The sequence below is a fragment of the Bactrocera oleae genome, chromosome 4 (assembly GCF_042242935.1).
Source record: "Bactrocera oleae isolate idBacOlea1 chromosome 4, idBacOlea1, whole genome shotgun sequence".
Lineage (NCBI taxonomy): Eukaryota > Metazoa > Arthropoda > Insecta > Diptera > Tephritidae > Bactrocera > Bactrocera oleae.
This window is the reverse complement of record NC_091538.1, coordinates 56,468,852-56,757,209: the sequence shown is the minus strand read 5'-3', so window position 1 is coordinate 56,757,209 and position 288,358 is coordinate 56,468,852. Positions and strand designations below refer to the sequence as shown.

At 33.5% G+C, this 288,358-nt stretch overlaps 1 protein-coding gene and 1 long non-coding RNA gene across 3 annotated transcripts; both read left to right on the top strand.

Annotated features, from left to right (window-relative positions):
- The first annotated feature begins 43,935 nt into the window (after positions 1-43,935).
- Positions 43,936-45,206, top strand: LOC118681020 (uncharacterized). The gene is made up of 3 exons (XR_011396222.1): positions 43,936-44,003; positions 44,141-44,416; positions 44,477-45,206. It is a non-coding gene; the product is annotated as an uncharacterized lncRNA (long non-coding RNA).
- An 11,495-nt stretch (positions 45,207-56,701) lies between these two features.
- On the top strand, positions 56,702-277,465 carry LOC106620967 (semaphorin-2A). 2 transcript variants are annotated; one of them, XM_036363458.2, is made up of 16 exons: positions 56,702-57,455; positions 115,932-117,151; positions 222,984-223,071; positions 231,096-231,147; positions 242,148-242,216; positions 242,882-242,986; positions 245,983-246,120; positions 247,059-247,191; positions 248,689-249,045; positions 260,142-260,370; positions 263,108-263,444; positions 263,794-263,957; positions 269,973-270,125; positions 271,355-271,463; positions 273,330-273,408; positions 275,840-277,465. In XM_036363458.2, exons 2-15 carry the CDS (start codon positions 116,965-116,967, stop codon positions 273,399-273,401), a joined length of 2,193 nt encoding a protein of 730 aa, XP_036219351.2. In that variant the 5' UTR covers positions 56,702-57,455; positions 115,932-116,964; the 3' UTR covers positions 273,402-273,408; positions 275,840-277,465. The 2 variants fall into 2 exon arrangements, with proteins under 2 accessions (XP_036219351.2, XP_036219350.2); XM_036363457.2 differs by having other exon boundaries at positions 56,703-57,455; positions 242,879-242,986.
- The last annotated feature ends 10,893 nt before the right edge of the window (positions 277,466-288,358 follow it).

Here is a 288,358-nt window from a genome sequence, read left to right as displayed (position 1 = left end):
TAGGTTAGTGGTAGAAAAATTTACCGAAAATTCCAACATTTCGACTAGAAGAATAAAAACAATGGAAAGATGTATACAATTGTTATGATTTGCTATAAACTCTCTAGATTTTATATAGTGTCTTTAATTAGTAGATTATTTGGAACTATTGTACATTAATCTACGGTGGTGATTTTGAGAGAAAATCTATTTTCATCATTATAACTTTCTAATCTTTAAATACATACTAAGGTTTTTACGATTAATGTATTCGAAATAATAAAAGGCAGAGGTTCTCTTGGTATACCCAGTAATTTTAAGGATTTTAGTTAAGCAAACCGCATTGGAACCATGAAGAGTACTCTTATATTCGGTTAAGAACGGTTCAACAATATATAATATTCTCAAATTTCGATTCCCTAAGTAAGTATCATAACTTTTATGATGATTTTTGAATACTTTATTATTAGCTGCAAGTAAAAAATGCTCTGATAGAAAACTGAATGCACTAAAAATAAATAAATTCGTTTTTTTTACAAAAATTATAAAAAAAAAGCACGAACAATACAATATAAACTGTTCTTATTTAAACTCAAATTTCTTGAGACCACTTGAGTAAAATTTATTTTTGTTCACAATTAAAACTAAATTACACACTGTGCCTCGCCGCATTTGAATGCTAACTCTCCAGGGATGCACTTTGCTATTGATTGCTTCGATGGCAATCGAATGCTGCAACTTCCCTCAACGCATACATATTTAAAGTCATCCACCTTTCGCCAAATATTGCATTATTTGTTGAGAGACGGTTCCAAATTGAAATACCATTCAATAAGAATTTATTTAATTTCACTTGCGGCGCGTGCCAAAAATCAAAGAACCAATTACTATGCACTAATACTCCAGCAAAAGAGAAAGCCTCCGGGGAGAAAGAGGTGTGGCATTTACAGTTATGCACGCCTCATGCGCGCAGACAATTAGTAAATTGGGCACATTGTGGCCTGCCGTATGAATAATTTATGCAAGTGCAAAGCAGACTTTTAAAAATACAAAGAAATCGAGACAATTTTATTGTATTAAATCTCAACTGTGTTACGCGTTGACGCCTAAAAGCCTGCTTGCTGCACATTTTATATGCACAGACTGCTTGCCACAGGGTAAGTGGTTCTCTCCTCCGCCTACATACATATACGAATATACTTTCTCTGAACTTTTTATCATTCGCATTTGTCATTCCAAACTTACGTTTATCCTCACCTTAGCAATTGAATTTGGCGAGGTTTCTGAATTTAGTTGCCACTCATCATGCATTATTATATATTACAATACTTTGGCACGTTTCTCTGGCCTAAAATATTGTTTGTGCGAGAATTCAACAGCATTTTGGTCATCACTTAGTTTTTGCGCCATTTGTTTGGTTGATATTTTTTTGTTTTGTGGAAAAGTTTGCAAAAACTGTCAATGTCTTGGACAAATAGTGGAGAAATGCATAAGCTCGGACTGACTTACTTGGACGAAGGTAAGTAGGACACGAAGTGATAACTTTTACAATTTCCCTCTGGAATTCGTATTGAAAAGTTTTCTTTATTCTCGAGTGAAATAATATTAATTTTAAGATTTAGTGATATTCTACTTGATTGGTGACAAGAAAAAACAATGAAAATGAAAAAGCAGTCGTGCGCAAACATTTTGAAACACTTAACAAAACTTTTTTTTAATATATGTACAGGGTGAGCAATTTTTTTGATTGACATAAGAGAATAACTTTTTTTGAAACCAGCAGTTCAGTACAATTCAATACTGCCAGATGTTTTTTATGTGAAATTTATTTGAGTGAGGAATAGTGGAAAATCGTCAGTATGCAGCGCCTGAAATAAACTGATTGAAGCATTCGGATACCCCGATTCTATAAGAGTTAATTTTAAGAACATACCGACCGATATCGCAGAAAATATGGTCAAATATGTCCTAAATATCTAATGCGAAAAAGAGAAGACATTAATTGAACTTATAATTCTCCAGATATGACTCATCTTGGTTTATCTTTCGAATTACAAAACAAGCATTTAAGCCAAATTTGTTGCAAATCACTCGATATTCCCATAAGAATTATGGAAAATGAAAAATGAGGTGCTCATTTTGGTTTAGGTTTTATAAAAAAAAAACTTCATATAAATTGCAAAGTAATAAAATATAAAAGGCTGCCAACTTTTTCTAAATAATTAAATGTTAACGTATCAGTATATAAGATGGCGCACCTTGTATATACATATTTAAGTACCACAAAAGTTAATTGGGGTAGTGTTGATAGTCGACAGGCTTTTACTTTTGAGAAATAGTCAACTAAGCAACATTTTAGCGGTCATTACAGAACATCTAAGATCTTAAAAAAGTGGAACTTCTGTGAATGTATAGCTCCCAATATTTAAATTTTAAAGATATTTGACAGTTATGGTGGAAAAACTGAGTTGTTTTTATCAAATCTACTGAGTTGCTAATTTGGGCTTATATGATAACCACTTGGCTGCACATTAGGTCAAATGATGACTTGCGGTCAGACACTTCGGTGCCTCCCTTTTCTACCACCCCAACATTTCCTTCACTAGATGTTCTACAACGCCTTAGAAAAATTTACATGAGATCAGCATCAAATACTTAATTTACTAGTTTGCAACCTATGCATTCGATATTTTTACTAAAATGCTCAGATTTGCAGAAAAAGCTTTAAGGGGTTATACATATTTATCCACTTGTCAATTTAAAAAAAATTATTTTAATTTTGCATATATATTATATTTAATGTACATATATTTGAGAATATCCTCCGATTCTGTCTGCAGCTGAACCGGCAAGTAGTTTCAGAGATATCATCGTATTTGTGAGAATTTTTTAAATTATTGTAATGGAAAGATTTTTAAGCCATTCTGAAATTTTCACAAACAAAAAAATGTTTTATTTTTATTTTATATAAGTCGCCATTTTGTCAAAACTTAAAATTTTGACTAGTGCTACTATCATAATTTTTTTGGATTGCAGATAATTTAGATAAATAATTTTACTCACCGCCAGACACAATTCTTCGAAGGTTCTCCTAAAGATCGACTACGGGAACAAAGGAATTCAAAATTTTTAAAAATAAGTCGCCGCTTATTTATGCGCATTTTTTATATACTCATAGATTAAAATATTTCTTCAAAAGAAATTCAACAAAATTTGCGTTTTTTTCTGATTTTCAAGTGGATATAACCTCTTATCACATAACCCGATATGAATTTCTAAACATATCCAACTATAAATATGAAAGCGGTGATAGCTATAAACCCCGTATTTGCTATCAAATATGTAAGTTTCACTTTTATTGTGGTCTATTTGAACTTTAAAAATATATATGCAGTAAAAATGTTATCTACATACATAACATAATAATAATAATATGATAATAAAAAATAAAAATAACCAACTCAACTAAAAAATTGTCCGAAACTCGCACCAATTTCATTTTAGTATTCACAATTCTCTCCCACGTCATTGCCTCAGTACTAGCACCTAGCAAATAGAGTTTACAAATATGTGTTTTATATCGTTCAGCAAACGAATTTGCACCTTACAAATGAGAAAAGTTTTCAACACATATATCTGGCAACACTGGCGTTAACACCAATAAGATTACATGGCATATATGTACTTTTTTCAATTTCGGTTTGAAAATTTATTTTATGGTAATGACAGTTATGCATTTCCTGGTAAGAACTCTGTTATGTTTTGCTTATACTTCCGCTCACTTCACTGCCCACAACACGCAAAAACAACAATGTTTTTTCTTGTAAACTTTCTCAATAATTTTAGTGTGTCAACCGACTTTTATTGCAATGCAGTTTCCCTTTTATTGTGTTTCATTTCAACTACCAAGATCGATATAATTTTTAATTTGTGCTTTTTGTGTTTCAATTGGCAAGTTTGGTTTGTAAATCGGTAACGCTACATATAAAGGCCGGTTATCCTTTGAGGTTTAAAGTGTTTATTTACTTGTGTGATATTTATATACAAGTATTATACTAGAAATACGTTTATTTGTATAATTTTTTAATCAAACTTGCAATTGCACGCCAATCATAACGTTGTTTTTTTTCTACAAAATCGCACAAATTTGCGTACAGAAAATATTATGAGTTTTAGACTCATTTGAGATTCAATGAGGGATAAACAAGAAAAAACGTACGATCCTTCACAGATACAGAAGGTTCCTTAAAAGAACTTGATTCCGATCGTTAATTTTTTATGACAGCTATGTATATGCTATCGTGCCTCGATCTGAACAATTTCTACGGAGATTGCATCGTTGCCCCAGATAATGATCCAAGCCACATTTCGTGAACATTTAGCGAAAGTATACACATTGAAAAAAATAAACTTTGAAACTTTCATATCACGTAAAACATATATGCATTAGATCCATAAATTTGTACATACTATAACACTAAAATACCGGCTTACATAATTTATCGATGGTAGCCGGTCATATATTTGAATTTTCAAAGCAAAAAAGCGTCAAAATAAATGCGAAATCCACAAACTCACTCGCATATATGTGGGTAAATTCAAATGTGTGTGTGTGTATGTGTGGGTGACGGTACCTTGATATTATTTTACAATCGTAACCTGGTAACATATTTTTAGTTGCCACTTTTCGGTAACCGCGTACATTCTTTATCGGTGTTTGCTAGCCACTGGATGGTTTTACATTGTAATGGTGTGTTCAAAACTGCTACGTATATGGATATATATACTCGTACCCATATACCTATACATATGTATATCTATTTATTTATGATTTCATGCGCTCGCACATATAAGTTATGTTTTTGGTCAAATTATTTGCATAGCTGCCATTAATAATTCTACTGCAAAAGCACATTGAGAAAGTTTGCAAAATTTGTGGTTTGGGTTATGGGCGATTGAATATTGCGTAGTTGAATTTTTAAGGGTCAAATGTTAAAATTTATTTAGGGAATAAATACCATTTTTTAACATTTGTGTGAACAAGATACGAAACCAAAGATAAGCAATGCCAATGCTAACTAAAGTTAATACTGAAAAGAAATGTCTACCATAGATAAACAATAACGTCAATCTATATTATTTCATTACTCATAGAAGAAGATAATGAAAATTTTGTATTTCTAGTAATATCCAAAATTTTAAATTAACCGTTTTGAAATTAAATGAAACTTGATACCGTTTAAAGTACCACCACTATAGCGAACGTAACTGCTAATGCTGCTTCATCCACTTGCCCTTTTTTATAAAAACTTTGCCACGATTTCAATGTGGTCAAATTTCTAGGTATTTCTGACTTCAAATTTAAATTACATGATGACAGCATATCACAACATCAGTGCTGAGGTCTATATACCATATCCCATATTAGTCGTTAGACCCACATTAGTGATAGTATCTTTTTATATCTTTAACTTATAAATTAAGTTCGTCACGAAGTTTGTGAGACCCAGAAGAAAACGTCGGAGACCCTACAAAATATATTTGCATACAAATGTTCGGCGTGATGAGTGGAGTCGATCGGTTGGTCTGTCCGTTTGTCTGTATATACGCGAACTAGGCCCTCAGTGTTTGAGATATCGATCTGCTCTTGGGTTTTGGGTACAGAAAATATAGCAGAGATGCAATCAAGAGTGATATTTTTCTCGCATGAGTAAAAATTCAGACAAAATAGTGAAAATATCATGAAATATCCGCCGGTGAAAATATTTAACTGCAACGAATCTAAGCGAAACAGCATTTCTGCTCATTTTTCGGTTTTACCGTTGTTAGTAGAGGTTCAGAAACGATTCGCACGATCTATCTTATCTCAAGTTCTTCACCATCATCTAGTGTAAAAAATATTAGTATTATGCTTATCTGGAGAGAAATATAAAACCTCCGAGGGTATTTCTAGCAACAAGATAACTGCTAAGCCGTTGCAGACCATTGGAGGGGAAAAAAAGCTATTCTACAAAATACTTGTATATATCTAGTTTTTCGCATCGTTCCATATGGGTAAAAAATAAGCTATCAGAAAAGAAAAAAATTCTTTTGACAATTAAAATTCTAATTAATTCAAAATTCCAATTTTCAATTTTTTTTTTTTTGAAATAATAAATTTTTTAAATCTACAACAATTACAATGCAATTATTTTCCAATTGTTTCAAGCGGCAGGCAAAAGGCATACAAAATACATAAATTCCAAGAAAATCGTAAATAGCAGAAAATCTAAAAATTACATCAGAGACCAAGGGATTTCAAGACTGTGTCAGATTGTCTTCAACGACAGGCACACACTCATACTTATATGCAACACCGTTACTTCACACTGCAACTAACAACACTTTCTGTTCGTTTTTAATATGATTTCCCATCGTCCCACTTCTATTGTCAGCTTAGCTCATCTCAGCTAGGCAGCTCTAATGCCCAGCGCAATAACTTAAAAACCGAATGCAGTAGCCGACAATGCAAAGTATAAGGAAAATGGGATGGGAAAACAAACAATGAGCGTAAGGCAACAAGCTGACGGCATGACAAAGCTACACAGATTCTTGGATTTGGATCCCCTTAAACTTCACACTTCTTACGTGCATATATACAGGTAGGTTTGATTATTTTTGTTGGAAATAATTTTTTTTTTTTTACTTTTATTATTGGCACACTGAGTAATTCGGAGGGCGAGTACTGTTAAGATATTTTTTCCACGTAAGCGCTTGGAAGCTAGGACTTTTTCTGAATTTCAATATATATATTATATATATTTACAAGGCACGATGTCATATAAAATCAATATAAAAAATTTTGAACTCAAGAGCTGCAAGAAACTTTAATTAGCTTCTAGGCGATTTTTTTTATACAATACGCCACGTTGGCTAGGGAAATGCGCAGATTAATTCGACTTTTATTAGTATTTACTGTGAAAACTAAATGTTAATTAATGAAAGCGTAGTGGTTGAAAAGCGAGCAATAATTTCAGAAATGGAACATAAAAAAAATAAATAAAATTCTTTAAGTGCTGCCCAATATCTGGATTGTGAATTTTTCCAAATTAATTTGGGAACTCGGATTTGATGTTTTTTCTAACATAATACTTCTTGAATACAACTCTGGTCCTTATATACTTGTATATTGCAAAAAATTTGCCAATCAAGTCAAGCAGTTTTGTAATTGATTGATTTATTATTGTTCGAGCCTGCGTGAAAGATAAACAGCATCAAAGAAAAAAATACATTATATTTTGCAATTTTTCGGCGATAACCTGCAACATTTTGCAACAAACTAGATTCGGAAGCGAAGAGTTTCTGATGATGAAAAGTAGGTGACAACAACCTTTAGTGAAAATTGTTTTGGTAGAATAGCGGTGAAAGCCGGCACTGCACCCCTACAGTTAAACTCTTAACTCGGACCTGTACTGTCACTAATTGGACCGTCTGAATGAAGCATTCGCCTAAAACTTAGCTAGCTTGCGGTTAGCTTTAGGCAATATGAGAGGTGTTGCGTTCCATGTAGCCAACGCTAGGCCACAACATTAATAGTGACACCCCAGAAGATCCGTGAGATTGACTTAGTTGGCACCAAGTGAGTACCTATTCCTGTCTATGGCGACTGATTTTGCCTGCTCAAGAGAAGCTTGTGAAAATATACTGTCTGAGTTTCTTCCCAATAGAAACGAGGGTTTTTATGTGTGGAACAGTACCTTCAAAATTGCAAGAAGTCATCGAACAAACGATGTATATACTATCCTAAATCAAAGCTTCATATCAATGCAAAAATAATCGATTTATTTGTACTAGACTTAATAAAAAGAAATTTTTATATTTGATTAGTACAATTAGCTTCTATATCGGATCGAATATAGCTTATCACAAAACATTTTTATGTATGCCATTGATCATTGATAACAAGCACTGCAATAAAAAGTTCCGCCTTATTTTCTCAGGATTATCGAGTTCGCTATATTTCTTCTCCTAGAACGTTCTATTACCGTTTTGTAGCAAGTTATATTGACCATCTCTAGGCAAACCTTTATACCGAAGATTGCGCTATACCACCCGCTATGGTCAAAAAAGTAATAAAAGATACAGTCAAAGAAGCAAATATCAGTGCGGCCAATAAAAGAAGTCACTAGATGAATGATGCATTACAAAAGTATTGATTAATAAAATGCATCTGAAAATATATTCGTATGTATCTCCTCCATCTATGTAAAAAAGTATCTAAATAGACCCCAAATCTCATCAACAATTTATGAAACACTTTATTACTTTTAATTAACGGTTTCTGATTTAGATTATTGGCCGTAATTTCATATGTAATCCACAAAAAAAGTAGAGAACAAAATTTGTCTATTTCAACTTAATAATTCAGAATAAAACATGAGATCACATGAACGATACGTTGAATGAACAACAACCAACGTCGAAACAACAATCTTTCTACTCCGATTGGCATAATCGCCAGACAGCAACAACTCAGCAATCAGGATTTCCGACAAACTACCACAAAACTTATTTAACCACTAAATATTTTTTAAGCTAAAAAAAAAATGTCCGCACTGGCTTAAACGCTAAGCTAAAAGCTGGAAAAGGCAGTCTGAGTTGCAATATTAGCAACAGTAGCAGCATTTTAGGTGCAGAGGCAGTGAAGGAGGGCTATGCAACGAGCAATTGCTGCCAGTGAAGCCACAAACAGTTGCGTTGCAAACGCACAGATGCAACATGCATACACATATAGTATGTGTGTGTGTATGTAAAACGGCGGTGTGCAGAGTTAGTGGCAGCAACGCAGCAGATATCGAAGAAGAAAATTGTCTTCCTGTATGAATTTCATAATTTCCTTGGCGTTGATGGCTGATACAGCAGACAGCAAGCAAATGCGGAGGCGTCGGAAAAGACCAACATGCATAAGCAGAAGGCGTCTGTAGTGGTAACCAATTTCCTTTTCGGCTAAAATCTGAGCCAAGTACTTGTTTGTTGGCAATAGTTGATGGCATGTGTACGTGCGTGTGTGTACATGCGTGTGTGTGTGTGTGTGCGAGCAAAGCTGAATTATAACTTTTGCAAGTGATTAAATGTTTGCGTACACTTTCTTATGCAAACTACACAGACACACTTAGACACATACGTGCGTAGCTTGGTGCAAATGCATTTAGCGCTGTTGTTGCTGTAGCGGATTTGCCAATACTTTGGCTCATTTCAACAACTTACAAATTATGAATTTCCATTTTAAGCTGGTAGGTTTTCATTAAAATTTTGCCACACGCTGTCAGCAGTCAGCAGCATGCAGCTGATGTGTTTGCATCGTTCTTGCAAGCATTGTAAGTTTGTTTATATGTAAGGTAGGGAATATAAAGTTGTTAAGTTTTGAGCAGAGACTTTGGCTTGAAATTGGCAATGGCTCAAAAGCGTTTAAGTAAGAGTTCTAGATTAAGATGTGGTACGTTAGAGGAGCCTTAGTTATAGTAAATTAAAAAAAAATCTCATACTATAATGTTAGCTTCGGCTGCAACAAACGAGCAGCTTTTGGAAGAAAAAAATACGTGTTCAAAATTTCAGGTCCATATCTCAAAAACTGAAGGACTGGTTCGCGTATATACATACAAACAGACGGACATGGTCTAAATCGACTCCGCTCGTCTCACTGACTATTTATGTACGTACATATATATATATTTTTTAAAATGTCTCTTGGGCTTACTTAATTTACCCTGTTTAGGGTTCGGTTGCGGCCGAGTATTATGTATTTTTGGTTTCATATAAATTCAATAACGAATGAAGAAATCGTTTATCGATATAGAAGTGTCCTAGTTTTTATACTGGGTTGGAGGAACAAATAAACCGATGACATCAATACATATTCACATATTTACAAAATACCAATAAAATCTCTCATACACTTATACCTTGTACATAAAAGCTATTAGGGTGCGGGATATACCACATCTTCAAAAACTTTTAAGCCACAAATGAGCCTCAGTAGATTAAGTTTTAAATCTCAATTTTTAAACTAATTATAGCTCTTATACTTTAAACATTAACGACACTTTATGGACGTGATAATGATCCGGTTAGCTATTTGGCATAAGAACATCGTCGGCGTTATCGTTTGTTTAGATGGAGTTACGGTTAGATAAAACGCCATGTCTGGAAAGTGGGTGTGGCTATAGCCCGATTTCGTTAAGCTTCAAGCTATAAAGAGGATGTACCAAAAATGTTATGAACAAATAGGTTAAGTAATTTTTATGAGAAGTTATATGTGTTCCTAAAACCGGTGATGCCACACAGAAGTTGATTTTTGAACAAATACAAATGGTATCATATTTTGCTTGTTTACTTCGCTCCAGAGTTATCGACTTTAGATATACCGTTAGATGCTCGAACCGCTCCATTTAAACTGTGCGCATAAAACGAATCCCAACTGAATTAATTGAATTGTTTCCTGGATTAGTACAAGCCTTTTTATGTTTGTATGAAATTTGACCAACATATGTCAATCATTGTGTGTCTGGTAGTTGTTGACGACGCAATTTTTACAATGGAACAAAAATATGAAAAACGACGACGATTGAAATTTTGCATTTTCAATAGAATCACGTTAACGGAAACATTGAAAATGTTAAAGTGTTTTACTTTATCACGAACGCAAGTATTTGTCCATCCGCCTCTGTTAATGACGATAACATCGAAAAATTAAAAAACAGTGAAGGATCTCAAGAACTCTTATGGATTAACTCAGAACATTTTAGTTAATGTTTTGGGTATGTATTAGGTGTGTTTTGGGTATGTATTGGGTGTGTTTTGGGTATGTTTTGGGTATGTTTTGGGTATGCTTTAGGTGTACAACTAAGCAAACGTATCATTACTAATGAAAAGACGAGGCTTTAAGAATATAACGTCGAAACTATCCAACATTTTTGCGAATGGATCTCCAAAAATAAAAACGCTTTTTTGAATGCGATAATAACTTTTGCATTAAAATACGTGAAAATGCGTTTAAAGGTTGACTTGCAAGTAATCACAACATAAACAACAATGAGAATTAATTTTGAATGAGCACTTGCTATTGGCATTTTTCTAACACCATCCATGACATATGACCATAAATATACCGAGAGCATTACGCCACTAATACATTTTGGATGCTTGAGCTTGCTTTTGCAAATAACCATTATTAAAAACAACTTCATAAAACTTTGCAAACTAAAATCATGGGGTTTCTAACAGCCGACTTACTAGAGTTCAGCCTCATACATATACAACTGCATTCATTAATTGAGAGGAAACAAATTCACTCACAAATTTTGTCAAAATTTAATTTTCTTTTCGTAATTTTTTTTTTTGTATTTTGATATGCTGCTACTACAGCTACAACAAATTCCCCTTAATATCTTTGAGAGCTTACAAAACATTTGATAATAAAATTCTTTGCTAAAATTTACTTAAAAAAACAACACAAAATGAAAATTTGAGAAATGGAAAATGAAAACTCCTCGCATACTTAAGCAACCTTTTGAAAGCAAATCTATTTTTTGCAAATGCAAATAAAAGTAACCAGTAGCGGGGAGTTCCACACAAAAAAGTAAAAACTCTTATGTATACATGTACATACATATGTATGTGTGTAAATGTGACTTGTTTTGGCTTGCATGTATGATTTTAGTTTATTTGTTTCTTTGTTTGTCGTAGCCTTTCGGATATTTGCTGATGTCATCACCAAATCCAATTTTTCTCTGCAAAAGATGACCTAATCCTTGCACGAGTAGGACATATCCGGTAACTATTTGTATGTGCGTGTGTTTGCTAATATGTATATATGTTGATGTATGTGTGCTGTGCCCACTCTAGTTTGCAACCCTTTAACTGGAATGTAAATATATTTCAAGTGGGTGCCCCTTGAAGGCTGCTACAATTTCGCATTAACAGTTGCACTCGATACTTATCACAGCAAAACTCTTACTTTCGTCCAGAAGTACATACATACATAAATACACATACACATATACATATAAACATATACACATTAAATATACATACATACATGTACTACAAAGAAGCACATGTGAAAGTGCTCGAATCTATTTATGTGCTTTGCAAACAGAAATGTTTGTATGTGTGTGTGTTTGTGAATGGGTGAGTCTGTGCACATAAAACATTTAAATTTCCTAATGCAAACACAGAACAACTCGTTTTGTATTTGCTCTTACTATTTATGCACACCTACAAACAAACATATGACTGTGCAAATTGTTGTTGTTGTTGTTGTTGTTAAATTTTATGCTGAATTTCTCTTATACCAGGCCAGCAAGCAATAAAAATTGTTTATACAATACTCTGCTGCCGGTAAAACAAACTGCGTTTGTGGCTGTGTGTGTTAGTTTTTATTTTTATGACATTTCATTTTTGTCTTTTGCTTTTGCTGGGTCCTTTGTTGCCACTGGAAATCCTTAACGGAAGCACCTTTTGTAATTTTTGATGTGACAAGCTGGATATAAACACACATACACATGCATATACAAGTGTTTATGGTCTAAAGCAAGTATGTGTGCGTGTGTGTATGTATGTGTGAATAACCTGTCCAGTGCAGACAGATCGACAGCAAATCAGGCGGCAGACCTTCATTCATGCACTTCACATCACACACTTTGCTCTACACATACACACATACCGACATATGCAAAGAAAAGCACATACACACATACATGCGAACACGCATACATATACATATACTATTAAAACAGTTGTGTCCCAGTTCTGCATTTGCAATATTTATTTAGGCTTCAAGCTAAGGCACGCACACACACGTGTGTGCAACAGAGATTTGATTGCATTTAAACATTTATTGCATATTTTTATTCAGAATATTTTTTTATCGCATTTTTGTTGGATTTATTTTTGGTTTTTGTGGTTGGCCTGTTTCTTAATCTGTGCTTCCTATTGTTTGCAAATTTTATCAACAAGATATGCACACATATAGAATATAAATTGTTTTTATTGTTGTAGACGAAATATTTTTCTATTGTGTTGTTAATTTCTTAAAAAATTCTTTTCTATTTTTGTAATAATCAATATTGTTTGTCTTGAATGTAGTTTATTTGTAAACTAATATTTATGTATAAAAAATAAATTTTAGTGAAACATTTGAAGTATTGATTATCAGAAAGTATTTCTTTAAAGAAATTTCAACTTAATTGAGTCTTATAAAATTGTTTACCAATAGGGCTTGAGTCGATTTGGACACGTTCTTTTCTCATAAATAAGCTACTCATTTATCGGAACCACTGATATCGGACCATGATACCGTATATCTGTCATACAAACTGCACGATCAAAATCATGACCGTATATGGAAAACTTTTTATTTGACGAGATATCTTCACGACATTTGGAATGGATTATTATCCAAGGTAATGATACAATCTGCGAAGAAATTGTTCAGATCAGACCTCTTAACACATACTGCTGCCATACAAACTGGTCAATCAAAATCAAGCTTTTGTATGGAATCTGTTGTCTTTATGAAGGGCATTGTAGCTTCGATGCAGCTGAAGTTAAAATTTTTTTTGTTTTAAACTGATACTGGAAATAGCATACAGTCAATAGACAGGCCTCTCTTGACTTTTTAATATCAGTCATGTAAGATTTTGTGGTTCCAACAGCATGATTTAAAGTGCTGCAAAGCGCTTGAAATTTTCTAGAGAAGAACTTTTGGCCACCTATTCCATATGATATGCGTTTAAACTAATTATGTATATAAAACTAATAAAATGCAGATGCGAATTCAGCGCTGGTACAAAATCAGATCAACAGGTTGGAGTTTTTAGAATGCAGTTCCGATGGTCAAATGCATCTAAACTCCAACTCTGTTCCAATAATTTCTGTGACTTTAAATACACCTGTTACTCAGTTTGGTTAGTCACTTCATAATGAACAGACTTACTAAGGAACAATGTTTACGAATCGTGCAAATTTGTTAACAAAATAAGCGTTCGGTTTGTTCAGCGATGAAGATCACTTTTGGTGGAATGAAACGTTAACTAACAAAATTGTCGCATTTGGATTGATGATAATCCATAAGCTATTGTTGAGACCTCTAAAAGACATTGTTTAGTATGCTCTGTGGGCAGAGGAAATTGTTGGTTCACATTTCTTCAAAAATGCAGCCGGCCATTATGTTGCAGTCAATGGGGAACTCTATAGTACCATGAAAAAATCAAAATTCACCTTTTCCTTTGAACACACCTCGTGCGTTTAAATTCTTCTTGAAAATAGCAGGTTTAAAAAAACACCCATTATTTATTGTCCTTGGTGTTCATAGCACCACGAAACGAGATTTTTTAATCCGCTTAGTAAATTTTGGATGCAATTTTTTGGAAATATAAAAGAAATATACAATTTTGGAGCTAATTGTAAAGTGTTTTAATCAATGAGTAAAATCAAATTGTAATGATTGGGTGTTCCATCAAACTAGTTTAAATCATTGTCTTCTTCTTAAATCACCTTGTTCTTATGCTATTTATCTAGAATATCGATTATATATTGCAAAAGAACTATAAATTACATTCAATCTTCTTTAATGTCGAAATGGATTTTCTTGAGTGATTAAAGAATGAAAAAAAAATTTCAAATACAACTGCGTTAATGTATAAAAAAGGACTCAAAGGCATCTGCCTAGCGAAAATACAATCCACACTGGACTTCCAAGATATCATACTTTGCTAGGAAAGTCAATGTGACTCACATTTCTCTTGTATGTTATGGGTCCACCAATGAACTACTGACTTTTTGAATATAATATAAATAGTCATTTAATTACTTTCATAGAAATGCGATATTAATGTATGTTAAAATTTCCACAAGTAAAAAAAAATTAACTACTTTATGTTAGAATGCATTAAGAGAATCCATCAATCCTATTATATTAAACACGCATTAGCATACATATTCTCAATAAATAATACATTTGTTATGAGAAATCTTAATTTAATTTCATAATACTGCTGCTAAATTCAAACATCGCTATTTAATACCCTCCTCAACATGGAAAATATTAAAAATTAATTTTAAAATTTCAACCGTTGATAGAACATCCATACACACACTTATTATAATACTAACAGTGTGAAAAAAGTAAACTAAAAATCGCTGTTGCCAAAATATGTTGCACATAAATGTAGCATATTTGGTGAGTTTTTGAAAAGGAACTTCAATCTCAGGCGTTTATACTTACACACACGCTTACCGAAAAACAACAACTTGTGTGCCTTCTAATATTTGTATATATGAATATATATTATAAAAATTCATATAAGAAAAACACACATGTTCAACATATCACAGCGTCTGTGGCACCCTTTTTCAAATGGAGTATGCGTCTGCCACATGCATGTGCGGCATTGCGTTATTTACAAAATTCAAAAGTTCAAAAAAAAACAGAGCACCCAGCAAGCAGCATACTCTAACGACATAATAATAAATTTAAATATGAATTGCGTTGAAAACTCAACTTGCCACTTTAGTGGATGAGAGACCGCGTGGCGCTTAGAAAAAATGAAAATTTCGCTACTAACTCAACGGCAAACATCAAAAGCACAAACGACAACAACAACTACTCGCATGTGTAGTCATGACAAAAATTCACTTCATACACACATACTTGCATATGTGTGCGTGTTTCGGTGGCAAAAAGTGGAATGTGCATAAGCGGCGGCTAGCATACTTCTAGTCGCGCCCGGCGTATCCCTTAATATGCGCTCAGCGCCTCATCTGTTTATGTCAAAACAATAATTTCTACAATCCCATTTGAATTTGAAGCTTTCTAAAAATGGCAGAAAATGGCCGCTTCACTTGCCGCTTAATGTAGTATGTTGCTGCTGCTGTGTGTATATGTGTGCGTATGTGTGTCAACAGCCCTTTCTGAGTATAACGGCCACCAAGATGTGTTAACATTTGCCCAGATTGTTAATGTTTGTCATATATCTTGCTTAGCAGGCAAAAACAACTACTACAACAAAATTTAAGCGCATCCTTGGCGCCTCCTTAGTCGCCATACAGTTTCAGCCATTGAATTTTTTTAAATTTTTTCTACATTTTTTCTATTGTTAGTAGCTCATTCTCTGGCCACTTCACGCCTTGGTGACCTTTTACAAGTCCACCGCTTTTTATACTTTTTATGTGCTCACCGCCACACGCTCCTGTAATTCAATCTCCCATTTAAGCAGCTCAAGTGTTGTGCTTATATGCGTGTTTTTGTTGTTGTCTCTTTCAATTTTGCATAAATATAAATGAAATATGTTAGTTGGTTGTTGTTCTGAACTTTTATGCCAACTTTCGACATAAACATATCCTTTTAGTGGCAATCCTTTTCACTTACTTAGTACACACACTCATATATGTGTATTCATATGTTTGCATACCCTATCCGTCTTTATATTGTTTGTTGTATGTTTTACTCTTTATTTTTTGAAGTTTTATAGCCTTACACAGTGGACATTTCCGGTTTCGCCTTTGTGTTGTTGCAAGCGTAGAGAACTCTAGCCTATAGCTATCTACATTGGTAGTACTTGTTTATAAGCATGTATAAATATATTCGGAAAGAGTTTGTGTGGTTGTTCGGTTTGTTCTTTGTTTACTTATGTTATTTCAAAATATTAAGGAATAGTGTATTTGAAGGTTCTTTATTGATATTTTTAGACCTTGTCAGATTTGGCCAAACATGATGTTAGAATTTGCTTTAAGCTTAAACTGATCAGCATAATATCAGTGCAAAGGACAAAATATATTCTACTGATCTCATTCTACTTTTTCATAATTTTTTTTATAAGATTATAAAAAATACTGTTTTTTTTACGAAATAAATTTTTTTATTCAATAAAAGCTCACTTAACTTCAATAAACTTATTCCAATGATTGTCCAATAATTTTATGCCATCCCTATAATTAATTTCTGTAAGCTCTGCAAAATATCCGTCTACGGCTGTAATAGCTTCTTCACTCGACGAAAAACGCTTTCCACGAAAGAAATGTTGCAGTTTTCTTAAGAGGTAGTAGTCGCTAGGAGCCAAATGTGGTGAATACGGTGGATGCTCAAGCAATTCGTACTTTAATTCGTTGAATTTTGTTCATGTTAAAACATCTTTGTGAGCAGGTGCATTGTCTTGATGAAAAAGGATTTTTTTGTGATGCAAACCAGGTCAGGTTGCTCACAAATTTTTTCATCCAGCTGATTTGAAAGGCTGCAATAATATTCAAAGTTGATTGTTTTACTTTTCTGCAGATAATCCATAGACAAGATTCCTGTTGCATCCCAAAAAACTGATGCCATAACCTTCTTTGCTGATCGTTATGACTTCCCCAGCTTTGGAGCTGAACAACAACAACGTTCTTGTTTCAATTTAGGATCATTTAGTAGTTATAAAACGATGCAAAAAATCGGTTTTATTCTGCTTAAAATGCTCCAAATTATGCTGAGAAATTAGTTTTCGATCCAATTTTTGTTGAATTGTTAACGTGTGCGGCACAAACTTTCCAAACAGCTTTTTAATATATAATTCTCCATGTAAAATATGACGTACTCGTTCATCTAAGATGCCTATGGCATTAGCAATTTCACGCTTAGTCAAACTTAGATATTCACTAACAATATTATGAACTTACTTAATGATTTCTGGTGCGATTGCGGTTTTTGGTCGTCTTTCGCGTGCATCGTCTTCAAGCCTAGTACGACCACATTTAAATTCACCAGCCCCAAATTCAACGTTGCATTTTGAAGGCGAGGAGTCCTTATACACTTTGAATAATTATTCATAAATTTCCTTTGCTTTTAAGCCTTTCAAGACAAAGAATCTAATCACTGCACGATATTAATATTTTTCCATATTAAAAAATTACTCTGACTCGTCAACTTCAAATGGCTTGTAAACAAAGAATTAATTGACAGAATGACTTACAACTTTGCATGATGTAAAATTTTAAACATGCGGGGGCTTTATAGGAGCCGGTGTCAAATTTGGACGATGACAGATAGACAAAAACCACACTTACTCTTCATATAACACAATTTTAAATGGCTGATTCTTTCATTTTCTAGTATACAAATCAAGAACCAATCAATGGATCCAGTTAGAACTTTGCACGAATAGTGTCTTTGAGATTATTGTTTAAGATTGATTTGAACCTTTATAACCAAAAATTGCCTACAGAAAGGCTTTTGTTGGTTTCGTTGTGCCTAAGGTATTTCCTCAGCTTTGTTCCTGGTAAATTGCAAGATTATGTAATGTTCGGTTACACCTGAACTTATACCTACCTTACTTGTATTTTTTAAGTTTGTCCTTATTCCAGATAATTGCAGTAAGGCGACATTTTTAGAACAAAAAACCACAGAATAAAATAAAATTAAAGCTCTTAATAATGATATGATATAACTTTGAGCTAGGGTTGTCAAGGCCGACCTGATAATATTAATTACAAGTATAAAGAGCACATTAGAAAAATCCGGCATCACTTTTAGTAGAAACGTTAATTTGGCTGCGCCGAAGCTATAATACTCTTCATAGGTGCATTTCATATAGGAGAGCTATATGTATAACAAAATCTAAAAGCATAATGGAAAATGTTTTGGTAGTTCTTTTAATCCTCGTAGTTTGGTATAAAAAACATTCATGTCGAATTTAGGCTACCTTATAATGCTAAAATATATTTTATGAAGTTCTTTATCTTGATTTTGATCGATCAATTTTTATGGCAGCTATATCCTATAGTGGTCTGATAACGCTTGACCAAAATCTGAGGGAAAGACAGGCAAACCGGCTTGACTAAATCGACTCAACTCGTCGGCTGATACATACTCTATAAGTTCACCGAGGCTTCCTTCTGGATGTTAGAAACAACGTGAAAAACTTCGGACTTAAATTACATTTTTTTGGGCTTATTCATCAAATGTCGTTCCGGAGTAAGTGTGCTTATTAGCAAATGGCAAACCATACTCAGTTTATCAAGTAACAGCTGTCAAAAAGACCGATTTCGAAAGACGTATTCGCTCATTAAAAACCTGTTGTCTAAAAAAACGGGTGTTTACAGCCAGTGGATGCCAAAAATATTTTTTCACGGACGAAAACTTAAAAAATATCCAAAAATTACTTTAGGTGGCTATAAAATTAAGTGGATCGATGAAACAAATCCGTGGACAGACGGAGTCCCCTAGATACTCTCGCATTCCACATATTCTTCGAATCTGAACCAAGACAACTTATTTCTTAATAAAAGGCGACCTTCATTAGGATATTCTAATCAGCTTCTTCACGCTTTTTACAAGTTCTTCACATAAGTATTTGAAGACTGGCTTCGCTAACCGAAAACAGCCGCTATTAGAAAAATTATTGCCTTAACACTAGAAAACGCATACTTCGCCGATTGGTCACTTTTCCGTTCAATGCTTTACAGATGTTGCCAAACCCGCCAATACCTCTTAATATAATCTCTTTTTGAATCAATTAGTTATAGGCAAGCACACCAATTGCTTTGGACTCAATTTAAGAGGGGTTTGTAAAACTCAACAGTTTTTCATGGCCATCAATTTGAGGTGAAGGTGTTAAGTTCAATTGAGAGGCAGACCACAACAATTGCTGTGACACGCATTTTAACGCATTACAAGTACTTGGGCAAATGAACGCCTGAAGCAATTACCCAGCGAACCAAAAGATAAATTTTTCAGACAACCATTTTATATTTTCTATACAGAAGCGTTAACAGGACATTGACCATTTAAAATAGATTTTGAGATACGCGGATTGTCAGAGTAGCTTAAAGAAGGGGTAGATGTAAAGATTTCGAAATTTTCTTCTTAACAGTTAGGCTTTCGCTACATAGAGTGTGAAATTTTCAAAAAATTTATTTCTTATTTTTAGCATATTTCGATAGTATATACCGTGTAAAATACTAGTCTAAAATTTTAAATCGATATCTCAAAAAGCTTTTGAGTTACGTGGCTCGAAAGTGTAGCCGCTCAGTTCAATCAGCTCTATCAGTTTATCTTTAAACGTGTTTTTCTCGAAACTGCATTTTTAAAATTTGCTTTCAAATTTGCTTGAGTGATTACTCGGAGAAAAATTATTCGCTCACTATCAACTTTTTTCTGTTAGTCTCAAACCGCTCTGTCTACACATGAGAACTTTTTGATTCATATTTAGAAATTTTTATCACCACAAGGGAACTGTGTTAAAGCTGTCAAAGTGGGATCCCCGTTGTCTTCAACGCGGGGCTTAGATCAAAATCCCGAAAAGAAGACGTTTATTTGTATCTTGGGATAATACAAAAAAGTGTACCTGATCTAATTAGTATTGAAAAAGCTTCCTCTGTAGAAATCTAAAAAAAAAAAAATTACTTGTCGGTGAAGGTAACTTTCTAGGTTCTTTACCATAGAACATCTCTTAAGCATATTCTACGAAAAAAATTTTAAACTCGCCATTTCTGTTCGCTGAGTTGCACCACACTTATACCTCAAGTGCTTGCCTACAAACATATGAGCTTACGCAATGCAAAAAGGTGGTGAAAAACATGTAAAAAAGAACTTCAAGCAACTTCATGCAACCACTAAACGTAAGCGTTGCACTTGCAACAGGGATATAAAATGCATTTTAATGCCAAATAAAAACGGAATGACACTGAAAAGCGTTACGAATGCGTGAGGAAATAAACCGTTGCCGCCAACGCCGGGTTGTCTTTGAGGGTAAGTGCACGTTGCGCGCACGGAGAATGAGTTGCCGTTGAGCGGTATTATGGGGTATTTGGTTGCGGTGCTTAAGGTAACAAAAGACGCGTAGCGTGGAACTAAACTTAAAGCAGGCGTCAAAATGTCTACAAACGAAGTGGAACACAATAAATGCAAAACAACAAATGTAAACAAATAAAAAAAAAGAAACGAAACGGTAAATAAGTACAGCAGTTGCAACACGACCACACAATAATGCAACAGACAGTCAACAGTCACACGGGCTGCGGCGGCGGCGGCGGCAACCGCACATTTGAATGGCAAGAAATGGCAAGTGAGCGCTATAACTGTGAGCTGTGCGGTATGCAAGTTTCACATTACCCGCAAAGGACATGCCAAGTGGAATGCCACTGTCTGTTAGATAACTGCAACGAATTGCACGCCGCGAAAATTGTTGTTGTTGTTATACTACACACTTGCTGTACCGTTAATGCCATTACTGCTTTGCGCAAATGCGCTTGTTGTTGTTTTTTTGTTGTTGTTGTAGTTGGTAATCCAGCCGGCAGACAGGTTAAATACGCCACAAGGACACGCCGCATGTGTCGCCGTTGGGATGATAACTGCCACAATAAGAACTTTATGCTCGTTCGCCAGTGTGCCGGCAATGCCAAAGCCGCCACAAACAGACTGGAAAAGCTGCCTCGCCATGCTGCTAGCACCAGAGAGGCAGAGGTGAGCGCTTAGAAGAAAAAAGTGCAAAATCCAAAAAAAGTGAAAACACAAACAAAAATGCAAACTACAAGATGCGTGTGGCAATACTTTGCGACAACATCTAATAGTAAAGTTTTAGAGACCGCAGCGTTGAAGAAAACACGAAGTCGGCGCTACACGATACAGCGATACAGCGATAATGGCAATAAACAAATTGCCAATTCAGTGTTTTCGCTCGCAGCTACTTGTCTGCGGTCACATGTTTATCTGCGCTGGTGTGCGTGTGTGCATTGTTTGAGCTTTTGTGGCATCTCTCCGGTGTAGTTGCATCTTGAAATGAAAGTTTGTGGTTTATCAACATGTTATGCGTCGTTTGACTTCGTGCAGAGTTTGCCGTTAACTAGCCTCATTTAATATAAACGAAAACAACAACACCTACAATGCAATTAAACGGTGGCAAAGGTGTCGACAACAGAAAGCAAGGGTGTTAAAAGATTATTGTAGTAGAGAAGTAAATAAGAAGCACGGAAGGAGAAGAGGTAGCATACAAGTAAATTGAAGATTCCATACTTTTTCCTTTTTTTTTAATGATTTTTTTATATCCTCTTCCTTTGCTTGATTTTGCTTTATTTTAAATTTTATATTATAAAGTCGAAAAAAATGTATATCACAAACTATTATTTTTTCTGAATTATTATTTTTCAAGTTATTCGTTGGTCTATAAAATAAATTATTTGACAATTTTTCAGGGAAATCTTTATCTAAGTCAAGGTCACCGATGTAGAACTTGCTCGAAATAGCTCAACTTCCCAGAAATATCAAATTTTACTTCGAAAACTCATAGACGCCAACCGACAAAATACACGACGCAAATGTGTTTTGAGTACTTGAGTCTAGTTAGATCCCGATATATTAGTAACATGCTCTACACATACATGTGTGCAAAAAGGGTAATAAAGCATCTCATCTCATCATCTATATCTTCTCTAACGTTTTCTTCGTGTAACGGGGTTCTAGTCCGTCGAAATTGCTACTTTCAATATCAAAAGATAAATCACTGGAAACACGAATTTCCTTTAATACCAAAATGTGTTTCCATTCCTTAAAGTCTTATATAATTTAAACCAGTTTAAAACTACATTTTCACAAAATTTATTAAAAATCTTCAGTTTCGCCATCAAAATTGTGGCAATGTAAATATGTCACAGCTTTGGCTTAATCCGATTTTCCACACACTTGTTAAAGCCTTGGCTGGAATGCCTTCAGTACTTTTAGCGATTTTCATAAATCCACGTCTCGTTACCAGTCATGATGCGTTTGCTGAGTGTAGGGTCTTGAGCTACGTTTCACGGATTTGTTTTGGATCTCTAGGTAAGGTTAGGGTTAGGTCGTAAAGTTTATTCGAATCGATGGATCTTACCTGGACAGCTGTTCTTCCTTTGTGTTACCCATAAAAAGGTGGATCACCAGATCCTTATAGATCAATAAAGCGCTTTGAGCCTACAAGTATCACAAATTTGTTAAGGCGACGAAAATCAATCTCACCCAATTCGCTAGATTTGCCGAAGGTCTTTTCACCGAGATATTTTAATCACAGTCTGCTAAAAACTGACAAGATGATTCCAGCTCGCCTTCGTCGATACAGCTTTGACAAAGAACGTCCGCACCGCGTGTGAACCTAATGGACAGTGTCCAGTCAGAACAGAGATTGAGTTGGCTAAGAGCAAGTAGTTCGAAGGACCTCTTAGGATTCACTCTGGGTCATAAGAATCTCGCAGTCGCACAGGTTCTGGTTATTGACCAGTATATACCAAGTCGTTTTTGCAAAAGATTCAATAATCAAATAGACTCTTCAAAACACATCTGCATCATTCTCAATGATTCTGGAATGAATCAAGGAACGCATTTTTTATCGATGATAGATTTATGTGCAGCCGTCGCTCGATTTGGTCTAAAAAGTTATCCTAACTTTTCTTAAATAGCTACCGACACTGAGGTATATTCAAGTTTTTAAGTATTTTAGTTCCTATGGATAATTTTTCTAAGGAATGGCGACTAGAAAACCTGAATTTACAAAACTCTTTTTTTTCAAAAATTCAATTTTTCGACCAAATTCCAACATAACAGCTAATTTGGCACCGAATAAGACTAAATTTCGAATCACTTTTTCTTTTCAAACTCATACCTCTCTTTTTTACTCTCTAAATCCCCACCCCTCGTCTTTTTCGTACTTTCCTAAGTTGAATGTGTCATGCAATTTGGTCGCATTGACACCTTTCGATTCCAGGAAGTAAATAAAAACTGAAAATACAATACACAAAGGGATCATTAACACGTGACTGCGCCACAAGCGAACACGGAAAAAAACTTGCGAGTAAAAAAAATGAAAACCGTGTAACAACAGTCCAACAATTGGCAGGTTCATCACAACCCCACCGCCGACCTACCCTCCCCGAACAGCGCATTAATTTCACATAAAGCAGCGCCGTGGCGTTAACGGTAAACAGAAATAAATGAAAATAAAGTAAAAACAGGCAACAAAAATTAAATTAAAATAACAACAACCAAAATATATTGCAGAAACAACCAAAATGGTTGCAAGTCAAAATATGGCATGCCACCAAGGAATGCCACACTCACCGTCAAAAATCGACAAGTACAGTTGTTAGTGTGTATTTGTATTGTCTGAAACACACAAACAATGAAAGCACTAAAGGTGAACCGTGTGGAGTGCGAAGTGTGAATGAAGTAGCCGAAAAATTAAAACTCAACTTCACACCTTTGTAAGGTTTCACGGCAACACTTTTCGCTTTCCTTCCTTACCTTTGGGTGGGCAAAATATTATGACAAGCTGCGAGCTAAACAAAGCAACGCCTTTTGTGTAGATATGTTTATATGTAGAAGGATATGGTTTGACAACTCTCACTCCATTTGGAGTTGATTTTTATTTGCGTTTATGTTTTTATGGTGTTCGTTTTGTTTCCGTATTTGTATGATTGTGTGTTTGTGCTAACAAAAGTGCAAATTTTGTTACCTCATATATGGTTTGAGGTGGTAAAATTTTAATTACGTTGTAATATTTGGCAATTTTTGTTGTCATACATTATGAAATATAATCCTTCTATAAAGTTTAGAGATGAGCGACGAAAAAGTTTTTTGCTAAAAATAACACTTTTTAACGAAAAAAAAAAAAAAATTTTGAAATGTGGTTCAAATACTTATTTTGGTCAAGCACAATAGTATGTACATAAAGAATTTACATTATATTATATAATATATATGGTAAGCTTCTTAAATCATTTTTTTCTGGGTTTTTAATCACACAAATTATTTACTACGAACTTAGTCTCTAAGATGTTGTGATGTCAAAGTCGAATCTACGAAAAAAATACAAATTCTACATAAAAAATATATGTTTGCTCGAATTTTAAGCCTTGTAACATCATATAAGCATCAGAAATAAGATCTGTAGAGGCATCCCTCAAAACTAATTGAAGAAATAAGAGAGTTATACTTTAAGGCGGGTTGTCGTATTTAGTATAAAAAAAAACCAAGTAAAGATGGGCTGCGTACTGTGACAGCCTTTTTTAACATCATATTGGATATAGTAATGAAAAAGGCTACACGCGAAATGAGAGGAATAAACTGGGGTCTAAATAGACGGCTCTAAAACCTATACTATGCAGACGATATATGATTAATGACACACACCTTTGCTGACATGGCAAAAAAAAACTTGGGAAAGTAGCGAAAGTAGATTTCAAAAATTATCTTCGGCAAAACAAAAGCACCACTTGTACGCGGAACTTCCAAGTTGATGGTATAAAACTCGAAAATAGTAAACCTTTTGTTACTTGGTCAATATTATAACTGCACACGTAGGATAAAAGAAAGACATCACTAACAGTATAAAGAAGGCCAAGCAAGCTTTTCGCACCCTCAACACGGTGTGGAGCTACTCGATCATTATGCACCGTACCAAAATAAAAATATTCAAATCCAATGTTAAAGGGTGGAACAATAATTACACTAGGTACCCTTACAATGAATAAAACAAAGAAAAATGAATAGCTCGTCATTTATTTTGCCTTTAGTAGTTCTTACATGCTATGGAATTTAGTGTTTAAATTAATTTCGAAAAAAGTCACCATAATTGTATCTTATGAAGGTTGATCAAGTTAAATATTCGACCCAAAAAGTGGTGATTTTTTCGTACTGTATAGTATTTTGCATCATCCAGCTGGAACCATTTACTTGTAACTATCAGTTTAACAAGTAAGGAAGGGCTTGCAACTTGGAAAAATCAAAGCTGGGGAAATACCTTCAGGTGTTAGGAAAACTTTATATTAAAAAGATATTGCAAAACAATTAAACATTCATAACTCGATGAAATCGTTAATGGGTTACAATCAAATTGGGTATCATATTAACTGTTTTTAAGGCTCATAGACTCACTTCGTATTATTACTGTATTTTACTTCCCGTCAGCGAAAATTATACTATTGGGTTGGCAACTAAGTAATTGCGGATTTTTTTCCTGGAACTAAATAACTTTATTCTGCAATATATTGCCCATTTTGATCAATGACATTTTTCCATCTTTCAGGCAGCATCATAATCCCACGTTCATAAAACTTCTGGTTTTTATAAGCAATAAACTGAATCAGGTACGATTTGACATCATCATCATTATGGAAATTTTTACCATTCAAGGAGTTTTGTAAAGATCGAAACAAAAAGTAATCCGATGGTGCAAGGTCAGGACTAAACATCCCAACCAAGCTCCAATAATTTTTGCCGAGTGACCAAAGATGTGTATGGCCTTGCATTGGCATGATGGAATACAACACCTTTTCGATTTATCAATTCGGGCCGCTTTTCTTTAACTGCATTGTTTAATTTCGTTAGTTGTTCAATGGAGACAACAGAATTGATCGTTCGGTTGGGTGGTAAGAGTTCAAAGTAGACAATTCCTTTATAATCCCACCAAACTGATAACAAAACCTTCTTTTGATGAATACCAGCTTTCTTCGATCTTTTCCGCTCGATATTGCTTTCTTCATCGCCAGTTATCACTCGTTTAAAAATGGATAATTTTCATTACGTTTCTTTAGCAAATCGCAGCTGTTAATGCGTTGCGTTAAATGCGTTTCTTTCAGTTCGTGAGGAACCCATGTATCGAGTTTTTGAACATAGCCAAGTTGTTTTAAGTGATTTTCAATGCATATATGTGATACCTGAAGCTTTTCTGCAATCTCACGTGTTGTACTGTGACGATCCTAATCGATTATTGCTTTGATTAGGTCGTCTTCAACTGGACGAACAGAGCGTTTTTCATCTTCGAGTGACAAATCACCAGAACAAAATTTGGCAAATCAATTTTGACACTGCCGTTCTTTTATGGCTTCGTTGCCATAAACAGTAAATAACTTTTTGTGAGCTTGCGATGCGTTTTTCCTTTTGCAAAAATAAAAAAGCAAAATATGACGAAAATGTTCCTTTTGATTTTCCATTTTTCAACGAACGCCAAACGAAAACTACGCAACCGATCAAAATACTTTTTTTTACTGATTAACAGCCGAATTGCCAACTATCAAATAACAAAATGTGTTTTACATTTGGACTACGCCAGCAAACCTAAAAATTCAACTGAAGCCGTCTATGAGTGAAATCCGCAATTAGTTGCCAACCCAATAAAATCATTGGAAGAGTTGATTGTATTAATTTTTCACATTGCACAGGTATACTTGAGAACTTATTTTCAAGCAATTTGATAAATATATAAATATAAACATATGTATGGAGTAGGGTCAGCTAGACGTTTCAAACTCCTGAATATCAGGTATATGGGGGCTATGTTTTGGACAATTTTTATACCTGAGATGGCATACCTTAAAGGAAATATTCGCATTATTTTTATCCCGATATATTAATTAGTGCTTGATTTGCATACTCGAAAGTGAAAAATTCAGAAGGAATTTTAAGTTGTGTTATATGAGAAGTAGGCGTGGTTGTCTTGCTCATTTATATATACTTGTATATAACGCTATATCTAACTCGATTAGTTTTAGGTGATACAACAACAACCGTTAGGTGAATAAAACTATTATAGCAAGCGAGTTATATATAACTCTGTAGCAACATGTTGCAGTAGTATAAAAAGTATGCAACATGCAAGCCACACCAGACAATAAGCTAGTAGACAATAACTTTTTTGCGAGTTTTGGAAAGGAGCTACCATGATTGATAAACGTGTTTCCGGTGTAATATTTTTCTGAGTGATCTTTGGGTGATTCGTCAAAGTCAAATATGAAACACATGTGTCAAAGTAGGACAGCTGATACGATCGTTAACCCTATAGCAAAAATTCTAAGCCTCTATAATAAAAATTATATTATAAACTACATGTTTGAAAATCGCAATTCATAAAATTATATAAAAAATTTTGTTTTTTTGAGAAATGTCACCGCAAAAAATGATAACAGTGGAAGTATAAAGTAATTTACTGAATGCTACTGAAAAGAATTTCATGAATTTCATAAAAAAATAATGGTAAAATGAAATGAAGTGATAGAACTCCAGAGGTCAATGAGTTGTGCATCAGAACTCTTATATTGAATGTGAGTGCAATTGAAACTAAAGTCTAAATATGCTTGAAAACATGATTAAGACATGCAATAGATACTAAATACTGATGGTAGAAGGGGAGCAATCAAGTATCGGACAGAAATTAAATACAGTGCAACGGCAAGAATTTTCTTCGTAACTACAAAAAGACTTGGATAATTTTATAAAACTGTTGAACGAGGTTAATGCTCATTTTAGGGAACGATAATGCATAAGTCTACCATTCAAAAATAAAAATATATTTTTGGAGACCAAAATATTTAATGCCTAGACTTGCCAGCTATCATGATACTCAGCGCAATTATGAACCCATTTCAGGCTTTTTAAAAGAAAGTTGCCAAATATAAGTGGTAATATACTTATGTAGCATAGATATCTTTATAATAATCTTATTTCATTTTAATATCTATAATTACGCTTGCGCTTCTCGTGTTAAAATCAAACCAGCCGAGGAATTCAAAGAGCACTACTCATGTAGCAGCGTAGTTATTGTACGATTTCGCCTATTTTTCAAGCCTTCAAAGAAAGATATACTGAATTATTGGTCAAAAATTATATCAAATTTAAATGAACGTATTACAAGTTAATTAAAAATTTTAGGGAATACCCTGATATACTGTGCAATGTGTTAATAGTTTTGACCAGTTGTGTCAATTTGAAAGGTTGCCACTAAGCTTGATTGATAAAGTTCAAAGAGCTTATCAGATATGTAAGTTTTGACTTGTTGTTAGATACTAGGCTACCGTAGAGCTATATTGTAACGGTATAACGTCTTTTAATATAATTTCTTCAATAATTAATTTCCATACGTAATATCCGAAGTGCGCTTAACTGCAAGTTGTGTAATCAAAATTTCAGACAAACGTAATTTAATTTGCTACAAAAACACTTAAGCAACTTCAACACATTTCACAACAGCCTTTAATTAATTTACTTGTAATTAAATATAAATTTTCGGAGATTTTATTAATTTGTCTAACCGCACTTCATAAAACGGAAAAGCTGCATGGCTGCTCAATGAGCTCAACAAACGTCTATTCGCAACTGCCAAAGCACACATACACGCACATACAAACAAACAAAGATGAGCCGTTGCAGTGGCCACAGAAGTTTATTAAAACTCAGCAACCTTATGCGAAGTAAATTAAACTAATGCTTACCAGCATAAAGACGGAGTTAAGCAAACGAATGCGGATGCATGCCACAAACACATACAAATGTATATAAAAATGTATGCAAATAAGTACAGAAAGAAAAAGAAGAAGAAGAATATTAATTTCACGAACGAGCGCTGTGAGCTTTTTATGCGCTTGCCGAGATACGCTTGGTTTACAAGCGTAGAAAAAGAGCAAGCGAAGCAACAACAAAAACAACAAGAATAACAATATCTGTAACTACAACAACAACAATAGATATATTTAAACAAAAACGACGCTGAGTTAATAAAATTTCCGCTGTATACTCACAACTACATGCCAGTATAAATGTGTGTATGTTGCTGTTGTTGTACTCAAGTAATAGTGGTCACGTGAAAGCAACACTCAGCCAGCAGCTGCGCATGGCATAGGAGCCACAAGAAAGTTGCAGCGAAACGGAGCCACAAGCCAGCGCTCGATGACTGAGTGCAACTATAAGTGGAAAAACGGGAGGGGTGAGGGGCGAGTGAGCGTCAATGAGGGTGGAAAGTGAAAAATTTAATGCGTTAATCTTGATTCTAATAAATCTTGAAGTTGTTGCCACTTTTTCACTTTGCCAACTCTCCGGTTTTTGTATGATATGCAACAGTTCGCATGTATGTGTGTGTGTGTGTGCCGGTATATATACATATTTGTGTGTAAGTAAGTGTGCGTGCACTGATAACTTTATTGGCGACGGCAGAGTCATTATGAACCGCCGCTTACCGCGCAGCTCGCTGCGCCGCAGGCACAAAAGGGTTAGAGGCTATTCGGCTACGCCGCAGATAAACACAGGCACACGCACACAAACACAAATACACCTATACATACAAATTCAAAGTTTACATGCTTAACGGTATTAGTTTAAGCCAATTTAACTACTTGCTCGCCTTCAGAAAGTGCATTTGTTAGTTGCTTTGCACACGCACACACATTTAGAGGGCTAGCTATTTGGACTTGCCGGCTGTGCGGCGCGACAGCAGGGGGTACTCGCATTCCGGGGTTAAGTGCAACGCATTAGAATTTCCCTAAAGTAATGAAAAATACCCGTAAGTTGGTTGCTTATTCTCAAAACTTTACCGTAAGCGGTCCCAAAGCAACGCGATGCAGTCGCTTGCATGTATGCGTGTGTGTGTTAGTGGAAGCGTGCCGGCGTTGGGCGCAGCAATGATGCGCGATAAGGCGCTTAGGAAACGGCAAGTGAGCTTACTGCGAAATTATTTTGTGTTTATTTTGTACGACAGACGGTAATTACACTTGACGCTTTGAGTAAACGTGCTGCACTCTTAATACTCTCCCTCCCTCATCGTATAATGCCTTCCATTTTTTTGTTGTTGAGTAGAGTGGCAAGGTAAAATTAGACGATAAGTTTGGTATAAGTGTTGTGAGACTAAGTAAATATAAATTAGCTTATCAGGGTGACTATTGACCAGTTTGATTAAACCTCTCACGAAAAACCTCAAAAGCTAAAGCGACTCTATGCTGCAGTAATTGAACTTTGCTGTCCAAAAATATTTATTAAATTAGTTAAAGAGATGAAGAAGAAAATTTCTGAAAGCTGTAGAGGATATAGAATAAGTTTGGCATTAATTTTTTTGTTAAACTCAATGATCCGAGAGTATCTACATTACAAAAATAGTTATTTCAATGCATAGGCGCAATGTGGTTTGGGTTTCTTTACCTTCTCGTTGTCTGGTAGATTCAGAAAGAGGGGTAAGACAATTTATTTCTCAGTAGCTAAGAAATATTTGTATTATTATTTTTTTATTTTTTTTCGGCTGCATCGTAGTTAATATTAATTAATTAGTTTATTTCCTTTAGGGTGTTACAAATATCGTGATAAACTTAATATACCCTATTATTAGACGAGCGTAGATAATATTTGAAAATCAAATGAAAAAAATCTTAGTAGGTTGAGACGCACTGAAACGCAAGAAAATGTACTTAACGGGCGATCTGTGGTCAATAAGAAGAATTGGAGGGGTGCGATTGAGTTTTTAAGGTCACAAGGGTTTATTTCGATCTATGACAAAACTACGTTACCTATAGGAAAAAGCTATATGAAAAACTTGTAGACATTATAAAGATCTACATCATTTGTAGTAATACCTTTTACGCATAACCTCAAAAGTTATGTGAAAACTTCAAATATACCAGTTATACGGTTTTTTATTTTTATCTTGTACAAGAAAATGTTTTCTTTCACGAAATTTGGTGTAAATTTACCTTCCTATATACCAAACACTATTAATTTTTTTTATTTAAAATATAAAGGGGGAAACCTAATTTCGACTTAAAATCGAAAATAAATAATATTCTCCTATTTTTCAAGCAAAAATACGCACATACACTTTTCAGATTTTCTTAAAAAGTCAGTAGGCGTTATGTTTGCTGAAATCTCTACTTGCTGATGATATAAAAATATATACGTAATGTAAAATACCCCATTAAACGATTCAAAGCTGCTTTCTTATTTCCTCTACCTATTATTTCGTAGTAGCTGCTAAAAAAAGGTGGTAATAGTTATCAAGTTATCATACAATGAAGTACCAGTTTTCTGATCTGGTCAAAAATCTAACTTTATCAGAAAAATTAACCAGAGATTGAATAAAATTTATCTTTTTGTTCTTAAACCTCGTCATTTTGTAAATTTTTGGTTTTTTTTTTTGACCGTAGAGGTTTGTTCAAATAGTATCGCGAATTTTGTATTTCTTTAGAAAGTGTTTATTTTTTCAAAAATATCTATTTTGTTCCCTTCAAAGTAATCAACCCTAGATAAAATGCACTTACGCTATTAGGTAAGTAGATATCGGTGAAGATGCGTTACACGTAGCCCGCGAAAATTCAAAATTCGCGATACTTTTTGAACAAACCTCCTACTTGGCCAACAAGAACATATTTATGGTGCTGCAGCCACTTTATACCCCAGACCTGGTCCGCTGTAACTTTTTTGTTCCCAATACTGAATAGGCCCATTAAACGACGACGCTACGCTACGAGTTAGGAGATAAAAACTTCATCGAAGGAGAGGCAGAACAAGGCTACAAAAAATTACTATTTTAAGTGCTTTGAGAATTGAAACGCGCTGGCAATAACTTCTAAACAATCGTTTTTGTAAGTTTCTTCCACGGAGATGGCCAAAATCACAGCTACAGTGGAGCACCTTTGTTTTAGAATCGACGAAAATGGCGCGTAACTCGAAAAATTTTACTTTATTGTGTATTATCAAAATCTGTACTAGGTGTGCCCCTTAATCTAACCATATTTGCCTGATTTTTTTTACAATTTCTTGTCATCAAAATGAAAATATGCATTTCGGCAACTTAGACTTGCTAATTTTTTATTGGTATAATAGGTCTTTTGCTCGCTCGCAGTGCATGGAATTCATCTCCATTACAGTAATACTTTAAGTGTACGTAGAAATTATTTTGGCCTAACCATAATACGATTATAACTTAAAACTGTCGAGTCTTGATGCACTTTCATCTCTGTATACGATATATGTACATTTAAAAATATATAATGGGCTTCAAAGCTACATTCTCCGCATATATTCATCTACTCACCGCCAATTACAAATAATTACCGTAGAACAATTTCAATTCACCACTTAACCTATAATTATTTACGCAAAGAAAAAAAGATCCAAAGCATAACAAAATATTTATTAATGCAGGCATGCATGATAATGCATATTAAAAGTATATATACTTATATACATGCAAATACATAGTCAAAAAGCTAATTAAATTCACACACACACACATACACTAAGTGACAGAGATTTTGTAATGCGCCCTTTGTAACAATTCATTACAGTTAAGTGGCAATTTCCACATGCATTTACGGATCTGTATGTATGCAAATGTAAATTTAACTGATGGCAGTAAGTAATACACGGACTAAACGCACAAACACACATACAACTATAACGGCATTTAACGCCAGTGTCGCCACTACTTGCACACACACAGCGAGGTCTATTGAAAATTTTCCCGCCGAGTGGACGCCGTGAAGGACTTTTGTGGCAAACAAAATGTCAGCGTGACAGTTGTCATGGTCAAAGTTCGTTGCATACTTAACGAACGGCAACGCATTAGCCAAAGTGTCATTAGGCAGGCGAGCAGCGCAAATAAGAGTGGCCAACTCTGTCGCTTTTTGTTTTTGCCGTCGCATGTAGGCGTTGTGGTAAGACGCTGTGTCATAAGGAAACGGTAGAAATAAAATTTAATTTACGTAATTTGCATGAGAAATGACGGTTGGCGTAACCCTTTTCATTTATTCATGGCCAGTTGCAGGCTGGCTTCGCGTGCGGTGGCGGAGGGGGGGTTCGGACGCGTGGTGCGCATTTGTGGGCGCACAATCGTACGTATGCGGTAAGCAGTGAACGCCTCAAATTATGCATTGTATAATTTCTTATGTACAAATTGAAATGCAAGTTGTTTGCGTCGGTAGACTTTTTTATTATTTCATTCTCTTACGTTCTATTTTTTAACGATTGTCAAAACAAATTTAACAAATTTGTTATTAGCCACACACAATTTGGTGGCGTGGTTGGAGGTGGGCGCTAAGGTACTCCCACGTACATTCATTAAGTGTATGGTTGTTGTTTTTAAGTTCTATATATTAAGAGTTAAGTTATTTTCATGGTTCTGTCGAGAAAAAATTTCTATATAGACATATTTTGATTTTTACGGCATTCTAACATCGATCTTTATCAGCCCCCGTCAATACTTCAATAATACGGTATAGTGATTAACCAAAATTCAATATCAGTGCTAGGCATCATCGACCAAGATTCAATTGATAAATATTGGTGTAATTTTAGACCATCTGACCTCTTGTTCGAGGTCTTCTTGTTTTAGTAAATATCTTTTACAGTATTTTAAATATTTTAACTATTTTTATACTCTCGCTACATGTTGCAACAGAGAGTATAATAGCTTTGTTCACCTAGCGGTTGTTTGTATTATCTAAAACTAATCGAGATAGGTATATATAACTCTATATATATATATACAATAAAAAATCAGAATGGCGAGACGAGTTGAATTCCGAGTGACTGTCTTCACTCCGTCCGTCGGTCTGTTCGTCTGTGCAAGCGATAATTTGAGTAAACATTAAGATATTTTGAAGAAACTTCGTAAACGTATTCAATGGCACTGAAGGGGGGTTTGGTATTTCAGATTGACGGACTCGACCCAATGCCGTGCCCACAAAGTGTTGTCAAGCGAAAACATATAAAATGCCATAACGAATACAAAACTGTAATTTTGTACAGAGTGGCTCCGCCCCCTAAATGGTTTAATCTACATCTCTTTAAAGCTTAATCAACAAAACTTGCTGAAAAGAGATTATTTTGGTACCTCTTTGTACACTGTGAAAATGGGTAAAATCAGATGATTGTCACGCCCACTACCCATATAACGGTTATGTTAAAAACTACCAAAAGTGCGATAAACCACGAAATAAATGCATCACAAGCATTAAATTTCATAACCAAGATGGTAGGGAAGGGCTTTCTAGGGTCGGATGTAAAAATTAGACAAAGGGCGTGTCACCGCCCATCTTTTGGTGAAATCGTATATCTCTGGAACTATTCAATTTATTTTAATCAAATTTGGTGTGTGAGTTTATCGAAAAATTTTTATTATACGCTGTGGAAATCGGGTGACGCCTACTTCCCATATAAAAAACTTTTAAATTTCATTTTATTCTTTCACTTTACAGTATACAATTTAAACATCAACGAAGTTATTACAGTAAAACTTTGCACAAATTATGCTTTCAAGGTATTTTATTTTTCTCCCAAAAAGTGTCGAAAGCGGACTATGATTTTTTAAGGACTCAGAAATCAAATGGGGGTATTTTTATACTCTCGCAACCTGTTGCTATAGAGTATAATAGTTTTGTTCACCTAACGGTTGTTTGTATCACCTAAAACTAATCGCGTTAGATATAGGGTTATATATATATAAATGATCAGGATGAAGAGACGAGTTGAAATCCGGGTGACTGTCTGTCCGTCCGTCCGTCCGTGCAAGCTGTAACTTGAATAAAAATTGAGATGTCTTTATGAAACTTGGTAGAGATGTTTATTGGTACCGTGAGACGGTTGGTATTGCAGATGGGCGTAATCGAACCACTGCCACGCCCAGAAAACGCCATTAATCAAAAACAAATAAATTGCCATAACTAAGCTCCGCTATAAGATACAAGACTGTTATTTTGTACGCAGGATCATATTAGGGAGGGGCATATGCAGTTAAAAATTTTTTTTTTAAAGTGGGCGTGGTCCCGCTTCTAATAGGTTTAATGTGCATATCTCCTAAACTGCTAATGCTATAATAACAAAATTCACTAGAAGCAAATGTTTTTAGAACCTCTACCCACTCCCCATATAACGGTACTGTTAAAAACTACTGAAAGCGCGATAAATAAAGCACTAAACACGCCAGAGACATTAAATTTTATCTCTGGGATGGTATGAGACGACTTTATAGGAACCGTGTTCAAAATTAGACAGTGGGCGTGGCACAGCCCACTTTTAGGTGAAAACCCATATCTTGGGATCTCCTTAACCGATTTCAACCAAATTCGATGCATAACGTTTTTTTCATATTTCTATGTTATAGTGCGAAAATGGGACTACAACCGCGTACTACAACCACGCCTATTTCCCATATAACACCATTTTCAATTCCATCTGATTCTTTCACTTTCCACTATGCATATCAAGCAACAATGATTATATCGGGGTAAAACTTTGCGTGAATAATGCGTTTAATGTATGCCACCTTGTGACCGAAAATTGTCTAAATCGAACCAAAACTGTTTAAGCCCCTAATTAATACTATAGGTTCAAAGTTTGAAGAAATGAAGAATCTGAAGAAAAATCTGTAAAAGTATATTGTTGTTCAGATGTTTAAGAAGCTCATATTAAAATGTGAAATTGTGGAGTTTTTCAAGACATTTAAATTCCGATGGACTTCTCACAACGAATTTCACAAATGTTTCAAATTTCACAGTTCAAAATACAGGGCTGAACGTAGTACCGCCAACTTTTTCATGAAAAATGATATTGTTGGAATTACTCGAACAATTTATTTCAAATTTGGGGTCCATACCATATGCCGTCTTTAACCCATGTGCCGAAGATAATGGTTTCTATTTTTCGGGCTATTTGCAACCAGAGTATATATACTTGTATATGAGATGTTTTAAATGGAGTAAACCGAGTTCTTCCTGACTTTAAGCGGTATTCTAGTGTAGAATTTCAAAAAAATCGATTTTTTCATATTTTCAAAGTTTAACTATTTAAGAGTATGTCTAGGAGAGGATTGTTGAAACATTAAATTATTTTGGGAGATATAGGCACTTTACTGTCCTGGCCTCCAAACTGTTTTTTGCCGTACTTTTGTAACATTAATATATAACTGATAAAAAATCGCTAGTAAAAATATTGATTACCTTTTTTTTATGACACTTTAAAAATTCGAATATCCCCTTAAGGAGGAAACATCATATCTGGAACAAAAATTAATTTTGAAAATATATCTATAAATTTTATAACATCTCATTTACAATTTCTGAGAGTATCTATCGCTCGGTTTTCGGTTTATACCGTTTTGATTTGTTTTATTTTAATTTAAAAAATAATCGAAATTGGATTAAGCTTTATTTTCGGGTCCAGTTCATTTTATTGCCGTTTTAAGAATTCTACATTAAATATATGAACTAAATTTTGCTTTGTCTTTTCAACTTCAATATATGTTACTTATTTTTTATTGATTTCGTTTCATTTAGTGTCAGTGCTTGGTTATACTTGTATGCTATAATGTCATTGCATTAATTTTTATTATATTTTTATATATCTTTTACTTTCAATTTATTTTACTTTAATGAAATTTTTAAAATTTCATCAACGTTCCATTTCGATTTAATTTCATTTCTTTTCCAACACATTTAGATTATTTTCCATTTTAATACGTTTTATTTTTATTTCTCATTCACTTCCTTCAATTATAATTTTGATTAACCAGTATTTATAGCATTCCATTAGGCGCTTGAGATTAATCAAATTTTAATGCGTGTGAATACATAATTTTTTGTTTCACATAATATTTTATTACGCGCAAAATTTAGCAGAATTTGTTATATGTCAACCCATATGCTCTGCCTTTTCAAAGCGCTGCGTTTCTATCAAACCTAAAGCGTATGTTCAATTATTCTAGCAGCGCCACCACTCTCTCTTTGAGCGCAGCATCCATTTCGAAGCCATCAAGTTGACAAAGGAATGCACATAAATTTGTTTAGCGAGACGTAAACTCGCATTTAAAAATGTGCGAGTTTTACCTGCGGCAATAATTTGTTGTTGGTATCCCTCCCTTTATTTGCCTTCATTACTCTGTACCTATTTCCATTTCTTGACGGCCAACGGAAGTTAATGTCTGCCGGTTTTTCGTTTTACCAAAATGAATTTTACACATTTTCTCTCATTCGTTTTCATCTTTGTAACGCTCACATTAGGTTTCGCTTGTTTAGGGTCTCTGAGTCGCGCTTTTAAATTAACTGCTATACGCATTTCTTCATGTAAATTGGCAAAATTTATTTTCATGCATTTCGCTGTTGCCCTGCACTTCTCTTTTTCTTTTGCGTATAACTGTTACAAGGACATTAGCCAAAAATTTGTCATTTAGAAAAGTGAAACGCAGATTTCTCACCGTTTTTACGCTGCTAAAATTTATTTGTTTGCTTGATTTGTGGCAGTTTTATGATATATGGAGGTACATTTGTGTGTGCTGTTAATGCCAGAACTTCATAAAAATTCTTTTTGCTCATAAACGGAAATGTATTCTAATTTTTATGCCTTTTCCAACATGATGACAGTTTTTCTAAAGCGTCGGCGGTGAATGGGCTGGTTATTAAAATTTGCTGAAGCTCATTAAGCCGTTAAGCAATAAGTGAGGGTGAAAGGGTTATGCAGAGAAATGTAAATGAGTGAAAGGATAAATAGTTGAAGTAATGTATGTAATTAAGAAAGTGGCTAGTAGAGTGACAGAGCAGTGGATAGAAATTAGTTTAAATTTTTTAAAGATCTTAAATGTAGCTGTTGCGATGCAAAAAGGTATTATACCTATTGTCTGTAACACAATCTATATATCAAGAACAAATATTTATGACAAAAGATTTTTCTAAAATAAGCCAAAACCGATACCATTAAGATAAACCACGCAAACAGCAGGAGTATATTCCTTAAGGAATTTTAAGTAAATATATTTTTGAAGTTTGGAATTCAGACCAATCCTTTACTTGAATTGCAACTACTTTGCCAAAGCTCAATATTTATTATAGCCGCTAGTAAGACTCTCCGTGATCGTGCTTGTTGTCATAAAACTCCTTTAGAGTTGGAATTTAGCAGAAATCTTTTTAATAATTGAAATGCGCTTGAACATTTTAACCCCTAAAAGTAAGTACTTACTTGAATTTATAACATACAATTAGGCGATTATTCCAAATTAAAGTTTTCAGAATACACACCTATTTCTGTTAAAATGTGTGTAAGGTCAATAGGTACAGCTTTGAGATCTTGTTCAGGTGTTGAAACTGGTGAAGATTTTGTTCGAGTGATCAAATTTGACCCAGACAGTTCCAAATAAACTGCGCGAGCAAATAGGAACGATAAACATTTTTTTCTAAATTGGTGTAACTTTTTATATGTTCGTATAAAGTTTGATTTCCGTATGTCATTAGTTGTAGAAGTGTTTTGGGAAGTACCTTGCGTGAGCCTAGCATGCTTTGGTCGATGACTAGCTCCTGTGTGATTACTATTAGCAGTGTTCATCTTGCCGCAATCATTCAACAAATTTGTGATAGGCTCAAATCGCTTAATCGATTTGTGAGAGCCTTTCTGATAAATCATAAGGAGTTTTAGTTATTACAATGGACCAGCGTTCTAAGCTGCCTAAGTGAGATCCCTGTTGGTGCTTGTAAAAGATTCGACCGAATCCGAATGAATCCATTCGACAGCGCGGTCCACAATTGGAGCTATGCCCATACACTATATGTAATATTTTGCGGACGGATCTTGGTTTACGGGCTTACAAAATCCAACCAAACACGAGATGGCCACCAAACACGATTTTCACAAGAAAATTTGATACGCTGATGAAGTTCACTTTTGGTTTACTGGTTACGTTAATAATCAGCACGTATTTCATTAGTAAACTCCAATTACACTTCCTTATTAGCCCAAGATGATGTGTCTACAATAATCGGCATTCAAAAAAATATTTCTGCGGTTGATTTATCTTTTTCGCTACTACAAATCAATTTCCTGCCCAATATTAGCTGCACAATAATCCATAATTACACGTGGCGCCACAAACCTGATAACAATACGCATAACAATGAGGCATTCCACATATGTTCACGCACACGCATCACGAGGTACCTGGCGTCGCGTGGCGCACAAATTACGCTCCATTGCGTACAAATCGTGCGCGCAGACTTAAAATAATAAATTTCACCTATTTCAACAAATCGCTAGAAAATCATTTAAAATGCCAAACTCCGAAATAAAACCTGGTAATAGCAAAAAAAAAGCAAGGAGCGAAAAGAACGCGAACACGAAGGAGCAAAAATAACAGTTATCGACAGGAATGCCAACAATGTCGACAGGCGTATCCGCCAGGCATTCAAACGTTTGCGGCAGACTCCACAGAAAATCGTGTAAAAGTCTCCGAATTTGAGTAATATAAAAAAACCGACGAAAAATGCTGCGATGCAACAATTGTAAAAACTGACTGAGGAGTTGGAAACAAAAACAAACGGTAAAGCAATGAAACGGTAATGATTCGGCAATGTGAAACGACGCAGAGGCAAACAAGGCGAAACGATTAATATTCATTCTGTGTCGCGCGTATATCACTTTTTATTTCCTAGGCGAGTAATAAACGTGCGACTGCTGCTGTGGCGGTAAGCGTCAGAATGGCATTGCGCCGAAAAGTAGACTAACATTTCTGATATTTGGTCAACGGAGCAAAGCTTTTAGAGATTTTTCTTACTTTTTGCAATTTTGCTTGGTAAGAGATTTAAAATATAGGCTTGTGTGTGTTTATTGTTGTTAGCCGACAAATTGAGGTTTCTACCTGTTGTGGGCTTCCTTTGCAGGGCTGATGAGTTTTAGGAACCACGCTTATATGCCAGCTGAATGTAAAAGTCTTTAATTGGACCTAGAATTAATGACCAATCCACCATGTTCTGGGGAACTGACTCCTCGAGGACTTTTTATTGATCCCAGTCCTCAAAAGAACTATCGCTGGAAATACGTTTCATTTCAATGTAACGGTAAACGCTCAAACCAAGGTTTATAATGAAGTCAAATATAAATTATACTACTTTAAATGACATCGTTAAGTTCTAGAATCGCTATAATCGATCTATCGATTTATTAGAGTTATCTTTACCGAATAGTAGTTAGCAGTTCGGTATAAGAACTTTTAAATCTACCTATTACAACTAGTTATAGTCTCTCTATAATATATAAATCTAATAATTATTCCAGAATATATAACAATATTCGTACAATAGGTTAGAAAAAGTAAAAAAACAATTTTAATTTTAAAATTTAAAATAAATTATAAATAGTGAGACAGTAAAATATAATATACAGTTATTCGCAGAGGTAAAAGGCTCTGAGCCGGCCGCAATATCGTATAAAATAGAAAAGGTATTTAATCGAATGAATATAATGTCTATTTAATATTTCCGTAGGGTTAAGAACCGAGGAATTATCGTCCTTCAGGTAGAAAAGGCGGTATGGATTGTAGAGTGGACAGTCATTGATGAGGTGTATCAAATCATCCGAACCACCTATATTGCACACTGGACACAGTTATCTTGGATTAAATTTATAGCACATCTGGTCCAGGACTAGATGATTATAATGGTTACCAGCAAGTCTGGCTTGGAGAAATACCTTAAGCGCTTGAAAATGAATTCTTCTAGTCAGAAACTTAGATCTTGATCCATCCAGAGGTATTTGGACTCTTAGTTGCAGTTAATAAGCGTTTGAGGCTCTATCCAGGTCTTGTTGCAGTAAATAATCTTCGTATTTCTTTAAGAAATAGTGCATAAAGGCTCTCCATCTTTCTCTCTATAAAATAGTAATCTATTGACTCTCTTAAATGAGTTTTATAAATTTCTATTGATTTTTAGTAGAAAAATTACTAATCTATTTATTTTCAAACAATATTCCAAAAAGTAAAGGGTTTAGTGGAAATTAAATAGACAAGTCTCGCAAAAAAATTTCCACATTTTCAAAACAGACTCTATTTGACAACTAACGGTATAGGCAACTGACCTATCCTTACTATCTTTAGGTTATACTAGATGGGTGATTTCTCTTCTGCTGTTATATAGTTTTTTGTGAAGCCAAATGAAAAATTCGTGCAGTTGGATATCAGCTGTTGTCAAAGCCCACTTAATATCCTTATCTCTTATAATATTAAGAGCTTTGTAATACTTTATAATTGTAGTCGAGGCGCCTTATTTTTCGAAATTACACTAAATCTTATTTAGAGTTCAAAAACGAGGGAGTTTTTATAAAAAAAATTTGATTGCGGCAATTCTTTTAAGACCCGATATTCTCAGCCGAGCCAGGTGCTTTGGGACAATTTATTATGTATATAATGTGAATGGATCTGGGGACAGCTACCCGATATCCTCCCCAGGAGGCGGTTTTCTCTCTATCAGCTCTATCAGTTTATCTTTAAACGTGTTTTTATAAAATTTTCCCGCACATTCTGTATATACTTCTCCATATAATCATCTACCATTTTTTTACAACTGACCAAAATTTTGGGTTAAAATAAGTTGTAACAGAAAGTGCTGCCATTTTTTTAAATTTTTGAGTTTTTTTCTTTGGTCATTCTACGGACAACATGTTACCTACTAGTAGGATTTTTTTATGCCCTGAACAGGGTGTATTAAGTTTGCCACGAATATTGTAACACTCAGAAAGAAATGTACACATATATATGGTATACACAAGTAAATGATCAGCGTGACGAGCTAAGTTGATAAAATTAAGTTTCGTTAGGAAAATCTTTTTTATTTGACAAGATATCTTCACGAAATTCGAGATTGATTATTGCCCAAAGCAACGCTATAAATATCTGAACGAATTTTCGGATCGGACTACCTTATGATATAGCTGCAATACAAACTGAGCGATAATCAAGCTCTAGTATAGAAACTTCTTTATATTTGAAACCGAAGTTAACATTTTTTCAGGTTTTGTTTGGGAGAAATCCGGAATCACTGCTACTCGAAAAAAATTAATTTTTTCCTTAAAAAATTTTACTGTATATTTTTAATATATACATAAATAAAACAAAAAAATTAAAGTTTTGAAATAATTAAAAACTAAATTTTTTTTTTAATTCCTGGCACACTTAGTTTGCCCCTTAATATTTACTACTTTCAAAGGGTTTACATCAATGGCAGTTTGTTCTGTGTGCGCCTAAAGCTATGCTTCACCAAAACTCAATATTATAGTTAGAGAATTTATCTAAACTAAATTTGGTGTGTTATGGAATATTTTTCTAGTCTAATGCATGCCTTAAGCAAATATATTGGTATAACATCAAGTATTCTTCAGTGGATAAAAAATATTGTATCAGGTGAATTATTAGACCACAGAGCATCAATTCACCGAACGTCACCAGTGCAACACACTTTTATCAACTACACTAAACCGAACTCTCTTTTTAGCTCAAATATGCTTTATTTTAAGCCATACGCATCGACGCAAAAAAGTATGCTTCACCAAAAGAAAACTTTTCGTTCTTCGCCAATTACTTGTGTATTCGCTAATTCGTTGCTTCGTTGATTTGTACCTTATACTGTCACGCCCAGTCGTTTCAACGATCGCTATTACTGCTTGGTAATTGCATGCCGTACCTCCAAGCATACATATCACATTACGCAGACATACTCGAGAAGCCAAGCACACACGTATAAGCTCATACACAGAAACACACACCTTCAGCGTTCTTTTACGGCGCGCGTCACGCATACAAAAGCGACAAAAACTGTTGTTGTGAAATTGGATTCCAGCATCTAACATCGCATTGTTATGAGAAATGAAAATTGAGAATTATTGGCAGCATGGCGGTGCATTGAAGCGTCTCTACGAGAGCCAGTCAGTCGAACGGAGCTAAGTCAAGCATTGAGCCAAACGACCAGTTGCCATACGAAACCGCCTGCATCATCACTATTGTAGTACATTTTTGGCTTATACATGGCATTTGTATGTATGTAAGGACCCCGGGGTACCACCCTTCATGCATTAAACTCTCCATTACATTTCGGATTTTAACAACGTTTTCCACGGTGATGATGTTGCACAAACAAACATTTGACTTGTTGTGTTGCCAAAGCGCGTGTCCAGCACAGGTGTTGCCATTCATTGTATTCGTATGTGCTGTGCGCGATGTCTACCGTTATTGCTATTTTCATTATTGTTTAAAATGCTTTGCAGCTCTGTTGCTTTCCGCTTCTTTTCCTCTTCTCTTTATTGTTATTGCAGCGTCCGTTGTTGTTGTAACGTTGGAATTGATATCTCGTTAGTTACGTTGTTGTTGTTGTTTTTTCTGTTGTTGCATGTTGTGATGACTTAAGAAATTATCCGAATTTCAGCTGTTGAATGACGAATAGCTGGTGATGGGCCCAAGCGGCGAAGTCATTTGCGCAATTTACAGTGGGTAAGTATAGCATAAAGTTATCATAAAAATTTAGTGAGTATGTGAATAATTTTAGAGGAGAATAATAAAATAAATTCTTGAAGAAAAGTACTTATGCAATTGCCTGTGTTGTTGTAATTTTTAATTTATTTGGTTAGGAAACTCAGTGAAGTCATTTCTCATCAAGTAACATGAGCAAATGGAAACTTTCTCTCGATCAAATAATACCTATACACCAAAAATCGACATCTCTATTTAGCAGTTGGAGCAATGGCATTATGACCAAGGTTTTGTGTCAACATGTGACAAATTGAAGATCCTCTTTCAAACGAATCTGCGCTTCTTAGACTAGTTCTAATTAGAATGATTGTTCCATGGTTGTCAACGAGGGTTTTGAGAACTACGATTTAAATCATGCAGACACTTAAATTCCGGTTCTCTAATAGCTCATATTTGCATATAGTCGCAAGTTAATTGTCTATATTTCTTTCTAGGACTGAAACCCGACTTTTTGTTGAATACGATGGATGAAAACTTGGAGGCATTTGTTTTGATCGCTAAATTATTTTTGTATATTTACTCAGCACTGAATACGCAAAGGTTCTGTTCCAATGAATCTGCTTCAGTCGATTTATTAATATTTCGGATATGTCATATAAAAAACTTTTAGTGTCCATTGGAGATAATATTATAGAATTTTTAGTTTTCAAGTTTAGGAGACCACTTTTACAGAACTACCATTTAAAATTGCCCGAAATTGGTGCTGAAGTTTCGAAACTTTTGTTTGAGTTGTTATCGAACCACGGCTACGGAATCGTTGCAAATGTTGCAGAAGGACTTTAGGGAGTCTACTTTATCACGAACGCAATTCTTTGTGTGGTCCAAGCATTCAGTGATAATCTTGAAGTCATTAAAAACAGTCAGTCGTCCATCCACTTCAGATTAACACGATAACATCGAAAAAGTTAAAGAAACAGAGCTTGAAAACCAGTAACCATCAGAGAGATAGCAAAGGATTTCAACATCACTTATGGATCGACCCCATACATTTTGGTGAATGTTTTAGATATGAAGCGTGTCTATGCTAGACTCGTACCAAAATATCAGAATCTTTTTCCATAACGACGACGAGTAGTGGTCGCAAAAGAGATGCTTGACAACGTGGCTGCGAACCATACATTCATCAAACGCATCATTACTGCTGATGAGACTTAGGCTTATGAATATGACGTCGAAACTTTGCAACGATTTAGCGACTGGAGCTCTAAAAATAAGCCGAGACCGATAAGAACAAAATTCGTGAGCAATGTATCTTAGGAAGTGCTACCAGAAAAGTATTTTTAAATTTAATTTTTATCACTCATTTCACTTCTTCATGCTTTGTTAGATAATTTGCTAATTTTAAATAGTTCAAAGAGAGAATTGAATATACAAAATATTTTTTTTGCAAAGTTAAGAAGTGTTCTTCAACAATCTTCTTAACAAAAATTTCTGTTAAATAAACTACGTTAAGGTACCCACTGTGTCGCAATGAAATACATACGAAATTTCATTTGGCTGTCATTCGTATGGGACTAAAGGAGTGAACAATAGCAGCTAAATGACTTTGGTTTCGTATAACCAACCCAAACTGCCCCCGAAGAGTCAACACGAAAACAAAAACAAAGCGAAAAGAGTAGTAAAAGAAGCGCCGCCAGTTAGCGTTGCAATACTGGCTCCTCTCGATACAACAACAATATACTATAATCGATTCAACGAAATTCACGTTATTTACAACAACAATGAACCACGATATAAACGGTGCTGCCCGAGAACGTGTAAAACAAGATGGACCGTCCCTCAAATGACTGCAGGGATCAAAACAAATGACTCGAAACAAAACCTAACACAACGAGCAAAGGCGGTAGACAAGTACGGAGTACAATAACAACTACAAACTACAATACAACTGTGTGAGTGCGAATATAAGTACAAATACAACAATAACAAGATAGCGGCAACAAAGACAATAAGCCGTAAGATAACAAAGGAGTCAGTGCAACAACAAATGTAACAATGTGGAAGATGTAGACGAATATTTTTAGTCAAGGAAAGCACAGGAAAGCAAGCAAGAGCTGGCAAAGCAAAAGATTCATGCTCTTGAAAACGAAACGTAGGAGCAACCACAGCCTCCAAGCCCGAGTCCGAAGTCGCTGAATGAATTATAAAAGATTCCTCAAACGTTTATCCTTGGGCAACAGGGTGTGCATGGAGGCGGACGGCTATGATTTAGCTTTGTAAACTGAGGCAAAACTGCAACAAAAACAAAAAAGAAATATCTGCTTTTATTTGGAGGTGTTGAGTTGAGCAGCAAGTAACAACAAAGTCGAAAGTAAGTTTAGCAGGCGGGGGTGTGCGTGTTGGTCAGATAAATGCCGCATCATTGGAAATTTATTTGTGCGCTGTGTTGCTGCTGTAATGGCTCATTTTACTCGCCGCCTGCTAAGCCAGTCAGTCTGGTCGGCCGACTAGTCAGTCACTCATTCATTTGTGCAAAGCGTTTTAGAGAAGGTGTGCGAAGCAGCGGCAAGGAGAGACCGGAAAATGGATGTGTTAGGCGTTTGTGTCGCTAGACAAATACAATATGAAATAGTTGGCCATATGTAGGAGTCAAAGCGATAGACAAAAGCCACAACAACTACTCGTTGGAGGGAGTCGACAGCCAACAGCTGCAAATATCATGGCTGTAATATTTATTTGCTTCGATTTGCTAGTCAAGTTGCTGCTTGTCGGTTTCCCAAAATTGCTGTGCTGCTTGTTGTTATTGTTATGTAATTGTAGCCGCATTTTGCTCACATATTCACAAGTTTCACGCTAGACTTTATGGTTGTTTAGCACTTTACTTTGCTTAGCCTTTCTTATTGTTTATCAGCATAACCAGCTTTTGTTGTTGTAACGATTAACTTTCGATGAAATTTACCACTTTATTTTTGGCATTAGTGAAAGTACTCTGCTTTATATAATATTTATAGGAGGATATATCAGTTTTTTTTTTAATAATTAACGGTATTATTTTAAAATAGAAAAATGTTTACTTTTAACGTAAAACTTTTTACAAATTCTTGAAAACCAAAAAAAATTTATTTTGGCTACAATACAAATTAAAAATATGTACCGGTTTAATCCTTAAAGCAACTATATGCTTAGTCTGAAAAAATAACCGACCAACAACTTGCGTTCAACTGAAAACATTTTGTTAGTTCTGTTTAACAACGTTGTTTGATATAAATAACTTTAGAGGTCGTATTAAGGTTTCTTAATAAAGAAAAATTATTATTTATGATTATATTTATTTTGTTTCGGATCTGTCAGTTCGATTGGCTGCTATATGCTATAGTAGTCCGATCTGAATAATTTTCGCAGAGATTGTACCGTTGTCTTGGAGAATAATCCGTTCCATATTTCGGAAAGATATCTCACCATATAAGCTCTGTGGTTCGATAGCGGCGTTTCCGACAAATGAGCAACTTGTTCGAGTGAAAAAGACTAGTGCCAAATTCCAGATCGATATCTCAAAATCTGAAGGACTAGTTCGCGTATATACAGGCGGACATGGCTAAACCGACTCAGCTTATCATGCTGATCATTTAATTATATATTTTATAAAGTCTCCGACCCTTCTGTAAGAAAGGTTTGTAGGCCTAAAATCCCTCTCCTTTTTTGTTATCAAAGCGATTATCCACGAAGTTCAGGTAATAAGCGACAAAATGTCGTACTGCAATATTACCCTTATGTATAACGGTGGTATATTTTCATTATTAGGAAGTCGAATTATTGCTTCAAATAAATAGTGCTATGGATATATGTATATACTTGTATTACATATGATATGCATAAAAAAAGTTTAGTCAAATAGAAAAAGTTGTGGAGATGGAATGGTGACCATAAACCATTTTAACCAGCTGAACACTCAAACCAACTAATCGCCCTTTAACCACGAAAACTGATCGCTATGATCCCTATCATTTCATAGCCACCGAATCCACAAATCATCTTTTTTGTTAGCAGAAGGTTGCAAACTATCAACGAATTACAAAAATTTCGCTCTCAAATTAATAAAAGCTGTATTTACTAATGGTCAAAGGGAATATTGGCAGTGAGAAAAAAGTTTTCAACAAAATTAGTTCTACGTTTATTTGCTTTACTTCAACTTTCTTCAAAAAGCGACATCGCTGCGATATTAAATTATATTTAGCACCCCAACCTCCAATTGGCATAAGCTTGACCCAGCAGGTGGCCACACTGTCAAGCGTCTACAGCACTTCGGAAGTAATCGGAGTTAGAATGTAAGTATTACAAGCAGCCAAATCGAAAGCTAATTAAATGTAATCTCTGCGACGTGTAATTATTTCCATTTGCAACGCCAGAAATTCCAACAAAGTTATTGCTACGCGCGACTCGGCAACGCCGCGCATAAATATTCTAGATTTTATTTCATGGATTTAGTAATTGATGAGACAACTGCTATGTCTGTCATAAACTTGCAGCAACGCGTCATATTCCAAGCTCAAGTTAATCAATAATTAATATGCTTCGAACGCCAGTGATTGGCAGCGCTGACGCTGCGTAAGGTACGCCAGTCGGATGTCTTCAGTGGCAATGACGCGTGTGTGCCGGCGACGCATTCATTGAATGTCAGTGGCAAGCAGTTGCTGTCACGTAGTCTAAGTAGAGTAGTTAAGTAAATTGTAGTACCATAAATGCATGTAGACAAGCGAACTTGCGCAAACTATAGTTGGGCAAACTAGTTTGTGGTATGAGTTGGGGGGTTGGAGATAGCTTAGATCATTGTAATGATAAAATAATTCTAAAAATAATAGCTTTAAAGCCCATTGTAGAGCTACAGGAGCAGTAATTACTAATTATGAAAATTATTGTATATTTTTGAGCTTTAAACTACATGCCTTATGTTTCAATATGGGGAAATATTCTAAGAATTAGAAATAGTATTAGATAAGTTTTAAATATAAATATGTAGGTTTTGTGGAACTATTTTTAACTTCCCGCTAAGAAAATTGAAAATTTTCTAAAAATCGGGAAGATATTGGTTTCACCCCATTTTGCAAAAATCGAGTTCTCAACAGATCTCGACGTTTTGAGGGTCGAGAAAGCTTCCCCGAACATTTCTACGATGATGTCCGTATGTCTGTATGTATGTGTGGATGTATGTGACCCTCTTATAACTTTTAAACGGCTCAACCGATTTGAATAAACTAAACGGCATTCCAAAGGGTTTCATTGCACTTGAATTTCGTGTGAGTTTGGACCCAATCGGACCAGTAGCTTTTGAGAAATCTCAAAAATAAAAATTTTGAAAAATCGTTTTTTTCGAATTTCTTTAAACGACTTGACCGATCGACACTAATCAGTTCTAAACCTTGAAAAAACACATCTTTTGCCGCAAACCGGGTCAAAATCGGTTGATTTACTTGCGAGATATTGAAAACGAAAAATTTCGAAGAGCTCAAAAGCAGTGAAAAAAGCGAAATTTGAACGTTAGCGTATGAAATTAGCGGGAAGTTGCAGGGATGGCCCTTGAGGCCAACCGTTTTCCACATTTTTTTTTTAAATTTCAAAAATGTTTTTCTTTACCATTTACAAAAATATTTTTTTTAACATTTTTTTCATTTGAAAGGTGTTTGAATGCACATAAAGAAGTAAAATATCACTTACTTTGGGTTTGTATGCAGGTTCGTTCAAATCCCAATGGTAAACGCTTCATATATATATACGAAATGAAATTACGACTTACCTAAAAAACAAATAATTTAAATATTGATAAAATTTAATAAAATTATACTATTAATTTATTATTAAAGAAAATAGTATATATGTATGTAGTTAAATAATTTCCTCAGTATGACAGCTAAATACTATAGTGGTCCGATCTCAACAATATGTTCGGAGTTTAGTAGCATTATCTTGTATAACAGTCCATATCAAATTTTGTGAAGATATCGCTTGTGAAATAAAAAATGTTCCCATACAAGAACTTTTACTTGACTGATTAGTTTGTCCCATATCGGCAGTTCCGATAAATGAGAAGCTTCCTGGGGTAAAAAAGAGGTGTTCAAAATTTCAGATCAATTTCTTAAAAACGAATGGACTAGTTAGCGTACATATAGATTGGCAGACATGGCTAAATCGATTCAGCATATATACTTTACAGGGTCTTCCACGTTTCATTCTTGGTCTTACAAACTTCAGTATTCCTTCCCATTCTTTCATTAATAGCACAAAGTCTTACAAACTTCAGTATTCCTTCCCATTCTTTCATTAATAGCACAAAGTGTAATATGCTAAGGTAGTATGCATGAGAAACTCAGAATCACGTGAATAATAGAATTTGCTACGTGCGTATGTTCCTGAAGCGTGTAACTTGAATATGAATTGTAAGTTTTATTAACTAAATACCCATATATTGGACACCCGAAAATGATTGTAGTCTTACCAAATTGGCCAACAAATACACATACTTCCCAATGTCATTAGTATACAGATATTTTAGATTATAACAGCATATCAGCAATTAGCGGGAAACGTTCTGAACAATCTGCATTGATAGATGAAGAATAGAAGCTGGGTACTAAAAAATGGGCAATATCCTCGGAAAAGCTTTCGTAAATTAAATATATCGATATCTAAGTTAGCTTTAATGAACACAAAAATAGATATTTTAAGTCATTTCGATAAGTTTATGACCACACTGAACTTAACTTTTATATTCGTTTTTGAGCTTGAAAATGAGTAAACTCCAAATTATGCTCTTAGGTCTCACAATATCGTCATATAGTACAACAATTATTTCGAATATATGAATAAGAATATATAAATAATATTTATGAAGAGTAGGTTTAGCTAGAAAACTCAAAGCAGAAGTGTCATGATTCTCACTGATTTCGATAAATTGTTGTTTCCACGATTCACTAGGGAACTAAAAAATCGAAAGAGCTGAGGACTGTTTGGTAAATAAATATTTTTGGAAAGTAATATTGGTTAGAAACTGTTACATAACTCTTGCTGCACAGAAAACCCATGATACCTCAACTCTTAGCCGATGGTTTTGAGCAGTATGACTCCTAGATATCTTATGAATTTCATTATACATGACTGACAGTTCGGGTTCATTGTGTTTTCACTTCAATACTACTGCTTTGGATCACCTGATCGAGAAAGCTTTCAATTTATAAAGTACAAATTGTACATTTTTTCAATCTCAACCTTTTCCAATTTTAAAGAAACTCAAGGGAAAATTTACCTTTTACCTGACGTTTGACTTTTATGATATAATATATGAGACCTAAACATGCTAAGAACCCAAAATTTCTCTCTGAAAAGATATATTTACTACAGTTATTGAAAGCATTTTTAATAGCGATGCTCGTTACAAAATAATGTCGAAATTTCGAAACTTACCATAAAAAGCTACTACGAAAATCCGCTAAACAATTATTGTACAAGATAAAAATCAAACATTTAAAAACTGGGTTATTTGAACTTTTCACATAAATTCCAAGGTTATGTGGAAAAAGTGTTAATACCAAAGTTGTAGAACTTGCCATTACCTAAAACATTGCTATATGATTTTCGTCCTATAGGCTCGTAGTTTTGCTGGAAATTGAGATGACCGTTTTTAATCCCTCAAAACTTAACCTTTAACTTTTTAATTTAATTTTATTATATTATTTTTCGTTTCCGATGAGTTTCAACCTGCTATGATTTTCTTCAATGTCTTACCATTTTAAAAGGCTTCTGCACTCGTTTCGTTTATTCGTATGTGTCTACCAATAGCCGACTTAAATAAAATTAAATATTGGAAAACGCAAGCGTTTCACTCGAAATATAATAAAAAAAATACCTCGCTTTCTTTTCGAACTTTTCCGAATCCCCTCAGGAGAATCATCTAAGTAAATTGTATCATTTATCGAACATCGACCGAAAACGCCATCAACATCAAATGGAAAATCGCAACAACGTGGAATGTAAAAGTTCCCACAGCAATTCGCATTGAAGCGTCACATTTTGAATGAAATGCGCGCGCGTGTGCACTTTCGTGCACATAAAAATGTCTGTCTAACATTTCATTTGTCAGTCGGCGGCCGGTCTGGCCGGGCCAGGTTTGGCTGTTGGTGCGCCTGCCTGCAGTTGCATGCCACTGACGGCGATTGAAGACAGTGAAAACGTACCCCAAAGGCTTTGAAAAGACTCTACAATACGAGCAAACACACACAGTCATATATATTATATAATATATGTTATATATATATATATATATATATGTTATTTAGGTGTATATACATACATGCGCGTATGTAGCTTTGGCGCGCTGCCTTGCTGCACAAGTGCCTGTGCGAAGGCACAGCGAAGACTTTGTGGCAATAGTGGCATGGCATGGCATTGCCAAACTTCAAAATGTGTCTGCAACAATTTATTCAAGTTGCAGACATCAACGTGGCACAACAACAAAAAATGCAAAAACAACAACAGTAAGCACAATAATGTAGCGCAATGCGGTGTGTTGTTTGTGAGGGAGACACGTCTAGCACTTTGCCATAAGCAGAAGGTATCTGTTGCAACATTTATTTTGTGCGAGCATACAAAAGTCGGCCGCGACGCTTTGGTTGTCTGATGTGGGTCTCACTACTTATCTCTCTATTGCGCCTTTATATCGTGCAAGTTACATTCATACCGAAACCGACTGACTTTGTTAGCTTTCTACTATATGTCTGTCTTTTTGTCTAACATAACTGTTTGTCTCGAAGTCTGGTTTGGCTAAAAGCGCGACTTTGTAAATGTATCTTGTATAGCTTTTCTTTATTTCTCATATCCATTTGTAAACAAAAATTTATGTTGATACCATCAAATACAACTTTGTGTGTACACACACACACACACACACATGCATAGGTGCATGTGTAGGCAGTGTGAGTGGGCTCGAAAGCAGCACGAATTCGTAAATAGTTGCGAAATGAGAAAAAGTTGGCAAAAGAAAATTACATTGCAGGCATTGACATTGAGTTGTCGCTCTTGTACAATGACAATAAACCGCCAAGTCAAAGGTGTCTTGCTTTTCTCCCCGAGTGAGTATGGGTTGATGTGTGATGAGGCTAAGTTTTTGTTTTGAATATGTGACCTGTTTGTGTTGTCGGTAGGCGTGCACTAGATATTGTCAGCAATGATAAAATATAAAAATATTTAAGCTTATTATAAGTAAATTTAAATTATTAAAAAAAAAAATTATTTTTTTCATATTCGGCTTAACCTCATGGTGCTCAAAAGCACAATGGACAAAACAATGCGTTGATCAGCGCCCCAAATAACGCAAGCTATTTGTAAGCATTATTTGGATGCCAATTGGTAAGGTGGAAGCGACAACTATTCTACCTTGGTTGGGTTCTCTGCCATGCTGTGGGTCCGGCAACCGGTTGCTTATGCAACTCCACATTGAACTGTCAGTTGAGCACCCATCAAACTTAATGACTGGTGACATTTGTCGCTTGAACTTCAAATTTCTTTTCATTAGAAGGAATCTCATTCAATGTCCATGAAATCAGTTCAAGCTGAGTATTATAGCACTATTTCTGTATCTATCTCTATCTCTATTCTATTCTCTTAAGACGGCATATTTTACCGCAGGCAAGTTCTATCCCCTGTCCACTGGAGGAACCTCTTATAAGACAGTTCCATTTTGCTGTTTTTGTAAGCCCCAAGAAGACCAATCACACAATCTAAACAACTAGCTGTCTTTTATAAATTCAGTTTTCGTACCCTTTTTATACTCTGGACAGTGTATAATTACTTTGCCACGAAGTTTAAAACAACTAGAATTAAATATCGGAGACCATTAAATATATACAAGTATACCATATATATAAATGATCACAGTGATGAGCTGAATCGATTTAGCTATGTTCGTCTTTTCTTGTTGCTCGTGTGTCTGTATATAGTAAACTATAGCGAACTAGTGCCTCAGTTTTTGAGATATCATTTTAAGATATCGAACACTTCCTTTTCCCACAAAGAAGCTGCTGTTTTGTCGGTCGGCCGATATTGGTTTACTATAGGATATAGCTGTCATACAAACGATCGATTAAAATCTAATTCTTGTATGAACAACTTTTTCATTCCCAACGCCATCACCCATATTGATACTCAGCAGTCATTATTGGATAATATTCGACCGAATAGATCACGTCCAGCACGAAGTAAAGAAAATATAGCGGGCTTAGAGTGTACCCGAAGACGGTGGTAAGTCGATTCGGTGCCGTTAGCAGTAGCTCGAACTGACGTATGGAACGACTTGGCGCATTATACGTCGAGATCTGAAATTGAAAAGTACATTAATAAAAATAACGGTTTGGTGTGGTTTGTGTGCCAGTGGAATCATCGGTCCATATTTCTTCAAAAATAATACCGGTGAGAATGTAACCGTCAATGGCGACTGTTATCGCGCCATGATAACCGACTATTTGACGCCTGAAATTGAAGCTCGTGATCTCGGCGACCTTTGTTTTTAACAAGACAACGTCACTTCCCACACATCGCATTCAATCGATTTATTGAGAGAAATTTTTGGTGAGCAGATCGAATGATAGACCGTTAGACTTTTACTTGTGGGGATATGTAAAGTCTTAAGTCTATGCGGACAATCCCGTTCGATTCAGGCCTAGAAGCAAAACATTACGCGTGTCATTTGCTAGTTACCAGTCGAAAAGCTCGAACGAGTCATCGAAAATTGAACTCAACGGATGGACCATCTGCGACGTAGCCGCGGCTAACAATTGAAAGATATTATCTTTAAAGAAAATAAATGCCAAAGAACTTTCTTTCGAATGGTAATAAATATTTTCCATTAAATTTGAATTTTCTGTGTTGTTTTCTTTGGAAAAATAGGGCACTTTGAAATGGATCACCCTATATATGAATAACTAAGCCTGGAAATGTCATCACGCTGATCATTTATTTATAGGTATACATACCCTTTATGGTCTCCATCTAGTTACAAACTTCTTGATAAACTTAATATACCTTGTTCAGGGTATAAATATGAAGTATAGATCTTCCCCAAGCCAGCATATATCCAATGTAACAATTTTAAATCTAGTTCTTTACTTTTCTACAGATTTTTGGACATGTGTATATGGTAATATATAATGAAATGAAGACATAACTTCTTGAAGCATAATGTGGGGTGATGTCGAAAATAGTAGCTTTTTTATAAGAAGGAACTATTTGCTTACACCCGTTTAGCTAACTCATTCATGAATGCAGCATGGATTAGTGAAGATCGCGACATATGAAAATAGTGTTATCCTGTCTAAGTGAGACCCCTGTTGGAGATTGCAACCGGGTCGGTCTTTTAATCTAACCTAAGTCAGTATTAAGTACTTTATAGCCTTAGAGAGAGATAAAAAGAGAATTTAAAATTGTTGAAATTTCTTAGTTCTGACTTTTTACTAAAATCTCCTAACAAGTGGATCAGATGTAAAAAAGAATAAGTGGAAATATCTCTGTAATGAGTTCCTTTGCTTGTTGTATATAATTACAAAGTTCTGGATTGAGGACAATAAAACAAATCGTCAAGTCTTTTTCCAAATAGTTTTTCTTACGGCAGATGCTAGTTTGAACAAAAATGGCAACTAAAAAGTGAACTCTTCGAACCCGTAATAACACCAAAGCTTCGCACGGTAAACATACATATCACGTTCCTTTAAACCACAACTGTAGAAGCATAACGGTAATGTAAACATGCTGTTACCTTAACATTAAAATTTGCCTTGAAAGAGCATGGTTTAAGAGAAACACGATAAATTCAAAAATTCGCGCAGGCGCAAATCAATCAAAACAGAGCCAAAATATAAGTGTAAACACAACGAAGTCGCACGAAGTGTAGACACTAAAAGCCGGTTCAATGACAAGCTCTTCCCAGTATTTGAGTACATATCTACATGCAAAGAAATGAGCGATTACTAGTTGTAATTAAACGATGCATTTGCAACAACAACACCATTTCTACCTAAACAGCGCTCTTGCAGCGAGCAGGTGTTTTTGCGATTTTTGCCGGCGAAATAAGGTAAGATAAGATATATATTCGCTTCGTACGACGTTTGCCTCCCAGTCACAATGCACGAAGTAGTCGGCAGTTCTATGCAAAAATCAGCTAAATACTTTTCTAGCCAGTTGCCTGCCCACTGAAGCGGCGAGCATTAGTGTAGATGGCAGTTGGCGAAAGGTAGCATAGGTATTGGGTATTGGGTGTCATTTGAATTTGGCGAATGCCAACGAATCAACGAAGGTGCACAAGCGACCGAGCGCCAACGATGAGTGTCGAAGTGGCAAACGGCGGCGATAATGGCAAAGCTTGTCTGCATAGATTTAGTGGCGGCGAGCGCAAGTGTGGCGACCACATTGAGCGAATTTCGTTGCACTTTTGGGAGGGCAAAACCAGAAAAACTGCTCGCATGCCATTCGATTTCCTGCTACAAGGCGCGCGCTCCTTTGTCTATATGTGTGTTTATAAATTGTTGGCTGCAATGTAGGGATGCCGGTGGCGTCGCTGCTGCTGTGAACTTGCCAAACTGGCTGCTGCCGGAGCTGCTGCTGCTACAGTAGGGTCCCTCTGCACTGCCGCCGCCAACGCCGCAGATGCCACCAACATCGCCACCTAGTGGTTTTGGTTAGCTGAGCGTTTGCGTTGGCTTGACTTGGTGAACTGGTTGGTTCGTCGGTTGCTTGGCTGCTTGGTTGGTTGGCCACGTTCGTGCGTTCGCCTGCTGCCAGAATACAAACAGTTTGTGCGGCAATTGCGAAATGGACGGTTCGTTGTTGCGGATAAACGTGTAATGGCGCGAGTTGCAATTTTTTGGCGAGTTTATGTGAAGTGCGCTAATGGCATTTTATTCTAAAATATATAAATGTAAATTATGGAAAATCGAATGCGTTCAACAGTTTTAAGCGGCGCATAGTGAAAAAATTGTAGACTTTAAAAATAAAATCTGTTTTTGAGCTACAACTTCGGTTTGCTATAAATGAATGTTTGTACATTGCTAGTAGAAGACAAGGCTTACGAGCTGGTTTGCGAAGCAAAAGAAATTCAAAGCTGTTTGACAAGTTTTGTGCCATAAAATTACATACGAAACATATGAAATACGTTGCATAAAATAAAGTTGCAAGCAGGCAGACTTCAATAAACTATAAATTGTTCAGAAAGTATTAAAAAAAAATTTTTTTTTTATATAAAAAAACATAATTATAATGATAAAAAAAATAAAATAAAAATGTTCAAATAATAAAAAATGTTGTGAAGCGTTAAATAATTTTTGTGTTAGTAATTCAAAACAAACTGCCTTCAAGTCTACAACAAATCACTTAGCTGCAATCACTTTAAAATCGGCCTACAACATCAATCATCTCAACAGCTGTTAAATTCAAAAGGTTAATTTTACAACAAATTACAACTACATACTTTTATATTAAACGCTAACAAGTAGCGGCAACTTTTTTTATATATTAAAATCTATACCCTTTCACTTAAAAAAATTATGAACGCCTAGGCGATTTGACCAACAGTGACCCCAAATATCTCACACCATTTGTTAAACACACATACAAGCACAACAACATAACTAAATTCAATATGAACCTTTCGTGCGTTCCATCTACGCTTCTGCTAAGATTTTTACTTACATCCTTTAATATATATTTGTGTGTGTAGGTCTAATAGCTCCTGATTTGTCAGCACTTTTTAAGGTTTAGTTAACATTTTCCGACTATTCAATGATTGCCTTTATTAACGCTTACCTTTGCTGTTTGCATTTGGCAACTACCTTCGAATCTTCGTTTAGTTTTACAGCCCTTGTATATGCTTACATTTATTCAGACACACATACATTCATACATGCAAGCATGTGTAGATACTTTCCATGCCAGTAAGCGTTCTACCCACAAGAAGCTTCAACTCGTTGCTAACTTTTTGCACGCTTCGATAGTCTCACAGGCACACTCACACACACATAACCTTTGGTTGACTAGCAAGGTAACTTATTGCCGGTCTGGTTACTAGCTGGTTGACCGGCTGATTGTCGTTACCGTGGTTACGACAGAGTTGAAACGATTTAATAAATGTTGTTAACCCTTGTGTGTTCACTTATGCTATCCATTTTCAAAGAGTTTACATCGTTTGCGAACAAATTGTAGGTTAGAGCTGAGGTCTTCAGTTAACTTTCAAATACGATTTTGAATTTTACTTAACCGATTGTATTGTGTGATTGTTTTAGTAGCATTATAAGAAACCTAAATATCTATTAAAGACTATGAAAGGTAAAATAGAGAAGAGTTCATACTCTTTTCATTAATAAGTTAATTAGCTGAGAATATATTTCACTCATATAAATATGTAATTAATGAAAAAACCTAAAAAAGTAATGTAACCGTATACATAGAAGAGATCGAATCTCAAGCTTCATAAGTAAGATGCTCAGTAGTAACTACGCAGTTATGCGAATTGTCAACTGAAGTTAAAAATACAGTTCTCTTAAGCGACAGCTTTTTTCGAAAATGAGATTATTTGAGGCATAGATATTATTAAAATAGGTTACAGTGAACAAATTAGAAAAAATCTGGCTAATATTGTAAACGTTGCTATGATTAAACTGCAACAATTAAAAAAAACGAATTTTTACTCAAAATATGGTAGGTGAGAGGATAGATTTCACACCTTAAAAAAGGTTGACAACCAGTTGACATTGTGTTCAAACCAATGAAGACGATACTGATAATTATATATCAGTTTATGACAACATTTGTAGTGAAATTTACGCGTGTCAATCAAATTGTTGTGAAATGTAATCGAAACCGAAATTATCAGCTTCAAAATGAATACATTTTTCTTTGTGTTATAGAAAGTCATTGTATTGTCGTCATCTCTGATGTGTTCGCCATTTACATTGACATAATAAAACCGTGTATTAGATAAATTTATGTTTTATTTTTATAATTGGTATTATAGGTATATATTGAAAGTAAAAACTAAAAAAAATCGTTAATTTCAGTTGCACCGAAACTATTGTATAAAACACTTCACATAACAAAAATAACTTGATTTTGGTCAGTCACTTTGTATGGATGCTATATGCTACAGTGATCCACTCAAAACAACGATGTCACATTTTGTGTAGATATGTCGTCGGATAAAAAAGTTTTCCATATAAAGACATTGTTTTTGATAGATAAGTTTGTATAGGAACTATATGCAATAGTATTCCGACCTAAACAACTTCTTCAAAAATTATATCATTGCTTTGCACAATAATTCGTGCCAAATTTCGTGAAGATATCTTCTCAAATAAAATAGTTTTCCATACCCGAACTTTTTGTTGATCGTTAGCTTGTATAGCAACTATATGCTATAGTGGTCCGATATCGGCGGTTCCGGCAAATGAGCAGCTTCTGGTGCCGGCAAAGACTAAAGCCAAAATTCAGATCGATATCTCAAAAACTGAGCGACTATTTTGCGTATATACAGACAGGCATGGCTAAATCAACTTAGCCCGTCACGCTGAACATTTATATACCTATATATATATATATTATAGGATCTCCGGAATTGCGTTCTGGGTATTACAAACTTCGTGGCAAACTTAACATACCTTGTTCAGGGTTTAAAAAACAATTGGTATGGTTAACCCACAATGAATTCAAAAATTTAAATAAAGTCATCATTTTTAAAAAAGAAACTTCTAAAGTTTTCGTATACTGGAAAAAAGGCCCATTTATAGAAAGCATTTTTTAAATTTTATTTATAATGTAAAGTAACTGAAAACCTTCGGTTAGAATGTTATAATTCTCGAACTTTTTGCTAAATAAGATTTAGAACATATTTTCAGAACACGATTTCGTCCAGTAAAGATGAAACTGATTCATTGTACGAAAATCAAAGGGATTTTTATTACATAATTTACACTGATTTTGCTTTTGAATTAAAAGTAAAGCAATATTGGAACAAAATAATAATATATAAGGTCTGTCGGAAAGTTCTGTCCGTTTTTTTCTTTACAATTTTTTCTTACCGCCAATTAACTTTATTGAAAAATATAATTGCCTTTATTGTTAATGATCTCGTGCCAGCGTGGAGGTAGTTTTTAAAAAATGAAAATTAACTTTATTATAATTTTTTTACTGCGTTAGTGTGTATACATTAAGCAATTAAAATATAGAGCCGAACACGCAATAAATAAAAGTTTGCCTACGTGGCGAAGATGATGTCATAGATATGTATGCCTCTCTCTTTGATCTTAAAAAAAAAATTGTTTTTTTTTAATAAGTTTACTTTCTTAGTTTCAATAACGGATTACCATTACGTGTTTATGTATTTTCTAAGGACTTTTGCTAGTAATTTGAGCTTTGTAAAACTTTCTTAAGACAACTTAAGCATGCAGGTTCAATTTAGAGTTGAAATAAGACGGGAATATAAGCAATCAACTAAGAATTTTATAATAACAGAGTTCTACTGTTTAAGTTTTTCATTCCTTACTCCTTAGAAAAGTATGAATCTATCCCTAATTTTTTATATTACGTAAGACATATATTATATATAGATTTTTAATTTCAAGCAATTCTCATCAATAATATTCGTGTATGAGATGTGTTTAAGCATTAACGAGAATATTTAAATTAAAATCTCGCTGGTTTGTAGAGCCCAAAACCAATACAGTAACGCTGCCTCAGTCTTCATATTCACCAGACATGGCACCGTGCGACTTTTTCCTATTTCCAAAAATTAAGAAGATTAAAGGGCCGCTTTACAGGCGTATATGAAATTAAAAGCGCATCGCTGAAAGAACTAAAGCCTATCCCAGAAATTGGGTTTGAGAAGGGTTTCGACGATTGGGATAAGCGCTGGCCTAAGTTCATAACTTGGAATGGGACCTGTTTTGAAGGCTACAATATTAATGTAGACAAATGAATAAACATTTGTTTTTGCCAAAAATGAAAATTCTCGTTCTTTTTTGAACACTCCTCATATAGCTAAGTCTCATGGCCCATTATACTCTTACCCACTTTCAGCACGATTGACACACACTTTCTTTTGGATATTTAGAAACCATTATCTTTGCCAAGATTGAAGAAAACAGCGTGTTTGGTCACATGTTGACTGGTTGACGCAGTGTCGATTACAAGTGCACTTAAAGCAAATTCGCAAGCCTGATTAATGATACTCGAACGCCTGCCAGGCATGGTACAGGGATGATTTATGAGTTGTGTTGTGATCTTATAAGCTTCACGATACGCCAAGAAAATTGAAATAATCCATGACAGGTCGATGGGTTATCACCGGTTGCAAGAATACGAGTTTGTAGATATACATACATATATATTGGTTGTGTTCAAAGGGTTGCAAAATGAACGTGACAAAACCGTGAAGGTGGTGAACCGATTGGAGTTCATTAATCATATATGAGAGTATTTAGTAATCATTATTAGTTACCTCTAACTTTGGTGGTATTTTAAGACTTTCATTAATAAAAGAGTGGAATGATTTCATAGAGAATTTCATATTTTTGTATTTACTGTTACATAATAAGAAAATCGGAAGAATAGTTCACGTAAACCAGAGTTTTTTATCGAGAAGGAAAAGAAATAAAAAAATTGTCATTTGAGTCTTATTAGCAGATCACTCCATTTGTCAACCGACTTGTAGAAAGATTACCTTATATAAACGATGTGATGTTAACATCGAACTTTTAATCTTATTTATTTCAATTCCGCAAACGACCGCTTATTAGGGAGCCAACTGGGCGAGTAAGCCGCGCTGCGCCTTATTTCGTGATATTGACTCTCCTTCTGAAGTCCATTGACGCTTACATCGCATATTAAGTTGCAGCCAACCGAGTCACCGGTTCACCGCTCACCACGCGACTTTTTTCTAATACTTTAATTTCATAATTAGTGATAGTTTACGAATGGAATGTGCGAATCGAATAATTCAAAAAGTTATATAAAGGTATGGAATCAGTCTTGAATTCGAAGCTATTAATTTTGATAACTATTAATACTAAGGTACAAATAAAGCGCTTTTACAAAGGCGGTATTTTAATTATTATTTTTTTTTAATAAAAGAACACTTATTGTGACGTAACTATAAAAGTTTGACATATGCTGTCATGACATTTTTTGTAGATAATTATAGTCGTAGTACATTTTTTTATTCCATAATCATACACATCCTTTCTCGTTATAAAATTAGTATAGATAATGTAATATACTTCTAAACCATAAGGTAACAGCAAAAAGCCAGTTTAAATCAAAGCTCTATTAATCTTCAAAGACAGCTTAAGATTTCCCGGAGAATGAAAGCGAAATTTTCTAATCAAATTACTACTGTTTTTTAGGAAATTAACTTGTCTCAGGACCTCTTCTATTGAATAGTATTTATTGCGTTCCACCTTTTATCAGTATTCTTTACTCGCTGTAAGTATGAGTGAAAATATCTATAATTAAGTGAATCGGTTATATTTGAGCATAACTCTTTGCAATCGATTTTTAGCTTGTCCAGAAAGACCATAGCAACCCGTTAGTTCATTATAAAGAAAGTAAAGATAACAAAGCGTTCAACAGGCCAAACACTTATTATATGCTCATAAATCTTTAAAATAAGGAATTTCGAGCTGTCACTGCAGCATTTGTTTATTTTTTCGCAGAAGTGTTGGCATGTTTTGAGAATCGACTCAGATATGAGTCAGTTCCTTCAATTACCTTATTGTCTTAGAGATCCTTTGCTACGCAGTTTTCCACAAATATTTAGAAGTTTGCGGTAGTAATATTCTCTCATCAGGCAACTTTACCTAAAATTGAGAAAACAAAAATTTTAAAAACAAAATTAAAAAAAACCAACACTTGAAAGAAGCCCTGCCTGCATTGAATTACATTATTATTCTCTATTCTTCCTCATACCGAAATAATTATCCAGTTTTGTCTTCGCTGAAATGCAGCTGCCGCACATTTTTTCCTTCACTCCGACTCGCTTTATACACTTGTTTGGCATAATCCGTTTACAAAATATTAAAAATAAACTACAAAAAAACATATTTACAAGTTTCAAGCAATCGCAAGGGACTGGAGCCAGCGAGCAAAAAAATTTCACCAACACGTTTTTTGCTGGCGATTTTTGGTTGTCGTCAACATTTTGCATATTTCTCATTTCAAGTCGCCAAACTGAAGTTGCCCCAACTGACCAAGCAGCCGACAAGCCGCATAAGCAAAAACAGAACGCGCTGTTACCGACTGATGCTTGTTATGCGGCATGTTGCATGTTGCTCGCTTGGCGCACATACATACACAACATACGCGTAGTGCTGCGAGTGTGTGCGTGTATGAAATGAGCTGAAAGCCGGTTACAACCAAAAGGACCACATTAAGAATAAGAACTGAGGTAAATAAATGGCAGCAAACCGGCGCACTCTGTAGAGTAGATGCGGCAACATTATGAGGTGCGGCGCAGAGTTTATAATATTTTTTGTGTGCATATACTTGTATATATAATATATACATATGTGTGCTTGTTTTGCTTGAGAGCGTACCAGCAAAGAACAAGTTCAAAAGCAAGCGACTCCAAATTTGGAGTAACAGCAAAAAGTGTGCTTAAAAAGCGGCTGCGACAACGCTCGACTCGAGAGACTAACAAAGCTGGAATGAACAACGTTTTGCGGTTACAATGCAGGGAATGCCTACCTACATACAAGTATATATGTATATATTTGTACATACGTTTGCTTGTGAGGCCATTTTGTAGGAGGCGCTGTGAAAGCGACAACCAACACCAACAGTAAATAACCATAAAGTCGCCAAAGAACTTTTCACACACTTGCTTATGCACTTACTTGTAGGCATATATACACACATAGGCACACAGGCATACACACATATGCATACATACATACAAACATACACTCATAAAAGGCTTGTAAGCTGGAATGAGTAGTGTCCCATCCACTGCATGGACTTTAGACGGCACTTACTTCGTTTAATGGTCCTGCTTTTTCGAAGAGATGGAGTCATCTCTTCGGCCACATTTCAACGCTTTTTTCGTCTACTTTGACGGCCTCTGCTTTACATGGCATTTCAGCTGCTACTGCAGTTGCTGCTAAATTTTTGGCTGTTTTTTGATATTTTCTGCATTTTTTTAAACTTTTTGCATATTTCGTTTTGTGCATACTTTCTATTGTATAGTTGTTGTTGCTATGATGAGTTGTGAACGCAAAAACTGAAAGAACTTTCAGCGCCTATACTCGTATGCGCTGTGGTTGGAGAAGAAATATATAGGAAGGCCACAATAATTACAATAAATAGTAAAATAACGGGACAAGTCTTCGCTAAAAATTACTTACTTATGAAGTTTTTATAGCTTAAAGATTATTATAAAGATTAGTAATTATAAGCATGCATTTAGTTACCTACGGAAAATTTCATAAAAATATACTCAGATGCTAAATCATCGGGTGTGGACTCCTAAAGCTATCGAGAAATTATTGAAAATCTGAATAGCTATCAATCAGATCTTAATGATAAGATTGCATGAATTTTTACTCAATATTTCGAGATTTATCTAATATTAACATTGTCTACATGTACTCATAAAATTCGAAATAAAAATTGCGCTAAAATGGGTGAGTGTAAACTCGTTAGTTCCATATAATAAAGGATGTCGGGAGATAACAAACTTCTCTCTAGCTCAGAGAAATTTTTATCTGAAACTACAGATTTTAAAATAAAGTTGAGTTGAGATTTTCGCAAAGCATCGTCTTTATTCTCTGTCTCTACGATTATCTTGCTAAAGTTACAAAATAATTCACAGAAAAAGAATAACTCAGTAGTTATACCTTTAAATGAAAAATGAATTTAAAAAATGTTTGTAAGAGGCTGAAATTGCCAATAATATGGAATTTGGAATGTTCCACGTGAACTTAGCATTCCAAATTCCTTGTTTGGAAAATCGAAGTACTCTCTTAAGCAAAGGGTAACTGTTTTCAAAGTCTTAGACAAATAAAGACAAATCGCCAACTTCAGTTGCACCAAGGAAAAAAATTTCCAAACAAGAACTTAATTTTGATCGTTCAGCTTGTATGATAACTTGATGATATAATGGTCCGATCTAAAAAATTTCTTCTGACAGTAGAAATGTTCTAATAAAAACCATCCAATCCATCTTTTGCAGAAGGTCAAAAATATATTTTTTAGTGCAAAAATATAAGAAAATTTGCAATCAGATAACAGCCGATTCGAAACAGCAAATATTTTATTCATCTGACAGCACCGGATCTCCTCTGATGACTTATTTCTCAAAAACTTTTTTGTAGGATTTTGGTGCTATACCAAGAACGTCTTGCACGGTTCATGTTAAAATCGTTTAAAATCGGCTCGCTTGTAATTTGATTATGTAACGCCGAAAATATTATTCTTTGGATGGTTTGTATAGAGTCCAATTGTATTGAAATCAATGTTATCGAATATAAAGTTGCAAAATTTCCCAACGTAATATATTTTGTATCAAGTTTTGCTATGAAAGGGGTCTGTCTGTTGCCCGTATTTACTTAAAAAGTGTCACAAAAGCAACCCTGATTTACGTTATGATATATATTTTAGATACATTGACCTGCATACATATTTTTATTGATTTTTTATTGTTCACAAATAACTAGTATATGAGCATAAATTAAGTTTACGCGGTCAACTGTGTTGCAGTGGTACCAAAAACAACATAATATAAACAAAACAATACAATACACTTCTCCACCCCAAATAATGTATGGTCTTCGACCGCCTGATACTTTTTATAATATTTAATGATACAATTTTCACCTACATTCCTGCTAAGCACCGCCTACAAATATATATTTCAAGCAAACAAACACACATTCGTATTCGAGTTTATGGCATAACTTTCAAGTCGATTCAATAAAAAATACATTAGTATAATAGAGCAATATCGAGGCGGTAAAAAAAAAAATAATACATAGTTAATAACCGAAAATGCTGAAAGCCACCCAACAGAGTGTTGAAAATAGCGTTACGGAAATTTTAAGTATCCCCACGCTCGGTGACCGAATTCCGTTTAAAGAGTTATTATACCAAATTAAGTAATTTGAGTCATTATTTTGAAATTAGTCTATGCTCACGCCACAAGTCACCATAAATATCGATACATATCGTGCATAGCGGTACATAAGAAAGTAGTGAGAAATGCCTAGGTGTAACACAAATACTTATGCAGACTTATATACAACCGGTGGTGCTATACCAATTAATTGTATAGGCGACTATTAGACTAAAAATGCATGAGGGTGGACAAACCGCCAATTTTCACCTTCAATTTTTCATCATTCTTCGTATTGATTGGATTTTTGGGTATAAAAAGGACTTTTCAGCTATAGAAACAAAGCTTTGAACAGCGAAAAGCACGTCATAGAATTATCATTGATGATGTAATTATGTGTACTGCTATGTGTATACATACATATATATTTATTTATGTATATTTGAGCACCACTATATATCACTTTGTATCAAACATGTTGAAAGTGTAAATTTTTTATTGTCTCTTTAGTCAACTTAGATATTGTATTTATGAAAAAGTCTTAATAAATCAATAATATTTCTGTTTCGTAGAACAAAGTTAGTATTTTGATTCTATCATCTTCTTCAAGAGCAATCGATTTTGGTGTAGCCGGTTCAACTACATGCTCGTACGTGTTTTAAAAATACAGTTAAAACCAGAAAAAAGGTTAACTTCGGCTGGACCGAAGCTATAATAACACTAGAAGGTGCATCTTTTATAACAACAACAACATAGGTATATATGTACATAATTAAATCTGTACCTTTGGTCGGTCACTTTGAATGCTATGATTGTCCGATCTGAACAATATTTTTGTAGCTTTGATTCAGGTAATAATCCGTGTCGACTTTTGTGAAGATATTTTGTCAAATAAAACAGTTTTTCATACAAGGAGCTGATTTTAATCAATCAGTTTGTATGTCAGCTATATCCTATAATGATTCGATATCGGCGGTTCCGACACATGAGCAGATTTTTACGAATAAAACGACATGTGGAATATGTCAGATCGATATCTGAAAATTGGAGGTACTATTCAGATCGTAACCTTCATCATTTATACATATATGTACATATATTTTTTATAGTAGTTCGGGAATTAATTTTTTCTCGTCTCAGTAATTACATTTTTTATTTTAATCTATATATAATATATTGTAGTAAAGAGAGATATATCATATTCATATATAACTATTTTTTTGTTTTTTATGTTAGAAGGCTCTATTCACTAAATATCACTAAGAAAACAGTATAAAAATTATTATTATTTTGTATAGAATTTATTTATACAGAGTTTTACCCTTACAAAATTTGAATTTATATTACAGTATATTTCGAATAAATTCATTATATTTTTTATTAATATTCACTGCGCTATAAATTGTACAACAAACTTCAAAGTTTTTGTAAAATATTATTTATACTACGTAATAATATAAACTGTTATAACTTTTGAGACACCCTTTCAGTAGAAAATTATATGTCATAAATTGAAATCATTTGACTCACCCTTTGGCGTTGCTCCGTATGTATGTGCATACGAGTCTACGAAGATCCGACTGCGCACTTTCTCTCTCTCTCTCTCTCTTGTACTCGCAGTTTGCCAATTCGCAATGCGCCAACAGCGCAGCTGGGAAGCTTCATATTTTTCACTTTTTCACTAGCACTGAATTTCACACTTTATACCAAAGTCTTTACATAATTACATTTCTATTTACTAATTTAAATATTATAAAACTTATTAACATTTTATTTGGCACAAAATCATATATTATTCACACAAACACAGCTAACTGCACGTAAAAGAATGTAATTAACTGACAGCGACGCTCGCTAAAAAGTAACTGAAATAGCGGAACATCCGACAAAAGTGAATGGAATGGAAAGTTGCAATTTGATTAGTTTATCGCTTGGAATTATGATGCACGGAGTTATGAGTTGAATTATCTTAGACGACAACTAAAATTATGCAACAAGATAGATATGCGATTAAAATGTAAAATTTAATAGTAATAAATGAAAAAATTTCATTTCTGGTTCTGTTCGCAGGGGAAAAAAGAGTCGATGTAGTAATTAGCTCGGATAAGCGGTAAGATTTTTTATAGGAAAATATTGTATACACTAGTTATGCCTGTTTTAAGGTTAATTTTTTAGTAGATAACTACTCGAAAGGTTAGTTCTTGAATCAGAGAATTAAAATTTTAAGTTTATGAAAGCCTTGAACTCAAATGTCAACTCAAAAATGGATATATCGATGAATTCAATGTCAAGACTTATCGTAGATGATATACACTTGAAAGCTAACCGTCGGTCAACTGGTCATCTTCTGTCAACGCGCGTGATACAAATTGGCCTAACAGATGAAAACGGCTTATTCAGTGCCACGCAGCTAACGGCCATGAAAATATCATTTTTACAGATGAAAAAGTTTCCCTGTGGTGAAATTTTTAATAAGGAAAACGATAAAATCTACGCACAAACTTCCAAAGAAGCAAAAAATATTATTCGAAGGGTTCAATGTAGTACCCATCTAGTTGCTGTAATAGTTAAACCTCTTAGCTTCCGTGAAAAAGTGTTACAACTGGGGCAAAAGTGTTTCAGCAGGATGTTTTAGAAGGCGTGGTAAAGCAATTAAGCAATACTCTATTCAAATGGAGTGCATTGGATCTTCCAGAAAAATTTTGCACCTGCACTCAAGGGAATATTATAAATGTGGCTAAAAAGCAATATTTCTGGTTTGATAGCTGATTGAAACTGGAAGTCTAGATTTGAAATCATTGCACTACATTTTGTGGTTAGAGTCCCCTCATGGCCTTTCGAATACGCAACAGAAATTTTGAATTTTCTCAAAAAATGTGGTATTTGATTCGACCAACGTTGTCAATATTTCCTTAAATATCCAATTGCTGAACAGAAGAGACGGGTTGACAACACTAAATCTGTTCTTCCGTTCGGACGATTTCTGGATATTTAACTTTCTGGGAGCAATCGTATTGTAATCCTATTAAGCCTTTCAGTTAGGACCATAATGAATATATAGACCAATATTTATCCTAAACTGGCCATATTTTAGTTGGATTTTATGGATTATCTGCTTTTCATTAAAAACAATCTCCTTATTTTTGAGAAAGTTTATGCAAAAAAAAAAAATATTAAAATTTCTAGAATATATTATATTTAAAATTTTCAACGCTAACGCTGACATTGAGTCCGCGCATTCGAATACCCTCAGAACTATACTCGAACTTCCGACTTCGTAACAATTAGTTCACTCATAAAAATTGCATACGAAGCACAGACTGTGTGAAACAATGAAAAGCAGTTAATAAATCTGTTATTAACTTGAAAATTGTCTAGACATTCAATGTATGCAAAGTACAAGGGCAAATAGAAATTAAAAACGCAGACACTTTACACCACATACCACAATTATATGCACATGCTCGGAGATTAAAATAGAAAGGGAAATTAACGAAGGACCGCGAGAAATGCGAGTAAAAAATAATAAAAGGAAATTTCAAAACAAAAACCATAACCAACAAAGTGAACGGGAATTGCTGCGGAAAATGGTGGAATTTGTGTTAAAAGGCGGCTACTTTAAATGTAGGGACGCCACTGTAGAATATTGTGGAAATATGGAGAGTAAAAAGAAAAGTGATGAGGGCACGTGGGAAAAATACTGGAAAATGCAGAAAAAAGTAGAAAGTTGAAGAAAAATAAGTATAAATATTAGGGCGGTGTTTCAATGTGTTTAGGAGAATTTTAGAAGAAAGTTGTAGATTGAATATATTGCTCGATTCTAACCTATAAAAAAAATGCTTGGTTCTGAATTTAAATGGTCAGAAAAAGTGCTTCTTTGCAATTTAAAAATATAAGACTGCTCATATTTTTTCTACAACCGTAAACGGTACTTTTTCAACTGCAGATACCAGCTGCATAGTTTTTGAAATAGTGGAGACTTTCAAGACGTTTTTTTTTTAAATATTTGTTATTATCTTTGAGTTTTCATTAGGTAATCTGAGTTTGTTTCTCGAGTCAGATAGCTTTATGGTCCTTAAAAAATTCCTAAATTGAATATGTGCCCTTCGACGGTAATATTACCAATAGATGTAGTGAGGGTGGAAAGAGAGTTGATTTTATTTTTAGGAACTTTAGTTCCTATTCGCTATATATCTGCGAATGGGTATGTAAACTTCAACGAAAAACGTCCTGCGATCAGAAGAAGAGCGTTTAATATGCTGTTTGAGCGAAGTAGGACGTAAGAAGTAAAGGAAAAAGGAACGGACCAACAAACAGAACACGTTTCAGCTGTTCAGCTGTACGAATACGGGTGTGTGTATGTGTCTGTTATTCAGCGGAAGTTAAGTGTACGCATACTTGATTGTTGGCGAAGGCATGTGTGTATTGGTGTCGTATGAGTGTGTTTGTGTAAAAACGCAACAAAGAGCAATCATCATTATCGTTAAAAGAGGCGCTTACAAAACTAGACAAATTGCCACTTTAGAGAGCTAACGCCGACAAGCGACTGAAGCCAGGCCACAGAGGTCTCGGTGCCAGTTACGAGGATAATAACAGCAAAAGCAATGGCAGCAAAGAAAAAAACCAAAAACTATAATGATAGTGCTGGCGGATGTAGCAGCAGTAGAAACAACAGCAGCACAAATGCCAAACACATTGTCGGCACACAGTTTAGAGGCAAATTGCCAAAGACTATAGCGAGTTCAAAGTGACTGGACGCGCACTGGTACACGTAATAGTTATAGCTGGCCAGCGTTGAAAGCGCATACATAATACCAGTGGGAAAATGGACGCGGCGGAGAGCATACAAAAGCATCGCTACACATATACATATATACAGACCCGAATGTAGTCTAAAAATGTACAAAAGTCAAGTGGAGCACCAAAAATGATGTAGCTATGAGCAGATAGAATTGCAACAGCAGCCGCTAGAGTAGAGTAAAAGCACAATTGGTCAACAGGGGAACTTAAGTCGTGGCAGCAACAGCAGAAATATAGAGAAAATAAAACGTGCGAGGTCAGTTCAGAGCTCTGTGGGGTATGGAGAATATTTTGTTGAACATTAGCACGCGTAAAAATCCCGAAAAGTATGCAACAAAAAATAGACAAGCAACCAAATATGAGGACGAGCACATTTGCTGGCGGAAGAGAGGGCGACAAAAGGACAGTTGCTGCAAGTCTATGTTGCGGCAAAGGGAATTGCGAGCGTGCGCCAACAATTGAGCGAGTTTTGTTTTTTTTTGCCTTTATACGTTGGCAATGCTTAGGTTGCAGGAGCAGGACCGTGCTGTTATGAAGAGCCCGCAGAAAATGGGTAAACATGGCAAAAACAGAAAGGCAAACAAAAGCTAATACATATGTACGAAAATGGTTAAAAGAAGCAACAAGCTAAAAGGACAACGACAACTAGAAAACGCGTTGCCACAAACACACCAACATCCACGCAGAAATACACATATATATATATATAAGAAAGAGTGTACTCGTATGTGTGCCAGAGCGCCTAGCAAATACACAAAGCCCAGCACGCTCAACAACTTCCGACGTTCGAGGTTAGGGACGTGCCATAGAAGTTCATTATGATGGCGAAAGCTGTTGTTGATGATTAGGCTATCCAAAAGTAGAGCAAAAAAACAAAAAAAAAACAAAGTCGATGCGTAGAAGTACTACAGGCAGTAAAGCAAACAAACTAAACCGCGAAAGAGGCGGTTAATGGGTGGCTAATATGCAGTACGAATGCCAGTGTGACCTGCATGTGCTTGTGTGCAAGTGTGCGTGTGCAGTGGAAGTCACCGCCATTTGTTGTACTACGCAGTTGTGGTTGTTGTTATTTTTGTTGAGCTTTGGCTTTGGTCATTATGTGGGTAAAAATACAGTAATAATCGTAATAATGGTGGTCAGCACACACAGTGCGGCTGGTAAAAGCAAAAACAACAGGAACAACAAGTAAAAAACGCACATGCATACATACTCACTCACACAGAAAAGTTGTAACTTAAATATGCACGAAAGTTCAAGGTTTTGTTGCGCACTAAACAATGAGCGAAGAGTTGGAAAACTGCACAGCGAGACCGGGCATGCTGGTGTAATTGCAAACGACTGCATAAAAGGTATGCAAATAAAGATAATGAGAGAATGCTGCGAAGAAAGAATCACTCGTTGAATTTTTTTTTTTAGAATAAATAAAGTTAAGTTAAGGACAAAGATAAAACAATTGTTGAGCGGATTGTGTGCAACAAAAGCACAAAACACAAATTGAAGCTGTTAAAATTATGTAATTATGTCTCGAGTTGCCAACAGTCAACATTTTGTAGTGTACTGAAGCTGGACTTAAACCAAAATTACGAAGAAAAATATATTTAAATGAGTATAATTGTCTTTGAGGCGCCTTATTTTAACAAACAAATTTATCTTACGAAGGAAATCATGGTTAAGGCAACGTCGGTTATTAGTCAGACTAACGAAACTAAGTTCACTTTGCCATAAAAAAATAAAAGAGTTGCTCCAAACTAGGTCACAGCATCGTATTTCACTAATTTATGCCACAAGACTATATTGCTCAAAATTCGATCTAATCTAAATTACCCAACAGTTAAAGTGCTGATTATTTTTTTGTTTATTTCGACAGCATTTTCCTTTCAATTAATTACAGCAAATTTCAGTTTCCCGGTTTCCAGTTATAGACAGACTGTCGGTTATGTTAACCAGCAGTTAATGTAATGGCGAATTTCTTATTGGCTTCGGAAGCAATTTCCATTTAATCAAGTTTCAGTTTCCCGGTTTACAGTTATATGCAAACTTTCGGTTATGTTAATCAGCAGTTAATGTACGGGTTAATTTTTTGTTTGCTTCTATAGTAATTTGCTTTTAACTTACGTAAAAAAATAATTTTCCGGTTTCCAGGTTAAAGATAAACTGTAGATTAAATTAACCAGAAGTTAATGTACTGGTTAAATTTTTGTTTGCTTCCAGGCCACTGTCCATTTAACCAAGTTACAGAAATTTTATTTTTCCCAGTTAACGTATAACCGTAAACTTTCGATTAGGTTAACCAGCAGTTAGAATATTGGTTAATTTTTTGTTTGCTTCGATAGCACTTTCCACTTAACGAAGTTAGAGAAATTTTAATTTTCCCGGTTAACAGTTATAACAAAACTATCGGTAAAGTTAACCAGCAGTTAGAATATTGGTTAATTTTTTGCTTGTTTGACAGCACTTTCATTTAGACAAGTTTAATTTTCCTAGTTGCCAGTTTTGGGTTAACTGTCGGTTAAGCTAATCACCAGTTATATTGCTGGTTAGTTTTTTTTGCTTCGACGGCATTTTCAATTTAATGTTTAAATAAACTTTTCATTTCTCAATTTTCAGTTATAGATAAACTGTCGATTAAGTTAAGCCACAGATTATCCAATGGTTAATTCTTTAGTCCGTAGACCCAACCATTAACCCTTTTTTGTTTACTTAAATAAGTAGTTATGAGTAAATAGGTAAAATTAAATAATGTACTCGTAATACATTATAAGCGCAATTTTTAACCTCTTCAACTCTCACTCTCCGTAAGACGAAATCAGTGTTTATTTCTTTTTATGGAATTGAAAATTTATTAGCTTTTAACTTAGCTTGCTTTTTGAAGACAACTTATTATTAAACAACTGGTGGTTTGGTTAGTAAAGCTAATTACCTCGAGAATCAGAACTGCCAATTTCACTACCTTAAAATTAAAAAAGCTGTCAAGAAAGAACTAACTCCACAATTGTTAACAGCTTAAATGGCAGCATTTTCTGAAGATTGGTTAGGTTGACCTTCAACCGCACCGACATTTAATTCGATGTATAGATTAAAGTTATTTTAAAAGATTTTCCATAGCATCTGAGTTAGACGAGCACTAAAAATCGTATACTCGTGCTACAAAAAGTACTTTTGGCTTTGGTTCCAAGCAGTGAATGAGAGAAGAAGGGAGATCGGGGACAATTCCTCCTTCCTGTATATCCCAGGAGGGGCCGGATGCTCTGTAACGATCTATAATGCTTACAGAATCAATAAATTGATGGATAAGGAGTCCCGTATCCTATCCCCGGTTTTCTTTCTACGGCCCTGGATCCAAGCAAAATTTAAACAAATGAACAGGCTATTTTTCCTGTACTTCCAGAGTGCAAACTCTCTCGAACCACCCGAATGAGATACATGGGCTTAAAATTTTTAGAGTATGCTACCAATATCTACTCATAATGGCAACCCTATGACAAAACAGTTTAATTATAAACTCTAAAGTTAAATAGTTTACAGGTGTCCAGCGGAAAACTTAAAACCGGATAGAAGGCAGAGCAAATTGAACAGAGCAATTAGCGGCGCTCAAGAATAACCGTTGTAATCGAAAGGCAAATATTGTTAATTTGCAATTGTTTCGGCGTGTCGGCGGAAGTAATTGAAGACTACACTGTTATCAAATGCTAACATAGCGAGCAGCTGTTGCATTCCAGACAACTTTTCAACTAATCAGTGTGTATGTATGTGCATATTTAATCATTACTTTGTAATTCGTTTGCTGTTGTTGTTGCAATTTTTTGTAAGAACTTTGCCGAGTTAAACGCTTTAAAATGCGTAACGGCTTAACAGCGAAGTAACAAAACTGTAAAAAAGTGTTAAGCTTTTGCGTAAGTAGCAAACGCTTTTGTTGGAAGTACATATACACAGACATATAATACATACATATATAACGGTTGTCATTACTGTAGTCTACGTTCACCATGACGGCGTTTAGGTGCACTAGCATCAGCAAGAGCAATTAATGGCACAATTAAAAAGGCATTAACAACAATTAAGCGCTGCGGCGAGCTGGAATTAAGCGCAGTCAGCGTCGCTGCCGCTGTCAGCGTGTATGAACGCCTCAAAGTAGACAACAATCGTTTATATTTGTATTTACTTTGGTGTTTTCTTTAGTTGTATTGGTGTTAAGGACTTTTCTCCTCCTCTTTTTGGCAAGTAACGAAATGTTTTTACATAAAACGAAAAACAAAAACAAAAACAGAAACAAATGATAGTCGAAAAAGCTTCATGTTTAACATAATTATAGCTGTCTTTCGTGGTTAACCGCTCATAATTCGCTTTTATGTAGAGCTAAACCGCATAGCCGCATGAAATAATTTCTCTGTTGTAAGCAAAAGTATTCAACGCAAAAAATTAACTATTTAAGATAAGGTTTGTATTGAAATAAAGTACAATATATTTTAGCAAAATGTAAAAGATTAATATCATCGCTTTGTATCTTATAATTTGGTGTTAAAAGCTTTGAGCTGGCACATTACTCTTTCAATGTGCAAAATAAATAATGACTATTTGGAAAAAGATAACAAATTAAAGAAAACATTAGTAACATCCTTGATATATGGTATATTATATAGCTAGTCAAGTCAGACGATTATAGAGATGTTCTTTCAAAAGAGGCTTCTAGCAATAATATGTGATTATATGGCAACATCAATGTATGTGTACAGATTGCTTCGAAAAAATTGAGTATTCAAAAATTTATTTTGTCTAAACTATTCATCCAAATATATGAGAGCAATTCGATAAGTGCTTGGGCTACAAATGATAAACTGGAAATTTGGAAAAACTTCGTTATTTGTATTTCTCAACATGATTAGTTATAGAATTGCATTTTCTTTTAGAATCTTTAATTAGTTTATTGAAAACATACATACACATTATGACCTGTGCGGCTACTTTCTTCAGGCAATACTTTTGTTATTAAAAATTTTTTTAACATTTAGTCGAATGCTTTTGCTTTTCTTTCAAATGCTGTGCGTTTCAAGCAAGCAAAGATTTCCTTAGCACCGCTAACTAAAGAGAACTCCAAAACATTTAAATTAACGAGGTATTAACTTCCCACCAGCTTGCTTTTATTATTTGCAAGTATGCGTATATATGTATAAGATAAGGCTATGTGTACATGGGTGTTATAAAACCGACTTGCTGTTATTTAGCACTCAATCATTTAGCATGCAGCTTGCCAACCGCTCGCGATGATTGTGGTAATGATAAGCACGGAAATCAATCAGTTGCGGTTTTGTTCTTTTTTATGCGATAAACTTAAAGCGCAAATGTGGAATTGAAGGACAAACGTTTAAAAGCAAAGAGACGAAGGAAGATAAGTGATGGAAGGGATACACATACTAAGATATGTGTTTAATCTGCTATCACATTTTGTTGGAGTGGTTGCTGTACTGAATATAAATGTGTATTTGTAGATGTAGATATATATCTTACTTATGTTACATACATATGTAACCATGAGTGGCATGGCCTTTCGGCTTGGCAAGCATTTCACAGGCCATACAGCAGCCCAACACCAAAGAAAAAACATACACCAAAGCAGTATCTGCCAGCTGGAGTACATTCATACATATGTATATATATATATACATATACCTATAAGGCAAGAGATGTGCTATGCTTCACTTGTAAGTACACATATGTATGTATGTTTGGCAAACTCGAACTGCTCTTGCGACTAAATGCAGACACAGAGAGTGGATAAAGCAATGAGTGGATATTATTATGTCATATTCAATATGTGTATAGAGCCACCACCACCACATATATTTATATAACCTCGTTTATATGAATATGCACACATACAGCTGCAAAATTACACTGGCACATGACTGATGCAACGCTTTTAAATCGATATCCTCGGATGAAGGCAACGAGCGCACATAATGCATTTCGGCAGATTTCGATGTGCCGCCTTACCTTCCAATATACACATGTGCATATGTATGTAAGTATATATATATATATATATATGGGTGCGCGCTTTTGAGATACTGACCCACCGCAAAATATTGAATGGCCAAAGCGTTTATGGAAATAATCGCTGAACGGCACAAGCAACAAGGACTTACAACGTGGATGTCATATTCTTGTGAGGTAGTTGACTATGCGCTGAGTAGCAGCTGTTCGCTCAAAATGCACATATGCATTGATACATACAAATGTATGTGTTTTTAAATATGCATACAGAAGCTTTTTGAGTGCCAACTACAAGCAATGACTTAATAAAACCAATAAAATTTAAAAACGTTAGTAACAAAATCCCCTGGGAAGGACTACGATTATGACGACAAAGTGGGTTGGAGTACCTGAAAGTTTATATGTAATGCCAGAGTGAGGTTATGTTTACTTATATGCTTGCGAAGTTATATACTTATGTTTGCAAGCAACTATCAGTGTTCTGTTAAGTCTGGACGAGAATATATATTATATACTATGTATGTATTGTATATACTGAAAGAAAATGTAGAATTTAAATACATACATATGCATGTATATACATATTTGAAATCTTAATAGATGTCATGAAATTATTTTATACAATTTTTTATGAATCAAAAACATTCAAAGATCGCCAAAATGCGGCTTCTAAAAGCAAATTATCTCTCTCTCTCTCTGCTCTGACCGCACCTTGGTTTTTTCAAATGTCTTATTTGCTCACCACATTTACATATATCCTAGTTTATCTCTTTGCCAATTTTTTTGATATCTCTATTCCCCTGTTTCAATATCTTTTAAGGAATCATTCCTCTCTTACTCGCTAGACAGACTATTGAGACTATTGAAAGAATATATCTAATATTTTAATTGGCATCAGCACATTCTCTTTGGAAGATGTTCTGATAAAACTCTCTAGAATTTTATAGGTAAAAATAAACTTGAGATCTCAATCGTTTTGCAACTATGTCTACTTTGCTCAAATACCGACGATTGATATTTGGACGGAGGAGACAGGGCTGGAGTGAAGGTTGGTGGGTGAGTTTTGCGTTGAGCTTAGCTTTAGGCTACCGGACTAACGTCTTTCAAGCAGTAGTTGCTGCTATTGTAGCTACGATGAGCTAGCAAGAAGGCGCACACTTACACCGCTCACATCGGAATGAGAACGAGTGTCTGTTGTCAATTTGCGTTCTAGCATTGGTCCTATGGACCTCGCGTGCGCTTAACAGGCGTTTGCTGAGGACTAGCCTCTGCGCGAATGCTAGATTCTCATTTCGTAAGAATAAAAATTCAGTCGGTTGTTAACTGGCAATATGTTAGGAAACAACAAGGCACTTTTTCCTCTATTGTTGAGCTTTTACAAGACTGAGGTTGAAATATCTCGGCAGTCATACTTGCGGCAAACCAAGAGACATGGCTGAAACTGACATTAGCCACCTCAACAAATTTGTGATCGGATCAAAACGCCTCTTTGATTCGATCGATCTTTGGGATCAATTTTATAGGAGTTTTAGTTATCACAAGGGACCGACTATAATCTGTCCAAGTGAGATCAGTGTTAGGATAGACCTTTTAAGCTGAAAACTAGTTTCGGAGCGTTTTTTAAAGTTTTTTTTTTAACTAAATGTAATCGGCACTCAAACCGGAAAAAACCTTTTTCTCGAAACGCAATTTTCAGAGTCGGTGAATAAAGTTTTTCCGAAACATTTGAACCGATTATACCACATACCACAAGTATGTTAGGACTTGAAATTAATACTAGTTGTCAAACTAGTCTAAAATTAATCCATTTCATGATAGCCCACTGTCTCATTTTCAGTAGTGTAGTGTAGACTTAGCAATTTGATATAAGTCAAATCGAAACCATAACTCGCCAGCTCGCGTTGCCATATATCCTCATAAAATATTTTTTTCTATTTTTTATTTTTCTTTTTTTATTATCTTATTACTTCTGCTTTATTTCTACAATATTTGCTTTATTTTCACACATTCATCTTTTCCCCGCTCTGGATTTTGTTTTATTTGAAAAATGTGCATTAGTGGCTTAGTGGCTCATTGCAGGAACGTCAATAGGTGGTGTGGAAGCGCATGGTGGCGCCAGTAATGGCATCAATGCGAATATCTGCCAGAGACACGTCCTTACAATCGCTTGAATCGTTGTGATTGCGATTTCATTAATTTTATATGTATGTGGGTAGACGTGTATTACTTACTCTTGAATAAATGCTCCTTCAAGTACATATGTAAGCATGTGTATTCAAGTATGCGTATGTGTTTGCGTTTGCACTTGTGTCCTTGCCATTTACTTCCTCGCTCATGTGTATGTGAGTATGTGTGTATATTAACAGCTCAAGGATATCACAATTCTAATATAAATTAAATTGTTTTATGTGGATCTGGCACTTAATCACTTTATTGTAAAATACTTTATTGCTAGCGAATGAGCAGAGTGAGAGAAAAAAGAAGCTAAAGCTTACGTAAACAGCTGTTTTCGTACAGCAGATATTTATATAGGTCGACGGAAGTCAGAACTTAATATTTTAACCACTGAATATTTAATATGAATTAATAATAATCGATTTAAAGTTAGATGATTTTATAGATTTAAAAATTGTAATTTTTGAAATTGTGTTGTTAGTCTTGGATTATCAACAAAATAGGGAGAACCACAACATTTTTTAAAGGTAATATAGATAGTGGACGGCTTGAGAGAAGAGTAAGAGGGAATTAAATCACATGATATGGGTGAACCTGTGTTCTGGGCATTTACCCTTTACAGCTCATCTTCCGATATCTGGTGAAGAGAAATCGACAGAAGACAGACAGAGCATGCGTCGAAGATGATGTTATGTTAGAACATTACCTTTGTCGGTAGAAACGGCATATCTTCCACGTTTTCCAATATTCTATTGTAAAATAAATTGAGACGATAATTGAACATAGGAATTTTATGAAGTCTACTGAGCTATTATGGGTATATAATGGGTCTCACTTGGGAGCACTACGAGCCAAATGTTGGATTATGTGTGACCGCTGGCGGTCAGGCGTCATTCCAGCCTGCCTTTCCAGTCAACCAATCAAAGGGGGTTAATAAATGTTTCAGGCAAAGTTCTTGAACAAATCAATAATATGTGTAACGGAAAGATCCACCTCACACTACTATTTGCAGCAAAATTAGATATCAGAATCGCATATCGACTACCAGATCCCAGTTGTGTCTTCCAAGCGGAGATCACAACAAATAAAGAAAACCTTCTTGTTCTGGCAAAGTTTGTGCTCACAACTACAAATAGAAATATATTTATGTACACAGACAGCCAAGCGGCTTTGAGATCAATAAAGTCTCTTAGGATTTCGTCTAAGTTAGTGAATGAATGTCTTGATCTCTTAGTGGATCTAACCTACTTTTTCACAATAAACCTGCAATGGGTTCCAGGATATCCCTGATTACTGTGAAGCAGATGAACTAGCCAGAGCAGACTCCACCCTACAATTAGAGTCCGAAAAAGAGAGAATTTATACGCCTCTGGCTACTTAAAGTAATTAAATCGACAAACATGTTATAGATATAGTTGAGTTTCGGTGCAGTCAATCCCTAACTTCTTCAACACGCAGGCAAACGTGGCATAAATAGAATATGGACCACCTATTAAAATTCAAACGTAAAGACATATGGTAAGAACTTTAGTAGGAGTGCTAACAGGTCATTGTCTAATTGGCAGATATGCCAGCAGACTGGGAACACCATACAATGACTATTGTAGAAGCTAAGCGAATATAAAGCTTTGTATAGCAAAATAATCGCAACTATTGGCCGAGCGTTTCTTGACGACGTCTCGGAGGTTGCACAAATTAAAATGTTTGTACTGATGAAGTTCATCAGGAGCACCGGATGGTTCTGAGAGCACATAAGAGAGTGAGCGGATTTTAGTCTAAAGGCCTAGGTGTATATACCATTTGCAAATAGACCAAGCAATTAAAATCGATCGATTAAACGACTAAATTTTTTTGGTGTTTAAACTTACTAAATTTAGCTTTAATAAATAATATTCGATATTTTATAATAAATTATGATATTTTTTGACAGCAATATGGAATTTTTTAAAATGTGGAATCATCACATTGCTGCCTAACTTCACATGGTTCTCCGTCATTCTAGTTGATAATATGTTTCTTCACAAATCACAAGTTTTCGTGCTTTCCTTAAACATATTTGCAAGTATTTGCTTCTGTACTTTTTCAATTATTTATTGTCAAATAACTAATAATTGTTAATACATCAATTAATTATGCCAAATAAATTAGTAAGTTTCTTCTTTGTATTGTTGACTGATGACATTTTTATGGGCTAATTTAATGAAATACTCTTAATTGACCATGTTTGGATATGTTTTTATGCACATTAAGCGATTAATATGAAATGAAGTGTGTAGTATTGGGAACAGATATTTTGAGAGTAGGGTTCGGTTATTATTAATATATGAGAAGAGGGTAATGTTTGATCGTTCTTGCGATGTTCTTTGCTTTTTCGTCATATTCTTTTCATTATATTCCATTTACGACTCAATTAAATAGCTTTTTACTTGAAGTGAATTTAAATATTGTTTGTTAAAGTACAAATTAAAGCTGACAGATGGTGGTAGTGGGATGACATTGACAGTGAAATAAGTTGCTCTGAGAGAAAGTTTCGCATACTCATATTTATACTACATATACATATCTATATTGAATAATTCAAGCAGAGTTAAACAAAGCATAGGCAAACAAATGGAATTACTGGCGAGGTAAGCAGTACAAAGCCACGCTAAGGTAATGGGTGGAATTTATGATGAAAAGAGCTGATTTTTCCGGCAATTATGCCGTATTTGTAGAAATTGAAAAAAGTTAAAAATGGAAATATAGAGACAAACAATTACGCAGCTTCAGCTATTGAAGTGTCTACTGGCATTTCCATATGCACATATACATTAATACATATATAGATAGAGGACTGCTGTCATCGCCGCCGTTTGCGGCGCAGTGCTACTCATTACCATCGGCTTCTTTACCCACGCACTGAAGCATTGTTAATATACCACAAAAGTACCTAATACCAAGCGAGAGTGCGAAAATTGCTTACACACATATATGAGCACACGTGTACATATGTAAATTATGTTTATTTGTATATTCGTATTCTTTTTGTCTGCTGGCGGCTGCTTATTGTCATGCTCTATACTACGGTTTTTTTTTTTTTTTGTTTGAACTTCGGCAGCCTTTTGTTTGAGCGTGGCAAGAAAAATGTTGCAATGAGTATGCCAATGTATGAGCGATTCAGCGCATAGACGGACAGACAGACAAAGTAGTGAAGCACAGCAACATACCGGTAGTCAGGCATCCAACCAGCCACTCAGTCATCGCTTCGTACTTCACATGCCATAGCGAAAGCTTTTTGTCTGCGTGCGTTTTGTTTTTAGTGTGGTGTGCGCGCACTTTCTCGCTGCAGGAGCTCCGAGCACCGAACTCCAGCTCAGCACATGTCAAGGCTTAGTGGCAAGCCGGCGTTGTTCTGTGCATAAACACCCAGCCCAACCCCAAATGCCACCCACTTAATCCTTGGCGGCGCACAAAACACACACAGCTCACTCACACACTTGCGGTTTTGCATACACGCTTGTTATTTTGCTAAATGAAAGTGAAATTTTTCATTCACTAATGCAAATTTAAAATAATATGAAGCGAAATGAATTGAAATGGAATAAAGTGTGATGATATGCAATGAAATGAAATGAAATGAATGAAAGGTACAGCGGCGGTTAAGAGAAAAAATATTTTCAGCCATTATTTTTCCATATGCCACAATATGTGCCTTTGTTGTTGTTGTTATTATTACTGTTGTTGTAAAGCTGCCGGCGTGTTGGTCCGAAATAAATGGATTTCTATCCTTTATATTTAATCACCAGCGCGCTCATGCAATGTCAGTGGGCGTTAGCACCCCTTTTGCCAGGCGTGGCATCCAGCAGCGTCTGCCACCACTTACCCACTACTTAAGTATTACATCCCGATATCCTTGCAGACATATGCAGCGCTTTATTCTTACTCATTTGCCTGTGTAATGTGCAAACACTAAGCTTATGTTTGTTATTTTTGTTTTTGTTATGTGAATTTAGCTTTGCTTGTGTGTGTGTGTGTGTAAATATATATATGTGTGTGTATAGACATAATTTCATGCCACAAAACACTCGTCAGCAGCTTAGTATCCCAGCCGAAGCACCTTGCTATATTTAGCCTGAAGTGCGCCTTTACACCATCCTCTCGCCACCCATCACAGCACACAGGGAATATCATTTGTTTAGTCTAAAGTAAGTATTTAATACTTGTTTGTTTGTCTGCTTTTATTTTTCTTGTCAGTTTTGTGCTTATTTTGTGTATGTTATGCTTCGTATGTTTGTCTGTGAGTCCAAGTGTGTGGCTGTGTGTCAATTGTGTCTAAGCTTGCGTTGGCATTTGTGCTGCTCATCAGCGATCATCTCAATAATCGCTTTTGCTCCGTATTGTGTTTCTAACACGAAAGTGAGAGCCATTTGCTCCTAGAAATGAGTTTAAATTTGTGTGGCGAAGATTTCATTGTTGAGGTTTGATTGGATTGAAATTAAACAAACATTTGTGAGTATTGTTGTGATCTGATTTCCATGATTGGGTTGTTTTGAATTATATAAATAAAGCATATGGCGAAATCTAACCTCAATATCAAATATGCGGCCTTTCAGAAAAAAAACTCTTAAAGGGAGAGTAGTTTAAAATAGTTCATATAAATCTAAAACAATGCAAGGTATCAATATTTTAGTTTTAAATTACCTTAAAGAGTGCATTTAACCCTGAGAACTTTTTTTATTGTTTTTCTTTAGAAAATATCTGAAAATCCCCACTAAACGTTTTCCACTAATTCTCACAGCATTCTCTCTTTTCCTAGTAAAAACTAAATATTTAGTTTGTAGTGGTTCCAATGACGTACTCTGTTAATCCAAATTTGCATCCATCATCTATTCGAACGTACATAGAGTAGTCTCAGTTTTTTTTTTAATATAACAGTAAACGAAAGAATTTAGATAACACAATTTTCAAGTATATTTTCAGATATCTTTATATTTTGATATTCACCAAGAAGTTTAAATGGCTTTCAGTGTCTTCAGCGAATTTTGGTTTTTTCAGCTTCAGCACATTTTTGGAGAGCCATTCGCTTGGTTGTTAGACAGTTTTGTCGTCATGTTAATAAAGCAAGGGCGCGTCAACAGTAATAGAGCGTTTGATGACGAGTAATAGTGTCCGAAGCTGCGTTGTGAAATATCTCTTTCGCGACCTCTACTCGACGTCGTTTTTGCAAAAGATTCAGGTTTTTTGGTAGTTTAGCATTGACATGATTTGATTCATACCCAAAACTTTAACAAACTTCACTAGAATGTGTGAAGATCTTCAAAGTTCACACGGACATAAAAATATTGTATCAATCTAGGAAAAAATGTTATCGTTTTGATTTGTTCTCGCAGTTTAAATTAATCAGTCCGGGTTGAAGGGTTGATTAGACGGCACTCTTTAAGAATAGACGTTTTATAGAGTTTTAGTAAGAGATTTCAGTAAATATTAGTTGTTTTTCAAATGCTGTTGTAAATAAACTGTGACCTTATTCTAGAGGATTACCTTAATATTTTTTCAGAACGATATGGATTGTGAACAAACCTATTATAATATTTCTTCTTAGTCGTTACAACATTAACTTAGAGAAGCAGGCAGTTGGGCAGATGATTAAGTGGAAATATTATCCACAGAGGCAAATTTATATACTAAAAATAAAATTGAAAATTATTTGCTTTTCAAAAGTCATAGAAGCTGTCTGAAGTTGTCAGAAAAGTGGTAGCCTTTGTTAATTGAAAGTTAGCGCCTTGTGGAACATGTGTCTATATGTAGCAATCATATTTTTTTGTGCAACGCTCTCCTCAAAAAACCTAAGTTATAGCGAGTCTGCTAAGAAGTTCTTGAACTACCTCACATGTCACTAACAAACGTTGTCTCGGATTGTCTCTACTATTAAAAAAGATGGCTCAGATGAGAGTTTTGAACATTAATTCGCCGATTTCTTGTTCTAAGTAAAAAAATTGTTGGCGTTGCTGAAATGTTCATCTACTTAACCATCTTATGACAATGGTCTAATTTATTTTGAAAAAAGTAACCTCCTTTCCTCTTCCATATCTTACTTTACTTAAAGCTTTTGAGAAAGTAATAACAATTGATAAATTAAACTTATTTAAAATTCGCTCAAATGGAATTTGTTATAATAATAACTTAAAGAGAAGCTAATTAAAGTCATTTACTTTCATAACTTTATCTTATTAGATTAATTTTTGGCGAAAAGTTATACTTTAAAGTCAGCTGTGTGCTTTAATACCTTATTAAACCAATAGTATAGCATGAAGCTTTACATAAGCTATTGCAAAACAAAAACAGACGTTTCTTACAAACCGAATTTGTAATATTTTGTAGTTCTATATATATATGTATTGTAAGGAGATCGATAAGCTCTATTGATTTCTAAACTTTCGTTAGCAAAAAAGATTCGTCAAGCATTAATCACAAACGAACTCACACGTGCACAGGCTACACAATCATGTTTGCTTTTTTTGTAGGTTTATAAGGGTGCCCCTTAAATTTAGGAAGTTTTCGATGACTACAAATTTGGGTTGATACTTACTGCTGGCACAATATAATTTTATTGGCACTTGTGGATGGTAAGGGTGTACGTCAATGTGAAATTAGTTTTTAATTCGATATAAAGTCATAAAATAAAAAGCTGTGTTCGAAATGCCAAACTTTGAAGAACGGTGAATCGAACAGACAACTGGCATAAATCATATAAACTGACATAATTGAATAGAGCACGCATTGACAGGCAGCTATATCACTTTCACGTTAAATGGATCTTCCTTTTAACGAATTCAATAATATTATAATACTAGGCGCCCTCCGCTGCGCTCCGGGACGCTCGCTTCGCTCGCTCGCCTACGTCCGCCCCCCGTCGAGCGCGAACTAGCTCGCTCTTATGTTAGTTGATTCTCGACAGCAGCAGAAAATTTTTATATATAATAGAGAGATATATAAGACTTAAGCATAGCGTATGGAGAGAATTGACGAATCGAAGAAACCCCAAAATTAGTGCACCTAAATTTATTTCTACAATGTAACCGTCGTCAAATCTCTAAGCGAAACGTAATGGACAGGAGAGATAGGCGTCAGTTGTTATATTTTCTGCATTCGACAAAAAATATATAAGACAATTTTTAGTTTTCATGGTTAACTATGAAAGCAGAGACTTACTCATCCACAATCGGCATACATTTTTATATGTGGTACCTACTTAAATTCAGCAGACATTTGACTCATGAACGAAAAGGTCACTCGTGGGTAATCGGAACAAAAAATATATGTGTTTGAGCGCTTTCGTCGTCGATTTAAAGAGTTGCGTCTCAGAAAACCTTTAATTTGACTTTTTTAAGCACCATCCTAATGTGCGTAGAAGGCGCAACCCTGCATATTAAGCTGTTTATATGAAAACTCACAAACATACATAATTATTAGCATGTTATTTGTTTGTTTGTGTGTCCAAGTGTTTCAATGTAAGCACTTTTGCCAACAAATTTATTTAAAAAAGGATTAACTGCAGCTAAGCGACGTGCTCAAATACATGGAAAGGAAAGGAGTGGCAAATTGAAGACTACAGCAACAGCGACAGCGACTTACTTTAGCCTGAAGCAGATAAATGTGTGTATATTTAGCTCTATGTATGCATATATGTGTGTGCTTGCATCAGAATACCTGTGTTAAAAATATATCGACTCGAGTGAGTGTGTATGTGTTGTTAATTTATATACAATATGTGTGTGTGTGTATGTATATTAGAAGCTTATAGAATATATTTGCAAGCAAACTTGTTTATGACATCCAGCAAGGACCTTTTGATCAGCAGCAAATATATGTATGTATTTTAAGCAGAGCAAGTGTATGTGTGTGTGCGTGCGCTGTAGTCGTCGTCATGCCAATGACATTTAATGAAATTGTCAAAACTCACTCATGTTTTGCTTTTCTCTCCTCTTTTATTATTTATGCTGCTCGCTGCACGCCACTCTTTGCCGCTGCTCACTGCTCGCCCGATTCGCTGCTGAACAAAGTCAAAATCAGAAAGCGTGAGAAATTCAATTTACTTTGACGTCCATCATTTCATGTCACGCTTTAAGTTTTTATTCTATTTGCAGGCTTTAAGTAGCAGCAGCAGCAACAACATACGTTGTGTAGCATTTTTGATCATTTTATTTGACAGTTTAAAAACATAGCAAATAAGCTTAAAACGTGTGCTGGCGATTAGAAAATATACATCACTTTATTTTTATGCTTTCTTGCGCTGCGCAAAGTCTTTCGGCCGGACAAATCCTATTAGTAGTGGCAGCAAAGGCAAGTGAAAGTTCAAATGAAATTTATTGCAGAGCGCTTTAATGTCACGTGTGATTACAGAAAAATTGTCTTCGTTAAAATTATTTGTACTGGCGAACCCTTTTTAGCAACCTCTTCAACCGAATTATGTTCAAGTATGTAATTACTTCTTTATTAGGGTTGGCATGGCGGCTTCATACATATGCACATATATAGAAATATGTGTTTACATTTTAATTGCTTTCACATGTCATTGTTATTTATTTCGGTGTTACATTTTTTCTCTCTTCACAGCCACAGTCTTTGTTTTGCGCACCGTAAGTAATGTGTTAGTTACAACCACTTCGAGTTTGACACTCAGTCCACCGCACATTCACACCCCTGATTGTGTTAGACATTTGTTCATATTCACACAACAATTTTCCACAAAAACAAAAATTAAATTTTAGAATTCCTAAATTTGTACTTTTGTTATATAAAATGTAAGCAAACACGCATATCTCACATTTATACAGTATTTTTTTTTTGCCAGTAAACAGTTTTACTCTTGTGATACAATTTAAAAAATATACACATATATATGCAACATATTATATTTATACAGTGTTACACAAAACATATGCAATATTCTAAAAGGACAAATAATTTCTTAAATTCAAAAATTTCTACTCTTGTTAAACAAGTGTAAAAATCATATATTTTATTATATAATATCAATACAGTATTGTGCAAAACTTATGCAATTATTCACACGAAAAAATAAAAAATGTTGCATTTTTAAAATGTCTATCTTTTTCATAAAGAATTTATTATTAACTATACAATTTTATATAAATACAACGTTGTGAAAAACATATGCAATTTCACACAAATATTATGGAAATTTTTAAAATTTCAAATTTCTGCCTTTGTAATATATAATTTATTATTAATAACATAATTTTATATTTATACAATACCGTGCAAAACAAATGCAATTCTCCACACAAAAAAAAAATAAAAATTTTACAATTATAAACTAAATTTCCTACTTCTTTCAAATATAATATAATTAATATAATTTTATATTTATACAGTATTAAGCAAAATAAATGCAATTTTTCACACCGAAAAATCGAAATTTCACTATTTAAGATTTCTACTATTTTCATATGTAATTTGTTATTAAATATATAGTTTTCTATTTATACAGTATCGTGCCAAAAAAACGCAATTTGTCACAAAATTCTATAATTTTTACTACCTAACTTTCTCATATCTTATTTATTATAAATTTTATAATTTTATACATACACAGTTTTGTGCAAAAAATATGCATATATTGCATTTATTATTTGCTATTGAAGAAACCTATAGATGTATAAAAAACAAAATATCTTTTTTAATAATTGAGTGTATCAATGTAATAGTGAACACAAAACGATCCCAAAGCATATGAGAGCTTTCATCAAATTTCAAATTGACACGAAATTTTTCTAACATCTAAATCTGCGTTAGCAAGATGACATTTCGTACTAAAAAACTTTTCTAACACTTTAACCAGAGAACGTAAATTCAAGCTTTTACTACACCTAATAATATTTTGTACGATATTAAAAATTTTTTAGGGGTCTACGTGTCTAAAATTGTATCTTGCTACTTATCGGGCTATATATATGAGCTATTCGGCGATTTGAGGTTATGTACAGTAAATGAAAGTTTTTTGGTATTGTTGACTATTTACTTAGCCAGACTTTTTATTTGATTTACCTGGACGACCGAAGTTGATATATGGTAGATTCAATGGAGAAGCTTTTTGGTGCTATAAAATAAGCCTTGGCATAGTAAATTCATAATATTCAAAGCTTGGTAAAATTTTTTTTTCAAACAAAACTAGCTAAAAAGCTTGATTTATCCGCAAGTGAGCATAAACTACTATAAAGAATACTAACTTTAGTGTTTTGTGCAGCTTCAAAAATGATTTTTATCGAATTCAGCGTTATAACGGTAGTGCTGATTCACGTTTGGCTGCCTTCATCGCATTTTCTAGACGAAGGTATTACATAATAGCAAATTTAAAATAGGGAACTCTTTAAGAAAACCGCATCAGTAATATTTTACACAATACTGTACCTACTATTATCAATAAATGTACTTGAAGTGCCACATATGAACATAAACTTTGTGTGGCCTTGTGAAAATACCTACCCTCGCATTACGCACCAACACACTCCCGCCCACACACACACAGCTTCCATTGGTTTCTTTGTCTAAAAATGCTTTAAAATTCAGCTTCATATACAATACATACATATGCCACACATAGGTGTGTTGAAACCCACTCTGAGTGACTTCAATTTCCTGTCATTCCCATTACTTACAATGTTGTGTCTTTTGACGCTTCGTTGGTTTGCCGCATTTCACATATGTAAACGCACAAACGCACACGCATATATTCCCAAACACTCTTTGGTGCATGCACCTTGCTTACACAGGGTTGAAATTCACGCACTTACTTGTATGTCAGCGAGTCTGTGTGCGTGTTTCAGTAGTTGGAAAATTATTTAGTAGTTTATCATTATTAATTCATGATTGAAAGGTTCGGTACAGCAAATATAATGTTAATGAGAAACTCAGATTCAAACTCGAAGTCGTTGTGTCGGAAACAAGAAGGTCTTTTGTGGCAACATGTCGTCGGAAAGCCTCTAAGCATATGTATATTGCATGAAACTTTGTTAAGATTATATTAGTTTTCGGCCGCAATAAAATGATTTGGGCAAAACTAGTGGGCATAAATGAGGGTTTAAAATTAAATATTAAATTTGGTGCAGGCTTAAGGGAATATTTTCTGTGTTTCTTAATAGATTTTCTAACAAAATATGTAAATGTTAGTGAATTTTTTGTGATCTCGTACATTTTTGTGACTTGGTGTTGGCTGGCAAATGTAAAGGCGGTTAAATTTAAAGCCGCTGACTGCTAAACCAAGCCAAAAAATTATTTTTATTTAAATTGTGTATATTCTTTAAGAAACTTTTCACTGAAATGGGTTAAAATAACTACCGTTGTACTTTCAAAGACAACCATTAAGTCTATAGTGTATTTTAATATTATATATTATACAATAACGTACTGGGTGTATTCTTATCTTAGCAAGCAACTCGAACGCCGTAGTGTTACTTGAAAGATTTTGTTTTAATACCTGCTCTTAAATATCTTTTTTCACTCTGCTCTGCTTTTATCAGTTCTATCATTCTCCTTCCGTAAGGTAAAAAAGTCCATCAACACTACCTCCGTAAATTCTCATCCAAAAACTCGAGTTCAGCACATAATTTTTATTTAAGAATAATTTACTGTTTTATACTGATATTGTCTATGAAAAAAGTACAATATATGCTGAAATACAGCTGGAATCTAATCTTAACCTAATATATTTGTGGTAGCGACATTGGTGGCTCTCATGGCAGGAGTTTAAATATACTATTACGTAGAATATAAACTCAAGCTTTGTTCGACGGATTTCAAAAAACCGAATAAGCGTGGGTCAGAGGGATCATAATTGCTTGCTCTTCTAGCATATGCATACCTATGTATTTAACGGATCTTTTTTATTACAATACTAAATATTTAGAATATATTTTCAAATAAAACCGCAAGTTCCTCCTTTTCTTAAGCTGTTATTGTATTCAATTTAAGGAAAATCCTGAAATTATATCGTGAACAGGGTATATTAAGTTTGCTACGAAGTTTGTAATACCCAGAAGGCAATGTCGGAGACCCTATAAAATATATATATAAATGATCAGCATGATTCGCTAAGTTGATTTAGCCATGTATGTTTGTCCGTACGTCTGTCCGTACGTCTGTCCGGCCGTCTGTCTGTATATATACAAACTAGTCCCTCAGTTTTTAATGTGTCGATCTGAGAGTTTGCACCAGTTGTTTTGTAATTAAGAAGCTGCTTATTTGTCGGAACGATATAGCATAAAGCTGCCATACAAACTGAACAATCAGAATCAAGTGCTTGTATCAAAAGCTTTGTCATTTGACGATATATCTTCAAGAAATTAGGCACGAGTTATTGTTTAAGGCAACAATTTTTTTTCCGATGAAATTGTGCAGATCAGATCACTATATCGTAAAGCTGTCATACAAATTGAACGATCGGAATCAAGTTCATGTAAGCAGCCTTTGTACTTGTGAAGAGTATTATAGCTTCAGTGCAACTTTTTTCTTGTTTTAATTTATATTATTCGTTTTTATAGAGCAAAACCTACAAAATCTTTGAAATGAGATATTTTTTCAAGTAGTTGAAAGCGAGACTTTTTCTATCTGATAACATAAATAATAAAAAATTGCAAGGCGTTACAATGTAGGAACTTATTTTTCACAAATCCCAAGCGAAAAAAATGTTGGTTTGTTTTTATCCACCCTACTGTACAGGGCATATGCACTATGTCTGTTTTTCAGCATATTCATGTCAGAAATAATGTTATAATACTCAGCTTGAACTGATTTTATAGACTTTGAATGAGATTCCTTCTAATGAAAAGACATTTGAAGGTCAAGCTACAAATGTCATTAGTCATTGAGTTTGATGAGTGCTCAACTGGCATCTTAAATCTTGTTGCCCTTACATTTCGGTTCAATCTGCTCATTGGGCTAGGTCCTTAAGAGAGATTCGTGGGATTTAAACCTAAATGCTGGAAGAACTGAGAAATTCAGTACATTGTGGGGTTTCATAAGCAACCGGGTGCTGGCAGAGGTTTTAGGTTGGCTTCGAACCCGACCACGATGAAATAGGTGTCCCTTTCACCTTACCAATTGGTAACCAATTGGGGCGCTGATTAACGCATTGTTTTGATCCGTTGTACTTTTGAGCACCGTGAGGTTAGGCCATCGCTGTCAGGTACTCACATAAATCACAACAAAAGTTGTGCAGGGCCAAAAAAGGCCTCGATTTGCCATCTTACTCATCACGATACTTAGAATAAGGTTGTTGTTAGAAGATTTACTCAGAATTAATATAATATTTTATTTGAAGAGTAAACACTTAGCTTCGAAACTTTTGTGAGTGGAAACTTGTAAAATGTAACAATTTTCGGTGTAGGTACTGTGAATTTTTTGTCTAATCTCTGTCCATATTGTTAAACAAATGTAACTCGTTGAAATGAACAAGAGTTTCAAACATTTCCATTTCAAACCTAAGCGAGTTTTTATATTGAATAAGGCCACTTGAATACATCAAAGGTGTAATAAAATTTCTTATCTTTTCTATACAAATATTCTTATGCCACAGTATAACCGACACACTCGTACAAATGCTACCAAGAAGCAAGTTGAACAACAACAATATAGAATAACAACTGCTACAATAAATATACAACAAATCGATATCGTATCAAACATGCTTCTGTATAAATAAGAGTATTAGCTGGATTACACACATACACATATGGGGCATATACCCCATATAAACATATGTGGCACTGCCGATAGAAAAGCAATATTTGGACAGGATACGAATATGCTTAATTCAATACAATCGTACAAACATGGCATATCATTAATTCAATAGACGACAGTATGCCGATTGTGATAAGGCGAACATTTACGCGTAAAGCCCTGTACGAGCAGATTGCGGAGCAGCGCAAAGCATCTGCAATGCGAGTGTATGTTCGATTGTGCTATTGCTGTGTCCATGCGTGAGCGTGTGCGTGCGCGTACGTACTTTCGTCTGAAGCCAGCAAATGGATTTGATAATGAATGTTAAAATTTATTGCTGATGTCGGGCGATTGATAAGCGACAAAAAGTCAGAAAACCAATGCGAACAGAACCAAACCACCGGGCGAGGCGATGGTATGGTAAACGAAAGTAAACAACGAAGGCAACTAGCTAAATAACATTGATTTCTAAAAACGCACAGACCCAATGTAAACAACAAAGGCACGACAGCCAGTGCTTCGATGCACGCAATTACAAAAATTAGCACGCAATGCGACTGGGAACATACACAGCGCTCTCTGAAGCTATGTGTCTGTAGTTATCTTGGTCGTTGGCGTACAGAAAACGCTCGGCTATATGACATAAGCGGTGTGGGTAGTGTGATCATCGCGTGCATTTAGATGAATTCTCATTTATTTGATTGCCACGCAGGTCAGCCGCCCAATTTTGCTGCCTGATGATGCTGTAGCCGAAAACAATGATTCGTGTGCCGTACCGTTAGCATCAACGCTGGTCAATATTGGTTTATTTTAAAGTACTGTGTGTTAAATTATGCTCGAGTGGTTTATATAAAAGAAAATTATTAATAAAATATAATAAAAAATAAAAAGTTCGAGTCTCATTAATTTTAGGAAACTCGCTAGGTGGCGCTCGAGTTGTAAGAAGCGTAAACAACTAAATTTATGAAATATTTCGGCTCGATTTGGAATATGACTACATATTTAACACAGTAAAATATGGAGCAGTTGTGTATCTCTTCTGGAATTTCTGAAGTAGTAGTTCTTTTTTCAGCAAAAACTTAAGTTGCAATATTTTCTGTTTCAGTTCTTGCTCTCGGTGTGCTAAATCATAGAAGAGGTTGCTTTACTCTCCAGGTCCTATTATTCTATTATTTTTGTTCAAATAACTTTATTGGAAATGCTTTTGTACTAATTCTTGCCCAGTCGCAAGATTTTTTAATCCCAGAGTGGATCACAAAAGGTCTAGGGAGCTCTACGACCTCAGGTTAACCTTTCTCTAGTTGTATGGGTTCCAAATACCCATTGCCTTATCCAACACAACCTTCTTGACCGTCCTGACTTTGTGAGATCAACGTTAAAACACTTCGGATATGTGAGATACTTCAGACAACCAGTTGAGCTATGGGGAATATAAATAAAAGGCCTAAGCAGATTAACGATGGGTTCAAGGCGTCCAAAATGTCCAAAAATGGGATACATTTTCAGCATTCTTTATTTGACTTCACAAAATAAACCAAGTGCAATCTACCTTTGAGTATCAGCCATTGAACTATGAGCTATTTTATGATTGGCAGTATCTTAAAATTCTACCTCTTTTATTTCTCAGAATTTCTAGAGATTTGGGATCTTATAGTACCATTGTTTTATTTTTTCAACCTTTTTTTATTCGAGTCATTTTCAGCTAAGGTGAAAAGTGTTTTCATATCAGCAGTCTAGAATCTTTTTGGTTAAAACGTAATATGGATCTAGGAAACCTATAGTATGCTTTTGGCCACCCAGAATTCTTTGGCAGAATTGTGCTTTACGGAACTAGGTTTGGGATTCGATATCTCGTAAATCAGCATGCTTTCGATAAAATTCTTTATACATTGGAAGTATGCACAAAAAAAAATCGATTTTTTTCAAACAGTGAAGGTAGACGACCGCCTTTAAGCTTAACCGGTTACATAGGGAGGTAGTCTATGAGAACATCAACTGCATTGTTCCTACTGAATCAGTTAAGTTCATATGATTTGACTATATTCGAGCAAGAAAATACCTTGATTCCCGTATATTTGAACAGTTAATGATCCCACAACAAATCTATGACATTTATTCCTGAAGCTTCGAATTGGTTGTTATCGATAACTAAGTAATTTCAGCAAAGTTTCAAACTGGGTGCAAACGCAGAATTTATAAAAAATATTTCTTATATGATCTGCTTATATAATCTCTGGATCATTTCGAAGAAAAGATTCTGTACTCGGTTGTTTTGTTGGATTGAAAAATAAATTTTAGCAAAAATATAACTTTCAACTCAAGACTTTTCAATGGGTTAAAAATAGCTATAATTTCATCTACAATAATCAAAAGCTTTTCACTTTTTAAACACTGCCCTCTGTATGCTTGATACAAAGGTAACCTCCAATTTACATATAAACTCGTATTTGAGTCAAATGAATTGACTGCACCATTACGGCTTTCACCTACAACCTCGGTTTTCAGTCAAAATTCATTGTCGTTGTTACAGGAAATTATAAACAAACATATACATATACACACACACACACACACACACAAATAACAGCACACACGTTTCACACAGTTGTGATTGCGATAAGGTTAGCAAACACCGGAATCATTGCTATTGTTGTTGTCATTGCAGACAGTACTGATGCCGTCACTGTCACTGCGCCGACATTTGGGATTATTTCTAGTTTATTTGTTAATGGTTTATTTATTAATTCCTGCGGATTATCACATCAGACACATCAACAGCACATCGACCGGTGCTGCTGATCACATGGTCAGCGATAAAGCCAGCGCTGACACATTTGCATGTATGTGTAATCAAAGGAAATCCTAAAAGGCCACCCAAGAGCCCAAGAGCCGCACCGGCAAAGGATTTCATTATCAGGGATGTCGTTGACTGCCGCCGACGCCTTAGTGTTCCGTTTCGCTCTCGGAAGCGGATGCATATACGCGCAATCGACGGTCAACCAAAAAGGTTTACGTGCATTGTGATAGCAACAACAACAGCGCCTGTTCGTGGCAAATGAACTGGCAGTTGTTGGTCGGCGGTCGGCGGCTGTCGGTGTGTGACCAACGCACGATGACAATAACGGAAATGCAAAACTCATATATTATTGCCAAAGTGATTGGTGTGATTGCAACGCTGTGTGTTGGCACTGTTAGTGTTGTTGTTGTTGTTGTTGTTATTATTATAGTCGTATTTCGCCCATCAGATAATGTACTTTCGAATTGTATTAAAATTATTTGATTTCAATTTGATGCAGTCGTACATGTTTTGCACGTGTGTGTGTACTGTTTATAGGAGCGGGTGTGGCGCGTGTCAGCAAGGGTCGGCGCAGCGCTTTTAAAGCCATTTGGAAGTGTAGTTTAACATTCGCTGGATGTATTTACGTCTGTGTATGCACATATATAATGCATTTCGTTTGTCGCGCCCACACGTCACATTAACGTATGTACTTATCCGTTTGTCTCTATGTATGTGTGTGTGTATGAGTAATTGTCAATGTAACTGCTTTGTGAAATCCCTTGTATGTTATCGGTGTTAGCAGACACATCCGTTTAATTGCGTCAAATTAGTTTTAATGCCTCAAATGTCTATCGGTGAATCTATGGTCGCACAGAAATTATGCCACACAGTTGTACGACAAACCTAAATTTGTAGATATAAGATTAAATGTGGATTTTTATATGTTAAATAACGCCCATTTTGATAATGTTTATGATTATGTTGCTGTTGAGCTTTTAAATCGCGGCCTTCAAATGAATGATATTTGTCATATAAAAAATATGACATTGCAACAATAAGGTTTAGTAAACGAATTATGTTTTTCTCATAGATTATGTAACTAGGCTTGTATAAGCGCCATCGGGTTACACTATAACGCATGTGAAAGATAAGAATTCGTACCAAAAAAACTTGGGTTAAAAAGGTTTAGATATGTGTTTGACGGTATTGATAGGGAATCATTTACTTTAAGCTGCACCCCTATGTCACTTCTAAACTTCTAATTCCAAGCTGTACTGACAACAATTGGAGCGTCTGAAGAAAGAGATCGCTCAAAAGTTGCTAGCTTTGACCATTACGGAAGGAATTGTGTTTAATCAGAATAACTCCACGCAACACACATCGATAGTGAACCGCCAGAACCGCCGGGAGCTTAGTTGGAAGATTTTTATGCATCTACCTTATAGTATGGACCTTACTCCAAGTGTTTACGTCCAGTACCTGGGTCTAAGGCGAATGATTTTGCTGGTAAAATATCCGCCTCAAGAGAAGTTTTTGAAAATCGAATGGCAAGTCCATGAGATATTGTAATACCACTCAGATGCTACATGTACTGCAATTGTTAATGAAAAAAAACTCAGACCCAATAGTATTATTTTTTAGCTATCTTACTATATAAAAATATATACATATTTCCATCATATATAATAGTTAAAGTTAACGATTACCGACCGAATGCCATTCAGCGTTTAATTACTCTACTCCTTCGTACAAAATGTTTAAAATGCCTTGTTCCGTAGAAATATATTAACAATAGCAATAGATCTGTAATCACCTATAGTTTAACATAGCGAGTAGTGGAGTCACAATCACTTAGCGGCAAGAAAAAAAATACCAAATATCTTTCGACAGTCTCCATAAAACATTATGTGGTTACTGGTTCCAATAGAGGCATTGGAAGCACAACCTGAAAAAAACTATTATCAGACCCAGTTACTTTAGATATGAACATCTTAGAGTTATCCAATGCTGCTTCGACCTAATTTTACACTTTCTATGATATATTATTCTTGATCTTGTTCTAATGTAATATACCTAGATTCAACCCTAAGCTTCTAAAGCGGTAAAACTTTGTGCTTACTAAAATATGGTATTACCTCAAGTTAAACTTCCAACATGATAGTTGAAAATTGAACTGAAAAACAGAGAAGATTAGAAAGCGATTTTTTTTTGTTCGCCATGAACTACCATACCATGGGTTTTGTTTCGAGGGGATCTAATATCCAAAGGAACTTCCCACTTGCGCTACACTAACAATAATCACGTATTTTTTAGCAATTCCTAGGTAAAACTTTATCAGATAAAAAAAAAAAGTTATTGATCGACTTGAGCCAGAATTTTTCCTCAAAAATCTAAGTAAGTGCATATTTCCAATGAACACGACACTTTTCGATAAAGGTTGTTCTATCTTCAAGGTCACAAAACTAACCAACTTCCTGAACTGTTTTATGTGAGCTGCTAGTTCTTTAAATTTCTTATTGTAATCAAGAAAAGGTACTGCCTATATAATTTTTAATTTTATATGATTTTACCTAACTATATTCTCATTATTTCAGTCTTCCATTCTCAAATTAATTCCACAATCATAGTATTGGTGATTGATCGGTTGTCTAGCTGTCTATATATACGGTCAAAATTCGCTGGACATTTTTTTGAATCCTTGAAACAGAGTTGTATATAATAATTGAGTAGAATGAAATGCCTAAACCCTTTCTTTGAATTTATTTCTTATTTGAAATATTAAGCAGGATGCTTTTGTCAAAAACGTTTTTGTGAGCACAAACACACACACAAGCACAGACTCTGTCAACAATCTATTGTCTCTGTTTAAATTAGTAAATAAATGAATTATTAGTTCGAAAATTTTTCTTAAAGAATTGTTGCGAAACCAACTCACAAGCTTTTGTGCTTTGCTAAAATACAAGTTAGAGCCAATGTTACCAACAATTCATTTGCGTTTTGGTTTTCCAAGTTAATACCAGTTGCCATAGTACTAAATAGTTTCATCAGAGCTGCGCAATAAACTATGCAGCTCGCGAAACTCAACACTTCATTGATACGAACTTTGGTTAAAAAATCATTCCAAAACATAAATACGTCCGTTAATTCGCTCAGATGATGCGATTTGACACTTTACGCTTATAAATCACCAATAGAACATTAGCAGCTATATATATGAAAGAAAATGGTGTAAAATATCAATAAGCCGCAAATATACATGAAACCCAGTAGAGCTGGCCATATGGCTAAAACTCTGTTCACACACAAAATGCCAAATGTAAAACCACTAACAAAAGCCTTATAAATATGCTAAAAATATTTTATCAAAGTAGAAAATATGATTTCTAGTCAAAATGCACCCTTTGTTTCAACACCTTCCTCAAAATTGGTTTGAGTACACGTTAAGCCTTTATAATGAATGATCTATGGAATACAGACATACATTTATTTTGCAGAAATACGATTTCTTAGAGAACACAGTACCATTACACATGCTTATATGGTATGTAACTTCATATCCACACATCTATTACATGAAGGTGGACCTATGATTTATTGATATTTAATTTCAAGTGCTTTCACTAAGCCGAACACGAAATCTTTGGCTAAGGCACAGCTAAAAAACTGCAATAAAACAAAATCGCACTTCGCCGGCAGGAAACCTTGAAATTTATGCATCTTCATGTCAGCGAAGCGACTGGGCGGCGTGGCGTGGTGGTAAGCGTTGCGCCCTGACAATGACACTGACATTTCGCTTCCGCTTTGTACTAAGCTCAACAACAATCATCAGCTTGATGACGATAATAATAACAATAATAATAAAAGTAAACACCGGCCAAACGGCAGGTGGTGGAGGGGGGTGGCGAGATGTCATATGTGGCGAAATTAGAAAGGAGTAGTAGTAGCAACAAAAAAAAAGGGAAATGCAAAAAAATGCGACATGCAAGTAAAACGAGCGTACAAATGTTGAATGTCAGTTGGTTTTTATGCAAATTTTGCACAGATACAAACATATACGTATATGCACATATAACTATGTATGTGTGCGAGCGCTTGTTGTTTTTTGAGGAAAGGAAGTATCTAACATGCATGTCTGAAAAGGCGACGGCGCGATGCACAAAACATAAAATAGAAAGTCAAAGCAAACAGCTGCGTTATGCATTTGCCGATGTGTGGGTGTGACTGTGTGTGTGTGTGTGTATGTGTGATTTTGCTTATTTGCATTTGTTTATTTTAGTATGTATTTAGTGGCATGTTTGTTTGCCAATGCATTTATGGGGGGCGTAACGCGCATAAACAAATGCAGATATGTAAATTTGCAAAGCAATCCACCGGTAAGCCATATCACAGTTATGTAGGTGTGTTTGTGTGGGTGCAACATTATCCTTGAATGCATATTATAGGCGGCATGCATGCATATCTGCTCCATGGTTGAGTGCTCATAAATTAATAAAATCGGAAAAGGTAACGATTGGAATAGTAACGGTAACCAAAAGAGAAAAGTCCTCGATATTTTTATTTGAAAAAAAATATATTTAATTTGATGGATTGATTTATAGGAAATATGTGAAAAATACGTTTTATTTGGAATATTTGGAGATAATATGCATAAAAAATTCACTTGTTCACTCTAAAAATCATTTCTGAAATCTACTACTTTTTAAGTTTTTTTCTGTCAAGTGTATGTATGTATAATTATTTATTAGCATAATTCTTTTAATAAACTAGTAAGTTATGACTTAATCGGGAATATTTGTGATTGTGGAGTTTTAGTGGCGTAAGTGGCAATAGAGTTGCCACTTAACTAAAATACATAAATTTAAACTTTGCTGCTGAAGCTATTCAAATTTTATGTAAAATTGTATAAGGACTTTGTTGTACTTTTCGTGTAAGGTGGTAACTCTATTTATAAGAAGAAACATAGAAGGTTACGATTTTTATTTTATCTTACTTTCGTGTGTATCTATTCCAAAGATTTTCTTATCGACTATTTTGCAGAGTTTTATTCAAAACTATCTTTATTTACTTCAAGGGTGAGCTAGTAGGGTTACCACTTAAGTAAAAATATTTGTTTGACATCATGTTTCCTTCAACTCTCGACAGTTAACAAATATTGGTATTAAATTTGTGAATAAATTTATGTTATTAGGTGGCAACTCTGTTTAAAAAAACTTGGCACTTTTAATAGAGTACTTAATTCCACAATATGACTTTCTACTCGTATATACATGACATGATACGTATATACATGAAGATATATTTAATTCAGTCGGTGGCAACTCTGTTCAAAATATCTTATGCTTAAAAAACTGAAAGAAAATAAGCCAAGAGTATTTTTTAAGAAATAAGATGGTATTTAGGTTTTGCTTTTTTATTTTTGCCAACAAATTCGCGGAATTTCTCGATACAAGTTTCAGTAAATTGATGTACACATAAATGTATATTCCTTCTTTCAAACATTTTCTATCGTTTTATATTTTTCTTCATCTTTTTTATACTATTGTAATATTATAAATAGAAAATACTTGATTGTTTGTTTGTTTGAAAAGAATAAGAAACGAAACTACTTGACGGATTTTTAAAATTCTTTCACAGTTGGAAAGTTACCCTGTCTCCGCTGAACAAAGGTTGTTTTATATTTTCAAAAAACTTAGTTATCCTAACTAAAATGCCAATAATGTAACACAAGTTGTAAAAAATTTACCCAAAAAAAAAGAACATATAGTATCTAAAAAAAATATCGCGACAGCATATGTCTAGCTTTTACAGTTACGTCACAATAAGGGTTCGTTTATTAAAAATTAATAATAATAATCAAAATGTCGCCTCTGTAAAAGCTCTTTATATGTACCTGGTATTAATACTCATCAAAATTATTACTTCATATTCAACACAGATTCAATACCTTTATATAACTTTTTGAATTATTCGATTCGGACATTCCATTCGTAAGTTATCACGAATTTAAAAATGAAAGTATGTATTAGAAAAAGGGCGCGTGGTGAGCAGCGACACGCTCGGCTAGGCTGCAACTTAATATGCGATGTAGGCATCATTGGGCCACGGGAGGAGACCCAATGAGATAAAATAAAGTGCAGCGCGGTTCACTCGCCCAGTTGGCTCCCTACGAAGCGGTCGTATATATGTTAAATAATAATAAAAGTTCGATGTTCACATCTCATCGTCTATATGCGGTTCTAGTCCTCCTAAGTAGCAAGAGTGATCTGCGAGTTTTATTATAAGCATGAAAAAGTGAATACAGTTTACAGTTATCTCAAACATAATTGAACATATATTAAACGATTTGAATTTTCGGACCTCCATGTTTAGTTCTCAGAAAATTTGTTTGTGAATGTACCTTCATTTCTACACACAAAAAGCTCTGCTTAAACTTTAGTGACAATAAAGACATCAAAATTATAAAATAAAGAACTGAGTAAAAAAACTCTTATTCAATATTATTTAGTAGGTAGCGCTGCTGTCGTAATTAGTTTTAAAATTGTTTTTGTAGTAGTTGGGTGCTTATTTGAAATGTTCGATTGTTGCAAGTGCTTTATCTAAATATTTTAACTTTTGGGTCTTGATTCTTGCAGATACGAAAGATATGTAGCAAAAAAAGGGAAATTTGAGAAATTACAAATATTGCGGAATTCTGATAAGTTTAGACTCATCTCAATTTAGAAAAAATTCAGTCTTATACTTCATATCCTCTTTAATTTTAAAGCATTGCACCAAAACTTCATTTATTGAAACTTGGTGTTAAATTTCACCTGTACTTGAACTCTGTATTTCTTTTTGTTTACATTACCGAAACATCTATTTTTGATAAGCTTCTCCCTTCATTATCACTGAAACTCATCAGTCAGCATTAAGGCTGTCGGACAGCACAGTCTACTGCCGCTCAACTAACGGTTTCGGCAACTGGTTGGTTGGTTGATGGCTGGTCGTTTGCCCGTTAGTGGCGATTGCAATCGAGAATTTTTTAAAAATTTTTTCTTTCTTTTTCTTTAACAAAAGTACAAATGTAAATAGCCCTAGTTGGGCGAAAATAGGCAGTAGAGCATGTCGGCAGCGCTGAATGAATAGCGAAAGTGCAAATTGAGAGTATAAAAAATGTGCCATATAGATTTGTTTGTATGTATTTTGAAATTACAAAAAATCAGAGCGGCACAAAATGTCAGGAGGTATATGTTTTGGAATGAAAAAAATATGGAATAAAGGCTGTATATATATATATACATATTGAAATTAAAAAAAAAACTAAAAATATAAGAAATTAAAAAAAAATTATTTCCTCTGTCATTTAACCTTTGCATGTATTTTTTTTATTTTTCTAATTACATACATACAAATCTATGTATTTTCACCCACCCTCCCTCTCAGCATTTGCAAGTGGTCTTTGCACATATTCAGCTTGTTATTTGATAGGCCAAAAAGGCTTTGCATCATGCAACAATGACAGCAGCGAACAAACAGACACGCACACACATATACAAAAGTAAAAACCTCCACCTTGCGCCCAGCAAGCGTGCATCACAACCCCTCTTGCTTGTGCTGCTTGCACTACGCGCACTCGTCCCCGCATATGTCTCGGTTTGCTTGCATATGCCGGTCTGGTTGAGGTCGCGCGACCACTTTCACTTAATTTCTATTACCCGGCGTTGTTATCATTTTTGTTGCGCTTCTTTCCTATTTCACTAGAATATTTTTGTTTTTGTTGTTCTTATTGCTATTGTTTGTTAATTTAGCCTGCTGTTTCCACCGGCAATGATTGCGGCCGTGGCGCTACCTCGCTTATGGCAACATAGTTGATGGACTGGTGGTGGTTGTGTTGTTGTCACTGTTGTTGTTCATGGTGCATGCTACGGGTTCTCGCTATTGCAGGGGTGGCACATAGTTATTTATTTTTCTCATGGCACTCATGAAAAATGGTTCACCAAAAATTAACTATGCAGGTTAATGGTATCGCGGGCGTTCGCTCTTCTCCGCAATTATTCATTTATATTATGTATGTGTGTTTGTTTGGCTGCAGCGTCACACTACATTTGCGACAAGTACAGCGTTTTTCCTTTAGTTGCAGGCGAAAAAGTTTATTAGATTGGTTTTCATAGGCAGCTAATCGAATATAAATGCGAAATGCATGCACACATATATACACAAACGCGCTCATACTTGTACTCGTATATATGCAAGCCTGTAGGCGAGTAAATAGTTATTTTGCCCTCAAGTGTATTGACTATTTATTGTGTTTAATTAAGTGCAACATTATCTTTGGGAAGTGTATTTAATAGCAAATTTTTGGTTTCTCATGTGTGTATGTGTGTGTAGAATAATGCATATTTCTGGAAAGTAGTATTATAAAACATAATTTTTATGATTTGCAAGTAAAAACGTTAATTTCGATTGCATAAAAGCTTTTATACCCTTCACAAATACAAAAATTCCTCACAACACTTGATTTTCATCGGTTAGTTATGCTATAGCAATCCGATCTGATCAATAACCCATGTCGAATTTTGTGAAGATATCTCCTCAAATGAAAAAGCTTTCCATGCAAGCACGTTCAGTTTGTACGGCAACTACAATATATTATATATAAGCTATAGTGGTCCGATGTCGTCGGTTTCAACAAATGTACAGCTTCTTAGAGAGAAAAGGACGTGTAAAAATTTGAGATCGATATCTGAAAATCTGCGGCACTCGCTCGCGTATATACAGACGGACGGATATGGCTAAATCGACTCTGCTCACCATGCTGATCATTTATATACACATTTTATAGGGTCTCCAACGTTTCATTTTGGCTGGGGCAAACTACTTGGAAAATTAAATATATACCATTCAGGGTATAAAAATTTAAAAATGTATGTTTAAATATGCATCAACAAGTTTGACGCATCATTGTGCCTTATTTTTGGTGTACATTCTTATCAAATTCGCCTAACTACCACTTTCTACTACTTGTAAGCCTGCTCTGAAGCAATCATGGTTATTTTAGAATATTTTTATTTTCAATAAATAACTGCTCGGAGGCTTATTATTGCGTGGTAAGCTTGAACCGTTATTAAAAAGATTTGTATTCAATACGTTTAGTAAATTTCTTAACTAATTTTTTGCATTTTGAGTCCAAGAATATTGAGCAGATATGTATATCAATTTCAATCCAGACACCAGCGGTAGCCACTTCAAAATTTATTGAAGTTGTTAATTCATTTCTTCATTCATTTCACTTTTCTAAAAAAAAGATCTAGGTCATTTTAGAACCCAACCTGGTAGTACTCAAGTCAATATTTTTATCCATCCATTTTAGCCAAAACCAAAGATAACTTCTTTGCTTCACTTTCAAATAAGGTAGCATACTTTTTTTCTAAAATATAACATCAATGAGAGATAATAATTGCAAATCGTTAGATAATTCAAGGGTCAAGCATAAATCACAAATAGCTGGTTTAAGGGTAAACAGAAATTGCTTGACTCGAATAAGATGGACCCTGAAAGCACTTTTAATAAAGCCGCGAGAAAGTCCTGGTTTCATTTTAAAATGATCAAAAAGCTGCTTTCGAGCTTTGAGAAGCTTTTAAAGCTGTTGCTTTTTTCTTCGAAATTTTTGTGTCTAGTAACAACTGTTTGATGAAAAATAGCCTGCCTTAGGGTCACTTTAAGCAAGCAGATCTGAATAAAATACGATGATATACATAAGCGGGGCAAACGATGGCAATCAGCGTGAGAAAAACGACTAACCACACTAATGATTTTGGCGAGTTTTTTTTTTTTTTGAATCTACTGATTACTCGGCCTCACTTGTAATAACTTTTTATCTTCTTGGTTTCCTAAGTTAGATGATTGTTAGAATTATTCTTGGCTTTGATAAATAATCCGTAAGTTGAAGCCTTTAAAGAATTATTTGTTTTACAATAAATTTATATGATTTCTGTGTAAAATTTTATTTCGTGTAATCTTATTGGGATTGTTATCCCAGTGCTATTTAATATGCCTCTTTGTGGGTCTAAGTTTATTCAAAAACATCTAGAAGCCTCGCTCACCATGCGAAGTTCTCATTTGGTAATAAATTCCTGATCTATTCAAAGTAAAATAATAAGCATAAAAGTGTGTTTTTTTCGATTTTCATACCCTGAACAGATTATATTAAGTTTGCCATGAAGTTTGTAACACTCAAATGAACGATGAAACCCTATAAAATATATATATATATAGCAACCTGTCGATATGAAATTTTGCACACGCCTCTTTCTTTTTAGGAAGCTGCTTGTTTATCAGAAACACTGATATCGGACCAGTATAGCATATATCTTATATAGCTTACGAACTGAGCGATCGGAATCAAGTCCTTGTATGGAAGATTTTTTTGTTTGACAGAACATCTTTACTTAATTCGGCACTGGTTACTGTCAAAGGCAAACGCTACAATCTTTGAATAAATTGAGCAGATCGCACCACTATAGCATATAGCATCCATACAAAGTGAACGATGAAAATCAAATTTTTTTAAGGGACCTTTTTTACTTGTGAAGGTATTACAGTTTCGATATAGCATTATTTTGATATAATTCGAGAGTAAAACTACAATATTCTCAGATAATACAAAAATATTGTAATTAATAGATTATACTTTCCACTAACTTGCTTTTAACCACATAAATAACCAAATAAGAGGTTACCTATGATGATTATAATACTAGGACTACATCAAAAATTTTAGATTACATAAATACCGGCCAGACAGTGTGGACTGCATTAGTCCGCCAGACCCAATCTTTAGTCAGTAAAAATCTTTAAGCTTACCAGCAATTAAATCTTCCAGAATATAAGTCTCGGTTATCCAATTGCAGATTTGTCTTGCAACATCCTTTATTGTATTTTATGATTTCTGGAAGCGACCAACACGTTCCTACACTTTTATTGCGCCCATTAAGCGAAATATATATCAAATTACTACTGTTTGCAAAGCAAAATAATTTATTTACTAAAGAAAACAAACAACGCCGCGACACAGCCGAGCAACAAGCAATAAATGAAGCCAAACGAAGTGCCAAGAAGTGCTGCTGTAAAGTCGAAGCACGAACTGAGCTTGATATACCTACTCATAAGGTATATTATAGTAGACGAACAGACGGCAAAGCGATGGACCGAACAGTCGGCTGGCCAATGCAGTATGTAGGCAGGCAACGCGACGAGTCAAAACTTTTGATGAATAGCCTTTTAATGGGTTTACAAAAAACTTTTTACTGCCGTCGCACGTTGCAATGCATCAAATGTTGTGTTTGGGCCAGCACCCACAAGCCAAGAAGAGGCAAAATAAATGCGAAGAAAAAGTACACGAATAATAATAGTAGTAATAAGAGCGATGGCAATGCGACGAAGAGGTGGTTACAAGTTGTAGCAGGTCAGTTTGAGTGGGTTGAAGAGACAGATTTCTATACTAAAAAAAAGTTAGAGAGTAGAGGCTGCGGCGGTAAAGAGATTGTGGTGTGCAGCAGAGCTTTGGTTGAACAAAGATTGCCGTTGTAAAATTCTTAAACAAGTTGCCGCCGCTGCCAAGTAACAAAGTTGCCACAAAGCGATAAAAATTGCATACAAATGAACAGCATTGACGTTGAGAAAATGAGAGACACTCACGAAGAAAGTGCAGAGTGAAATAAAAGAAATATGTATAAACAAAAAACATACAATAGGCTAAAGTAAAAAGAACAAAACAAAAGAAAGAAAGCAAACATAAAACAATAAAGAAAGCAAAAAGAAAAGTTGCAGAACGTGTAGCAAACAATAATCACCGGCAAGGCGGAGAAAAAGCGGCTGCTGCGAAGGCCAAGAAGCTGGCTAATAGTGGCAACTAAAGCACGGGGAGCCCAACGAACCGCGGGGGTTACGTGAGCCGGCATATAAAGCGGCAGTCGCCTTGGGAGCTGAGCAAATGAGATTGGCAGGCAAACTGCAAGTGAGCTGGCTAGCAGTAGGGACTTCGCAATGCTTAACTGATTGCGCTGCAGACCGACGGTCGGGTGTTGCAAGGTCTTGGCCAGCGCAGCAATCAAGCGATACAAAGAAACAATCAAATAAATGTGTGACGGGGCGGCGGAGAGTCAGAATGTGAGCTGAATGCGATAGATATTGCAACATTATACAGTTGTTGGAAGAATATGTATAAAATTTGTAGTATATTTGCAGCTTTAATGTATGGTGCGCCTACATGTATGCTATAAATATACGACTTTGTAAGTGTGGCATACCTTCGTGCTGCTGCAGTTAATGGCAAATGTAATTCGATGCATTCATTTAATGCTGGCAATCAGACTGAAAGCACGTCAGTCAGCAACAGCAGCCAGGCGATTCGCAACCGACAACCGCTCCCACTGGCAAAGTGATGCCAAAAAATCTAACGCTGCTGGCGGCTTTATCAACATCAGCAGCAGCAGCTAGGCGGACTTAGCAACTAAACAATCAAGCAGGCAAGCTGCTGTTGCAGGAAAAAAAAAAACAAAAAACAACAACAACAACAGTGTGCTTAAGTGCTGTACCACTGGCGGTCGGCCAGTCGCACGACGAACAAACAGCCGACCGGCAAAGACTCGTTGTGTAAAAAGCATGTGGCTGAAGTGAGTGTGGCGGCAGTTAAACGTGTGCACGCTGCGATAACAGGTCGCTTTTTGTGCGGTGCTCGGCTGCAGCACGCCTCCAGTTGCCACATACACTCACGCCAGCGCCACCAGTCGCCTGGTGTGGCCATTAACTAGCTGCTGGCTAACTTATTGCATACAAATGCATGAAGTTGTATACGTGTAAGTGTAGCTGTCAGTATGTGTGGGCCACTGTAAATGTATGGGTGTGCATGTTTTTTGTTGTTAATCCTTGCAAACAAGTAAATGCGTTGTAAAGCAAACACGAAAAATATGTGCAGCAGGATTTGCGCAAAGTGTTGCAGCACATTGTTGTTGTTGTTGTTGCTATTATTGCTGCTGCCTTTAGTATAGCCTGCGTTGCACGTTGGGTAAGTGTGCTGGCGACTCTCGTACACTTGGCTAGCCAAGGCAGGGTTACTTGGCTGCCTTTGAATGGTGAGCAGTTGATTGCTGAACGTTTACAGTTGCGCGAATGGCGCTAAGATGGACTTAACAACAAACATTGGTAATGAGTTGTTGTGGCGCAGCGTTGTTGCTGTCTGCCTGTCTGTTGCGCTGTCGCTCAGCATTATTTGACATCGTTATTGTTGCATTATTGGGGTGGTGCTGCCACTGATGGTGGTGGTGGATTATCCAGGGAAACATATTAAATGCACATAATAAAGAAGTAGAATAAGGAGAAAGTCAAATTGTCGGCAAAGTGGTCGGCACGTAACTAATCAGCAACGGTGGCATAAAAAAGTACGAAACTTTTGTCGTGCGGCAACACTCAAATGGTGGCATAAAAATATTTGCAACATATGGATTTGTTGTAGTAGAGTAATAATGCTGTGCAGGTGGTTGCTGGCGATAAGCTAAAATGTGTAACAAAGTATTTGGCTTGGCATTTTATTTATTTAGTTTGAATTTTTACGTTTTTGTTGCTTTGTAGCACATTATTGCATTTGCTAGGTAGTTCTTCAAGGGTATAGGCATTCTATGACGTGCTTCAAAGGAAATATGATGTCAGCAGTAAATTTTTTGTTAATTTAGTATGAAAAATATTAAATAGAAAATGTTGTATATTTAAAAGACTTAAGCTTTAAAAACTTTCAAAAATTATGTTTATTAAAACTAAAAAACAAAAATTTGTTTTCGTCACATTTCGATTGTTTTAAATAAAGCATCTCCCAAAAAATATCTTCAAAACTAAAATTATATTCAATGTTATAGCCTTTTAGTGTCGTTGAAACTCGATGGGTTCAAGCTATAGTCAGCAATTTAAAAGCAATTTGGCATGAATACAATTTATTCTATAAATAAACCAACACTGAAAATATCTAATTTGTAGAATTTTTAAAAAATTCGAAAAAGTTAAGAAACTATATTTGTTAGATGCTAATTTTGGAGTAGCCGGCTTTTCATGAATTTTATTTTTTTTTCACTTTTGTTTATTTGTATGACAATGGTAACTTCAGTAGTCACGATTCCGTCATTTTTATACCCTAAACAAGCTATGTTAAGTTTGCCATGAAGTTTGTAACTCCCCAAAAGATACGCCTGAGACCATATAAAATACATATATGATCAGCATGACGAGCTAAGTTGATTTAGCCATGTCCATCCGTTCGTTTGTCCGCCTATCTATATACAAGGTGCAATTCAAAAGTTTCAGTACTTTTATTAAAAAATGAATATTATTTGTTTTTTTTTTTTTTAATTTATTGGTCGCCTTCAAAATAGTCTCCTTCTGTCTGAATACAACGTTTTGCACGTTCAAGAAGGTAATCGAATGACTTTCTTAGGTCATAGCGTTGAGGATGGCGGTCGTCGCCTTTTGGATGGCATCAACATCAGCATAGCGGTTTCCTTTCGTGGCCAAATGTAGTTTTCCGAACAAATAAAAATCGCCGGGTGCCATATCAGGCGAATAGGGTGAATGGTTGATGATGTGAATGCGATTTTTGGTCAAAAAATCTGTCTGATTCTGAGGTCTTTTTCGTGTTGTTTCAAAGTGTGCGATAAATCGACGCTGCGGATATTGATAATTCTGATTCCATATATTTAAGCGGTGATTTCGGCTCTTTTTTTAATGAATTCACGCACAATTTCCGTGTTTTTTTCGTTCACAACATCTTTTGGCCGACCCGAACGTTCGTCGTCTTCCAAGTCCTCCCGTGCCTCTTGAAAACATTTAAACCACTCCTGAATACGGCTACGGGATAGACAATCATCGCCATAAACTTGTTTCATCATTTGATGAGTTTTGGTAAAAGTTTTACCAAGTTTAAAACAAAACATAATGTTGGCTCTTTGTTCGATGCTCATTTTCCGACCGACACTACAAATGTAATGTCACATGTAGCGCGATATCTCAGCTGTTATACAAGTCAGCTGTTATATAAATTTTATACGACAACACTGAAGAATACACAATTGAGGGATAACAATTTCAGACAGATGGCGGCACTAGAAGCCGCGTTGTTTAAAAAGTTGGAACTTTTGAATTGTACCTTGTACACGCGAACTAGTCTCACAGTTTTTGAGATATTGCTCTGAAATATTGCAATTATTGTTTAAGGTAACGTTAATTAATCGTCTTAATTTTTTTTCGGGTTTTGCACACAATATTCCCTTCAACAGCCAATATTTTCCAACAAATTACTTTATGATCTGAATGAATCAAATGTTAGAGGCTGTTAGAAGATTAAAAGGTTTTAGATGTTTATCGACTGGAAAAGTGCACCAACAGCCTTCTGTGAAGAAAATTTTACACCAAACCAAAAAAGTTTCGAGAAAAACAACCAAATGTCTTTAAACTGATCAAACGGAATCAAGTGCTTGTATGGAAATCTTTTTCATTTGATGAGATATCTTCAAGAAATTTGGCATGGATTATTGTCTCTTCGAAATTGTTTAGATCGGACCACTATAGCATGTAGCTGCCATCAAGTTATTGTAAAGAAGACTTTGTATTTGTGAAGGGTATTACAATAAACTCTTTTCTTGTTTTTGCCTGAGAATACGTATTATTTGCGTATCAGTTATATTTTCGTAAATCCAGATAAAAATGAAAATTTTGCTTCATTTTATTTATTTTATTTTTACAGCTTTAATTGGTTACCTTTCCATTACAGGATATAAAAACGCAAATTTTAATTTTTCTTGAAACAAATTATGCAAAAATATTTTATTTTAAATCTTTAAACTTCAACATATCTCTGCTTATCGTTATAGTTTTTCTTTCCACATTCTACACAGCATTCACTTAGCCACAAGCATTTTCTCTGCCAATCGCACTGAACCATGAAATAGCATTGTGCCATTTCTTGCTAATTCCTTTAACGTTTTACTCCACGTCAAATAGATTCTTTAGCCAATTAAGTGATGAGGTTAGTTGAGAAATCTCTTTTGACTGCAAATATATAGATTTGTTTGTTTTTGGTTGCACTTTGTTAGAATTTTAAAACCCGCATTGAAGCAGTCAATCGACTAATTCTACACTGAAACACTGAAATATTTCTCTCTCTGTGCGTGTGTGCATGTCAGAGTCAATGTATATTGAGTTGGAGTGTAGAAAATGTTGCGGTAAATTCTTGTAATATACAGAGCGTGAAGGCAAGTGGCATAGAGTAGTCGAAGTTTTTACCTTATATAATAGTTTATATTGAAATGCTTAAAGTATTGATGGAATTTTGGAGTAATTAGTGTGCAATTGCATAGAGTGGAAGAATTAATTTGATAGAGGTTAGTAGAGATGACAGCGGTGTATGTACATAACCTCAATATATATACATATGAGGAATATTGAAATTCATTTTATTCACAAGTTCTGGAAATGTAATCGTTTCCTAAGCAATAATAATTGTATGCAAGTATCTGTGAAATATTCGAAGAGTTGAAATTTTTTCCGGTGTTTATGGAGTAATTGCTTGATTTCTCATCGGCAGTTATAATATGAGAACAAAAAAATATTAAAGAAGTTTCCATAACATCAGTATAAAGATTTTTTCTATTAATATATTGATGATACTCAACTGTAAAATGAATATAGTGGAGAGAGGATATGGCTTCCTTTGCAACTATTAGCTGCAGATGGATTCTCTGGCCATCGTTCACCAAATCTACTACTACTAAAGACTCCGGTTCCGGAATCGTTGCAGAAGTGTTTTGAGGAGTATACTTTATCACGAAGACAGATATTTGAGTGACAAAAAGCATTTAAAGAAGGTTGTGAAGTCATCGAAAACTTGCCTCATGCGAGTCGTCCATTTACCTCTGCTAATAAAAATAACATTGAAAAAGTAAAATTAACAGTGCTTGAAAATCGTTGAGTTGGCATTAGAGAATTATGTTAGCAGAGTATCTCAACATCCTATATGGATCGACTAAGCCATTTTGGGTAGGAAGCGCGTCAATGACAGACTCATAACAAAAGACCAAAATGCACCATAAGTTAATTGACTCCATAAAAATATTTCAAACATAGAAATTATGTGACATAAAATGCTTTGATAAAGTGATATATGGAAAAATTAAAAGAAATTCCAGCGAAACATAGAAAAATGTGCATTATTCAGCATAAGAAGAATGTATAAAAAAAATTGTTCGGTTTTAGTTGTAGAAATAGATTAAAATGAGAATAGGTCTAGGACTAAAACAAACAAATAAACGGCAATTGGATTCAACTTGAGTTTAATTAAAAACTCGAGAAATATAGATGCAATCACCAAACGAGTGTTTCCACAAACGAAAGTATAAACGTATGATAGAAGCTTGTAAAAATTTCACTCTATGGCCCAAATGAACGATTTTTGTGAAAATAAGCATTTTTTTTGAAGTGAAAAGAGCAAAGAAATATATAACTGTTTTCTGTGAGTTTTTTGAGTTTATAACAATGTAAGATATATTATGGATAATAAAATTTAAATAGAAACATATTATCATAGAATGAAGATAGCTAGTGGAATAATTAGATAGATATTTGTATTGGTATTCAGTACTCTGCAATGTAAAAATATCAGTTCAATAGCAAAAAAAAAAAATGGTGGGAGAAAAGAAACTGCCCATTTGTCGAAACCGCCGATAATAGACCACTATAGCATATAACTGCTATACAAACTGAATGATAACAATAAAGTTCTTATACTTAAGTATTAAAAACTTGTTTATTTTAAAAGATATCACCACGAAATTTTATATAAATTATTTTTGAAGACAGCGCTCTAATATTCGCAGAAATTGTTAAATTTTGACTCCTTTATCATATAGCTGCCATACAAAGTGACCGAACAAAAAGCAGTTCTTATAAGGAAAACTTGTTTATTTGCCAAGATATCTTTACAAAATTTGAAACAAATTTTTTTTTAAAGCAACGCTACAATCAACGAATATATTATTCAGATTAGACCACTATAACATATAGCTGGCATACAATTTGAACGACCAAAATCATGTCCTTGTGAGGAAAATTTTTTATTTGACAAAATAGCTTCTCGAAATTTGGCATGGATTGTCTAAAAGAATGCTACAATCTCTGAACGAATTGTTCAGATCGGACCATTATAGCATATAAATGCTATACAAACTGTTCTTAAGTAACAAACTTTTTACTTCTCAAGCGTATACGACGGTCCTACCGAAGTTAACGGCTTTCTTGGTTTTATTCTCAAAAATTTAGTCCTCTAATAACGGTGATAAAATATGGAATATACATATTTCGCAGATGCATAAACCACTGCTATCAAAGTCGTTTGCATATTCAATTACTCAGAAATCACTTAAAAATTAAAGTTGAGGATACTTCATAATTTCTAGAAAAATATGCTGTCAGCTGATTAATTAAAAAAATTTTCAAACAATTCGAGCAAAATTTCACAAAAAAAAAAAACAAAAATATGGCGATATAAAAAGTATGAAAAGAAACGAGAAATTGTGCAAAGCAACCGCAGAAAAACTAGCTCTAGTTTGCAACATATTAATCTTCTTTACCACAAGCATGAAGCCTTGACATTGTGCCACTAAATTGAAATTAATTCGGGGTTAAAATAACACACACATATCCATGCCAGCATACAAGCAAGGCGAAAAGAAGCGCATTAGTATAGATTAAGCGCTAGTTAAATACATATATGTAGCAGCACGTACACCAACATATACACTAACACACATAAATACACGCATATATACATACAAATACACATACCTAAACTCATACAAATACTCATAATAGAGAACTTTATCCTTGCTGCTATTTCCCTTTTAGTTTCCAACTTTACATCTTCATTGAACGCCATGACTACGTATGCATGTGTGTAGTTCGCTTGCGCCAAAAAGTGTGCTAAACGTACGGCTGCTTTACTGCTTAGCAACACCTTGACGTCACCATACACCTTTCGCGCGCCACAAACGAGACTCTTGTTGCCAGACGCGCTGCGCTGCGCTGCCTGTCCGTCCGTCCGCCTATAAGTCTTTACATCTGTCTGTTTGTATGTCTGCCTGCTAGTCTGTCTTTATGTTAGTCTGCCCGCTAGTCTAGCAGCGCATAAGACCACTCGTCTGACAGTTTCAATGTCTCTACAGCCTGCCTGTGCTGACGTCGTTGCTGTGCAAGTCATGTGAATTGTCTGCTGGCACTCGGCGCACGGCACTGCGGCGGATGAGTGACTTATGTCTGGCGTATAGCAGCTTCAACGTTCTTTACGGCGGCACATTGTGTGCGAACGAATGTATGAATGGACCGAAAAAGCGAAGAAAGAAAGAGTTGCAACAAATAAGAAAAGAAAATGTGATTACCAAAACTAAGAGTGAATGCTGGCGCGAAATATGGCGAATAATAAAATGATGTAGAAAATTTGCAACATTGTAGCGCGTCGGGCGCGGCACCACAGTTGAAGCAATGAAAGCGCGCTACAGACGGCGCTGATGGCTGCGAGGCAAAGAAATATATGTAGGGAGTATGAAGCAAAGTCCCTAAATCGTTGAGCTGGCCAGTTGACTGCGCTTTAAAGAGCTGCATGCCCTTAGCAGACAGGATTAAAACAACTTAAATGCCTAGATCACAGCGAAAATACAAAAGTTTGTAATTGTGTGTGTCGCGCACTTTTGCATGCTTACATACTCGTTCGCACCGAAGCGCCTAAACCCCTGCAGCACGCTCTTCTTATACATACACCTGCCACTGTCGGCGTCGACATTGACTGCGCTGCCGGTGCCGATGGTGCCACTATTGCTGCAGTTGTTACAACTGCTTAGCCTTGAAAAATTCATTCTCTGCTACTGACTTTTCCCACCAACACTACCGCAGTGTGTGTTGCTATTGTTTTTGTTAGGCTACCCAGCGCTGCTGTTGTAGGAAATCGTCGCTCGGCGAGCAATGAAGTGTCTCGCAATAAAAGCGACAAGTTCAATATACGCTTGCTTTGCAAATAAATGCGAAGAAGAAAAGCAAAAAAAATAAAAAAAACAAAAGCAGCAAAGTGCTCAGACAAATATGCAGCGAAACCAGAAATTATAGACAAGTTGCATGAAAGTCCTGCCTGCATGAGTGTAGGGATATTTTCACATGTTTGACGATGCGTAAAAATATCCCTCGTGTATGCGCAGGCGTTTACTCTAGCGCGCTCTCTCAATATATTACACTCTCACATTGCTCTCATTAAACGCTTTCATTCAAATATTTTTTACTCTTTTTGCAGTTTGCTACACTCAAGAATGGATTGATATGCACGCGCCCAGCAACATACGAAACACCTCAGCCTAAAAGCGAATTATACACGAAAGCTGTGAGATCGTCGGCATTTGCCGAGTCGCTCATTTTACGACGGTAAATTATGAAATCTATAGCCGCGTAAACTCTCAGATGTGTTCGTCGCTTTGCTTCCGCTAAATTGTCTTCACCGTTAATTTGCCGGTGTGCAAGTACTCGTGAGCAACGATTCGTAAGTAAGCGAGTTGACTTTTCGCCGCAATTGTTATGCTTTCAACGGCATTGCAGTTCCAATAAGACACTCGTTAATTTCTTTCGTATTTTCGCCGTATGCGTATCGCGCTCGTGTATTATTGCTGTTGCGTCGGTGTTAGTGTCTCGTTGGCACGTTTGATTAGTCGCTTGTGTGTTTATTTAATACAAATCCTGTCGCTCAGCAAACTCAGTTCGTGTTTGAATTTCGTGATGTGCGGTTATCAATTTGCGGCTGGTACGAGTCAGCAACAAAAAATCGTCTAAACGAAATATACGTCGGAGAGTGGACTTCAATTAAAGCCAAAAATAGTCGTATACTTAGAAATGCGGTGATGAACGAAATTTTGTGTGAATAAATATTTCAAAATGGAAATAATAACTCAGGCTGAGGTTAGTAGTTGAAAACAGAGTTAAAGGTAAATGAGAATGCTGGAATAGTTTGCAACTTGCAAAACAAAAAAAATAAAAACAGAAAAAATAAAAAGTTAACTAAATAAACAGAGAAGCAAAAAATAACAAATATATCAATATTATTAATCAAAATAATATTAATCTCAAAAAACGCTCGAAGCACCAAATGAAGTGCTAAAAATATTTAAAATTTGCATGAAAGTGCGTAAGAATTAATTTACATAAAATATAGCAGTGCATATTGTGCATAAATTCGAGAGTGAAAATAGTTCAACACAAAAATTTGTAGAGAAAATTTAATCATAAAACAGTGCAAATAAAATTGTGCAACGACAAAAAATATTTGTTTGTGAAAAATGTGCTCAAAACACAGCTGGCACAACGGTGCGGCATGCACGGCCGTTTCGCGTTTGCTCACCTCAATAATATTGTTGGCTCTTGTGGATTACGCCTATTCGGATTATGAAAATACATGGAATTTATATTATGAACAACCATGTTGTTTGCGTACACCCAATGTGCATCACATACGACATCATAAAGGTGAGTGAAGTTTGAAGAAGTTTAGAGTTAGACGACCGATGTGAAATATGGGTGTAAAAAGAAAGGAGATGAGAAAGAAGGAAGTTAAAAAAATATGGTAACAGGTAAAGTTTTTCGCTGAACACAAATTATAATAGTCAGGAAAAAGGCTTAGTAATTTCACTATAGTGTGCTTCTAGGCGCATAAGTGCGTATATGTGAATAGTGCAGATATTTTTGGTTGCATATGTTTGCAATCTTTGAAGTATTTTTATTTCTCAAAAAAAAAAAAATTGCTAAAAGCAAGAGAGTTTACATGTGAACCAAAGAACTAAATATGTAGTGGAAGTTAGAAATATTTTGGTTTGCAAAAACTGATAAGTTTAAAATAATGCTCTTCAAAAACGCAGAAATTATTATAGAGAATGAAATGATTCAAACGTTTATAGCTTAGCTCATTAACTTGTGTTTATAAGCTTTTCTCGTTAAGTTTAAAATATTTTTAAAAGCGATATAGTTACAAATATATTTTTTTAACTAAACGCGGACTTTAATTTTTATAATTTTGTAATAGCGTTCCAACATTTTAAATGGTTTAAAATAAAACGCAGAAAAAATTAATTTTATTTTTCATTTTGGTAGCTAGATGGAAGTATCCGAATAACAGCTTAAATCAAAGTGCTGTTTTGATTGGTGGAACTGCAAAACTTAACAATAATAAATAAAAAAATTGTGGTCAGAAAAAACAAAGGTTACCAGATTATAGTAGATATAGTCACCGATAAAAACTTAACAATAATAAATGAAAAAATTGTGGACAGCAAAAACAAAGGTTACCAGATTATAGTAGATATAGACACCGATAATAATAAAACTATTATAAATTTTATTCAGAACTGAAATAAGCATAAGATTACTAGCAACCAATTTCGTGTCTTATATGAAATATCACCTCATGTTATATATATCTATATTGGCAGAGCGAGATACATCTACAGTTGAGGGGGTATTATTATTGCTTATTACCATATGTAGCTATATTTTTTTCTTATTACTCGAAATTTTTGTCGCGCACATTTATTAGAATATTTTTTTATGAAAATAATTGTGCATTGACATTTTTCAGCTCGAAAAAAATATTTTGAAAATTAACAACAATTAACAGATGTCTAGTCTGATTTTATAGTAAAAGAAAATATACCTCGAACTATGCATTTAAATGAACTTGAGCAGCAAAACTCTATATATATTTATATTCAAATTTATATGCTATAATCCACATAATTTAATGAAGGAGTTTTTCATATTTTTTTAACTTGTAAATTTAAAGGTGTTATCAAACAAGTAGAGTGCTGTCTGTCAAATTAAAAAAAAAAATTAAAAAAGTAAATTTCTACGTTAAAAAAGTCGGTTGAGTGCTCGATTTGTCAAAGAACGTTTTCGCTGACTAAACTGAGAGAGTAACATGTCTTCCAAATTTATTACGATAATGTCATGCGGCATATTAAAACAACAGAGAATTAATAGATGAAATATGTAAACAAATTGAATTGATAAAAATATTGCTTAATCAAAGTTGCATGACAATTTGGGTAAAAAAACATCTTTTGTTTATAGTCCATTTCCCAGTAAAGAAAATTTATGCCTCAGAAATTTATATATTGATTACTGAAAATTTCTATATTTACATTTAGTTTTGTATGCAATATATTAGTAGTTAAAATTCTTAATTTTTTACCCAAAGCAACCGCTTGCTATAGATATCACATGGAATGTCTGCTTATGGTATATACTTATATAAAATTCAAGGAATGTATAAGAAATCTTTTGGAATGGGGTTTTAAGTTAAAAATATTTCAATTTATCCTCTTAGTACCCCTTGAAAATTTACAGATTTTTTCATGGGTCAATAAACGTCTCTTTGGCAGCACCAAAATTATTAGGCAGCACCTTCTAAAAGAAGAAAATTTCTTAATGCAATACGGGAAATCTAAGGAAAGCTTTGCAAAGTGATTAGTATTTCGACAATTGTCGTACTATGTAAAAAGAGAACAATGTTTTTTTTCGGGTGTTTAGAAGGTTAAAGCATTTTTTACAGCAATATGATTCAAGCGTAAATTTTTCTTGTGATATCTTCTTAGCTTAAAGTAAAGAAAAAATTCACTCACGCATTGCTTAACTAATATGTGTTTAATTCTTGTGAGATACCTATGTATATAACATATATTGAAAAAAGATTTATCTACGCATCATGCAATCATACAGTTGCTACGTGAGAATTTTCATTAACAGTTAGACAGTTTTGAAGTTTATATTGTGTCACCTTTTGATAAAGTAATACATTTTTGTAGGAGCAATGATTAAAATATACCTTGGGATAAATTTCGAGAGTTATTTTTTGGTACTGGTATAAGCTTGCCTTTTCACCAGCTATTGCGCTAAAATTTCTAAAACCGTATTGAAGTTCTATGAGCTGATAAAGCGAAAAATATATATATTTCTTTAAAAATAATAGAAATCATGTAGCTATAGGCTGGTATAGTGTCATTTTCGATACTAAGCGTGATTTCATATAATTCTGGTGTATACTTAGAAGCATTTTTTATTATTAAGTTTACCACGAAATTTATAACACCCAAAATATATATATAGGTGTATGCATTAATTCGTGCGTTTTTTTCGAAAATTGAGACTTTATTGTGAAAAAATTGTTATGCATTTAATGATCAAAGTATTGCCCATCGGAAGCTACGATGTTTGCCCATCTTTCTGGCAGTTTGTGGATCCCATCGCAAAAGAACTTCTTCGGCTTGGAGGTCAAGAAAGAATCGAGCCAATTTCTGATACCCTGTTCTGAAGTGAAGCATACTCCGGTGAGGGCATTCTGCATTGATCTGAACAAGTGGTAATCGGAAAGTGCTACGCGTAATAATACTAGTAGAGCCCTCTCTTAGAAAACCGCACGAATTAATGCATATATTATTTATATATTAATATATAAAATATATAATTGATCAGCTGACATGCTGAGTTGATTTAGCCATTTCCTTCTATTTGTATATACGAGAACAAGTCTCTCAGTTTTTGAGATATCGATATGAAAGTGTACACGTTCTTTTCTCACCAAGAAGCACCTCAAATATCGGAACCGCCGATATCGCACCACTATAGCATATATCTGCCAAGCAAACTGAACAAACTCATTTATTTAATATATCTTCACGAACTTTGGCATGGTTTATTGTTCAAAGCAACGGATCAATGACTAGTATTTCAAAGAAAGGCTACCAGTACAAATAGTGGTATGTACCACTATAGGTATCTCTTAGTTATTTTAATATATAAACAGCGAAAATAAAATATTAATATCAAAAAATTGTATGAGAAATCACAGCAAATATTTCAATATTACAAAATTATCATAATTTATTTTTAATATAGCTCCGATTGCCTTCCGACGCAAATTTCTACCAACACACGCTGCTCTGCAACTTTTTCTCTCGTATGATCCTTGCTGAGAACTGCGCTTTTTAAATAAACCAAAGGATTTCCATTTTTCCTGATTTACTTTCATCAAATCTTTTGTTTAGCATTTGCTTAAGAAGTTTGTTAGTCTTACAATTTTAGACGAATATATTTTTATTTTAAGCGTTTTTTTTCTTTTCAATTTCGGCAAAATTTATCTTTGTTGTTCGGTTTCATCGCTTATTGGCATTGTTCATTGTGCAATTCAGCTTGAAACGCAGCGTGTGCGGCAGCTCAGTGTAAATCGCTTAGCAAAATTATTTTACTTTAAGCCGCTTTTGCTATTATTTCTATAGCATTGTTTTCCACGCCCACATTTTGGCAAAGCGTTGCCCTGACAACACGAACAAGCGCTGCCTGTGTCAATGTTGCTCCCAACTAACCGTTCGTTCTTCTTCGTCTTTCTTTGTGCGGTTTAGTGTTTCATTTGCCTTTCGAAATTGTTTCTCATCTTCCAGTTTGTTGTTGTTAGTGTCTTTCTATTTAGCCACAATACTTTCCTTTCGCCTTTTACAGTTTTTCTCCCACCCGCCACCTGCTCCAACTGCTTTCGCATCCTTTTTCTGCTCGCATACTTGCCTCCTTGTTGCGTGCTGAGCTTGTCTTCAAACAACTATTACTTTAGCCGATTTTGGCCGCTTCATAGACGAAGAACAACAACAAGCAGCTTCACTTGTAAGTTGTTGTCAGTTTATTGAGTTCTTATACAGTTTTACTATCAACTTTTTGACCAGTTTTCTTGCTTTCTTCACCTATTCTTTGCCTCGTGTGCGCGCCTCGCGACCGTCTTCGTTAGTGCTGACTGGCTACAAAATTAAAAAGTTTTTGTTTGTTCTGATTTTTTGCATTTTTCTTGCCACAGCATAGATATACATATTTTTATATTCCTTCTTACTGCTTTGCTTCCTTTGGTTATATACATAATTGGACTTTGAAGTTTTCGCTATTAGGGTCTAATTAGTTTTCAAGTGTTGTTTTTATGGACTCAAAGTTTCGGCTTTTTTTTGTTTTTTTGTTGCTCGTGCCACAAGACGCGCCTTAGATTTCTTTGCTGCAACAGCGCGCCGTGATGCACAAAGTTGCTAAGATTTCCGGCTGTTGATAAGTTGAAAGTTGAGATTTCTTATTTTTTGGGGTTAATTTTACACATTATTCACTGGCATTTCCGCTTTTGCTTGGCAATTCGGCGCGGTGCTGGACCGTTAGGCTGGCCATCATCATTGACTCCTCTAATTATGTTTCAGTTAATATTGAAAATATACTTTTTTCCCCCCGTTTATGTATGTATGTTTGTGTGTGCATGTCTTTAGTTTCGCTCAACCCTTTGGATTGCCATTTGAGGTGCAGATTTGTCAAGAAATTTGTTTTTCCCAGAAGTAGGTAATAACAGTGTAAAGGGATGAACGTAAAGCATTTGTAGTGTTTGCGGGTTATACTGTTAATAATTAAGCAAATTCTTGAAATGGAAACTTCTTTCAGGCATTTGCTATTACAAATGTTTTGAAGGCAGGAATTTTTAATTGACAGTTCACTAAAAACTTGAGCAATGTTTTTAGCTTTAGAAAATTTAATTCATACGAAATTTAATTTTAAGTTTTGTATAAATTATTAAATATATATTGGCACAAAAACTAAGTGAAATTTAGTATTATTTTAAGGTTTATAGATAATCTATAGTTGAAAAATGTTGCACTATTAAAATTAGTAATAAAAAAATATTTTTTTTTTATAAGGTTTTATATTATGGATTTAGTCATTTGTTATCATTTGAGAAACCATAATTTTTATATATATAGGTATATATCACATTTTGGCGCCGTTATCGAAATAAACAACTTCCGATAATTGTATTTCTTAATTACGATGCTTTGATCTCTTAAATAAATGCTTTTTTAAAATTTATTTTTTTGTTCCATCGATAGATATTTTTTATAGCAAAGAAGGGTATACAAAAATGTTTATATTGATTTTGATTGGTCAGTTTGTATGGCAGCTATATGCTATAGTGATTCGATCTGAGCAATATGCTCGCGAATTGTTGCACTGTCTAGGGTAAAAATCGACGCTAAATTTCGTGACATTACTTTGACAATTAAATAAGTTTTACATACAAGAACTTGAGTTTGATCGGTCAGTTTACATGACAGCTATATGCTATAGTTATATATATATATAGCGATGCCTTGGGTTATAATCTATGTCAATTTTTGTGAAAGTCACTTGTCAAATAAAAATGTTTTCTATACAAGAACTTAAATTGGATCGGTCAGTCTATATGACAGCTATAAGTTATTGTTGTCCGATATCGGCGGTTCCGACAAATGAGCAGTTCCGTTGGAAATCTTAAGAACGGTGGGACTAGTTCGCGTACGAACAGACGGATAGACAGACAGACGACTATAAAGGTAATCAGATAGATCGACATGGCTAAATCGACTCAGCTTACCACGCTGATTATTTATGTATATACTTTATGAAGTCTTTGACGTTTCCCTTTGGATGTTATAAACATCGTGGTAAACTTAATATGCGCTGGTTAGGGTATAAAAATTATCTTTAAAAATATGAACTAGCAAAGTTTTTATATAAGGCATTGATACTTAAGTTGGAAGCTTGATGATGGAGACCACTGAACAGTACATAATATTTTAAATTTGAGTGAAATTGATACTCAGAGCGCTGTGCTCTTGTCAAATAGTTTTAATATGAAAGCAACAACAAAGTTAGCGAGTTGAATTCGTCACAATTGAGTATGAAAATATCTCATTAAAATGGCATAAACGATGTCTTCAATTTTTAAGATTTGATTTTAAAAACCTAACGCTTAAAATAAGAGATAAATGCTTACAGAAAATGTAAGGTTATAGGCTATATAAGAGGTCAAATATTTATTAAATGTCATTTAGTGTGAAAAAAAACATTACTCCATCAAAGAGAGATACATAGAAAAAAAAAAGAAAATATTAGCGCATAGTTGCAACACAAGTGCTGACAGCTAATTAGAACAGCAGCTAGTATACTTTGCTCGATTCGCTACTCTCTGACACTTGGTGAATCGAAGAAAGCTTGTATGTTAAATTTAATCAATTAATTAATTAATTTTGCTCTATGTTTTTGTTTATAAAACTAGTACTATTATATTACTGTTTTAATCAGACACACTTCTAATACAATATCCAAAACTAAGTTCAGAGTTTTGGTTTATTATTAAAATATTAACAAGTATCTTGCTATTTAGTCGTTTTATTTTCGCTTTCTGTGGGGAAATCTAACCTTTTTGAATACTAAAAAGACTTTTTAATTTTCAGTATTATACTATATATATATCACCCAGAGAAGCATACGTTGCTAAAAGTATAATATATGAACCCATAATTTTTTTAAAGAAGGCTCTTAATGCTTTAAAAGTTTATAGGTCAACATTTTTTCTACAATTTTAAGAGAGAAATTGATTTATAAAGTTTAGAAAACAAATATTTTTTTTTCAACCAAGGAAAAATTCGTATTGACCTTTTTGTTCTGTACACGTGAAATATATTTTTATACGATTATAAAAATCATTTTCCCAAAACAACAAAAATGCGTATAAATCCTTTTGTTCTAAGCTATACACCGCAAATATACGGTAATACATATCGTACATACTTACCAAATATACACTAAATATTTTTGTATTGGACACAACAGGCCACAGGTCGCAGTGAAGTTTTTAAAATTTTAATCTATCTAAATATTTTTATACAATTATAAAAAATAAATTATTTTTCCAATATCGAAAAAATTTATATAAGTTCCTCAGTTCTATGCTATACACCTTAAATATATATTTCCGTTTATAACCTGTTTTCGACTTTTGTCTTTTACAAAAATGCAGCAAAATCATAAAAAAGTATTAGTGAATTTTAAAATTTAATTAAAAAACCTCAAACAAACTAAAAATTAAAAAAAAAAAATATTTCTCTAATATAATTAAAATTTTTTCCTCAACGCCGTAAAGTATGCCACAAAATTTATGCTGCGAAAAAATATTAATAATATTATGAAAGCCATAATTAATTGCCCTACATCACCAACTATTCGAATAGCATAACTAGTTGCTACTTAACGGCTAAGCTACACCCACACATGCAACTCCCTGCAAATATAATTGTATGTGTTTTTCAGTGTGCAGGGCTGCCTATATAGCACACTTGTTGGTGGTATGCAGGTGTGCTGAACTGGAGCGCGAGCAAAACTTTCGCATAGCAGATGTTAATCACCTTAATAAATGTGCAGAATAACAGTGAGCTATGAGTTGGCGCGCAATAAAAACAACCTAACGGTATAGTATGAAAAACTGCAGATAGCAAAGAAATGAGTGTAAAGCAGTTACTGCACACCACTATACACGCAGCGGCAACTAATGACTGACTACATGTCGATTTGGCAGACGCCCCAGAGAATCGGAAAAATAAGTAGCAGCAAATAATAGAAAAAAATTGAAGAAAAAACATAAAAAATGTTAAAAAACGGTAAATTAAAATTGCAGTAAAAAATAAATAAAAAGAATAAGCAAGTGAACTAGCACTCGACAGCAATGGATAGTGGAGCGAGAAAATAGCGAGCGCGCGCGCTCCGCGGCATTCGCTAGTGCCTGGCTGTTGGCCGTTAGCGTAATAAGCGCTTACGTTAACTACATAGTAGCGTAGCCGTATTGCTGTGAGTGGAAGTTGGCACGCTATGCTCATGCTGGCGCATCAAACTTGGACAAACTTTGGTTTTTTATGCGACTTTTCAGTGCAATTACAGCTTAAATTGTTGGTTAATTACGCGTTCACGTTTGGTTTCGTAAGTGTGTGAATGTATATGTACGTAAGTTTGTGAATGAGTGTGTGTGTGTTTCTTGCCGTTCGCTCATTTGCTACACTTTAGCGCATTTTTTATTTGCTTTTACATTTCTTTTTCATGTTCTTTTGCTGTTTTTTCGGCTTGTTGTGCCACTTGCGAACGTCGCAACAGACACACAGACACACACATACTTGTAATACACACGCACAGCCATTAAAATACATTGTATGCAATTGTGTGTGCGTTTTTGTGTAAGCAGTTTCGGTTCGTTGTTGAAGTTTGCTGCTGGTGGTCGTCTCATTCAAGCGCTCCTGCTGCTGCTACTGCTGCTGCCGCTGACGTCTTTATGTTTCGTTGGCGTTTTAATTGCTGCTGCTGCTGCTGCTGCGGGTACACAAGAACACCACAACAAACAAAAAAAACCCCATTAACATATTTACTCGTATATATATATACATATACCAACAGCGACGGTAGCGCCACCTGCGCGCACGCCAAAGCGCCCCAAATACTCACTCCTTCGCGAGTGATGGCACGCAGCTTTTCGCCCAACAAAGTTTCTGCTTCCAACCAAGTGAGTTGCTGGTGCGCTTTGTATATTGCCACTTACGTGGCGTTGCATGCCAGTCAGTCTTACAGCAGGCACCTGGTCGTTGTCCGCGGCAGGTAAAAGTTTTTTATTGGAAACTTTTGCGTTTCCTTTGTTTTCGATGGCATCGTTCGTCGCTGTTAGTTAACTCTTTTCGTTTGTTTTTATTTATTTATTTTTTATTTTTTTTTTTTTGAAATTTTTGGGTGGCGCACGCAGTGGCTGCGACGTGACTTACTACAAGAAATGAACACAACTATTTAGTAATGAAATTGCCGTGTCTAAGGTGCTAGTGAAATTATTCAGCATATAACAGTGGCGCGAAATTGTTGAATTATTCAACACTAATTGTTGGCTCTTCATTTTTGAAAGGATGCAAATGTAAACTACTAACCATTTTTGAAAAAAAGATCGGTATCCGCTAACATTTCTTTAACGATTCATATTTATATACTCTTAAATCAAAATTGACCCGGACTGACAAAAAACGGGCATTTATCGGTTATGTTAATACAAATTTTTTATTATCGCCTTCAAAATTTCATTCCATTATATCGAGTTAAAAAAAAATGTCGCGAAATTATTGCCTAATATAGTACTCATGCCGTTTTACAGCAGTGGCGCCATCTATATTTTCATGCTGTCATTACAATTTTTCTCTCAAGCTTTCCATTTCTTTCCTTCAGTTTTTGAGATATCGATTTGAAATTTTGGTCACGTTCTTTTCTCTACAAGCAGCTGCTCATTTGTCGGAACGTGCGATATCGGACAACTATAGCATATAGCTGCCATACCAACTGACCGGTCAACCCCAAGTCCTTGTATGGAAAACTTTTTAATGAGACAAGGCATCTTAACAAAATTTTTCACAAATTATTATGGTTCAGATCGGACCACTATAGCATATAAATACATAGCTGTCTGATAAACTGACCAATCAAAATCAAGATAAAGATCTTTTCCCACCCTTTTATATTATAAAATATACGGCTATGAATTTGAAACAGAAAATATAACAAAATTCGTTTGAGCAAAAATAATGAATGACTATAGAATAATAGTCTGCTACTTAATCCACAAAAAGGTTAAAACGAGTTAGCAAAGCAACTAAAAATGTCCGATTATTCGTAGATTGATCAGATATTTTTGATCTTTCTATTTAGTGCACGAAACTGAGATCTTTTACTATCAAAAAGGTCGATTTCAGTTATTTTGGGTCAACTTTTCTTATTGAATTCCTTACCATTTTCAAATGATTTGGCTTAATTTGCTATCTAAAACTCCTAGAAATCAGAGCTAAGAACAATTTTTGAAGGAATTTCTATTTGCTTGTCTAGTTATTCGATTGCTATGAAAGTCTTGTGGCTCAGCTAGCTTAGACTAGCTATTCACTTAGTTTTATAGTTTTTTAAAACCAAATACTGTACAACTATGCTGAGAACATATTTTTACTTATATACAAAATCTATATGTATGCACGCATTTTTGTCTACTTTTACAATTTGCGGCACCTCACCTTTCACCTTGTCCCCCTGTACTCGTACTTAGTTATAAGGCAAACATTTGTCTTAAGTTTATCGTTCTCGCACCCGTTGCAGAGCAATTTTGAAATAACGATATCATATTGTTGCTGTTGTTGTGTACTCGCTTCTTATTACACTTGTTTTGTGTTATTTTGTTGTTGTTGCTGGCGATATATTTTGTACACATTGTATGCGTTCATCGCTACGCCGAGTGCGTGCCGCAGCCACAGTTTCCGCCGCCGCAAAATATCGCCAGCCAGCGTCGGCTCTGTGTACGTGCGAATCCGATATATGTGTATATGTAAGTAATACATGGGTTTTCGAGGTTTTGGAAAAGTTTTTATCCTTCTTTACAGTAGCGCTTAGTTTTATGTCCCTACGCAGCAACACTTTGCCACCTTTTTCAAGGTTTATTTGTTGTTTGTCGAATTTGTTTTGTTTGTTCGGTCGGGCGGTCGGGCGGTCGGTTGGTCGGTTGGTCGGTCGTTTGCGTGGCTGTGAGGATTTTGAAGTTTTCATGCACTTTTCGCGGCCTTTTTTGGCTTATTTTTTCTGTTACTTTTTATTATTGTTCGTAGATTTTACATATATATTTTTTATGAGTCGCTTGTTATAGCGTCGGCGGCGAGGGTTCCACCGTCTGGCCCGACCATAAGATTGGCTATTAAAGTTTTGCTTGTTTTCCTTTAATTAACAGCGTAAACATTTTAATATTTTTTCACTTTCCGTCTTCTCCGCGCAGCTGGTTCGGGCGCGCTTATTGCCGTCGGACATTCTTTTTAAGGTCTTGCAACACACTTGAATGGTTTGGGTCGCTTTTAACACATTTGTTTTTTGGCTTATTTTTATGAAAACTCATTGCTGTTGCCGTATTATTGTTATTATTTAAAGTAATCTTATACCGAAGCTTCTCATACCACTGCATGAACTCAATTTCAATTCTCACACTCTTGTCTACGCGCTTTCCTTGAGCTTAAATTTTGTTGAAAATTATTTCTTTAGCCTTCAATATGGACTGATACAGTCTTTTTTCTTGTTCTTGCTTTGCTTGGTCAACTGGTTTTTTGGGTTTTATCTTGCGGTTTCTATTGTAACCACCATTTGCTTTAATAACCTTTTGCATACACATACTCGTACATACGAAATTGCTCCTTGTTTTCTACCCGCTGTGCTCTACACAGTCTCGGGTCAACCGCGCCTAGGGAGCTATTTCCGTTTTTCGTTAATGCGACTTTTTTTTCTTTTCATTTTTCATTTTATTTAACCAATATTAGCCAACATCGTTTGTTTATACCATAGCTGTCCGTCCGGTTTTGGCGCTGTTTGATAAAACGCGCTTCTTGTTGTTGCTGCTTTAGTTTGCTAGCTGTTTTTTTGGATTTCTTTATTTAGTGTCGGTGGCCACAATGAGCGTTTGTAATTAACACAAATACCAACATGGCAATTAAGTGTTAAGGATATTAAGAGTACAAGATTTTCAAAGTTGTTGTTGCCACTAACGTTGCTATTGTTGTTGTTGTTATTTTTAACTCTGTTCACAGTTTAATGTTTTAAGTTTCAGACAGTGTCTTCGAATTACTGGGTATTTATATTGACTTTAGTTTAATGTCTTTTGGTTTTAAGAAGTGAATGAAATAAGAATAGCTTTCGGGGTCAAAAATTAATGAGACTGGGGAGAAGGCGAGAGTTGAAACTTGGGTATACATAACTACTGCGATCTGTTGTGTTAAAAATCAATTTATAATTAGAGTACAGCAAAATAACATTTTTATTAATTTTGTTTAAAGTAAAAAGAATTAAAAAAGAAAATGTTGCCACCTGCATGTAAATTTGAAATATCTATAATGTTATTTAAAATACAATTTGCGACTCTGTTATTAAGAGATAGCTGCAGGATAATATTTCCAACTAAAAAATTTTCTATAGAGTTGCCACTTATTTTAAATACAATATAAAACATAAGTTATATAAAAATATTTTAAATTAAATAATAATACTGTTATTGAAAGGTAACGACACACTGTGTGTTATTGAAAGGTATCACATTTATCGCTAAATTTTTTTAGCAGAGTTGCCATATATCAGTTTAATTAATAACCCATAAAAGCGACAAGTTTTGTCAATGTTTTAATGTAAATATATATATACATAAATTATAAGCAGTCTACAAAAGATATTAAATAAATTATATATATGAATATATATATATTATAAATCACGGTCACTTATGAAAGAGTTGCCAAGTTTTATAAAATTTAATTCATCATAATTTAATGCAAAATATTGACATAATGAGGCTAAATTATACTAATTGTTAAAATAGTTTAGATTTAAAATTTTTTATCAGAGTTGCCACCTAATAAAACTAGTTCACTGCACTAGCACTTGCGTCTAAGTAACTTTTGTTGTGCTAAATAATTAACAAACTAATGGTTAAAAAACCAGAAAGTACTAAATTAAGTTGCCACCCTTTTTGTCCTGTATCTGTACAGGACACTCATAAAAAAAAAATTTGAAATATCTAATATGCAAGTTTAAAATAATATTATTTACAAATGTGAATGAAGTCATATCGATAATAATTGTGCATAATAAATAGACATGGACAGAGTTGCCACATGTATCGCTAATAAATGGTTCATCAAAGCTGCATATTTTTCGGTGCGCCATCGTGTAACATTATTTATTATATCAAAACGATAGCAAAATATAGCTTCTAATTTAAAGTTTTAATAAAAAGGCATGGCAAACAGCATATCTATTTTTCCAATTTGGAACACTAACACTAACAATGCTGTTTAACGGCAGTTTCATAAACAACAACACCAAGGCAATGTGTCAATACACGCGCCCGAATTAAGCGAGGCAGCCAAATGTATGCATACACATAGGCGCACGGCCAAATTGTTAGCAATGAGAGGAGAAACATTAACCGCAATTTATTTGCACTGATTGTATTTGGCACAAATCTAAATGTGGACATGCACATGTGTATGCGTGTGTGTGCGATAGCTTGGTATAAACAGACTCATATAATTCTTGGCATAGGGGCAAATTATTACTCATAGGACCTCGCACGACGCATATGCTTGACAACAACAGCTGCAAGATGCTGATTATGCAAACACATACATATATTTGACTTTTGTATGCCTCATTCTCGTATGTGTGCATGTGTTGGTGTTGGTTTTATATAATGAAGAAATATTATTGCCATAATGTGCAAATGTGTTGATAAATATATGAAGGAACTGGAATGTATGGCGGCATACAGAGGCGGTTTTGTTTGCATATGCCTATGTGTGTGTAAATAAGTCTCTAGTCCACTATTAGTATGCCAACAGCCTTCGTTGCACGCTACGATTTGTAGGTGTGTGCGGCAAATGGCTAAATTATGTTGCTCTGGTAGGACATTAGTATGCCTGGTAGTAGGCTATGGCATTACCAAGCTATATAGTAGCACGAAAGTGGTGAGTACATGACCAGCGGTGAACCCATACAGCAGTATATTTGGGAATATAAACTCTTGGCTGTAAACATTTGACTATAATAATGTGCATATCGATTTGTGCTCTGTCTTTATCCGAAAACGGAAATTAGGTCACTAGCGAAAGCAATAGGAAATGCCAGTTTTCCGATTTGGCGACTTAATTTATATTACCACGCGATTATTCAAAGTGAAAAAGTTAACCGGGAGTTAATTATGGAACAGATGATTTTGCTGTGTAGAGTTGGAGGAAAAATAGTTTGAAAAAAAGATTATAATTGATTACAAAAAAAGTATATGTTAAAAAAGAGAAATTATAAAAGAATATATAAAAAAAAAATTCAGCTAATTTATTTTACAAATTTTTATAGTAAGATATAAAAGCTTTGTTTCAAAAATATTTAAAAAATTTGGTGGCAACACTAGTACTAACTTTTGCAATATAAAATATTGCCAAAAACGACTAAGTTACACCATCACATCATACTTCTTCAGTTTAAATGTATGTGGCAACTCTGGAAAAAAAAATTTTGTGGCAACACTAGCACTAAATTTTGCAATATTAATGCCAAATAATAAAGTAGTAACAGCATAATAGATATTTTAACGTGCTTCTTCTCTTGAAATACATATGTACGGTAACTCTGGTATCATTATTTCATCATTTTTAACTTTTTAGTGGCAACCATCAAATATATGTTGTTTGAAACTAAAAAAAGCAAAATAGTATGTGTTGATTCCAATCAATTTGCTTGTCTTAAAAGTTCGAAATAATATTTAGGTGGCAGCCCTATTTAGTTATATAAAATTTATTTAAAATTTTTAATCCATTTATTTAAAGTAGTCATTAGTAAAATATTTTTTAAATAAATTTTTGTTCAAATATCAACTCTGCTAATTAATATATACTTTGAATCTTAGTAAACATTTTATTTAGGCGCTAAAAGTTTCTGCTTTAGAAACGTATTCTAAATATAAACAATATTTTTCTCTTATATTTAAATTCTTTTTATTCTTTCACAATTTTTCACTGTTATCTTTTATTAAATTTTAAGTGACAACCCTAACATAAAATATATCTATCTGAAAGTCCAAAGCAAAGTATTTGTTGATTTCAATCTATTTATGTAATTTAAAGATTTTAAAAAATTTATAGGTAGCAACCTTGTTTAGTAAAATATTTTATTCTTAAAACCTAAAATTAAAAGAATAATCGTTACCAAAATATATTGTAAAAATTTTTTTTTCCGTTGGCAGCCTGGGGGCTATTAATTTTTAAGTTATACATACATATATATATATTATACTTTTAGTTCCTGCAAAATTTTTCTTCAAGAACTAAAAATATCTAGTCTCAATATTACCAATATTTTTTCCAATTTATTTTTGTGACAACTTTCATACATTTAAGATCAAAACACGATTTTGTATAAAACTTCACCCACGTGGCAACGAAAACGTGTCCTTGAAAATCAGAAAGATATTGCATGCATTTCTGTTTTTATTTAGAAAATGTAAAACATCTGCGAAGAACAGTAATAACGGAAGCAACAAGAAAAGAAAAACATTAATACAGATACTAAACAAGCGAGGTGATACAAAGCCCTAGCTCGAGGCGTCTACGCAGCCAAGAGGCACTCAGGAGTACAATCACCTCCAAGTTGAAGGTAAATGAGCGCGCCAACACATACATAATCACATACATATGTGTGAGTGAGCCACGGCGCCACATGCATGCAATATTCAACAGTAGACAACTCAGCGTGACATGTTGCGCACGGACTAGCGAGAGAGGAGTGCAGGGATGTTATTAGTAACATCAAAGGATATAAATGTATATAGGCTTTTACATACGAATTTCTTTATATGCCTCATAAGTAAATGAAAATTTGCTTTACAGTATATGTTAGCTAAACAAAATGACAGCAAAATTGACAATTTTCAAGGTGGCTCATATATATTAACGAATGTTAGGTACAAACATATATGTATTACATATATACATACTCCTTTATAGGTATTTTTTGTATATTGACAACGTCAGCTACTTACATTCACCTACAGCTCTGCGCTCAAACACCACACGCACTCCACCAATAGCCAGCTTTTAGGCGTCCCCCAAACACAATGTTTCTCAGGTGACTCCGTCAGACAGTTTGTATGTTTTTGCTTACTGCTTCGCCCCAAGCAATCAAAAGTATCCTCTGCCAGACTTCACTTCACGAAGTGTATGCGGCATAACTAAATTTATTTATATAAAAATATATGCGAAAAGATTCACCGGAGCATGCACGTGCTCGCTTAACAAAATATAAAAAGCGCTTAAAATAAAACATAAATATAAAAGCAATAGCAATCGAGGTGACAAAAATAGCAAGGTACATCATAAGCATAAAAAAGACAAAGCTTTTGTTTTTATTGCGATGTTTATTCACGAAAAATAAATAAATACCATATAATGTGAGGGAAAAATCAAGGTATTTTATCTGTAGAAAAATAATAATAAAAAAACACATAAATAAACAACAAAAGGCAGCTAAATAATTTGCGAACAATGTCAACGCTGCAGACAAAATAAGAAAACAAACAAAAAAGATAATAATAATAAATCAAATATGTTTAGAATTAGTGTACTACATTTTATTAAAATAATAAGATTAAAAAATAATTTTCATAACAAAAATTTAAATTTAAAATTTACAGTAAGTCATATGCATATATATTACAATTAATAAATTACTATTAAAACTAATAAGAACAATATCTGAGTATAACGATTAGTATAATTTTTATTTAAAAGATAAGCTTAAACCAAAGTTCCCTGAAAAAAGGGCTGCCAATTATTTATAATAAATTACACGCGAAAATGAATTGATTAAGAATATAAAGCAAATTTTATATTTCAAATGAATATACATATTTTTTCCAATTCCCAAAAGAAGGTTGCCACCTATCGGGAAAAATTTTTTTTTTACGTAAAACTTGAATTTTGAGCATAAAAATATTACAAGTAAATTTTATAATTACTCACTATGTTTACATTGTATATTTAAAAGGGTTGCCAACTTTTTGGTTATATAAAATATTTTTTACAAATCTAAAAGTTTTGTATTTTATGAAAAATGAAATATTTTTAAGTATTATTATAGAAAAATATACGGCTTATGTACATACGTATAAAAAAATTGGCAACCCTTCGGAGTTGTAAAATAAATTTGATGAAAATTGAAATTAATCAAATACACGTGAAATTAAATATCTTAAAATATTATAACAATATTAAATAACAGTAAAGCTTCCTTTGTAATTCTACAATATAAAAAAAATATTTAAATAGAGTTTCCAGCAATTGAAGATATAGACTTGAATTAAGCGTTAAACTTTGTATTGCATTCAAATAGCATAGACTAAACTTGTATATAACTTAACTAAAAGTGTTTTCACTTTTTATAAATTTCATCTAACTTTATTAGACATGGTAACACTAAAATTCTATAGAGCTTCTAATTAAGACGAATTCATAAATAAAAAAATAAACCCATAAAACCTATGTGATTTTTGAAGGGATGCGTCAAAATTTCCACTTTTTACAAATTTCTAGTTAAAAGAAGGTAAAGAGGATGATAAAACTAAGAAAGGTGTGGCTATAGTTGGTCTAGAATACCCTTCACAAATAAAGAAGTTTCCTTAAAATACCTTAGCAAAATTGTAATCAGTTCAGGGCGCTTTGCCTATAGCTTATATTCAACTACAGGAGGTTTTCGTTTGGCTTCACAAAGGACTGAATATAATTAGCCTAAATGTGATCTATCCGCCATGCCGAGGGATCAGCCATCTAGCCTAACCTAACCTAATTTTGTTTGTATGACAGCTATATGCTATAGTGGTGCGATAATAGCGATTCCGACAAATTAGCAGCTCTTTTGAGAAAAAAAAGGGCATGTGAAAAATGTTAGATCGATATCTCGAAAACTGAGGAACTACATAGTTCGTGTATATACAGACAGACAAAGAGACGGAAAGATAGACTGGCAACGCTAAATCGACTAAGAGCGTTCTGCTGATCATATATATACACATATTTTATAGGGCCGCCGACGTTTCCTTCTGGGTGTTATAAATGTGGCAAAATTAATATACCCTATTCAGGGTATAAAAATCTATATATAATAACTCAACACCGAGTTTGCACTTAGATATCCGCCGACTTTCAGTGTTTATTGGTAAATTGTATAACACAAAACTAAAGCAGAGGAACAAGACTCCATCGTGAACCATTGAATTCTGAGGTCTCTGGCTACACGAATTAAAAATCATAAGTTTGCATTGTAACACTTTTTTTTTAGTTCACATTGAAGTTAACTGCAAATACTGTATTATTAATAACTGTATTGCGTGCATTGCTAACGGAACAATCAACATACCTATATATGGTACACAGTCACACACATACGTACATATAATTGCGTATATAACTATAATAATAATGATTACAACTGTTGACCGCACAACAGCTGTTGACTGCGTGCCGCGACCGAGCCAACGCGAGCATAATGTCTTCATCGCAGCGGCGAATGGGGAAGCGACAGCGGAGATCGCGTGCGAATATTTACACAGAGCAATTGATTAAAAATACACAGATAGATGCGAAATGCAACACTGTATTACCTCTATATATAATGCACACGTGATAAGTATATGCGTAAATATTTATCAAATATTATAATAAATGCACGAAGGACATACAGTTGCGGGATTAAAATAGCATACATAAATATTTTACATGCAATGAGATATTGTATGTATTTAAAATCATAACACAGCTCATTGTGAAGCATGAAAAATGACGAAAAGCGCAGCAGCAAACAACCAGAGGTACCAAAAGGTGATAACTATGTATTGTATGTGTGTAAATAATATGCATGTGTTGGTGCGACGAAGGTGATTGCGAAGCTTATCTGTGTCATTAACATCGCAGCGCGTTAAAGTGCTGCGGTCAGCAATAAACAAGTCATTAATGTATGTATGTAATAAGGAAACCAGCAACGAATGACGCTGTGTGTGTGCGTGTGGTGAGTGAACGGAAACGCCTGCAAGTATGCTACGCCATATTTAACAATACATAGTTAATTCAATTATCAGTTAATATTTCATGATTATATTTACACAAACAACGAATACAACACAAAACAACAAACGCAACACATACAACACATACAACAACAAAAGCGACAGCATTACAAACAACAAACACAGCGCGCAAATAAACAAACAAGCTGAAAGCCACGCAAACAATGCAAATAAACACAGTAAACGAACAGCGACAACAACAATAAAAACGTGCACACATGTACACTTTAACAATAATAATGTTAATATTAAATGTAACTATTTAAGCTGCCAACAACAGCAGCGTGTTGCGTATATGGGCGGAAGTGAATGGAAATGCCAGCGTCTCTGCTCTGCAAGAATGCCATTTATTATAAATGCATTTCGATAAATTGCCCAGCTGACTGTGTGGGTGGGTGTTTGTGCGTGCAAGCGGGGCAAATAACTATTAAAATGCGCACACCGAAATTGTAGCGAGCTAGTCCAATAGGCAAAGAAAAAACAAATAAAAAGAAAAACGCAAAAAAAAATCGTCAAAAAACTCTTCACAAACACAAGGGGTACTTCAATCGAAAAGGGGCCGCCGAAAAGGCGAGTCAATGCCAGTCAAAACATTAGTGACCCCAAGAGAAGCAAACACAAACGCACGCTACTTTGAAGCCAGCGCTGTATTACAGCCATAAACCGACGCTGCGCTAATGTTTTGCTGGCAAATCGAAGGCAGCGCACATTGTGGGGGGAATAAAGCGGCGAATTTTGGGGGCGAATTGTTGTCGAGCGCACAAAACTACTTGAGCAAATTAAAGAAAAATAGCTTGGGCAGCTAGAGAGCATTGTTCAGATCAAAGCAGTCGTTTACTAACCCCTTATGTATGAGAGAGGGGTGTGTATATGCTGACACACAATGCCGCCTAGCTAGCGCATGTTTTGTAACGGTAATGCTTGGTGTGAGTCGACATGAAAATATGTTCGATGTCTGTTCGATTTCCAGCTTTCATTTCAATTCAATTGCATTGCTGTGTGGTTGTGGCTCAGTGCTTCAAAAATTAAATGAACATATTTCTACCACAACCTGATAGGGCAGCTCCTAGCGTGTACCCAGTGGGAAGTGAGTATTGATAAGAGTTTGGAAATTATATAAAGCGCCATAATTAGTTATATTTTTCTACTTTTGCTGAAAAGAAGCGTCTGTTTACATATTTTTCCAAAAGCTCTAGCCCAAAATCAGCACATGAAGCAAGAGTCGTTTTCAAAACCACCACTAAGCCGCATTGGACTATTCAGAAGAACACTTACAGTTACTACTATAACTAGAGGAGCATTCAACTCTTTTGGGAAATTGCAAGCAATGTCAGGTTCAACCTGAATAAATTACGGCGTTTGGTTTCATTAACTGCATACATCTTATGGGCCACTTCTAATAATTGAACTGCGATATGTACTGCTTGAAATTTGAGAAACGTAAAAATAATTATTTTGATATCCATATTCCAAAATATAATATACAAGTATATAATAATATATACATATATATATAATAAATTTTTAAAGCAGACATAGGCTACCCTATCTCAAAAGTAATTCCTACATTCTAAGACAAAAAAAGAATTCTAATTGTGGAACAGGTGGCAACTTTTCTCAAAAAAAAAGTTCTACTATAAGTTTTCTTAAATCTCTTTATTTTGTTATTCACATTCTACTGTATTGTTGCGTACTCTATTTGCTTTACAAGTATTTAACATTTCCAATCAGGTGGTAACCCCACTAAAAATATGGCGAATAAACATTATGCATAACTCTTTTTTAATTTAATTTTAAAATTGCAGTGTATAAGATGTTTTACTATTTAATAAATAAACACAAATACAAACAGGTGGCAACCCTGATCAAAATTTTATAAATTATAAATTATGTTAAACTCTTAACAGTTTGTAGCCTTATTTAATTTAAACGATTTTTTTAAATTTAATTTTCAAAAATATGGCAACCTTCTTGTACTTTTTTGAACTTTTCCATTTTTCTGAAAAAAAATTTTTTTTTTGAAACGGCTTAGTGTGCCCTTTAGGCATCCGTTTTGAAACTTAGTGAGGAGTTTCTTTCAAAAAAATTCCTTACCCTGAGTCTTTGGTTCACTGGGTTATGCCTGCACTCTCCAGCATTGACTAGTCGCGTGTTTTCTTTATATTTCACATATATTATATTAACCAACCTAGAAAGTTTACACAAAAGAAAGTGCATAAAGTAGAGTTTTCCAATAGCCATAATATGTATATACACACATATACACTCACACACACAAACACATATGTACATACGAACTCCAACCGGGTAAAATAAAATTGGTTTTCTCCAAAACTGCCCATCGACTATTTTCATTATTTCCTTATTTAGAACATACCAACGGTCATACATAAATTAGTTTACATACATGGAGAGATGACGCTGTGTGTATGAGTAAGTTAGTGCTTGTATATGTGTGTGAGTAGGCTGCAGCACATCCTCGCCCACGCATTCGCCCGTTACTTATTCACTTATTTCATTTGTCTTGGCGCATTTTACGAATTGTTTTCCGAATACTTCAGCCACATACCGGTCGAACAATGAATGGACGGACAGACAGACGGACGGATACGTTGACTATTCAACTTATAAAAAGTCACTTAAGTGCATAAGTGTGCGCTTATATAAGTATGTGTTAGGGCATAAACTAAATAATATATTGGTGCAATATTTGGCTGGTATGTGGAACGCGATTGTTGGCATGCAACGCCTCGCAGAACTCGCTTATAACTGAGCAACGCATATCCGCTCGCTGAGGGTTGCTCTCTGTCGCTACGGACACATGTCCTGCTCCTTATGCACATCTATCTATTTATTTTGAGTCATCGAATATCTCCTTTACCATTTTGATTTCGATTTCATTTTTATTTTTGTTGTTGTTGTTTTTGTTTACGTGCAGTGTTTGAATAATTTGCAGCAGATTGCAAAAGTTAAATTGGTTTGTTGAATTTTATGCGTTTTTCGTCACTACAAGCCGGCGTTGCCATCCCTCATCAAATTATCTAGGTACACACACACATCCGCAGTGATATGCAGCCACCCTCTGTAGATGAATTATCATGCAGCACTAAAACAATCTTGGCATTTTTCTGCTATTTTTCACATACCTCAGATCTCTCCTCCTGCACTCCTTTGGTCATCGTGTAGTTATTTAGTGGTTGGAGTGAAAGTGGGGGCAGTTACACAAAACGTATTGCAATAAATGCAATTTGTGGACGCTCAGTTGGGTGAAGTACCATTCTACTTATTTCGTTGTATTTTTATTGCTGTTCTGAGCCCTTCTCTGTTATGTTTTACCTGAGTTGTGGTGTTGCATAGAAATTACCTGTTAAATATCAAATTAACAGCTGGACAATGCAAAAAGGGTGCCATGTGAGGGTATTTTATATTATTACTTATTCATAAAGGTTACTAGGAGTATTGGAGGAGTGTTAAGCCTATAGTTTAATGAAATTTAAGTAATTTTTTTCTATGTGCTGCAAAGCATTCAAATATTTTGAGAAAGTCAGTGACCATCGTGCAATGAGCAGTTTATTTTAGATATATATATAGGTATATATGGGTAATTTCAGCAATTGTTCATATTGTGTCGAAATAAAATAATACGTGCAATATTTTGCATCAAAGAACACAAAAAAAAATGTTTTGCACGAAAAAAATTTGAATGTAAATTTTAGATGAAATGATGGATGTTTGTAAAAATTCCAAAAATAAAGATTAGAATGTTGGATCTACCAATAACCAACACTCCATACCGCAGAGTTTTCCCAAAAATCTCGTCGGCTATATACATCTGATAGCCTTGTTCGGTTTCCAAGAAACTTAGCCCATGCCATCTGTTTTGTAGATATCTGTATTTTAATATGACCTCAGCGGAACAGACGATAACTCGAGCATAAGCTCAACACGTCAACTCACACACTTTTTTAAGATAAAAAAGTAGATTAGTCCACAAAATGAAGCAGAAGTTCAAGAATATCCACAGTGCTTAGTAATCATTGAGAGACTAGTTCCCGTATATACAGACGGTCAGACAAACAGACAGACGCACATGGTTAAACCTACTCAGCTCGTCATGCTGATAACTCATATATATATTTATAGGGTCTCCGACGTTTTCTTTTGGGTTTTACAAACATCGTGGCAAACTTTATATACTGTACAGGGTTCAAAAAAATTATTTAAACTACTTAAAGAGTTTTGTTATTTTTTAAACACGAGCGCCATCTAACGTAACTTTCAAACAATAGGAAAAGTTAGATTAAAGCGAACGACCCAAAGGTCGTTAATGGATAATTAACTTGTGAATTTTAAAAAAATCAATCTGTTTTTGTATATACATACGTCGTATGTATATATATGTTATTTCAGAATATTGTCCGAAAATTTGAAGTTGAACCGACATATAGTTTAGGAGATATGAGCGCATTTGTAAGAATTAAAAATATATTTTAATTTTAATATTTTAAAATTATTATTTAAATATTTATTATATAAATTATATTATATAAAACAATTATATTAGGTATGGTGCGATTAACTTTTAAAAATCGCCACACTAAAATGAAATCTTTTCAGAAAAAAATACTTTTTTTCTAGGAAAACGCCTCCTTTCTCAAAAATCAAAACTTTAACTAGTCCATCTATAATAATAAAATTTTTCGAAGGTCCTCCTGGCAATGATGTGAGAGATCATTAAATAATGCACATGATCTTTTATCTCTTAATTTAATTCGCCGTATTACTTTTCATTCATTCAAAAATATTATTTCGGTATTTCCAATCAAAATTCCTATGGAATAGTGCAGTTGATTACAATTAGCTCAAAACTACTGATATTAAATTTCGCCCCGACTGAAAAAGTGTTTTTTTATGGCACATATCCATACATACATATGTAAGTATTATATAAAATCGTGGTAATTAGTCTGCTGTATCGATATATAAGTACACTGCTAAGATAAAATTACTCGTTATACGAACCTATGGCGAAAATTTGTTTTAATCAGCTTATCACCTTTTTCAAAAACAAAAAAATATATATATGTACATATATAAAAAATATTAAGATGATTGGAAAAAGAGCCTACGAGTCACATTTGGTAAAGGATACGGCAAAAATATAAATATAAAGGAAATACTAATACAAAGAGAAATATTTATGTCAAATGGAACAATACGAGGTATGTTCAGGATATAACGGGAGTTTTAAAATTTAAAATTTTTGGGATTTGCATTCCAATTTTTGCCTACTCTGCCTGTAGCAGCTGCTAGGGTTAGACGTGTTTTTATGAGCTTGACGATTTTCTTTTAATAAAAGCTCACACTTCGTTGCTTGTTGGTGAATTCTTGGACAAAATAATACTGTTACAGTGCCTTAGCCTCCATATACGCCAGATATGGCTTTCAGTGACTTTTTTCTATTTCTAAAAATAAAAATAACCTTAAAGGGGCGTCGTTTTACAAAATAGTTGATAATCGCTAAAAGAGCAAAGACACTCCCAAAAATCGAGTATGAGAAGTATTTTGACGATTGGAAGAAGCGCTGGCATAAGTGCATAAATTCGAATGGCTACTATTTTGAAGGCGACGTTATTAGTGTAGGCAAAAGAATAAACATTTTTTTTTCAAAAAACGAAAATTGTCGTTTATTTCGAGCACTCCTCGTATAAGATATTGTAGCTTTTATGGCTTAAAAAACTAAATTAAAATAAAAAACCAGCCGTTTCGTATTATTTCCCACAACTAAAATTTCGCTATTATTATTTGTGCAAACTGATTGTACCTGCGAGTATTCATATATAAATTATATATTTACATATATGATTATATTGTTGCTTTCACAATATAAAAGCACTAAAATAAATCAAGCGCTTTTTACACACAAAATGAAACTGACACTTCTTTCAAATAAATTAATTAAAGTGTTTTTTATTTCAAAATGTTCTACTACGGGTGCATAACCTGAAGTTTTTATTTAAATTCACCTGTCTATGTTAAAAAGCGCCATAAATAAGATACACTCGCAATAAATTATGTTAAATACCTGTTATCTGGCTGATGAAATACTGCCGTTATATATCGCTTGCTGCCGCATGTATTTCATTAATTTGAGACAAGCTGAAATAAATTAAAATAAGAGTAATCAATAGCAAATTGTGATATAAATGTTTAAAGCTTTAATTTTATTTTAGAGAGGTTTTGGCGCAAATTGAAAAATTATATAGGAAGGTAGAAAAGTAAAATTTGGGTATTCAGTTTAACTTTCCTAAGCACATGGCTTTAATGAATTTAATAATAAGGTTTTGTTTTCTACTTAACAATATATAGTAGCTGGCAACGCTGTTTACAAATATTACAGCATTTGGTTTACATGCTGGAAGCTGCAAATCTGAAATGAAATTTTATTTTAACTTTTTTATTCTTCTCTATGAACCTTAATGCAATTACAAAATAGAAAATTAGATATTTGTATTTCATTCAAATATTTGTATTCGTGATAAATTAGACTCGCCAAAGCTCTCCTGTAACAGTTTGAACCATTCTATTGGAAGCACAGAATTTCAAGCAAACTTGTTTTTCTTTTTAACTTTTTAAAAATCGTCAGACATACTTTTCGTGTCTTAAATGGATTTAAAACTTCACACGAACTTAAAAAATGGTTGTGCCGATCTGAGAAAAAAATTTTAAATTTTATCAATTCGCATTTTCTATTGTTTTACTAACAGCCTATGGAATAAAGAATTTCCCCTCTGAAACATTAAGGTCAAATAATTTCTATCTTTAGTTTCCTAAGATTTTTTTTCTGTTTATGCCAGTCTCTCTATTTAATTTATGCCAGTTGTTTGATTGATTCACCATAATTTTAGCTCTTGCACTTTGAATTTAGCTAATGTCGGGCATGTTTTAGAATATAAAAACAGTAAATAATATTTAATAGAATGTAAATGATGATGATAAAGTATTCCATAACATTAAGTTAAAATGTTAATTATTTTTAGCGAAGAGAAAACTTTTTTTTTTTTATTATCCTTAGTGCATAATTCGCTGAAAATATGTCTTTTTTGTTGTTCCCTATAAAAAATATTTTCTGTTAATTTAAAAGCAGACAATATTTTTTAGAAAATTATAACAAAATCGCATAACCCCAAAAACCGCCAATACTCAGGAATCATATTAGTTCAAACTTTATAAATATTTACACCACAGACAAGCAACTTTTTTGCAATTTACTAGCATAAAGTATAGCGAAGCAATATAGAAATAAATTGAAAACCGCCTGTGAACCAAACTTTTTACGTCAAACACTCTGGCGTGTATGTGTGAATGTGTGTGCAAAAAGCCAATGGCCGCTTATAACACTAGTGCCCCAGCTAACTTGTAAACCCTTGTAAGCCTTCGTGGCGAAAGAGCCGACAAACAATAGTCTAGTGTAGACACATACAAACACATAAATATTTACTAGCATACATACACAAACTTACACCGATACATATGTATATACCTATACTCACACATATGAATATCTGCATGTTAAAGGCAGCATATGGCAGTCGTGGCCGCTTACAAATATTTTTCACTTTATTGTTTTTGCATTAACAACAAAAAAAGAGCACACGGATGAATCAATAAGCATTGTTATAAGTGGCAACAACAGCAGAAACAACAGCAACAGCAATCTAATAGCAAACGCCTAAGTCAATGTTAGCGCCGAAAGGATGCAAAAGAACTGTGGAGAGCTGAAACTGTTTATATGGCACACACACATGCATAAATATGCATCTGTATATGTGTGCTGTGTTGTATTCAAACAAAAATACGGAAGCATATGCATATGTCTAAATATCTAATACGTGTGTATGTGTGGGTGTTGGAGGTATGCATATATGGCGAAGCTACATTGTACCCACACATACATACATATTGTTGAGTCTGTCTGTATTTGAACACATAATTGCCAATATTAAATATGGATGTATACACGGGTGTGTGTGTGTGTGTGCTAGGGCTGCTGCCTTAATTTGTTTGCTCAAAATATAGAAATTAATGCCAACAACTTCAGAGCCTTTGTCTGCCAATTGGTTGCCATATTAACACATACAAATAAATATCTAACCATACACATTTATTTATATATATAACCATAAGCATGCTCCTACACATACGTATGCACTCCTACAACCACTTACTTCTATAGAAACTAATTTAGTTGCTTCTCACTTTGCCTTTTTGCCTTCTGTGCCCTGCGTGTTGCGTCTTCTTTGCTGTTTGGCTGCTTTTGCCGTTCTTTTTTGCTCTTTTTGCCTTCAATTGTTTATCATATGTTTAGGTAGCTCATACATAATATATAGCTATGTGCTTTTGTTTTCCCGTTATTATTTATTATAAATGAATTTCTGGTTTAGCTATTTATATTGAAAGAAGAACAAGCAAGCAGACACCTACACACATACAACCTCAAATTATCCCTATATTTTTGCCTAGTATATACCAAATATCCTCTGCCGCCTACACACACAAACCACTAACATAAATTTAGGCTAAAAATGATTTTTCTTTAAGTCCACAACATCGCTACACGCCAACTCAGTGGGACCTTAGTTAGTCTGTCGACCCATTCAACATCTTATTCATTTGCGATTTAATAAAATTAATGCTAACGCTAGTTGGCTTTTCATTCTCCATAAGCGGAGGGGCTTAAGGCAATACGAGAACAACAAATGGCAGGATAAATAATATAGAATCGAACATGTAGGCCTAAAAGGGCAACGGAGTAAATCAACTAAACATGTAAAACAATCAAAACCCAGCAATCCACAACAAGCCAAGTTGGGGGAAAACAAACTGGACATGTAGTTGTTTTATAGAAATCGGGTCAATCGATTTTACTCACACTGCTGACCATTCAAAGGCGTTGCGGTGTATTCAAAGGTATGTGCGCGTCATGCGAGCAGTGTGAGGTTATGTTCAAGCGAGTGTGGCTGTGTGTGTCAGAAGCTTATGTTCATGTCCACGCGCCGCAAATGTGTGGAATTTAATGAATGAATGAAAGCAAATGAGGTGTATAAATTAACAGTATTGCATATATACATATATATTATACACATGTATAGGAGTATATAAGCTTATGTATTTATAGAATACATACATATGTGCCCACTTATTGTACCCATGTATGTTTCTACGTTCTTCTACTGCTCACTCGCTGCTTTTTCTCTCTTGCTGTAGGTGTGTTCATTGACTGACCGTAAACGATTTCCATTATTATTAAAGTTTCTAGCAAGTTGCTGACTTCCGCCTGATTTTATTCTTTTTATTTCCCTTATTGCTTTGGCTTTCTAGCTTCTACAAGCCAAACGATGTGTTAATGTTGGGAAAACTTTCACTATTTTTATTTGCTTCCACATATTAAGTGTGATTTATGTATGTGGGTGTGGTTTTTCGACCTTCAACGTGTCATGTTTTGCTTATGTTAATTAGTAATATTTTCATATAATTTTTTTTTTTTTTTGATAAAAATTGTATATATTTAGCGTTTAAAATATTTGATATGTAAATATTCCGAAAAATAAAATTTGAAATGAAAAATTATATTAAATACAATATGGCGGCACTCGATTTGTAATTTGCACTTTATTTGATCTACTGCTCACGCCGAGTAGATTGGAACTGTCTCTAACAGTTGTCCAAAAATTTAAGGAGCACGTAATTTATTTTTTCTTCCTGTATTACAGTTTTCAGTTAAGAATAATATCTTGGTCGATTGACTGTAATAAAAAGGTCATGCTGGAAAAGAATAAAAATATTTTTTTATATTTTTGGCAAATTATCTTTGACGTTATTTGGGTGCTTGTTGCAGTTATCAACGAAAACTAAAAGTTTTCTTTTTATAGAACTGAATTTGTTGTCCCAAAGCTATTTTAGTATATTTTCCTTGTCATCCCTGCTGTTTTGTTGAAGTCCTAATTTCAGCGATTATATGCTATGCCCTTGAAACATCGCAGGTTTTTATAATTCTCACATAACATGTAATTTAAAGCTGACATACTACGAGCCACCATAACAGTTGCAGTAATGCCATTCTGTTTATTGATTTTATTATAAAATTTTTATTGCTGAACTTATCTAAATACATTTTTGTTGTTTCTTTGATAAGAAAATAAAAATTGTTACAGGGAGATTGAAAACTGTTGAAAATTTGAGTTAAAGCATTAGAAAAATATCATACTTGTAGTATGGAAAAAATTGCTTTATGCAATTTTGTTGTGAGAAGAGCAAAACTTACTAAAAATGTAAAGAAATTTAATTAACTGTGCGCTAAAAAATAATACATTATAAAGAAAACTTCGTTGTACAGGTATTCGCAAGAGATAAGTTCTACTGCAAGGATATTTGGAAAATTTTGAAAAAAAAAACAACTTTTTCTTAAAAAAAAACAATAAAAATGTTAACTTCGACTGCATCGAAGTTATTTTTGACTAAGTAATTTTTTTTTTTTACGATTTTTTTATTGTGTAAAACATTTTATGAAATTCTATATTACATCCTTATTTGTATCTACTAATGATTTTATTTTTTTCACATCGGTTCAAGAGGCCTTCCAGTACGTGGCGCATCCGCAAGATCGAAATTGCCGGAACGAAATATTTCAAACAAATTTTAGCTTTGTCTAGCTTTGTCTACACATATATTACATAATTTACGCGTTGCTTGAAATGAATTTTTATCCTTTTGATAGTAAAACAGTAAAATATATATGACGAAAAATGATGTTTTAGATCTTCCATCTTCGATAAGGCACTAAACAAAAACTATTCCAAAATATTTACGAAATTTTTTTACAAATATGCCTTACTATATTATTTGTTCAAATATATAACGGTTACTCAATAAGATCAGCTATTGTCCTCAAATGAAATTACTTAGAGAACGACCCAATATAATATCCTTGAGATGTGTATTTTTCTAGCATAAGGGAATATTAAAAGATCTTTGCCTTGATTTTGACCAGTCAGTTTATATGGCAGCTATATACTATATTTGTTCGATCCGAATAATTTTTACAGGGGTTGCATTATTGCTTCAGACAATAATTGATGCCAAATTTCTTAAAGATACTTCGTTAAATCAAAACGTTTTCAAAGCAAACACATGAATCCGCTCGTTCAATTTATATTATCCGATCTGAACAATTTCTTTGGAGATTATATACTTGCCTTAGATAATAATTCATGCAAAATTTCGTGAAGATATCTCGTCAAATGGCAAAGCTTTACATACAAGCACTTGATTCCGTTCGTTCAGTTTATATGGCAGTTATATGCTATAGTGGTTAGATATTGGTGGTTCCGACATATGAGCAACGTCTTTATGAGAAAAGAGAGTGTGTAAAATTTCTGGTCGATATCTAAAAAACTGAGGTAATAGTTCGCATATATATAGACGAACAGAGGTACAGACAGACGGACATGACTAAATCGACTCGACAGCTCACGCAGATCGACTACTTTGTGTATTAATGAGATATTTGCACCACATAAGATTTTCTACCGAACCGCGACTTCCGCATAAATAACGGCAAATTTCCATGGATATGCGTAACTAATGTGAATAGGTAGAAACAAGGCATGAAAACAAGACACAGATAGTTATAGTATATTTATAATAAAAAAAAAATGTTGACGTAAATATCGAGCACATTAAACTATCGAAGAGCCATTTATTTTTTTCCCATAAAGAGGAAAGCCACACACAAGCTCAGCAAGCCATCATTAGCTTCTCTTAGTGGTAACTATTTCTATGTATGTGTGTGTATATAACTGTAAATAGTTTGCTATATTCTTTGAATAATGCGCTAATAAAATATGAATCATGCCGAACGCGCTGATACATATGCATAATTTAGTGCGTGAATTCCGTGAGGGCACACAATACTACAAACACACTCACATCCCGTTACATATGTATGAGTATATGTATGTGTGTATTAGACAATTCGGAGAATTATTAGCGTACATACTGGTAAGAGTTCATATGTATTTACCATGAAAATTTTATGAATCCAATTGTGTTTATGAACTGCAGCGTTTGCAGCAATAAAAGTAACAAAGGAAAACGGTAGAGAGTGATAGACTTGAGTAGGGGTTAAATGACGTTGATTTTATATTTATGCGCATTTCTAATGCATAGTAAATAAATGATTTCTTAGAAACTATTGGAAGAAAACAGCATTATTTAATAATAAAATATTTATTATTAATGAAATATTTATATATTTTTATTTACAGGTAAGCGTACGATTTGTTGTTATTTAAGACGTCGAAGTTCGTGTGAAAATTGTAATAATTGTGAGTATGAAATTTTTTTTTATATTATAAATAAGAAGCACAGAGCAGGTCTCGTTTACAAAAGGAAAACAAAACCAATAAAAACGTTAACCTATACAGATATAAATTTTTTCTAGCAAAAACAGTAATAAAAAAATCGTTAACTTGATTTTGATCGGCCAGCTTATATGGCAGCTATATGCTATAGTTGTACGATCTACGCCTTTTATAAAAATCTATGTAAAATTTCGTGACGATATTTTATCAAATAAAAAATTTTTCCATATAATGACTTGAGTTCGATCGGTCAGCTTATATGACAGCTATAAGCCATAGATATCCAATCTGCACAATTTGTTCGGAGATTGTAGCTACAGCTTGAGTAATAGGCTGTGCCAAATTCGTAAAGATATCTCGTGATATAAAAAAGTTTTCCATACAACGACTGGAGTTTCATCGGTAAGTTCGTATGACAGCTATATGCTTTAATTAGCCGATCTCAACAATTTAATCGAAGATGACTTAGGTAAAAGGCTGAACAAAATTTCGTAAGGATACTTTGACAAATGACCAGGACTTCAGTTTGATCGGTCAGTTTAAATGGCAGCTTTATGCAATAGTTGTCCGATATGGTCGGTTCTGACAAATGTGCCGCTTCTTGAGGAGAAAAGTGTGCAAAATTTCGTTATCTCAAAAGCTAAAGGACTAGTTCGCTCATATACAGTCGGATAGACCGCTAATGGTGTGCTATATCAAAATGTTACTTGTATTAAAAATATACAAGTGAGCTCCTAAAGGTATGCTACATGTAATAATTCAGTTACATTTTTGTTAATATTGTTTCATAAACCAAATATAGTGAAACTTTTATGTTTCTCAAATGAAGGCCAATAATGATTTCCACAATACTTTAGATTTTAATATATATGATTTCATAAAAAGCATTTTTCACTAAGAGAAATAATTACTTAACTTTCATGCTAAAAAATTACTCCACGGCACATTGAAATTCTAAATCTGTTACTTATTTCACTGAAACCTTTCATTAACAAAAAGCAACTGACGAAATCATCATATAACGACTTTATTTCTGCGCACAGCCTTGACAATAAACTCGGCAGGACCAGAAGTTATTTAGGAAGTGGTCATAAAATTTAGCACACCGCTGTGCGTCAGCTAAGTGCCGTATATAAGCTGTAAGGTCAAAATAAAGTTTCAGAGAATTGTGTAGAAAATTGCAATACAATTTGTAACGCCTAAACGCAGGCAAGACAGTATAAGCAAACTAACATGCACCCTATTTCAGACGCACACTTACACGAAATACATACATATAATTCAAGAGTTTAGCGACATTTGAAATTTTCTGCCACCAACTGAAGATTATACTCCGCTAGCTTTACGCCCTGACGAGCATACACTGACGTAGATGTACTTTTAAAAGGAACTCGTAGTGACGCATAAAATTGCATACAAAGCCACATGTTTTTGTGCGCATTAAACTGTAATAACGTATAAAATTATGCAATAAAATTCGTTGCAGTAGCTTAAGTGTGAAAGAGGCAAGGAATTATACGGTAGCATACATGCAGGCGCAAATAATATTGAAGGCTGATATGGTTGTAGCTGTATATCCACACACCCGCTCTCCGACTATGCGAGAATGCACATTAAATCGGTAATTTAAAAATAAAAATTCTTTTATGAAAATAAAATGCTGTTACTTTAAGATGGAGGGTGGTTAGATAGAAAAATGGGTGCATAAATTTAGTACTACGTATGCCACGCAAGGCTATCGAAGAAATATGGCACACATGACGCGCCTTAATACCACAAATTTAAGTGAGGCGAAAATATTTTCGTACTCGGAAAATGAAATTGTGTAATATTACACACAGTCTATTGCAAATAAAAGCGTTTTGTAGCAAAATTTTAAGTGCGAAATCGAGATTTATATACGGTGCATACATCCAGGCTGAGCTAGCACAAATAGTGGCCGACAGTGTCACAGTGTAATACAACAGCTTGAAAAGTGGATATATACAGACGTTTTTAAATGAAATATTACTAAGCATAATTTTAGGCGTAGTAGAAAAATTTCGCTGTAAATATTTATTTTTTTGAGGGTTGCAGGCACAAAAATTTTACCTGCAAAAAATGTATACCCCCCACATTAATATTGCCATCAACGACACATGTCGCAGGCGCAACGAAATATTCGGACACCCAAAAATTGAAGGTATCACTTTTCGAATGCGCCCGAATCACGCTTCAAATCTTAAAGCAGAGAACACTAGCAAGTCAGTCGTAGCCGGCAAGTTGACGGCCTTCAATAACATGCGGCAGTTGCGGACACTTTCTTAAAGCTCTGCGCAACAACATGCCGATGCGCCTTAATTTATGCACCCTTTTTTTTATTTATCAGCCATGCGGCAATAAGCCAAGATGCCACACTGGGTGTTGAACTTTTATAGGCGGTGTTATAACAAATACATGCATATATGTATACATAAATTTATAAATATTTCTGAGTGACGCCGCACCGGCTGTTTGAAGGACTGCAGTGAAGAGAGAGGGAAGTATCATAAAAGAATTTGTATGAAAATTTAAACGAATTTCCGGTAGATTGCGTAGTTGCGATCCTTTAAATAACTTACATACCGCCCAAATAAATGGGCTTATATACGCCCAGGCAAATCTGGTCGCTCGCTTTGTTTGTCGACACCGCGGCTATTTAGTTGAAACGGAAATATGTTACCGGATGAAAGGGCGGTGATAATATGACACGAAAAATAAAAGCGGTAATTTAAAAAATTAGGTGATATTTCGTAGGAATTTTTTCGAGTTGCTGTTTGCGTAAATGAATGGCTTCATTTTGTTTGAAGAGAAATTTTATTTGTGAAGTTTTTTTTTAATGCTTTGACGAAAGTAAATATTAGACGAGATTATGATCAGTTTGATATGTTTGGGAAATAAAGGGTTTTGAAAACAATAAAAGAGATTTTTAAAAACTAAAAATTATTTATATAATATTTTTTTGTTATCATGACAAAACCACCAAAGAACCGGTGAACCAATCTTAGCAAAAAGTCATAAATATATGCCTTTTTATAAGTAGAAGAGCTTTCTTTCGAGATTTAATCTCCTTATGACTTTTTTTTTTAAAAAACATATTTTGATTTTAAATATATAGTTCAGCGTTTTTTAAATAAATATTTGATTATCAACAAACAGCATATATATAAACTCGATAAATCTTTTGCCTACATTTAGGAGCTTTTTACTAAAATCCCGTATCCTTCTTAATAAAAGTTGCAAATTTTTTTTTATTTCTGCTTTTAGTTAAATAATATTTTATTGTCAAAAGAAATATATTTAATAATATTATTAAATTGTGGTCTAAATATAGGCATGTTTAAGCAAAGTTACGTACTTAATAAAAAATCACAAATAAATTATTGCTGACCAATATACTTATTTTATTTTTTAATAAAACTTTATTCAGCAAAAATCAAAGACTTCAAAAAAATTTCAGGGCTTAAGTGTATAAGACAAACAGGTCCTCTCAAGTGCTCTCAATTATCAAAAAGATATTTGTTTGTGTGTTTTCAACATATTTATACATTTGCTTGAGTTGTGTTCTACATTTAGGGATATTTTGGCAAATTCACGCACCTAATAAAAATTAAAAATGTAAATCCCAATAAAATAAGCTCCTTTTTTTGACTAAAATGATCCAATAAGCAAACATACGATATTCTAGAAAAAACATTTTCAAGATCTTTAGAACACATCAAAAGCATTTCACGTTCTCTTAGTCTATTTCCTATAGTTAAAAGTTTTTTTAACGAAACTGAGTATCATTCTGAAGGAACGTTTATATTCAAACATTTGAAGCACATTTTACGTCAATTTCATTGCAAATCAATATCAAATGTTCTACTTAAAGCACTGTGTAGAGTATTTCCAGCTTCACCGCACCTTCCTGGCACACCAACACCGCATTATTGCCATTTGTTCGTTTCTAATCCGCTTTTCCATTTTTCGCACCCGCAAATCTTATGCCCATCGCTTTTTGTGACAAGAAAAGAAAACTCTAATAAAATTCTACGCACATTTTTCGTTTAGCAAAAGCGGCAAATGTCTTTAAGATTGTGTACGCATACTTTCGCACGCACGCACAGGTCCACGCAACGAATTGTCATTGCAACAAAAGAAACCTGAATTAAACGTAGCAGCAAAATAAGAACACCAAGTAGAAGAAAAAGGAATTAAAAGCAAACAAACAAGTGTTTTTTTGCTTTCGTTTTATTTGTGCTTTGTTAAAAAGCAAAAGCTGTAAAGTTTATGTGTGTGCGTGTGCTGAGGAAAATTGTTGTCGACACTTGAATTGCGTTTGGCTTTCCGAGTGCGTGTCTATTGCTCCTAAAAGCACACCACATTTCCGCCAGCAACCCGTTCCACGCCGGCAAGCTGCCATACACTTGAACAATTGCCTTGCGCTCAACTGCTTCGCCATCCGTCGTCGAACGTCTTGCTGCCAACGACGACACACCTGAGCGCCGGCATATCTTCAAGCCTCGATATTGCTCGCAACAATGTATACACAATATATATGTATATATAGGTGTTTATCTAAACTATATTATACCGTTGCGTACATGCTTTTGCTGTTGTTGGTATTTTTGCTTTATGGCATGCCACTTCAAGCATTGCTGTTGTGGCAATAGCAGCGAGCAGCTGTAGTTTGTCGTGTGTTGAAGGATTTTGTTCGCACCGCTGCAGATATGACACGCACGCACCAGCTAACTTTTAAGCTTGTACGCCTAAATGTATGCCACTGAAATGCTTCCGCTTTGTAGGCAAGCAAACGAATGCTTATCTTAAGAAGTGTATGTACATACAAGCAGATAAAATATGTACCAGTCTCCGAGTTTATATATATATATACTTGTATATGTATATGGAAATGTTTCTGCGCGTGTGTTAGTTTTCTCATGTAAAAATGTGATCACGAATATATATGCGAATGAGCTGGTTAGAGAACAAACTTTCTAATAGTTGGTGTTATGAGTAAAAGTAAAGAAATTCAAGAAAAATAATGGCTAAGTGCTGCCAAGCAGTCGAAGTTTCAGATGCGCTTTAAATCTGTTATCGAGATTATATCATAGCTTAAAACAAGAATCTAAAAAGTAATTTTCGAAATTTAAGGTTTTTAAATTACTATTTAACTCTGAGTTCGATTTTTCCAGTGTATTTTTGTTAGGCCACCAAACATAACTTCTTCTACACAAATTTCTTATTAAATATATAGATTTTCATGCGTACATATATGTATCTCCCTGTAATCGAAACAAAATGTGCGTGCTGCAAAATGTTAGCATACTTTTAGGTGTAAATACATTCTTAACTCATACTAAGCAGCGAAGTATTTAAGCAAAGCGAAAGTTGAAGCAAAAGTCGATGGCGAATAGCTGCAGGCAAACAGCGTACTTGAAAGAAAAAGTTAAGATAACTACACAAGAAGATAACACACACACACAGATATACATACATAGATCTATAATAGTCCCACGCCTGTATGTAGCAGCTCGTGTGTGCACATATTAATGCAAATGTAAATTTGTTTGTAACCATGCGTGAATGGAGCAGTAAATGCCAAGTTAGCAGTATATACCACGTATATTTTTCTATATACGTGTGTATGTGTGTGAGGAAAACTTAAAGTTGCCTTTTGTCACGGAATTCTGACACAAAACTTTAAGCGCCAAGTTGTTGAAAGCCAAATATAAGTTGATTGAGGATTGGCTGGAAATGAAGGGTTTGATTAGGGTGTGTAGGAAATCTGGTATGCGTGCAGGTAATGTAAAATTGTTAATTAAATAGTAAATAATCGCTAAATTTAATTGTGGCTGCAAATTTTTGTAGAAATAAACTGATTTATTATATTAGAGGAAATGACGCAAAAAACATATTTGCTAAGCAAAAAGCTAAAAGTTTGTAAGCTCTTGAAACGTTTAAAGTAAAATTTTTATTAATAACAAGAATTTAAAAAGCACATGTAACAAAAAATCGGTTTTATGCGACCCTACATGACCTCCATTATGTTAAAAAGAACTATATCTTGTCCAAGACCGAGTAACTTTTTAAGAGTGCAATAACTGCACACTGAACCGCAGTTCCTCAGAAGAGGAATGTAGACAATAGCACATTATGAAAGTGGCAGCCGTAAGGTATGCTTTTATGGTAATATGATTGAAAATATAAATTAAAAGTTATTTCACCATTTTTTTTTTTTTAATTAAAGTTTTATAATTTTTTAAATTGAAAGTTATTTAAATTTTTTTTTTTTTAATATAATCGGACTAAGACTGCATGTTACCGATAATAAACCGAATTAGTTTAGTTGTGCTTTAAAAAGTAGTCCCTAGTAACATATAAAAATGTTTAGTATGAAGGCTTCGCCAAAATGTATGCTTAAATTTTTTTGATTAAAAAAATGTTGAGAAAAGGAATAATAACGAAAGTTTGCGCCAATGTTTTTTTTCGGTTGACTAGCATACTAAAAGATTTCTGGTAGTCCTGGTTGTCCTAACAAAGTTCCTGAAGAATTAAACATTTGATAGAAAATTATTTTAAAATATAACTAAAACTCAAAACATAAACAATTATAAATTTTTTAAAAGTTTTTTAATAAACAACGGTATGTAGATTAGGCTCGACAACAAATTTTATTATTAGATCAAAACGATTTACCCTTACCTGAGAAGCATATGGTATATGTATAAATATTGAAAGAAGAGCCAATAAAAATTTTCTCTGTTACAATTAAGATTAAGAATACTAATATAAGAGACAGTCAGTCTCAATCTGTTAAAAAAAATTTAGTCAACTTATCCAAATACCACATAAATTTTATTTTATACCGCCTTAACATTTTCTCACCAGGTCATCCGCATTTCTCTTGCTTGAATATTTTTTTTCAAATTGACTAAACCAGCATTTGAAAGGTCTAAGAAAATTGAGAGACGTGCTGAAAATATGAGAGTAGCAGACGACCGAGGATTTGAAACTTTTCACAGATGACACAAATACCCACATACACACATATGTCAGCTCCTGCAAAAAGTTGTATGCGCGTGTGTTAGTAAAAGCACGTGAGCGTGTGTTACGTGCACAGAAATTCTTGAATGTAAAATGAAATTGTAAGTTTTTCATGTGAATGGAGTGGAATTAGAGCAGTCCAATTTGCGATTTCCTGTCGGAAAAAAATTAAATAAAATTTTCCATAACTATTTGCTAATTGGCTGTGCTTAAATTCTGGTGAAGAAAAAATAAGAACTGAAAAATTTTTTTTCAAATCAAATTTTATTTCAAGTTTATTAAATAAAAAAATTAAATTAAATATGGAGGCAAAAACTAAAAATTTAATCAAAAAATTATAAAAAATATTCCTGATATATACAAACGTACATACAAGTATGCTGCCATACAATATTTATATGTTATCTCACCTCTTTAATTCTCACCAAATTACAAAATTCTGTACATACCAAAAATGTATTCACCTTTGAAAAATCACACACATGTCTTTGTTATTGTCTGGCTAATAAAGCTGAAATTTACGACACACGCAACTAAGAAACCGTCCTGCCGCTCAGTAGCGTCCCCTACACTTAACGCTGTTATAAAAAGTCACTTATGTAGCAACACACCCAATGCGACCAATATCAAGGCACTTTTTAAGTCGCCCGGCAGACGACACGACATGACAAACAGAAGTGCCGTTACGGACATGCAATAAAGTAGCTACCTATACATACATATATATACATATATACAGGCATATATTTTCAAGGCAATATTTATAAAAGCATTGTCACAAATCAGTTTGCATGCAAGCGCAGCACCAACTAACCGGTTAAGTGTAAGGAAAAGTGGTAGTTGTGTTGATAGCATGACAACTGACAGCTGACGCCTGAAATTAGGCAACATAAAAATTTGTCTATGCGCATAAAAAGTGAAATTAAGCGCTGAAATTGCTTTTTATGATGCACCAGCACGCTTAATTTATATGCTGAGGCCTTTTGTGTTTATGTGTGTGTTGGACGAGTTCGAGTCATAAAAGAATTAAAGAAATCAAAAAAATTGTATGAGTAAAAGGACATAAAAGAAACTTACAACGTATATGACAACGAAAAGTAACGAGGTTGTAAATATGTGCGAAGATAAGATAGTGCGACCAGTGGTTGGGCGTTCCAAATAAAAAATGGAGCTGAGATAGTAATTTATACTCGTATTTGAAGCTTTTGTAATTTGCATGCAATTATGTGGAAGAGCTTTGCTGGATGAAGATAGCAGAAGGCAGAAACATACACAAGTATATGATCAGCGTACAGAGAGTGTAAATAAGATTGTGGATATGAAAAAGGTGGAAACTATATCTACCAGAAGAGTGAGATATTGAACAAGATCCAAATAATATCGAAAAAGCTGAAAATTCGGATTATTACCACTGAGCACCAACCACCACTATGCATAGAGCTTGGTGGGATATACTCAGAAATTTTTTGGATTTGGAAAATTGTGACTCAATAAATTTCGATGTTTTAAAAATTTTTGAGTCTGTAAATAATATTGCTACAAATTACAAAGAAAAAAGTTGGTTGAAAGAAAATTAATTTATTTCTGTTACAATTACCAAATGCATTTGGGCTAAGGTTAATTACATTTTTTATAGTAAATATTCCCAAAATTATTTTTTACCCCTGCATGTATCCAAAAGTTTAAAATTCTAATGCATAATACTTCAAAAGACATCAAATCTCTAAAATTTTTCCATTATTTTGTAGATGCGAAAAAGTAAATATTTTACTTGACAACTTTTTTAAACCAAAATTTTGTTAAATTTCACTAAAAAATTTGATTTTACACTTTTAAACAGGTGGCAACGTCAAAGGATACTTATGATAATTAATTGGTTCTGGAATTCTTTATTGTGTGGTTGTAAAGATGCGAAATAATATATTTTTAAATAAACTACTTCAAAAGCCTTCAAAATTATTTTTTGAAATAATTCTTTTTTTTTTTAAATAGAAATTAATAAAAATTTCAATTGGCTACAATAAAATTTTAAAGCTTTTTGATAATAGTACGAAATTTTTTTTGGATTATGAAATCAATTTAGAATTTTACTAGATTTAAATAGGTGGCAGCTCTGTTAAGATGCAGTAATATAAGCTTATATCTAAAATAGCATACTACCAATAACCATAAAAGTAATAATTTCGCTTTATAAATATAGTAAGGGTGGCAACCCTGTTCCTAAATTTTTTTTTACAGAAGTATCAAATTTTATTCGAATAAAATATCAAATATAATATCACGAAATAGCACAATACTAATATCCACAATAACAAAAAAAATCGTTTGGTATCTATTTAAAAATATAATAAGTCTGGCTACCATGTTTGTAGTTAAACTCAAATTCAGGCAATAAAGGTTTTTATAAATTGGGTAGCCAAATAATATAGCAAAACGTGCAAATTAAAAAAAATATATAAAATTTCAGGTGGCAACTCTAACCTAAACAATATTTTTTAAGTAATATACATTTATTATTAAAATATCACAATTCTGATATATGCCAGAAGGAAAAAAATTCTTTTGATAACTATTTAAAAATAAAATAAGTGTGGCAACCCTGTTTCTGGTTAAAACTAACAATTCAGGCAATAATGGTTATTATCAATTGTATTGCCAAATAGTAAAGAAAAATGTTTAAAGTATAGAATATATATGTATATATTAAACTGCTGGTGGCAACCCTGTAAACAAGTATTATAAAAGTACATATGCTTTGTAATTAAGTATAACTGCTTGCTAAATATAAGACTGTCGTTTAAACTAAAAATAATTGTGTTTAAATTTTTTCAGTTAAATATTTACATGTGGCAACTTTGTTATGTTATCACAAACGCTAAAACTATAAACGTGTATCTACATAAACTATTTCAAATGAACAAAAAATCCATATAATATTGTTCTGTTCACGTTTGAAATACTTTTGTTATCTTCTACATGTGTAAATGTAAATATTTTCTAAATGTATGTATGTACATATCTATAGTTTTAGAAAATACATACATATGTACACCTGGCAACCATTAAGTCTTATACACCTAACTTCTATATTTATGCATACTTTCTTCTAACAATCTGGGCCAATTAAAGCGTACTAATATTTGCATTTAAATAAAGTCACATACACGCTGCCTTAAGATACCACCACATACACATATGCACATAGGTATACACGACAGCACCAGCGGCTTCATTTAGACAGCTGCATATTGTAATGCCATCAATTTTATGTTGAACTATTTCACCTTACACACACACAATAGCGAAATGATAACTGCAAAGAAATACAAATAGCTGGCGGGTATGTGTCGAGGTTGCCTTTCTGCCGTTGCGTATGAGTGACGCCTGCGTGTGTGTATGTGTATGAAAAAGTGACGGTGGTAAACATAATAAGCGCCTCAGCAAGTGGGTAATTAAAATACAACTTATTTGCGTAGAAAATTACAACTTAAGCAGTAACAATTTTAATTACCAGCAAGCGAGTTATTTGCACAGGTTCAAGCAAATAACGGTGAGTGACATTACTACGCGGGCATATATATGTGTTTGAAGGTAGATGTGATGTGTGTAGGCAATAGGCGTAACTGTTGTGAGTTGGTAACTTATATATGATTGTATAAAAGTGGCTAAAAGGTTTAGTTGCTGACTTCTGGAAATGCGTTATTGTACCTAAAGGTGTATGTATACATATATATATACACAAATATTTATCTACGCATCATGTTAATTACCACACATTTATTATGCGGCAACTATTGCTGTCATTCATTTGTAGTTTACATTTAATTTTTGCATATTTTTTTTAAACATTTTCTCGTGCATATCGCAAAACTTTAGCATTATGCTGCCAAGCTACGCATACAAAATCATAAATTAATACTTACGCTCAACTTACAGGGTAACCAAGGTACTTGCAGTTGTTTTAATAACTATTTATTTTAAATTTAGACATCGCAATAGCACATCGAAGCAAAGACTCGCAAGTCCCTCTCTGTTAGGACAGTCGAGTGACAGCTGTGCCGTAAACATGAATTTATAAATATTACCATTATGCAACTACTTATTAACTTTGGCAGTTTGTGGTCTGATTTCATTACATTTGTACCGTTGGTTGGCTCGTCTTACGTTGCACATTGTCGGCTATCAGTCAGTTGTTGTGCGTAAGGTATGTGACCTACTTTTTACCCATTTTCATCCTTTTCAGATAACTGCTGCAAATTCTCAATGCCTTTTCGCCGACTTATCAGTCAGTAAGCATGCCATCGCTGTAGCTGCTTTCTACCGGCGTTCGCAGAGTGACGTCGACATTTTCGCTTCTTCGCATTTTGATAGCCTGCAGCAAAAGTTCGCTTGGTTTTTTTATACATCACTTTTTACTAATTCCTTTTTATTATTAATTTTTTATTTCCTCTTCACTCTTTTGCCTCTTTTATTAATATGAAATGCTTGAAATGCTAGTGGGTAAATAATAATGAATAAATGTAGGGGAATATACAGTGGCTTTCTTGTCAAGACTAGGCATAAAATATAATTGACGGTTAAAATATTTGCCAGTATAAGCGTTTTCCGCTATAAATACTCGACCAAATGTGTAATTAAGCGAGGTTAAAGGATTCATTATCATATATAGATTTTAAAATATGAAAAATAATAAAAATATGAGTATTTTTTTTAATAAGGGAGGAAAAATCTGTGTGGAAAGGACTCCTATAGAGTTTAGAATGAGTTTGTGATTAAGAATGAGACTCCTAAAGCCATCTACATTTAGAATCTTAGTGCAAAATAGTTTGCATAAAGAGTTAAATTATTTGCTATATTGAAAAGAAGCGCTTTTCTAACACAAGTATTTAATTGGGTGGAAAATTTTAGTCCTGCTTTAAGTACACAGCAAGACCACTCTCACTTCAACTGTACGCAAAACAGTTAAGTATAGAAATATAAAACAGCAAATACTAAAGGTTTATTGTTTTCAAAAAAATTTTACGGTTTGAAAATGTTAAGTCAACGCAGGGTTCCCAACTTTTAAAATTATATTTTCACGAATTTCATTAATACTCCAAAACAATTAAATATATAAAAAAAAATTTTGAAAATGTGAAGTGAAATCAGAATTGCCCACTTTTGAAATTATATTTTCATAGAGTTACCACTCAATTCAAAATAATTATTTCATTGCGGATATATTTAAGAAAATTTTCATTATTTCAAATATTAAAATAAAACAGTGTTGCCAAATTTGTTAAAATTAAAAACTAACATATATTAAAAATTAAATAACTGAGATAAGAATATGTAACTGTTTCTATTCATAACTGAGTTGTCTTTACAATATAAAATATGTTAAATAAAAATTGTAAATAATTATTTAACTTTTTTTAAATTAATTTTTAAAAGCCCACTCTGAACTTAAAACGTTTTAGAAAGCAGAAACGGAAGAGTAGTTACAAAAATCTGAATAATGAAATTAAATTTTCTAAGACCCATGCTCTATTATTTTGCTAAATCTGAAAAAATAAAAAAACAATCACATATCTGGTCTTGGTCCCACTGTACATACAGTTATTGTAATAAAATAAAAATTAACGCAAGTAAAAAAATCAGCAAGTATTTCAATTAAATGCCGCCGGCCATTGATTTAACCAACCACGAATTGTTTACTTTCTTCTCTTAACGCCCGCGTAGCTGCGCCTGGCGCTATGCAACAATGGCGGCAATTTCATGCTTGTACATATCGACATGTGATGCTTGAAGAAAAAAAATCACTTCACAGGCACATACATATATGTACGTATAATGTGCAAAAAGCACGGACTTAGCGCACATGCATGCCGTTAAGCAGCTTGACAGCTGCATATAACGGTTATTTTTTTTACATTTTTACTTAATATTTTATTTTTTGCTTTGCAGCGCCTCAATCTACTTTGCCATATATTCAGTGAGCTATTCAATTTGCATTGCAAATAAAAACGCTTTTATTTATTTTCATGCCAGGCCAATTCATTTACGTTTGAACCCAGTAGGAAATGTTGTACATAAAGCTAAGATGCTCCACAAAGGCAGTGTGTCGGGTATATATTTTATACGACGAGCGAAACGGTCAATTGCGACTAAGTGAGGCAGGTTTTAAGTGAGTTCGATATTCGTCTTTAAGTTATGCGGTGGAAAAGTTTGCGAATTTCGCACATATTTGGAAAAAATAAGTTATTTAAAAGCTACTATTTTTTCTTTGTAAAATTTATAAAATCCCACTCAGTTTTTATAATCTCAAAATATAATTTGTTTTTGCTTTCCGTTTGAAATTTATTTTGTATGTAAAAAATATTCAAATCACATATATTCAACTGAAGAACCGTTTATTTGTCGTAGAGAGCTTAATGCATACTTGAACCATAATATCGATATACATACTTAATTTCCAAAGTTATTTAAAGCATTATTATTAAAAACTAACTTAAAAACTAAGCTCTCATAAAAACCTATGTTATAAAAATTTTCATCATCGTTTTTATAATTGTTTTTAAAAAAACGTTCAAACATCCTCAACTAATAAAATTTCCAAAGGGAAAAGTTGTTTTACAAATTTTTCTCAGAGCGATGCTTTCGTATACGCAACCTTATACACCACATACAACCATTTATAAAAAGCTAGCGGAAAACGCATGTAAATGTAATTAAATTTACATATGAAATATATTTAATGAATTTACAAAGGATATTGTTTCACTTAAATTTCTTCTCTTTATATTTTTTTGTCCATTTTTCACTTTTATTTCGTACGTGAATTTCCAAAGGCGCTATTTTTATTTTACTTTTATTTTGCTCATTTCATTTTCACATAAAATTACGCGTTTCGAACAATCACTTTTAACCGACTCGCCACTATTGTTGCTGTTGTTGTTGTGTTTAACTTTCATTGTTTCCATTATCAGTAATTTTTCGTTTTTATATGTTTTTTACTTCTATTAAACACTGTAGTTGCAAGCCGTATTCTGTGCGTTTGGGTATGTGTGTGTGAGGGAAGTTGAATGGCTTTGTCTTTAAAAAGCATTCTTGGGTAATTTAAAAACAACAATTGCTTCAGTAAAGTTGAGTTGTAATTTATACCGTATAATAGGGCCAATATTAGGGACAAATGAGTGAATGCGTTGAAAAACTTGTGTAAAGTTGTTTTTGTTATTTCAGAACTTGCAAGTGAAAGTGTTAATAATTGGCTTCTTAGCAAATATGGAAGGAAGGATTTTATTGTGTTCGAAATTTCCCACTACAATCATCTGTTCCGGTATTCTGAACATATTTTGGTCAAAACTCCAAACCTTTGACGCGTTATGGCGGAAAAAGAAACAGCAAATATATTATTTAACTGTTAAGCCTAAAAAACTTTCAGAAGATCTTTGCAACCTTATGTTGCAATAAACTCGTACTCTTTTTAAATAGTAGGAGTTTCAAAAATTTCCTATTTTATCTATGGTATATATATATGGTAACATGAAACACTTCAGTGGGAATTTTCTATAACTTTAGAGAAAAAAGGAGTATACTTAGGATGCCTGATGGCTCAATTTCTCCAGGGAGATTGAAAATGTTTATTTATTGTATGTTTTCGTTATTTGTTCGATTTTGGAGAATTCCGCTTTAATTTGACGGCCGTACCAACACACATAAATACTATTACTATATAGCACACAAAGAAACACAGTAATTCTTGAACCTTGCCTATGTACAGGCGACTGGTTTAGTTAGGTTAGATTAACTTTTATGACTTAAAGCCGAAATGTACACCACACTTTAAAAATAACAATCATGCCCATTAAGCCCAAATATTATATATAAAAAAAAACGCAAATTTTTCCATATATCTACGAAATCTCTTCGCTCCATTACAAAACTGTCAGACCGAGTAATTTTGTTTCTAAATTCCTCTTTAAGCAACGTTTAAGGTATGGAAGGCAGTATGCTACAATTACTACAATGATGCCACATAATTCGCTAAAATATTTGTTATTTAAAAATTGGAAAAAAATCTTACAAAAAGTAAAAATTTAATACAATTAAAAAATTTTTTTTTAAAAATATTTTTATAGTGTTGCCACCTAATTGAATTTTTTTTTTCAATTATTTTTTAAAAAATAATACATTTTTAATGGTTTGAAGAAAACTGATATTGTTTTGAAATATTGAATTCAAAAAGGGTTGCCAACTTTGTTGATTTATAAATAAATATTTATTTAAAACTAAATACTAGCGTTATATATATAAATAAAAAAGAAATTTGTCTACTTTAAGGGAGTAGTTCAAGATCTGATTGTAGCAAGAGTAACTGCCATAGTAATAATCAAATAATAAAAAAAATAGAAAAATATTACAACAATGCTGCCACATAATTTACTAAAAAACTTGTTACTTAAAAATTGAATAAAAACCTTACAAAAAGTTAACATTTAATGCAATTTTGTTAGAAATAATCCTAAAATATTTTTATAGAGTTGTCATCCAGATGAAACTAATTTTTTATAATTTTTCTTTTAAATGAAAATTATACTAAAATTACGTTATTAAGGAAATTCTTATTGTTTTAAAATGTTGAATTAAAACCGGGTTGCCAACTTTGTTGTTTTTTAAATAAATATTTACTTAAACCAAAGTTTGCGTCATATATATAAGAAATTGTTCTGCTTGGAGAGAGCATTTTAAGATGTGATTGTAACATTATATTTACAAAAATATTTTTAAGTACCTGAATACTTGTTTGGACTAGTCAGATGCTAAAAACTAGTTGGATACATATATGTATATTTATTATTTAGTTTGAGGCAAAGTTTGCGTTATAATTCAAGAAATTACCATTACTTATTTAGTAACTTCATAAATTGATTTCGAATAAAATACAACCCTAAATAATAAATTAAAGTTTTTAGCAATTTTATGTTTTTAGAATCACTCTACAATCTATATTCGATGTTTTATTAGACTCTCTACTAAACTCTTTCAAATAAAAATTACTGTTGTTGTCTGGTATTTAATCCTGACGACTTACTAAACCAAATAGTTGAAGCTATTACGGTGCTTTAGTATCAATTTCACTTTTTCCACATTTTTTCGTACTATATTCGCCATTACTTCTGTCTGCGCCAGTCTGGCCATTGCGTTTTTGGGAGTAATTAATCGTACGGATGTAGTCGCAATCTTCAAATCATAATCACTAACTAAAATAAACACACAATGCCTAATGTGCGATAAAACCGGCAAAAAAAGGGAGTAAACAAAGTCAAACACGCAAGTCGAACAAGGCAAAAACCGTTGTCAAAACCAGATATACGGCAACAACAATGTTAACAAAAGCCAACATAAATGGACTAAAAGTCAAAAGGGAGGCAATGAATTTGTAATTCCGGTCATCATTAATTAAATAGGAAAATAACTAGAAGAGTGTGGGAGAGCAGGAAACTAAAAAATTCCTCGGTATAAATCAAAAAACCAAATTCAACACGGTAGGTGAAGTGAGGGAGGTGGAATTGTTGAGTTTTTATGCTGCGCAAACAAGATATAGCAATGGAAAGTAATATGCACGTAGTTAATAATTACAACAACTATAACAATGTGACAGTGAGTCAAAGCAGTAAGCGTTAGATAAATTGCTGGAGGCAAGTAAACAACGGAAAGTCACGATATTTAGGCGAGAAATTGAACTAGAGTTACAGGAATGTTATTGAGAGTGAAAGAGACTTATAGAAAAGAGAGTAGGATAGAGTTATAGGAAAAAGAGTAAGACTATGTTCACACAAGGACTCAAATGAGTTTTTGTAGACGAGAGGACGACGAGGAAAGACGCAAGGACAGTGTCGCTCGTGCTCGAGTTGGGAAATTTGAACTTTTTTTAATCTATTTTTTGTATGTCATAGACAATCATGAATGTACATAAACGTACATATTATAATAGAAATATTTTAGAAAAAGGTGAATAAAAATAAAAATAAACTAATAAAATATAATTTTGGACACCATGTACATGAAACGTACAAGCATTTGAGAATGTGATATGAAAGAAAATGCAGAAAATTATTCAACTCTAGTTGTCGCACTCGTGTTGCGCGTGTGAATGCTGTGACGTACACCAAAAGGTGACGTACATAAAAAGAGTCTTCGTCTGAACGCAGTCTAAGGAAGAGACAAAGTTATATGAACAAAAGAAGCAGATAGAGCGAAGCAGTGTGTTTATAGACTAAATTCTTTGTTACGTGTGTAAGAGTGAACGACAGACTGCATGGGTTGAAATATGCCACAACGGCACTCAACCTAAGCACCAAAAGCTACACGGACGGATAGTGACACACGGCTGACAGTGAAAGTTGGCTGAAGCAATCAACTTGGAAATAAATGAGACAAAGTCACTCAGCGTAGGCACACGAAATGGCAGCCAGTCACTTCACCGGGTAAACAGGCGAAAGTGAATGAGCTCAGTGGGGTGCGGGGTGGTCTTAAGACACGGAAGACGTATAGCCAGCCATGATATAAATAAATACGATAGATTAAGGCAGTTTGTTAGCAGGCAACAGTAAATTTGCGCAATTTTCAACACTTAACGTGCCGCAATGAATCGAGGAGTGCGAGGCGAAGCGAAGCGATTAAGCAAAAATAGCAATCGGAGCAAGAGAAATGCGCACAGAGACCGAGCAAACCTGGTCAAACTCATTTAAATGCCAATAATGACGTTGACTATTTTTCTACTGTCAACGAAAGTATTTTCTTAACTCGCCTCACATTATGTTCTGCGTGAGATTAATTTGTATTTGTTTATGAGTATATGTTTTGCTTGTTATTTATTTTATTTATTTCTTATTTTCTGCTTTATTCGTTTGACTGAATTTCTCCCCAGAGTGCACTCTATACTACGTGGTTGCAACACTGGTGGAAGGCTGTGTAAACGCACACTAATAAACATGTTTATGTTTGCATAATAATATATGTAAATTTGTTTATATATATTGTACATATATGTATGTGTGTTGTGGCATTTATTTATTTATTTTTACCCACCCGCTGAGGTCATTGCACGTCTATGTGACCACTCGACTAGGCAGACAACCGGAAAAAATAGACACTCAGCCAGACAGTGTGGCAAAATATTGTTGTTTTTGTTGGCAGACACAAGTTAGGCGGGTAGCATGACGCTAGACGTGTCACCGTCGTGATATTGTCTCAAAACCACGTTGATTTTTCGCATGAGTATATTTATAAATGCTACTGACTTTTTGTTTTACTTTTTTACTGACTTTACACACATTTGTTGCTTATTTATTGTATGTAATGTTTGCTAGTTTTTTTTTCTGCATTTTTCTGCGCTTTCATCAGCTTGCTTGCTTACGTCTCTACTTGGTTGCTCTACCTCGGTTAGTGCACTCCCCCCAAAGGTACTTAAAAAATATGTTAATCCAATAAATGGCTGTACCGTTGCGTGTCTACAGCACGCACCACAGGGACTAAAAGCGAATTAAATCAACTTCGTGCTGCTTGTGTGGGTGCCGGGCGGTTGTTGTGCGTATAAATCACTTAACAAGCTCGGGGGCCAGCGTATGCGCACCTAATTAGTTAGTGTGTCGTGTAAAGGTTAGGGCGCAGACAGCTGCGTAATCTAAGTTTGTTTACTTAGGATGCGAAAGTGAAGGCGATTTATTTATTTTGCTTCAGAGTAGGCGGTTCGTGGCGTAGGAGCGTAAAAAATATAGAATTTTCGCTTTAAGTTTTCATATATTCTGGACAACTGTGTTTTTTGTAGTTTGAGTGTCTGTTTTGTCTGTGCCTTTTAGGCATGTTTTAGTTTTAGACAACTGACTTTACTAATTTTAAATTTTATTTTTCATTCTTGTAGATATTTATAATAAAGTTTGATGAAATCCATATCACCTAATACCTAGTGTGACTGCCTAAGAAAGGCGATTTTTGGGAATTACAAAAAAAGTAAAAAAAAAAACTTAAAAATTTAAGGGTATATTTATACAAATCTTAAGAAAAGCATTAATATTTCTTTAGAAACCCATTTAATATATTATAAACCCATTTATAATATTATTATATATTTCGAGTTACACGCGTTCTCCGACGACGCTAAAAAAGCCTACTGCGTGAATGAAGGTATTGTTTGACCCAGGTTGAACAGGTAGGTTGGATACCTGACGACGCACCTAGGCTTTTAAGAGGTTCATTGTGAAACCGCCGACACTAAAATTACCTCACTCTATCATGTGTTTTCTTAACCGCCCTGTATTCCTGATAAAGTTGCGATTATTTTCCTATACAAAGTCTTGCTCTCGCATAGAATATGTTCTATGGTCTACTCTTCTTCTCCCTCATGACAGCTTCACATAACAAATGTTAAGGTCTCATATCTATTCCGGGTAACGATAAGCGATTGACTTGTTATAGAACTATCCTGAATCTGGCTTATTCCAATAACAATATCACTCTATCCTTAGTAAAGTGAGTTGTCTATCATAAAATGTCATCTAGCTTATGGAAAAGCCTGCCTCAAAAACCAACACCAAACTAAGTAAGTTTGGGTGAATTTCAACTTAAGTTTTGACAACAAGCAGAACGAATATTTCTTTCCTTAAGCAAGAAAAAAAAACGGCCACAGCGAAGCTATAATACCCTCCACAGATGCATTTCTCATCTCATAAAAGTTTATAAAGAGATTTTGCCTTGTTTTGGATAGCTCAGTTTATACGACAGCTCTACCCTGTAGTGGTACGATCTAAACAACTTGTTCGGAGATGAAAGCCAATGGAGTCTTCTTTTACATTTTCTGAGAAAATTTATTACAGTAATATATACATATATTTTTTATATCATCAAACAAAATCTTTTTAAAAAAATTAGAATTGACGTGAAAATTGTTCATTGCATGTTAATGTTTTTTCGATTTTAAGTCAAAAAAGTTTTCCCCCTTAATATTTGAAGTAAAAAATATAAAAAAATGAATTAAGAGATAAAATCAGTAAGTTTATAATAAATTTCGTGAAAGAATTTTCTTTGCACCAGATAAAAACAAAAACACAAAAACTGGGATATTTGAATTTTTCATATTAGTTTTGAGGTTATGTGGAAAAGGTTTCTATATCTATTCATTAGCTACAACTCTGCTATATAACTTTTTTGTATAGCATTCAATGTTTTGACAGAAATCAAAATAATTGGTTAAAAACTTTAAATATTCAACCACTCCCCTCTCTTGCTATTGACGACCTCAGATCGTCCGTAAATTAATTTTAATTTCATTTTTGTTGGTTTATCTTTCGTCTCCAATGAGCTACCAAGTACTTTAAATTTATTTAAAATTCAACCATTTTCAAAGGCTTTTGCGCTGGTCTATATATTTTATGAAATGGGTGTGGAAAATTGTTCTCAATATACCAAAAATACGTCTAAGCTATGGTGGGCTTATTTATTATAAGATTTATTTTTATATACATACATATTCTAAAAATTGCAAAAAACAGTCTGTAAATACAGGAATTACATACTTACATATGTATGTGAGATGCTCAGTAAATTATATTGGATCAGATTATTTCCAAACTAATACCTAATATTTGGTTTGAAATCTGGTCAGTTGCCAAATTCAGAAGACAACGAGCAAAAACTAACTAAATAAATAAGTTTCTTTAAAAAATACGATAATCGAAAATATTTTGCAATTCGTAACTTTAAACAATTTAAAATTTTAAAACATTTCGCTGCAATTGGCAGTAGAAAATTTTAAACCTTATGTAAATACCTTAAGCACTTGCTTTAAGCCCTCCTGCCCAACCAACTGCAAAGTATTAATGCATGCGAGTAATCACACATGCACCTAAGTACCTGAACAAACATATTCAAGTAATGCGCTACAAAAGCTTGCAATTGTCGCCGTCAAGGAAGATGTGCACGTAAAATATTGTAAATACCAACACACACACACACACACAGATACACAAAGGCATATTCTGGTGAGCGCATGAATGTTGCATAACACGTTGCTGCACGAAGGCGCATAATTGAATATTCCATGGAGCGCCTAAAATCACACTATAATTTCGCACACCAACAACGAAGCGCATGCATGTAAATAGCAGAGCGCAAATAGTGTGCACGCAGCGTGCTGAAGCGCTGGTAATGGCTGCCAGCTTGGTTTGTTGTCTGCGACACTGCCGCTTGTACATGCCGACGAACGGTGCATGCATGCGCGCCATTTAAATGCCAATGCTGCTCATTTCAAATTCCGGTGACACATTTTTCCCCAAGCTGCAACAACAACAATGGCAACAACAGCAACAAAAATGGTTAGGCGAAAAATTCAAAAAATCTACGACAGCGAAATATTACAGGCAGTAGAGGAATGTACCGTTATATGTATAATATACCGTTATACGTATAATCGTAGTAGTGAAAGGAAATGCCAGCAATAACAAAATATTTATGCGCATGTAGTGTAGTAAATCTAAATGTATGCGTGTATGTGTGTGTTTATATGTGTATGTAAGATAATGTGCCCAGAAAAGTAGGCGCAAACGTTTCACATATGACAAAATACGTTGAACGGAAGGCACGGTGTAGAAATCAAGACAGTGAAGGAAATGACAGCATCGGTGGCTCATCAATGTTTATATGTATGTGTGAGTAGACGCATATATGTGTATGAGCGGCGCTGTGGCTCAGTAACAGCGTTGGTAATCGCGAAATCGCAGCAGCCGTCAACGACAGCTGTCTAACAGCCAAGCGTGCGAACGTGCTTGTGTGGACACCATTATATATATATATATATATATATACTTATATGGTATACACAAATATATACATATTATATATATATATATATATATACTCAACTGAGTCAATGTTTAGCGCCAGCGGAAGCGCCTGCGACGAGTCAGCTGTGGCAGCTTAAACGTTTGGCAGTAATGGCGTCAACAGGCACACACGCCGCGCAGTAAGCAGGCAAGAGGCAAAGCAAAATACAAAACCAAATATATATCAAAAATCAACGACATTACTGGTGGTTGCTTTCAGTGTCTATCTTTGCGCAATTTGCCAGCTTTTGTCAATGTCACGTGCATGACACGTTGCCAATTTCACGGCAAGAGACTGTTGCCGTTGTTGTTGTTGATGTATTGCTGAAAAAATTGAGTCTTACCGCCATTGCAAAACTGCCGTCATATTTACCTGCCAGTAGTTGTATATTAAGTGGGAATAAATTAACTTTTATACACGCATTAGGGTTTATTGGCATCTCTGTGTGTGTAAATATGTACACTTGCGGTTGATAAAAAAGCACCACTAAATATTATTGAAATAAGAGCACATGAGAAATTTGTTTATAAAGTAAGCATTTTAGGGTCATTTTTATTTGTTTGGATATATAGCGTAAATTAGTTATGCACAAAATTTTTTGTCGAAAATGGTATTTATAAAGAATAGCCAATTAATTGAAAAAATTAAGAGAAATGTACATTCCATGATCATTCATAATTAAAAGAAAATAATGTGAAGTTAATTTACAACGATTAAATCATTTTCACGAGTCGTTTCTCCTCAGCCTTAATAACTGCCTTATTTCTTTAAGGCATGGAATTCACTAGGACCTCAATTGATTTTTTTTAAAACGTTACCATACCAAACCAGTTCTAAAATCTTTATCTTTATTATTCACTTTTATTTGTTGGCTTCTGTTTAGCAACTTCATACTTCATTAAACGCCATAAGTTCTTAATAGCGTTTAAATCGGGCGAGTTCCATCCTTCGCCTCACCTAACCTCACTTCCCGCCTGTGCTCACTGTAGCGCCAGCATTTCGCATGCTTTCTCGATTATTTTATTTTTTCTCAATTTCCTTTAGTTACTTTGCGGCTTTGGAAAATTATGCAAACTATTTGTGTATTCAATGTGTTGTCGGTTTTTAGTGTCTTTTTTCGCCCACATAAACTAATGACTTATTCCTTTGAGACCGCTGCCATCTATTTCATGTGTATGGTATGTGTGTGCGTGTGACGCTGCTGTGCGCTTTTTGCTGGCTTTAACACTTGTATTTGTGTCACGTGCTCTGTGTGTTGAAGTGTTGAAAGAAAAGTGTATCACTCTCGCTTGATGAATTGCTCGACTCCTTTAAGTGTGATTAAATTTTAGAAAAATCAAAGAAAGTTCTCATAATAAAAATATCTCCCTGAGTAGTTTAAGTTTGACCTAGTTTGTGTGCTTATGCTTTAGATCACTGTGAGTCATATTTGGAGATGACGACAAATGCACTTTCAGGTTGATATTAGGAGCGGAACAGTAAAGCAGTAAGTTGAGATTATATTTAAGTGAAACCGGGACTTAGAAAATTCAGCAATTTATAAGAATATAGAGAATATGAAATCCTTCGAGAGGCCAGAAATAATAGAAAGCAGCTAATAAAGTTATAAATCGTTTAAATCTACTATATATTACAAGCGCCTAACAACAATAAATATCACCCTACCTTTTTGTGAACTAATATTTTACCATTTGATCACATTTATTCCAGACTGACAAACAAATACATTTTCACGTATTATAATAAATTCTTACATTTGTTATACCAGCTGTACCGTGATTTTGTGTAAATAAAATTCTAATTTTGCATTAGAAAGTAAAAACAATGTATTCAAAATATTGACCAATGCTTTTTACGCATTTTGGCCACCTTTCTGGCAATTTTTGGATACCATGCCATAAGAAATGTACGTCTATTGAAGCAAACCAATCAGATACCCGTTTTCGACTTCTGCGTAGGAATCGAAGCGCTGCTCAGCCAATGCGTGTTTTTTCGGTTTTTTATTTGTCTTTCATTCAATTCACGGGCTACTAACTTTTCACACTTTTAAATCTTGCAGTTCGGCGTCTTCAAACTTTTTTGGTGGTCTTCCACGTTCTTCATTTGTCACATCGAAATCATTATTTCAAAACCATTGAAACCATTTTTTGCCTGTTGCTTTTGATAGAGTATGATCACCATAAGCCTTGAAAAGCATTCGATGCGACTTTGCAGCACTTTTCTTTAAACGCAAACAAAACATTAATGCTTTCCGCAAATCATCACTTTCCGGTGGAAAATTTGGCATTTTCAACACAATGAAAAAATATGATGTTGTTTGTTCAATGTAAGGTTTTTGAATATGTTTAACAGATGTCATGCCAACCAAATAGAAGAAAAATTAACGCTAATTTTATACCGGTTAAGACCTGGTTGGACCAGAATTCACAACTCCTAGACAGGAGAGGTACCTCGCTTTTGACGCCCTAACATATTTAGCCACATAAAAATATTAAATTAATAATTCTCAGATATTTTACCAGATTTCTGTTGAGAGTATGACCTTTAGCAGACTAAGCAATTCTAAATTAATGAATTTTTTGGTACAGTGTCATTTTTAAGAAATAAAATAAAAGTATCTTTTTGTTAGGGTATTGTTCTCTGTTCAATACATTTCTGGGCGAGCATACATTAAATTTTTTTTGCATCTATAAAAATGTTGGATAATCTAACCTAAGATGTAAAAAAAAAATATTTAAACAAATATCTTACTAAAAAAATATCATCATTGGGCCACGGAAGCAGAGTCAAGGTCATAAGATGAAGTGCAGCACGGCTCACTGGCGCAGTTGGTACCCTACGAAGCGGTCTATATAAGAGGATCTCCTTTTACCAATTGGAATGACAAATGGAGTTATCTATTAGTCCCTCATAAAATTTAAACTTTCTGTTCTCTGCTATTAAAACGCAAAATAATCTTACATATTAGTACGAGGATTCGTATGAACTGCAATATAATCAGTTGGCTCGAAATAAATTTTACAAAAAAAATCTACACACTCTCTATACAACAAATATATATCTGACTATTAAAACGTGTGTGTGAATACCATCACTATTTTAAGGCTTTTCATAACAGGAACGAGCAAAATTTTTCAATACTCAAAAAAAAAAAAAAACAAACGAAGCTTCAAAATTCCTAAAGCTGATTTCCAAAACCAAAAATTATAGTACTTCCTTATATGGACTATATTATCCACTATCTCTCGATCTTCAAAAAATCGTTTCTGCAAAGATTTTGACAAAAAAAAAACTTAGAAAAATAATTTAAAGGAGCTTCATATTTATTTTAAATACTTAAAAGTTGTGCGAGTATTTATTGAAGCGAAACTTTTGAACCAATACTATAAAGTAAAATAATGCAAGTAAAAAATGTTTAACTCACTTTGAAATTGTCTCATCTATTCTAAAAATTATGTTCAATATTTTAAGCTCAAAATGATACGCTAACCTCGCTTTTCTTGTACCAAATTATGCTTTCTTTCAAAACAAAAAAACCAAAACTTTATGAATTTATTTTAGTTTACCTGAAACACGACTAATAACTTTCTATTTTCACCGTCGATTTGCTTTCTTACTTCAAATAACTGGAATCACAAATGAAATTAGCCTGATAAATCAGATGAAATCTTTTTGTGAGCAAACGAGAAATACTCGCAGTACTTTCCCAGAAAATAAACTCACTTTATCTGCGCAAAATATTCATAGTCCATGTGGGCGATTACAAATCGCTGTGACAAATCCCCACACACACACACACACACAAACACAGTTGCAGACTCATCAAAGCACACACATACACACACACACAGTAGCATGAAAGATCTCATGCAAATCGCCAGTTAGTTGCTCTATATGTAGCTGCGCGCTTGTGTGTGCGTGTCGCATAAATCTAGGTAGACTACAGTGGCTACGAAAAAGCTACAACGCTTGACTACATCAACCTGCATAAGCTTGGCTGACTTGATTTGCTGCTGAGTTGGCATACTGAATATGCAACTTCATTTCAATTTTTCTGCTTTTGTCGAATTTATCCTTTTTTGCACGTTTCACATGCACAGTTATCCTGTCAACCAAACACAAGCGTACAATGTATGCATGTATGCATATATAGATTCATGTGTGTGTGTGTGTGTGTCGCCTTTATCCACTGCCATCGCTCAGAGTTTTTATGCTGTAGTTGGCATTTAGTTAGTTGCCGCTGTTTTTGCTCATCGTTGTTGTTGTTTTTGTTGTCGATGCTGTGCTGCTTTGCTACAATGTCAGTTAATAAATTTCACTTGCATATGCATGTGTATGTAAATTTGGAGGTAATTGGAAAAAACGAACATTTTTGCCATCACATGTGAGAGCAAATTTCTTGTTTTTGGTGGAGCGCTGCATGTGGCAAGCGGCAGGACGAAGTGAATACCGTTGAAGTGCACTGCAACGTGCAAAACGTCAACAGATAGCCAAAGCAGATAGCGGTACGCGGCGGCGGTAACAACAGTAGAAGCACAATGATAACAACAAATGCAACAAGAAAAGCAGCAGGTGTGCTTTTGTGTGTATGTATGGGTGTGTATTGTGCCGTTAGTTTGAGTCCTTCTGCAGCTAGTTCTTCGATCTAAATGAACTTAATGCTCATTCCGTTGAATTTGCTGTATTACACGCTCGCTTTTCACTCCAGCTTTAGCACTAATGCACTCACACACATACATACATATTAGGGTGGAGCGAGTTTTTTTAACTTCCCGCTAAGAAAATGGAAAATTTTCTAAAAATCGGGAAGATATTGGTTTCACCCCATTTTGCAAAAATCGAGTTCTCAACAGATCTCGACGTTCTGAGGGTCGAGGAAGCTTCCCCGAACATTTCTACGATGATGTCCGTATGTCTGTATGTATGTGTGGATGTATGTGTGTGTGTGTGGATGTATGTGACCCTCTTATAACTATTAAACTGCTCAACCGATTTGAATAAACTAAACGGCATTCCAAAGGGTTTCATTGCACTTGAATTTCGTGTAAGTTTGGACCCAATCGGACCAGTAGATTTCGAGAAATCTCAAAAATAAATTTTGAAAAATCGAATTTTTTCCAAACGACTTGACCGATCAACACCAAAAACTAATCAGTTCTAAACCTTGAAGAAACACATCGTTTGCTGCAAACCGGGTCGAAATCGGTTGATTTACTTGCTAGATATCGAAAACGAAAAATTTCGAAGAGCTCAAAAGCAGTGAAAAAAGCGAAATTTGAACGTTAGCGTATGAAATTAGAGGGAAGTTGCAGGGATGGCCCTTGAGGCCAACCGTTTTCCACATTTTTTTTTATTTATTTGCTTAGCCTGAGGGTAAAATCGGTAGGTTATAAAAAAAAAAAAATTTTTCAATATAAAAAAATTTTTTTTAACATCTAGAGGTCTAAATTTTCGAGTTAAAATTTTTATTTCGTAAAAAATGTTTGATAAGTGTTCTAGAAGCTGTTGAGTCCTCTTTCTAGCCAATTAAAAGTTATCAACTTAAAAAATATTTTTGTGGTCATTATTGGAGTTTTAAAAAAAATCTTAACCGACAACATGCTTTCCTTAAGCGTTAACATAAATGTTGAGTCAAAAAACGTCACATTCGGTAATTTTTATATAAATATAAAGAGTTTGATTTGTGTCAAAAAATTTTTTACTCGAAATATAAAATTTTTTTTGCTGTCCCAAAATTTTCCTCTACAGATTTTACCCTCAGGCTAAGCAAAAATAATAATTTTTTTTTCGCTCTACCCTAATACATATACGTATGTATATGTGATTTTTTAGTTTCCGCTATCATTTTGCATGTTTTACTTTGGCACTGTGAAAGTAATATGCATAAATTTGTTGTATTAAAATTTCATGTATGTTAAGCTAGTGAGCGCGTTTTCTTTTTCATAATTTACCCGAAGCATTCTCGGTGTAAAGCGCGAAAGCAAAATAAAACTCTTGCGCTTGTTATTAGATTTTCATTAAGATTAAGCAAAGTTTTGAATTTTTATTTTGACTATGTGTTTTCATACTTAAATTATACAAAGTGTATGACTAAAGATTTTTTATCTAGCATTTCATTATAATTCCGGTTTTATCTGCTCTTCAACTAGAAGTTAGCTTACTTTTTAAATATTTTTCGTACTCAATTTTTGTACAAGTTTTTCTTGTGAAAAAATTCGCTTCAATTCCTCTTAAGGGGTCATATCAAGTTAAAAGACAAAACAAAAAAAAATGCGTTGATTGAAAAACTAATAAAAATTTTGATTTTCGACAGTGGCTTAAAATATCGAAATTATTATACAAAATTTTATTTCTGAAATATATATCTAAGAATTTTCTACTCAATTGGTTCGGTTGTTTTCACAATATTTTCCTCACCGACTCAGAAAACAGCGTTTCGAGAAAAAGAGATTAAAAGTTTTGGAAGTCGATTATCCTAAATTTCATATTCTTACTAATATGCTCAATTGTCCGAAAATTGCCCGTTTAACTTCGAATTTACATTCGATATATAAGCAAAAAAAAAAACGATTTTTGAAATTTGCAAGTGGACTTATTTGATTTTCTCCGCAGCTTACCTAGTGGAAAGGAATTTGTTGCGCCATATGTCAATATTTGACAGGTCTATTCAAACAGATGTTGATTAAATAGAAATTTTGCATACTGTCGTCGAATAAATGACACTCTTCACGGTTGCACATATGAAAGTAGGTCAAGGTAGTTGATAGCATACAACAAACAATATATCGCCTTCATAAAAATTTTAGCAATTTTAAATATAGGAAATTATTGATATGCCTAACGCCTAACTGTAACAGCTGGTAAATGAAAGCATGTGAAGAGCTTAAATTGAAACATTGTTGCATATAAGAATAAAATCATCAATATTTTCCATTTTTAATACAACTTAAGCGGAATGCAATTTACTTTAAATTTAGTTTAATTTTATTTCAATGACTTTTTACGAAAAATTCCGATTCCGAATTTTTAATCTAAATGTAGTAACGAGCATAAAACCAAAGAAAATATTATAAAGTCTATTCAAAGGACCTAAATTAAGTTATACAAGAAAAAACGTTAACTTCGGTTGCACTGAAGCTCTAATACCCTTTACAAATACAAAGGCTCTTGACAAGAACTTGATTCCGATTTAATGTCACGAATATAACTCGTAAAAAAAAGTTTTCCATGCAAGCACTTTACTCCGATGATTCAGTTAATATGGCAGCTATATGCTATAGTCATCCGATCTATAAAATTTCTTTGAAAATTGCATTATTGCTTTAGACAATAACCCATGCGAAATTTCGTGCAGATACCTTGTCAAATGAAAGAGTTTTCCATACAAGCACTTGATTCTGATTGTTCAGTTTGTATGGCAGTTATATGCTATAGTGGTCCGATATCGGCCGCTAAATCAACTCAGCTCATCATGCTGATCATTTATTGTATATATATATTTTAGAGGGTCTCAGATGTTTCTTTCTGGGTGTTACAAACTTAGTGCCAACCTTAATATAATACCCTGTTCAGGGTATAAATATATGGAAAGTATTTATTCTTATATACCAGTGAACAGGGTGCTTTATTTTACACTGAAAATTGCGAAACAATTTCTTCTCATCTCTTCATGAACGAAATCAGTATCTTTACGGTAAAAAAAAGAGAGGCCCTACATGCTCCGAGGGTTAGGCTTTGATTTGGTTTTTGCAGATGCCATTGTTGTCTGATGTTTTTTGTAATACAAAACTATATCTATGATGATGATATACTACAAAGGCATGATAAGTTATTTCGTGGGCCTAGAAATTAAATACGCGGACCAGGACAAATTCCGACAAAATAATTCGTCGGGTTGCATAAATCTCCCAAGAAATACAATTTAACGGCAATAAACCTCAACGAGGTCCATAAAGAAACTAGAACACTTGAAACTTACACAAGTCGTATACTAAATGGAACACCCTGTACTAAAATATCTCAAAATAGAAAATGTATTAAGGTATACTTAAACAGCTTAAAATTGAATTTTAAGTAGGAATAGTGGCGGCCGTGTTTGCTGACGGATTTGTGTCAAATTTTGTTAATGTGTTCAGTAAGGACTACAGTTTCATCATGTCATGTTGCACACAAAATTCTCACAACAAACAAAACTCTCGCTTATTGTGCATTTGGTGCGGATTGTGGTATGACGGCAACAACGGACCTTATTTCTCTCGAAATGAGGCAGAAAATATCGTTAGCATCAATAGCGAGCGTTATAACATGATTTTGAACGTTTTTCTTCCCTTTTTTTTTGATAAAATCCACGCAGAAGATTTTTATTTACAACAAGACGGTGCACCGCCTCACATTTAAACATGGAAACATTGGCGGCTCATTAATTTCGATAAAATGTTTGAAATAGAGCGCATTGATGTGGCTGAGAAAAACGACCGATTCATTCAATTGGCTTTGAAAATTTAGTCCAATAAATGTTGAAGGATCAATTGGGTCAATATAAACTCAAATATCTACGCAATTTTACCTCAAAGTTTTTCAATGTATTAATTCCGACATATAATATGGTGCAACTTATATAACAAAAAACTCTATAGAGGATCTATTTATATATCTTACTATAATTTTTTAAATTTATTTTGCTAAAAATTTTACAATTTAAGAATACTGAAAGTCGCCCAAAAAACTTCACATAACATTTTTTTTTTGTTAAGCATATAGAAATAAATAAAGCTTTAAGCCTCAACTACCCTGCTCCTGTTGTTGCTGTATCAAGCCTTTTTCTTCTACCAAAGTTTAATCAAACGCAAAGCAGAGCACTGACGTCTCTATTAACTTTTATATTTCACAAATTTTTCACGAAATAACCAGCAATTTGGCAAAGTAGTAGAAGTATAATAAAAAATAGAGATCATAGCACTAACGCGCTTACCTCCAACCCGACAAAAAGGCAAAGCGAACGTGGAGCACACGCGTCGCCCTACACAAGTCCAAAGTAACAAATTTATATTGAGAGCCGAGCTACCAGCATTAGTGCAATCAATAAATCAAATTTGACACAGTTTTGGCAGCATAAAAGCATCTGTTCCGATCTTATATCTCCTGTCGTTTACATTTTGTTACTTTTCTCGCACTTCTTCGTATGAGCTGGCTGCCCGTCACTCAACTATTGGCACAAGACTTTATTTAAGCATAAAATGCATGATTTACTCCAATTTGTGGGGTGTCAGTATATAAACAGCAGGTGAGCCGACACCAGCGTGTTGTTGCAATGATTGATTTTTCCTCTTGCCTTTTATTGTTGTATTTCATTGAACTTGCCCAATTTGTTGCCATTTCACGTATGCTAAACTTTCAATTTATCACTCACTCAGCTGTTTGACTTTTAAATATGTTATGAAGGAACACACACACACCCACACATGTAGAGATGCTTGCATATGTATGGTGGATTGTGTGCAGCATAAGCACGTGTGTGTGTGTGCTCTTAAGTGTGCGCGTATGGTCTGTGCAAGTGAAATTTTCTTGAAGGATTTCCAAATTGTGTGTCACACGAAATATTTGTCGAGTGGAGTGTGTGGCATGGCAGCAGTGTGTGCATGAAATATTTCAATATATAGTAAATATTTAAATGGCTTTGCTTGGGTAGTGAAACTGTCAACTTAAACTGACATTCAATTTCGTACCTGCCGTTACAGCACGGAAAACTAATATGAAAGCAAATGCATATACGTGTGTGTATGGGTAAGAAAAAACGATGATTTTCTGGCAAGAATTTTGGCATATATAATATATATGTTGGCATATCTACCTTATCATATATGGTATAAACACTTATTCAAGAGCGGGTTTTCTATGGTTGTTTGATTAACATTGTTAAAAATTATGTGACTGTTAAGGTGTATTTATGGTAAAGTAAGGGCATATCTAATAATTAGTATGCTAACAACTTAAAAGTAACGCAGTTTTCTGATACTCTTTTTCTACATTTTTTTAAAATATTTTCGTACAGGTTTACACGAAATTAATTTCATTACAGAAAACTAAGTTGAAAACTTTCATAGTTTAATTTTTTCTAAATTTTAAAAAATATTATTTTCATCATTTTATTATTTTTTCTATTAATTTTTAATACGTATTTTCTAATACGTTAGCAGACTAGATATTTGTTGAGATATATGTACCAGTATTATTGATTCCAAGTCCACTGATAAATGTCATCCATGCAGACTTTTTTTATAAATATTATACAATATATTGAATTTCAAAACTTACTTAGTAACCCTAAGTATATAAGCATTGAACTTTAGTGTCTCTTATGCTAGTCGTTTCGTGACTAATGGAATTGCGGTCGGAAGATACTAATGAATTTTTTCGTTCATAAGTTTTATATAATTTTTAAGTTTGTGCTTATTTCCATTTATAGCTATTACCAAAAGTTATATTTTATATATATAAATGCATATTAAAAAAAAAAAAATTTAATTTCCAAAGAGCTGTTTTTATATACAAAAAATTCCATATCATCTTCAAATAATTATTTACTATTAGAAAAAATTGCAATCTACAATTAATTTTCTAAAATTCTTAAAATTTAACTTTTTGAAATAATATTCGGCCTCTTTTTGAAGAAAAAATCATAAACTTTTGTGAAGAAAAATTTTAAAAAGCATCAATTCAAAATAGAAACACTAAATATATTATTCAAATTTATATTTTCAGAATTATAATTTTCAAAAATTCAATATAAGCGATTTATCGAAAGAGTTTCGGTAAATTAAAAAAAAAAAAACAATTTAAAAACAAGAAAACACGTTAATTTTGTTTAGACCGAAGCTATAATACTCTGCACAAACACAAAATGTTCTTTACAAGAACTTGATTCCGATCGTTCAGTTTGCATGGCAGCTACATGCTATGGTGGTGCGATATCGGCAGTTCTGACAAATGTGCAGTTTCTTGGTAAGAAAGAGACGTGTGCAAAATTTCAGAACGAGAGTTCAAAAACTGAGTACAGGCGGACAGACAGACGGACATGGCTAAATTGACTCAGCTTATCACGCGGGTTATTTATATATATACTTTATAAGGTCTTCGACGTTTCCTTTTCGGTATTACAAACTTCGTGGTAAACTTAATATACCCTGTTCAAATGAAAGAAACAAAAATATTAGCAAAATTTATTTTTCGAGATAGCTGTTAATCAAAAAATTTTGTTTGCTACAAAATATTCTAGAAATTAAGTTAGTTCTTGATACAATACCAATAGAATAAAATTTTGCTGGCATATTTTTTCCTTTTGTTTAAATTTCGTTTATGAAAAGATACCTTTAAAAAACTTTTTATTTTTATTTAAATCTCTTTTCGAGTCGTTTATTTAAAAAATGTTCTTTACTAATATACACTAAGTTTTTTGAAATTAGGAAAGAAAAACATTGAGATCTTCTTGAGAGTTTTGCCTACTTCTTCAAATAAACCATTATCAGAAACAATTTTATCGCACGGAAGAAGAAAGAAAATTTTAAATTTTCTATCCAGTTTTCTCGCCGGGTATCTCATCTCAGTACGTACACTGAAATGTTCGCAGTTGCAAGTACCAACAAAATGCACACAAGCACACTTTTTCCTTACCTCTTTTCCTACAATATATTTACAGCTATTGAATGGCAATTTTTGAATATTTTTGACTTCACTCTTATTGGTGCTTGTTCTGACACTCTCTCATTTCTCTGCCAATCGTACTCACATTCATCTGCCACATGTGCCAACTTAAAAGCCAAACATAAATCCTTCAAAACAACACTTCACACAGCATATACACATATGTGTATATATTTGTATGGTATGCGATACTTGTCGTATTGTTGGCAACCAAGTTTGCCTGTCGGTGAAGGATGTGGCGGCAACTTTGCATTTTACTTACTTGCCAGCGCTCGCATTCTGACAAGTGAGTTTGGCAAGTCTGTCATTGCCTGCTTGCTGTCACACTTCTGCTGCTCGCACACACACACACTCACGCATATAAATATACGCACACATATCCACATGTTTGTAAGCGTGAGTAAGCTTTTCGAATTTATTCGGAAGAAAGTTAAATTTTTCAAAGCCAACTGCACTTCCTTGGACCAGCATGGTTTTTATGTTTGTTGTAGTTGTTATTGCGGAAGTGACATCATTGCATACTTGTAAAAAGGAAATTTTCAGCATATTAAGCAGTTCAAAGGTTAGACACGCTTAAATCGACAGCCAGCAGCAAGCGAAAAGCTGTTGAAAGTCGCTTTGGCAGTGAGAAGCTGAGCTTCCGATAAAAAATGCTTAAAATAAAATATAAAAAATTTTTTCAAATATTTTTACTTCCCCACAAGGAAATTCCTAGACGCAGCTGGACAAAAAAATAATAATAAAAAGAATTAAAAATAAAAAAATTCAAATTCCTTCAAAAGCTTGTAAAACCGCTGAAGCAGTGCGTTGCTTTGTCCAAAATGCACTATTTTCGATCAGCGTCTTTTTGGCTGCGTATCTACTTATTATTTCTTCTTTTACGTCTTTGTAAAATCACTACTTCTATTTTTTCTCATTCTCATTTGGCATGACGTAGGTGTCTAGACACTCTAATGTTTCCTGCCAACTTGTCAGCTGCTCTACCAAACGCTGCTGGTCGTTTGTCGTCTTAGCCTCTTTTAGCTTAAGCTCAAGCGCGTGAAAATGTATGCGTCAGCATAGTCAGACGGACATGCAGCATAGACGCGGCGACTGTGTGCACGCATAGTCTACGCTACGTCTTTCTTTGGCTTGTGGGCTAAGTATTCTTAGAATTTGCGTTTTGATTTTTTTCGGTTTTTCTACCAACAAATGGAAATGTGCTACATCGTCCGTTACAATATAAAATCACAAAATGGAAGTGAAACTCTTCAACACTTCCGTTGCAAGTCTTCTCTTAATCTACTTTTTGCTTATTTTCCGATTCTCAGCTGCATCCATTTGCACTAGATGGAAAGCGAAAATGGCGAAGATTCTTTGTTGGGCAGACAGAGTGCATCTTGACCTTAAATTTATGATGGTTTGCACTTGTTTGTGTAGATTTTGACAAAATAAATATTCAAAAAGCTGTCATTAAAGCTTTGTTAAAGCTTTCAAACTTTGGAGTAAATTTAGGTGAAATTTTTCGGAAATTTGGTTCAGGCCATGGTTGCTTTACTTGTAAGTAAGTAATTAGTATACAAATCATAGAAAACATATTTTTTTATGTTCTTGTCAAGAAAGCACAAACTAAAAGCTCAGTTTTAGGTTGAATAAATTGATTTTAGATCAAGTTATCGAATTTAATAGCAGTGACCTCAATTCAATATTCATATTCGCGGATTTGAATAAAGAGATGTATTGCCAGACTGCCTATTAATTTGCTTAATATGTCATTATTCATTTGCTTATAGTTGTTTACTGACTTAATCAACCAATCAGGCTGAAACTTCTTTTGAAAAATTCTCCTTAGTAACTTTATAATGAGATTTTTTTCAATAACCGAACAAAATTTATGTGCTCTGGTTTCATTTAACTTCACCATAAAAGCTTCTGAAACTCATTTGTTGCTAAACACGTCCAAGATTCTTATCCGAGCGCAGAGTGATACTACACACTTCACTCTCATTCATTTATTTCTTGGCTTCGGTAGTGAAACTTGCCTATCTATGCGCCATATGCACCATTAGTGAATATTCCTAGAACCCAATTATTGGAAGCCGAATAAGTTAATTCTAACATTTTTAAACTTAAACCCATTTTTAATTGAGTCAATTACATTTTAAATCAAAGACTCACATTCACCATTACTAATTCACTCAATTAGCAATTATCCTTCGACAGCTACACAAAAAAGCATTAGTTGCATTAATAACTTGACTCAATTATTGTTCGTTGAGGCATTAATTGCTCAATTAAAAACTGAAATCTTATACTGTAAATTGTGTTAAATTAACAATATAATTGAGAACTTGATTTTTGGTAAATTTGTATAATTTTTAAATATTTTGCTAATACTAAAAGAATATACGAAATATTTTCATACTTAGGGTAACCCAGCGGACCATTGGTGTCGTATTAGGGTAATTGAAGTTTCTTTTGAATGTATATGGTATTGATTCTGACAATATTCTTCTATAATTACGAAACAAATTTCTATAATTTTAAAAGATTTTTCGTTGCTTCGCTTTCTTTAATATTTTTAAGAACAATTTTGACAGAATACCGTCCTTTCCTTTAAGACTTTAGGAACATTTTTGGAAAAATTCCTTATTACAGTAGTTTCTAACACCAAAAGCAGTCAAGTATACTTAGTCTTAAGATGGTGCTGCGTCAGGTGTTCCAAAACTTCAAATTGCGACGTTGGATTATTTCCATTTAATGGGATATACATGGACTTTCGAGCCAGATAATCGATCTGACTTCCTTATGTTTTATTATTTTTTGCTAAAAAATGCTCGGAGCTGATATTAAGAGAATATTGGAATACTTCTATAAAGTAGTGAAACCTTTGTTTTAATGCTACCAATTTTCGGAATTTAGGCAAGTTTTACTATAATGAATGGCTCAAATGTGAAGTATATATAGTAAAATATAGTATGATATTTAATTTATTGAATTTTATAATAATTTTAGACTTGAATTAAAATAATTTGTTTTATAGCAGACGAGAGGCAAGTAATCAAAACAATGTTTTTATATGCGGAAAGAAGGAATACTTAAACAGAGACAGAAACAAAATATGCCAGAGGGATGTTAGCGCAAGATTTAGATTGTTCGATTCGCTACTCGCTAACGCTGGGCGAGTCGTAGACAGCCTACTTGCATTAATAATTGATATAACTATAAATAATATATATTTTAGGCTGTTTAAAAGCTTTGAGGGGATAATAGATGGAACTGAACGCTAATAAAACGTTCAAGATGTGTTTTAGAGCTTCACCAAGTCTCCAGAACTCCTCTTTAAAGTCACACTTAATCGAATATTCCTTGGATTTTTACAAAGATTGCTAATTTTTTACTTAGAATTCTTAAAACAATTATTCAAGTGTGTGCTGCGGTATGCACCATTGACCTCAATTATCATCACTATTTGCACCTTTGAAAAAATATTACTAAGCTCAGCTGTCTTAATCAGCGATTTATCAGCTTCACATACATTGACAGTGCATGCGTGTGGACATAAGCTACTTTCAAAGTACCTATAGGAGTAGAAAAAATTTGCGCTTTCGCAGAAAAAATGTTAGCAAATCCTTTTGAGTACAATAAACTGCATTTGAGCGATAACTTAGACACACTGCATCTGAGGCATGAGGCAGTAAAATCAGCTGCTAAAGCTCGTTTGCAGCTCAACGGAGTTATCTTAGTTGACCATATAAATTGCTTAGTATACCTAATGATATCTGAGGCACATGCACACACATTCACTTAGGTTACTCTCTTTCGCACTTAATGCCTTAATTTTTTTCTTTCGTGCATTCCATTTTGCAGCAAAATCCCATTGACTTTCATGTGTGTGTAATTTTTCTAGGCTTTGTTTTTTACAATTGTTCTTACACACAGTAGTTCACCGTACTGGTGAACTCGTGTGTGTGTGCATGTATGTGTATGTGCGTGTGCTTTGAGCTGCCCTAAGCTGGGTTTATCCCGAAATGAATGTCCAATATTTAACATTTCAAAACAGCTGCAGCGAATGTGTACGAAGCATAGTAAGTCACTGCCAGCAACAGATATTTCCAGCAACGCTTACTACGAATAACTGCAGTAAAGGTATGTGGAGCAACACATTTCCATATTTCCTGCTGCAGCTGGCCTTATGCTCTTTTTACTACATTTGCGCTTTTTGTGTTCTTCTTTGCTGTGCTATTTTGGTTTGTTTGCTACGCTTTGCCCCTTTTCTCTTTCCTTCTTTTTGCGAGTGAATTACTTCCGAGTACAGACTGTAATGGAGCATTACTCCAATTTAAATTACATGGAAAACTTTAAGTTCTTCAAACAACGCCGAAGCTTTGCGTACTTACATACAAATATATATATGTTTAAGTGTATTGTATCTAAGTATGCCATAAGAAACTGCAGCACTACCTACACTATGATATGAAAAGTACACTTACATACAGTTGAAGGCAAACAGACACCATTTTCAGACATTATTTTCAGACATTAGGGTACCCCAGCGAACCATTGTTAGGGATGTGAAAGTTTTTTACGCGTATATGAAATAATTTGAGTTAATTTTTTTCTGTAAGACTTCTAAGAACAATTTGGGGAACATCCTTCCTTGATTTTAAGCTTTGAAGAACATTTTTGGAAAAATTTCTCACTATTTTCTAACACTATAAGGAATCAAGATCCTTGCCAGCGGAAATATTCGAGTATTATTCCGATTGTGTCTGCTCTTTGTTGTTAAACCGAAGTTATTGTTGTCCATAATCCAGAAAAGATGAAAAAAAAGTTTTTAGTAAAATAAATTATAGCATACTTTTAAGATGGTGCTATGGCCGGTGTTCTAAAAGTTCAAATTACGGCGTCAGCGTATTTTCATTTAATGTAATATACGACTTACATTCCTTATAATATAATCGTTTCTTCTCCTTATTTGTTATTATTTTTCGCTAAAAAATGTTCGAATTTGAGCAAGCTAGAGCCAAAGTACATCATAAAAATGAGCTCTAGTTAAATGGAAAAAAACACATTATTAAAAATTTTAACTAAAAGCAAAGATAATAGATATTTAAGCTGTATTTTTTTTTATAATATGTTCTAGGTCGGATATTGGTCACCAAACTATTGACTGTTTACGTTATGTATATTTGACATTCTTGTATATCTGTATATACCCAAAAACACACACATATCTAGGGACATAAGGCTATGTCAGCCATAAAAGCAAGTGCTTTCACAAGTTGCCTTAGGCAAACCAAATGTTATGTAGCTCGAAAACTCACTTGTATAAAAAAAATTTAGGTGAAACAACAACACAAAAATGTGTAACGAAACCAACGCAACAAAAAAGTTATAAAGGACACGACTGCAACACGCAACCTGAGGGACTCTACAGTAACCGACCAATGTCGTTTGTGCACACATTAAGCGCTTAGAATTTGTGTTGAGCACGTTTACAACTTAGGTGTGGATTTACTGTAGCTACTGAAGCTACATAAATATTGGTCAGGAGGCGGCTACAGCTGAAAGCACAGAGAATTCCAGGAGTGCCAGTTGAGCCGAAAGCTACAAGAAACAATTTCACTTTAGAACAGAAAATTTTTATTTTCTCTTGTGCGCTTTTGCAACGAAGAATTGTGTTTAAAAATAGCAAACATAGCAGCTGTTGTTGGAAAAAAGGCAGAAAATGCAGAAGAAAAAAGAAAAACAAAAATTGAAAAATAAGTTAGCGAGCAAACAACAATAAAAATAACTATTCACTTCAGCTTCCAGCTGCCAGAAATGAAGTTATAAACAACAAGAGCGCAGACAGGACAGCAGCAGCGCACAGGTGTTGCCAGTAGCAGAGCATTATAAAATTGTTGCAAAAAAAGCAATAAAAGTTGACGAATGCAGAAAAGAAAAGCTACTGCAAAAATAGAGTTACAAATGAGACTAATATAACAATTCGACAAAAAAGAGAATTTGAGAGAAGGCGGCAACGAAGCAATTTCCTGGCAATAAGAGGCTATGCCAAGCACCATGACGTAAGCAGGTGTAGTGCAAAGAATACTCAACCGATTGTCAATTGCTGACAACAAACAATTATGCTGCAGAAAGTATGCCGGAGAAATAGACAGAAAACAGTTATAAAATGTTGCTTATGTGTTATTGCAATTTGGAGGCAATTTTCGAGGTTATGTATTAAAAATATGGAATTGTTTATGATATGGAAAAAAGAGACGAAAAATTTGTTTTTGTAGAAATTCTACTCTGCCACTGTTATAGCCAAAATTTGGCTAAATTCAGATTATAAAATCATTTCAATATTTAATACATATAATATTTGAAAAAATCGTGGTTCCTACATTAAATTTATTCTTACATTAATTATTAAAGTATAATATTTAAAACTTAAAACTTAAAGCTTTAAATTAAAAATTTAAAACTTAACATTTAAAGTTAAAAGTTAAAACATAAAATTAAAAACTTAAAACTTAAAATATAAAATATAAAATCTAAAACCTAAAACTTATAACTTAAAACTTAAAACTTAAAACTTAAAACTTAAAACTTAAAACTTAAAGCTTATAACTTAAAACTTAAAGCTTAAAACTTAAAACGTAAAACTTAAAGCTTAAAACTTAAAACGTAAAACTTAAAGCATAAAACTTAAAACTTAAAACATGAAACTTCAAACTTAAAATTAAAAACTTAAAACTTAAAATTACAAAACTAAACTAAAACTAAAACCTAAAACTCAAGACTTAAAACTTAAAACATAAAACTTAAAAAATTAAACTTATAACTTTAAACTTTCAACTTAAAACTTAGCAGGAAAAATTTAAAACTTTAAATTTTAAATTTTGAACTTAAAACTTAAAGCTAAAAATTTAAAACTTAAACCTTAAAACTTAAACTTAAGACTAAAAATTTACAACTTAAAACTTAAACTTTGGCAAAACCATAATTTTAAAACTAAATTTAATTCTAGCTTTAATATAATACTCTTCTTTTAAAAATAATTTAATTATATATTTTATATAAATCTGCATTTTTAAGTGATCCCTATATGTTAGTCCGATTATTTAAATCTCCTACACGTAGTCAAAGTATTTAGTTAAGTTTAAGCTAACATTTCAAAATACTTTGCTCTCAACTTTCTCTGCTCATTTATAGAGCACATCACGGTGGTTACTCCCGGCATTCACCATTTAATTGTAGCATACTTGCGGGCTCTTTAAACAATACAAATATAACAATAGTTGTAAAAAAATAAAATAAAATTCAATGCGAAAATAAAAAAGGCTCAACCAGCACATTCTGTATTGTTATTATTTCTATTTCATTGCTCCAGTGACTTTAACTAGCCACACTCCTCAGTACTTCTCAGTGGATGCGCCACTGCATTGGGAAACTCCTCTTGACCACTGGTGAGCTTTTATCTGCACCACTGAGCCACCCGTTGCCATATTATGTTGACCTATTCACTAACGATTCATGTCTATTTATCTAATACTCATTTATTAGTGTGTGTGAATGCAAGTCGACTGACCATATGACCGAACAACCGCCATTCATGCCATAGCAATTGGGTAGCTATCTTAAATATTTGATTAAATCCCAGGTAAGCATATAATAACAAAGCATTACAACAAAACAAACAATAACAGCAACAAACGCAAGTGCAATGCGAGTAGCCGGCAACAATGGCGAACAAAACGGTAAAACAAAATATAAATAAGTAAATAGCAAAAGCGAGTGGAAATCGCAATAGCATGAGCTTGAAATAAAAATAGAGAAAATATAAAAATAAATATGGTAGATGCCATAGAATACATAAAATAGTACGTCTATATAGTCGACTAAAGGAGCTCATTGCTGTTGGCGCATAAAAGCCACCAGCAGAGCACAGTTAGCCTGACGCTGCGGGCGAGAGCTTAAGCATACATAGATATGTATTGCTAAATTGTCTATATATATGTTTGTTTGTTTGTGTAAAGTATGGTAACATAGCTGTGGTGTAGGTGATGGCCGCATTGATGCCGATCAAAATGTTGAATGGATAAACAGGCGTTTGCCAACGACCTAAACAGCAGCATTGGTAGCGGCAATGGAAATAGCCAACAAAAGCGCTTCAAGTAGAAATAGCATACTTATGGGATGAAAGCCACTGCGGCGTTCAAGTATATATGTGTGTGTGCTTATAGAAAGTGTAGGTAATTGTATAGATTGGTTTACGAGCTTGTTATTCTACCTTTTTGTATTTATTATATTTTTTTTATTCCACAGACTGTCTATAACGGTTTGCAAATGTTTTGGCAGTTACACGGTGGAAAAAGTTTCATAGTAAAACACTGGCGATTATTTGAAGTATATACCATTAAGTTTAATGAAGATTAATTGCTAAAAAACTTGCAAAATTGCTAGAAATAAATATTTATAAATTTCACTTACAGAAATAATTTTAGAAAAATGATAATTAAAAAAAAAAAGATTTGTTAAAAAATAATTAATACTTAAGATACTATATAAATACTAAAAAAAATAATTTAATTAAATAAGATAATACAAATTTTTCATATTTATATACTCGAACTAAACTAATTATCTTTATCTTTTTACTTTCCAGGTAAGTCTCCAATATTCTGACTTCTTCTGACTAAAGCATTAATATTTTTATGTAAGTACATATACATATTGTCAATAGAAGTATCGCTTTGAGGGATGATCAATAAATATTTATAAATCAAGAACACTAAAGTCGTGGTAAAGGCAGCATTATTAAAATGAATATCCGAATTTTATTAACTAACTATTAACTCATTAAGCACATTTCCAAGCTGTTAAGAGAACATAAGGCTAAAATTTTAGTTACATTAGGTCAAAAAAATATCAACCAAGAGCAAAATATAGAAAATATACTTGTTGATTATCGAGCTACGCAAGTCGTGCTGCTCTAAAAGTTTGCGAGAATAGAAAACGGTTTTAAGAGGGGTTTCAGAAGCCGCAAGGAAAATCATATTTGTTTCCTCAGAGATATTTAAACCAACTCATTAAAATCTCAGCAAAATCGGAAACTATGAATAAAATAAAATGGCCTACATTTTTCGAGAAAAAATATTCAAGCAACCGATTACTATTTGAACCCGTTTTATAATCAAGTTAAGGAGTTCAATCGTATTGCAGAAATCTATGTCTACTCACATGCGGTTTGCAACAATGTTTTCTACATTAAAAATCAAATGAGAAGAGTAAGTTTGAAAGCTCATAAACATACAACAATTGAACATGGGGTTCAAAATTCATAACAGAACATATCATTTAAACTTGTACCACTTGCTTCCAAAATATTGAGGAGAAGTTCTGCTTCAGTACGTAACAAGCTACCTTCTCAAATGCTGGAAGAATCTGTCCTCGACAAACATTAATTTATAAAGAAACTGCAACCAAATATTTTCATGTTTTAAAACAAATTAAAAAATTCATATACATATATCGATTTTATAAGCGCATAAACGATTTTCGAGTGACTTTTATAGAAGAGGAACTGTACACGTTACGAATATAAGCATGAAAAGAAGAAAATTGACATAATTACAGAAAAAGAGCACAATTTTTTAAATATGTCATTTTCAAAAATGCTTCGTTGTTGATAACACCGAAGCTATACAAAGACAAAATATTCTATTCAAGAACCGGATTCTGATTGATCAGTTTATATAGCAGCTATATTTTATTGTAAAACGATCTGAATAATTTTATGCAAAGTTGTACCTCTGCTTTTGGCAATAACCCATGCCAAATATCTTAAAGATATCTCGTCAAAAAAAAAGCTTTCAATGCATGGACTTGATTCCGAGCCTCCCTTTTTAATGGCATCTATATGCTATAGTTGTTGGTGGCGATTCCCATAAGCAAGCGGCCTCTTGGGAAGAAATATACGTGTGCACAATTTCAGATCTATATAGACGGATATGGCTAAATCGACTCAATTCGTCATGGTGATCATGTATATATATATATTTTGTAGGGTCTAAGATGCTCATCAACACCCAAGGTAACATGTTGCTTGCGTAAAAATAAATATCTGATACTTCAATACTATTTATATCAATATTTTAAATGTATCAAAAAATAATATCATATAGTCAAACTTATCTGAAATTGAATTAGCTATCTTACGTAAGTTACTCTTGTAGCCATCAAAAAGTAAAGTGTCATCAAAGACGTCACGTTCTAGTTGTAAATTTTAGACACATGTTAATGTACACTTCAGATACACGTAGAGAGTTGCCATGTGACAACAAGACAATTACTAATAGAAAAAATCATATGAATCACAGGGAAATCGCCGAAAAATAATGAAATTAGTCCAGATAACTATATTAAAAGCAAAATATTGGTATAAAAATTGAAAAATCATTTTTAAATTTTTTTTTACATTAACAAAATTTTTATAAAATATAGTATGACAATTTTAAAAATAAATATTATTTTTTTGGTAAAATAAATCACTAACAACAATTTTTCAAAAAAAAAATACTAATTGATTTCCGGTAAAACCAGAATCTAATAAATAAATAAAATCAGCTTAATAATCTCAGAACTTTATCTATTTATTTGATTCCTGCCATACACAACTCTCCAGAACCCACAAATCTTAACCGTTTTCCAACCACCCAAACTGCTTATTCAACTCCCAATACAATAACAACACAAGCGTTTTCAGCGCAAATAGCAACGAAATTTTTATTAAAAGCTCTAGTACCCCAAAAACATAACAACAAAAACAAACGAGATGAATGGCATTCGGTCTTTAGGGAAATTAGCACACCTGACATACACGATTGCATTGATGAGCCCACGAGCATATATAACGTGACGTGTGTGTTGTTGTGTATATGTAGGATTTGTTTAGATTCCTGTGTGCTGCTAATACTCGTTTGCCTCCTGAGTATTGCGGCTGTTTGACAGGCATTCTCATAGACTTTTCTATTTTAACGTTTGGTGAAAGAGCGCAAATAAATACTCGGAAAGGTATGAAAAAAAAAACGCCACAACCACATTTGAGATAGAAAATAAATGCTTCGGTTATTTCTTGATTTAATTTTGCGCTTTCATTGGGAATTGAATGTTTTGCTTATTTATTTATTTTTGGCAACTCTTTTTCCTCTTGTTCCTATTTATTTATATTTTTTTGTAGCTTTTGGAAAGTAAATATATATTTAGAGGAAATATATTATATAAGTATAAGATGCAGCAGGTAAAGATTGGGATTTTATGCAGTAAGCTGAATATATACTTGTAAGTTGTTGAAATTCGCAACTGAAACAAAATATTTACTTAACTTATAAAAAACTGGATTAAAAATAAAGTAAACAAAAAAAAAACGTTAACATCTGCTTCATCGAAGCTATAATACAAGTCACAAGTGCATTTTTTATCGCACAAAAGGGTATACAAATGTATTTTTCTTGATTTTGATCGGTCAGTTTGTATGACAGCTATATGCTATAGTTGTCCGATCTGAACAATTTCTTTGTGGTTGGTAACTATATCTTTGATAATAATTTAAGCCGAATTTAGAGACGATACCTTGTAAAATAAAAAGGGTTCTATACGAGGACTTGAGCTGGATCGTTCAGTTTTTATGGCAGCTATATGCTATAAGTGTGCGATATCGGCGGTTCCGCCAATGGGTTGGTGAGTAAAAGATGTGTGCCAAATTTCAGGTCGACATCTCAAAAACTGAAGCACTTGTTCGCGTCTATGCAAAGAGATGGCTAAATCGACTTAGCTCTTCAAGGTGATCATTTATATATCTAATTTATAGGGTCTCCGATGTTTCCATTTGGGTGTCAAACTTAATATATCCTGTACGGAGTATAATAAAACATTTAAAGAAAAATTGGAAATTAGCTTAAATTAAACAGATATAAATAAATCTTTTACTTTTGAGCAGAATTCGCAAGCAATATCGAAGTCGCCTTTTGGGCGACAAAGACTGATGGCGCAAGTTTATCAGCATTTAGCGCATATTGGAAGCACAAATTGTATAGAGCGTATATCTATGCATATATACTTGTTGCTTTTTGCCTGCAGCAGCCTCTAATTTGAGTCAATCACATACACCATTAACCAGTTGCCAATTGTTGCAGTCAAAGTCCGACAGTTGAGCTGTCAAATTCCGCAAGCGTTGCAATTGGCGTCGTCGCTGTCTCTCTCTTTGCCACTGTCGCTGCCACTGCTCTGAGTACCAATTAAATTTACGCCAACACATGATGTGCGACATTTTGCTTAGAGTATTGTTGTTGTTGTCGTTTATTGTCACATACATATATAAATATATAGAAATATATTTACTGTAGCCATTTGATTGTGTTTCCGTTTAAGCGCTTGCCTTCGCTTTGCTTTTTAGCTGCTTTAGACATTCCAACAAAGCTTAACACCAAAATGCCAACGAAATTGTTGTATGCGCTGCACTTGCAATATTGTCTTGCTATTCGCTGACAACTTAATTTACTTGGCTGTCGCTTTTGCTACTGCCACCGCTAAATAGCCAGCGCAGCAGCAACAACAATAGCATTCGCATTCGTTTTTTTGTTTTTGTTTTTGGTGGGGTGTAAATGTGTGTGTGTTTGTGTCTGCAACAGCGCCTTGTCTAATGCAATTTAAATTAAATTCTATTTAATTTTCGCAAATTCGTTAAATTGTCGCATAGCATGTTGCAAGCGGCAGCGTGGAAGTAGCAATAAAAGAATGTCGGAGTATCCGTAAAGTCATTTAAAATCGTACATTTGCACTTTCGGTTTAATTGAATCAGACAATGTCAGGCCAATAGTGCAAGAAAACCGTCGCAAAGTAGGCGGCAACAAATAGAAATGTCGGAAAAATGTTGTTTAATTGGATTTCAAGCATGCATAATTAAGTCATAAGCACTGCACAAAGTCTATGTGCAAGAAAACGTGCCAAAAATAATATAGAAAAACATTTTTAGTTATAATTTGTTGCTTAAAAATTGCAGAAAATTATTGCTAATAATGTATGAAAATGAGTCCATATTGGTCTGAAATTAAAACCTTGTGTGTGATTTTATAAATCTATTCGTCTGAGTAATAAGCACAAAATACAATTTTTATAATTTAATTAAATTCTCTGAGTCTGTATCACATACAAGAGAAACGTCTTGGAATATGAAATAAATGCAGCCGTAATGTATGAGAAAAGAGTCTCCCGGATGGTAACTATGGAACCTAGTGGAAACTTGCAACCTATAATTTTGAAATATGTCGGCAGCCCTGTAAAATATAGTGGTGCTCTGAAATAATTCTCTTTCGCCTAGCAACAGAATTCAATATTTCTGCTTTCTGCTTTCATATCGGGGGAGATGAGAGCGCTGTTTTCGCCTTTCACACATTCACATTGCGAGGGAAAGCCAATACTTCTTGGTAGAAATAAAGTCACTGTAAGTAAGCAATAAACTCTAAATTCGAAACGAGTTAAATTTGCTTATTACATTTGATGAGATTCTAAAAAGAAGGTTACGATTTCTGATATATTTTTATTGAAGAAAATTAAAATTCTATTGGTTTTATTCGAACTAAAAATATTATATTCATCAAATATATGTGACAATTGTAGGATTTTGATTTGAATTTAATTTTTTTTATTGTTATCTTAAGATCTTAGTTTTAGCAACACCCAATGATAATATTTCATACATGAAAGATATATTTAAAAATGTCATTATTTTGCGACAATTAAAGTTTCCGTGCTAGAGGCCGTAATTTTTATAGTAAAAAGTTGTATATTTTCTATTTGTGATACTTTTTTGAAACCGAACACGCTCATTTTAGCTTAGTAAGCTGGAAAATATTTAGAATTTTAGTTACAAAATCACAATTAAATATAAAAAATCTTAAGCCTGTAACTAATAATCGCAAAAGATCAAGTTAATAGAAAACAAAAAAACATAACTCAAGCATGAACATTAGAATAAATAATCTCGGACAATCGAAAAATGAAATGACAACGAAGTAAGAAACACAGAGTATAGAGCCTGAATGTAGAATAAAGAGAAAACATTATCATAAATAAATCTATACGGCAAAATCTTCTTATTTTCTGGGTATTGGACCAGACTAATTTTTTACAGAGACTTAGTTACAAATAAACCAGTAATTTATGTGTTTTCATTGAAGGTGGCCAGCAACATATTTTATTTCGAATTTCGAAATCGAGTTTGCCGAAAACTGCACTGTATGTAAGAGATTTTTCCAAAAAGTTCATATGAAATCTGCTGGTGAAAAGTGAATTTTGAAAAATTGTATACATGGTTATACACTGGCCCAATCTTTGAGAAAATGTAGCGTTCTAAATATCATTAGGCGTCTTTTCACCTGGTATATAATATGTACGTAGCTTGCCTTTCATAATTTCGGATTTCACAACCCTAGAAACTAGTGTTGCAATCTGGCCACCTACAACTTCATCGAAAAGTTTGACATTCTTGATATTATACATACTCAGCGTTTTCACATACGAGCGCAATAGTGTTGTTTACAGTAGCATAAAATATTCATCTCGGGCAAAAAATGGAATTAAAACGCCAAAATTTGTTCTCAATTATATTATACAACTTTCGATGTAGACTAACTCAGCAGCATTGCATCGATGAACATCCCCTCCTGTGCTCCAATGTTTATCAATGGTATGGTGAATTCCACCGATGTCGTAGATCACTCCAAAACGAATTTTGTGAAGGTTGTCCAAAGTCAGTGGTTGTTTGAGGTTGAGACAAATATAGGCATTAGTTGGACCAGCATATATTCAATAATATATGAACATTTGACTGTAAAGAAAACACATTGACAGCAACAAAACTTTTGTACACATACTTTTCACTCCAAGAAACTGCTCATCCGTTAGCGGTCAACTATAGCTGTTATACAAACTAATTAATCAAAGTTAAGTCCTTGTATGAACAACTTTTATTCTTTGACAAGATATCTTCACGATATTTGGCACAGCGTCAGACCTACAAGTAGTACGAACGGATTACTATAGCATATAACTGCTATACAAACAGAACAAACAAAATCAAGTTAAAGATTTTGTTATACCCTTCTATGGTATAAGAATTTAGATTAATTTAAAAAAATGTGAAGCTATCATTTTCCAAGAATTATATTTAATCACTTAAAAGTAAATCAAATGGTATTAAAGCAAAAGTATAACAAAATCCCCTTAAGAAAATTAATACTAATATTTGTGCTTGCAAAATCTGAAATAAATCCCCATTCAATATGCATTCGCATTCGTGCAACGCACAACATTAGAGCACAACGTGGCACAACTTATTTGCGCATTTGTCTGCGAATGCGAAGACAAATTTAAAATAAAGCATTTATTAATCTACTACAAACAAAGCGATGTTGCTGTGTTGTATGTCGCCTGCTCCTCCGTCGTGTGGCGCCTGAATTAGTTATTACAGTTGTTGGGCATTTGTTTTGTTGTCACAGGCGGCGCGGCGCTAGCGCTATTTGTACGCAAATTAAATGAGATTTCGGCAAACATTTTTCATTTCACCGACGCTCAGCTGTGACTCGCCTACATTCGCTTGTCTTTTGTGTGCTTATATAAATTGTGTTTTAGGAAAATGCTCCGCTCGGTAAACAAAATTTGTATGTATTTGAAATTAAAGCGAGTGGCTACACCAACGAATTACCTGCTTAAGCAGCGTGAATATTTCATATTTGATTTATTTTGTTTGTTTTATGTTTTCGTTGTAGCTTGTCGTTAGCTTTTTATGATTTAATGAAAGTGACATTCAAACGACAGCCGAAGCTTTTCACCTTGAAACAACGCGCCGTGCAACTGTTTGCCGCATATTTGTGGCCATGACTGTGCCAATGTGTGTGTCAGCTGCTGCAACCCCTTCGCCCCTGTGCGCTGCATTTTCCAGCACATTTTCCAGCACCTTCACCTTTGCTCCATTAATATTTACCTTTCGTTTATTACTTTCGTATTATTTTCCAACTTTCACAGGTTTCGTCGGTTAGTTCGAGATTTGTGCTTGCCTTTTTTTGTTGTAGTTGTTCAATTTTCATAAGAAGTTGATGGACTAAGTAAAAAGTTTGCTTCATCCAATCTGCAGGTTTTTGGCGCGTTGAAGGTGTTGTGGAGTAAGTGGAATTTTGCTGCTGCACTCGCTAAAATCTCTGTAGATTTCAGTGCCAATTCTTTAGCTGCTGTCATATGCATTGTGCCACACACCGCTCCCGGAAAGTGACAGTGGCCAGTGTGCGCTCTGGCGACAGTTGACTGTTGTGCCGCTTCCTGTGCGTCTTGGCGACTTGAGGTTGTCTACCGCTGCTGCAACTTCTTCTTCTTCTAGTACTTATTCTTCTTAACCTTCTGTGTAAGAAAGTTTCTGGTGAAAGCAAGCAGCTGCTGCGCCATCTTTTATGCGCTGTGTGGCATTTGTCTCAATCAGTTGTGTTCCGCCTTCTAATGCTCGTGCGAGCGTTTGTCTTCGTAACTTTGTTGTTGGTGTCTGTTTGGCAAGCTTTTTAAGTCAGCATTAAAGTTGTCAACTGCTCTACTCTTCGTGGAAACTAACTTTGCGCGCCACTTTCATGCCCACTCTCCGCTTCTGTGTGAGGCTTTGCTTTATTTATGAGCGCACCTGATTTTTTCTCATTTTTCTTTAACTCCTATCTTCTTTCGATCTACTTTATTTCCATTTTCTTAAACTGTGCTGCTTAAGTATTGTAGCAAGTGTTCCCACTTGGTTTATCACCAAAAAAAAAAACGCAAAATAATGCCAGAATTGTAGAAAGAGAAGAATAGGAAGAAGAGAGTGGGAGTGAGCAAGAGAGAAGTGGCTGCAAAGTTGTTGTAAACACCTGAAGTTATTATTTCATTGTCACCTGCGCGGGCACTGATTGCACTCGTAGCAAATGCTTGGCGCTAAATCAAGCTGTTTGCATATGGCTACAAACATATAAACCATATACTATATACACTTGCATATATACATGGTATATATGCATATATGTATATGTTGGTATTAGGTTGGCTTATCCGTCGCTGTGTCCTTGCACATCCTGCTAGATCTACGCTAAGCCATTGGCTATGTTGGCTTTTCACATACAATTCGCTACACTAACGCACACAAAAACACTTATAACGCTATATACACACACACACATATAAGTCTATATAAATACTTATAATTCAGCAAATACTTGTGTCTCAGTACTGCTGCTAGTTTTTAAGATTTTCTTGTTGTGTCTTAAGATTTTATTTTATATTTATTTAAACACCTTAAGCTGTTGTTTAAATCCATTTCGCAGTTGCAGCTGATATAATATTTCCTACAGCTTTGCTGAAGTTAGTAGAAGAGTTATCTTGAAGCAGATTTGCTTGGTTAAATATTGGAGTTTATTGTGTACAAATCTAGTTAGAGATATAAATTTATGTGTGTTTTGTTGTTCGAAGAGATTTTTTCTTACTACTTACACCTAAAAACACATAAAAACTTAGCAGAGTTGGTGACATAAGGTCATAGACAAACAACTTATGCGATCCCAAACTACTCAGATGAAAGAGAAAATCACTAGTTTCTAACTAGTTCGGTTCCAAATAAAAGTATTTTTAATTTTTAATCAAAAAAAAAAAAACGATTTATTTTAATTTCTATCCGGCTTTTGGGTTTAAAACTTTTTTTTATTTTTTAATCCGGTATCTGGAATTAAACTATTTTTTATGATTTATATTTATGCTAATTTTTAAATTTTTAATCTCAACAACCCGATTGTCAAATAAAAAATTAAAATTTTAATTTCAAAAATATAATTAAGAAATAAAAAAATTTGTTTTAGAAATGACATTTTTTTGCCCTCATTCAAATAAAAAAATTATATTTTCAGTTTTTAAGTTTTAATCCCAAACATCTTGAAAATTTAATTTTTAATCCCAAGATCGGGACTAAAAAATTATAATCCAATTTTTATCCTAACATTTAATTTAAATTTTTAATCTAAATTTTTGAATTAAAAAATTTCCAACGCTGGTTATGATCAATGAAATGAAATTTGTGCTTTAAGCATCAAAAACATATTATTGAATCATATGTTCGAATAAGAGTTCAAAAAAATTTTGTCTAAATATTGATAATAATGGCTTCAAAAAAAATTAATGATTTTTTTTTTACCAATGTAGACTGTGTACTTCTTTGGAATTACTAGAATGGTATAAAAAGTGGTCATATGACAACTTCTTTTTGTTCCAAATCATAAAGCTATCACTTACTTATTTCAAGACATTCATAAACACCAGCTATTAATAGTTTGTTTTTGAGCTGGTAAATATTATTTTTAGATTTAATTCCGGTTTTTATAATTAACAAAAAAAAAATTATGTGCGATTAAAATTTTTTTTATTTTTTAATCCCGTGTTTGGGATATTTTGGTTAAATATTTTTGGTTAAACCTGTGTTTGGGATTACAAATTATTATAAAAAAATTTAATTAATATGTTAGTTCAATTATTTTTTTTAAGCATTATTAGCAACCCTGATCATAAGTGGAATTTTTTCACGACTTTTAAACGTTGTTCCAGTGCCTTAAAAAAGTTAAATTATATAGGCTTAAGTTAGTTTTTCCCGCTACTACCAACAAGGCAGATTATAGTGTAGTTCGTAGGGCATTCGGGTCTACAAAACCGGAACGGTCCCAGATTTTTATCCGACTCATTGTTAACTGAGCAGCATTCCTCGATATTTGAAATAGTCGAATGTTTTCTCAACAACAATAAGGTTTATTAATAGATTATAACAAGTAATCGATTTTTTACCTAAATAGATTTATTCATAAATAATTTTTTTTAAATGTATGATCATAACCATTTTCATTAAATTATTTTTATACTTACAAAAGTTGTTATAACTTAATTTTCAATTTTTACTGGGCACGTTAATTGAGTTGTTTAGCGCAGTAAAGTCTTAAAAGCAGTTTCGCGACATTTCGACTTTTGTTATGTAGAGTTATATAAGCTTTGCTGAGCTTAAAAATGTGTTCCTTAATAGAGACAAAAACAAATAGTATACACGAATCTCTAATACTTTTGATAATACCCGCGATGCGAGTCGTCGTATTCTTACACGACTAGCGCGGTCGTAACACTTTCACTTAACGTTTTTATATTTTGGATGCGCTAATTTGAGCTTTGGAAACGCGTCAGCTTCGGTTTTAATGTATAAGAACTGATATCCCTAAGGAAAATAAAGTAAAAAGTCTCCGAAAAATTTTTCAGAAATTATGGTACGGTTCATCGAATTGTATTGTATGATAACACTATTAAAGAGTGAGAATCAAGAAACTATATACATAGGAATTGCAACGGAATCGCGTTATCTATTGTAAATCGTCTGGGATTTCTCTCTGCTCATTGCTATTCAAATATGCTCTCTCGTCATAAATTTGACATGCAGTATGCTTTAATCTCTTGTTATGCATTCTTCACTTGATTATGCCAATCTCTAGTATTTAGACCAGTTGTTTGTTCTTTTCACTACTCTCAAATTTTAAATACGATATTGTTAATAAGCCCTCAAAAGAGGTTTTACTATAGCGTAGTGAGTTTTTGTTTTTTCACTCAAAGATGTTACTTAGTGGAAAGAAACTTAAGTATTAATGTGTTCAACAATACTTTCAAATAACTATTATAATTATATGAGAAACCACTGTATGGAGAGGCTATTGGTTGATAAAAATATGGAACACGTAAATCTTGACTCAAAAATCTGTATTTCAAATAATTACTAAGAAAAGATTTTAACAGACTGAAAAATTAACAAAAAAAATAAAATACTTGTAATATAATAATTACTAAGAGGGAAAATTCTGACCGACTGAAAAATTTAAAAAAATAAAAAATTAAATTAAATTAAATTAAATAGATATTTTGCTCAGAAAACTATCAGAGCACAATAATATACTCTTTAAGTATCTACAGAACATATTTTGAGTTAAAAAAATATTTTTAAAATAATTGCTAGCAATTTCCTACACATTAAAGCACTCGTACTAGATCAAATAAAGCAATGCCAATCGCATACACTTACAGAAAAATTAAAATTGCCACATACTTATAAAATGTATGCAAAATATAAGTGCCTTAAAAATGCTTGAATACATCAACGAAAATAAGCCGATAATTAATTATTGCTTGCATAAACATATGAATTCAATTTGTTAACCCATTTAAGTAGGGGAGTGAAAAATTTAAGGACCACAGTAGCACCACAACAAGCACGCCACTCAACCAACCAGTTGAGTTTAAAATCAAAAGTAGAACAAAAAAAATAAATAAAATTAAAACAGCAAACTTAAAACTACACAACACACAGAAGAAATGAAAGAGCAGCGCACATGTTTTATATAAGTCGCATAAAAGTGTGGATGCATGCGTATATATATGTGTGTGTGTGTTAGTTGTCTTTTATATGCGCTGTATTGAAATATTCGTATGCAAAAGAAAGATAAGAATTGCCACTAACACACATAAATAAATGTGCACACAAACAAATACATACAATAAATAGATATATATTTATATATATATATACAAACATTTAGCGGCAAGGTAACCGCAAGATACACCGTTAAACAAGTAAATAAGTGAATAAACGAAGAATACAATGCGCATAAAACAAATTGAAAATGAAAACCAGCAAGTGTGGCATGATGAAGGAGCCACAGCAGAAGCACAAGAAGATAGATAGCGGCAGATGAGGACACGTACAATTGTTGTTGTTGTTGGTAGTGCGCAAGACTGCGTGATATATACAAATGGCGTATGGACGCGTATTGCCTTAACCGCCAGCAATTGAATACGACTTTCTTCATGGCTTTTATTTCTCGCTACCGCAATAAAGCAGCTGGTACCGCTACACACCACCAACAACAACAGCAAAAATACACACTCACACATATTTACAACATATTTATATGTATATATGCGCGCATTGGAATTGCCTACTTCAGCAATGGTTTTCCAACAATCGCCGCCATTGTCTTGGTGTTATGGCTGGCTGGTTGCTGCTGCTGTTGCTCACCATGCCTGCCACCAAGAGCACAAGCATCACCATGCATGCTTCATAAATTCCAATGAGTGCTTTAAGTGGCGCTCGGTAGCATCCCATTTCCACGCCAATGCATCAGGGGGGCGTTGTTAGGCAGAGATAGCGTCGGCGGCAACGTTATAAAACAAATGATGCAAATTCATTTTCTTACCTGTGCCCAGTCGGTGGCGCATAAGTTAGCTTCCTCCATCCTCCTTTAAGAGACGTTGCCAAAAAGCGTGGCACTTCAGTTGCGGGAATGTCTATGTAAGCAGAAAATTTTTATTTAGCTGACAGCCTTATTTCATTTTTTTGTGTGTTTTAGGTAACGCATACATACATATACTTAAAAACACACACATTTATACTAGCTATACCAATATACATATACGCATACACCTATGTACGTTCTCTAAACGCTATCCAGCATGAGTCTGCAGTTTCTATCAGCGCATTTGTTGTTAGTGTGTGCGCGCGTTGGTGGCGGCCTTTGTATTTGAAAGTTAAGAATACGTGAAAGCACAAATTTAATGCTTGAAAAATTCGCATAAATGGATTTACGAGATTTAATTTTTTACAAAAGCCACTACTACCGCCAACGTTTGCCCCCAAACACTATACAGCTGCGCTCGCTGCAAATGTGGTGGAGGCTTTGGTTGATGATATTGAAATGTTCATTCATTTATTTACACACGTAATCAAATTTACAGAACAGTGTTAAGAACGAGTAAAGAAGTAGCACGAAAATGACTGCATTCTTTTAGTCTGATATTTTTTTTAAAACGATTTAAATAATTTCTTTGGATACGCATTTTAAAAGCAAATTTAAAATTTTATACTCAAATTCCAAGTAAAAACTTTAGAAAAATTTGCAGCATACTTTTGGGCACATACTTTTTTTAAAACGAGTTGAAAATAATTTTTTTTTATTTAAAGTTTTTTCAGCACGTATTCCGCAAATATTTTTCATTTTTCTGCCGGAATTCAAAGTATAAAAATTAAAAAGAATATTCTGTGCATTTAGGCTGATAATTTTTTAAAACGATTTGAAAATGCGTTAATTTAAATTTAAATTTCTTTTTTGTGTTGTGTTTCGATGCATATTTTGAAAATAAATTTGATTTTTTCTAGTCAAGTTTTAAGAAAATAATGCAGCATAATTTTGGGCTAATAATTAAATTTAAAAATAAGTTGTTTTATATTTCGGCATGTCTTCCCAAAATTCATTTAATTTATTCTACTTAAATTACAAACATAAAATTTAAAAAAAGTGAAGGCTGATAATTTTTTAATATTTTATCAACATTTTGCCCTAATTTCGGTTTCATTTTTGTATTTGACTGGAGAAGTAAGATTTTCTTACCATATCTAAAGAAGAAATACCAAAAGCAAGCGTATAATATTTATTGCATACTTTTAGGTTAATAATATGTTTGAAATAATAATGTAATATTTTTTTGAGACTTAAGATTTTTATTTTATTTGATATTTCAAGTCATTTACAAAACAAGTAAAAATTAAGATGTTTTGATCAAAATTTCAGATATCAAATTTGCTTTGTAAACAGTCAAATAAAATTTTTTTGGTATAATTTTAGGCTAATTCAATTATTGAAAACTGAAAAAATAATATTTTGAGATCGAAAAAGTTGTTTTTTACACCCATTAATTTTGTTCTTTTCTAGGTTTAAGTACTTAACCTCACTTATTTCTCTAACAACCAAAATTTCGCCAAAAACGATGCCACCTCTTCCTTTGTACATCCAATCTTCTTTAATTTCCATTTTGCCCCACTCTCCACTTACTTATTAATACACTTTCTTTTCGTCCACCAGCCACGCGTAACCACTTCACCTGCCAGTCAAGCACTCACCGAAACCATTATACGCTCGGATAATCGGTTTAATGGCGACCTCTAACGTCGGCCACTTAGCTTTTTTCAACACTTGCTGACAGCTGGAAAGTGGTCGGTCAGCTTTTTCCCTCTCTTCGCGTAAAAAATCGTTTGTTTCTGTTTTTTTTTTTGCGTATGCAAATGTTAAGTAAAATGTAAATCTGGAGTGCTTGAATTCGAGAGCATCACAGATAAATATTTTGAAATGTTAGCCGACAGCTTTAAGTGCGCCTATTATGATGCTGTGATGGACAATTCCTGATTGCCCTCTTGTATTTATTAAGATAAATGAGCAGGCTATTTTTTGCATTTGCTGAAGCCACTAAGGAAAGGGAGCGAAGTAAATTATAAAATGGTTTTAAAAGTCAAAACAGGTTATCAGTAAAGTCAAGACGCGTTGTTTTTGAAACGGGTTAGTGGTTGATCAGTAATTTCAACTCTTAAATGTGGGAATATATTAATACCAGCCTAGTTTGCTTTCACTTTTTTTATTTTCGTGTTGCTAAAACTTTTGGCTTTCAGCGCTTTTACAGCTCAAAATAATAATTGCTGAATAAAGCGCTGAATGCCAACTTTACCCTATTCAGCTTAAAAGAATGTCTGTTAAATAAAATGCTGAATACCAAAGCATCTGAAGAGATTATAATGGAGTTCCGGCTTACGAAAAATATGCTCAAATATTAACAAATTAAAAGCAGTTTATAGAGATGTTTGAAAGCCTAAATATTACGTAGTTGAAGAAGTTTTCAAAAATTTGTGGATATTTGTTTGTACTATTGCAGGCCTTGAATTTTCATAGAATTTCACTAGTGTTAAAAATGATAAAAGAACTAAAAAACAACCTCGAAGTACTTGTCTTCACGGGAAATATACTTTTTTTTTTTCGTTCGCAAAATTAAAGTAATTGGACAATCATAGAATTTATAATTTTAAGAATTATATAAAACACTGTAAGAAATCCTGTAACAATTTTTATCCAGTTGTTTAAATAATCCCTTTAATATAGCCTTGCAATAGTTTTTTAATTTGATTAAAGGGCATTACCATAAATGCTTTATTTTAAACTATAATTTTTTTTATTTCAATTTTCATTTTTGTCAAACTTGGTGGTTCCTCGACCTATATTTTTCACCATCAGTATTCAATTCTCCAAAGTTAGTGGTTAATACGGATGGAATTCAACTTCAATGAAAATATTCTTGCCCCTTTTTGTGGCACATGAACTTAAACAACTCATAATCGACCAAATTATTTTATCAAATTGGTTTTGTAATTTCAATTTATGCACAGATGTGGACATTTAATAAGCTTATTAGACATATGTTAGTCCACATAAGAGTCTTTAAGTACAAAAATATTATCTTCAAATACAATTTGGCATGAAGCAACCACAATATTACAATCATTACGGAACGAGATAAAATACATGAGTGTTTTTGCTAAACAAACCTACAACCAAGTTTGACATATAAATGCATAATTTCTACATAATTTACTTCAGATTCGTATTTCCAAGAATCTACAGATACAAGGCCCAAGTGCATTTGAAATAGCATATTTTCGAGCAAGAAATGTCGATCGATGCTATCATTGCAACCATCAAAGTCGGTCAAGTAGATGGGAAGCATAAGATATGCAACATGTGATTTTGTAATAATTACACCTTATGCATGGGCATGTATGTGTATTGGGGTGGGTCGGAAAAGATGATTGAAATGAAATGATTTTTTTTATTATTTTATAAAAAAGAAAAAAACAAATTTGTCTTAAGATAATCAAGCTTCAACATTTCAACAGTTAATATCTCTTAAATTGTTAGGTTTTCGAAAAAATTGTAGGATATCATTTTGTTGAGCATTAAATTTCTTACAAAATCCATTAAACGAAATATTTTTTAGGTAGTTGGAAGGAAGATATGAATCTTTACATCTGATAGTAAAAACAAAATAGATAAGTGTAGTTACAATTAATAGCTCATACTTGAAAAGGCTTTATTAGAGGTGTCTACCAACTAATTTTTTAGAGTATCAAGCGGAAAAAAGAATATCTTTGTTTTTTTATTTTTGATCCACCCTCATGTACAAGTATATGTGTGTAAAAGTGTGATAATTCTCCGAAGAAATTTGCATGTGTGGGAACTTTGCTTTACGTTTGAATTAGATAATTTAAGCCAACGGCAAGTAAGTAGGACTAAAGGCATAATATTATGCGATTTAAATGTTGCACAATGTGTTTACGCTATGCCACTTCAAAGCTTGCACGCACGAGCACACATACAAACAAGATGAGGCACCAAAGTGTACAGAAATGAAAGGAGTGAGTAGAGTCTTTGCATTGTTAAGAAGTATATGCTATAAAATGCTTGTTGAATTGTAGCTGTTGCAAGGAGCAGCTTACTCTACACAATACTGGTAATCACACTTGCAACTCAACTGAGTACTCAACGCACTGTTGCAGCAAGTTGTAGTTGCTGTTGTGTGAAAGTCTTTGTCGGTTGTCATAAATAAATGCGACTGTATCAATCTAACGGCATATTAGCACATATATAGGTATATATATATATATATATATTTGCATACACATACTCTAATTATAACAACAAATTCACAATGGTAGCGGTATTTTCTGTCGTATAAACAGATTTTGTGCCGACATGGCGTATACGCAACATATTATTATGGTATATGCGGATATGGGAACATTATACATCTACTGTTATGTATTTGTACCGTTACAAGCTTAGTGCGTGTCCGACATTTGCTAGTAGACATTTGTATATACATTGTTGCAAGAAGTTTTAGCATGACATGATAATAATTACAATTATATAAAGTGTGGCAGGCACAAGTGGCAAGCACAAAAGCGCAATACAATTTCAGTTAGGAATAGGAGTATTTTACATTTGTGAATATTATTTGAATATATAGTATTGTTGGCATTATATATTTACTCTTACATATACATAATTATTACTCTATATGTGCGAGCTCCTTAGTTGGTCAGTAGATTGGCCTGCTTACGTGCTAATAATCAAGATACAGGAAACTAAGCTTTGTCCGGAGTTCTCTAACGGAAATTCTTACATTTCACAGCGCATACAAATAATGGAAATTTACGGTTAAGTGATACGAGTGTGGCATTCATATTAAAAATTTTCATATACATATATAAAAATACGACATCAGCTACAAAACACACAGCTTGCTTCCTATACTTATATGTATATAATAATGTCGTATCACTAGCATAATTAGTGGTATTTTCTGAAAGTGGTATTTGTTGAAATGTGAACTTTACTGATTGATCCATTTAAAATAATAAATGTTTACTGACTTTAATAACATCGCAATAAATATAAGTTTCGTTTGAAGAACTGTAAAAGTTTGCTTTAATGTACGTGAAAGAGCAAATATATGGTGCTCTTTAAGGTTAGGAACATTGTAGTGGTGTAGCTGTCAAGCCAGCTGTCAAAGCCAACACATGTGTGTGACATTAAAGTCAAAATTGCTGCTTTTGGTGTGAAACCTATCCAAAGGAAACTATACAAACTTGTTTTATAATCAGAAAAAACTATTTCCAATTATAATTTACATGACACAGACTCTATTCGTGTAAAAAATGTTTCAAAACCTAGCATAAAACCATCCTTATTCTCAATGATGAACACATTAGATCAAAAACTGATGACTGTTTAAGTGCCTTAATACCAATTTTGAGTAATTTCATAATTTATATGTGAATTCCATTAAACTATAAGTTCTTTACCATAAACAAAACACACTGTACATAAAAAAATACATAAGTGAGTGACATGTTTTGAGCTTTTAGGAATTTACTAGCTAATCAATGTATATTTATTAATTGAGAGTGTTTTTTATTAATTTTTTAATAGCGCGTTATTAAGTTAAATAAATATTAAGAAATTTTTTTTTATTCAAAATATTGCCCCGCTACACAAATTTGTATAATTTTAAACTTTTACGGTAAATAGGTCAGTAGTTTTTGGTAAAAAAAATTGACCTCATTCTAAAAATGTACAGAAAGTACTATCTATATATCTATATACTATTTTTTTGCTTGAAAAGCAACCAACAAAAAGCCAAACTGAAAGCGAAAAATGTCAGAAATAAATATCATTTCTGTCATCGCATTTGTATATGAATGAACTTTTCAAAATAATTTTTAAAAAAATCGTATTAGTTCTCTTTTTTTTTTGTTCACAATGACAATCCAAAAGTTCAAATCTAATAAATTTACTTGTTACATTATATATTACACTGGCCCAACAAAATAATTTTTTGTTTGTTTGGTGCAGCTCTGTGTTGTCGATAAGGCAGGTATCATAAAATTTATTGTTGCTACTAGATGTCGGCTGATAGCTCTGGTTTAACTACAATACCTATTTAAGTTTTTTCCGGTTTTATTCAAAACCAGACAATCTGACTTTCACTTTTATTATATTAATAGTAAAAATTTATTATAAAAACTAACTAACACTTTTGGCCGATATGTGAAACGAGGTTATTAATAATAAATGTAATTTATAAAAAAATTTTGCCAGTGGGACTCTCAATAAATATTCTTAGTAGAGCCATCTATCAGTCGAAGATTTTCTATATATCCTAACCTGTCTAAGATAATGTATGTATAGATCTATTTAATGATCTTGATTTTGGTGAAAGAATAAATAAGGATACTAATTGAAAATATAAAAAAAAATGTCAAAGGAGTCTGAGCATCTCATATTGTCTTCAACTGCCACCAAATAGGCGTTTATTGATGAAAGAACAGACATCAACACAATTTTCAATAGTTTCGGCTCCCAATTTTCATATATTGATATTTCTTTTATAACTTTACTATCCTGACCTAAACGTTCTAGCAACAAAATCACAAACAACATATTCGTATACTTGAAAACTGACTCCATCAAAAACTAGCATTATCATTTCAAATACTTGAAAGTCGCTTGAATTTATACTCTTAAAATTTTTTCATCATTGCTTAATTCTAGTTCAGTTGACTACCATTTTTCTTTGCAAGAGTGAATATTAGTGCAGACACGGACAGCTAAGAGCAAATGTGTATATGTATACTATGTTCAAAAATTATTTTAATATTCATTCTTTTGCGCTGTCAGTCAGACTGTCTTCGCCCATTGATCATATTTTTATTTACTTTTATCCACACATTTTTTCGCACTCTTGACATTTTTCTACCATTTCTAATATCGACAAACTCTCCTGTTGGTCCGCAATCTCCAATTCACATATTTTATTCATCTTACAGCTTCTGCTCGTGCACTTTATATGCTTGAACTTTTCTACCCGAGACGTGGTGGCTGAACAGCTGTCACTAGCTTCACGCGGCGTGTGACACTAAAGCAATACCAATTTTGAAGTAGTCGGGACACTTTAGCATCAATCAAATTTCATGTACTACGCATATAAATAACTCATTTTTGATTTCCTTCGTTCACATATTCTTTACTTGCTGTTTTTTTTTTTATACAAGTATGTAATGAGCTATGTACCACTACATACACTATATATATATAATTTGTATATATTTAACTGCTTTGCTTGACCTTAGCCGTAGTGGCTTGCTTGGTTGGCGCTTCCCACTTGCTGTAACTGCTTGTGCGCCGTAAATGCTGCTTCAGATTTTTCATTACTTTACTACTTGTGTTGTTCCATTACATTACTACTCAGCGTGCGAAAATCATTTGTCATTTCCATGTTGGACAAGATTCTAAGTTTACGGAGAATTAAAGTGCGAAGGAAAATGTGGAACTTATTCCATCACGTGGAGTAAATTAATATTAATATAATTGTAAGAGGTAGAAAAACGCCGTTAGAACAGAAAATCAAAAAAATTTAAAACTAAAAATTAAAGATTATAAAATATTAAAGATAAGAGATTAAACATTAAATTTCAAAGATTAAAATTTTAGATTCAAGATTAAAAATTAACGATACAAGATTAAAGAGTAAAGGTTAACTATTAAAGCCTATAAATTAAGCTTGAATATTAAAGAATAAATATTAAAGATTTAAGCCTCAAGATAAAATATTAAAGTTAAACGATTACAGATTGAAGATTAAATATTAAAGGTAAAATATTACAGATTAGAGATTTAGGATAAAAGATATAAAGTTAAATATTGAACAATAAAGATTGAAAACTAAATATAAGGGATTAAAAGTTTTGGATTCACGAGTAATAAGTAACTACCGCAGAAAAGTAGTGGCTTGAGGCTAAATACTGAGAACGAAAGACTAAGAATATTATTAAATATTATATTATTATCAAAAGGTAAAAACTAAAGTTTTCGGACTGAAAACTAAAATTAAAGACTGAAGACAGCCAAACGACTTAAAATTAAATACCAATGACTGGACTAACAATTACAGACTAAAGACTAAAATCTATTGTATAAAAAGTAGTGACTAAAGACTAAGCAAAAAGATTAAAATGTTTAACACCAAGAGGTAAAGAATTGAAAGTTAAAGGCTATAGGCTGAAACTAAATTCTGTTGATAAAAATACTAAAGATGAAAATCTCGAGTCCAATGACTGCAAAAAAATTGTCGCAAACAGAAAATCGTAAAGCTAATGCAAAACTCACATGTCAAAGGCCTAAGAACAGAAAAGAAAGACTAATCAATGCAACCTAAGTCAAAGACTAAGATCTAACGACTTCTCATCATATATATTAAAAATTTCAATTTGCCACGACATTGAGGATAACTAAAATCCTGCAAATTCATGCAAAATAATTGAGATGATTTAAAGTTTACATTGCTACTCGTTTATTTCTGCAAAATCCATCACACCAAATAAGACCACTTGCGTCTTAAATTGCTATTCAAATTTTACACGCTGCTTTTATTATGAACTCGATGCTCGTCGATGCTTTCGACATTCCAGCAACTTTCTCGGTGTAAAGATATTATCTCGGTGGTGTGATACATAAAAATCAACATTTGGTTTTATCTGGAAATTTGCACAAATGCGCGATGTCATTTGCACCAAGCGATACAACACACACATGCGTCGGCAGACACGCACAGTTCGAGTCACTGCTTCGGCTTGGAGCGTTTTGCAGCTTATAGAATTTAATTGCCCATAAAAATGGAGTAGCGCCACATCCGCCGGGCGTGTTTTCGTTGTCGTTAGAGTTCACCGATTTGCCGATGAAGTGGCAAAGCAGCCAAGAAGTGTGGCAAGCAGAAATGGCAAGTGTGTCCGGAATATGGTCGTAAATTTTTGTGCGACACATTTTATGCTTCGTAATGTTGACACAAACCGCATTTAAAGTGATCGTGTGGGTGAGAGAGTATTGTCATGTGTGTGTGTTATTTTTTGTTTTTAGTATATGTGGTAAGTGGTGAAGTTGGTGTGGCAATGAGAATCGGAAGTGTTAGTTAATTTTTTTTTTAACTTCGTAGAGTTAATGAAATGGCTTTAAGTTGAGGAAACATTTTGTATATAATTTTAAATGCTCTAATTTAGAGCTGGAATCGGAGCGCAGTCTATATTATTTTGGTTTAACGTTACCGGTTGCTTTTTATAGGTTGGTAGTTACTTTTCCCTAACCAAATGAATTCTCAAATTTGAATTTATGTATATTAAAACCAAATATGACGTTTATTCAAACAATTTACAACTGAATTTTTTAGACCTTTGTAAATGTGCGAAAATTTATGAAATTCAGTGCAAGATACTTAAAATGCTCTGTGCACTATAAATAGAATTAAAAAAAAAAGTGAAAAAATATGCAAAAAGGGTAAATTTATTGACATATCCCACAAACAAGCGCTGAATGAAAACATATATGATAGCACACATGAAAGCGCACACCAAAGTCTCCATTCCAATTTAGTCAAACATATTTGCTCGCTTTATTTTGCATAAATTTTAGATGAATTCTTTTTTGCCAAACGCAAGCGCTACACGAAAACGAAAAAGAACCAGAAATTGAAGAGGGACACAGCACCGACAGTCAAATAGCATTTGAGTCGGGTTGCTCGGCCTGTCAAATATCGCATGCGGCAGGCGAGTCAAGTCGAAAGCTAGCGAGCAGTCAGCATATGTTAACGCATCGTTGACAGACAATAATGACGTTAAAACGCACAAAATTTTCGTTTTCCATTCAGCTAGCTGGCTAACTGCTGCGCATTATGCGCATTTTGATGTGTGTGTGTGTGTACATAGTATGTGTGTGCATTGCCCTGAGTTTATTTGAATTTTTGAATGTAGGCTTCGTTTGACGCTTGGAATTTGCATTTCTAGGTCATCCTTTGCGTCAACGCTGGCAGTAATATCTTCATTTTTGCCAATTTTGGGTATTCTTTTTTTGAATTTTTTTCAAATAATTTAATATGTGCTATTGTTAATGTTAGTATTTCAATAGCGCACATACATATGTCTTCAATAGGAATTTTTTGTGAAAATTAACTATTTGCTGATCAGTATAATCGAGGGTGTGCAATGAAACTGTGTAATATTATCTTCACAGTGAAGGCTGTAACCATTTTTAATATTTATTTTTTTTCAAATGACAGTATCCTAAGGCTGTAGTCAAAAAATATTTTTGGAGTTGCCACCTTAGAATAGAAAAAATTTAAGTTAATATTTAAAAATCACCTAAAAAACGTAACGTTAAAAATAGATTTCAAAAATTTTTTTTTGTGAAGTTGGCACCTATTTGCTACTTTTAACTCTTTAAATTTTATGAGCTAAACAAAGCATGTTGACTGTTAATCAAACATTTTGTAAGGGTTGCCAAATCTTTAAAATTTATAGTCAATGTTACGAAAAAAAGGAATAAAATGGGTTGCAACATCTATTTTGCAGTGTTCATTCTATATTTTTTAAAGCGATTTAAGGAGTAAAAAATATTAGATTCTGTCTCTTCAACTAAAAGGCTTTAATGCTTAATGGCTTTTGGCTTACCGCATTTTGTGCAAAAATATTTCTGAGAAGAACTGCCAGCTGTCTAAATATACAATCAATTTTAATGAAATAAAACAATCATAATTTGTTAAATGAGGGTTAATCCAAATAAGTTTCAGATCACTTACAGTTAAAATGACTTTTTTGAGGTGTTGCCAGACGTTTGCATTTTGTAACTCATTAAAATATTAAAATGAAATTAATAAGTTTAAAAAAGTTATATGTACGAGCTATTTTTGAAAAGTGTTGCAACCCATTTAAATAATTTGATTCTGCATTAAATAAATGGTATATGGGCGGTCTGTAGCGCACCGTACGCTATTTCCGTTCAAGAAAAGTTCAAGATTTAAAAAATTAAGATCGTTGTAAAATAGTATTTTTAGTAGATAATTTCTAATATTTGTGGCAGCGTATAAGTTCTTGCTCTACTAAAATCATTTGGAGACTTTAAAAATTTATAAACCTATTACTATACTGTTCGTTTTTATTTATAAAGCATAAACGAAAGGAAAATTATAATGCTTATAAAGCAAACATTTTTTCCTTTTTTTCTCCTTTTTTATTGATATATCTATTGACCAATATATATTCCTGCATATAAAGTTATCAAATTGTCGCCTAGTACCCTACTTATATATTTGAAAGATTAATATACATGCCGTACATTGTACACATAAAGAAATATGCAAAAAATGTGAAAAAGAAGCTAACACAACTTGGACTCTTCATAAATGTTCTACACATTTAAGAATCTTCATGCTTCGTACGCATGTTTAAACGCAAGTGGCATATTTTATCTAGCTATTGGTTCGTTCTGGGCCAACACACACGATTTAGTCCGCCGCTGCTGGCGCTCTGACAGGCGAAACAGCCTTTTTGTCCTCACCTACTTCTTCAATATTATATCTTGTATAAATTAAGTGGTGTGCGTGTGCATGTGTGTTACTCGTGTGAGTATGTGTTTGGGTGTGAAAAAAAAAATTTTGCTTTTTTCGCTTGACTGGAACAATAGGAATGAATTACAAATAGAAAAGAAATAAAAAAAAAAATAAGAGAAAAAATAAAGAAAGCCAACAAATACCATATATTTTTTAAATAGAATATCTCATGAAAAAAAGGAAAAGACAAGAAAAGGCAAGAATCGTTTGTTATGCTTATGCATATACAATAGTCGCATATATATATTTATTCACATACTGCTAATGCTAATACGATTTAAGTGAATTTGTTGAAGTGGGATTTAGTGGGGCAGGATAATTGAATGTTAAGCTTGACAGCTAAAGTGTGAGGTTTTGCTTTGACAGACGTGTATAGAAATTTAATATATTTAGAGGTAACGGTGATCTTATATTACTTTTCTCCACATATGTATTTGTGTTATTTATTTAGGTATTCAAAATTGTAAATAATGTGTCTATGTTTAAAGGTATAGCTGAAGGTTACGTATACGCCATGTACATACTTTCCATATATAAAATCTTATTCAGATGTGAAACAAATATTGATAGAGTAGATGTGTAATTTTAAAGCAGTAAAAAGCTTACAAGTAAAAATAAAATTTAATTTTTATATCTATAGAGATATTTCTGGCCAAAGTTAAAATATTACGTACAATAATTAACCACATTACTAAAGTTTTAATGAGTCGTTTACGGTTACAATCTACAAATAATAACAAAGACTTCAACATTCTGAGCAGTAATTAGAAACTTTGTAAATATAATAAGTCCAAATGGTCTTTCTGACGTGTAACAATGAAAAAATCTTGGTTCCATCGTTTTACTTTGGGCTCCAATCCACTGTTATCCGAAGGAACCGCACGTGACAAATCGAGATCAAATCAAAAATAACAATGGGCAAATTACATGGAATAGACTTTGAATTGCCCATACTATGTAATCCTATGTTTTCTCTGAATCTATTGGCTGATTTGTGTTTTCGCTGAATATCAATCATTGAGACGTAGCCATATTCTCAAGCAAAGATTAGTCTTATTACAATAATTTTAAATGAATGTTTTCTCAAGTTTAAAAGAATTTCAATATCTAGTTATGAACTCAAATAAAGAAGATTCGCACCTTTTTGTTTGCCACAAAAATAAATGTTCAAAGTTAGGCATTGAGGGCACTAGATTGATCTAACTCTTAATAAATTATGTTAATAGTTTATGTACTGTATATATAGAAAGTGTATTTAGTGATATAGTACATATAAAAATATATTCAGTGAAAAATAAAAAAAACGCCTACCTATGAATATACTAGAAGAACTTGAGACTATCATTGACTTTCTGAATGCTAGCATTTATCTCGTTCGATCTACAAAGTAATTTTTCTGAAATAAAATTTCGGAAACCTGTCTAAAAGTTTCAAATTAGTTTAGTAGTGACTAACAACTGTTATTTTCAGTAGAAAAGTATATGATAAATATTGCTACTTTCTACAAAAGAGCAGTAAAAAGCACAACATATAAAAAGTATTTTACATACTCCATTTATTAAATAAATGAATTTTATTAATTTATTGTATTAATAATAGCATACACCATCAATATTACGCACGCTATTTTAACTACATATTTACTGGAAACTTAAACATAACTTAACATTTCTAATTTATTTAATTTTTTCTAAATATTTCTTACTTTTTTCTCTGCGTCATATATTTTTAATCAAATTTTAATGTTACTGCGGCTTACGCTTTTCATAGTTTGGTCAATAATATATTATATAAATACAAAAAAAAATTTTTTGCACAGCTTTTTATGCCAAATAATTAATTTTTTTACTGCTATCACTGAAATTAGCCAAGCCATTGCGCTGTTTGTGTACATAATCGCCGCCGACGACCTGCCGCCAGCTTATATAAATTGCGGTCGCTCAAAGGGAATGCGATAGGTAGCTGTAGAGCGAAAGAATCGCGTATAATTTAGCTATTATAGAGTACATATACAACTACACTATATACACAACAGCATTTTTCCATTAAGCATTAAAATTTTGTTTTATTAACTTCCTTTCTGTGCTGCCTTTATGTCTGTCAACATTTCCATTTGTACGCTTGTTAGTAATTTGGACTTTGTTTGCTTTTTATTAGCTGGCGTTAGTGGCGCTGCATCCTGTCGACTGCTGACTGCTGTGTATGCGATGACATTTTGGCCAGTTGGTAACTAATTTGCATAAGGGTCAATATTTAAATAGGCAAATTGGCTGACTTTGGCATTACCGCTATGTGCCGTTACAGTTGGCATTGTCAACTCTACTAATGTACATATATTTATATAGATATATATAAATGGAGTTTGATTTTTTTTGCGCGCTACGCAGTTGGCACGGCAATGAGCCGACAAATTGATTTGCAAATATTGAAGCATGATTTAAATCAAAATGTTTAGCATGTAGTTTCAATTTAAAATGCGCTGAAATGGTATAATGTTTATATTTAATTAAATTCCAGGCGGGTTTTTGGTAGTTCGGCGTTGAGGAATATGGCGAATATTTTTTGCTTTGAAAAATATTTTGTTTGAGGAAATATGTGCGGAACAAAAAGACTTTTGGTATTGAAGATTTATTTTGAAGAAATTAATTTATGGCGTTAAGCCAGTCTTAGTTTAAAAAATTCAAAATAAAATGAAAACGAAAATTCTTTTTTGCTTAAAGTAAAATTTGGAGTCTAAAAAACGTTATCTAATTAAAAAAATTAGTAGAATAAATTCATTCCACTTCAATTCGTTGCAGTGCCGAAGCGTTCGGATCAGTCATATTTGGTGTGTAAAATTTTAAATGTGCCTTTTCGAAGCTGTATTTTCACATACGCGAACGATGTTACTCGTAGAATATAATACATATGCACTTAACTACAGTTTCACAGTAATATTTTCTAAAAAAATAGAAATTTCCATAAAAGAACTTGATTTTCATCGTGTAGTTTTTATAACAGCTCGGATCTCGAAAAGTTCTTCAAATAATATAGAGTTGCTTTGAGCAAAAATTCCCGCCAAACTTTGTGAAGATATTTTTGCAAATAAAATAGTTTTCCATACAAGAACTTGATTTTGATCGTTCAGTTTGTATGGCAGCTATATGCTATAGTGATCCGATTTGAACAGTTTCTTCGGAGATTATACCGTTGTCTCAAAGAATATTTCGCGCCAAATTTTGTGAAGATATAACATTAAATAAAAATGTTTCTCGTACAAGGACTTGAGTTTGTTCCGTGGGCTTGTATAATAACCAGATACTATATATAAATTACTGTTTTTATCGCATTTGTTCTATTAAGAATGCATTTGTTAAGGATTTTGTAAAAAGTAGTCTCCAATTTTCGCGCAGTCGCCGCCATTTATAATCCAAATCTTAATTTCTTATTGCTTATGCTCCCAAGTATACGGTTTTAAAAGGCTTGAAAGGGAGAAATTCGATTGCTTTTTCTTTAGTTCAGAAACAAAATATCAAAGTTGAATTTTTTAGATTATAGAAATGTTCAAACTACTTCTAAGAGTTCAGTGTAAAGCTTCAGCAAACGTAGTCGCTAGATTAGAGCTCTTAAATATTGAATTTAAAAAACCAGAGTTTTATATTTTATCCACAAAGACATGTGTTGAAAGAAACTTTTTTGAATGAAACGGTGAATATAAATTATTTTATAACTGTAACAATTATAATATTCAACACTATTTTTTACTGCTTATGATAGGAGTAACGTCTTTCCTCATGAACCAACGTCCAAATAAGCAAAATATTGTTCTATATACTTCACTTAGATTTAGGAGGTTGTACATATAAATATGTACAGCACTGTACAGCCATAAATACAAAGAGCGTCCTATTTATCACTCATTGCTATGCAAATCACTTCTAAGACTAATACTATTATTATGATGTTGCTATTATTATTGCTAGTCTCGCTGTGAGGGCTGCCAGTGTAGCTATCTGTGTGTCAAGTAAGCTTTGTTGTTGCAGCTGACGCTTTTGTTATTGTGTACGTAGCAGTTTTTATTGCTGTTGAAGTTCTTAAAGCTATTTGTTAGCGTTGATTTTTTATTTTTTTGTGTTTGTTTTGTGCTTTCAGTTGACTTTTTCTATTTACATAGTTTTGTTGTCGTTGCTGATATTGTCGCTGTGGCTTTATTTGCTGTTTTACTCTTTTATTGCTTCATTTTCTATTCTTCCTGTTGATATTTCTTTCGCAATTGCTTGCTCTACATTTGCGTATGGGTAAGTGTTTAGCCAAGCGTCTTGTCTTTACGTTGAAAATTGTCGTAATACAGACAGCATAATGCTTTGCCGCACTTGCCGTAGCATACTTACAGGCGTGCTGTGACACAATTTGCTGCTACTTTGCATTTTAAGCTGTTTTGCTTGCGCTGTGTATTTTATATTTAGATGGGTGTAAGTTTGTGTGTGTGCACGCGCGAAATTTTAAGTGATTTTCTACGTTGCTTTCGTTTCATCATCTTCTTCTTTCATTTTATTAGTATTTCACTGATTTCAGAAATCGGCGTTAAATTTCGTTTTGCTTGGCATACTTTTTGGCGCGCAACGCATTTTTGTGAATTTCAATTGCACACTGACCATGTTGTTTATATTATTATTTCTATTTGTCGTTTTTATTGTTGTTGTGCTGTGCTTAGTGTAGGGTTCTTAAGCTTTTCTCCGCTGATTATCGCTGGTTTCCCCCCTTTTGCTGATTTTTTTTCTGCGAGTGCCTACTTTATTTAAATTTTTTTTTTTTTTCTCATATTCTAACACTTTGGGTTGCTCCGTTTGTTTGCTTACTGCTGTACTCATGTCCGTTAACATGCTCGAAAGTGCTTTTGCTGGGATGGCACTTAAATTAATTCCACCCATTGTGGCGTGAGAACCTCGTTGGTCGAGTTGTCAACGTTCTGGGTCTTAGTGTTTTCATAAGTTCGTGATTTTCTTTGATTTTCACACAGAATTTTTGGTCTCAAATATTTTTTATATATTTTTATATTTTAGTTTTCAGCTCATTATAATTTTTTACCCTCTACAGGGTATATTAAGTTCCCACGAATACCCAAAAGGATACCGTCAAGGACCCTATACATAAAAATAGTGTACTTTTTGAAGAAACTGTTTTGATCGGACTACTATAGCATATAGCTTCCATACAAACTGAATGATCGAAATTAAGTGTTTGTATGGAAAACTTTTTTATTTCACGAGATATCTTCAAGAAATTTGGGATGGGGTATTGTCTAATATAACAGTGTAATGTAATTATTCAGCGATCAAAATCAAGTTCTTACATAGAATTTGTGAAGGGTGCAACCGAAGTTAACAGTTTTTCTTTTCCTTGTACCCATTAATTGCTATGACTTAACTAACTGATTTCATTACCAAAATATTAGCTCTCCGTTGCTGTTGTTGAGACCCCATGAATTAGTGCAAATTTAAAGCTATAACTTTGCCAAATTGCCTTCGTCATTGAGCGCTATAATTTCGTTAATTTTTTTACTTTTCTTTTGTTTTCATTTAATCTTATGCTGCTGGTGTTGCTTTGGGCGTCATCAAGTGACGAGTTAATATGCCTCAAAATGTCACGTGCAACTAACTGTCGACGCAGCGTCACACCAGCACAAGCCATAAATATGCATGCAAATTCCCACACTATCAAGAGAGGATTAGGTACTCATGAGCAACCATAAATTGGGTGAATCAGGCGCCAAGGCTCACTCATGGCGCTGACCTCTTCACACACACACACACACACACACCGTACAGGATGTATGTATGTTTGTAAGTACATGCTGGACGTGTCGTGCGTACGTGGTGTGATTAAAATTTACAACACACACTTCACTTATTTGCAAAAATACACGCGCATGTGCACGCACTCACACACTTACACCAATACAATATAAGCTTGCAGTCCCCTGCAGTTAGTGAAATTGCCTTGTCAACGCAAAACTGCCTACTCTTCACAATTTGTTTATTACACACATTCATATAAACATGTGTGTGCGTATGTGTATATATATAGTAAGACTATCATGTACATATATGTATGTAGGTATATATGTGTGAGTGTCCTCCTGTTGACCATGGCAATGCTGCCGCGGTCATGGATAATAGTCACCGACTGTTTTACACCATGAGCCATAATAAATATAAAAACAACAACATGCATAGTGTTTGTAAGTGGCATTTATGTCGAAAGTGACACTGATGCCAATTTGTGTGTGTGCTTGTGTGTGTCCAGTTGCCACCAGCCACTGGCTATGTCACCATGTGAATTATGCCACGAAATTAGCCGGCAGTCAGCACAATTAGTGAAAGAATTTATCGCACGTAATGAGTAGGGCGAAAAAAAGTAAATATAAATGGAGCAGAAAGACGAGATATCGTTTATTTTTTATCCACGTATAGTTAGACTTGGGTGTATTTAAACCAGTATAACTCTAAGAGGTATAGTTGTTAAATAAATAATTTAAAAACCATAAAAAGTTTGGTTAAAATAAAAATGAAATTGAAAAACAAATACGTTACAGTATACCAATAAAGAATATCTGAATTACTATAATAAACCATAATCACAAAGAAAATTAAATATTTATTTTGTTTATTTAGAAAAGCTTTGTTTCAACCTCTGATCTATGTTGAAATTCAAACGCAATTGAATTCGCTTAATTGAATAAGGTCTGGACACAAATAATAAACATTAGAAAATCTCGAATCACTCTTGGATAGAAATATTGCCTTGGGTAATGATATAACAATTGAAATTTAAATTTTTAAAGAATGCGATTTTTAAGCAGTTTAAGTCAAATGGTACTTCCTTCTATAATAAATGCTCGAAAGAATTACTATTGTTGTAGTTTTTATACAAAACCCTTTGGAAATTACAAAGCATACTTAAGAAATAATTCAACAGTCAGTACATCAGCATGGCTTCGTCGAAAGATAGCACGTTTATGGGGGCATTCTGGTCTAGGCGCCTAATTTTAGGCTTTTTTTCAACTAAGAAAAAACATTTAAAAACATTTTTGTAACCATTAATTGATGACGATTTTTATAAGACATTTAAAAAATGTAAAAAAATATTATAAATCGTTGAATTTTAGGCCGATAACAAAAAAAAAATATTTAAAAAAAAATAAATAAAATAAAAAGTTTAAAAAAAATTTAAAAATACTAGCTGACATGGTTCCAACCCTTGTAATGATCTAATGCAAATAATTTGAAAAAAGTCTGCATTAGTAATTTTCGGATTGATCTTTGTTTTACTCCCTTTTTTTGACCTTTTCGAAATAAAAAAAATAAAAAATTAAAATTTAAAATTTTACAAAATCCGAGACAGACGTAATAGAATGATTTTCAACAAAGATTTTTATCAAATTTCAAATGAATCGGTTAGTTGAGATATATATTTAAAATTTTAATATTTTATTTTCGCAAATTTAGCAAAATATGAAAAAAATGGATTTTATTTAATTTCACACTAGGTCACTCCACTCAATAAACCATTACATTATGATCTCAACGGTCTTGGTCGCTAACCACTTTTCCATCAGATTACCTCATTATTTGTTAATAATGTTTTAGTTAGTTTAGAGCATTAAATGTTAAAATTAGAAGCGGTCACTTTCATTTAAAATTCCTATAAAACACAGAGTTTAAGTAGATATGTTGTTAAAAAAATATACTTTCTATTATGTTTTCAAATAAAATAATTATTGTAAAATATATATTCTAAGTATAATTTTCTTACATATTTTCTTCATTTTTACTTTCAGATCCTGTGAAAGATTTCAGTTGTGGCGCGCTTTACTACAAAACATTTTATTTTGACGAGGATAATAATGCTTTATATGTGGGAGCCATGTAAGTATTACGATAAATATATTTATAATATACAAATTATTACTAAACTAATTTTCAATTTTCTTCAAAAATATATATATTTGAAAAAAACATAAAATTGAAATAACCAAGAAATGGACTTCATATTCGATTTCACCTAAATGTGAGCGGTGCCAACCGCATTGTCCAATTATTGACACCTGTTGCTATACAGTACTTTTAGGTCATTTTGGATGTAAGATTTAAAGTCTCTAACGCATTTGGTTATTGCTTTTTGGCAGTATTAGTAGTTTTTAACAAAATCGTTATATGTAGCAACATGTTCCAAGAATTTAAAAAATCCAAGAAATGAACTTTATAAGCATAAGAAGTTGATCGAAAAAAATAAAAAATTTTAAGTCACATATACAATACAAGAAAAAAATGTTGTGATAGAAAGTACGTTTAAGATATTTCTAGACAATGCACTACAACCCTGTTAATATTATCACTTTCTTAGGACAATATAGATAGATTGTTGATTGGGTATCGATTCGAACCTTTTTATTTTGGAATTTAATTTTTTTATTTATTAATATCTTTTAAATGTTAATAAGTTCTACAAAAAATTTTAATATTTTCTTAAATAGTTTATTTTCTAAGAAGGAAAATTTCTGAAAAATCAACTAATTTTTTTTGAAAGACTCTCTTGTTAATTTAAGAAAACTTATTTATTCAGTATTTGGTAAAAAACTTTTTTTTTCAAATTGTTGAACATGTAACTTTTTATAGGAACTGAATAGACACCGACGGCTAAATCTCTTATTACACAGCCACGAATTGGTCACAAATAAACCTACACATACATAATTAAGCGAACCAAGAGTGTTACCCCTTCCGAGTATTTCAGCCTTAATGGGCGCTCACACCATTACTCTCACACCATGCGAAAAAATCAAAAATTTTTCCATCAGCTTCGCTCCAACCCCACATTAATTTTACAACAACGCGCTTCCCGTCAAACTCATCCCCCTCATAATCACTCGGCTCTATTGAATTATGAAATATGCGTCCGCTTTGTGTGCAAAATGTGCGCAACCACACAAATTTTTGAACAGTTTCGAATTTCACAACAACTGTGGAACACAGCACCATATAACGGTGGTCCATTTCGGTATGTAGAAGTATTTGAAGGAAGTAATTAATTGCAGCCTAACAAGCACCAATGCTCGAGGCAACGAGGCGACGCGGCTATATAGCAAAATCTGGCCACAAGCAACCAAACTAAGTGCCGCACCACAACTACTAGAATACAGTTATAGTACGAAAACACACGCACATCTATACTATAAGGCTATAAAAACAGTATTAACAACAACAGCAGCAACTATGAATGTACTTCAAGTCATAAACGGATTGATAATGAGTGGAAAAATTATGGCGATTTTGCTTTGGCCACGCAGTGTTGTTGCATTGAACTCATCACGGCGTGGCGCTACGGGAAACAGTTTAGTTGCGCCTGTGGGCGCTCTCATTGTTCGTGACTGTTGTGTACTTGCCTGGGCGCCGTTATATTTATCAGCGCCTGTGTTTAGTATTACAAGTGTCTAACACTGAATCGATTGCAGCGCGACAGTGCCGATGCGACACTTCGTTAGTTGTCAGCGTACGCTGAATAGGCAGTTTTGATTCCCGCCACTCAATTATGAATTATTAAACATAATGGATCGGATTATTTTGAAAAATAGATTCATCATCGTGCCGCTGTGTTTTTGTTGGAGAATGTTTTGTTTTAATTTTAAGCGACTGATGGTGTTCTATACGTCGGTCTACTTGTATTAAGGTATTTCATATTGAGTAGCGATACCTGACAAAAAGGCACTGCAAAACTATATAGCAGAGAAAATGTAATCCACTACTTACTCTTTATCTAAGAAATAAGTATTCTACATAAAATATTCTCCAAATATATTTCATTATCATTTTTTTTTAATTCCGGCGAGTTAACAACCTTTGATCAGATAAAAATCTGGGTTCTTTGCGATTTCATAAAACTGTCTATTGTAAGAACGTGATATTCGGTCAATTAAAACGAGATCCGTTATTTTTCCAATAGATGGCCTTAGTAAACTGTATCTCGCGTTGTATAAATGCGAGCGTGTTACATAATATGGCGTTAGAAATATAACATTTCGCACTAAAAAGAGCCTTCAGACAGTTTTGTCATTGCTTGACTGAGTATTGTTTGAAGACGAATTGTAAATGAACAACCGCCAAGAGAAAATACGCTATATTGTACCGTTTTTTGACGATAAATGCGAAAACGCAAATCAAGTGGCTGAAAATGTCAATATTGTTTGTGGTCCTGTGGCTAAGTCAGAATTGACGCAATTCAATGCTTATATAATGTTTCGTCTGTTTCACTTTGTTTCACCATTCCCCAGCAGACCCTGTCATATAGTCTCGTATTAAAGTGAAATAAATTCTTTTGTCACAACTACTAAGCATCCTTGAAGTTTAATCTTTAAAAATAATTTTAAATCTTACATTTTGTGGTTATCTACTGATTGCGTATATGTATATACCTACAAGTATATTATAAGACAACAGACCTCATTTGGCGTAAATAATCCCACAAGTTCTTCAAACCTGGCCAATATTAGGGACCAAGGCGAGGCTTTACCGAGAGATATCGAGTTTGAGTAATGTAATTGTTGTTGTTATAGCAGAATATACTATTTCACATATTCTATTATAATTGTAAATCTTCTTTTCGGATATAAACCCGTATTTGTTCCAGATACTTATAGTGGATTGATTTTGGAACGGAATATCTTAAATTCGGTAGTTGTAATTTCTTCCTAGAAATGGTGAAAACTAATTTCACTGAATATGATTCTTAGCTACTTGATAATAAATACGCCTTTGGAAATCTTCCTGATGAATCTTCTTTCTGAAACCAGCAGGCTACCGACTTCCCGAAACACTACATTGGCTTCATTGTTTCATAAGATAAACGGCCAATTCCAAAAAACAAGGCCTTTACCATTTGCACTTTGTCTAAACTATAGGAAGTGTACTATTAGAACTCTCTATTGCCGGCTCTCTCAATTCTCGCACTGATATCTGATCAGTTTGAATCTAAACAAACGACGTGCCCTAGCTAACGAAAGTGGAGACTGACTCACTTAGACTCGTCAAACTCACCACGTTATGCACTCAAATCACCTTTTTATTCAACTTAAGCAAAAAGTGCTAATGATTTGCGTTGGATAAGTACAGAGCGGTGAGAAAGGTATATGTTTGAAGAACTTGTGAGATCCTTCTAAATATTTTCGGAGGATAAAATTTAAAGAAGCGGCATATTATTAGGAGCTAAAAGAATATTCTCTTGAATTTAAATCAGTTTTGGTATCAGAATATAATGACAAATAGAGTATGATATAGAAATTATTTAAACTAAATGATATACAAGTATATTACGGCGAAGGGAAAAAAATTTTTTTTTTTGCTTAGCCTAAGGGTAAAATTTGTAAAATATAATAAAAGAAAATTTTTAGAAAAAAAAATGTTTTTTAACATATAGAGGCTCACTCACTTTTAAAATGAATTTCGAGTTAAAATTTTAATTTCGTAAACGTAAGTGTTCTAGAAGCTGTGGAGAGTCCTCTTTCTGGCCAATTAAAAGTTATCAACTTAAAAAAATTTTTTGTGGTCATTATTGGGGTTATAAAAAGCGTTAAAATAAATTTTGAGTCAAAAACCGTCAAATTCGGTCATTTTTATAAATGTGAAGAGTTTAAACCAAAAAAATTTTTTTTTTAAACCAAAAGAAATTTTAACTCGAAATTTACTTTAAAAGTGAGTGGGTTTTCCAAAAATTTTTTTTTTATAATCTACAAATTTTACTCAGCTAAGCAAAAAAAAACGAATTTTTTTTTCGCTCCACCCTAAAATATATAATAGTTTTATCTTAATAAAACTGAAGAAAATCTGTGTTTGGTCCACAGTATCTTTGCCTTTAACATAAAAGCACATATATAAGTATCGATTTTACACTCGTATAGTACATTTTTAATATATTGTGAAAGTGTTAGATGGTTTCTTAGAAGTTGTACACGATTCTTTTGGGCGAAGCATTAAGATTTAGTGCAGCGTCAACAACATAGTTCCGTTGACTGTCCAGCGCAACTTAAACCAACTTGCAGCCATTTGTTCATCTGCTGTCCCAAACATATATAAGTACTCTCTGCTGCCTATTCGAGTATATACAAGATGTAGTGTATATTCGCACGTATGCATGTAGCACATTCGTATTCTACACCGATTTTATAGCCACTCTTTTCAATGCCAGCGACTACTTAAAGCAGAGCATCAGCGAAATGAAGATTAATGGTTGCAGTTGGGGAACAATTTAACCGCATTATGCCCTCAAGTATAAAGTATGAAAGTACACAGAAACAGAACCAAAAATGATGTAGGAAAAAGGGCAAATAATAGGCGTGGGTGTGCAGAAGATGCAACACGAAACAAGCGAGGAAAGTGTGGAATGTATATGGCATAACAGCTGCGGCTCCCACGCGAGCGACAAAACGGCAAATGTGCCACAGAGGCAGCGCTTTCTTAGAGAGTAAGACTAAGCTTCTACAGGCACGTGGAAAATTTTGTATGAAGAATTTTTCATGCATTTAAAACTTTATATTTTATTTTTCGAAAGTCGACCCACATATGTATATGTATGTATATGAAATGTCAGCCACTTTGTATTCACTGCTATGTTGTTTTAATTTTAAATACAGCCTACAGTAATATTTCTTAATTTAAAAATTCTATATTTATTATGTAATTTAAATTAATAACGCTGGAAAATTAATTTACAATAGACCCACTTTAAAATGGCGCGTAAAATGTTTAATTTATCGAGCAAAACGCTTTCACAGCACTTACACAAGTGCACTCTACTATTGTCTACTCGTATTTATTGTGTGCGCTAACCTTCCCGCATTTGTTAAGTGAAAAGTTGTGAATTAAAAAGTTTTCAACTTGACCGTTACTGAACCGTTTGCTCGTAAATCAGTTCGGCTCGCTGGCAGCTTGGCTGGCCTATCTCGCATTGTGTGACGCTATTGTGTGTTGTAAGTGTGTGTGCGTATACAGATAAGTGTTAATTGTTCGCAGCTTGTGTGTGTATGTGTGCGTTGTACGCTTTATGCGCGTGTGAGTTATGGCATTCGGGCGCTTTTCTTACACTACTTTCCGCAACGAGTACCAAGATATATGGGTGTGTATATGTGTGCTCAACTTGACCGCCAGCAATAATTCTCGAAACAATACCACCAAAACTATATAATGCTGCTGGTGGCCTTTGCAACTAGTAACCCTTGCAAACTTGCGTTTGTTCTTAAACTTTCGTTATTTGGTATTTGTTGTCATTGGTTGTTTGTTGTGCATAAAATATTGCTAAGCATTTCCTTGCTCTCATTGCCCCAAACAGGATGTGTGTTGAGTTAGATCAATGTTAAAGGCTGTCAATTGCTTTAATGTATAGCAGAAGCCTTGAAATATTATTGCAAATTTGTTGTACTGCCGAGACTTGCATTTATTATTTGAAAAATTAGTTAAATTTGTTCTAGGAATGACACATATTAACAGAAGCTGAGACTGCTGACTATAAAATATTTAGTGATATGTGAGAAACTTAAGTGCTGCGTATAAGTTTTTTGTAAAACCAAGAATTTTTCTTCATATAAATCTTTTTTTTTTTTACAGGTGAATTAAAGCATTCCTAACAAATTTAGTATGATAATATTTCTCTAGAAAAATTCTGACTAGAAAACCATAGATGACGAATTATTAACCAAAGAATTTTATTACTCCAGGTTAGAGTAATAATACTAGTAGATATGGCTTTACGTGACTAAACACTGTTATAATAAACTGTTTAACCCTTATGTTAGTACCCGGGTACCACGGTGTATTTGTGTGAATAGCTTAAAAAAATTCAATATTTCATTTTAAGCTCTCAAATCGTCGTTTTTTAACTTAAAACAAAGCTAATTGTGAGTTCATTTTTTTTATTTTTTTCCACGTTGTTAATTTTTGTTTTTTTAAATTGTCACTGACTATTAATATTTTAAGAAAACATTTTTTTAGAAATTTTTTTTTTTAATAAAATAAACAAAATAATAATAATACTCAGATCGTGGTTGGTACCCCGTTGCTGAAAGACGTCGGTAAAGTTGGTTACTAACATAAGGGTTAAATACTGCAAACATATTATTTACGAACAAAGGCAAAAAACGTTGTAGGCGGTATAAGAATCCCAGTTGTTGCACTTGAGGTTTATTTTTGAAAATCGTTGATACAAAAATTAAAAATTAAAAAAAAAAATGTTTAATTAAGAATTTTGCAATTGTTATTTTATTCAAAATTATAAAAAATAATATATTTTTTTTTTTTAATTTTTAACACATATTTTAGAAAAATATTTTTTTATTTGCGCAATTATTTTGGCTTTTAACATATCTGAGACATAAAGTTTTCTATCTCTTAAGTTTGATCAAACTGGATACAGTGCGCTAAATTTTACTAAAAACGGTTCAGTAGTTTAGGAGTTTACCTTTGACAAGAGGAGAAACGTAATTTTTATTTATGTATATATGAATACATATTTAATTAACTATCTGCCGTTTTTTATTAGCGTGAAATGTATTGAAATTATGCTTAAAAATATAGTATGCCTTTAGCATAAGGGTAGAAATCATTCCAACGAGGACACTGCCTTACTTCCCCCCTCTACTTCAGGAACGCATAACTCAATAAAAAAAAATGGTTTTTAATTAATTTTGTGTACTCTTCAAATATAAATAAACAAATGACAAATAATGGACCGTACAAAAAGCAAATACTTTAGTTTTATCAATTGCCAAAAACACCCTTAAGATATCTGCCTTGATTAGAACAATCCCCAGGAGAACAGCTAATAGTAAACATACTTATCTGTTATAAAGAATGAAAAAGATATCGTTATAACTTTTGAGCAAAGGCATTCTCAAAACTAGTGCTTATTTCAACGTCTCTGACTTTAGAACATAGATTGATTATGTTATGATTGAAGGCATGGAAATGTTAACTCTTACTTATTGGAGGATGTAAAGAGAGTAGGTAATTACATTCAAGATGATGAGATGAGATGAGAAATAAGGATATCCACTTTTGAGTAAACTGAATAAGATTTAAGGAAATGATCAGTTGTATCACTTTCTATGCAAAATATAAAAGTAACTCGAAAAAACGCCCCAAAATTACAACAAACCGTTCCGTTCATTGCAACTCGTGAAGTCTGTCCTGTCGTTCAAGCTTAGTACTTTTTTCAAGCATCCCTAGCCAACAACGCTCCGAACTTGCGCTTCCAACTTTCGTAATTAGTATACCATATTGACATAGATCCTATAAGAAGCTTGAGGGAGTCAGATCATAGATCTCGTAGAAAGCCAATTGGCAGTTTTGTTCATTTCTTGGTATTATTCTCTCGCCAAAATTTCCACATCTAAGCTAAAGCACTCTGATACCTGACATATAACATCCGCTTTTCCTGAATTATGTTAGATTCCTGGGCTAACCAAATAGCTCAAAGCACCCCTGAAACTAAATGTAAGATAGGCAGTTGCTATTGGTAGAACTATCTATTAATACTGAAATACACATTTCAAACTGAGTCTTTCTTTCTCTCTTACTTTCGTTATCTGCTAATAAGATTTAATATATAATATTATGTTGGAATCTCGAAGATCAGTAATGAAGATCTATTATATTTGTTAGAGAAACTTTTACTAAAATCTCTATAACTAACTTTTTGTTTCTATTACAATTTTTGCTTTAAAAAAAAATGACTATAGTTAAAATCGTGTAGATTTTTGTATATATATCCCATTTTTGGAGACTTTATTAAATATTTTAGACTATTACACGTCTATTATCGTGTATTCTTATAAATAAGAAATTGCAAAAAAACAGTACAACAACATTACATTCAATAATATTGTTAAATTTTCATTATTTTACAGGGATCGGATATTTCGCTTGAATCTGCAAAACATAAGTCAATCAATTTGTGAGGTAAGTACACCACAGCAATTTCGATACGAAAACATATGAACGCATTTCTAGAAATAAAAACATATAAATAAATAATACGAACTCGAACGAAAGTAAAATATCAAAGCAACGTTTCTGAGAAAAAGCTCCCAAAGCGAGCAACCGAAACGGCAACGCGATTTGGTAGCGCTGAGCAGCTTCAGCTAAGCAAAAGCCAAAACAGGAAGTGAATCAAACCACGCAACTAAAGAATACATTTCACTTCAGGCACAAAGCAAAAATAAACGAATTCGGACAAACAGATATTGGAAAAACACGGAAAGTTGGGAACATCCACACAAGCGTAACCAACTTAGTCGCAGAGGTAGTAAGCGAAAAGTTAAAAAAATCACAAGAGCGTAAGAGTTTGTAGGTGATTTCAAGTAGAAAACCAAACGGTGGAGGAAGGAAGGTCACAACAGCCAAAGAGTTCAATGGGTATTTGCCGCATATGCTTGGCTTGATTTTCGAGTTGTTTCGTTGCAAACGGCAACACAAGTCGGAAATGCGAAAAGAACGCGCTAGCGACTAAACTGCAGCCAGCAACAAAATAGCACAACAATTGCAACAACAGAAAAAAAAGAGAACTGCAGAAAAGCAGTGCAAAGTGAAAATGTCAGTACCAAAGCAGCGTGAGTCGCCGATTTGACGCAGAGCTGTGCATTTCCTAGAAGCACTCGAAATCGGAATGTCTGTCCGCTTGTGGCGCATAGCAAGCTAAAAAGACAGGTGGATTTCTCTCTCTACTCATACATACATATGTGGTTTGTCTTCTGCGTGCTTGCACTGCTTTATCGCGCTGGCAGACAACATATGCTGCTTGTGTCGTCAACAGAGCGTATACGTAACTGATAAGATGAGGGGGAAAGATAGCTGCGTACATATGTACAAACAGATGTCAATTTGGCTTTTATATTTCTATGTATGTGTTTGCATATTCATGCCTGTTGTAAGTTGTCGACTTTTTGTTGCATGTTGCAAGTTGCGTGCTACATTGCTTAATCATTAAATGCAGTGTTCGTTGCTTTTGTAGGTAGCCGTATCAATGTGACAGCAGCCAATGCTTTGTAGTTGTCGGCTTTGGAAGCAGTTATCAGTCGATTTAAAATGTGTGAGAGTTCGAAATGCACAAAAAACGAAGTTAGCAAAAAATTGTTTTGGGAAGTGAGTTGGTAATTTATTAAAAAAAAGGTGAAATGAAAATGTTTAAATAAAAACACTAAATAATATAATTTAATATTTTATATTTAATACATTTTTTATTGTTACCTGCTCCTTATTACATAGAAAAAGCTTTTCGTATAAATCTTTTAACAAAGGAAAAAATCGTATGAGTTCAAGGCGACTTATCTTGGAGCTGACATTTTTTAGATGAAACTCTTGTTTGAGGAGCACATCTCCATAATTTTATTTTTACTGACTTATAGCTCTAGAAAATCCTTCAATTTGTTTTTATTGCCAATTAAATTAACAGTTTTAAAATTTCTATAAAATTATCACTACACATTTTCATATACATATCTGCCCAGTTATATATATTTTTGGGCGTTAAGTTCAATTGTATTATAAAGCTTTTCATTTGGAAGGAGCCTAGGCACGTCTTCATGCATTGTACGAAATTTGAAGACTCTCATGAGTCATGAGCCTAAAAATACTACTCACTATACTGTTGATAGTAGTTTTTTTAAGCTCGTGTTTAGGTCGTTTAAAAATTAAAATTTTTGAATGAGTAGAATAAAGTAGCGAAACGACCAAATACTCTATCATCAGAACGATGATCTCTCAGCTGCGAATATTTAGCTTCTAAGTCGAGACCAAACAGGGTGGATTATAATTTATTTTTAGAATATGTTTGAATATGTTTAAGGTCACGTACTTTTCTCTCAAAAATTGATTTGAAAGCACGCTGAAATTAATACGAAGTTAAGCCACTTCCAAACGTACTTAAATTTTTCTTAAAAAACTTATATATTTACCTACAATTTTTCAATTAAAAAACAAAAACAGTTATAAGTGGCAACAAATGATGCTGCGGCTATAGTTGTTCCGTTGACATTGCCACATATTTAAACGAAAAAAAAAAAATTTTAAACAAGAATAACGTTAATTTCGGTTGAACCGAAACTATAATAGAACTTGATTTGGATCGTTCAGCCTGTACGGCAGCTATGTGTCATAGTGTGCCCAGCTAAGAAATTTCTACGAAAATTGCACCATTGCTAAAGGCAACAATCCATTCCAAACTTGTTGAAGAGATCTCGTCAAATGCAAAGTTTTCCATATAAGCACTTGATTTCGATCGTTCAGTTTGTATGACAGCTCTATGATATAGTGATCCAAGCTGCAAAAAAAATTCTCCGGAGATTGCACCATTGGAAAAAAAGGATATGTGCAAAATTTCAGATCAATATCTCAAAAACTAAAATACTAGTTCGCGTATATACAGAAGGAGGGTTAAATCGACTCAACTCGTCATGACGAGCATTACATATAAACAACACAAACAAACTCTAATGAAAAAAAAATTCCTTATTAGGTTAATCAAAGATAATCTCGGATCAAGTTTGAGCACAATACACTACCGTTATAATGTTGCATAAGCCTAAAGCTTATATGGATGTGTATGTGTGCCTAAAGAAACATGCAAATATTTATTTATACTTTCCTTTTTTCAAATCGTGATACAATTTCTACCAAACATACACACATATACAAAAATACACATTTGAATTAACTGCCATGCATAGCGGCACGTTCCGGCAATGCGCACCAGCTAAAGCAACAATTGAAAAATGCTAAACAACAATTTATGATAAAACAACAACAAACATGCTAAAATAACAAGCGTGCGACCAAAAAATAAAAAATAAAAAAACGTTCGAAAGAGCAGCGAATTCGCTAATACAAGCACAAGCGCTCACAGACACATACACACACACACGCACACACATAAGCACTAATATAAAATGTATGCGTGTACACGAAATAAAATGGTTGCATAAAGCGATTGGTAAAAGCTTTGAACGCTATTGAATGCGTCGCCATTTAAAATGTCATTTGGTATTTTGCTCACGTTACACGCTTGTTTATTTAATTCGATTTTTCGTTGGCGCTACCCGCAACCCTGACCCCCAAAATTTCAAAAAATCCAATACGGCGCGGCAGCAGAGCAAAAAAAGAAAATCATTGCTGTGTTCTTCTTTAGAGCTACAGTTCGGTATGTGAGCGTTGGGGGTGGGGCAGCCACCCGACTTGTGCTCGACGGTTGCAGACACCAGCAGCGGCGTATTGAATACAAAATACAAAATTACAAATCGAAATATTTTCTTTGTACCAACTACCATATACATTTATATATTATTTCTGTTTTTTTTTTTTTAATGTATATAATAGTTTTGCAATGAATATGCATTTTTGCTTGTATTTGCGCTGCTCTTTGTTAGTTTATATTTATTTTTTGTTCTTTTTCCTTACTTTAATTGTATATGTATACATTTATATATTATTTCTGTTTTTTTTTTTTAATGTATATAATAGTTTTGCAATGAATATGCATTTTTGCTTGTATTTGCGCTGCTCTTTGTTAGTTTATATTTATTTTTTGTTCTTTTTCCTTACTTTAATTGTATATGTATGTGCCGGTGAAAAGTCGCTTTGAAAATGCCATTTCTTGCTTGTGCTACGTGCACAAATTTTCAATATTTGTTGTTGCTGTTGTTATTAATTTTTCGATCGGCACGTTTTTAAAAATTGTATTATGCAAGCAAGAAAATTGATTTTACTTCGGCGACTAAACGGAAAAATAAAAGTAAAATAATTACTCAGTGTTGGTAATGCTGGCGAGTTGAGAAAAATTAGCAAAATTTTAAAAGTGGTTTGATGTATGAAAATTAATATTATGCCATATTTTGACTTTTGTAGATAATATATATATAAAACTAATATTTTTCTTTATAGAACTAATAACTATATATATTTTTGGTTATGATGCCACCAAATTGGTTTGGACTATTTGAATTTGAATGAAACGGTCAACTTTGCCATGTGCTATACAATATTTATTAATATATCATTTCGATGATTAGTCGTTCGGTTTAGGATGAATATAACTAACAGACCTATGTTTGGCAATATGTTCTCAAATAAATTACATTTATATAAGTTTTCGCAACAACAAAATTGAAAAAAGCACTTACCGAACAAATATCAGGGACGAAAATATTCATATGCGGAAACACATATATTTAAAGATTAAAATTCATGAATATATTTGCTTACGAAAATTAAAAGTGTATATGTCTTCTAAAACATATAATTTTATTATTAATACTATAGCGTTAAAGCTTTAATAATAGAAAAATTTTATAAGTGTTTTGAAATTTTTATATAAATTTTCTTTAATAAAAATTCGTTACAAATACATATATTGAAAACATGGTAAACGAAATACCTATCTCCTTGGCTTGTTCTTGGTTAGTTTGTCGAAAAAATAAATAAAATTAAGTAAAAACGTTAACCTCGGTTGCAACCAAGCTATAATACCCTTCACAAATAAAAAAATTTCCAAACAAGAATTTAATTTTGATCATTCAGTTTGTATGGCAGCTATATGCAATAGCTGTTACAAACATCGTGACATTATTAAGCAATACAGATTCAGTCATGTCAAAAACTTTTCCAAAAAAAAAAAAAAATATTAGCCATTTTTAATGAAGTTATATTGGCTTATAACTATATTCGTGCGAGTTTTTTTTTAATTTGAACGCAAACAATATACAACGGTATCTCTCAATGTATTGCCCAACCGAAACTATAAAATTGTCCATATTACTCGACATTCGTAAACTTCATCTTCAAGGAACTGCAAGAATGAGTGAAGCCAATTTTTCATATCCTGTTCTGATATGAACCGTATTCCAGTGTGGGCGTTCTGAAATAACCCTCAAAAATGATAAACAGAAGGAGCACGGTCTGAGTTATAAGGCGGGTGAGGTAAGACTTCCCAGCCGCTGTTTTCTGAATAGCTTTTAACCAGTCTTGCAAGATGAGGTCGGGCGTTGGCATGTTGGAAAATTATATCCTCGTGTCTAATCACAAATTCCGCACGTTTTATTGGCAACCGTTCGCTTCAATTTGATGTGTTGTGGTGAGTAGCATTCCCATTAACGGTTTCACCTGGTTTTATAAGCTCATAATACAGCACACCCCTCTGATATCACCAAATATAAAGCATTACCTTTGGGTCATTGATTTTCGGCTTTGCCGTAACTTCAGCTGGCTGGCCAGGTTTCACAAAGATATGATCATCTTTCAACGTCTCTTGGCGTCAATTCGTATGACTCCTAATTTCTTTGAGTGTACATACGAGTATATTGCTGATTATCTTGTGTTTGGCAATAATCTTCAACGAGTAGTGCTTCCAGTTTATCATTTTAAAACTTTTTTGACCGCCCAAGACGTTTTTCGTCTGCCAAGCCAAAATCATTACTCTTGGTACGTTCGTTCAGCTAGATCATGTTCACCACAAACTTCAAGCAAAATACGATTGCTTTCAGCTGAGCTTTCATATTAAGGTAATGAAGAAAAACTCTCTGCAAAAATACTTTGTCATGAACACAAAGTTTGACATACCTGAGTGAAGAAAATTACTGTGTCTCTGTCAAAAAAACTCTCACACAAAACCTAGTAGCCGTTTGGCGATGACATTCAATGTTTAGTTCTATCTATTTGTCTTATAAATAATTGCAGGAACCAACCAAAACGGAGAAGAGAAGCACACCCAAGCATTTTCGAAAGATGACAATAAAAATTATAAACATTTCGGTTACTGCTTGTTCGAAGACAATTCTTACATTAATCAAATTCAAAACATATAAGCTCGTTCCGACTTTAACCTCGGCCGAAAAACTTGAATACTTTTATTTGGAATTGGTTTCAAATATTTTTAAAATTAAATTATTAAATGAAATTTACTTCAGTTTTACTATTTAAGTTTAGAACTATTGTTGGCTTCCAAAATGATTTTGATGTATTGAACGTCGAATTCTATGGCAACCTTTTCTGCGCGAAATTTTGCGGTTTTTTTAGAGAGAAAACTGGCCCAACTGTTGTGAGACTGGGTAACTAGAAGCTATACTGAGTTTGTTTGCTTTGAGATTAACATACTCAGATCAACTTAATAAATCTTGAGTAGACAGGAATGCCAAAAACCTTATGATTTGCAACTCATATATTTCCCAATAATTCGCAAAAAAGGGGTATTCTGTGACTGTGGAAATATAAAAATTTGCAAAAAAAATATTCTTAAAATTGAAATATATTACTGAGATAAACATTTGTTTTAACTGCGCTTCAAAAAGTTTTAAAAATTTATATGATAACAAAAATTCATAATTTTAATTCAAAAATTTAGTTAAAGTTTCTTTACTGTTGGATACCTACTTGTATGTAATAATATAATACATTATGCTCTTTTATCTTTTGCCCGCCAACAAATCACCCAAATCTGCAATATTTCTAAAATAAGCATAAACTAAAAATTTCTCTTATCCTTCAACAATTTGTAATCAAATTTACATTTGCCCCGGAGAGGCCGACAGCATTACGAAAAAAGAGAAACACCTTTAAGCCATAATTTATGCCACAAAATGCGCTTAAAAGTACAAAGTGCAAATGCATTTGAATGCAAAATGCACAAATTGCCCGGAAGCGCACAAGCTACGACCTTACAACGGTTACGCCCATCAGCGTTTATTTATGCCGCTCTTGCTCCTGCACTTTGTTCGCACAATTTGCATACCCCCACGCTCTGCCCTTCACTCAATGCGCTTCTGATTCAGCCATCGATGCTGAAATATATATGTAAATTGTTTCTGAAAATCAGAAGGAAAAAAAACTCGAGCGTTTAAATAACTGACCGAATTTACTCGCAGGAGAGCAGGAGTGACACAGGAAGTATGTAGACCTCTTTATTCTTGTAAATAATGGCACTGCCAGCTGTCGCCTTGCATGCTCGGTAATACTTTAACACATTTGTGCTTTATATATTAATACTTTTTTGCTGTTATTTTTGCTTTTTGCATTGCATTGCTTTCATTACTTGGCTGCTGCTGCTACATCGCGTCTGTTGACTTCTGATTTTTCCGATTTCTTTCTTACATTGCTGAATGCTTATTACTTGGCGCTTGACTGCCTATGCATTTTCGATTGCTTGCCGACCAATTGAGTCGCCATTTCATTTGCTCATTTCCACACTTATTTTTTCGATTTTTTTTTTGTTTGTGTATCGACTGCGCTAGTCTCTGAGCTGTCTTTCTGGCTGCTGACGCCAATCGGTTGGTAATATTTTTCCCACCATTACGGACCATTATCGCATTTGGGTATGCCAGCAGGAGTTCAAAGTGAGATGGAGTGTAAGAAGTTAAAGGACGAAAGAAAAAAAGGATGATGAAGAAGGGAGAAGTAGAAGATAGCGGAAAGAAGTAGCAAAAAGCAGCAAAAAAAGTGGACTAAGAGGATATTGGCTTCGAGAAAAGTGTAAGCAAAACTTGATATATGTGTGTATGAGTGCACTCACTACAGTCTAATGACTTCGTCTTCAACTATCAATATCCTCTTCCGTTTTTAGTTCAAGTTCAGCTTTTATTACTTTTTCATTTGCCACATTTCAGTTTGAATTTTTTCCTTAACTCATTTCGCATCTCACCAATACCTCGCACAATTTGTTCTTGCAGTTTTTGTTATGCTTTCTATCTTTAACAGTAAGTTCTTTCTACTTTAGCTCAGCAGCAATCTTATCATTACATACAAGCTAGTATATGCGAATGTATATGTGTATGTGTTTGTCTGCATCTTTCATCTTGCGCCTCGATAGCACTCAACTTTTTCATTTCTGCAAGTTTATTTTTTTGTCCATCCGTTCGAGTTTTGCTTTCTCTGCTCCAGCAGTTTGGTATTAAGCCGCGATAAGTGCGAGCTAGTAGAGATACTAACGTTCAAGAGCTGAATTGAAGTGGGCGTACGAGCGTCGAGAAGATATCCTCCATTGCACTTGAGTAACTGCTCCACTATGTATACATCCTTAATGCACATACAAACACACAGACACATAAACTCACATATATAGGTACATTCAAGTTGCGGCATCAAATACTGACTGGCAGACAGGAAAGTATGCAAGTAGTGCTAAATAAACATACAATAAGTAACGGGTGTCCATATTCACATGTGTTACGCACACAAACACTTAGATATCTATGTGTGTGTGTGCTTCGTAGATGCTGGTGTTTTGTATTATATTTGTCAAGTTATTCTTTTTTTTTTTTGTTTTTGTGTGAGTGCGGCTACCACAGTTTTTATTGAGTCATGCCAACATATGGGCTAACGAAATTGACTACCACAACAAATGAAAGTGTGTCGAGTGTCCGTGTGTCTGTCTGTCCCTTTGGTTGCTTATGCAACTTTAAGTGTACGTGAAATATGAATTTTCATATAATATGAATTTCTAGCTATGGAAGAATATTGGTGTGATTTGGATAAGTCAGTAAATGTGCTACTAAAATATTGATTGAAATAGAAAATAATATTGTACTTTAATAGAAACGTAGCACAGCCACTGCTGTGATATGCCGACTCTTCAAGCACATCTGCTACAAATCTATATTATGTATAGACATTGATTTGTTTCATGGAAATTTTATCAATAATATTAAATCCAAGAAAAATCCATTTGTTAGAATAAGGTATAATGAGTTATACCAGTGTCTTTTTATTAAAGCATGCAGTAGCAAAGTTAGTTTTCAATGTACTATATATAAATATGAAAGAAGTTGTGCTCTTCGCTTAGTTTATTGCTCATATTCTTTGCTAAAATTTCAGAAGCCGAGCTTGATATACATACATACTTATGTATTTTCATATGTATTATACAAGGGTACTGATCAAATGCTTTGTTATTTTATTAAATATGCGTCTTACAGAGTTTTTCTAGTCTAGAGGTCTGAAATGCGACCAGTTTAGACAACTATTTTTTTTATCATTTACTTATATTTCAAGAGTGCACACAAATAATTTCAAATAAAATATATAAAAAATTTCATAAAATGTACACGTCTCTGTCATCACGGTTTCTGCCTTTGTGATTCACTTTATAAAGAAAAACATTACGCATTCTTGATACATAGGAACAAGAATACAAATTATCGTATGAACCAACGAAAAAATCGAGAAAAAAATCATATCCCAACCCAAAATATGGGTATATTTTGAACATATATTTAAACTTTCCGGAATTTTTTTTTTTAACTATTAAGGAATATAAATTTTTAGTTTTTGGTGGTTTATACTTGTACTATAGAAATATACACATGCCGAATTCCAAATATATCGATTCATTAGAACTTGAGAAATCGTAATGGCCGTATTGAAAAAAATTTAAAATATTAAATTCGCAAAATATTGCTGTAGATAGGAATCTTATGATCCAAAGCAAATTAAAAGAAATAAAATCCAAAGAAGACAAAGAATAGATTTCGAGGTCTAAATGTAAATCTGCGACACTGTTATTCAGTACTGTTCGGAACAAACAGACCAAGTGGACAGCATCAAGTTTTCTATCATGCGAGTAAAAATTTGCATATCATGACACTAATTATAATATATGTATGCACATGAATAGAATTGGAAAATTATATTTTCCATGACTGAAATATAAGGTAATTTGTAAAAAGTATTTTGGAAAAACTGTTATGTCGATTAGATACATTAGAAGCGACATATTGAGCACATTAATTAATATCACTAACTAGAAGAACTGATTTCGCAATTACTAGATTTTCTATACTTATAGCAAATAACATGAAATTATACGTTCATTGGTCCATAATTAGGTGATATATTTTTGAAAATGTAATTTCATATCACCGTTCAAATAGAATAACTGATTTTAAATGACAAAAAAGTGGGACAGTCGATTTTCACCATCTTAAGGAGAATTTTTCACAAACAATAATATTCTCCATAGATAGAAACTCTGGGGCTGGCGTTGTTCTCATGCAACACAATTACTCTCCTATTAGCCAACGCTGGCTGCTTTTGGGCGTTTGTCTCCTTCATATGGTCTGATTGTTCTTAGTACAGGTCCCAGTTAAGAGTTTGGCCGTAGGGAAGCAGCTCATAGAAGAAGATTTTCTGCCAATTCCACCAAATACATAGCAAAACTTTTCTGACCATCGATTCGACATAAACCGTGATTGGCTGTTATAATATCAGGACCATTAACACTATTCACAATTTCAGCCACCTGTCTCGCATTTTCGCCTTTATCGAAGTAAAACTATAAAATATGGTGTATTTTATCTTTGCTGGTCTCCACCTTGGATGAGTGTTTAAACAACACTGAGTCCAGTAAGCAAAAAACAGTCTGAGAATAACTACGGCAGGTACAGATTACTAAAAGTATCTCTTGGATTTGTTATTACTATACTTTACATAATTAATATTTTCCAATAAGCTAAACGCCAGATTCAAATTTTCAGCTCGATTTTAATTATCTTAATACCTTAACCTCTGATTCAATTGATTAACAAACTTAAAAAATTTCTCTTTTTAACTTTCATTTATGTAAACAATTTTATTTATTACTTAGCAACATTGAATTTGTCAATAAATTTAATTATTATCATTATAGTATAACAGATTCTCAGTAAAATTAATTATAAAAAATAACACATAAGGAGAAGAGTTACTGTTTAAGCCAGTTATTTGGGCTGCTGTGCCTCATTTAAAAACTACTAAACTACTAACTCTAAAATTTAGCAAATTTTGCGCGTCTAAGCTGCGAAGCTTCCAACCGTTAATTGGAAAATATTAATAATTTTTACAAGAAAATATATATTATAGGTTGTAGTATAACTACCTATGATTACCATTAGATTATATATATCTTTAATAACTTTTTCCTTCTACCTATTTTCTATTTGCAGCGCGATGTGCTCATATTGGAACCATCCGGTTCAGATATACTCAGTTGTGTTTCGAAGGGCAAACGAGAGGTATGTTGACAAATACTAAACAATATTTAAAATATAAATGAATGAAAACTATATAAAAAGAGCTAAACAATTATAACATATAACATATATTCAATAAACATAACAATAAAGAGCTTGTCACTAAAATTTAATGTGTAAACAATTTAAATTTTAAACGCATGTAAAACATAAACCCTACAAGTTTTATGAAACAACAACATATACATATAAATATGTACCCAACCAACCACTTACATATTTAGTTGATAAAACAACTATGTAAACAAAGGAACACAAGTGTATTAAACAAAAAGCGAAAAACTTTCAAAATTAGCAATAAAAACAATTTCACAAATTTTTCACACATTTTGGCAATTAAAATTTAACTGGAAATATTTAACATATATGCAATTGTGTTTTTTCTCTCTCTCTCTCCCCTCCGCTCACAAACGTTATATTTTCCAACTTGTTTTATGTTTTTTTTTTGTTTTTTGCTATTGTTGTTTTCACGATTTCTTTGCTTTGTGTGTGTGCTTTAACTTTCATTTTTGGTGCAACGAAAATAAAATTAAATAAAAAAATACAAAAACAATACAAATAATATGACAACAAACAACTGTAAATGATGGCGACAACAATAACAAACACCTTGCACACACCCATGGCCGACAACTTACTTCAAGAAGGTGGAATGCCGCAATCACATACGCGTTATACAACCAATGGAGTCGGGCTCGCGTCTGTATGTGTGCGGCACGAATGCGCACAATCCGAAGGACTACGTGATAAATGTGAGTATAGAAAATTTGGTAAGCGTGAAATGAAACCATAATAAAGTAAATATGTATATAGTATATATTTACTTATAAGTATACTTAAGTATATGGAACTGAACAATTTAAGAATACACTTGTATGACGTTGTTTGGTTGTTTTTGTTGTTGTGCGTCAAATAACATATACACGCATGCATATGTATATAGTATACCACATAGGAATTTAGGGAATCGCTAACAATTTAGGGCAGCCGCTTTGTTGTTATTTTATAGCGTTAGCAGTTGACTTTGTGTAGCCACAACTGCCCAATATATTTGTCAATACACAAACACACACATGCACTTGTATGTATGTATGTGTCTAACGGTGTGTGACATTGTAGAGGTACATTTGTACATTGATTTCATTTGTTTGGCATTGTTGCCGCAGTGGCATGTGCGCTTTTGGCCGTTTTGTTGGCAAACTAATATGCGGTGCGGCCGAAAATGCCAACACACATACCTTAAGCTGCTCATACGTACCTCATGCTTATCACACACACACCTCTCCCGCTTACGGCAAATGTACACACACACATGTACAAGTATGTGGACAAGTGTACACATCTACTATTTACCGTTATTCGGGCAGCACGGTGTGGTATGTGTAATAAATGAGCACAAATAAACCTGGATTAGTTTGTTGCGCCACAAAGCAAGGTCACACACACACTCATGCATACTCACCCTTCGCTAAATTGTGCATATGTATGTATGTGTGTGAACAATGCTCGAAGATTAGTTGGGCGGTCAGGACCGTGGCAATGTTTAGCATTAAATTAAAGTCACTATGTGGCAAATGTCTTCGATTTAATTGCGTTGTGGAAATTTATTTAATGCTCCTTAGCTTAATGTAAACACACATCTGCACACATTTGTGTACATAATGAAAATCTGTGAATTTGTAACAGCTTTAGTTGCTTAATTTATGGCAAAGGCGATTATGTATACGCTCAGCTATTAGTGGCTTGGCGTAAATTTCATTACGAAATTTCTAAAATTTTTTGAAATATATAAATTTATTGCAAAATATTTAAAATTTTGGAAAAAAAATTTAATTTTGCACATTACTGTAGATAGAGAAAATATTACAAAAAAAAATTGTTTAAATAATTTGATTTAGTTTTTGGGTAAAATATAATGAAATATTTAAAATTCAAATTTAAAAAAAATTTAATTTTGCATATTACTGTAGCTGGAGAAAATATTACAATAAATAAATTTATTATTTTTTGGAGTTTTAAACCAAAGCAATTATATAGTAAAATGGCTCTTTGTATAAACAATGTATTTTTCTTACGAATAACCATTTATTTCGTAACGCAGCCTTCATTTTAAAACTTATGCAGTTTCCATATAAAGAACTTTCTCTCAAAAAACATGTTTGAGATAAGTCTCTGGCAAGTGACCCAAGTAGTTATGTTTTAAAATAAGACATATTGATAGTAAGCTCGTTCAATGTACCAGAGTGTCACCATTTATTCGTTAATAATCTTCCAAAATGATCGATGTGGTCGCTGTAATAGAACCGACGTGAACAAGACTTTAAGAACCAACCGTCACCTTCAATTGAATGGCGAAAATAGCTAACTAAAGTCTCATCATTTATACTTTCAGCAGTTTATATGCTATTTAGTGAGATTTTTTTAGCCATTAGAAAGTTAGGACGACTCCATGTGCTGCTTAAGTTAAAAGCTTTAAATATTTGTTCATTCATCTGTTTTAAGTTAATATTTTCGAGCATTTCTAGTCTCTAAGGTCTAAGTTTGACAATTATATCCTGAGAATATCAATCTGAAACTTTGTATACTTCCTTTTCACACCAAGATGCTGCTTGTTTGTCTGAACCACCGATATCGGACAACTATAGCACATAACTGCCATACAAATTGACCGATCCAGCTCAAGTCCTTGTATGGAAAATGTTTTTACTTGAAATGGTATCGGAAATCAAGTTTTTGTTCACCTTTGAAGAATATTATAGCTTTTGAGAGAACAAAATTAAGTTAAATATCTTTTTATAAGTTAACATTTTTTCTTAGTTTTTAGGCTATTCTACACATTAAATAACCTTAAAATGTACTTTAAGCCAAAAATATAATATCGATTTTTTCAAAATGCTAGACTGTCTTAAGCTTAAGCTCTAAGCTTACAATATGAGTGGGATCTAATTTGGCTGTCTTCAATTAGATAGATCTTTCCTATGGCATCTAATTTCTGAAACGCCAAGAAGGCAGTTACCATGATTATTTTAGACATTCGACAACTACTTTGCAATAAAGGAAATTTAAAAAAATAATTTCGCAACCTTTCGGAAAAAATGTTATGGCTGGCCAAACAGCAGGGTTGCATTAGATTAAAAATCTTAAGACAAAACTCAAACAAAGTCAAAAATTACTTAGCTATAAAGAGACTCTTTAGGCTTGATAAAATTAAGGTGGGTAAAATAATTATTGCAAGATGTATTGCTAGATACGCTCAAACCTTAGTAGGTGAAGAAAAACTTTTGTAAGCATTATTTATTTAACTTTTGAGCTAAAGAACCTTAATAAAAAAGTGAAATAAATTTTAATATATGCAATTGGAGCTAGAAATTTATTCATAAAACGTTACTATATATAGCGTCCCCTCAAAACAGCACATAAACCATGCCTTGTCAGTGCGTAATTGCCACTGTCAGTTGTGTTAACCTTTAATTTCTACAAGCAGTCAAAGACTTAGATAAGAACAAAACAAAAACAACTCCAACAGCATAAACAACCGAGCTACGAGTGTTTTTTCTTTATGCCACCTTTACGTCTATTTGTATTCCCAACACCAACTAATGCGTTTACTTTGTTTTTCTTTGCCGGTGTGTTGTGCTGCTGGTTGAATGCCTTCACCAAAACTCAACAACGCTGAAATTGCTGACGACGATATGGAACTGCACACACACACATATATATATATTTATGCTTATTATTTGGCCCGCAGGCGAACTTAACACATTTACCCAGATCGGAGTACGTGCCCGGCATCGGTTTAGGCATTGGCAAGTGTCCCTACGATCCCGCCGATAACTCCACAGCAGTTTATGTGGAGAAAGGCAATGCCTTCGGATTACCAGCGCTGGTAAGTTAAGGGAAAGAAATAAAATAACGGCGGAAAAATAGGTAGAAAGAAAATAAGAAGCTGCAAAATTGTGAACCAAAAAAAAAATGTGTAGTTGTTTTTGTAAGTACAACAAACATGCTGTAGCTGCTGGTATACATATATCGAGCGCTTATTACCAGCCAACTTCAATTGCAACAACAATAAAATTTACAAAAATGCCATTAAAGTGGAAGCATAAGTAAAGAAAAGAACGAAGTGGCGCAAAGACAAAAATGCCAAAAGAAAGAAAAAATGTCAATTGTGTAATAAAATTTGCTAAAGAAGGCCAACACAAAATGCGGCTTTGGCCATGTCCTTAACAGCTGCGGCAATGGCCGCCATTTCCGGCGCACAGCCTGCCGCACTGCACCGCACGATTTCAAAATGTGTCAAGAAATGTAGGAGCGAATTAAATTATACGCCCACAAAGAACGGAAGCGCAAAAGGTAGAAAGCTAACCGTACGAACTTTTTTTTATCAACCAACTTCTTTCTACCAACCAACTTTTTTTCTACCAATAAAACCGCTGCTGCCGTGGCCATGACTACCACGACACGTGCAAGTAACAAAAGCAGTGTAATCAGCAAAGAAAGCATTGAAAAGCGGCAACGTCTGTGAAAATAAAATCAGCGAAAGCACAATAATACTATTGACATGGCCGCAATGGCGAATTCGAATTCGAATTCTGCCAAAATGGTGCGCTAATTTTACACTTTACTGCGTGGCCCTGACAGCGGCGTGGCCCAAGTCATCGAGGACAGCAGTCCGTGCATTTTCTTTCAACCTTTTTCCTTTGAATTTTATTAGATTTTTTGTGTTTTTTGCTTAAACTATTATTGTATTAGCACTAATGCGCATGTTTTTTCTACTATTTCTCCCTTCTCTCTTTCTCTCTTGCTCTTCTCAAACGTTTGCAGTATTCTGGCACAAACGCTGAATTTACCAAGGCTGATTCGGTTATATTCCGTTCGGATTTGTATAATTTCACATCCGGTCGGAAGGAACACAATTTCAAACGCACCGTGAAATATGATTCCAAATGGCTTGATAGTGAGTATAAATATAATTTTGTATGTGTATACATATATTGGAAATTTATATTTATTCGTTCTTTCAAGCATTTCTTCTTTATTTTCTAGCTTCTTAGTTTACTGTTTAATGGGTTAGAAGTTATAGTTGAATAGATGGCATTAGGTGTTGCCGTAATTTACTTGACCATTATCATTGGCAGTAAGAAAGGGTGGTAAGGTGTGAAGCTTTAAGGGGTAGCTAAGATTTAAAGAAACTTTAAGGTATGGTTAAGATATGAAGAATACTTATAATGAAAAATTTGGTGTTTTGAATATGGCTTTCAATACATAAAAATTCGATAATATGAAAGAGAATGTTTTCTCGGAACGTATATTGAATTAGAAGATATTAAGCATTTAATCTAAAATGTTTGGTTACAAGTTTTACTGCATAATTTTAGGCGAAAGATACTTTGAACTTAAAAATTCTTCGGAAAATACTTCTCAAACGGATAATGCTATTACTTTTATATATTGCAAACGCTAGTAAATCTAAAGACTTTTTATTGTAGAACGTTTTTAAGCTAATTGGACGGTTCTTTATAGGTGTGTACGATTGCAGTTTTTTTATGTCGGAAAAATATAATAAAAACCATATTTTTTTGTTTAAATTAGGCGCTTACGCTTCTCAAATATTGTTAGTCAAGCTTCTCCCCGAACTTTTAATATGTTGCTTGATTTTCTTTCCATTTTGTACGTACGGGTTATATAAAGCAACAAACGTTCCTATGGTTTTACCAAATCTCAGAACTGTTTATTCCACCGCATGCTTTTCCTTAAAGAATCAGTACAAGTTTAGATATACATATAAGCGATTTACTAATGTATACATTCAAGAGATAATGGACTTTGACATAACTGATTTATTTTTATTGCTAGAATGTTAAATAAAGTGGGCGGATCGGGATTCATGCCGTAAGATTGAATATCTTACCAGATGCCAGCTGCATCAGTTGTTTGGAAGAAGATGATATAGAATCATCTCAATACTTCCATCTAAAATGTCCCGCTTTTACCAAATCAAGGCAAAAACACCTCGGATATTATACTTTTAGACATCCAGTTAGGTAGCGGAAATAGACATTAAACATCTAAGCAGATTTGTAATAGGTTCAGAGTGTCTTTTCCATTCAGCTATAGGAGTTTTTCGTTCGACATCATATATGACTGTAGATAACAGTCGCACCCGCAGTGCTGAGGGATCAGCCATTTAACCTAAACTAACCTAACCTATAAAATGAAAGAAAACTCCGACTTTTTTTAAGAACCTGGGGTTCTTCGAGTATAACAATGGTTGAAACAATTGTTTTTATTTCGAAATTGTGCACTAATGAACTTGATCTAGGAAAAATCTTAATATAAAAGTTCATTATATCGAAAAAAAAGCTTATATCATTTTTTTTTTTTTAATTTAAAGAACCTTCCTTTATTTATTACAACTTTCTCACGTAATATTTCTTATTGCTCTCCCATTTAGAACCAAATTTCGTTGGATCCTTCGATGTGGGGGAATATGTGTACTTCTTTTTCCGTGAACACGCCGTCGAGTACATCAATTGCGGCAAGGCGATCTATTCACGCATAGCGCGCGTCTGCAAGAACGATCGCGGCGGCAAATATATGATCAGCCAAAATTGGGCGACCTACTTGAAGGCGCGCATCAATTGCAGCATCGCCAGTGAATTTCCATTTTATTTCAATGAAATACAATCGGTTTATAAAATGCCAAGCGATGACACCAAATTCTATGCCACCTTTACGACGAACACACATGGCATTGTCGGTTCGGCGGTGTGCAGCTACGACATACGGGACATCAATGCAGCCTTCGAAGGTGAGTACCGCCAGTTAAGGGGAGTGGGTGGTAAGGGTAGGCAAAAAAAAAAACACAGAGTAAAGCGCAAATGTGTGGTGGGAGTGGCGCAAATGCGGTGTCTGTTGCCGGCAGCAATCTTTCGTTTTTCACATGTTCGTATCCGTGAAGTTTTTTATTTGCAATTTCGTTTCATTTTTTATTTTTTCTGTGTACGCTTAGATTTATTGCACCGGCAATTATTCTTGCCTTTCCAGTGCGCTTGAATTGATAGCGCCGGCGCGCTGTGCGCTCAAGCGTATGCCTGCATGTGTGAGTGTATAAATGTGTATGTGGCTGCTGGATTTGAAGGCAAGAAAGCATATATGGATATATGGAGTGCGCTGACTGCCACTATTAAAGCATTCGAATATACATATACACATACAAAAGAATTTAGACTCATATATAAATATATTTCAGGCTGAAATTGCATTAGGAGAATTGATAGGATTTCTAAGCGAATTAAAAAGGTATTTGAGATAAATTTAAGAAATGTGTGAAGACATTTTTTATTGAAATTAAAAATACTTCGTCAAGTTAGAAAAATTTAGCTCTAGATTTTAAAACGCAAAATGTGGGAAAAACAAATTGAGAATTTACGTGATAGGTGAATGTGATATATTTTCTTAAGACTAAATGAAAATTACATATTTAAATTAATATAAGTGAAATTTGTATTAGATTAAAACGATATTTTAGAACTCAGCATAATTGGAATATTAATCCAACACCAAGGTCTCCGTGTTATAGTTAACCAGGCTTTGATCACAATTTTTGGCTAAATAATATACATATTTTTGGGAACGGTATATTCACCGCTAGACTGAAGATTAAAGTTTTTTTCTCAAAAATTCTTAAACTATTTGGAAGCAGCTTAAATTTATTAATCACAATAATGTGTATCAATATATTATTTTTAAAAATATTGACAAAAGCTCAGGAACTATTTTGCATTTAAGCAGCATTTTTTTATTATGAGGACAATAATGGCTCAAACGTAATTTCTTCAGACGTTGGTATAATTAAGTTATATTAAAGACGAGAAATATGTTTACCTTAAACGTTAGTCTGAGAGCCTAAAAAATAAAATGTTTGAAATTTAGAAAAAAAGGACTACTTAGACTAGTGCAGAATCCTTTGAAATTTGTTTTTTTGTTAGTATATCTATATTAATTGAATCTGCTTGTATAAAGTTGAGCAATAAGTAATAAAATCATAAATATTATTAAAACTAGACAAGTTCAAGGTTCTAATCTAGTCTGTTAGGTGATACGTTGCTTTTTAGAAGGCTGGTAGATCTTTTCTTTTCAAGCGGGTTTGATTACAGAATTGTAGCAAAGCGTTAGCTAATTGATTACGGAGTATAAGTTTGTATTTATTTTTAGTGTTCTCTACTTTTTGCCTTAGTATAGAAAACCCAAGATCTTTCTGAATATTTAAGGGTTTATTAAAAATAGCTAAAAAACTACTCAAAATTTGCTTTTTTGCTGCTCAAAAAATTTAACCACGGCCCCCTACCTTTTCCCGATTTCAGCTATGATTTGTTTTCGTTTTCAAAAAGTTTTTACCCTTGTCTAACTGTATCAATTGCTTTTAATTTGAAGGGTATATTTACATGTACATATACCTTTATTGAATACAAAGTAAAATGATTGAAGAAAAAATTAAATACTGTTCGAATTACACGCAATCTTCGACGCGCTAAAAAAGGTGATTCCGGCCTTCACCGCTTAAAATACCTGAAAATATATTTGCTCTAGAAGATATTGTTCGAACAGTGACTGACAAACGAAAAAATTTATCAAAAATTTATAAAATGGTGGCATTTAAAAATAGTTCAAATTTTGGTGGTTTTTGGCGTGCCAAAATTCGATTTTTGATCAGATCAAAAAACTTGTAGCGCATCATTGTATGGATGACTACGACTACATTCTCAATATGAAAAACTTTTAAGTTGTAGTTTAAAGGAAAAATGCGTTTAGAGATAGACTCATTGACCTGTGCGGCTAAACTTTAGAAGGATGTATCTCAGAAACTAATTGAAATGTAGATATATAATAATTTTAGTATGTTATTTTTAAAGGTATAACCTATGGAACTTTTAAAAATATCACACTGATGTGCCCTTTAACTTCCAAACTTTTGCAGCTTTCCTAAAGCTAATTCCTCAGATTTGAATTCCTTAACTTCCAAATTAGTTGAAAAAATTAAATTTTTTACATATTTGCATTAAATAATAGACTGTCTGAAATTTAAAGGCTCGAAAGACATTTTTATAGCTTTTACTTAAGTTCCACCTATTATAAAAAGTAATTGTCTTTTGAAATTACTTTACATAAAATTTGTTACTCAAATTTCTTAATTCATAATTATTTGTGTAATTTTGATTTGTGTTTATAGTAAATAAATTTTTTATTTTAATATATTAATATTTTTATCACGAGCTTATATTATTTATAATTATTTGATCAATAAAACAAATTTATTTACCCTTTATTGTAAAAAATTTTAAATTCAAATCATTTGACTCACCCATTTCTTTTCTCACTTCCATATGCACATACACGCGAGAGCAATAAAACTCTGCTGCGAATTCTCTGCGTCGCTAATTTGCGAATTGGCTTTGCGCAGGGCAGCGCAGCTCTGCAGTCTGCTCATCGTTTCACTTCACTAACACTTACACTTAATTTCATATTTTGCACTACACTCGACACATAACTGCACATGAAAGCACTTATTTACACAAGCAAACACAACTTTATTAAACACTATACTAATTTGCAATTTATTTAACACACAAATCATCAATTAACTTATAATAACACAAACTGCACAGAAAAACCGATTGAGATAAACTGTTCGCGACGTTCGCTAGAAAACAACTGAAATAGCGGAACTTCCATTGATGTAAATGGTAGGAAGAATTGGAAATGGATTGTGGACTAGCTAGATTATGGAATGAGGATAATGAATGCTTAAACTTGTTTTTGTTTTTTGTGTTTTGATTACAACTAAAAGTATGCAGCAGAAGCTGACAGGTATAATTATAAGATTTTGATAAAGCGTAAGAACAAATAAATGTATACTATACATACATACATATTGTATAAGAACAGAGAAGGTAGATATGAATATCAGAGAACGCTTTTATAAGGAACGTAAAAAATGATGAGAGCACATACGAATAACATACATGGGGAGCGTATAAAATGAAAAGGGTTTTGGAGTAAACTTACATAGAATTAATTTTTTGGCCATTTGCTTTTCTTTTATAAAAGAAACATATAATAAAATGAAGCTCCAATATTGTTTTTTAGGCTGTTTAATATAATATAATTTTTAGTTATATTATTGTTAAAGAAAATAGTTTTTGTTTTAAAATTTAATTGTAAAGTATGTTTATGGAAATTAGAGAGCATAAGAGAATTAAGGCTTACTACATATGTATGTATGCATGTAAGTGATTAATTTGGTATATGCTACTATATACACACCTAGTAGCTTGAACTCATTTAATGCTGGTATAATTATTAAGTAATTCATTAAGATATTAATTTTGTTCTGTTTTTAAAATATTGTCACATTTTTTAACATCAAACTTTTTTTGGAACTTTGTTAAATTATCTAGATATATAAAAATTACGCGTTGTATGGTTTGTCCAGGATAACCTTCTAAAATACTGAACTGATTTTAGTAAAATTTTGCACACTAAGCCCAGTTTGTTCCAACTTAAAATATAATTTATATCTAATTATAATAAAAGTCGAAACGATTCATAAATAAAAAAATATATTTCTACTGCACAAAAGCATGTGGTCAAAATCAAACAAAAGAATTATAATAATAGTTATAATATAAAGTAAAATACAGAAAAAAAATTAAACCTCAACTCGAAGCATTGTACGGAACAACGCAATATTTAAGCAGCAACGATAAACTATACGGTGATGCTAGCGGAAAAAACGTTTGATCTACCAGCAAAGCACCGGATATATGCTTGACACACTCATTTTGACTTGGAAGTTTAATGGAGGAATGGTCCTGTTGCAGCAGACCAGTCTTCAGAAGCTTAGGGAAGCTAGAGTTTCATATTGGTTGAACTTTTGTCATGTTTATAAATAAGTCTCAACACCAAAAATATCAATTTCCGATTTAGATTTTGAAAATTAATTTTCTTAAATTGAAAAATATTTGTACATAGTACAGGTTGCACCGAAGTTGTAAAAGCCCTCACAAACACAAACAATTCCTTACAAGCACTTTGATCAGCTAGTTTATATGGCAGCTATATGCTATAATGACTCGATCTAAACAATTTCTTCGAAGATTACGCCATTGCTTTGGACAATAACCCATGCCAAATTTGGTAAATATATCTCTTCAAATGAAGAAGTTTTCCATACAAGCAATTAATTCCGATCGTTCAGTTTGTGTGACAGCTATATGCTATAGTGATCCGATATAGGCAGTTTCGACAAGTGAGCAGTTTCTTCGGCAGAAAAGAACGTGTGCAAAATTTCAAAACTACATATATCTCAAGAACTGAGGGAGTAGTTCGTATACTATATACAGACAGACAGGCAGACGGACCTGGCTTAAGCGAAAAATTACAAAGTATTTAAATATGAGTTGTATACTTGTGAAGAGGTGGTCTGACCAATATGGAGAAACTGGAAACGTAGATGACAAGGCAAGAAGAGGGAGGAAGCACGAAATATCTAAAATCAAGAGCAAAGTTAGTGTGATAAAATTGTATTAAAAGGGTCAGCTGAAATGCTTTGTGGCAAAAAAGAACCATTATTGTATACTGCAAGAAGACAATGACCCGAAATATAGTAGGAGACTCTGAACTCAATCGAAACAAGAAAACCAGATGTCACCAGAAGCCAAACCAAAAAAGAATGTTTGTGCTCTAATAAAAGCCAAAAATTCAAGAAAATATTTAACGTTGACAAAAAATTTCATTCACATTTCACATCAAAAATGTCAAGCTAAAATAGACAACGTGGGAGATTAGAGAAAGTATTGAATAAAGTTAAAACCAAACAATAGAGATATTCACACCGAACATTTCAATCTGTTAATTCCTTGGTTGATACTTCGTAAAAACATATAACTGTACACATAAGGTATTTTTTGCTTTATCTTAGTCGTGTAGTATATTTTGTTTCAAAACAGCTGATTTAATTTTATTAAATACCTACTTTTGAAAAAATTGTCTAAAACTATTTTTCAGTGAGCAGAAAATGCACGTAAAAAACTAGCAAATATCGACCAACGAATTAGCAATGCTGGTCTTAATACCCCTAATGTATATTCTATAAATACAAAATTTTTTTAATAAACGCTAACTACATTGCGGTAAGCGAAAACGTTATTTTTTGTACGCTCTGTACATATGTATTGGTAGATTAACAAGCCCAAAGTAGGCTACTTTTTTGGAATTTTTTAATTAAATGCATTTATTATAAAATACTATCCGTTATTGGAATTTACAAATTGCAGCTAAATATCGCTACAAATTCATACTGTTATACCCTTTAATATGTATTTATATACCATAAATATGTATGTATATATGTATAATACAGAGATTGGTTGAAAAGTTTGTGGGTCTCACCAAGAAATAGCACTACTAGCTCCAAACTTTGTTTCCTCAAGTTGTTACATCTTTCGGGAGAACACATGCAAAGTTGAAAGTTATTCTGCCAATTAATTATTTGATTAGAAGCCATTTGAAGTTAACGTGTCAGAATATTTTTTTAATATGGAAAAAATTTAATATCGCACAGTTATTAGATTCTTTATTTTGAAAGGCTTAAAAGCAAAGGAAATTTATGAATAATTGTTCAATGTGTATAAGGACTCCTCGCCTTCCAAATGCACCGTTGAATTTTGGGCTGGAATTTTGACTAAGCGTAAAATTGCTAATGCCATACGCATCTTAGATGAACGAGTACTTTATATTTTACATGGAGAATTACGTATGAAAGAGCTGTTTGGAAAGTTAGTGCCGCACACGTTAACATTCAACGAAAAGGAGATCGAAAACAAGTTTCTCAGCATAATTTGGAGCATTTTAAGCAGAATAAACCCGATTGATTGCATCGTTTTAAAACTATGGATGAGACTTGGATCTATGACCACCATGAGCCGAAATTAAAACAAGAACGTTTACAGTGGACTGAAGCTGGTTATTCAGCTCCAAAGCAGGTGAAGTCACAATGGGATGGATGCAAAAGGAATTTGTTGATTGTTTATCTGCAGAAAAGTAAAAAAATCAACTCTGAATATTACTTTCGATCAGCTGGATAAAAAACTCGTAGGAAAAGACCTGTTTACAGCACAAAAAATCAGTTTTTATCAAGACAATGCATCTGCTCACAAAGGTGTTTTAACAATGACAAAATTCAACGAATTAAAGTACCAATTGCTTGAGCGTCCACCATATTCACCAGATTTGGCTCCCAGCGACTACTACCTTTTCAAAAAACTGAAACAATTCCTTTGTCAAAAGCGTTTTTCGCCGAATGAAGAAGCTATTACAGCCGTAGACGCGTACACGGATACTTTACAGAGCTTCCGGAAAGTCATTATAGGGATGGCATAAAATTATTGGAGGCTCATTGGAGTAAGTGAATTGAAGTTAAGTGAGATTGTATTGTATTAAAAAATGTGTTTCGTATCAAAAACAGTATTATTTCATTTCGAACACTAAAACTTTTCAACCAACCTGTAAATATGATTGTATGGACATATGTATAATATAAATATAAATTTATCGCTGCCTCATTTGATAAGCAAATCTGTGTGTTGCTGCGACAAAATCGCGCTTATTTGCAATCGAAATGTAAATAGCTGCGAAGAAAAATGCCAGCAAATAGCCAATTTCTCGCATTCTAGATTCGATGCAAAATGCATATTTCCATTTTGCATATTTGCCACGAAGCAGCAAAATGTGCACGGAAAAATGCATACACGAAAATTATTATCTCATAACTGCAACATAACGCTAAAGTAGGGCAGTTGCAAGCGCTTTTTATATATGCTACATACACATATACATACACATGTATACATACCATACATATGTGTATATGTATATGAACAGTTAGCGCCAAATAAGCAACAACACAGCGCAGCGGCCATTCACACCCAATACAGTAGCAAAGGTGGCCGGAAAAAGTGCTGCATTGCGGTTTGTGGCTTGTTTTACTGCCAATTTAAATATTTTAAATGCAAAACGAGATTTTCCAAATGCTTTACTTGGCAAAAGCGTTGCACTTTTTTTTTATTTATTTATTTCTTTTTGTTGTTTGCAACGAATTTATATGCTGTGAAAAGGTTTATTTGACTTTATTTGGTTTTGCGCACACACATACTAGCGCAATACACCGCTAGAAGTCTATATGTATTTGTATTATTTATATGGACACCTTGTTTGCATATTTGTGATGTTCACTATCTGCCGGTTTTTTCTAGCGTATGTGGTATCTTTTTATGACGTGTGTCAAATATTTTGTTGCTTACAATCGCTAACGGTAAATAGCGTGCAAAAAGCGCCGACATTGTCACCGTTGAAGCGCATAGCGTAAAACTCGTTACGCGCTATTTTGTTGCGCACTACTTTTTGTTGTTCTGGTTATTTTGTTGTACACATTTTTGTTGTTGTTCTAATTTTATTGCAAACATTTGTTGTTGTTGTTTTTTGTTGCACACAATTTTTATTGTCATTGTTGTTGTAATTTTGTTATACACACATTTTTGTTGTTGTTGTTGTTGTTTTCCTGCACACGTTGCATACCATCATTTTTCGTATTCACTGAGCATTGCCATTCACGTGACTTAATGTGCGTGACAGAAACGCCAAACCGAAAGCCATTTCCCGCGCTGAGGTGGTCGTGTTGGCAAGGGGATCGCGACACGCGGCGGCAACTTAGCATACGTGCTCCAAACTGCATTTTTCAAAGTGTTTTGATGCAAGCAATAAAGTAAAAGAAAAAACTAAACAACAACCATATATATGTAGCAACAACATAACAGAAACAAAACCATTGTGTGTGTTATTAGACATGTGTGTTAACAACAACAACAACAACTACGCAAGCTGGCAATGTGCATTTTTCTGTGCGTATTTCCTTCCGTTTTCCTTTGAACTCATTCGTCGCATGGCAAAGCGCGAAATCAAAACACCTTTGAATATATTTCCGCTTCATAGGAATACCTAGAAAAATGCAAGTACCGCTGTTGTGTTCCCTATGTGCTTGCTCGTGTAAATGGCTGGCTGCTGATTTTTCAAATCTTACAACTTCCGCTATATTTCCTTGCGTATTTCTCATTTCTTGTTGTCGGTGTCAACACTTTTGCGTTATAGCATTTTGTAATGGCGGCAAGACCACGTACCACTTGCCACATTTGCGTGGCTTCGCGGCACTACATGCTTCAATGCATAACACATTAATTTTTTGCACACACTTTGCGGGAATCATTTCCGTTTCCGTTACATTTACATGCATGCACTTTGCTGTTGTTGTTTAGTTTTCTAATTCTTAACGACATTGCAATTTCTAAATGGTGTTGACGTTGCAGTTGAGACTTTGGAGCATTTAACTATAGGAGTTCTCTTTTAACTTACTCCATAATAAAAGAAAAGAAAAATATTTTGTTTCTTATTGTCTAATATACATATTTTTTAACTGTCTAACAACATATTGTGCTACCAATAAAGAATTCAGAACACAACACACTTAAGCTGTAATCATTTTAAGAAGTCTGATAAGAAAAAAAATTTCACAAATTATAATTGAGGATATAGCCTTAGAACTATCTATATTACTAGTAGCATAATAGTGTAATAACTATATTCGGATTTTGGATAATAACATTACGGTTTTCTAGCGGAAAGCTGGCATTTTTTATATCCTGAAGAGGGTATGTTTGCCACGAAGTTTTTAACACAAGAGAACGTCGGAGATCCTATAAAATATACGATATATATTACAATTGATTAGCATGATGATATGTGTTGATTTTATTATGTCCGCCTGAGACTACATCTGTCTGTATATACGTCTTTTCTTTTTTTTTATAATATTTTATGCTATAAGAAAAGTACCTGTGAAGTGTATTATAGCTTTCCTCCAGCCGAAGTTTAGGTTTTTTCTTGCTTCTATCTATCTCTGCCACCAAGATTATTTATAGACTTTTTATAAAGCCCAAAAATTTTTGTTTATTTAAGAAAAATAACCTAGTTATTGTATTTGAATAAATAATGAGAATATCTGCACAGGCCTCGATTACCTTACTGAACTTTGTTTGCAAATCCTCTAAAGGCAATTTGTCTCCAGACCTCTAACAACAGTTTCAATACCTGTTGGATTTTAAAATTTCTTCGCTCCATTGGTTCAAGCTCATTATTACTGCAATCTTGGTAATTATACTAGACATCTATCTATACTACTCAACTCCCCGAGTCCTCTCATAAAGAGAGTAATCATTATTTTCTGAGAAATATTCTGTAGTTTAGAACATGTGACACAAATTTTCGATGAATTAAGTTGACGTTAACTAATTATTAAAGTAATGATGAAGAACTTTCCGCAAAAAATAATTATTTAAATTTCACGGCCAAAAGCCACAGCCAAACTTTAAATAGAGTAAGGACCAACTAAAGAGCATACAAAACTAGTTTGGGTGTCAGATAACAGATTCAACCAGCCAGACCAAGTGTCATCGAACGGAACAAATAATAATCGGACTGTGTCATATCTGGAGAATATGGCGGGTGTGGTAGGACTTCCCATTTAAGCGTTTTCAGGTAGGTTTTAACGGGTTTGGCAACGTCTTGTCATGCAGCGGAAACACTTTTCATATGTAGTAGCATGAAGTCGCTTTGAAATGGCATGGTGGGTGACTGCCAATGCTGAAGCAAGCTCTTCTTGGTTTTGATACATCTCCAATTCACCGTCTACGAAGCCTTCTTGGCCTTCCTTCACGGCACTTTTGTTTCACTTAGGACAATACTTCCGTAAAATGTTTGGTGTTTCCGATGCCGCCGATATCTTCGACTGAAAGAAGAAAATCAACACTTACCGCAAATAACAATTCTTTGGTAAACAAAATCGGACATATTCGCACAATCAATAGTATATTACACCTAAATAAAGTGACTAACTTGTAAACGTAGTATCTTTTTCAAATATATAGTTTAAATTTAACACGTTTTGGATATATCACAATCGATCACCACTAACTGCTCGAGCCATCTATTAACAAATAGCGGGAGCTGAATTGCGCACCTAATACATGCATTAGTTTATCTATTTTCGACAGCATAATTATTCTTAGTTTAGACATAGTCATGATAAAAGTCGACAATTCGTTTGCTCAATGTTTAGTGGTTCATGACCTTATCTTTCAACAAACAAATGGCATACATATATGTATGTACACTAAACAACTATCTTTGCAGATAAAAAAAATATTGATCTCTCTCGAAATGATTATGCACACGGATTCACTAAACCCATTAACCCACAGTACAAAAAACTATTATTTTAATATTCATATAGAATGCAGGCGCACTTAACTTGTGTTAAGTAAATAAAATAGACAGAAAAGGGTGCAAGTTATATTTGCCTTTGCTTGCTTTGTTTTAGTTATTTTCGACAATTTGGCAACAATGCCAAACACTTTTTTGGTCTGAAAATTGGGAAAAAAAAGATAAACATAAACATAGTAATTAATGTATTACTCATTGTTTGGCCGGAGCGGATAACTAAGAAACTGAGTGATGAATATGATACTTAAGCCAAAAATTAGAACTAAAATGAAAAGAAATAAATAAATCAAATATTGACTTGAGTGTTATGACTAAATCGGTATAATTTATTATAGCTTACTTGTTTTAAAATTTTGAATTAATTTAAATATGCTTTAGTACATTTTAAAAAAGAGCGCTGCCTCACCCTCTTTACAACATATGCTTAAAAAAAAAAACAAAAAATAAAAAAATAAACTTTCTGCAAACAAACAAATTTTTAATCAATTTAAATATTCACTCATTTCTCCACAGGCAAATTCAAGGAGCAAGCGTCCTCCAACTCAGCTTGGTTGCCAGTATTGAACTCCAAAGTGCCGGAACCACGACCGGGCACATGTATCAACGATACGGCGGCACTGCCTGATTCGGTGTTGAATTTCATACGCAAACATCCGCTAATGGACAAGGCGGTCGATCATGAATTTGGCAATCCGGTCTTTTACAAACGGGATATCATACTCACCAAACTGGTGGTGGATAAGTAAGTGCAAATATTTAGCAAAAACTCGAAATTTAAAGCAAGCAAATATGCACCAACACATATACATACCCGTATATAAATATATACATATCTACGTACTTTTGCTTGTGTGTTGTTAAGCAGAAGTGAGCAAAAAACTGCTTAAAGGAGTTATGTAGTCTACAAATGCAAGCGCATAATCTCACTGCGGTCTCGACCGCGGCGCGCCATGGCGTATGAGTGAAGTAAAAGAGCTACCACAGTGGCGCTAAAGCTGCCAAAAATTGTTTAAAAAGTTGTTAATGTGCTCGCTAATGCTTGTAGTTGGTTTTTTAACGCCATTTTGATTTACACTTTTTATGTACACCAAATCTGCCGCTATGAACGCTGTCAACTTTTTCTGTGCGGTTCTCCACAGTGTAGTAAGCTGGCGCTAATACTTGCTGTACATTAAAAAGGTGTTGTTGTAAGTTCGGCAAAGCGTGGAGAATAAAAAATAATATAGGTATAAATAGAACTTATTTTTTGAAGTCTTGGCTTTGGTAAATAAACCGCTTTTTTGCTAAAATAAATATATATCTTTGGGTCTCACTTAAGCATGACGTCTTTCTAGATTTATGGGTTTGACGGAGATAGCAAACAACTTGAGGTTATGAGAAGTATTTTGTGGTTGATTCTGGATTAACTGAAGTTTAATATTTAAACAAATGCTGAAAGTGGTTGAAGAGCCGATGTGATTTGTATTACCACAAGTAGCTCTTTGGAGTGCACCGTCTCCGACATACATATGTACTTATGTTATATATATAAACGAATATCGGCAATGTATTTTAGGAAGTTGGTAATCTCAAAAAAATTATCCTAGCAGAAAATGTCCATATTTATGTTCCTACCTTTTCCTTCAAATAATACAACGAGGCGCCATGGATTTCGCAGATGAGAGCTTTAGACACCTTGAAGTAAAAAAACGATAAACGACAAGCAATATGACTATTCAGTCATCAGAATACAGATCTCACTGATTTTACACCCGTTTTTTTTTAGTTTTTTGTTCAGATAATTCAAGTAAAAACAGTTACTTTCAGGGACATTGGCTAATCCTAAGGCCTCTGTAACAAAACTTGTTATTATTCCAGATCTTTTTACCCTGAAAAGGATATATTAAGTTAGTCACGAAATTTGTTACACCCAGAAAAGGTCGGAGACCCTATAACATATATACGTAAATGATCAGCATGCCGAGCATAGTCGAGTTAGCCATGTCCGTCTGTATATTTGTGAATTGAAATTTGGCATACGTCCTTTTCTTCCCAAGAAGCTGTTCATTTGTCGGAATCGCCGATGTCGGACAACTATAACATATAGCTGCTACACAAACTGAACTATTAGAGTTATGTCCTTGTATGGAGAACTTTTTAATTTAGCAAGATCTCTGCACGAAATTTAGCACAGATTATTGCTTAAAGCAAACATATAATCTCCGAAGAAATTATTTAGATTGAACCACTAGAGCATGTAGCTGTCATACAAACTCAACGATCGAAATCGGATTCTTGTACGGGCAACCTTTTAATGTGACGAGATATCTTCACGATATTAGACATGCTTAGGTACTGGTACAGTCTCCGAAAAATTTGTTCAGATCAGACCGCTGTAGCATAGAGCTGCCATACAAACTGAGTGATCAAAACTGAGTTTTTGTATTGCAACTTTTTTTATTTGTGAAAGATGTTACAGCTTTGGTGCTATCGATTTCAATAAAAAACACTAATGTGGCGAATAGATAGTGCTTTGCAGAGGTATGGATTTTTCTAGAGATATATTTTTCGAACCAGCTGTCAAAGTAAATAAATGGTTTGACATATAGCCTCAGTTTATTTTGACAAAATTCTAACGGACAAAGGTTAAAAATCGAAGAAATTTATTTTCAAAACTTCTCCGATATTTCTAGAAAATTTTAAACATATCAGCCATGAAGCACATTTCGGGTTTAATGACTATGAAAATATATATATATATCCAAAATAAATTCTTCAAAAAAAGTTATTTTTTGGTTTAGTTTTAAAATATTATAAAAACAAATTGTTTAACTGATTCTATATGGTTTTAGCAAGATGGTTCAAGATAGATTTTTAGTTTATGAAATCATTACTTTTGGCTACCGAATAAAAATTTGTTCGTCACCTTAATAAAACGTAGTCGTGATATACCTGAAAATTCTTAAAAATATCAAATGTCATAAAACCAGAATATTGGCCATTTTATTAGTTTAACTCTATTTTGCCTGAAACATTTTTTCTCAGCCACAAAAAAATCACCCTTTATTACGCACATATTAAAATATAAGAGCTCTAATTAGTTTTACTCGTTAGTGAGGTTTCCTAGCGTGTACTTTAGGTTTTTAATCAAGTCATATAATGAAGTTAAAGCACTGCACCAAAAATAATTTGGCTACGACTTTTCCGTTGTAACTGGGTCAAAGCCAAATATTTATCGTCACTGCATAGTAACAATTTGCGTAAAATATTTTAATTATGCACCAACATGCAGAGTGCACCAAGATTACAAAATAACTTCAACTGCAAAAAGCAACAACAGCAAAACCAGTAAACAGTAAAATAAAAAAAAAGTGACACCGAAAATGTCATTACAACCTTCAATAGTTCATTTTATCTCCACAGCGTACACAGTTCAAAAAATTTCTCACGTATTTCTTACCTTTTTTCTTCTTGCAACGCTCGCACTCGGCGCTACACAGAATTCGCATCGATAAACTAAATCAAGAGTATCTAGTATATTTCGTCGGCACCAGCACCGGACTCATTTACAAAATCGTTCAATTCATACGCTACGGTCAACGCTTCTCGAACCTGCTCGACGTACTGCAGGTAGCCGACAATGAGCCGATACGCGAGATGGGTTTGAGTCAGAAAACGGGCTCGCTGTACTTGGCTTTGGAGCATAGTGTAAAGCAAATCGATTTGGCGATGTGCGCCCGCCGCTACGACTCGTGTTTCCGCTGTGTGGCCGATCCGTATTGCGGCTGGGACAAGGATGCCAGCACTTGCAAGCCATATCAGCTGGGATTGCTGCAGGTGAGTCAAATGAAGTGGAAAGTAAAAAACAAACAAAATGCAAAAAAAAAATATCGCTTGAATGCGGCTGCTGCTGCTGTTGGTGTCAAGGCAAACATGCCATTCAATGCCTAAATCAACATTTCACTTGACACTTTTACACTTTTGCATGCTTTCATTCAATCAACATTTCGGTTTTACAATTTTCATTATCTGCCAGCGCATCCACCTTTTACCTTCCCTTCACAATTTGTGAAAAACATACATAATTTTTTCAGCATTCACAATACAATAACATTAATTTTATCTTTTCTGGTTGGTTTTTCATCTTTTTGCTGCTCTCGGGTGTATTCGCATTTGCTTGCCGCAGGATGTTGCCAATGAGACTTCCGGTATTTGTGACACGAGCGTTTTGAAAAAACGCATCACCGCATCGTACGGCCAGACGCTGCATCTGTCATGTTTCGTCAAAATCCCCGAGGTGCTGAGGCAGAAGTCGGTACGTTGGTATCATCATTCAACGGAGCGAGGTCGGTAAGTACACGATAATTTGTACTATTTACAGTGGTGTAAAAAGTTTGAAAAATTTTTTATTGTAAATTAATATTCAACAGTAGAAAGCAAATTTAATGCGTAAATATAATTTGGCATAAAATATTGCGAAATTCAGTAAACATTTTGCAAGATATGCTCCAGATTGACCACTTTTTTAGTTTTTGTATGAAATTCGTCGCAACTTACACATAACAACAAATTTTTAAAACTCAGTAAGAATATGATAGCTTTCGAAAATATAAGTTTTCGAAATTGAACTTTCTTGAAAACAGAATTAGAAATAATACATGTGAATGACAAGTATTCATGACCTAGAAAAAAGATAAAATGTGAAATTCAGTTAATCAATATATTTACTATATGGGTGAAGCGATCATACAGACCACTAAATTTATTTATTTCTAATGTTGTCTTCATATTGATTTCTGAGGTATACTTTCGATACAGTATTCTTTCTAAGAGAGCTTGGTATTCAGCCATTGATTTTCTTAATTTTTACTACTTCGTGAATTTCTGATCTTGAAATATCTATTAAATCAGAGCGTCGAAGTTTTCCGATTGGTTTTGGTTGATCCTCACAAAATAAATATTATGGTTGTTGTAGAAATAAAAAAATTTCGAAATTTCCATCTAGGAGAACTACACTTCACCGTATATTTTTTGATCATTTGATCTGTCATATCAACTCAAAAAACTTGTACCATATATCCGAAACCAAAGAAAACTTATTTGTTCGAATACGTGTAATTCTTTCCGTTTGTCTAAACGATTAAATCGTAGCATTTGCTTGAACTTATCTCGGGACATAGTTTTTCTGAAAAATTCGGGACCCCACTTGATTGACCATGAATTACTTAGTTTTAACATTTTTGCCTCGTAGGCTCAACGAGCATATAAAATGCCAATAAATGCACGTATTTCCGCCAGTGTAGTTGTCCAATCGTAATCCAAAATTCGGCGGTCTTTTTCTTCTGTGCACTTTTTTATATGCTTAATAATATAATCATTTCTTATCAACGCGACTACACTGACAAAATTATTTGCCATAACGTGTCTTCTTGCGTAGCGTGTTGGTCCTGTCACACCTTTTAAAATACACATAGATGGTAGCCTTCCGGGAATACCGCTTTCGTCAAATTTCGACCGCACAGTACCATCTGCAGCTGTTTCGGTCTCTTGAGAGGTATTTTCAGGTTCTTCATCGGAACTAATTAGCACCCTTCGCCTTTTCCTGGGTACATTGATGACATCTTCATTTTCATTGTTGGTGATCGCCTCTTGATCGCTCTCTTCAGTATCAGGTGTCTCACTTTGAATATGATCTGGTTCATCTTCAGATGATAGTTCCCATCTCGCTGCAATTGATTCTATGTCTGAACACTCTTCACCTATCTCTCTAAGCTTGTCTAATAGTTCCCTTCTGTTGGACATTTCTTTTATGAACTTAGATTACGGTATGAGATCATACACTTAGTGATGACTGCTTTTCGGAAATATAGGTATAACACACATATATATGCCGGAAGTGAAGGAGGAGGACGGTGGGCAACAACAATGACTAATTAACCCATTTATATGTTGTAGAAAAAGTCACAAAATTATAAGAAGCTGTATCATTATTTAAATAATTGTTTTTGTAATTGAAATTCAAAAGCAGTCAAAATGACTTGCTTAGGCAATCTAGTGTTAACACGATGTGAATTGGTAAGCAGAATTTCTTTGGTAAATCTGCTTTCGGAAATAATAAAATACAAACGGTTGTTCGAATTGCTGACACTGAATCTGGTTTCTAAAATTATATTTTTACGATACCTATCACACACTGTTCCATTGTTGGAGATTAGGAAATTAATGTGCGATCCGTAAAATACTATTGCATGATTAAACGTGGACCACCGTTAGTCGAAACCATCATTGGGCCATATTTGCTCAACAAAACGAAGTAGTCGGTGTAGTTGGTTTATTATCTCTGTCGGCAAATGTGAGCAGCAGTTACTGATTCCAACGAGATTGCGGACTATGTCAATCTGCGCATCAAACTCTGCAACTAAAATTTTCTAGATTTCTAATTATTAGGAGAGCTAACATTGACTTTGGACCAAAATCTCACAGTTAGATATCCTCTGACCTGTTTTCGTTGGTTTATATGCAAAGCTAAGTGTATCTCCGGCATTGTTTAGAGCATTGACGAGCTCGAAGCAAATACTCGTGCCGAAATTATGGCTATATGCGCCGCAATTTTTGAGAAACAACAGAAAGCGCTACATAAAGGCAATGAAGATAGGGTCAAAAAATTTTAAAAGGCCACAAATAAATAATATATTATATAAGTTAACCCTTGATTTCCAGTTGACAACAAATACAAATATAGCAAAAAAATTTAACAAAGCAAAATTGATACGAAAATTTCGTAAACTTTGTTGTACTTTATCAAAAACTCTAAAACTTTTCTCTTTGTTATTAACTCCAAACGTACAGTATTTTTCATCTGTGTCTCCTCCATCTCTTATCGAAAACTCGCGCGGCAATGCCAAGTTGTTAAATAATAATAATTTTCAGCTCGAACAGCCGTTGACGCTATTAAAAATGCATAAAGGGCGTAGCTTGTAATTGACACCAGAGCTGTGCGTTCCCAGCGTTAGCAGCGTCAGCAATATGTGTGTCATAAAAGTGATACAAACTGTCACCCTAAAAGTATGCAATAAGAAAGCGCGCTTTCTCGAAAATTTCTGCGCATTCATAACTTTTTAATAAACGCGACAACTGTTAAGAAATTTTTAATATTCTTATGATATGCTGCTAAGTTGAACACACACACACACGTATAAAAATACTTTGCAATGGTTACAGTTGCGCACCCACACCCCTTCAGGCAAGTGAACTAATACACTGTTGCAACCCTCGCACTTTTATCCGAAAATTTTAAATTGAGTTTATCAATAAAAAAAAAGTTGGCTGCATTAAGTATGCAACATAGATATACATTATAGAATTTATTTCTGTGTTAACCGAAAACAAAATTCTTCAAATGACTTTGGTGTTATTGGTCCTCTGAGACGACAGCTGTGCAACAAAGACAAAGCGTTGCTGTTTTTAACAAAGTAGCAAAAGGCGATAAGTATAAACACAGCAACGCAATTCTAATGCTGTAGCCGACTTTTGGGCGCGCTGCGAAAATTTGTTTCCATCAAAGAGAAAAGTTCATTTCGTTTGGCGTGTCAGCCACCGCGGAAATGTGCGATATTTTAGCTTCTTGATGTGTTCGGGTGAAGTATATATTTCGAATGCGAAAGGTAGCGATCAAGAGCATAAATTACATTAGAAACGTTGTCAACATACAAACTGCCAAGGGCTAAACAAAAGTCAGTCAATAGCGTCGAATTGTAGCTATACAAATGGTGTGGATAACAAAGCGAAGAACGTAGAAATAAGTAGCAAAAAATTACCCCTCAACTGCTGTCTACGCAGCGGTAAATTGACACTTCAAGTTGCTGAAGTCTGCTTTTTGGCGTTTTGCTTATGTATATGCGCGCTAAAGTTGCTGGCTAGACGCATTTACCGATTTACAAAACGTTGCACAAAGCGAAAGAGCATTTTTATGCGGTTTACGCGCCGACCAGACTCGCACCCCTATCTTCTCATTGATTGCTGCTGAATTTGTATTAGCTTCTTGCGTGTAGCGGAGCATTTCAAAGACGTTCAAGGCTATATATTTTAAGGTTATGGTTTCATTTGATGGAAAAACTTTTTATCTAAGTTGCCATCACATTGGCATTTGTAAAAGCATTGTCAGCCAGCGTTGCTAGCCAGCTCGTGGGGTTTCATCGCAGCAGCGTAAAGTTTTCAATTTATCCATTGATTTTTTCTGTTTCATTTCGTATGCTTACAACTTTTATTTCATTTGTGTTTTCGATCTGTTCGACTGCGTAAATATATTGTGTGTGTTGAGCGGAAATAGAGTTGAACGCATTCCAATGCAGAGAGTGCACGCTTGAGCAGGACTTCGAAGTTTGTTGACACAACTTAGCTAAAATTTGCAGACAAACTCAGATTTGATGCTCAATTTTTGACAAAAGTAAAAATTGATTTCAATGACTGAAATTAGAAAGCTTTTGCTGATGGATATCTAAGACTATTGTCGACAGCGGCAAGTTAAGGATGCCAGTGAAAAAGGTTATAACCAAAAGCGACTTCCCTTCACGCGTGAATACCTTTGTTGTGTGTTCATTTAATATTTTTTTTTTTGGTTTGGTTTGTCTTCTTCTTTAAAGTGCTTTTCACAGTGTTGTAATCTGTTTTTGCTTACTTTGTACTCGAAATCACTAACACTATTTATACCACATATATACATACATATATGATATATACATTTTCTTTGTACAAACCAAGTCAATAAAAAGTATATTTCAATAAGGCAAGTAAAAATTTTGGTAAAAATTCTAGTCCCTCGCGAGCTACATATACTTCCACAGAAGAAACAGAGCAAGAGGTATTGCATATTTTCAGGAGCCAATTTCATTTTCATATATTCAGCATTATAATTCGGCCAATAAAAATTCGTTCGGTAGAAATTTTTTTTATAGAAAATTTTAATATTTAAAAAAAAATGTGTAGTCCCATTTACTACCTTTTTAAAATAAGTTTTGAAGGTTAAAAAAATATTAAAAATAGTAAATGTTCCTTTTAACAAAGCTTAAGAATAGTTTAAATTGTTTGAGAATATATTTATTTTTTAATTTGCCGAACTGAAATTGTATTCAGTTTTTTTTTACCAGACGAAATAGCTCATATTTTCTAAAATATTTTTAGAAACATGGGTGTAAAATATTATTTATCAAATTTAAAATGTTTCTCAAAACGTGACAAAAATACTGAAAAGAAGCTTACCTTTCGTATAATAATAAGTTTTAGTTATCAGTTTTGTTTTTTAAAGAAAGCAATACTCATCAAAAAACCAAGAAAGTCGTTAAAGATTTAGAGGTTATTTAGTTTCTGAAAATATTATCCTCCAAGTTTTCCGACCTAGAACTTTTTGTAGTTGAACTTTACGTCGAACTATGCAGAATTTAATGAGAAATTATTATAATTATTTTTCATTAAACTTGTCCGCTTTTTTACCAGCTTTATGGGTTGCAGTCCTATAGAAAATATTTTTCCGCAAATCAAAAATCAAATATCCTTCATTTGATACCACATTTATTTATTACTACATTACATTAGTACTACATTTATTTCATGTGTGAATTTGTGTGTGAACATTTGTGTGAATTATATTTTTTGAACAGGTATCAACTCATCTCCACAATATTTGCCACGGAAATATTTCGCCTTTGTTCGCAATAATTTATTAGACACACAATGTTGTACACATAGAGCAAAATTTCTTCCACCTAACAAATATAAAACAGTTGGCAACTCTAAAAATATATTTCGTCTGCTAGTTTTCTCAACCCATTTCTATACGTTACCCATATTATTTTTAATTTTAGACAAAAAAGAGCACACAGATGACAGAGGTCACGTCTTTTTCTAACACCAAAATAAAATATTTTTTTTTTTAAATTCTGCGCATGAAACTAACAATAAGTATATGGCAATGTTTGATTTCTAAAATGTGGTTCTTACTTTTATTTACCTAGATTAGTGCCTAAAACGACCATAAAACATTTTTGCTATCCAATCCAAAATGTAGGCAATGTTTTGTTATATATGAAAAATTGGAATTATAAATAACATTACTTAATTTTAGCAGTTTTATAAAAAAATTCAGATATTTATTGAAATTTTAAATTATATATTTTTGGATCCGAAACATTTTTGAAATCGTCACATTCAAACATTTCACTGTTGGAGTAACAGTTGACAGGCGAATATTTAACAATATTGCTGCAAAAAAACACTTTGCTTGCACTAAACTTTTTTGTCAGGTTATACCCACAAATGTCAATATTCCGTAAAAATTTTACAAAAAATTTCTACTTTATTTATTTACAGCTACGAAATAAACTACAGTCCCGCTAAGTACATTGAAACCTCAGAGGGTGGTTTGGTGATTATATCGGTGAATGAAGGTGATGGCGGACGATATGACAGTTACCTGGATGGAACACTGCTGTGCAGTTACAGTGTCAATGTGGATGCGCACAGGTAAGTGGCAAAAAGCAAAACTAAAATGACGTGAAATGACAAAAAAAAAAAAAAAGACGAGGAAAGGTTAGTGCACCAGGTTAGCAGGGAAAACTGCAAAAGCGAACGCCAGTAACTTTCACTTACTGCTTTGAATATTTCGTGAAAATTACATAAATTAATTAATTTATGATTTAAATTTGACATTACAACCGATATAAAGTGCGAAATACAACACAGAGTTTATTTACAAAATCATTACCGCGGAAAAGTGACAGCAGTTAGAACTCTTGTAGCAAGGTGTGCTGCCAGCTGTAGCATGCCGTCAGGCGCTGCAGGTGCTTTTCTTCATATTTCAAAGCAACTGCGTGGCGAAATTTTACTGCTTATGAATAAGCAACAAGCGTCAAATATTGTTGTGTGCAGCACACACACTTGCATATATATACATACACACATATATATATACAAAATAGCATAGCCACGCTGCTGTCGTCACCCCTGCTTTTATGCTTTAATTAAAATTCAATTTTACGTTTGTGACAAGCTGCTATTAGTTGTTGCTGCTTTCATTTTCATTACAATTTCCAGTTTTCGTTTGTCATTTTACGCTTACATTTACGCTTTTGCATACACATACACACTCACACTGTGTTGCACGTGCAATTATGAACGCCCATCCTTCCGCGCGCTTAATTTCCGTTTCCTTTCCAATCTGCTCAACGAATGAGCATTGAATGCGAATGCGATAGTATTCACAGCACTTCATTTCATTCAACATTTACCATGCTTTCGCACCTCAGTCGCTGCTTTAATCTTTTGCGCGTTTTCTATGTGGCACGGCTGTGCACGATTTGTAACGCTCACGGTGCCACCCGTCGCTCGCGCATGCCGAAATACCTTAAGTGGATACACACATACACACGCAAATATTTACATGCGCAGTTTTTTACTTTTACTCCCCGCTTTCCTTCCTATTCGTCTTACGTCTTTGCATTGTTGTTGTTAACGTCTGTTAATTTATTTGCCAGCAATTATTTGTTAATTCTTTTTTACACGGTCGCCAGCTCCTTCATTGCTACACAAGTAGCGGACACAGCCATTTTGTGGCAATTATTTCGCTGCGTCAATTCATTTCGTTCGCGTGTCTTTTGAATGTATTTAATAAAATTTTATGCTCTCACCTTCACACAGTTTCGTTGCAACTTTCTATATTTTATTTTAATACGACTTATTTTTGTTTCTTGCAGATGTACGCCGCCTAATAAGAAGAACGATTATCAGAAAATCTACTCGCATTGGTGCAATGAATTCGAGAAATACAAATCGGCCATGAAGCAGTGGCAGGCAAAACAAGATGTAAGTTCTTCATTAAGTAACATATATTGTTATGGTCAAAAAGCCGATTTGTCGGATATTTTTTACATTTATAGTATATAGTATAAATTATTGAAATATATATAATATATATTTTAATATGGCAACACTGACATTTTTTTCTTGCCCATTTATTATACTCAGACATATCCGGCAATAACTGCTGAGCCATTATTGCTCTTTTACAAGACTTCGAAAATACTTAATAATTTAAATGCATAACTGTAAAAATTGACACGTAAAGATATTTAATACTTTCTCTAAGTTATATCTGCTATGTTACCATAAGTTGTACTTTGAAATTAAATATTTCTGAAGTAATTTGGAAGATTGTCGTTGGAATAAAAGTTGTAATTTGCATTTGGGTTTACTCGTGCAATAATCTTTATAAGTATTTTTTTCGTATCACACTGGCTTAGTCTGTTTCTCAGTGAAGCCACAATGTCTTCGCTATCTTATTTGAGGGAAAACACATTATTTAAGCAAAGCTTCGAGGGCATAATCAAAATTTGGTAAGCCTATGCACTAAGCATTTTAATTTGACTCAAATGTATGGTTAAGTTCAAGGTCTGGGTTCCACCCTAAAGTCCAAGTCTTTAGAAGCTGACATAGTCACCTTTTTCTTCATCAGCATACTGTACAATAGTTAAATATAATGGGATCGCCGCATTCTGGTTGGAACACCCTTGGCCTACGAAAATTCAACCCTAGTTTAGTCTGGTAGTATAATAAATCACTCTTAGAGCAGTTTTGAGGTTATGTGGCCTCACTAACGATGCCTCTTGCAGTGTCTCATGCTGCGGGATCCCCAACCGCTTAAAGCTTTGCCTTACCAACGCAGGATAAGTGCACAAAAGATGTTCCATTGTTTTCCTAGGGCTTTGTTCTTGAATTTTCCTGCAATATTCTTGAACTCTGAACCCCATTCTGTGTGTACTACTATTAGACTATGACCCTTGAGCACCACCATTAGAGGCTAGCTCTGTGGCTTTCTCAATAGCAAAAACCTCTGCTTAGAATATATTGCAGTGATCCGGCTGTTTAAAAGACTCCCTTCGGACTTCGGAAAGTATATCCGAACTCAGTCCTCTAAACAAATTTTCACCACTAAACACTTGTATTGAAATAATCTAAAAAAAAGTGCCAGATATTCTGTGCGCCCATTTATATGTATATGTACAAGTAAGTATGGTATACAAACCACCACTCCGCCGTAGCACCAACCAATCGAAGGCGTTGTAGAACACAAAATTTACGCGCATGAAATTTAATTGCTTGAAACTTAACGTTGCTAATTGTTTTAATTAATTTTTTATGTTGCTCAGTATCAAACGAGCATCGGCTAGTACTCACCGCCAACATTCGAACACATTTTAGGGAGGGATGCCAAGCGATTTCCTTCGTACATAATCGTAATTATACGCTTTATGACCTCAAACGCCTTAATGTAGGCAATGCTTTGAGAGTACGCATAGTTCATGTTTATGTATGTGTGTTTGTTTGTTTATTTGTTTTCTTGGGCGTGAACATTGACAGGTGTTGCCAACGCGTTCCAGTAATTCCGAAAATAGAATTAAATTTTCTTGTTTTCGTTGCTTGGCATTGCGTAACGCAGTCTCCGCAGCATTCATAAAAAACATGATTAACGATTTCGTGCGTATAAAATTCATAGCATTTTAGAATTTATGTGTTTTCATTATTATTTTCTGCTTGCTTATGCTAGCGTTTAAGTTATTTAGCATTTTTGTGGCTGGCGCTTAGTTAACAAACGGAACATTTAATTGTAACTTTTTGATTTATTTATTTCGATATTTTTGATTTTAAAATTGAGTTTCTGTGTGTTTCTAGCAATGCAATATGAAGGAGAAAGCGAGCGCAAAGCATACGAATGATGTCTATAGTAATGAACCTGTGGTCTGACCGCCAGGTAATATTGATTTATTTAATAAATGTATGTGCTCCTATATAGATGTATGTATATTTTTTCAAATGTTATGTAGAAAAATGTAATGTTTAAGGAAGATATTTGACTCAGTTACAAAAAAAATGTATCTCATGATAGAACAAATGTCTATTAATTGTGGCAAAATAAATTTTAACAATTTTTTTTGAAAATATAAAATTTTATGTTAAATAAAATAGTACCTGAGAAAATTCCTTTTAGGTATCATGTTTTAAAATAAGATTACTACCTTTAAATAATGTTTTTTTGTACAATAACATGCAATTAAAATTTTTACGTTTTGTTTGTCATATTAATGGTATTTGTTATAAAATATTTTGTGTTATTTATTTTCTTAATTAGAGTTGCCACCTGCCTCAAAATAAACATCGTCACAAAATAAATTTATTTATATTTAATAATTTTTTTGTTTTTTGTAAACATTAAAAAAAAAATTACCAATACCTGATTTATGTATGTATTTATTGTAAAAAATTTCAAGTATTTAATTATGAATTATAAAATTTTATGGAATTTAATTTCAAGATCTGGCAACTTGCTTACTAAATATTAAGGCTAACATACATAATATTAATAATCTTTAATTTCTATAAACTGCTAATTCAAGAGGAGGAGTTGCCAATTATAAAAAATGTCAATGTTGAATTCATTTTTTATTCAAAATTTTGGCTTCTTTAGTTTAACACACTATTGAAAATTATGCAAAATAAAAATTAATCAACAAATTTTCAGTTAGGGTTGCCAATTTATTAAATAATTCTAAACTACTTTAAATATTTTACACAAAAAGAAAAATATTTATTATTTATTTTAAATATTAAAGAAAATTGAGTATATAAATAAATAGAGTTGCCAATTTTTGTGTAAATGCTTTAAATACTTTAAATCAATTATTTCTTCTTCAAAGCTGAAAGTTTTCAGTTACGAAGTATTAAACTAAAAATTCACGAAGAAACATAAGTAGAGTTGCCACTAAATTATCATTTTTATTTTATTTATTTAATTGCTTTTTTTATATATGGCAATGCTTATTTATGGACAATTAAACTATTTCATTTACTTCGCATGAAAAGTGAAAAGAGTGTCTCTAAAAAATATTATGAACGGTTTCACGAAAATAATTTATAGGATTGCTAACCTATTATCAAATATTATGATTGACTATTTTTGTAGATGCCAAAATCTAGTTAGAAATATAAAAATTATTTTCGATGACTGTTTAGGTTATGTAATTCTGGCCGGGCGTCACGCCATATATAGACCCACTGGTTCTTACTAATTCCAGATGGAGGTTCAGTTTAATTTAAGCTAAATATTCGTCATACAGGACGTCAACGCATTTTGCGAGCTTTAAGATCTATTTGATATTTAATTTTGATAATTCATCTAGTGCCTTGAACTGCGAAGCTCCTAAGTTTCAGACCAGTACCAGATAAGGCTGGAAGAAGCATAGCAGGTGTTCCAGCATCTTTCCCCTACCTACATCCCTGCTCTTGTGTATGTGTCATTGTTAATAAAGCGCATACGACTCGCATGTGTTGTCAGTAAGTTGTGAACTGTGACTAGTCCGAAAACAGCAGTTTTTTCAAAATCGTGTGAGTAAAAAGCATGTTTCCTTCTGCTCCTTTGCACATGATCTTGGCGATGCTGCATATATTTAAGGCATTCCACTTCACCCTTGATGGGTTTTTGGCAATATCATCAGCTATTTGGTTTCCCGGAATCCTTTTGTGACCTGGAACCCAATATATATGCAGCCGCTTTCCGACAACCACTACATCTGCTATTTCCCTGCTTCTAAGGACGTGGTATACTGATCATCTTTATATTGTTGCTGCGTTGCTGACTATCTCAGTCGAAAAGATTTCCACCTGGAAGATAGTGCAATATTCCGGAAGCGTCAACGGTAGCCTATGATTCAGCTTCGAGCAATAGATTTCGGTGAAAACTCCATTAGTCGTTTTTGATCTGTCTGTGTAGCGAAACTTACGCTGGAGATTCTGATGCTCCAGTGCCATCCAACCACTTCGAGTGTTACTTAAAACCATCTCTCTCAGATGAAGCTTGAAAGTATGTGGTCTATTTTATTCACCAACTCCCTGTTTATTGAACTACGCCCGGATGTCCTTGAGGAGAATTCACTTAAGAGAAGCAGAGAACAGCGTGCTGCTGCGTCCGATCCAAAGCTAACCAAAATTACCACCTTTCCGATGATAAGTTTCCAAAAAAAAACTATTGAAATAAATTATAGGGACGTTTACTAATTATATATATATATAAAATACATATAAACCAAATAAATTTTGTGGTAGGGAACAACCAATGTTTTTCAAAAATTTCACCAAAAAAAATAATTTTTTTAAAAACAATTTTTTTTTCTTTACTTTATTTACAGGTAGCGCGACAAACCACTAAAGACTGAAATTTTTAAGCTTTTGAAAGACAATATTTTCGTATTTAAACAGTTTTAATTTGCTAAAAATTCTTGTAACTGACATGTTCTACAGTTAAAACATATATAAAATATCATAAAAAAATTAAATAGAAAATCTCACAAAAATTGTACAGCAACAAAAAGGTGAAAATAATAAATAGAAAAAAAAGAACGATTAAAGCAAGCGAAGCGTCAAGATCCCACAGAAATAGAGTTCGTAAGCTTCACCAAAGTACAGCAAGTGGAACACGGTGGGTCAAGATGAGAAGAGCATTAAAAAATGCAGCAGCGAAAACACACACAGCCAAACACCCACATACCGCAACACACGAGAGACAGTTTGAGTCGAAGAAAGACGACAACAGTAAAGTTACTAACAAAGAGATCCTGCCAGCAATAAATATACGAGAAATAAGCAACAAATAAATAAGCGAAAAAATAAGCAACAACAGAAGGTTTTAAAAGAAATGAAAATGTAAAAAGAAACCAACAAAGAAATAACAATAACAACAATATAAATAAAAAAAATTACAACAGACAAAGCATACATGAACAGAACACCATAAAACCACAGCAAAAAAATAATAAAAACAACAACAAAAACAGAAGATATTTAAGAACTAAAAATTGCAAGAATTTTTTAAAATTTATTAAATTTAATTACTAGAAAATACAACACACAAAAAAAAAAATATATATAATAAAATTGAATAAAAATGAGGCACACGAACGATGCGTGCGTAATTTTAGACAAAATCACATTTAAATATAAAAGCTAATATTTGTAAATTAGTTATAGGTGGTTTAGCAATTGTAATTGTTTCGCAAAAATAAATTATATTAAGCAACGCTAAGTACATTTCAAGGGCTACCAATGAAAATGCAAAAAAAAAATGTTTAAAAAAAAATTGGCAAAAAATATATAAAAATAATAAAAACAACAGGTAGCAGCGCCAACTTGGTGATAGACTTAAGCAAAATTTATTGAATAAAACTACTGCTGGAGCTGTTAGCATTACTAAGTTAAATATAATGAAGTGAATAGAGCTTGTTTGCGTTTTTAGCTAGTTTAGCTTGTAAGCCACTTTGATTTTTGCATTTTTTATAAATTGTAAATAGTTATAGAAATCTCTTGATTTTATTATTTTTTCTCAAATCGAATACATATGTCAGAAAGCCTGCCTATACATACATAGTTGTAGCAATTGCAAGAAATATTGTGTATGTGTCCGTTTTTAATACTACAAATAGTACGATGTGTATGTATTTGTAAGTAAACATATTATTAGCGTTGTTTAATATTGAAACATTGTAAATATTTGTAATATATGAATAAAGTATTAAAAGTATTAAATAAATAACGTAGTATATTTAATAATTGTTTAAATTCGCTTGTGTTATACGCATTTTACGCAAAACAAACGCGCTTGAAAGTGTTGAGACTTTTATTAAGAATATAGGTGAGTGTTGAGGCGAAACGTTATTTACTTTTTTTATTAAATGTTAATAACTTTTTTTCTTTTTTGAATAATAAATTTTTAAACTTCTTAAATATCCTTATTATTATAATAATAAAATATTAAAAGGCATTATGTTAAAATTAATTTAAAGTAGTTAATTATTATGTTAAAATTAATTGATTATTGGATTAATTTATTTTAATATTATTAACTTAATTTTTGTTTTTTAATCTTTTAATTATTTTTAAAAAATAAGTAAATTTTTATATAATAATTAATTATTTTTAATATTTTTAATTAAATAAGCAATCTGAAGAATTACTATTAAAAAAAATTATTGCAATTATCTTATTTGAATAATAACGATTTTTTGGTATTTTAAATTAAATACGTCATTAAAAGTATAATAGATAAGAACTATGTTTATTAATTCTTTTAATATAATAATAATTAATTTTTTTAATTAATTGTTTTAATTAAATAATAATAATTAATAATTACATATAATTGTTCATACAAATACTATAACTTAATTTTAATGTAGTAATGAAATATTAAAAAAGTCAAAGTTTTAAAAATCTGAAAAAAGAATTAATATTAAAAAAAAAACTATTTCAATACTTGATTATTGTTATACAATTAATTAATGTTCATATTAAAAAACTGCTTTTGAGATTTTTGAATCCAAATTAGTTAATTTCATTAAAATTAATTAATTGTTACATAAAAATAATTAATTATTTTAATTAATTTAAAAAAATTAATTACAAAATTTAATTTTTCATACAAAAAACTATAGTTTTGAAACATATATTCAGCGTTATGACAACATATACAACATCACTGCGCTTTAAGTAGATTTTCAAAAAAAAAATTTTATTAATATATCACCAACAGCACAGAAACAATGACCCAGGCAAAAACTTAAGCTATGGACATATCAAATCTTAGAAGTATAAACTGATAAAGGGAAATCACATTTCTAACAAAAGAGTGAGCATTGACTGGTTGAGTAATTGCTGAACTTTGATACAGTTACATTTATGAATTTTTGACTACGAATTTCTACTTATCTTTTCACTGTGTACTTAGCCTTTGTCTCTTTTTTTCATAAAATCAGAGCTCGTTTCATGTAATAGACCAGTAATTTTACGGTTCGTACATGCATTATTATTGTTATTGTTGTACTATGTACTTAATTACTTAATCTATTCCAAATCCATTTTCAGCAAAAAATTTTATACACCAATTTTCAAAAACATACGTTTCTCAATATTTTATATTTTTTATTTTTTTCATATTTGTATTTTATTTATTTTTGTATTTTTATATTATTTCATTAAATTCGCCAACCTCACGCCGTAATTTTTGATAAAAGCCTCAAAACTTTTACACAAATATATGTAATATAATCTTAATAATGGCGCTTTGTTTTCCTAATGTTCATGAAAAGCAATAATATTGATCGGATAATATAACTATATATAACTATAGTTACAAATACAGCAACAAGAACAACAATGAGAAATCAATGTGAATTTTACCTGCTAATAGTGAGATATATATATATATAGTTATATACATACATACTTAATATAAATAAAATTATGAAAAGAAAAATATTGATATAAAATTTTAAGCGAAATTTTTCATAATAATTGCAAATAACTGAAGTAAAGGCGAAAAAAAAGTAATTAGTACATTATTGTAGAAACAGTAAGTCACAAAATGATAAAAATTAGTGTTGCTGCAAAAAAAAACATATTTTTAATTAGTATAAAAGATTTGTTTTATAAGAGATTGGCTTTTTGGTAAAATAAAACATTTTTTTCAACTTCCACCCTTTTGTGAGAGTATTCGAAAATCTGTTTAAATTTTCTGATGTCAATATTTAAATTTCCTCTGAAAAGAAAAAAATTTTGATAGTCAATTGCAGTTAGCAGATAGTTGTTTCAAAATTTTTTCCTTCCCCTCAACAGCCATTGCTAAAATGACGTCATGAAATATACTCTCAGAATTTTAGCCATTTGCTTGCAACTCTGATCCACTGTCAATACAATAGCATAATGGAATATTCTAGTTTTTTTTTTTTTTGATTTTTGGTAGAAGAAATTATCATTTTTCAGCTTTCACCCTTTTGTCGAAGGATTCTAATATATCCGAAAATATTTCATAAGTCACGTCACTAAATAGATTTACTTTTAAAAATTGATATTTTTGACAATCATTTCTCGTCTCTGGGTAGCAGCTTCAAAATATTGCTTTCTTCTCTCAGAAACAATTGCTACAATAACGTCATAAAATGTTTAACAGTATGGCAGCTTTTTAAGAGTAACTTTAAAATATAATTCTTACAGAGCCTAACTTTTACTGCAATATGCTTACAACTCTGATCCAATTCTATATTGAAATTTTAAATCTATTTAATGTCTGAAAATTTTATATAAAATTAAAAACGTATTTAACCTTCAGCGATAATTTTTAAATTTCTTAAAAGTTTTATTTATACTATGACTTCTTTAAAAATTAATGAAAAAATTCTAGACTCTTTTACTTATTTTTTTTTCGACCTTTATATGAATATATAATATGTTAAAATTTAATTTCCAATTTGCAAGCAAAGCTGTTAATACTACAAAATAATATAAAAAATAGTAAACTTCTTCCTCTCATCGCTTTAACTTAAATATTTCCATCTGTAAATGCTTTACTCAACTGTCCAATAAGACTAGCTATAGTTTATATATATAAATAAATATATATTGCCTATTAAATAATATAATTAATATTAAAGTATGAGAGTGTTTGTTAAAATGTCTGCGATTTATTATAAGATCCAAAAGTAAAAATAAAAATAGTTCTGTGTGTATGTAGTTAAAAAAAAAATAATAATGTTTAATAAATAGAAGAAAAAAATATGTAGTTTGAAAACTAATAAAGCTGTAATTTTAAGTAAAATTGCTACAAATTGTTCTCTAAAAAAAAATATTTGTATAATATTAAAATTATGTGAAATGTTTTGTATGACAATCACATGATGATGCAGATAATGATTAGATAATGGATTAACGAAATGAGAAAAGATTAAGGTTAAAATTAAAAAATTAAAAATTATATTAAACACAAATTTGTTATTAACAAATGTATGTAATTTGAAAATATGGTTTTTTATTTAAAAATGTTTATAAAAATTTTATTTCCACATAAACAAACCGCAAGAGACACCATTAAAATATAACAAAGAGCAAATGTGACATAAGTGCGACAAGTGACGCAACAACTGTATACAACAAAAACAAAAAAGCAAAGCTCACAAAAAATTATACAAAATAAAATAAAAATATAAAAATTAACAACAAATGTCTGTAGTTGAAGTTAAAAATTATTACACACACACACACACATTTACAGGTAAACCTATCATTTGGCATTTAGTATTAATATAACTAAAATATATATGCTAAATATGTATTTAAAATTAAAGCTAAATACTATAAAGTTATAATATAAGTTGATAAATATGTATAAGTGAAAATTATAATTATATGAAATTAAATAATAGAACAGATATCTAATAAAAATCTTGTAATTAAAATGAAAGTAAATAAATGTGATAAGATTCTTAAAAATTATATATTTTTTATTTTATAGTACAACATCAAATTGCAGGCGATAAAAACAACTGTTTCAAAAGAATCTGGTAAATTTACTTACTAACTTGTAAACAGCTAGTGTTTAAAATAACTAGCTTCGTACGATATTCTACAAAAGACTATTGCCTACTTTTCAGCGCGAAGCTAAAAATAATTAAATTAAAATAATGCTAAAATTACAGTGACAAATAATCCAAAAATCAATAAAGCAATTCCGTACATTTTCCGATTTTCATAAAAAGATTTTCATAATGCTTCAATCCAGTTGCCAAACTGGCAACCTGCAAAAAACTAAGGAGGCTTGGAAATTTCAAAATAGCGCGATTTTAGAATCGTTCGAATTTGAAAGTTTTATTATGAGCACGTGATTTATGAGTGATTGTACTGTGAATTTCGGGATCAAGTAAATGCCATAGGGGTACAAATTTTACGAGCTTCGTGGTTCGACGATGCCTTTTGAGGTGTTTACTTTTTATATAACGATTTTATTCTTAACTAGGAAACTTTATAATCATGAATATACTTGCAGAAATGAACTACAAGTATTACATGTGAACCAGTTAAAAAATCGTTAAACGGAATGCATACATATAATATAGTAGAAAAATTGGCCTAAAACCCCACCCATTTTAATCTGATGGCATTTGCTTTTATTAGATAGATATAATATTTTTCCGTTAGCCTCAAATATGAAAATCTCAATCTTTCTGGTTGAGAAATAATAGATTTCTGTTTACAAGATCTTTAATAAAAGACATATATTAATAAAATTATATGAAGATATTTTTCTTTACAAAATACCATTTGGTGAGAAGTTTAGTCAGTTTATTATTAAAAGATCTACGTTGAGAAAAATGAGACCAATGGCTTTGGTAATTTTGGCGAGTAACAAATATCGATTTTATACGTAATATTTGTATAAACATTTTTTAGAAAATAATTTTGCGAATGTTCAATACCCAGCTGCGCTTGATTTAAATACCTTCTTATATGCGATATAGTTTTCGATATTCCGCAGTTGATGGAAAAATATATAGTTAGTATTAATTATTCTGCTACAATATGTGTAGTTTCATAAACAGTAAATCTGGACTGTCCTTGTATAAAAGAGTTTCCAATGAGAGTAATATGATCTTTTTTTCAAAAAAAAAACACTAATTGCTAGGGAAACTCATCAATCAATAATAAAAAAAATTACAGATCATCTGACATATTAAAAATGGCCAAAACGACAGTCAGAGATTATATCGTCCTTATTGGAAAAAACGATATAACAAACGATATTGTTGCACTAATTACTCATAAAGTTCACGAAATTCCTGTACGATTATACTTCAAACTTAATTGTTAGAAAATTAATCATCTTAAAATTGAAAATTTGCTGCTGCTACATAACTACGATAACGGTATACAATTTACAGTTTACAGCACTCAACTAATAACACCAACAACAACGAGTATTCAATCAATACTACTGCGTTCACTAATGAGAAACATGCCATTACATTGGGAAAATCTTTAATTAACAACAGCAACAATAAATATAGTACGCATTGTAGACGAAACCAGCTGAAAGCATACACACACACATACACGCAAAAGCAATTCGAATTCCCACAGAAATTTCAATATCAATTACACAAACACACACACACACACAAATGCAACAACCAACGAAATGCCGAATGAAGAGCAGTAAAATTGTTAATGGCTATGTGTTGGTGTGGTAGTATGTGTATGGCGGTGTGTTAGCATGCATGGCTGGGTGTGTATGTGTGGCAACGGGCGAGCTGATGTGAGGATGCCGCTGGCGTTTTTTCTTCAGCAATTAATGCTGTGCTTTTGTGCATGCCTCCAGCCACAGCCACCGCCACTGCCGCCATAACCGCCGACCGACCGACAACGTTGTCGACAAACAACAATACCAACAACGAACACGTCACACATAGACGCCGCTGTTGACTAGTACATTTGCAGCAGCAACATGAGAAGAAGAAGCAACTACCAACTACTACAACAATACATACAAAACTCATCTATATACACAAATTTACTCCACTACCACTCTCTGTGCATTCACTTAACAGCAACACTTCAAATAAAATTGTGTTGTTGTTCTTAATACCGTTGTTTGCTCCAACATTTTACTTTTGTTGCAGCTGCTTCTATTGTTATTGTTGCTGTCGTTTTAGCGTTGACTGTGTGTCGATTTCGAAATGTAGCAAATTAACGGTATTATTTCTTGTAATTAAGCATTAAACTTTGCGCACAACACATCCACCGGCGGCGTGTGGGTGGGCGCCTACAGTCAATCAGTCGTTCTGCCACTTCTTCGCGGGTCTCCTTTTCTATTCTTAGTGAAAGTGAGTGGAATGTTATGTGTATATGCATGTGTGTGTACTTCGTAAGACGTTTCAATTTGATTTGTTTTATGAGAGTTGTAGAGAAATAATTTACTGGCCGCAGGCAGCAATTTGATTCAACTTGCCACTCAAAGAAAGCTCGTTAAAATTGCAAGCCTTTAGCCTGTTGTAGAATGTACAGTTATTAAATCTAAAAAGGAAATATACTAATGTAATATTTTATAAAAAAAAAATACATACTTTTCTGTGAAATGAAGGTCTTTGCTTACCTAAAACTTTCATACCCTCTAAGAAACTCCAGTTAGCGTACAAACGGGGTCAAGCAAGGGTCACGTGAGTTCAAGGAAGATCAAGCTGAAGGTCAAACGAAATCAGGTAGGGCTCACATGCGGTCAAGTGAGCCAAAAGCGGACGACAACCACGCTGACTACCAATATAACATAATTTTAAAGTAGCGATATTATTTACATTCACAGTTGATTAATCAAATATCAATCAAGATATCGGAAACAGGTCTGTAATACCCTATTTGCCTACGCTCATTTCAGAATCGTCTAAATCGCAATATATACTTTTGACCACGATATTAAATTTGAGAATACAAAACCGTTTCAAATCGGCAAGAATTTTACTGAAAATAGAGATCAAATCAATAAACTAAGTGAAAAATACTTCGGGTTTTGTGTCATTACAAACAATCATATGTAGACCGAAGTGGAGATCCAAAAGCGGCTGTCGCATACAAAAATGTCAAAGGAATTCACTAAAATTATTGCTGATCAAGTTGGTCAAGGCAGCTCTGTACAAAACGAATGTTAAGAGATTTCACAATCGATCGGCTCGACGCGTCATAAATAAATAAAATTGGAAGAATGGTGTATCGCACTCGATAGCAACTATAAATATAATTATAATAGTATTAATAATAAAATGGGACTTTGATAAAAATAATATGTGGTTATAAAAAGCGATAATCGAAGCAATGCTTAATAAACATTCTATAAACTAAGATAAAACCATACAATATATACCGTCATCGATTCGCCACTACTTTTCTCACTACATTTGAGATCTACTCTCTAAAAAACATTTACTATGAAAGCAATCTCCACTATATACCAGGGTTACATCTTGAAGGTGATATTAATAACGGGTGTTTTTCAATGAGGCAATACTTTTTGCGAGGGTGATATTTTCGACAGCTGTTATTTCATTTATACTAATTTTGGTTTGTCATTTCATAATGAGCAGATCTACTCCGGAATAACGTTTGTAAGTCGTGCAAAGTTATTACCAGATTATTCCACTTTCGGTAAGAAAATTTTGTTCAACAATAAAGCTCACTTATTGTTGAATGGGTGAGTTAATAAAAAAAATTGTCGCATTTGGTGTGATCATTATTCAAAAACCATTGTTGAGACACCGTTACATTCTCAAAAATTCACTGTTTGGTTTGCTCTATGGGCAGAAGCTATCATTGGTCCATATTTCTTCAAAAATGAAGTCGGTCATAATGTTACAGTTAATAGCGAATGCTGTGAAGTCCTGATTAATAATTTTTTCTTGGCTGAGTTTGAAGATGTTGATGTGGACAACCGGTTCCAACAAGGACGGCGCTACATACCATACAGCCAACAAAACAATAAATTCATTAAAGAAACGCATTACCTCTCGTCATGAAGCTGTGGCGTGGCATCCAAGATTTAGCACCGCCTTGGAAGAGAATATTCAGCGAATTATTGGTTACTTACGATTCCAATTGCTGCAAAACGTAATCGTAAATTGGCGTTGAAGTATATTCGAGCCAGCTGCGATTATCACTCACTTGAAATCATTTTTAAAACATAATGGGAAACCCTTGTCTTTATAAAAAAGCTAAATTCTTGGCCATAACATTACATTTTATGCTTTTTATTTCTTCTCGATAACCACATGTTTAAGAAAAACAACAGCTTTTATTTGCTATTCTCTTTCTACCATATTTGATTATACCAAACTCTTTATTTTTATACCAGTTGTTGGTGAGCGGCTGAGTGGTGTGTGACTGAGCGGCGAGTATGAGCGGCATGTGGCTTTTTATTGAGCGGCACATCCGAACGGTTCATTGATAAAATGTCGTTGTCAAGGGCAATTCGTTTAATGGTTTTAAGTGAAAATTCCATTCATATTTGTAAAAATTTAAATTTTTTTAAGAAAAAAATTTATATATATTTAAATCTACACAATTTTTCAGACAGATTTTGGCAATACTGCCACATGTCTGTTGAAACTTTTGATTTGTTACAAAAAGTGACAACTAGATTGAAAAAACAAAGAAAGGCAATTTCTGTAGAGCAAAGGCTAGTTTTCATTTTGAGGTAAGATTATTATTTATTTTTATTTATTTACTATTTTAACTTAAGTAATATTAATACTAAATTTTAAATTTCTCCTCGAATTTAAAATTTTTCAATATAATAAAAATTTTCCCTAACTGGCGGTAAACTTTTGAAAAAAAGAGTTGTAAGCCGCTCTATCGCTCAAAAAGGCCGCTCACAGGCCACTTAATGTGTGGCTACTTCAATAGCATTGCAAATGTTTTAATTGTCTGCCTCTCACCGCGTATTAGCCGCTAATTGCGTGACCTCGGCCTTATTCGTATAAGGTGGATAAATTTCAAATGCATCCACATGCTCTCTCTACTCTACTGATGGACTTAAACGATATATGTATATTTATTTTGACTTTTACTAGAAAATTTTTCGAGAAGCTAGCTTTTAAATATAGAGGCATAAAAGTATTGAATCATAGCCGGCTCCTAAAGCCTTTTAATTTTATTTAGAAATGTATAGAGAGAGTAATTACATTTTTTCAACAATCAAACAGTGAACGCATTATATTTTCTGGTATATTTATTCTGCTTTATTCCGCTTGCCTTCGTGGTAGGCACAGACAAATTGAAAATTGCTTAAAGCTCAACCAATAAAGCATATTTCTCCAATCAAGCGTACAATTTCGCAAAATAATTTTTTTTTTTTATTCCTACAACAACAAATTTAAATTCATTATCCCTACAATATCCTACTCGGCGACAAAGTCGGCGCAATGATTAGCACAGAAAAACGTGAAGAGACGAGGCGAGGCGAAGACGACAGCAGCCCGGTGCTTGGTTGGTATAAAAATTGAAGGTTGACTGCCGATTTCACTACTAAAATCATTTAAATGGATTTGCTTGAGTTGAAAAGCTGCTGCTGTTGTTGATATTATTGTTGTGCATGTGACGCGAAAACGGAAATAAAATCATGTTGCCAGAACGCCAACGCCAATGCCAACACAAACGTCAATGAGAATTTACATTTCGAAATTTGTTTATTTCGTTCGGCTCAGTGAGTTGCCATATGCTTATAAGCTTTCCTTATTTTTTCCGCTTAACTCTCTTGGTGTTTGTTGTTGCTATTACTGTTGATGTTGAGCAAATATATAAAACGGCGCATTTTTGCTTATAATAAACATTCAAACTCACACACAGCCAGACATGTGTTTGTATGCGAGAGGGATTTGGCTTAGCCCTGCTCTGGCACATTTCGCATATTTTCACGCTTTCTCATTCATCTGCTTGTCATTGCTTTCCCGCCACCACACCTTTTCACTTTGCCGTCTCGCCTACACTTTTCGCAATTTTTATTTACATTCAATTAGTTGAGAAAATTTCTGCTTAACCTTTGATGTTCAGCATATCGTAAGATATATGCGCGACAACAGCAACAACAAATCTAAACTTTGTTGGTACAGCAGAATTTAGCAGCAAAGCTGTGCTCACAAGCATACACGCACAATAAATATTGACAATTGTAAATGTTATTTTTCATCCTTGAATTGGTACAGCTTCGGGTTGTTGGGATGACAGTGGCTAAACGTGATTTTAAATTTGCTGAATAAGCGAAAAAACGGTAAATTAAAATAGTCTGAGAAAAATTTTGCTTAAAGACTTCTTAAAGTAAAGTTTTCAGCTTTCATGAAACATGTCTATATATTAAAGAATTTCAGAAATTAAAAATTTATAGTATTTAAAATAAAAATTATTTCAATTTGCACGATTTACTTCATATGTATGTTTGTAATTGTGCATTTTGTGATAGTAAAATTTCTAAATAAATTCGAAAAAAATACACCGAAATAAGTTTATGCATCTTTGAAAGAAAAATATTAAATCTTATCTGTAAATCCAGTTGACACTTTGCTCCAGAGAGAAAAACACAGTTGCGCCGTCTCTGAACCAGTATATGAATAAATGACTGAAATTGACAACTATGAAACTTAACATGATCAGCTTTCGAGAAAATTTACTTACGAGCGACTACTAAAAGTCATGTACCTCTAAACACTTTTGAACAGATATATTTTTTGTTATAGAAAACTTGTGTGACGCTTTAATAATGCTGTGGAACATATTTTAATATAATATATTCCATTATATTCCAAAAATATATTGAACTTTGGGGTTTAAATTCCACTGGAGTAGCTGCCAAATCAGAGATTAGTTTATCATGACAAATCAGCACCACGGCTTAAAATTGGTCATTTCTGCATATGTATGCAAACAAACAAAATTGCCGCATTTGGGACGAAGAGCAACCTAAAGAGTTTGGTGAGGTTTGTGGGCCAGTGGAATTATCTGTCAATTTTTCTTCAGAAATGATGCCGGTGAGAATATAACCGTCAATGCCGACCGTTGTCGCGCCATGATAACCGACTACTTGATGCCTGAAATTGAGGCTCGTGATCTCGGCGACTTTTGGCTTTAACAATATGGCGCCACTTCCCACACATCGCATCAATCAATGGATTTATTGAGAGAACATTTGCGTGAGCACATAATTTCACGTTTTGGGCCGGTCGATTGGCCACCAAGATCGTCTGATATCACACCAAATAATAAATTTCAAAGAATGTTCATTTGAATGATAATAAACGTTCTCCATTAAATTTGAACTTTCTGTGTTTTTTTCTATAAAGAATTAGGGA

Bases quoted from the DNA above. Each gene is read 5' to 3' on its own strand.
- LOC106620967 (XM_036363457.2), top strand. From the start codon at position 116,965: ATGTGCTCAAAACACAGCTGGCACAACGGTGCGGCATGCACGGCCGTT. The intron at 242,987-245,982 runs GTGAGTATAGAA...TTTGGCCCGCAG, and splicing joins CGAAGGACTACGTGATAAAT to GCGAACTTAACACATTTACC. The intron at 247,192-248,688 runs GTGAGTATAAAT...TCTCCCATTTAG, and splicing joins TGATTCCAAATGGCTTGATA to AACCAAATTTCGTTGGATCC.